The sequence below is a fragment of the Caretta caretta genome, chromosome 4 (genome assembly GCF_965140235.1).
Source record: "Caretta caretta isolate rCarCar2 chromosome 4, rCarCar1.hap1, whole genome shotgun sequence".
Classification (NCBI taxonomy): domain Eukaryota; kingdom Metazoa; phylum Chordata; order Testudines; family Cheloniidae; genus Caretta; species Caretta caretta.
Window position 1 is genome coordinate 30,519,490 of NC_134209.1, and position 271,144 is coordinate 30,790,633.

At 42.9% G+C, this 271,144-nt stretch overlaps 6 protein-coding genes across 9 annotated transcripts; 3 read left to right on the top strand and 3 right to left on the bottom strand.

Moving 5' to 3' along the window:
• Positions 1-55,254: 55,254 nt before the first annotated feature.
• On the top strand, positions 55,255-62,725 carry SPP1 (secreted phosphoprotein 1). The gene is made up of 7 exons (XM_048847653.2): positions 55,255-55,395; positions 56,736-56,802; positions 56,908-56,958; positions 59,546-59,650; positions 60,059-60,103; positions 60,802-61,071; positions 61,900-62,725. The coding sequence occupies exons 2-7, from the start codon at positions 56,749-56,751 to the stop codon at positions 62,326-62,328; spliced, it is 954 nt and encodes a 317-aa protein (XP_048703610.2). The 5' UTR covers positions 55,255-55,395; positions 56,736-56,748; the 3' UTR covers positions 62,329-62,725.
• A 5,283-nt stretch (positions 62,726-68,008) lies between these two features.
• On the top strand, positions 68,009-111,306 carry PKD2 (polycystin 2, transient receptor potential cation channel). Of its 3 annotated transcripts, XM_048849109.2 has the most exons (16): positions 68,009-68,519; positions 77,279-77,389; positions 85,334-85,467; positions 87,475-87,725; positions 88,465-88,689; positions 89,964-90,192; positions 92,110-92,280; positions 95,165-95,346; positions 96,158-96,278; positions 99,556-99,654; positions 103,078-103,199; positions 104,574-104,691; positions 104,930-105,093; positions 107,138-107,285; positions 107,607-107,679; positions 107,792-107,894. In XM_048849109.2, the coding sequence occupies exons 1-16, from the start codon at positions 68,057-68,059 to the stop codon at positions 107,794-107,796; spliced, it is 2,616 nt and encodes an 871-aa protein (XP_048705066.2). In that variant the 5' UTR covers positions 68,009-68,056; the 3' UTR covers positions 107,797-107,894. The 3 variants fall into 3 exon arrangements, with proteins under 3 accessions (XP_048705066.2, XP_048705067.2, XP_074983614.1); XM_048849110.2 differs by lacking the exon at positions 107,607-107,679 and having other exon boundaries at positions 68,010-68,519; positions 107,792-111,306; XM_075127513.1 differs by lacking the exons at positions 68,009-68,519; positions 107,607-107,679 and adding an exon at positions 73,127-73,214 and having other exon boundaries at positions 107,792-111,306.
• Positions 111,307-111,391: 85 nt separating this feature from the next.
• LOC125636250 (broad substrate specificity ATP-binding cassette transporter ABCG2) lies at positions 111,392-156,961 on the bottom strand. Its single transcript, XM_048849113.2, has 15 exons — positions 156,674-156,961; positions 155,535-155,594; positions 154,831-154,945; positions 149,872-150,024; positions 148,647-148,804; positions 142,998-143,149; positions 140,260-140,376; positions 138,767-139,011; positions 122,154-122,236; positions 121,495-121,584; positions 117,931-118,055; positions 116,595-116,749; positions 115,053-115,142; positions 113,050-113,147; positions 111,392-112,164 (listed from the first exon to the last, which is right to left on the bottom strand). The coding sequence occupies exons 1-15, from the start codon at positions 156,880-156,882 to the stop codon at positions 112,017-112,019; spliced, it is 1,998 nt and encodes a 665-aa protein (XP_048705070.2). The 5' UTR covers positions 156,883-156,961; the 3' UTR covers positions 111,392-112,016.
• Positions 156,962-164,134: 7,173 nt separating this feature from the next.
• On the bottom strand, positions 164,135-203,147 carry LOC125636249 (broad substrate specificity ATP-binding cassette transporter ABCG2). Of its 2 annotated transcripts, XM_048849112.2 has the most exons (16): positions 202,712-203,142; positions 189,245-189,462; positions 184,826-184,885; positions 184,124-184,238; positions 180,235-180,387; positions 179,580-179,737; positions 179,160-179,311; positions 178,239-178,343; positions 176,602-176,849; positions 174,203-174,285; positions 172,440-172,529; positions 171,627-171,751; positions 169,635-169,789; positions 168,471-168,560; positions 167,198-167,292; positions 164,135-165,811 (listed from the first exon to the last, which is right to left on the bottom strand). In XM_048849112.2, the coding sequence occupies exons 2-16, from the start codon at positions 189,442-189,444 to the stop codon at positions 165,661-165,663; spliced, it is 1,980 nt and encodes a 659-aa protein (XP_048705069.1). In that variant the 5' UTR covers positions 189,445-189,462; positions 202,712-203,142; the 3' UTR covers positions 164,135-165,660. The 2 variants fall into 2 exon arrangements, 1 of the variants encoding a protein (XP_048705069.1); XR_007356523.2 differs by lacking the exon at positions 169,635-169,789 and having other exon boundaries at positions 165,677-165,811; positions 202,712-203,147.
• A 1,890-nt stretch (positions 203,148-205,037) lies between these two features.
• On the top strand, positions 205,038-206,925 carry LOC125636251 (myb/SANT-like DNA-binding domain-containing protein 7). The gene is made up of 2 exons (XM_048849115.2): positions 205,038-205,778; positions 206,367-206,925. Exons 1-2 carry the CDS (start codon positions 205,197-205,199, stop codon positions 206,382-206,384), a joined length of 600 nt encoding a protein of 199 aa, XP_048705072.2. The 5' UTR covers positions 205,038-205,196; the 3' UTR covers positions 206,385-206,925.
• Positions 206,926-235,688: 28,763 nt separating this feature from the next.
• Positions 235,689-263,473, bottom strand: PPM1K (protein phosphatase, Mg2+/Mn2+ dependent 1K). The gene is made up of 7 exons (XM_048847155.2): positions 263,315-263,473; positions 254,489-255,007; positions 253,401-253,501; positions 245,118-245,283; positions 244,434-244,578; positions 243,149-243,283; positions 235,689-242,529 (listed from the first exon to the last, which is right to left on the bottom strand). Exons 2-7 carry the CDS (start codon positions 254,926-254,928, stop codon positions 242,398-242,400), a joined length of 1,119 nt encoding a protein of 372 aa, XP_048703112.1. The 5' UTR covers positions 254,929-255,007; positions 263,315-263,473; the 3' UTR covers positions 235,689-242,397.
• Between the last annotated feature and the right edge of the window lie 7,671 nt (positions 263,474-271,144).

The window sequence follows — 271,144 nt, forward strand, 5'->3', positions numbered from 1 at the left end:
ATCAGTGTGATAAATGACCATGAGTCGGTTACATTGTGGGGTGGGGATCAGCAAACAAAATGGTTTCCCAAGATGCCTCAAAACTGCTAATGGTTCTGTCAGCCTCCTCAGCTCTGCAGCCATCCCTAATCCGTAGGGGAAATAACTGGTAACTTAACCTGCCTAAGCCTGTCTCTTTCCCAGTACTGCCAACCCCAAACCCCTGATTTTTTTTTTAAAAAGTTGTCTTGTTTTTTGGTCCGTCTTTTGATTTTTGAACCCCCTACCCCCAGTGTGTGTGTGTGACAGCTACAGTGTCACCCACTGTCCCGGATGTGTACAGTGAAGTGATGCTGACCCCTGAGACCTTGCTGGCTGCCTGATGGTGCAGAGCTTCCAATGTCTCCCTAAACTTCTAATGAATTTTGTGCCCCCCCTCCCGCCACTTGGCAGCTGCCCTTGCCCCTCAGTGCACCTCCTCTTCTGCTGCAGCTCCTCAGGTTCTTGACCATCCACACCCAGGTCTGGGGGGTGAGCTGCAGAGGGGTGCCCTTCTCCCCTTCCCAGCTCCCAGCATTCTACACACCCCCCCCCCCACATTCCCTATCCCAGCCCTGGTGTTGCATGGATGGGGAGGGTCAGACTGAGCCATTGTTCACTGGAAGGAAGGAGGAGGAGGGAGCGGAGCCACTGGAATCTTGCTGCTCCCTTTTCCCTTCCCCTCCCCCCCAAAAGTCCTCTGGGCTCCTAAGGGGAAGGGGAAGAGTTTCGCCTGTTTCCTCCAGCAGCCCTGATTAGCTGCTCTTCCCCAGGAGGTGGGCAAGTGGGCAAGGCAGCCAATCAGATGGGGTTATTCCCTCCTGCCAGGGCTGAAATTCCCATGAGGGCTGGAGCGTCTCACATCATTCCAGAACTGGTTCCATAGGGGCCAAAATCCCGTCACTCACAAGAGTTGGCAACACTAATTTCCCTGGGACAGAGTCTGCAATCCAGCCCTGTGTGGTTGCCAGTAATGCTGGGGCACATGTGGAGCAGGGAGGCAGTGAGGGAGCAGAGGATTCTTTTTGTGCTCATTGGTTTGAGGCAGTCAGGGAAGGTGTTTTTTAAAAAGGCCAAGTGCCAGAAATGCCCGTCTCAGACTGATAATTTAGAAATGGAGTTTCGCCATGGAAGACAGGAAGAATGGTTAAGAACATAAGAGTGGCCATACTGGGTCAGACCAAAGGTCCATCCAGCCCAGTATCCTGTCTACCGAAAGTGGGCCAATGCCAGGTGCCCCAGAGGGAGTGAACCTAACAGGCAACGATCCAGTGATCTCTCTCCTGCCATCCATCTTCACCCTCTGACAAACAGAGGCTAGGGACAGCATTCCTTACCCATCCTGGCTAATAGCCATTAATGGACTTAACCTCCATGAATTTATCCAGTTCTCTTTTAAACCCTGTTATAGTCCTAGCCTTCACAAGCTCCTCACGCAAGGAGTTCCACAGGTTGACTGTGCGCTGAGTGAAGAAGAACTTCCTTTTATTTGTTTTAAACCTGCTGCCCATTAATTTCATTTGGTGGCCCCTAGTTCTTATGAAATTAAGTGGTTCAGTGGTTAGATGTTAGTTTGGGAGACCCAGCTTCAATTCTTAAGGTGATGGGAGCTGTAGAAGTACCTCAGATAGGCCATACAACAAAAAGACATATTTGGAATTTGTACACAAAATTCCTCTATGTGTGTGTTTTTTTTAACTTTCCCAACTTGCTCCAAAGGAAGCAAAGGATGCATTCAGCTTCACTGACTGTTATATATAGTCATTGGAGATGCCCTTGCCCAAACAGCTGTAAGACAAAGGTTACAACAATGAAAGATAAAGAGAGCAAGGTTATGTGTTCACACCTTCCAGGAGAGACTATCAGACCATCCTAGCTCCTTCCTGGTCCCTCCCTCCTTTCTTTCGATACTCATTCTCACTTATTTCCCATCATGTCTTGTCAGTAAAAGCTTGACTGGCATGTTGTAAAATAAATGGAGTATTATAAAGAAAGAAATGTGACCTTTCTGTGTACCCAATTGCCACTGTGAATCTAATCCTGTCAAATCAAGATTATTATACAGATCTATCAAAACTAAAGTCTGCTAGTTGACAATTATATGAAATACCATGGCGCCATCTCATGGGGAAACTATGAAACATTCAAAGCAAAGGGTTTTATTTAAATCTCTATTCACATAACAGATCTCTTTCTGTAATGTTCTATGAAAGGCTGTCTATGCTCCCGCAACACACAGGGGGGAACAGTAAGTAGTTCCTAATATAGAACACCTACATTCAAACTGCATTTGAAACTCCTGTCAAATTTGGATTTTTCGTGCCCGAATCAAGGTCTGACAATTTACTTTCATTTTATATAAGCTTTTATCACAGATTCTTGAGGCACAACAGTCTATCTTGGAAGGAAAGTTAAAGGATATTTTCCTTAAAAAGAAAATGAAAAATAATGTTCTCTCATTAGTTTCTAGGGTATTTTTAAAAACTTGAATCTACCTTTCATTCGGTGCCACTTAACTGTATCTATTACCCTTGAAGTTCTGGTCCATAGTGATTATATCTGCATGCTTTCACATGGCAGAGAGATTTAAAGCCCTAAAATGACATCTAATACCCACTGGCCTCTAGCACTGCCAGGTTCAGCAGCATTTCAGTTTTCTGAACCAGTTCAGCCCATCTCTAATGCGGCACACTCAGTACATTTCTTAGAGGAAATTCCAATAGGGTCCATTACAATACTTCTGCTCGTCTCTGGAGAAACCAAAAGTTCAAAAAATCCTTTTGCTCTCTTCCAAAATCTAGTTGCCATACGGAACACCTCGAAGACAGATGATTAATTGCAGCTCGAATATCCAGTAGGGAAATTCTGTACTGTATTTTTAGACCTATGTATACATCTTGTATACTATTAATAGGAATAACTAAATTAAAAATATTCTTGTTAAATATTAAAGCACGGATTTCCCGTCATGCCCAGGAGACTGTGGTCACAGCTGAAGGGTTGGAGGGCACCTGATTGTAATGCCTTGTTCCTGAGACTCATTCCACAACAGTATTGGCCCCAACCTATATTATAGCAGCCTCTAATCTATGCATGGCTGGTGATGGCTCCCCCGAGGAGTACTCCACCAGTCACGGATGGCTACAGTGCAGTGAACTCTGATCATGGATCCTGCCGGCCATTCCCTTCCCTAAGACATATGCAAGGGCTACTAGGGGGTGGCAGAGAAGTCCCCACCTAAGGAGACGCATCTGCTTTTTGGTCCCTTTCCATTATAGGCGCAGTACAGAAGGAATGGTGCATAGCTCAGGGTTTAGGCCTCTGGATTTGGGGCTTACCTGCACTTCTAAGGCACAACCCTGCATTGGAGGTCAAGACATACCACTTCCCCAGAAGCCCTGCTGAGCACTGTGCCTCACAAAGGCACAACCAACCTGATTCTTCACTGCATTTGCACCTGAGCAAAGGGGGGTAAAAACCCTGCCACTCACCTGTGAAAATGAAGAGTTCTGCTCTAGTAGCACTTCACACCCTCTTTGTATGGGCGCAACTGACTACACAAGGCAGGAGCCCGTAGGGGCGTGTAGGAAACACACAGCTGCTACAGACCCCTCTCAAAGGGGGCCGTGCCCACTTCCTTTCTCTGCTTTCTTATGCACCGATGCATAAAGGGTGGGGCCTCCTCGCCATCTCCTTTTGGGAGGCTAGTCCTGCAGATAGCCCTATACTCATGCAGTTACTGAGCAGAAGGAAGGCCACTGTACCTGGCTTCTGCATGGGAGAAGTAGGGAGGTGGTGGCATGCTCTCAACCCCTTATGCACCCACATAAGGGCCAAGCACAGTCTTGCTGCCATCGACAGCTTGCAGCAGCAGGAGACCCTTCACAGACTAGAATGCAACACTAGCATGCTAGTGTTTTTGACCATTACTATAGAATTCTGTAGGGCTTTTTTAAATAGAGGGCTTATGGATAAAATAAGCCCTACCGAGGAACTTTCAGACAAAGCTTGAAGTGAGCCTTTTATGTGATTAGAAAACAGTTCAGTTAACTACTTCCCATTATTTTATGTTTGTAGTCATCTCCGCACTCTGGGGATGTGTCTGGGTCTGCAATCTCATAGGGAAGCCTTTCCTCAAGAGAGTCCAGGTTTAAAGATCCAAGAGTTTCTGATAACCATTTAAAGTGTTGATGTTTATCGGGCCCAAACACAAACTCTAAGTTTTTTGAGGTTCACCCATTGGTAAATACTGACCAATACTCTGTGTTCCTTGGCAAGTTTTATTCCTGGAGCTGTAAAACTATATATACACACGTCAAAACCAAACAAGGATTTCCGTTTTGTGTTTCCTTTTAGTTTCTTATAGAGAGGGAATGAACTGGTTCAAGACCTTCTGCCTGTTTCTGACTTACACAGTTTGGAGCATCTTATGGGTCTGCTGCTGTACTTGCTAGCTAACGATTGGCAGGTCAAGCAGGTCAGACTATAATCCGCTACACCAAGTTCAAATCAAAACAACAACACTGATATGACAAGTATGTCTCAACAATCATGCCATGAGTCAGAGCTCCACCAAAACAAATCTGGCTTATTCTCACAACAGCTCCACCCACTTCTTCATGTACTTTTCTTACATTTTTCACTCTGTTTTTCTTATTTCATTTCCTTTGCCACTAGCGGCTGCCATGTCTAAGTCTTAATACACAGGACAGCCATTCCAATGTTGGCTTTTGTACATTTATATTCCCTGCATGTTGTGTTTTGTCATCACCTATGGTATATATTTCACTCCTGAAAGCTCCTCATCCCATCCTTATCTGTCTTTGTACAACGGCCATACAGTGCAGCCCCAATCCTCATTGGAGCCTTTGGACACTCCCAGAATAATTTGCCCCTCCAACACCCTTATGTGTAGGAGGAATTCTGTTTTTCTGAAAACTCCAGTAGTCTCTATGAGACCTGGGAGCTTTGTGGTATGTGGCACAGTATCATCAAAAGAGCATAAACACATGATTTTCAGAAGAGCTCTACTCCCCTTTGAACCGTAATGAACTGTCCAGTATTTCAGCCGTGCTCAGATCTCACCTTTTGGTGACCTAGAAGCTGTATTCATATTACATCCTCCATACTGTGCTAAAAGGACATTAAAGTTGCAAATTCAAGCACTCAAAAGTTAGTAAATGTCACCATTAAGGTTGCCTGTGCAACCTTCATTTGCACCCTTTGATCATGTGCATTAAGATACAGTGAAGTGAGCTGTAGCTCACGAAAGCTCATGCTCAAATAAATTGGTTAGTCTCTAAGGTGCCACAAGTACTCCTTTTCTTTTTGCGAATACAGACTAACACGGCTGTTCCTCTGAAACCAGTCTTTAACTACAAGATCACAATACATTTTCCACAGGATCTTCTTCCTCATTCAGTGCATAGGATGGACAGTGCTGACTGATTGAGCAGCTATTCATTTTTTTGTTTTAGCCTCATTGTTTGGTGTGTGGCCCCATGCCTGTCCCTTCCAGCCAATCCCCGCTTGAGAGCATACCTAAGGTCCCAGGTGGGTGGGGCTTGCCCATGCCACCACCCATGATGCAGCAGCTTCACTACTATTGTTATTCAAGCTAGCTTTGATCCAAATCAAAAGCTAGACCAAAGCTTACTATGACATCTCGGGTCTTGAACCCAGGCCTGGGAGTCCCCAGACAGCTGCCACCTCCTAGACTTCACCCAATGTCTTCTGAAACCTGGAGGGCTGAGAAGCCAGTAGGACTATAGCCTCAGCCAAGGCACCACCCATTGGGAGCCCTGACTGGAGAATCACCCGGCTCCACCGTTTGGTCCAATCACACTATTTAAGCCAGAAGCTGGCACAGGAAGTTTGTCTGAGCAACAAAGTGGTTTCCTGTTGTGCCTACCTCCTGCTCTCAACCCTATTCCTGCTTCCTGCTCTGCTTCTGCTTCATCCCTGCCTTCGCTCCTGCTCCAGGCTAAATCCTTGCCTCTCCTCCAGTCCTGCCCTTACATCTTGCCTCCAATCATCAGTTACCAGTCCTGGCTCTGATCCCAGCCTCTGACTTCTGACCCTGGCTCTGGCTTGACCCTTAGCTCTGGCACTTGGTATCTGACCTCGGCTCTGACCCTCAGCTTCGATTCTTGGTTCTGGCTCTGGCTGGACGCCTGGCTCTGGTAACTGGGGCTGATTCTTGGCTTCGTTCCCCCACCTGGGACACACTGCTCCGCCCACTAGACCTGACTCCTGCTCTGACTACTAGACCAGGTCTACATCCTGTCTATAACACTAACTCAGAAGTGTCTCCCCATGTAGTCAGGCTTCCCAGTTGCAATGTAGACATACCCTGGGTGGACCTCTTCTTGCAGCCTCAGGAGAGAGGCCAATAATTGAACAGTCTAGGGCTCGTCCCTTGCTCCCTACTGCACATCTCCAGCCCGCTGCCATAGCAACGATTTGCAGTAAGAGAGAAAAAGCTAGTGGGGATACAACAATTAGCCCAGTAACCCCAAATTACCTGGCCCTGTTCTTTCCCCGAGGACCTTAGCATTTGTACCCAACCAAACGAAATTTTTAAATGAGCATGCAGCACTCATTTCCTTTTGCTGACTGTACAATTATTTCATTAAACTGACATCAGTGGCAGCACTACTGAAAGCAACAAACCTGGAACTCTCATCACACCCTCTGAACAGGGTACTCTTCTGTTCTGCCAGCCTTCTTTCTTCGAGCTCCATTTTACAAATGGGGAAACCAAGGCAACTGAATGATACGCAGATTGTAATAATTTATAACAGTTCAGATTGATAGCTCACAGACTCCAAATCCCAATGTGCATTACCAATGATTTTAAACTTTTTTTCCAGGGCATTCCTATGTTTTAAACAATTAAAAGGATACAGTTAAACAAAGACACTTGGTTACTCATTAAGCAAGGAATTTGCCCGAAAAGTGAAATATCTTTGTTAGATACTAGAAATCAGTGATCCCTCACTAAGTGCTCTATCCTGTGAAAAGCTGGGTGCCTTCTAAAAGCTGAATGTCCTCAATGCCTATCAAAAGCAATGGGAGTTGAGGACCTCCCCTGTTTTGAAAGAGCTGCTCACAGCAGCAGGATCCAAAGTTTGGGCATGTTTGGATCCAGGGTTTTAATTTGGGCTCATTTCTAACACACACTAAAGTTGTAATGCAAAAAGCAGACATTAAAGTCCTAGGGAAACAGGAAAATTAAGTTTGATAATGACTTGTCACGTGAATCAGACTTGGGCAATGTGATCTATGTTTTCCATGATGATCCAAAAAGTGGAAGTTGCCTAAGAAAAAAGCAGGCAAACTGGTTAAGGCGTGGGTCACAGCTGTGAAAATTACATTTCCTTGAAGCTTGCATGACCAGAGAGGTTTTCCAGTAGCACTGGAAATAGCCTTCTGCTGACAAGGTCAAGATGGCATCACACGTACACATCACAATTGGAGAAAACCTGTTTACCACAGCATTTTTATTTCTGTCCTGCTGTGCAAATATTTCCAAACTGTTTCTGGATACTGCCAGCATGCCCTGAGATCTCTTCACAGTTACTGACTATTAAACAATATCTAATGTTCTTACAAACACAGATCAAAATCCTGTCCTGTGCCATAGGGATGTGCTAGGGTGATACTGGGAGGGTAAGAAGAGAGCGTACAGAGACTCCTCCACCCAACACACCTGCTCAGCACCAAAGCTATCCTTGGACTGTTCCGAGCATTAAGAGAGGGGTTCTGGCTAATGCGCTCACATTGCACAAACCCTGACTGTGTGTGGTCTAGCTTGATCAGGACACCTCTGTGTATACACTTCAGTGCTGAGCAGCTGCTAGAGTGGTGTGCTGGACTGCTCTTTTCTGATGGAGAACTCCATGTTTTCAATATAAATAACCTTTGTAATAATTTTTCAGCCACTTTAAAACCCTTGGGGCTTCTCTAGGGCTTATTTTGTCTTCTAAACCAGTAGAGTACCTGGTCAATTATTAAAATGGAGCAGGAATTTGTGCAACTGTGGTCATATGCAATTTTCCCAGACCGGTTAGCCAAACCTTAACTGGCACCGTTCTGTCACTGGGCACCTTGAGACTTGTGCAGTGACCCGTTCACTATCCAAATACCATCTTTAATTACAATGCAGCAATTATTTCTCTTCACCTTCACTGCCAGTAAAATAGTTTCATTCATCTCCTGCCATGGTTGGTCTAATGACATCAGTGACAGTGCTGCTGTGAACAATAGCCTTCGGAAACTATTATTCTGATTCACTAATTTTATTTATTTATATATATGAATGACTCTTTCAATGAATACCAGAATGGGCAAACTGTATTATTTTGAATAAGAGATATTATTAATCTCTTACATTTCTAAATCCGTCTCTATCTCTAGGGATTGCAGGGCACTTTACAAATTGTACATTATCTGATACACCTTTTCTATCCTAACCAGAATGTAGTAAATAAAGTAGTCTAGCAAGTCCCTCACATGGGTTAGAATTCATATTAGTTCCTTCTCTCTCTCTTTCCATGCCTTATAAAATAAACTATGTCAGATTAAAAAAGGGTGAACATTTTTAATATTCAAAAATTTACAACCAGATTTTCTCAATTCTTTATTCTGCCCAACTCCACCCCAAACCAGCCATCTATAAGACATTCAAAACTGGCTTTAAGAATTCCCCCAGAAGGTACAGCCAAGAAAGTGTTGCCAACTAAGTTTCTGATTCTGTCATTGCTGAGTGCCTCCTGTCAGGTGGTGAGTATCTCTAATTTCACTTGAAATGAAGGAGAGTTACGGATGTTCAATACCTCACAGAACTGGTCCCTCCCTGGTACATTTTTTGGTCCTGATTGGTCATAAAAGCACAATATTGGCCAACAAGATTGTCCAGGGTTTGTGACAGGAGGGCAACTTGCCAGGAGCCCAAGGGCCACCCCTAATTTTCATATATAATGATTTCATGAGAAAGCAATGCACACAAATAGTTGACCTAACTGCCATTTTGTCACAGTGGTATTCTGCCAGGTAATTCCACTGACATCAATTAAATGGAGCAGTGAGTCAAGCCAACTATTTGCTTGCACTCGAGTCTTCCATGAAAGATGATCAGAAACTGCTTGCCATTTGAGTTCCCAGCAATAAAATCCTACAAATGAGCCTCAAGCTGCATTTATCTGCATTTTAGGACTCCTTGGACCACCCGTGATATATGTAGTTCATGCAGCTGTAGAATTTACACTTTCTACTAACTTTGGTACACTGGATACTATACAGGATGGTTTGCTTTTTCTTGCTAAACCAACCCTTGTGAAAAAGGACATGTGTGGTAGTAGGTCTGTCACGTTTTTAGATGTCTGTGAACTATAATATATGAGACTATCCCCTTCCTTACATAGGTCATATAAGCTCATTACAAACAACATATACTGACTTGTATGTCATATATGTTACATTTATTTTTGTTTCAGATAGGAGGTGGCTTTTCACTACCAAAGTAACAGCTAGGGAAACTGTACTGACACTGGAAAAATAAGGCTCAACCCAGAGATGCTAAATAGGTGTCTGACAATCACTATTATCGTTCAGATAGAAAAGTTAAAGCTGCATTAGAAAATATGGGTGAACTGATTATTCCTTTGATGAGCATTTCAGTAGCGTATGCTTCCCTCCCCCTTTGGGAGGGGGGTCTGATCCAATGCCCATTCAAGACATTGGAGTGTTTTCCATTGATTTCAATGGGTCTTTGTGTTGTTTTTATTAGTTGATATCATACAAATTGTGACATTCATAATTGGTTTTCTCTCCTATTTTCTTCTAAACAAATCCAGTGAAGATTTTTATTTAAGTTTTAAGGGACTCCTATCTCACCTCTGAACATGTGTTTATGTTAAATCAACAAAAGGAGATGAAATATTATGTCAGTGATATTTTGTTTCAGCTGGGTTATTTTCAACACCTCCACATTGCATCTGATATGTTGTTGCTTGTGGGTATTTTGAATCAGAAATCTGTAGGTTTGTTTTTATACTAGCAATTCAACCACTATGTTGTTTAACCTTCTGTATGTTCAATGTTTAATCAGAGCTGAGAACAAGAATGCCAGACTGTATGAAAACATGGGTTGCAGACGTGTTCAAAAAACCAAAAGTAAACTGTAATTTACTGGAAGAGAAGGTCCTCTTTAAACTTACAGAAAGGGGCATATATAGATCCCTAACAAAAACATGTAATGATTCTTTGTCACTGTCCACAGTGGCATCCATTTGCCTTTGCCAATGTGGAATCTGTCATATCCGTCACATGTTGGACACAGTTTGTTTTCGTCAGATCATTATACCACATCCTTGTTGGGGCTTTCTCTTTCTATTCCCATTGTCTGCCTCATCCCTCTTCCCCCCCATCTTCTGGGGGGAAAGTAAACTTTCCATGTTGCTTGTATATATTTTTCCTGTTCAAATATTTTTGCATAGGCTTTTCAACTTAATCATATTATTTATCTGTATTACAGTGGCACCTAGTGGCCCCAGCCAAGATCAGGACTCCACTCTGCTGGGCACTGCACAAACATATAGTAAGAGACAGGCCCCTGCCCCAAAGAGTTTACAATGTAAGCCGACAAGTGAGGCAAAGGAATGCTGTTTTCCTCGTTCGTTACAGGTGGAGAAAGCATCTTGCCCAAGGTCACACAGGAAGTCTGTGGCAAAGCCAGGAATTGGAACTAATCTCCTGAATTTCAGTCTGGTCCATTTGCCACAAGATCATCCCAAACTTTTTCTACCAGCCCAGTCACAATGCAGTGGAATATGACACCTTCAGTTCTATGTTCTTTCTCCGAATTCATTTGGAATAGGTTATTACAATATAAATACAACTTAATCTCTACACTGTTTTTTCTACAAGTCTTTGAAACTCTTTATGAACATTAATTCTCACAACATTCTGATGAGGTAAGTATTACACCATTTTTCCCCTGGGCAAACTGAAGCACAGAAAGATTAAGTGACTTGTCTAAATTCACATAGCAATCCAGTGGTTGAGTCAGGAAGGGGACCCAGTTGTCCCGACACAAAAGTTCATACTCAAACCACTAGGTAGCATTACCAGCTAATACTTCCCCCCATTCAGTCAAAAATAACTCCCAGAGTGACCTTTTGGGCTCTGAGAACAGACTGTGCAAAGATCCCTGGCAGAACTACCAAATCATAGATGAATGTGAAGTAACAACGATTCAAAGCCAACATCTTAATTGATTAATTTTGTCTTTTTCCTTTCTGATTTCACGTTGTTGTCCAGCAGCTTGCAATTTTGTCAAACTATTGATAATTTCAAATAATTTCTTAAATATGAGTGCCACAAAAATGCCCATTGAATGTTTGTGAGCAGTTTGCTGCAAATATTCTATATTTGAGAGATGTTAGACAGTTTTCAATAGACACAGTCACACAGTGTTGTTTCTGTTCCCTGATTGGACAAGCATAACTCTTACAATCAAATTTATGGTGCAAATTCTCCTATTTTGAGTTCAAAGTCCTCTTTCCATGAATACTGGCTAACAGTCACTTAAAAGTCAAAATGTATTAAAAGGAGAGATGGAGCTGACTTAGCTTTGATTTTTCCAAGCTCAAGCATCTTGCCCAAGGCACACAGTGCATGCCTTTTAATAGTAAGGCAATAAAACCAGCATCTTTCCAGCCAGTTATGGGTCTCTGTACCTGTTTTCAGGATGCTTAAGAATTGCTCAAGGAGAAGAGCCCATTTGGTTGGTTTGTTGCAGTCAGACAGTGGAGCTGCACTCACACAGTTTCCACAGGAAGGGCCAAAGAAATTTGATTCTCCACAATTTATTTTAAAATAAAATTATGCCTTTTAAGATCCTTGGTTGGAATTTTAAGCTTATTTCTTTTTTCAGCAGGACAACTGAACAAATGCATTAATGGTGTGGGGGTGGAAACTAGTGGAAACCAACACTGCCTCTTTCCACTTTAACACCAGCACACTGAATGAAATATATGGGGAAATCTTTTTTGTCGCATGGAAATATCCCTAAATGGGCTGTTGCAGCCCTACTAATTCAGGCTGTCATCTCATCCCCAGTCATCAACTAAACAGGGTTGTGCCAGGTCAGTACTCTGAGGTGAGGTGACCTGGAAAGCAAATACAAAGTATCCACAGGAAGTGGTACTGGGGATTCATTAGGTGGCTCTCTGAGTCTACAGAAACAATGATCCAGCGTGGTGTTGGGAAGGCAACGTGTCACTGAAGGCGATGCAAAACAAGGTCATGACCGTATCTAGTGGTTAAAAACTCCTTTGCACTTTTCAGGAGAGTGGAGGTGTTATGCCACTGTCTGGCCAAATTCCATCAGGGTATTGGTAACTGCATTCTGCCCACTTAAACATTCAACTCCCTCTTCACTTTCAGCTGAACAAGTTTTTCTGTAAATGGTTCCTCTGTATTGTTAAACAGTCACCACCCTTTCCCCCAGCCAGGGGTTAGAGCACTAGGTAAAATGAATTCCTATGGCATATAGACTTTGTAAGTCAGTCAGTAAGGTGTGACGGCAAAGTATCCCTTATTATCCTTCTGGCTGAAAGTTGCTATGTTATTTGTAGTGCCCCCAGAACTCCAGTCTATGTCAAACCAGGGGAAAAAATATTAGTTAAAGAATGAGCAAACTTGAGAAAGATTTAACCATACAGTATATGCCAGTCACCCAGTATTTAATGTTACTATCTAGTAACCACTGCTTTCTGTCCAATTTTGAGATATCCTCCGAGAAGGACTTTACTGCAGTCTACTCTCTCTTTCTTAACTTGGGCCTCTGTCCTACAAACTTGAAATGAATACAACTACTCGCCTGGCTAAAGTGAGGCACACTACCACTAGTCCACATATCCATCGCTATTGTGTTGACCCTTCCAAAGGCAGTATTTCCTCAAATGGACTGAATGGCTGATTCCAGGTTTGGAAGTGCCAAATTGGGACTTGATCCAACATGCGTGGGACACTCCAATTGACTAAGCTCAAATCCTCGCAGCACTATGACAACGATGGAGGCTCTCAGTACCAGTGGCAGTGAACTTCTGTAAAATTCCTAAACAAAACAGTGTTGCAAAAAGGTGCAGTTGCAACTGTGTTTAAGTGGAGTCCAGCTAACACCCGAACCCACAAGCTATACCTTTAAAAACCAAAACAAAAAACCACCCAAGTTTAGAATATTTGGAAGTGTCATAATAATAATGTCATTCTCCCCCCTCCTGATTTACATCATCCACCCACATTTAAGTTTGCCCCCTAAAATTTGCAGAAGTTTGTTCAAAAGATCAAAACAACAAATTACTAAGAGTCGGTTGGGAATGGATCCCTTGAATAGGAAATGAGATTTCATAATCTCCTAATAATTTGTAATTTTGACTTTTGCAAATATTCTTGCAAGTTTTAGAGGGTTAACTTAAGGTTGGGTGGATGTTGTAATATTTTTGGGGGGTGGGATCAGAGGGACTCAGCTGAACACACTCTCAGCCTTATTATTAACTGAGTTTTTTGTTTACTAATTTCCATGTTTTTTGACAGAATGCAAAATGTTTGTCAGGTTGATATATAAGGTTTGCAGGAGAGGATCCCTGCTCCCACATATCTTCTTATGTCCACCAAGTCAAGGCTTCTCTTCTGCAGACTTTAGGAAGTTCATAGAAAGTATGTGTGGTGGAGAAAATTATACATGGGAAAGATGTGGGGGAGGAAAAGAAGGGGGGGGAGCGCTTTTATCCATACAGAAAACTTTAAGGACTTGAAATGTTTTATTGTATCTAGAAAATCTATATCTAGAATGTTGTTAACATGGATTTCAAACTGCCTTTCCCAGTCCCCCTGTATGCCCCAGCTGGTGGTCCCCTCCATCTAATCTCAATCTAGAGAATATGGGTTTAGAGGTCTACATGTTACAAGGCATATCTGCCCAGCAGTTCACTAGAGAAGTAACTAAAATCAGTAATGGAATTAATTTTCCTGCATTCTCTCTTTTTTTTTTGGTCTCAGAGAGGGGTCTTCTGTGGACCATCTCAGGTGTTCCTCCTGAAGCTCTTTCCAGGTGGAGGAGGTAGCCACCTGGTGTCTTTCTGGAGATTTGAGGGAGATGATAGATGGAACCCAGCGCAGAAACAGATGGCAGGCCATTGGGCTTAAGACACTGAAATACATGGTAAGTGGGAGATCTGTGGGTCAAGGGGTGCTGAGGAGGAGGAGGAAGATTGAGCCAGGTGCTACGAACAGTATCAGCAGATGTTTGACAACATTTCTGAACTTGGGCTGGTGTCCAGGCATATTAGGGAACCTGAAACTCATCCCAATTGCATGTGGATTCTGGGTTTGATGCAAAGGATTTGCACAACCTTAGTGCCAACCCACGTAAACCAAAGCCATAAAACAGGTTTGTCCAGACCCCTGCCAACTGAAACCACTGAATTCTGTGGCTCTCTAGCTGATTGTTTCCAGGCTTCCCAGTGACAAAGGCTGAACTTTTATCCTGGTTTGTGTTTAGCTGCTGCCATTGTTCAGATGACTTAACTGCTCATAGTTTCACTCCCACCTACGTCCTTTCCTCACATACCTGTACAAAAATTAAAAGTGAACAGCCTGCTGCTGTTCTTGTGTTGTGCTTAATCATTACATCAAACCCACGCGAGAAAGGATGGGGGGAAAAGAAAGGCTTAATTATGAGCAACGCAATCAGAAGATCACGGGAACCTGCCAGAAAAGAATCGATGAGGCAGAAACAGTCACTAGTCAGCGGTGCGTCAGCAAGCAGCAGTCGGGATGTCTGGACTGCACAGATCTTTTGAAAGGCTATTCAGGACTGGATTTAAGGATAAAAGTCTATTGGGCAGGAGGCTAATGCTTAGCAAGGGCCTGGGTATTGCGAGCTGGAGAACTGGAGTGAGGGGAACAGCAGAAGGAAAATGAGGTTGACAGATAGCGTTCAAAGGAACTGGATCCAGTAAAGGAGTGTCACCCCTCCATAGCCACAAGCTGGGAAAAGTTTTCGATTTTGTTTTCCTGGAAACAGCAAAACCACAATGAAATCAGATTCAAAACACAGACTAAAGTAAGCATTCTGTACAGGGAAACAGCAGTCATTTAAAGTCTCCCTGTGGTTACTCCTTTCCCCATCCAAGACCTTGATGAGTCTCTTCTTCATTCTTTTATGTTGTCTGAGTTTTCCCTCTGGCTAATTATCACTGATTTTCAATCCCCTTTTAAAATGTTTTTTCTCTCTCTTTCTCTCCCCTTCTCTGATTCAGCTTCTTCCCTACTTACTTTTACTTTCATTTTTTTCTCTCCCTCCCACCTTCCTACCAACCCTCATTCTAAGTTTTCCCTCGTCCCCCTTTCTGCAGTACTCCCTCTCCCTGCTCTTTTCTCCTCACCCTTGGTCCTCTCTGCTGTCCATTTCATCCATGATAGTGCTCTTCACTCCTGTTTCCCTAACTGCATATTTGTACTCCCTTCCATTTTTCTCCTTCATTTCTCTGCCCCATTTTGCTGGCTCTGTGGCTTTGCATCCTGTGTGGCTGCCCCGCTTGCCCTGTCCTAGTTACGATCCTGTTCACATCCATGCACCCTATTAGTCCTTTCCTCCCTTTTCCCCTCCCACGGGCCATCTCCCCCATGGTCTCTTTCTGCCCCATCCACCTTCACTCAGAGAAATGGGGGCTAATGTTTTGCTAATATATTACAGAAAAGAACAGCAGATTATTACTTAGAGTTTGTAGAAAGCTTGGGGATCATTTAATGAAAGATGTTTAATAAACATCAGTTGTCAATAGTAAGCAGCAATCTTCTATTCTTTCTATATTTATTTATATCAGGCTCTCCCTACATTTATGGGATTGGGGATCCGCTTTTTAAAACAGAAACAAACCAAAAGAGAGGAAGGATGATGTTGTGACTCCGACCCTGGGCTGGGACTCAGGAGACGGGGGTTCAATACGTGGCTCTGCCACAGACTGTGATTTTGAGCAAGTTATTTAATCTCTATTTGCCTCATTTCCAACCATAAAATGCGGTGATAGAACTTTTCTCCCACCTTTTGTCTGTCTCGTCTATTTAGACTGTAAGATCTCCAGGGCAGGGCCCATCTCCTGCTCAGCAAACGTACAACATCTAGCACAGCGATAGGCAACCTATGGCACGCGAGCTGATTTTCAGCGGCACTCACACTGCCCGGGTCCTGGCCACCGGTCCGGGGGGCTCTGCATTTTAATTTAATTTTAAATGAAGTTTCTTAAACATGTTAAAAAGCTGATTTACTTTACATACAACAATAGTTTAGTTATGTATTATAGACCTATAGAAAGAGACCTTCTAAAAATGTTAAAAAGTGGCACGTGAAACCTTAAATTAGAGTGAACAAATGAAGACTTGGCACATCACTTCTGAAAGGTTGCTGACCCCTGATCTAGCAAAATAGGGCTCTCCTCAGATGGGGCATCTAGGTGATACTGCAATACAAATAACAAATAATGACAAAATAAAGAGTGAGAGCAGAAACACGTCAGAGAGCTTACTGGGCTGGCAGTTCATTGCTCTCAGAGTTCTCCTAACTAGGAGGACTCATTCATACTGCAGGAACAAAGGCATTTTAAGGGATCAGTCTCATCTGGATTATATTTGCATTTTCTATTTACAGTATTTAAGCAATCCAAAATTTCATGGACTAAGTGTCCCTTTTTTGGTGCTGCTCCTCTCCAGGCAGTGACTATAAGACCATATTGAATCACAGTCCTCTTCACTTGCACCTAAAATTGATTGCTAAGTAAATTACATTCTTGTGAGTTATAACTTCAAGAAAAAGCTATAAGTTCCTTACACATGAGTTAAAAGCTGCAGGATGCAGGTCAGTCCTAAGAGGAAAAGAAAGAAAAATTTGCTTGCTGTTTCAGCCTCCAAACATAAACAACTGGAGTGGCTATTTCTCAGCTGAATTCTGAATTAGCATTTCAGGGTCCTACATCTCCATGTAACGTTTGTTCAAATACTACACTGGTAGGGAACAGCTTGGATGTCCAAGCACCAGGTGAATGTAGGCTTTATAGAACCCACAGTTCTAATCCCAGCAGGATCCACCTAACCAGTCTCATTTCCACGGTAGATAGTCAAGATCTATGTTTCTTACGCTACAGTCTTTCAAATTAGGTTTTAAAAACCAAGGGTCTATTCTTTTTTCTATTAACTTTAATGAGACCTTACTAATTTTTGTCAGACATGGCGTTGGCTCTAATGTCCAGGGAGTTCCTTCCCCACACGGTTATAGAAGGTTCTGTGCACTAGTGGTCCATCCGGGGACACTTTCGTCCCAGGAGGTGGTTGTATGATTCCAATCCATACACGCTTTGCTAAATGTTCCAGGCAGACAGGCACTGTAAGAGTACCGCATTAGTACTGGTCTGAATTCTGAGGGGCTTATTTAGCTAAACTCTTTCTATTGTCCTTAATAGAAGCTTGCCTGAATAAGAACGCAGTGAATACCCTGAGATTTGGTCCATTTTATTACAAGAGGTACTTAGAACTGGCCCACTACATTCCAACACCACACATAGTACTGTACATAGCACTAAATCAACATCTTTTAAAAATGCCCTGTACAATATTTGCTATATGTTAGGAGCTGCCTGAGCAGCTGTCTTGATGTAATTTATTCCTGGTATAACTAATGAATTCAGTGCAGTTATATCAGGGATACATTTGGCCAGGGGCATCAAGTTCAAATAGTTAGGAATGAAAAACATTAACAGATCTGCTAAAAAACAAACTAAAGGAAAGAAGCTGAAACAATTAATCACCCCCACATGAAGGGAAACCATTGCAATGGAAGAGACATTCTCCAGCTATCACATGAGCAGCTGATTATGTAGTCATCTCTTTCTTTAGACTCACTGGATCAACTGATCATAGACCAGTCTGAGATAATGTAGGTTTAAATCTATCAGCAAAGAATGTTAAAATTGAAAGTGGGCAAATTTCGGATAAGAAAGAGAAACGGAAAGATAAATCAAAATCTCCGTGCAACAACCTAAGCGAATTCTCTCCCCTCTGCTCTTTCTGGAAATGATTAAATCGTACAGGAAAAGCAAGATAACAGGCAAAGCTTCCTGAAGGATAAAGAGACACCTGAGCTTTGCCAGCTATTCCTGGTGCTGATGAGGGTTTCAGTAACCAATGACAGTGTGATAATCCTTGTGTGTCTAACTACTTTATGTTAGCAGCACCCACTTCAGTACAGGCTTCTATAACCTTCAGGACTGCTCCTCTCATAAGTTTAATCCGTGAACAAGGGGTGCTCTGGTGCTTCCTACCGGGTGAGTAGAAAGAGAATGGAGCCTTTGAAAGAAAATGGCAATGGAGAGATCATGATGGACAAGTCTGTGCACTGAGGTAGTGTCTGGGTTTTAAGTAAAGTGCTTACAACCAGCATTTGGATTCTTCTAGTATTGCACATCAGGAGGAGTGTAGGAAAACCCAAAGGCATTCCAAAGGAGCATCTCTAAGCGAGGCTGAAAATATCACACATTAGCCTGAATACTGAAAACCTCAGACCTGAAAAACTGGGCAACAGGCTCAACCATATACTATTAAACAGTGGAGTCACTGAATATTGTTGCAAGACTATTAAACTTTGGAACTGTAACCCTGGTCATGGGATTGTGACCAGGAAACAAAGTTTCTTGCCAGCACTCCTATGTATCAGCCCTTTATTACAAACTATACAACTCCATTCTGACCCCTGTCTGAGCTAGCAGAGATCAGCTGTGTGGTGGGACCAGTGCACTTGATGGATGTAGAAGGCAAGATGGGAATGGGTGCCGTGACTTCTCTAATTGTGCCTGCCAGCCAGTCCTACACTAACTCCATGGGAGTGGCTCATTTTTAAACTTTTCTCCTGTTAAGAGACAGTAGATTTGATAGTTCCATGTCAGCCACAGAATGCTTAGGAGGTGGGGATCAGCCTGAGACACTAAAAGAGGAGCAACCATTCATTCTTGCTTGGGGTTGGGCTCCATTTATAGAAAATGGGTGGAGAGAACACAGCAGTGAATTGGGGACCTCCAGCTGGACTCAGTGAGTCCCCGTCTGTAGTTACATAATGACTGATACATATGGGGCAGGAAACTAAAACATCATCATTTGAGAACAGCCACCCTGGTGCTAAATGGAGATACTTGTGTAACTACAGTTTGACATGTTCTGATGTTTCCTATACAGGGGAACATTCTGAAGGGTGCACATGTCACCGCTCACTGCTGTAGCATTTTCAGACTTCTTTGGTTTTGAAACCAGACAACTTTTTTTCCTCCCCCAACTCTATGGATCATTAGAAAAACATGTGAAAGGAAAGCCTAGGCAGTCACTATTTTACCACATACACAGAAGCCCCACCTCAATGGAATCTGATCTGTTTCCTTGAATCCAGGCAGAGGGTTTTAAGCTAATTCACCTATCCCAGCAAACACGCCCACTTTGATTTGCCAACAAGTCTGTCTACTGGATACAGAGGCTGGAGTGTGGGGGGAGGAGGTGTGAAGGAAGCATAAGGACATAACACAAGAGCAGCCATCATGATTGCTTTAAGACTGCAAGCTCTCCAGCATTTCTTCTTCGGTGTTTGTGTAGTGCCTAGCATAACAGGGCCCCAATCCAGACTGGAGCCTTTGGTAACGTATATGCCAGACTGTATACCCTTACTCACATTCAGTAGTGATTTCGTCCAAAAGCGAGTAATTACTTAGGGTGAAAGCCATTATTCAGGGTGAGTAATGGTATTGCTATCTGGCTGGAAATGATTAATAACAATGAATTACTGTGGTGGACGGATCCAGTGTGACAAATCCCACAGGCCAGTGTGCCAAAGCTAATATTTTCTGATCTGAAGTTTAATTAATTCTCACACATATTGTAATGGGGATCTACCAAACTGGAAGGATGAGAGAGTCTTTACTTTCATATTTTAGCAAATAAATGGTTACAAATCTTCAGTACTGAATCCTCCATGTGGATAGAAATTCAGTACCTCATGAGCACTGAATGGTGTAGCTGCCCACCTTACGCGTGTGTCGTATTTTCATTGTAATAGTTTATATCTGGTAATCACTCTCATGTGACAACAGTGAAGAATCACAGAAAAGGTCACTTTCTTCTAAAAGTGAGCTAGGAACTTTAATAGAGTAAGGAAAACAGTATTATCTGTGAGATTAAAAATAATAATTAATAATATATTTGAGTTCATTTTTATTTGCCATTTGGTTTTTGAGCCTATAGGACACATTGTGATCATATTTGTGCACTTCTTTTTATAACCAAAAGGGAGGGTAGAGACTTACTTTTAGAAAAAAATGAAAACTGAGATTCTCAGTCAGATGGCTCTAGGAGCAGGGGTATCAAGTAAAACACCAGATATTGAGAGTTGACAATACTGTACCCATAAACTATCCCTTTCCTTTGATACATTGTAGAACTCCTGCCTTAAACCTTTCTCAGCTCCCTCTTGTCTGGATTCCTACTACAGAAGTAAAGAAACACTATCCTCACTGATATCCCTACATCTAAGCTCTGGCAACTTTCCTTATTACAGCTCTGCCTTCTCTCACTCTTGACTGTGACTTTCCTATGCTTCCTCCTACATCTGTAAAGTTCCCCCAGCTCCATTTTGCCAAGAAAACTCACTCTGTCTTCATAATTCCCTTCTTTCAGCTAGACTTCCACCCATACTACCTACTCCTGCTCTCATGGCAAGTCCCCTGTCCGTACCCAAGCAGAACTGAAGTCAATGAAAGTTTGGTCCAAGTAAGAATGGAATATGTTCTGCAGGATTTGGCCTCTTATTTAGCCCCCATACTCCTAAATTTTAACTCACATTAACAATGAAAATTATAAATACAAAAATACAACACACATTTGGAGCTAATAAGATGCCCGCTAAACAAACTACATCACACAATATTTCTGATCCATCCCATCCTCCTCTTATGATTGATTCAGACTAGAAGCTCCTCAAGGTTGTGCCTTTATCTGTAAGATGCTATGCACAACTATGGTTTGGAGAAATACATTTATTTGCCCTGCTCTTTCCTTCTCAGTGGCTGACAGCTATCTCCATTAGACATCTTCCCACACTCACCTGCCTAACTCCACTGTTCTGAAACACATACGGTACTCATTCAAAGGAGGCAGGAGACAGCACAACTGGAAAGTAGAAGTCAGCTGTTCATTGTCAGTTTCCTTATCCTCATTGGTGGTCTCGGGACTGGGAAGGGTACATAAATTGTAGATCCATTCCCCAGAGGTCTCAACAGAGATCAGTATGGAAGGTTGCAGAGTATCTTCCTGTGCTGCCTCACACTCATATACAGACTTTCACCTGCTTTCACAAACAGCAAGTTCACCTATGACATTGTAGCAAAATCTGTCACTAGATAAGGTTAGATTGCAACAAATTTGGTATCAAACACCACAGCCTCACTTGTCAACTTATCATAAACGCCAGTGCATTTGGGGAATGTAAGTGAAAGCTTTCAAGTATGTATTTATGCCCCTCACCTCCCCATGCAAAAAAGAGATACAGGTCTTGTCTACATGGCACCTTAGTCCTCATTGGCTGCTGAGTAAATTCTATTAAGCGCCAGCGTGTTGCACACTAATTAGTCCATGCAGACCCTGCTGGGATGCACTAAAAGTTCCCTAGTGTGCATTAATATAGTCCTGTTTCAAACAGGACTGCATTAACACGCATTAGGAAACTTTTAGTACATGCCAGCAGGGTCCACGTGGGCCATTTAGTGTGCAACACACTGGTGCTCATTAACACTTTCTCCACAGCCGGTGCGGAGTAGGCACTGCGTAGAGTGAACCCTCAACAACAAAGCTGGTTAACAATTTCTCTCTGGTGCCCATACAGGCCTTAATAAAAGGGTTTCATATAAAAGTGTCCCCAATATTTCTAGTGAGGGAACAGCTATAAAAGTCATCTATAGAAATGCCACAGAAAAAAGGTCAAGGTGAGTGAGGTGATATCTTTTATTGGACGAACTTCTGTTGGTGAGAAAGACAAGCTTCTAAGCTACACAGGTTTCAGAGTAACAGCCGTGTTAGTCTGCATTCGCAAAAAGAAAAGGAGTACTTGTGGCACCTTAGAGACTAACCAATTTATTTGAGCATGAGCTTTCGTGAGCTACAGCTCACTTCATCAGATGTATACCGTGGAAACTGCAGCAGACTTTATATATACACAGAGAATATGAAACAATACCTCCTCCCACCCCACTGTCCTGCTGGTAATAGCTTATCTAAAGTGATCATCAAGTTGGGCCATTTCCAGCACAAATCCAGGTTTTCTCACCCTCCACCCCCCCACACAAATTCACTCTCCTGCTGGTGCTAGTCCATCCAAAGTGACAACTCTTTACATAATCAAGTCGGGCTATTTCCTGCATAAATCCAGGTTTTCTCACATCCCCCCCACCCCCATACACACACAAACTCACTCTCCTGCTGGTAATAGCTCATCTAAACTGACCACTCTCCAAGTTTAAATCCAAGTTAAACCAGAACATCGGGGGGGGGGGGTAGGAAAAAACAAGAGGAAACAGGCTACCTTGCATAATGACTTAGCCACTCCCAGTCTCTATTTAAGCCTAAATTAATAGTATCCAATTTGCAAATGAATTCCAATTCAGCAGTTTCTCGCTGGAGTCTGGATTTGAAGTTTTTTTGTTTTAAGATAGCGACCTTCATGTCTGTGATTGCGTGACCAGAGAGATTGAAGTGTTCTCCGACTGGTTTATGAATGTTATAATTCTTGACATCTGATTTGTGTCCATTTATTCTTTTACGTAGAGACTGTCCAGTTTGACCAATGTACATGGCAGAGGGGCATTGCTGGCACATGATGGCATATATCACATTGGTGGATGTGCAGGTGAACGAGCCTCTGATAGTGTGGCTGATGTTATTAGGCCCTGTGATGGTGTCCCCTGAATAGATATGTGGGCACAATTGGCAACGGGCTTTGTTGCAAGGATAAGTTCCTGGGTTAGTGGTTCTGTTGTGTGGTATGTGGTTGTTGGTGAGTATTTGCTTCAGGTTGCGGGGCTTCTACATCCATAGCTACATACATACATCCATGGCTACTATGGATGTAGAAGCCCTCTACACCAACATTCCACACAAAGATGGACTACAAGCCGTCAAGAACACTATCCCCGATAATGTCACGGCTAACCTGGTGGCTGAACTTTGTGACTTTGTCCTTACCCATAACTATTTCACATTTGGGGACAATGTATACCTTCAGTGTGGCACTGTCTTAGCCACACTAAAAGCTGCACATTCACTAGGCCAAAAATATCCTTTGTATGATAGGGACACTTGTATTTTACATAATATCCCAACAAATATTCTATGGATAACAATGTCTAACCTTTTGATTTAAATTATTGCAGGCTTATCGGGTCACAGGAACATCAATAGTCCAGCATCCAGTCTCCCTATTGAGAATTTCAAGGAATTTCTGTGGCTCCCACGTCATTTTTCTGAACAGTTAACGAGTTAATGTTTGTAAAGCATTTGGAAGATGAAAAGAGCAATAAAGTGTCAAGTCACTGTCCTGCTTCAGACCCTGATCCTGACTGTCTTCTGTATACAGAAAGCTCTTCCAAGTCAATGGAATTCTGCACATGGAGGGTTTTCAAAATATGGCCTATAGTAATCAAAGTCAAATCCTGCTTTCCTTACTCATATAAGACTTCCATTGCTCATAGCAGGAGTTTTGCCTAAGAAAGTGGAACTGGTCAGTGTGTATTGCATATCCCGTTCTGTGTCTATCCACAGAGGATGAAATTCCATTACAGCTTTCTGCTTGGCAGCTTGGCTCTTTAGCTCAACTATAGGTTTCAGAGTAACAGCCGTGTTAGTCTGTATTCGCAAAAAGAAAAGGAGTACTTGTGGCACCTTAGAGACTGTTATTTTCTTTGTTAGGCCTGTCCTGTAGTAGGTAACTTCTGGGAACTCTTCTGGCTCTATCAATCTGTTTCTTTACTTCTGCAGGTGGGTACTGTAGTTGTAAGAAAGCTTGACAGAGATCTTGTAGGTGTTTGTCTCTGTCTGAGGGGTTGGAGCAAATGCGGTTGTATCGCAGAGCTTGGCTGTAGACGATGGATCGTGTGGTGTGGTCTGATGATCACTTTAGATAAGCTATTACCAGCAGGACAGTGGGGTGGGAGGAGGTATTGTTTCATATTCTCTGTGTGTATATAAAGTCTGCTGCAGTTTCCACGGTATGCATCTGATGAAGTGAGCTGTAGCTCACGAAAGCTCATGCTGAAATAAATTGGTTAGTCTCTAAGGTGCCACAAGTACTCCTTTTCTTTTAGCTCAACTATAGTGTCTCATGCTTTTAGAAAGACCCCAGTTCAATCCATCATGTTGGCCAAACTGGCAGATGCAACACAAGAACTGCAAGATTTGTCACTTAGGGATAGATCCAATGCTCTTTGATATCAATGGCAGCCCTTCATTGGGCCCTATCCATATTTTTCAGAGAGGAATATACCAAACACAGCAATAAAAGCATATCCTTCAAGGGGAAAAAAGTAGTTTCTATCTCAGGTATATATATTCTGTTTCTGTAATGTGTTTCCTACAGAAAATGTTTCTCATGTGATAGCTTTCTTTGGCTAGATAGAGTATCTCCATGGAGATTTTCTCCTATAAAGACTCTCTAGCATTTTAGAGATGCTTAGGCTGCATCCTGCTCCCACAACAGGAGCACTCTCAGGTCATTCATAAGGGACCACCACTATTGCATCCTAAATGAAAAAAGCAGAGCAATGCTGAATATTCATTAGTACTTCGGTCCCCTCTATCTTCTCAGACTAACTGCACTTTGAGCCTGAACCTGAAAGCTGGTGACTACTCTCAACTTTCAGTGATATCAACAGGAGCCGATGGCACTCAGCAGCCCGCAGGATGAGGTCCTTGTCACTTTCTGTTTCCCAGAGCACTGTACAAAATCCCAGATAGACACAGCTGTTTACAAGGCACACACTGTGCCAAGCCTGCCTGTAAACACAGACGCCACTATTTAGAGCCGATTGCTTCACCCAGCTGTATTTCCTGTGTAGTCAGACTGGCATCATCACGTGTCCACAAACAAAGCAATTTACTCTTTTCGATCTGTCTGCAAAGTAGATTTTGTAGAATTCTATTGAGGGTGTAGGAGGAAGGAGGCAGTTAATTTTTCACTTCCTCTTACTGCAATAAAGAGCTAACTGTTACCACTTAATGCACTAAGTAAGAGACTTTGTGCTATCACTTTTAATTAGCCATACATCACCCTACAGTATTTTTAATTCAAAGGGCAAATCCTGTTAATCAGCATAGTTCCACTAAAATCAATGGTAGAATATAATCTACACCAGACAAGGAGCAAGGTCAAAGTGCCCCAGAGTGAGTTTCCCAGGGGACCGGCCAGAGTTAAACTGTAAACAATTGCAGCAAAATATTTTTAAAAGATCAACCTAACAAAAAGATCTGAGCAATGACTCTGTTCTTTCAGTATACAAAGAATGAAATTCCACAGCTAAGGAGCAGAGAAATGTATTCCCTTCAGCCACTCAATCACCTTCTCCAGGGATATGGGTGGCAAACTCAGCTCCCACCCACTCACGAGATGGGCCCAACCTACAAAAGTCAGACCTGGATCTGGAATTTGAGAGCAGTTTGATTCAGAGTTTAACTTTGGTCCATTACAGAAATACAGGCCATTTGTGAAATTCAGAATCCAAACTGGATCTGAACTTTCACCCAGAACATTTGGGAATGTTCCAATATGGAATTTTTGTTCAGACCCATCCCTAGGAAATGATACGATGGGCCACGACTATTGACATATGAAAGATCTTAACATGAACGTTTTGGGGAAAGGAGGAATATGGCTATGCCTGAAGCCTTCACTGAAGTGTATTAAGGATGATGGACCATTTGGTATATACATGGAGTGTATGGAGAGTTGAGCTGGAGAGGTGATCCATATTTAGATTAGATTTAGACTGATTCCAGGCTTTCACTTTGAATTAAGTCTGGCGCTGGGATTCAGGTTCACTGTACCTGAAGGTGCTGAAATCTCACGATACCACTGAAGTTGCTCTGCTGTGTCCGTTGCCAAAGAAAGGACTCAGCTCTCCATCGTACTAAGGCTTCACAGAATATGGTTTTCATTTTTTATAATTTTGATGGATTCTACCAATGTTTATTTGTAATCATTGTTTTAGATTTTTATCTATTTAAATTTTCACCGTTGCAGGAAATTATGGGAGGTGTCACACAATAATTAATATCAGTAGCCCAGAGATTCAAAAAGTTAACGCTTTTGTTAAAACACAAATTGTCAACATCACATGTAAAATATACAAAGCAAATATCCTTAAATCAAACTCTCATAAGTTCTCAAGCAGCATTTTTCTTACTTTGCCTACCTGTAAATGTCTACGGTTATCAATTGGAAAGATTTTTTTCTGTTTGTGTTTGGACAGTGAAATCAACGTTTACTTTCATTTAATCAATAAAAACTGAATCCTTCCAAGCCTAACTGCAGCAAAGGCAACCTCATTTAAGCATCCCTAAACTGAAAGTCTGGCGAGAGCAGCTGTTTTTGCAAGATTTTGGCCACATTTTTACAGGAACTGGGAAAAAGCCCCAATTCATCTTTACATCTGACCTAGAACCAAAACCAGTGTCAGATCCAGGGATTCAAATCCAAAAAAAAGGCTCCCCTAAACTGGAATTCTAAGCATTCAGGTGTGAGATATTGGTTCTTGTCCATGCTGAGTTTCTGTACATAGGGGATGCCACTTGTGCATTGTCTAGCAGCGCAAGAGGGACAGAAGGCTGCCAAATCTGTCCAGCTAAGAACTTGCCTGACCTGGAGGTGTGGCACTGACATCCCCTGCTCTGGCCACCTCCATCACCACCCTAGGTATGGGGAGTGCCAAGGAAGTTGGTGCTGGACCGTACCATGCTCCAGCTGATGTACACCCCTTGGGGACTATTGCCAGCAAAAGGAGGTTACAGCAGTCTGGAAGCTGCTCTGACTTACATTGGGGCCAGTGCAGATGTACCCTGAAAATCATGGAGCTGTAAACAGCATTCTGACAGCTCCCCCCAGCCCAACTTACACTCTGCCCAGCAGAAACTCAGTGGCAACGCCGCTGGGAATCTGGGCTATAGTTCTTAGAACAAGCAAAAGCCACCTAACTAGTATGTGAAGAGAGATGATGAACAAAGAATAAAATGATCTCACAAATCCAATAGAGCCAAATCATACAGTGACTTCCTAGGCCTTCATAGCTCCCTAATTGTTTACTAGAAGTTGATAAAACTTGTTTCAGGTAGAATTAGGGATTAATCACACCCTGTAGACGTCTAGCTGGAGAATGTGGTACCAGCTGCAATAGCTGGAGGGTAATGTCTGGAACGCTCTCAAACAAACAAAGAACTGCAGTGTGCAGAGAGTGGTATTGCAACAGGCTGAAAGAGAATGAGGCTCCCAAATTCAGTCTTTGAGGTCTTTAAGCTTAAGGCAGTTTATTTACAAAGTATGCAGAAGTGCAAGATGCAAACACCGGTGAGCAATATTTTATGGTGACACACACACAGCAGTAATATACAGACTATTTTATCGCTATTTATATGTGGTTAGTCTGGACCTTGCAGGACTGGAGACACTCTAGCAGGCCACCCAGGGATCTGACCAGTTCAGGGCTTCTGATACCCTGCTGGCTGCTTTCCCATTCCCTCCTGTCCAGCTAATTTCTTACCTCACTCAGTCTCAAGGACTAGCATGGTTTAATAGCCCACAGCACCATTCATAAACAGTTTTCTCTCTCTAACGTAGGCTTCTGGCCTGCTTTCAGAAGTCATTATACATTTACAGTGGACGGTTTAAAAACACAGACAGCATCAGGTACCGTTCTGGCAGCAAGTAATTTAATAAAATTCAGGCAACCAATAGCTTATAAACAGCCACCACCCTAGGCCAGTCCTAGACTCTGGTTACATTCATAAAACAAAATTGTGTGTGTGTGTATACGTGCACTCACAAACACACACAAAGTTCTCTTAAATTTTACGTCAGCAAGATGCACCATTAATATGACTCAACAGCAATTACATCTGACAACAGGACAACTCAACAATATATCCTTATGGGGCTAGACTCTATCAAACTGCTAATGACAGAGAAAAGAAAGTTCCCAGGGCCCAATTCTCCCCTCTCAGGATAGGAGCAATAACATACCAGATCCCAAGGACCTTATTCTGGGCCATATTCTGTTTGGCCTTTTAGTGGGCGTGCAATGAGGAAAAGTGCAAGAAGATCCCTCTCCCTTGAGCAGCTTATGTAGGGACCAGGCAGAATTGCCACTCTGGCACTTCACACCAGCCAATTGAACTGGCCATCTGTGCAACAGGGAATATGCTGAATCTCTGAATGGTGTGCAGTAGTAAATATACACCTTCTGTGTGCCTAGGAGCTCCAGTAGCTATTTTGCCTCCCCGTAGGGCAATGTGGCTCTGCCCCAGCCCTTGCTGTGGGCTATGCCTAAATGGGGCAATTCTAGCCCTCATGTTACCACAGCAACCTTCCCCTGATCTGCCTCAGTCAATGACAAACAGAGCAAGCCCTTCAGGATGCTGTCTAGAACTCAGCCTCTAAGGTCCATGGTTTTAGGAAGGAAGTGACTTATGTGCTTGTGATTTGATTTTCCTTCTATGTTTCCTGTTAGGAAGACAGCAGGCAAGCATGGTGACAGTCATGAAATCTGCCTGCCACACCAGGCTCAGCCCAGCACTGCCTAGGGTTTGTTTTACAGTGGGATGATCAAGTTTTTCACAGGCAGAAGGCCAGTTCTGAGGGCATTTAGTGCTCACACAGCGACTGTGTTCAGAAATGCAAGTGTATATCTGTTCATAAAAGGAGCAGTCTTATTCCTTACTACCCATCACGGCAGAAGAAGGCTAGACACATATTCTAGTTCCTTCAAACTCTGTTACAGAGACTAATACTGCCCTAAATTTTACACATAATGATCAGATCTCCATGAAAACACATATCTTATCAAGCTGCACCTTGTAAAAGCACTGTATTCATCCTGATATCCGTTCACTAATATAATAAGGATCACCTAATTAGGGGATAAACACTTAAAAGTCATGGGGAGGAGAAAGATTTTTAGAAATGATTATGAGATTCAGGAGCATATTGACTTTCAGTGTTTGACTTTCAATGGAACTTGTGCTCCTAAATCCCTCAGACTTTTGAAAATCTCCGCCTTAAGCCAGTCCAACTTGCATAATGCATTATAAGCCAAAGTATTCTTGTTCGTCTTCGTTCTTTTCTTTTTTCTGCAATAATCTTGCCTTTGTATTTTGTAGGTACCTGTGGATTTGCCATTTGATGAAGGCCACTGATGAGCTATCTGAGTAAGTCTTTTCTCCACAAAAAAGGGGAAAGATGATTACTGGGTTTTTTATTTTAACATTACTAGAGTGTATAGTATCATTATGCTTACCAGTGGGGTATTGTCCTTTTCATTGTTTTAATCTGTACAGAGGTTTTTCTGTGATGGTATGAGCTCACCACACTAGCCCTGGAAGAGCTGAATTAGGCCTGCTGAATTAGGGCCTAATCAGCTAATTAGGCTACAAACTGGGAGCTTTAGGCTGGAGGCAGTTAATTACAGAGAAGCTCACCTGTGAGGGACAGGCAGGGCTTCTACAAAAGCCAGGAGGCTGGGAACAGAAGGAGTAGTAGGGAGAAGTATGCAGCTACTTCCTGGGAGGTGTGTCTGAGGGGCTGCAGAGATAAGCTGTCAAAAGTTTCCTCTTTTGGGAGGAGGGATTGAAGAGACTGGAAAACCCAGAGGAGTGGGGAAGGCCAGGAGGTATGGAAGTGGCTTAGGAAATAGACCTTGACTACTGTGTAGAGGGTCCCTGAGCTGGAAACTGGAGTAGAGCGTGGGCCTGGCTTCCCCTGCTAGCCCCTGTGGGAGTGGCACCTGAGGCAGTGAGTGGAAAGACTGCCTAGGACTGTTGAAGGAAAAGGGGGAAGGATCACTGAGTGACCTGGAGAGCTGAGTCATGAAGAGGCTGTTGTGGTTTCTGGAGTGAGAGAGGGGCTGCAGATCAGAGAGAGAGATGGAGTGATGGCACGCAACTGCAGAAATGAGTGTTGACCTGATGAGTTAATTTATTCTGGAGTGGCCAGGAGGAGGTGCTAGACTGGTGGTGAGTGAATTCCCCTGTCACATTTCCCCACATGCTATAATGTGCATTGTATTGCTGAAAGAAGTTGTTGTTTGCTAATGGTAGCACGCATGAGGCACTTTCCAGACCTTCAGGTAAGGGTGGCCAATGCATCAAGGGTATCAGTGTCTGTCCAGGGATGGATAGAGAGGCAGGTTAGTACACAGGTCATGGAAGAGAAAACTCAAAGGGATTTTTTTTTAATGGAACTCAAGAATCTTGATAGGTAGCACTACAGAAATAGGCTTTAAGAGGGGCTTAAAAGATCGAGAGGATAGGACCCTTTCAGATAAGTTCAGGGAGATTGAAACATGCATGAAAGAAGGCACCAAGTGCTGGTTTGAGGGATTGAAAAATGGGCATCTAAGGGTGAGATTGTTGGCTTTTAAAAAGGGGGAAAGAGGCTTACAGCCTTGCATTCCATGTTGAAGATATAGAAGCTAATACATAAAAAGAAATGTGAATCTCTGGAAATGGTATCTCTGAAGATCAGAGGTCTAGATCTATATACATGGCTCTGAATGGCAAAAGCTTTCCATTTCCCAATGACCGCACAGATCTCTTTGCATAACCCTCAAACAGAATTGGCTGACTGCCTCCATCGTGTCAGGTGCCCCAGTATTCTGGGTAGCCCAGTGGGAAGTTGTTATTGCCATATTCCTTTTTCTTCCTTGTTTCTGTGCATTTCACTTGAGTAGTAATGAAAGGTGAAACAATTCTAGCATTGTTTCATGCCCTCATAAAAGAGGGGACATCCTCCTGTTAAGCCAATATCATCACATAGACTGTAAGCTCTTTGGAGCAGAAACGGTCTATTTGTTTGTGTGTACAGTGCCTAGCACAACAAAGCTTCTAGGTGCTACCACAATATAAACAAAATGTATGAATTTCAACTATGCCTGTCCCTGGAAAGTGAATTTCTAGATATGGTCTGATCTTGGGGGCTAACCTTCACTCTCTCTGGGGTATTTACATATCACCAGTCACTGTGGGAGCCCAGCTTACGTGATTTTAAAGGTGTTAAACTATATCCTGCACAAGGGGCCAAGTGTTATGTGAAACCATTCTAGCTAACTTGCTTTGAAAAGGCTTCTTTTTGCCTAACAGACTCTTCTTCACCACTTCTGGGGGGGGGAACCCTTGATGAACTCCAGGTCTGACAACCCTCTCCCTGCAACCTCTAACATGCCTGTGACCTCTTTCTGTCTCTTACCCTTTCTCTCCACAGGCTCATGAATCTCCCTCCCTGCCCTCTGCATTTATTACTACTATTCTTACTATTTATTACTATTTGTATTGCTGTAGCACCTAGGACCTCTGTCATAGGTCGTGCCCCCATTGTGCCAGGCACTGTACAAATATAGAAAGACAGTCCCTGCTCCAAAGAGCTTATCCTACATACCCACACCCCACTGTTGATGCATTATGATAAGAGGAGTTCTATTCAGTGTTCATGTTTTCTGGGGTTTCCGTGTCAGAGACCAGCCAGTGTGTTCTGCACACCTCTGATAAGAGAGCTAATGAGCAAGAAAGATCTGAAAGGGTAAGCCAGCCCCAGAACACAACACAGATGATAGAAATTTGCAAGACCCTGGGAGGGGATTTTTTTTTTAAATAGAGGGAGGTGACAGGTGGGGAAGACGAACTTCATGGAGAAGGAAGGGATATTCAAACATTTGTGGGGAGCTCTCAAGGTGGACAGAAGGTGTAGAGAAAGGAGGGCTCTGGGGGAGACACCAAGAAAAGGATGCTTAGCCAAACAATGCTTGAGGGGAAAAAGTGGAGATCAGTTTGAGGACGAGTCTGAGGTTCGGGCCTGTTCCAAACTGTTTCACTCACCCACAGTATAGCACAATTGAAAAGAGTGATTATATATCTTCTTGCTGTTACTAAAGAATGCTTTGTAGGTAGACGGGAAGGGAGAGGTTGGCTGACTGACAGGAAGTCATGTACATCTCCTGACCCTACTGGAGCCTACACAGGTTTAAAAGATGTCTTGCTATCTTCCTGCTGCTACTGGCCTGCATTCAATACACTTCCTGCTAAAGTTTGAAAGGTTGCCCAGCCACACTTGGGTCTGACATAAAAACATATGACACAAACACAGGAAGAGTTGGGCAGGCTTCCATGGTGAGAGGAGAGAGTGCATAACAACAACAGAAAATGTCTTCCCATGGTGCTACAAATTCCCTGGGAAAACTAGGCTCCCAGCTGAGGAGTGTCTCAAAGGGACTCTCTGTGAATCCACCTGTCACGGAGTCCCCAGGTGATGCTCTGGAACTGCTCCCTATGAAGCCAGTCAGGACTCCGGTGAAGTCTCCTCTCTGTGAGCAGCCTGTCTTCAGGACAAGAAGCTCACACAGCTTCCTGGAACTGACCTTGGAGCGTTCAGCATCCTCTGCCCCTCCATGCGCTTCCCACAGCGAGTCCGCCCAGGGGGGGTCCTGGGGAGCCAGAGGGTCCTGCACTCCAACTTCGCAGTCAGATGTGACTCTTAACCAGCCAGTAAAACAGAGGTTTATTAGATGACAGGAACACAGTCTAAAACAGAGCTTGTAGGTACAGAGAACATGACCCCTCACCCGGGTCCCTTTTGGGGGGCAGTGAGCCAGACAACCACATCTGCACTTCACTCCACATCCCCAGCCAGCTCCCAACTGGCTTATCCTCCAGCCCCTCCTCCTCTGGGCTTTGTCCCTTTCCTGGGCTAGGAGTCACCTGATTCCTTTGTTCTCAACACCTTTAGCTATCTCCTTGCAGGGGGGAAAGACCCAGGCCATCAGTTGCCAGGAGACCGTGTTGGCCCTTTGCTCTGCAACAATTACACCCCCTTATCTCACCACCTAGAGTCCTAAGAAATGCATAGGGGAAACTGAGGCACCCCTACAGTATTCAGAGGAAACATTAAGAACAGTCCCACTTCTTCACACCAACATGTATAGATTGAGTAGAACAAAACCAAACATGGGGACTCCCATAAGCAAATTCCTCTCAGCTTTATGACAGGGCTACTTATGCAGCCACCCGGTGTATGTGATGTTAGGGACATACTGCCATCTCTGCTGAATGAAAGCCAGAAGTGAAATAAAAGCCAGCTATCCTGACCTAAAGAAATAAACAATATCAGTAGTGTCCTTCCTTAAAACTGCAGCTGCTTAGAAAGATTTGTAACCAAAATGAGATTGGACATATGATTCGTTGGCATACTGAAGTCAGTGGAGCCATGAATACTAACTCTAGCTGAGTATCTGCCCTATAGTATCATTCTTGTCCCATTATTGGCATATTCGAAGAACGCTGAGAAATAATTCAGATATTAAAATAACCAGATAAGCCATTTTCTATCTGCCTTGATTAGCTCTGGCTCCATTATATGCAAGACTACAATGGAACTACACCTCACTAAAATGACTCGTGCAGTAATTTGTTTTTGATTTTTTGTTTTTTTCAGGATCAGATTCTTAGGTCCCAATCTTGCAAACACATTTACTTCCATGTGAATAGCCCATTGGCTTTAATGGGAAAATGCAGTGGCTTAAGTTATGCATCTGCTTACATGCTTTGTTCGTGTGGGGGCTAAGTGTGAAAACTTCTTGGGAAAATAGGATCAATTTCAAATATGTAAGGGAATGGGAAAATGTTCCCATTTTGAGTCCTCCAAATTTCATTGCAAATATCTTGGCCACCTACCTTTTAGTTTTTGCAAACTCTTACTGTGATGATTTTTCCTAAAATCTGATTCATTTTTATGTTTGCCCAACACTAATACTTTGGGGGTTTGTCTATCTCTGCATGAGAAACCTCATATTTCTCAGTGGGTAATGTTTTTCTACAACTTTTTGCAATTACTCAAGATCAAAGTTTGGGTTACCCAGTTCATGTCGACTCAGGGATCACGGCACAATATGTGCCTGTGGTGGTGTCTGTTTAATCTTCCTGAAACAACGTTTATAGACGGAGGGGAAACAAGTTTCTTCCAGTGAGCAAACTGTCATTATAGCTTACGGCGGCCCTTCCCAGACTGTTGACTAAAACAGGAAGTAAAAGAGACATTTACTTTTTTTTCTTAACAAATCTAACTTTACAACTTATGTTGAAATGCATAAACCATAACCCAAAATAACTTCATTCTTATGCTTCAATTTACTTTCACAATTATACCTCATAACAGGAAGAAAACTGTTAATTACATTTTACTAAAGAAACACACGTCTTATTGTGCTTTCCTAAATGTTGTGTAAAGGAAAAAATAAAGATTCCTACTGCTGTTTAAAAGATCATAGGATACCCATTTTCATCGGGGAGCCCAATCTTGCCATCTAGACTCCAATGAAGAGTCCTTGCACGCTTGGGTAGACCCAATATTTAGTAGCAATCTAAATGCATGAGTAAAGGCTCAAAGGTTTGGGGTGTCAGGTACCACCCCTGTATACAGTTACTCACATGAGCAACATTAGGCCCAGGTATAAAAAGTGTTTCCAGGACTGATGCCTCAGATACCAATCCTGTGAGTTACTCCCTGAAAGCAGACTCCTATAATTGTGCAAAGCCCCACTGACTTCAGTAGGGCTCTGCATGATGATGGGGTCCACCCATGTGGAGTTACTTTTGCAACTAGACTCTTAATTTGTGTGTATATATGACAGGTTTCAGAGGAACAGCCGTGTTAGTCTGTATTCGCAAAAAGAAAAGGAGTACTTGTGGCACCTTAGAGACTAACCAATTTATTTGAGCATGAGCTTTCGTGAGCCACAGCTCACTTCATCACATCTGATGAAGTGAGCTGTGGCTCACGAAAGCTCATGCTCAAATAAATTGGTTAGTCTCTAAGGTGCCACAAGTACTCCTTTTCTTTTTGTGTATATATGGTGTTATGTGAATTACATTCATGGCTGACCAACACATAGAGGGTCTTTTCTTTTAATTCTAATTCTTTTTTTACTAGAGGGATTCTGGACATTTATCCTCTCGATTCATGGAAAGAAAAATCTGAAGAGAATAACACACTGCATTCAAATTTCTAGTGTATAATCCTGTTGCGTCAGCACAGATACAGACTTGATGATTTAACAGGTCTTTTCCAGCTCTAATTTTTATTCTGGTTCTTAAAAAAGAGGCAAAGAAAAAAGTTCTTTGTGGATCTCAGAATTCAGCCAGGGCAGTGGGAGATGGAGGAGAAACACGTTTCCTAGAAAGCCATTGGTGGCAGCAGCAATAAGCCAAATATTGCTAAAGATCTATGGCTCAAGTGTGCTGATAGCATGTAAGAAGGGGCAGAGCACAGCTGCACCACACTAGAGGGAATGCTAGAGGCATTGTGCTTCTGAATCCAGATGTTTCCTGCAACATCTCAGTAGAGCTGATTGGCCATCAGAAAATACTTACTTGATGGAATTGAAATAGCCCTTGGGAATGTGTTGATTCCATCAAAACTTTACCAAGTTTTCAGTCAGACCAGGCACCTCTGGCTCCCCAGACATATATCCTTGGGCTGCCTGCTCCCTGGAGAGCTGGGCTGCATGCGGGGGAGGCAGCTCCTTGAGAAGCCAGTTCCTCAGTGCCCTGGGTTGCTGGATTTTCCCTAAACAGACTGGTCTCTGGGGAATGAGGTAGCATGGAGAGACAGCTGCTAGTTCCCTGACACCCTAAGGGTCTCATGGCTTGGAACAAGCCACAAATTCCACTTTAGGAGATCCAAAATGGAATATTTCAGAACTTTTCCTCTCCCAAAAAAACCACCAAGATTTTTCATAATACTTGAAATTGCATTTTTCAGCCTGTTCTACTCCCCAGTGAGTGAGGCAATGGACAAACCCCTACACTCCTTTAAAGGGTGAAGCCAGTTTCCTGGAGGAATGACCTGTTAGCTCCACAGGCCAGAAGAAGGGAGGGAGTCACAGAGTGGCGTACTGTCTGACACACACCCCACCCTTTGTGAGCAGGAGTTAGAGTAAAAGGAGACCATGGAAGCAGGGGAACGGTTCTCCTTCCTTTCCCTCTCCTGGCTTCTGGGAGCTCGCCTCCTCCTGCCTCTTTCACTGCCTAGAGAATTGAGGATTTAAATTCTCCAGCCTGCTGAAGTGGGAGCGACAGGAAAAGCTGGTACCTGGCTGGGGAATTTATTGGGGGTCCTAGCCTTCCTATCTGCAGGTGGAGTAGCACTGGGACCTGATGGGAAAAGAATTGTCCAAGCTGGAAGTCCTCTATCTGTCCCCTTTGCCTTCCTGTGGAAGAATGTTGCACCTTCTGATAGCAGTTGTGAATTTTGTCCTGTGTGCCACATGGTGGGGTTTTTTTTGTTTTGTTTTTTTTTAATCACCCTGGGAGGTAAGGAATATCTCCCTCCTGGAATAGTGAAGGTCCAGAGGGAGAAACAAACACTATAATCTGCTACCTCTAACTCACTTTGAATAGGACATTTCTCCATAGGTTGTCCCCGTTAAGCCAGATTCTGAATTCAGTGGAGTTACTCCAGCTTTACGCCACTGAGATAAAAATCTGACCAATTGATTTCAGTGAGCCAGAATATGCCACCCTTACTCATGCTGAATAGGAACTTACTCCATAATTGTCTCCGCTATTGGCAAAATAATGGAAAAGCTTATACAGAATTTGATTATTAAAGGATGGGAATATAATTGTGAATCAACATGGTTTTATTGAAAATAGCTCTTGTCAAACTCAGCTGATTTCATTTTTGATGAGATTGTGTGATTGATAAAGGTAACTGCATAGTTGTAATATGCTTATACTTTTGTAAGGAGTTTGACTTAGTACCAAACAACATAAAAAAAAATTAACACCATATTGTATCAATAAAGCGTATCTTAAATTAAAACTAGCTAAGTGACAGATCTCAAGAAGCAGTTATCAATGGGGAATCCTCAGCAAATGGCCGTGTGTGTTGTGGCACTCCACAGCGGCAGTATTACAGCCCAGGCTAGTCAATAATTTTATCAATAATGTGAACAAAGAATGCAGGCCACACCTGCTGAATGGGGCACGGTATCTGGAACGAAGACACCCCGAAAAAGATTTAGAGGTCATAGTGGACAAACAACTTCACTTGAACTGCTAGTGTTGCTGTCGGCAGGGAGGGTAATAACGTGATCTTTGGACGTATAAACAGGGGAGTAGTGGGTAAGAAGAAGGAGGTGATCTTACCTCTGTGTGTGGCATTGGTGAGACCCATACTGGAGTACTGCATTTGATTCTGGTGTCGACATTTTAAAAAGGATGTTGAGAGGATGCGGAAGAGAGTCACCAAAATATTTGATGGGTTGGAAAATATCTTCTAGTAAAAGATTTAAGAAGCTGATTCAGCTCCTCAAAAAGATCAAGAGGTGATTTGATTGCAGTGTATAATTTACCTTCACAGGAAGAAAATACCAGGTATTATAGGTCACCTTTAAGTAATGGAGAAAGGCATAACAAGAACCAATGGCTAGAAGCCAGACCACTTCCAGTTAGAGATAAAGCACTCCTTTTTTAGAAAGGAGACTGATTAGCCATGGACACAGACTACCAAGGGAAGTGGTAGATTCTGTCTCTTTAAACCTTCAAATCAATACTCGGTGCCTTTGTGGAAGATGTGTTTTGGCCAAATACAAGTAATTGGGCTTAATATAGGGAGTAATGGCATGAAATTCTATGCCCTGTGATAGACAGCATGTCAGATTAGATGATCTCTTATGGCCTTTAAAATTGATGACTATATGAAAGCACTATTTAAAAAGCAGCATATATTTTGTGTGTGTGTATGAGAGTTCTGCTAGCTCAGTATGAGCTAATGCACTAAAAATAGCAGTGTGGACATTGTGGCAGAACAGACTACCCGCCCGTGCTCAGGCCCAGGAGTCAGGTGGGCTTGTACTTGGAAGGCTAGCCTGAGCTGCTGCCTGGGCCACACTATCCCCATTGCTATTTTTAGTGAGCTAGCTTGAGCAGAACTAGTGTGTGTCTGTCCAGGCTGGGAGGCACCATTCCCACCTGCAGTTTAGACAGACCCTGTGCTTCAGCATCTACAGACAGTACTACCAGTTTCTCTCTCTGACCCAAAATATCGCTCTTTGTGTTGTTTCCAAGACACTTGGCCTAATTTTCCTCCTCCTTGCATCAGTGTAAATTGGGAATAACTCCACTGAGGTCAATAGTTACTGTGATATAAAACTAGTGTTCCTGGGAGCAGGGGCACAACCAGAATTTTTATAAGGGGGAAGGGGCCCAAGTTATCTGCCAAGTAGCAGGTGTTTCCATTTGGTGGGAGCCTGCTTTATGCATGCATTGTGTTCCAAAGGCGCACACCTGCATGGGGTTCCCTACCTATTGCATTGCCATGCAGCACAAGTGTGTCCTCACTAGACAGCCTGGAATGGACCCGGAAGAGGTGGAGGAGGCAGCTTGAGAAGTTGCTGGCCCAGGGTTCTGCAAAGTATGGAGTTTGGGTGCAGTGTATGGCCAAAGGATGGGCCTGTCCCCCCTCAGCCACCACCTGGCTATGCCCCTGCAGCAGAGGAGAATCAGAAACTGCTGTCTCTCAGCCCCACTGCAAACAAATTAAAAGTACTGGCCTTCATGGCAAAAAAAATCCCTGCATGCTAATCACAGGGTCTGAGAAAGTAACAATCAATTCGGGGGAATCCACTGAGTGAATCCACTGAGGCTTGTTAGATGACAAATATTGAGTGACTTCAATTGCTCTATATAGCTGTGAACATACATGCCTAAGCATTGCTTTTACATCTAAGGACATCTCAGGTAGGCTGTAAGTATTTTATCTATTAAGTTAACTTCTAAATAGAATACACACACACACACACATATATATAAATTCAGACATATCTATCACTGTTTGTACTGAGATCCATTTGACCTCCATATTATAAAACCAACACTGCTTTGTTTTAGATCTAATTTTATATTTATGATCAAGCAATAAATTTATTCTACCCAAAAAAAAATCCTTGCAGTTTAAGTTTGACTTGCAGCTGTTTTTAAATGAAAAATATTGGCCCCCCCCAAAAATGACTCGGCTGCACAGAGTTAGAGCATGTGAAGAACAAGAGTCCCGACCCACCAGCGGCTTACCCTGATGGGCCAGGAGCCAAAGTTTGCCAACCCCTGAAATATAGCGTCAGCTTATGAAAGCGTCATACAGTTTTTACTATTTTTACCTATCCATCTTGGAGTTGGCTTATAAACAAACAGGCTAATAAACGAGTATATACGGTAATTCATTTGGAATAATTCATCCAACCCTTTCTGCTTATGACATGAGTACTACTGCCACTAATGCACTCTTCTGTCTCATTCCTGTATCCACCTAGGAATAGGTAAGGTGACCAGATGTCCTGATTTTATAGGGACAATCCCAATTTTGTGGTGGTCATCTTATATAGGCTCCTATTTACCCCCCCTCCCCCCCCCCCCCCCCGGATTTTTCACATTTGCTGTCTGGTCACCCTAGGAACAGGCCATTGGTAAGGCACTGCAATAATATCTCCACCTCAAAAGGTTTTGGACAACATGGATAAAATATGCAATCGGAAAACTTCAATCAACTTGTGACGTAAAAAAAGAAGTGTGTGGATTATGAGACCGCTGGGTCATGAGTGATCCCTCAAACTCTTATCCTCTGTGTAATTTTACAGTATCGTCTCACTGTTTCCAACACCTCTGTAATTTTTGCAGTAGGTTCTACATAGCTGGTTACGTTATATTATGTTCCAACCTTTCATGTACAGTAGGGCACACATGTATTGTCACTAGGGCTGAGTGAATCAGTTTGGATGAAAGAAGAAACAGCCTGAAACTTCACCAAAAACTCTCTAGGAGGCTATATGCTCAGCTGCTATAAGTCAGCATAGCTTCATTTTCTTCAATGGAGCTAAACCAATGTATGCTAAGACCCTCTTCTGAAGTTTGGAAAAAGTATGGTGAACTTTAGACTGGATGCTGCTCCTATTAGAGTCAGTGGGACCTGTCATTTCCACAGGGCTCTGCACTCCCACTTCTGGTCCCAGTTGGAGCTGGAAGTGCTAAAATACTACAAGAAAGGTCTATTTGACTTGGCCAAAACCTGGGGGTGCTTGTAAGAAAGGCCCTTCTAAGGAGATTCCCAGCCCATGACACAGTCTGGGCCCCCAACTTTTTGACCAAGGAATTTCCAGCAGTCTTTGCGTATGTGAGCAAATGGCAGGGTGCTTCCTTTCACTTGCAGGTTCTACGCAAGCAACTGGGCTCTCTGCAGGTGAACAAACTACCCCACAACAGAGCTGCAATGCAGACACTCCCCCAGCCCACCATCAGTGCCCCTTCCATACCTGCCTATAGGAGGCCAGGGCCGAGACCATCACCCCCACAGTGTGAAAGGGGAGGACAGACCCTACCTGCAAAGCTAGTGGGGCCAGAGAGCAAATACAGGGTGTAGGGTTCGCAATTGGGAGCATGTCAGAGTTTGAATGCTGCCCTTCTTCAGCTCCATCATATAGGAGGAACAGTCTTCTGACCTGAAGAAGAGCGCTATGAGGCTCAAAAGCTTGTCTCACCAATAGAAGTTGGTCCAATAAAAGATACAACTGGGCCTTATGCCTCTACTATTCAGCAAGGTATCGGGGGTGGGATGCTGAGTTGATGATCCATCTTTTTCCCTTTTATAATCTGTTTATTATGGTGGTGTTTTAAGACTAGCTCCCCTCTCTCTGGATTCTTATTGTTCTGCTGGCTGAGATAGGACCAACACAGCTCTAACGACAAAAACTCTTACTGCTCTGCATTGTCTAACCAATTGTTCAGGTGCCAATTAGGTCATCTTTTTATTTTTGGTTCAACAGAACAAGTTTCTCCCTTTTAGGAAAGAGGTCACTTCCCAAAACTGCCTGTCACCATCCCTAGTCACATTTTTCCAGGGGTGAAGAGAAGTCATTTGACTTCAGTGTGTTAAATAAGATTCTATGAACAGCCAGCAGCACTGACTTCATGCCTTCCAGTGATCTGTTCCCAGATACTGAATACTTCCCAATACATGGCTGCCTCTCTCATAGTTTGCTTTAGAGCCTGGTGACTCGAGATGTTCGTTTCCTCTCCTTAATGTCTGTCTACTAATCGTTTTCCTTCTGTGTACATGTGCCAACCACAGTTTGCCATTTGCTCTGCCAAATTTATATTTACATGCTCAACCGATAATCTTTCTGTAGAGCTAGCATGAAATTACATGCAAAATGTTCTCCTTAAATCTGGATGCTATTATCTTAGAATTTTACATCCCAAAACAAACTCTCTTCTAAGATTTCCCCCTGTGAAGAGTAGTTGTGAGGAAGGTGGGGCCTCCATAGCAATGTATTGCACGCAGGTAGAGCTGGTTGAAATATTTCCAGCTGAATAGTTTTGTGGGGGAAGTGCTGATTTGATGGAATTAATGCATTTTTGTGGAAATGCATTGATTGTCTAAACTTTCAACAGAAACTAAGCAAGCTGTGGGAGGCATGTTTCCTACCAGTCCACCCAGCTCCCCAAGAACCCAGGCTCCCTGCTTGGTGGGTTGCCCAGCTCCCTGAAGGACCCTAAAAACGGCCATACTGGGTCACACCAATGGTCCACCTAGCCCAGTATCCTGCCTGCTGATGGGGGCCAGTGTGGTGCCAGATGCTTCGGGGAAATGAACTGAACAGAGCAATGACTGATTGACAGGCTGTCTGGTTCCTACCCCTACTCCCCAGCTGCCTACCTGGTAGACTGCTGGGCTCCTGGCTACCTGGGCTTCCCATCTTACCTGCTGCCTAGTTCCCAACGCCTGGGTAACTGGACAGCCCAGGCAATGAGACCTTTTTCAATGCTTCCAAAATGAAATATTTCAGCATTCTAGTCCTGTGAAAAATTTTCACTCTTCATCCCAGTTTGAGGCACTTTTTTTAACTTCAGGATTTGTCATGGAACAAAAAATCCATTTCCTGGCCAGCTCTACTGCGAATCTCATTTTGGCTTAACGTACATTGGTTTCAGTTAACACCTAGTTCCTGGGACGTGTGTACTGGGCAAAATATTACCAATAAAATACCTTCAGGCCATGTCTGTATTTCTACTTCCAGCCCTGACCTAAAAAAAGAAATGCATGCAAATTTTAAAAAAATGTAAAAAGTTAACTAAAAACTTTCCCTAAATCTCAGTACAAAACATAGTCAGATATGAGTTTGGGACAGTTCTCACTGTATCTACTCTGGTTATCCTACCTGACTTAAAATCTACAGAGCCAAAATATGGTCATGCACACTTCCACCAATACATCAACTCTGTCTTGTTTTAATACTGGAGCTGAAGAAACAACAAGCTTCAGTACTGAAGCTTAATCCTGCAGTACCTCTCACCGGGTCTTTTTCAATCCAAAATAATCCCTTTACCATTAAGCTTTTTTAAAAAAAAATTAGAGAATCTGCTTGTGAGTCAGGGGGATGGGATGGGGTGAAATCAGGGACTCATTCAATGAGTTCTGGTTCCACCACAAAATCAGACCAAGATACTCCCTGGCCAAGATACTCCCTCCCAATTCTGGCCTAGCTCTTGAATCTTCCTCCCCCAACCCTACAATTGGCTTTTTTTGTTTCCCTCTCTGCCCCCTCACCATGAACCTCCTTCCCCCACACATGCACACACACATCCCGTAATGGATTATTGGTGTTTTTCTGACTCACTGCTACATCAGTTCACCTCAGACAATACTAGGCTGGGATCTGGAGCTAGGCAAAACCTGAAACCACACAACAGTCACTTGGTTACTGGGTTTGTAACCAGACTTGGAACATAGACTGGGCTAATTGGAAAGACCACAAACCATTCAAGCAAGCCTGAACCTATCACAATGCCCCTACCTTAATCCACCCCAGGAGCTTGTAGAGATAGTGGAAAGGTCAGAAAGGATGGCAGACAAAGGGTCTCCTGTACAGATAACCACACATATGTGGCCTAGGGTTCAAGGGATTAATTACATAACACTGGGCAATTTTCCAGATTCCCAGCTCCAACTGTTACCAGGGAAGTGGACATTTAAAAAGATTTGAAAAAGTCTGCCTCAGGGGATTTGTGGCCCCATCTTGCAGACTAACTCTTCCCCACACTCAGTGTGTGCTCACTCCCCAATCCAGGGGCCTAACTGCAGCACGTGTATATGTGTCCGAGCTACTTTATCATAGCTAGTTTGGGTACTGATGAAGTGAAGCTGCACCACAGCGGACTTCGGTGTGGACTAGCTAGATTGGACAATCTCGAGTTTGTCACTGAGCTCTGAAGTTGCCATATAGCACAGGGGTATCAACGTAGGGTATGTCTACACTTGCAGTGGTGTGTAGAGTACAGATGTTGCATGTCCAGCTAACCTGGGTATAAATAGCAGTGAAGCACAGCTCCCAAGGGTGTATAGCCTACGTGGGCTCCCTACATGCCCGAGCAGCACCTCCGACTGCAGTGTCCTGGTGCCTCCCCCCCTTGCTGGAACCATTCCCGGCAGCAAGCAGCTACACATGTAGTAGCTGTGCTCTACACCCTGCCCAAGTGTAGGCCTGCAGGTTAGATGAGATGACCCTTGTGGTCTATGCTTCTACAGCCTTAGCGGAATGTCTGCAATGTGCTAAAGGAGGGCGGATACAAATGTATCTCACCCTCTGCCTCGAAAAGGGTCAAATGCACAGGTGTACCTAGCACACTGTGTAGGCTTGCTCACCCTTGACTTCTTGTATCATAGCTCTGGAATTTAAAAATAAACACAGAGCAGCACCCTGCTTTCAGCTACTCTAGTTGTAGTTGATTGAAAAGGATCATTTCATTAATCAACAGCTTCAGAACATGGGCCATCCTCAGTGTGCTCTCAGTGGCTTTACATCAGTGTAACCGAGAACAGAAGTTGGCCCCTAGTCCTTCGCTTACACCTGCTCTTTGCCATGCTCTCCTGTTACCTTTTCTCCCTCCTGTTTTCCTGGCTGTGTGAGGGCTGGAGGTTTCCTTCATGCTGTGGCAGCAGTGATGAGTACAGATGAGGTGGGCACACTGTAGCCCCAGATAGTCATTTCCATCGTGCTCTGCTAACAAGTTTCCCGCAGTCGGTGAAACAGACATCTTGTGACTTTCCAGTTTCACAAGACCAAGAAAAAACCCCTTTCCTCCCTTCCACTTCTGCAGCTGCAAAAAATTCCATTATTCCCCATTTTGTGCTTGGTGGAAAGAGAAAATGTCATTATAAGGACCGAAAAGAGGAAAATAAATGAATTCAAGAAAGTGTGTGGGGGGGATACCATTTTTATGTCACCAGCATTTTCTCCCCACCCCGAAAAAAACAACTCAAAGTAAAGTCCCAGCACTTTCAACCAGCTTCAGTTTTCTTTGGAATTAGGGCCACTTCTGGCAAGATGCTAAGTGTCCTCAAATCCCACTGACTTCATTTAACAAAAGATTCTCCAAAGCACCTAAAGGATTGAGGAGCTCAGGTCCCATTGCCTTTCCTTAATTCTGGAGCATTAGATCTGCAGTGGTGCTGAGGCTTTGGGATTAATCAGAAGGGTAGTTTCGAAGCTCACTTCAGTGGGCGCTGGTGGCACTCAGCACCTTGCTGGAACTGCTCAGTATGCTGCAGGATTACACCCTTTATTTGGCTCTCAAACACTTGACCCGAATGGTATCCAATACCGAGAGAGTCCCTAACAGCATACTCAATTGCCCCACTGGGAATGTGGAATTTCCTGTAGGTAACAGGGACATGTTTTCTATTCTAGTTCATATATAATACTAGTGCAAACTAGAACCAGATTCCAAATTCATGTATAAAGTCAACACGTTTAAACTTGGCACCCAAATCCATAGCTGGATGCCTAAATGAAAACTGCCTGATTTTCAGACTAACTTCAGTCATCCAGGTTTGAACATTTGTGCCTATTTTTGTTTTTGATGGGAACAAAAAACTGCACCCAGGGCAAACAAATATATGTAGATGTTTTTCAGTTATTTTAAAGCTTATATTAGATACTGAAATATATGGTGACTCACTTTTCACACCAGTGATTGAAGTGACTTGAAAATAACCTGACATTTCTAAGTCAAATTCATCTCTGAGCTGTTACTCCATAGATGGCAGTATTAAATATGTCAACGGGGAATAAGAATTGGAGAAATATCTTGCATGGACTTTTGTAGCTGACATTAAATGTCAAAGGACAATAGTTTAGCAGGATTAAATTTCAGTAAACCACAGACATCTTGATTCTATATCTGCCAGTGACAGAGCCAGCCTTTGGGCCCTACAAAACCCAGGACCTACTTTTAGTTCACAGCACCTCCGGTTTGTGGAGCTAGAAATGTACAAGAGAAAATCTCAGCTCTCAAATTCTGAAAAGTTTCCAAACCTTTTCTCTTAAAAAGAAGTTTGAAAATGTAAACTGATCTTCAGGCTTGGAAGGAGCAAGCAGCTTGGCTCAGTTTCTGTAGTCGGGGCAGGGTTGTGCAGACACTTCTAATGCAAAACAACTCAGTTAAATTTGGAAAAAGAAAAGGAGAACGTGTGGCACCTTAGAGACTAACAAATTTATTTGAGCATAAGATTTCGTGAGCTACAGCTCACTTCATCGGATGCATTCAGTAGAAAATACAGTGGGGAGACTTATATACACAGAGAACATGAAACAATGGGTGTTACCATGCATACTGTAATGAGAGTGATCAGGTAAGGTGAGCTATTACCAGCAAGGGGGGTGGGGTGGACCTTTTGTAGTGATAATTAAGCTGGGCCATTTCCAGTACTTCACAAGAACGTCTGAGGAACAGTGGGGGGTAGGAGAGGAGGGGGGAGAATAAACATGGAGAAATAGTTTTACTTTGTGTAATGACCCATCCACTCCCAGTCTCTATTCAAGCCTAAGTTAATTGTATCCATTTTGCAAATTAATTCCAATTCAGCAGTCTCTCGTTGGAGTCTGTTTTTGAAGTTTTTTTTGTTGAAGAATTGCTACTTTTAAGTCTGTAATCGAGTGACCAAAGAGATTGAAGTGTTCTCCGACTGGTTTTTGAATGTTATAATTCTTGACATCTGATTTGTTTCCATTTATTCCTTTACGTAGAGACTGTCCGGTTTGGCCAGTGTACATGGCAGAGGGGCATTGCTGGCACATGATTGCATATATCACATTGGTAGATGTGCAGGTGAACGAGCCTCTGATAGTGTGCCTGATGTGATTAGGCTCTATGATGGTGTCCCCTGAATAGATATGTGGACACACTTGGCAATGGGTTTTGTCTCTGTCTGAGGGGTTGGAGCAAATGCGGTTGTATCGTAGAGCTTGGCTGTAGACAATGGATCATGTGGTGTGGTCTGGAGGCATGTAGGTAGGCATAGCGGTCAGTAGGTTTCCGGTATAGGGTGGTGTTTATGTGACAACAAACACCTAAAAGATCTCTATCAAGCGTTCTTACAACTACAATACCCACCTGCTGAAGTGAAGAAACAGATTGACAGAGCCAGAAGACACGCGGATGTCACCTACTACAGGACAGGCCCAACAAAGAAAATAACAGAACGCCACTAGCCGTCACCTTCAGCCCCAACCTCTCCAACGCATCATCAAAGATCTACAACCTATCCTGAAGGACGACCCATCACTCTCACAGATCTTGGGAGATAGGCCAGTCCTTCTTTACAGACAGCCCTCACCTGAACCACACAACAGAACCACTAACCCAGGAACCTATCCTTGCAACAAAGCCCGTTGCCAACTGCCCTCGCACTGTTCCTCACAACCAGCATACTCACCTGAACCACACAACAGAACCACTAACCCAGGAACCTATCCTTGCAACAAAGCCCGTTGCCAACTGCCCTCGCACTGTTCCTCACACATTCTTGTCAACTGCTGGAAATGGCCCACCTTGATTATCACTACAAAAGGCTTTTTCGCCCCGCTTTCCTGCTGGTAATAGCTCACCTTACCTGGTCACTCTCATTACAGTGTGTATGGTAACACCCATTGTTTCATGATCTCTTTGTGTGTAAAGTCTCCCCACTGTATTTTCCACTGCATGCATCCAATGAACTGAACTGTAGCTCACGAAAGCTTACGCTCAAATAAATTTGTTAGCCTCTAAGGTGCCACAAGTCCTCCTTTTTCTTTTTACGGATACAGACTAACACAGCTGCTACTCTGAAGCCAGTTAAATTTGGGTTGTCTCCCAAATAATCATCTCCTAAGATCTTTGGGCAGCGTCTGTGCATAGTGCTGTAACCAGCAGACCTTCCCAAAAATGCAAAGGCAGGCTCTGGAAAATGTATTGCAATCAGTCTCATTCACTGAATAAGTGTGAAACAAAACCTGCCGTGTGCACAGCTTGTTTAGCCTGACACACAGTCATGCTTCGAATGGTGGAGGGAGTGACTGGGAAACTAACAGACACCCATATTGTTATGGAACTGCCTCTAAATCCACACCATATTTTCCTTTTGAGGAAACCAGCTTCTTCCTGATCTTTTTTTTTTTTTTCTCTTTATTTAATGCTTTTAAGGTTACTCAGGAAACAAATATTTAGAGTTTGTGCAAAGCATTTGCATGGAACCTTGAACACCCCTTTGATCTTAGCCTGAGTTAGTGATTCAGGAAGTACAGTGAATGGGGATGGAGGATGTTCACGCAGCTACAAAATTTGAGAACCCTTTCCCTTAATTTTTGGCTGCTTCTCTGAACTGAACCCTTGGAACCTTTTGATGATTGCTTCTTACTAGTAAAAATAGAGCAGCATGATGGATCATGCAAGTGAGAGAGTCCATGATCCTAGGTGGCTTGTAAATAAAAACAGGATATTAACACCACCACAAATGACTCCAAAGACAGTATAAAGTCCACTTGAATTGAACATTTAGGATTAGCCATAACTTGGTGGTGGTTATTTTGCATTAATAAAGGTCATTCTGATGCCTGAGAGTGAGACAGCCTTGTAACCAGGGCCAGCCCTAGATCAAACGGCACCCCAGGAGAGGAGCATCTTCGGTGCCCTCCCTCTATTTGTTTAACTTTTGAATACCTTATTTTTTTATTGCATGTGTAGCCAATTTCATGACTTTGATGCATGGTTTGCAGGTGTGATTTATCCCTGTTATATAAGATGATAAATTTGCACGATAGGATCTGTAGTTATTCATGCTAACAACAAAAACACCCCCTCTCCCCCAAGCCCAGCACCCCAGATGCTTGCCTGGCTTGCTGGTCCCTATATCTGGCCCTGCTTGTAGCATCATTATGAGCTCTTGAGACATTTGGGAGACCATTGTATTAATCCAGCCTGCAGGTAACCAGGTACATACAGAGCAAGTACCAAGCAGTCTGAAGGAAAAGATAGAAGAATGATCTAGGTATAAATTAGGTAAAATAATAATTTTCTTGTCCATAGTATCCCTTTGTCTATTTGTTCCTATGCTAGAAGGGGTAGCTTTGATTCAGCTAGTGCCTAGTGCCAGGGCAGCGGGAGGGGCTAACTGCCCCGAGTGTGTACCTAGGACCCTGCCACCACCTGTGCGGCTGCAGCTATGCTTCTATTCTTAGTGTACGAGCTCGATCAAAACCAGCATGGGTATGAGTACCCTAGCTGGAGAGTACACCTCCAGCTCCAGTGCAGGCATGCCCATAGGCTACAAACGCTTTCGGACAAGGATTGGTTTTTGCTTTATGTTTGTGCAGCACCCAGCATTATAGGGCCCAATCCTGACGGAGGCCTTTGGGTGCTATCCAGGGTTGCCAACCCTCCAGTATTGTCCTGGAGTCTCCAGGAATTAAAGACTAGTCTTGAATTGAAGATTGATGTCATGAAAGGAAACCTCCAGGAATACATCCAACCAAAATTGGCAACCCTGGTGCTACCATCATATAAACATTGATTTCTAATAGTCTATTGCACAGATAGTAAAGGGTCTTTGTAATGCTAGCAATATGGGCCTTAGTTCTCATTTACACTAAGGCTCCTTCTGCTCTGGCAGTACAGAAGGACCTTAAACAAGATGTAAATTATATGGTGTAAAGGGACTTTAGCGTAAATGTGCATCAGGTTCATGCTTCTACCATGACAGTCACCATGAGAATCAAAATAACACCCAAATTCTGGATCATGAGACTTATTGACATGTTGCATATAAAGAAAGAAGAACTTCTGGGGCCAACATTAGGTACCTAAAGTTAAGCACCCTATTTAGGCGCCTGCATATGCGGTTGTGCGTTTAACTTTGTGCACCTACATTAGAAAATTCTGACCTTTGAATGTAATAAGCTTTTGTGTTTTCAGACACAAGGATCACTAGTGCAGTTTCTTTTCCAAAGTGTTCTGCAGACAATTTTTCCCTCTCCACCATGGATGTAATTAAACTAAGTAGAAAGAGTGCCCTTCAGGAAATGGAAGCAGTTGTTACAGTATAGCAAGACATATGTTGTTGGTGCAAAGGTAAAAATGTGAACTGTAACTATGAACATGTCTCCTGCTCTGGGGCTTTTGTAAGCTAGGAAATTCGGGGGGTATTTGGGCTAAATTAAATTAAATTAAGGCTAAAAAGTCCATTTTATGAGGCACTTTTCAGCAACATTTCGTGTCAGGAAGCAGTGCAAAAATGTTTTGGCTTTTGGTTGTTTTTCATATAAACCGCTATTTACTACTAAGCCTGCTTTTATTTGGGAAGTTCTGACCGCAAAGATGTTATTTACAGGAGCACTGCTAAGTGGTTTTTTTTTTTAATAGTTTTTCATTTGTGTTCTTAGAAACATGGAGATAACATGTCTGCCCTTCCCAGTTTTGTCCTTTTTCCACCTGGAAGACATTGATCCCTGTCCCTCCCACCTCCTCTTTATTATGGGGCACAAGCCAACAGGGCTTCACATTGTTTTTGTTCTGTTGTTATCTTGTCTACCATCAAGTGAAGATGTCACCAATGAAGTCAGTGCGGTGTCTGGCACGTGGCTTTGCTAGTTAAATTTAGCACCCTCTGGTGGCTGGGTGATTTCCCCCAGGCAGTAGCACAACCGGGATCATGAAGTAACAATGGCTGCAGTTTTACTTTGTGGTTAACAGAGCTTTAATTTTAAAATTATTAGATGGCATCGTAGAAATTAAAAGGTATGCCATATACAATCAGACTGCTGGTCCATCTGATGTGGTGTCTTGTCTCTTTCAGTTGCCAGTAGCTGATGCTTCAGAGGAAAACAAACCACATGGCACTTACAAACGAATGCAATACTTTACAAAGGACAGAAGAATCACTCCTGAGCCTCCTGGGGGATGAACTTGCACCTGGAAGCAAGAAGAACTGATTTCTATTATCTTTATCTCAGATGGCTAGTTTATAATAGTTTATAGTGTGGAAAATTTGGAGCTGTCCCCCTAAACTAACAACTGGAAACTTTCACTACAAGTGATACCTTTTACTGACATCGTAAGAACATTAGGGGTGTGATCTTATAGTCCTCATACAAGCAAACTCCCACTGAGTTAATGGGAGTTGGCCTGTGTGAGGACTATCGGATAGTAAAGGTGTCCAGAGTGAGTCTGGAGATGTGCTGTGTGTTTATGTGATGGAAGTACAGTGAAACCTACACCAAAAAATCATCATGAGGCAATCTCCTACCTTCAGAGACCACTGCAAAGTGACCCCAAACCTAGTGAATAAGTTCTGCTCCAGCTTTATTAGGAGATGACTTCCACTAAACAACCACATGTGGTCGCTTCTAGGAATAGTCATTTCAGAGAGGCTTCAATGTATATATAAACCACCCCAAGGAGAGATGGGCTCAAGATGAAAAGTTCGGCTCAAGATGAAAAGTTCAGCTCAAGATCTAGATCTAAACCTACCCAGAGTCTGGGTGTATTTGGCTCTCAGGTTTTGGTTCAGGCTCACGTCTAGTTTAATGGTATATAAAAAAGAATGACATTGATACTAACACCGATTACTACTCCAATCCATGGTCAGAGCATCTGCACAATACAGTATCAGACAAGCCACCTACAACAGCTAAGACAAAGTTCTGATGGGAAATACTCCATCGAAAGAAGGAAGTCATGCTGCGGCAGGAGAGAGGAAGATGCAGGGGTCGGGGGGGAGACGGATAATGGCCACATGTATAGGCAGATTGGAATTTCCTACAGAGGTCAGAGGAACTATTGTCAGCTCCTGTCGCTATACTGAAGACCTAGCCCATGATTTTAGAAAAAGATAGCAGGTTGCATTTTGAAGCATTAGTAGTGGATTTCTACAATGAAAAATAACCATGTTTTAATAGTCTAACACCACATTCCTGATGTTATCCAAAATGGAACTAAGTGTTGTTAAAAGATCATGTGTCAAGACAAGTGAATAGCAGATCTTGCCTGCATGCAATGAATTACATCCCTACACAATTGCATTTTGCATAGTCCCAGTTTCTTTGTGGAAAGTCCACCCTATGCAGATTCCAGAGAGCTATTTATGTTGCCCCGTGTATACCCTCTCATGCTCTCCAGATTTAAGCATTTTAAAATGGTAAATAAAAATAGCACACTGATCCTTCCGTTCCATTCTATCAGCCAGTTTGCTTCGGCTTTCGGTAAGCACCCACTTACTACACAGCACCATCCGTAGGAGGGAGACCTTTACTATTACTGTACGATGTTTCTTGCTGGTGGGTAACCACAACTGACAGACATGAGACAAGTGCTAAATTTACATCAGCTGATGTTGCATGAAAATATATAGCAGTTTACTGACAGTCACTTTACGTCCTGACCCTGAATTATAGCAAAACATCACTGTCGATCCTTAGCTCTTATGAAATCAATACTTCTATAACCCCGAGCACTGCATAAACAACAGAAACAGGCAGCCTGGTCAGCCGTCACAGCAGTGTTCAGAAGCACTGCCCTCTGGTGGTAGTTTGGAAATATAACCTGCTTACTATGAGTACCCTGGGCGGGGAGGGGGAGGGGGGGTGTCATAGGGTTAACCCTTGGAAGACAGGGTTCTAACAAATACCCCAGAAATCATTACCTATAAGTAACCAAATCGTCATTTATGCAAACGGGTGGTTACTGAATAAACTGTAGTGTGAATAAAGTTGTAAAGAGTCTGAGCTTCACCAAACAATTTATGCTGTTGTGCTTGTGAAATTCATAGGTTCCAAGGCCAGAAGGGACACTGTGACGATCTGTTCTGACCTCCCATATAGCACAGGCCAGAGAACTTCCCCAGAATCATTCCTAGAGCAGATATTTCAGAGAAATAAATAAAATCATTCATAATCACCCAAATAACAATGCGTTTAGCAGGTTTAAAAGTTAGTTCGTGTGCTTAGAGATATTGGAGCAATTTGCATAATAAGGTGGTACCCCTTAGGTCAAAGATTGGCTCTCACAAAGGGGAAAACGTACGTTTTGAAGGACAAAACATCATGATTTATTTTTTCTATGCAACGTAGTATTCATTTCTCCAGTGCTTGATTAATGGATGAGCTAGAAAATGTGGGTTTCACTGAGCTCAGTATGGAAGGCAGCATACTAGAGGTTAAAACAGGATTACACATTGATTTGCTCTGCATTATGTGCAAGTCACTTAATCTCTCTGTGCCTCAGTTTCTCGCTCTGTTCAAATAGAGGTAATACTTGCCTAGAGAGTTTTGATATTCTTGGACTAAAGGTGCTATGCTATTTAAGGGCTTGACCCACTAAAGGTCCAATGAAGTCAATGGGAGTATTTCTGTTGACCACAGTGGTCTTTGGATCAGTCCCTAAGTGCAAAGAAATATTAATTATTATGTATAAATACTTAGTTCTTCCAGCATCACTATAATTAATATTCAGGCCAAAACTTTCAAAAATTAGTATCTAAAGGTCGACTCCTAAATCCATATTTAAGTACCTAAATAACTGGGCTGGTTTTCAAAAGTCCTAAATCACCGGGAGACACAAAGTGATCAGCATATTTGAAAACCAGGCCCCTCAGAGCCTAACTTTAGGCTCCTATTTTTGAAAATCTCGGACTAAACAATATAGTTCCCTTTACTTCTTTTTTACGTGTAATCCTTCATTTATATTTTTAGGTACTTATACTAAAGAGTTCATGAATGCACAGAATTGAAAACATTAGTAATAAACTACAGCAACTTGACTTCAAAAATGGAGATTCTTACAAAGCGTTTAAATGATTCATTCTAGACATATAGGTTCAGAGTTTGATTATACACTTTTAGAACTATTACTCAGGTAACACTTAGGTCACGCTTATAATGCATCTTTCCTCCATGGATATCAAAGCACTTTACAAACAAGAATTAATTTTCACAACATCCTTGTGAATTAGGAATCTACAGCAATATTTCAAAGGTCCATATATTGCTATCAGCAGCAGCCATATGCATAAATTCGGTGTGGGATTTTCAAAAGCTCTCTGCATTGATCTAACGTTTTTCCTACTAAGGTCAATGATTAGAGTTAGGCTAGTGCTGAGTATTTTTGAAAATCCCTCCCTGATGTTCAAACTGTGCTTTGCACAGTATTTCTAATCATCCGGCAGAAGAGTTCATTATCCCCAGTCTACTGTACATGGGCTAACTAGATTAGAATAATGGGTGCCTGTTAAATTCCTATTAACTAGAAGTGCTGGGTAACAGACAAAAGATGATACCTTGTCACAACCGATGTTCTAGTATGCACCTATGTTTAATTAAGCAATCTGGCTTTGTCTGAGATCAGAGAGAAAGAGAAAGATGCCCTTTTCCCAACAGGTTAGAAATTAGAATGCTGTTTTGCTTTCTAAAATACTACTTGGACTTTTCTTTCTGTGTCAAATTAAAGTTAGTTATTGTGTTGAGGAAATCAAGGTGGGTGCTTAGCGATTCTTCAACACCCAACAAACTAAGCCTGGTCTGTCTAGGGCAATACATTTAAGGAAGGCTTTGCTGGAATAGTATTGAGACCATCAACTGGCTTGTACCACTTCACTCTTTTACAACTATGGAGTTTCAATCCTCGCTGTCCCTCACTTCCAAAGGCCACCACTACTATAGTTCACTCTTGAGCAGTGGGTGCCTTTAGTCCTAAACACGTCCAAGAATCTGACTGCACCTGCTTTAAAACTTAACTACATCAAAGTACTCTGGGGTGTATTTGTCACCAAAGGTACCCAATGTAAATGATTGAATTGACATCAGGAAACATCCCTGAAGGCAGAAATGAAACTGGGAAGGAGCCAGAGGAGTGGCTAGAAGAGAACAGGGAGAAATATGGGACATAAGGCAAAATCTTGTTTTTACCTAGGGCTCCAGTGACTCTATGGCCAACCCTGCTTTCTGGAAGCAGAACACCGACTGGGAGATTTGCATAAAAATCAACATCCTAATCATTTATATGCAAAAGCTAGTAAGCCTGTTCTGCTCCCAGTGCCCAATGTGCAATCCCATTGAAACCAACAGGGTAACACACACACATCACTGAGAGCAGAAGTTGACCCATTCTTTTTTAAGGGCAGTTTTTTATCCTCCGTGACACATTAACTAAGAGCTTTTCTCTCCCAAGCTTGGAAGGAGGAATGAAAGACTTCTGGACAGCTGTTGATTCTACCTTAAACAAAAGTAGAACACGTATGTGCCCTGAAGTCCTCCTACGTGATACTGAATGCTGTGTATTCTAACTGTACTGAACTAAATGATATTGAACATAAGTAACATTTTAACCATGGAGTAGCTTTGTTTGCTTTGAAAGCCACAAAACCAAAGAGGAAGTGTAGGAGAATGTGGGCAGGACAGTGGCAAGAAACCTCATGACCTCATCCTTTCCGCCTCCAGGGGATTGGCTGGCTGATGTCTGGAACAGCATTTAAATTCCAGAAGGCTGCAGATGTCAAGCAGTAGAAGAGGAGAGAAAGGGAAGTCTGAATCCTTTCAGAGCAAATTAGCTTGAGCTGCTGCACAGTGAAAGCTAACAACAACCCTGTTAGATTCTACCCTTCTGATCCAGACACCACGAAAGGTAAATGCACATTTCATTACCTACCATTTGGTGCTGCATTAAGTTTTTATTCACATGAACCTCAGACAGTAGAATTTTGAATAGTCTAGTTTTTAGTCCAACTTTAAAAACATTCTAGTTCCTCTGCTGAAGGGTGAACCGTCAGAGCCGTAAAGTTGTCTTAAAGAGGGCTGCAGCACACTTTGTTAAATTATGATTTTAGATCTGTTCGTACATTTAGGGATGGAGGAAAGAGGTGGTTTAAATTCCTGCCACTGAGTCAAGTGCTGGAAATTTGAAGCTGCCATTTGAAAACAAAAGAGTGTACTGACAAAATGTAATCATTGTCGTGTCACATGCCACTTCTTCTGGCAGACTTGCAGGGCTTTGAATGAGCGCCCTGGATGGGATATTTTACTTTTCTTTTATAACAATTGAAATTTCATTACTTCTATACAGTATCTGTTTAATGCATTGTTTAGAACATAAGAACAGTCATAAGTGGTTCAGCCCAATGGTCCATCTAGCTCAGTATACTGTCTTCTGACAGTGGCAGGTACCAGATGCTTCAGAGGGATGAACAAAACAGGACAATTTATTGAGCGATCCACCTGCCGTTGTCCAGTCCCACCTTCTCGCAGTGAGAGATTTAGGGACACCTAATGTATTCTTTACTTAAAAGCAAATATCTCTGCCTCAAACTTCCGATTCTCATAGACTCTGCATGGGCTTTTTTGTTTTGGTTTCGTGTTCTGTTTTGTTTTTTTAATTTGTCCTTCAATACCTAATCAGATACATGGCCTCTTGGGTTCAAGTTTCTGGAAAGACTTGATCTACCAAAAAGCAGCTTTTGTTCATATGAATTGATTTTTGTATTCATTTTATTGCAACTTTAATTCAAATTCTGTTCTGAAAACTAGATCTATACTAACTGTAAGGGGGACAAAAAATAATTTGTCTTGCTTTCTCTGTTTGTATGAAACTAAATCTGTCCTTTATCAGCATTTTTCTTTTATTCCTAATGCTTTTCCCTCATTAGCTCAAATCACCAGGACTACATTTTGTGAGGAACTGAACATCGTCAGCTCCTAGCTTAGCACTTTGAAGTGTCAGGTTTTAAATTCTTTACACCCCTTCTGGTGTGGGATTATTGAGATTCTGCTCCCCTCCTCTGATTCGCTGCAGAATGGGGCAGAGGGTGTAGAGACAGAGAGAGAGAGAGAGAGGTTGGCATGGAGAGTTTGAATCCTCAGTGGAAATTTCAGCTGAGCACAGTGAAACACAAGGAGAGAATCAAAAAGCCTATAGAATGTTTGCAATTTTTTCATATTGTCAGCTCACAGTGACAATATCTTTTCCAGGTATAATATCACAATGAAGATTGCAGTGTTTTGTTTGTGCTTCATCAGCATTGCCTTTGCATTACCAGTAAGTATATCAGACATGTAACAACAAGAAGAAAGTTGTATATTTCCTTCAAATATTAATAGTGAATGTATACTGAAAATTTCTTTCCTCTCTTCTCCCCGCAAGGTGAGTAAATCAAAGCGTCATGCCATCTCAGAGAGCTCTGAAGAAAACCATGTAAGCTTCTTTTACAATTCATCTTCTCTATCATTCACTTACTACTTATTTAATCATCACCACGTCAGCTATGTTAAATTGCACTTTCTGATTCATTGTAACTATAGCTGTTCACAAAACTTTATCTAACTTGAATTTTATGGCCAGATTCTCATCTAGTGTAAATCAGTATAGCTTCATTGACTTCTGTGGAACTGTGCCAATTTACACCATCTGGGTATCTGGCCTAATACCTTTAAAAGATGTGCCCTTGTGTATCTTTATAGATCCATTTGTTTAATCACAAACTTTTAAACTCAAGCTTTTTTTTTTTTTTTTTGCTTTTTTTTTTTTTAAAGGAGTTACAGTATGGCATAGTCTTGATGATTCACACCAATCACTGTGAGCCAGATTCTGATACTTTTATTCATCTTGAGTAGCACATTACTTCATGAATGGACCCACTAATTTCAATGGGACCGTTCTCCGGGTATGGTACTACTCAAGGTCAAGAAGGGTATCAGAATCCGGTGCTGTAAGCTCACCCCCAAATCTCACAAGTTACCATAGAAGTGGAACTAATGAGATTTAAAAATCAAGGACACCTCATTATAACACAAACATGTTTTGATACGTTTCACTTGTATATTTATATGCACTACTCCACAGGATGCTATTAAATGTATTGCAGAATATTTTGCAAAAGTCACAATATATTTAAGGATGAGTTTCATATTCAAAAATAGATAGATCCGCATTAAATGCATGGACAGAACACTCTGATAAATGTATAGAACAGCCCACTATCCAAAGGCCTGATCCTGTGAAGTACTCCACCTCCTCAGCTTGAATGGATTCGAAGGTGCTCAGCACCTGACAGGAGGTGCTCTGCACAACGTAGGATAGTGTCAAAGGAAAGGTTAATTTATGGTGTATTTGGATGTGTGTGCCTGCATGTATTTGTCAAATAGTTCTAAATCACATACTGCTGATTTAATAAGCACACACCACACTTTGCCCTTATACTCTGTGCCGCCCCAGTGAAGTCACTGAGACGCGACCAGATATGTTAGTCAAGAGAGAGTTGGGCTCCGACAGGCCAGAAAATGACTAGCCACAGCAGAAGTGTTCAAAGAGGAGAAGAAGCCAGGGCAATCACAGTCCTTGCATAGTAAGGGCTCCCTCCTACTGCATCTGAAGCATTGGCCACCCCAAATGAGCACAGAGTGGTAATGAGGAAGTGGGGACATAATTTCTCTCCCTCCATGCAGCTCCGCAGGTGCCCAATGGGGAGTATGTGGCACCCCTTATGTGGTGTGGCAGAAAGCATGCTCACCCTGCAACCTGGATCCCTGAGCTCCAGCCTGAGCCCAAACGCAGTGAAACAGCCCTTCAGCTCATTCCCTGTGAGCCCTGGCACAGGCCAGCTGTAGGTTTTTCTTTGCTGGGTAGACATACCCTGAAGGAGATTGTGCCTCCTAATGATCACACTGGGACATTGCCACTCCACACAGCTCCTTTCTTAGAGCTATATCAGTCAATGACATTCTCGTTTCTTACCTTGAGAGAGAAACCCTGTTTGGGCAAGGGACTCTTCTGTTTTTTTCTTTAGAAAATAAATGACATAATTGGTCCAGGTGCCAGTTAATGCTTACCCCTTGTGCCTCACATACAATGATTGCCTAGTAACCACAGGTAATCAGGTCACACACCAATACAGGCTCAGACCAATGACTGCAATAGTGATAGCATGCCTGCAGGGTTGCAATGAGTAAGCTAATAAAGGCACTGGACCTGATTCTCCTCTCATTTACATTGGTTTTACACTGCTGTAACGACATTGACTTCAATGGAGTTACTTTGATTTATAAAAAGAAAAGGAGTACTTGTGGCACCTTAGAGACTAACCAATTTATTTGAGCACAAGCTTTCGTGAGCTACAGCTCACTTCATCGGATGCATAAAGTGGAAAGTATTGCATCCGATGAAGTGAACTGTAGCTCACGAAAGCTCATGCTCAAATAAATTGGTTAGTCTCTAAGGTGCCACAAGTACTCCTTTTCTTTTTGCGAATACAAACTAACACGGCTGCTACTCTGAAACTTTGATTTATGTCAGTGTAAATGAGAGGAGAATTAAGCCCCTTATTTGATTTTATGTATTTTATGTAGAGAGTGGTGCAACCCAAAACATTTGGATCCAAATCCAAACTTCCCCAAAACTAGGAGGTGTTTGGTTCTGCGGGTGGAGGAGGAGAGAGTGTTCTGACTATTACTGACACAGGAACCAGCTGCAAAATTCTGATCTGAACCTTCACAAGGCTCAGGAATGTTTACCTCCAGGAGTTTGGTACAGGCACACCTCTAATATTATGTCCTTTCACATCTAAATGTATATTTGGATTGTGGACTTCTTCTGCACTTTATTCCCATCTGAGTAAATGATTAAAAACAAATGAGCTCCAAAGGGAGCAGGTATTTCACATGCCATATCTGTGTGAAAATGAGTTCCTCTGATTAAAGCAGATTCACCATTTGCGTTCTCCTCAAGTCATATGCTCCTATATGCTTCATCTTGAATTGTGACCTTGGTTCTTATTATTTTCCAGGATTCCGGGAGCCATCATTCTCACAGACATCACCACCAGCAGGTGCATACACAATCACGTATGAGACCAGCACAAACACAAGAACTTCTGGTGCCACCTCAGCAGGTATCTAAAGCCACACTATACAGCTACCTGCAGAAATGGTTAGAAGAGAAATTTATAGAAACCCTGCTTTGGTAGGAAAATTTTGTACAGTAAGAAAGGTAGCATATAAGACCCTTACTGATAGCCACAATGGTAACTAATGCAAGCATGGAGCTTCTATCATCTCCCAGAATAACAGACCTAGAAGAAGGTTAAAATTAGAGCAGGTGGAATTTTTCTAATTTCCTACAAAAATGCATCACAATTCTTGTTGTTGCCATTTTTAGACCAGCTGGTCAAAATTTCTCAAAGTCGAAAAAATCTGAATTGTTTCCACAATTTTTGTGGGAAACTTGTCATAATTTTTTTTACCAGCTTTATTAGGTATGTTTCTCCACATTTACATGTACTTTTCATATTCTTTTTCAGAGCCATTTTTCTTCAGAAGAAAGTGTTGAGGACACGGAGCAGCAGGTAAGTTTTCATTGACACCTCAAGCCTTATTGTATACAGCACAGCAGCAACCCTATCACAATATCTATTTTTTCTAACAACAGCCTCCTCCAAACTAGTTCTTCAGACATCTATTTCTAAGTAAAACAGAACTCCTGGCAGGATCGATGAAACGTAAAGCAACCAGGTTTCTAAAATTTGCACAGCAGCTTACAGAACCTGAGGCTCTAGTCTCCTGCTGCAAAATGTAATTAGCTTCCACTGAAGGGTTGGGAGAATGGGATCTGAATAACAAATTATATTGAAGAAATCAGCATAGTAGATCCCCAAACAATCTACATAGTGTTAAACCAGAGGGATCCACAAGTGCGTATTTGATGGACGTCAGCCTCTAAACAAATTCTGCATCTGTAGCGAAACCATTTATGACAAAACCTCAATTAATGAACAAACCTACTCAAACATACATAAACCTGAAGGACAAATCTTAGGACAAATCATAGTCTCTTTGCTCAAGGAATGTGTCTCATCATGGGAGTAGCCTGGAGCTGCTACCACATTTACCATGCCATGGTAAGATCTTATCTGCCTGCCTCAGCTTTAGAATGTACAACAGTGTCATATACTTTGAGGGAGCCGCAAAGAGACACTGTAATAACCTCACATCTATAACAACGCAATTGCATGCTGCACTATTAAATTGTTTCTATGCTTTTCAGAGCCTTCCCAAACGAGCAAGTGTAAGTAATGAAGATGACGGTGATCATGATGATAATGATTCCAATGACACGGATGAATCAGATGAGGATATTGTCACCTATTTTCCCACTGAAGCCCCAGTAACTACGCCTTTAACTCCTGCCGTCCCCACAAGAGGAGATAATTCAGGCAGAGGAGACAGTGTGGCCTATAGAATGAGGGCAAAAGCAAAGCTGGTAGACGTATACCATAAGGACAAGTCTAGCAAGCTCTACAAAGCTTTGGGAAAGGTAAATACCATTTGGCAATGGTTCCTGGGTTACCATAAATGGAGGATGATGTTCAAAATGGAAATTTCTTTGTGGGCATTAGCTGTGGAGGGGATTGACAAGTCACAGGCAAAATTAGAGGGGTGTATTTCCACTTGTTATGGATACATAACTCATTAAAGTTAATAAGTATTATATTCCTATATGCACTGAGACAGGAAAATAGTCCCACTGTTCCAGGTGGCCAGCAGCCACACAGTATAATCATGTGTGAGACCTGAGGCCCGTACTGAACTGATGTCTCATATAGTACTATAAAACATTTGTTATAGCTCTGTAAATGTTCTCGGTGCTTTGAAGAGCATGGATAACCTCGGGGGCGGTGGAACCAGGAGGGCAAGTGCCCTCGCACTGGAAATATTGTGGGAGCTTGACCACTGCCTAAACTTGTGCACATCTTGTGAGTGGGTGTGGGGTGGGGTGCAGTGGTGAAAGCAGGAGGAAGAAGGGCTGGAATCATGATGGGGAGCAGGAAATGGGAGGGGTAGAATGTGCCCAAGAGCAGGTAGGAACCCCCAGGACCCTCCTTCCCAGCCTGGAGCAGGCTGCCCTCAGCCAAGTCTCAGTACCTCCCCTTGCTCCCCCTCTGATCTCATGCCCTCCGTCCAATAACCTATAGGTTTTGAAGATCACCTGTTAGTCTCTAAGGTGCCACAGGTACTCCTTTTCCTTTTTTTAACTCAAAAGGCATGCCCTGTTTCAGTGAAGTATTGCAGTGTTCAGTGATTCATTGGCTCCTCATAATCTAGGATGCCTGTTCATTATGCTTTACCTTTATGTTTGGCACAGTTCATCGTACATGATGTCACAGAGGAGGATGACAGCACACCAGACGCAGAAAGCCAGCAGGTGGATTCCTCCAAAGCCCCATGTGCTGCATGCCGCTTTCCAGGGAAATTTGACATGAGCGTGGAACTGGATGACAGAAGTAACATTCAGGACAGCAATGAAGTCAACAGGAGGTCACATGATAAGAGCATGGAAAATGACAGCCAACAGCAGCTTGACAGTGTGGAGGCAGACAGCGACAACAGCAAACCTGATGTCACAGAAGACAGTCACATGAGCAATGAAAGCACAGAACAGCAGCAGGCCCAAACTGAGGACCTGCAGCGGGTTGATGTTGTCGCTGAAGTCAATGACAGCCGTCAAACTGCTGAGAGCACTGAAGATACTCAAGACCATAGCAGCATTGAAGACAATGAAGTCATTCTTTAAAACAGAAAAAAAAAAATCATTTTTTTTTTTAGTTAAGAGGAAACATTCATTTCAAGAATTGTTTGCAAATGTAAACACATTGTGATTTTGATCTCTAGCTGTAGCAGTGGTTAGTGGCAACTTTATTAACCAGGCAAACTCAAGTATGTTGTATTAGCTCTCCTTTCCATTACAGAAATGTAAGCCCTCCTACTGCGTATTTTACTGTGCTTCTGTTATGTGATTCTGTTATGTGTTTGTGATTCTGTTATGAAGAGAAATATAGAGAAGCAAGAGAAATATAGTTTTACACACAGAGCAAATGTTACCTGTTATGATACTGTACTTTAATGGTTTTAGAATTCCAGTGTATATTTTGTTGTATTTTGTGAGTTCAATAAAACTACAAAACCCTGTACTTAGTGTCAATGTAATTATTGGAGACTACACATCATACTGATCTCACCAATTCTTGCTCAGAAAAAATGAGCTATTTGTTTTGATGAACATTACCACTTTAATTTCCTAAAATATGAATGATATTTAGTCACAAAAGTTTTAGGAGTATACAAATGCATTCAAAATTAACAGGGACTTCTTCCGTTATCACAAAGAGTTATCCTTACTTTAACAACAAATTGTTCTTTTAAAGAAATGGAATCTTATAATCACTATTTATTTACACTCACATTGGCTGCTAATGTCTCGACTTCAGATTTATCCCGTCCCTACAATACACACACAAATTGACTGCAAAATAATTTAACTGTACCCTCAAAATATTATTTAACATATTGTTAAAATTAAATACCATGCTGCCCACTATGGGCCCAGTTCTGCTCCCAAAGAATGCACCATCAAAAACTTTTATCTGCTTCAGTGGGAGCACAATCAAGCTCTTTCCTTCTGTCTATCCCTTCTATATTTAAACTACCATTTCTACTTTTTTGGTCTTGCATGCTAAACTGCGGCATTTCAGTTGCCAAAGTAGTGAGTTACTCCGGTTTTAATCCTACCCAAGTCAGTGATTGGTGATTTATGTGGCAGTCTCCACCTCCCGATAGAAATCCAAAAAGGAGTTTGTCATGTGTAACGTTACCTAGTAACACAAACAAACAAACAAACGTGTTCCCCCAAAGATTTTCTCAAACTATTTATACAAGGACTTTGTAAAATTCACATTTTGGATCCACATACTAATATTCTCCTTTTGTATTCAGCAGCCACTAAACAACAATCCGACATATTTTTGCTTCGTAACAATGGCTAAACCAGGACAGAATATGAAAGACAGTAGAGATTTTTGGATCTAAAAACTCTCCATGAAGCTGCAATAAATTTTCACTTTAGTGAGTCTATAAATGATTTCAAAAGGGGCCTTGTTTTTGTTTTGCATTTCACGTTTTAAACTTAAAAGTCTGACAAGTATTTGAATTTTTTAACTAAATCAGTAGCTTGCAAGTATTACCTCTAGTGGCATGATTCTAAAGCTAAAAAATGTTAATTTCTCTCAATAGCAATACAGTGAAAATTACTTCTGTGTTGAATCTCAGTTTTGAAAAAAGTACAGAATGAGTAAATTTAATCCAATTATGGAGTACATTTAATCAACTGCTAAAAGAATTTGTGTCCATACGGAATATTTACTCTGTGACAAGAAAATGACGTTCTAAAACCTTTAAATCATAGTCTAGAGCAGAGGTCACCAACTGGTTGATCACGATCAACTGGTCGATCCTGGTTGATCGACTGGTCGATCCTGGAGCCTCTGCCAGTTGATCGTGATCTCCGGCCGCTAAAAGTCCAGCGGTGCAATGGGGCTAAGGCAGGGTCCCTGCCTGCCCTGGCCACATGCTGCTCCCAGAAGCCCTTCTGCCCCAGCCCGGAGCTTCCTCCTGCACCCAAACTCCCTCCCAGAGCCAACACCCTATACTCCAACAGTCTGCCCCAGCCCGGAGCCCCCACCTGCACTCAAACTCCCTCTCACAGCTTGACCCCCTCCTGAACCCCTGCCCCAGACTCAGCCTGGAGCCCCCTCCCACACTCTGAATGCCTAGGCCCCAGCCCAGAGCCCTCATCCCCACCCCCCCGCCCCAGCCTGGTGAAAGTGAGTGAGAGTGGGGGACAGTGAGTGATGGAGGGAGGGGAGGAATGGAATGAGCAGGGCGGGGCCTTGGAGAAGGGATGGGGCCTCAGAGAAGGGACACGGTAGATCCTGGCTTTCACTTAAATTCAAAAAGTGATCCTGTGCGTAAAAAGGTTGGAGACCCCTGATCTAGAGAAACAAAGTCTAAAATGAAAACAACAAATGAAGAATGGCGGAGAAGGGGGAAAAAACCTTATAATAAAAGGCAAAAGCATAGGAACTATGCTCACAAAAATGTTTGTTTTTACTATAAAGACCTGTAATTAAATAAACCTGCTGGCTCATTCCTAGATCTTTTCCCCCCCTTGCTCTCTGCTGAGCTGGGGGGAAAGCAGTGGAGACTGTAGAACACTGTATTGCCCTGTCCAGTCGCCAGTGTTCAGAAAAAAGGAAATAATATTCTCAGATCAAAGGGGATTATTATGCTTGGGACAAAGCCACAGGCTTCCTGAGAGCCAGAACAGCAACCTGACTGGGCTGCGGGAGAGACAGCTGGGCAACAAGTGGCAAAGAGGCAGGTAGAGTTCTTGCTCTTGGCAGGTAGCTAATAGCAGCCAGCAGTAGGCAGTAGCACAGCAATATTGCCACCCCCACAGGTCAGACCCAAAAATATCATGAGATTTTTTTTTCTAAGAAAATAGTAGGCTGTGTTTTTAGTCAGTCTTTTGATTTTTTAATGCCCCCTCCCCAGCCGCAATGTGTGTGACAGTTAACGTTGCCCAATATAATTGAATAAGGTGATTTTGGCATTTGCTGCAGGAGGCCAAGGCAATACTGGGACGTTGCACAGGGTTTACAAGGACACTCTGCTATCTTCATGATCTTAGCCTGGATGGCCTTCATAACCCTAAGGGCTGGGTGGGTTAGGGAGTCGTTTACTAGTGTGGCCTAGGATATTTGCACCTTTTGACTCCAGCAGCCTAACTAAAAGAGTCCTCAGTTACACAAAGTGTGATAGTGTTTATGGGAACTCACTGAGAGGTAGATCCCGTAGAATTTAGGGCTCAGCGTGCTTACAGCGCTTGCCTCCACACAGGTGGTACACGTAGAATGCGGCGGCTGTGTAACACCACTCACAGCAACAATGGTGTCAGTTACAGATTAACTATTCCCTAACTTGGCTCATTTCTTGTAGGCATCACCATAGAAATTAGTTGTGAAGAGAGATTTGTTTAGCAAGGGTGTTCCATGCACAGGGCCTTGCCAAATTCCCGGTCCATTTTGGTCAATTTCATGGTCATAGGATTTTAAAAATTGTAAATTTCATAATTTCAGCTATTTAAATCTGAAATTTCACAGTACTGTAATTGTAGGGGTCCTGACCCAAAAAAGTAAGGGTGGCATGGTATGGTGCTGCCTTCAGAAGTGATTGCCTGGTCCACAGCCGCTGCCCTCCAGCCACCCAACTCTGAAGTCAGCATAGAAGTATGGGTGGCAATACCATGACCCCCCTGCAACTCCCTTTTGAGTCAGAACCCTGAAACCTGCCATAATTTGAGAAACGCTGGTCTCCCCTATGAAACCTATACAAGCACAGAAAAGACCAAATTTCATGGGTGGAGACCAGATTTCACAGTTCATGATGCATTTTTCACGGTTGTGAATTTGATAGGGCCCTGTCCATGCCTAAGGGCAGCATGGAAAAAAAATGCAAAGACAGTTGTGGAAGAAGAGGGGACACGCACACACAGACTAAATCTTTGGTGGGGTGGAGGAAGTGAGTGAAATAGCCAGTTCCATTTGGGGTATATGCCAATGAATAAGCACACTAACCTTTCCCCAAACCCTCAGACTGGCCCTGTGTATGTGATCATAATGACCAGGAGTCCGTCTGCACCTTTGAACTGTGGTAAAGAATTGTATTGTCGGCTCACCCCAAATGCTAAGAGTGGCTTTGGGTGGAGCTCTCACAGAAACACTGGCAGACAAAGCAAATCATCATCTTGATTTATTATTAGCGACTGACAGAAGATCTACAGTACAGGGTCACTGAAATGGCAGGGACCCTGCGCTGGCCAGGGATGATTTTTGGTGTGTGTAGGTTTCTTGTATGTGTGTGTTTGGGGTCGATGAATGTGTCTGTGCGCGTGCATTGCACGGGGGTGCACACAGGGGCTGGATGGATGCGGGTGCAGGGGGAGTTAGGAGGATGCGAGGGTAAAAAGGTAGATGGGGGGCACGTGGCTGTGGAGGGAGGATGTCGGTGTGTAACGGGGTGTACGGGGAGGGAATGGGTCAGGGCTGGCCGGGGGAAAGGAGGAGGCGGTGGATGGCCAGCAGTGGGTGTGTGGGGCTGCGCGCTGGCTCCGCAGCCGCGGTTCCGCCTGGGTTTGAGGCGGGAGGGATCTTTCTCTCTCCCCCCTGCGCCCACCCGGGGCCGCGAAGAATGGTGGCCGGGGGGCTCTGGGGGCCGGTCGGGGCGGGGTTCGCGGGTGGGGGCGGGGGGCTGTCCAGGCCCGGGGCGGGTTCTGGGGGCGGGGCTCGCGGGTGGGGGCGGGGGGGGTGTCCGGACTTGGGGCGGGGCTCGCGGGTGGGTGCAGGGGGCTGTCCGGACTTGGGGCGGGGCTCGCGGGTGGGTGCAGGGGGCTGTCCGGACTTGGGGCGGGGCTCGCGGGTGGGGGCGGGGGGGTGTCCGGACTTGGGGCGGGGCTCGCGGGTGGGTGCGGGGGGCTGTCCGGACTTGGGGCGGGGCTCGCGGGTGGGTGCAGGGGGCTGTCCGGACTTGGGGCGGGGCTCGCGGGTGGGGGTGGGGGGCTGTCCGGGCCCGGGGCGGGGCTCGCGGGTGGGGGCGGGGGGGTGTCCGGACTTGGGGCGGGGCTCGCGGGTGGGTGCAGGGGGCTGTCCGGACTTGGGGCGGGGCTCGCGGGTGGGGGCGGGGGGGTGTCCGGACTTGGGGCGGGGCTCGCGGGTGGGTGCAGGGGGCTGTCCGGACTTGGGGCGGGGCTCGCGGGTGGGGGCGGGGGGGTGTCCGGACTTGGGGCGGGGCTCGCGGGTGGGGGCGGGGGGGTGTCCGGACTTGGGGCGGGGCTCGCGGGTGGGTGCGGGGGGCTGTCCGGACTTGGGGCGGGGCTCGCGGGTGGGTGCAGGGGGCTGTCCGGACTTGGGGCGGGGCTCGCGGGTGGGTGCAGGGGGCTGTCCGGACTTGGGGCGGGGCTCGCGGGTGGGTGCGGGGGGCTGTCCGGACTTGGGGCGGGGCTCGCGGGTGGGGGCGGGGGGCTGTCCGGACTTGGGGCGGGGCTCGCGGGTGGGGGCGGGGGGCTGTCCGGACTTGGGGCGGGGCTCGCGGGTGGGGGCGGGGGGCTGTCCGGACTTGGGGCGGGGCTCGCGGGTGGGGGTGGGGGGCTGTCCGGGCCCGGGGCGGGGCTCGCGGGTGGGGGCGGGGGGCTGTCCGGGCCCGGGGCGGGTTCTGGGGGCGGGGCTCGCGGGTGGGGGCGGGAGGCTGTTCGGGCCCGGGGCGGGTGCGGGCTCGCGGGTGGGGGCGGGGGGCTGTCCGGGCCCGGGGCGGGGCTCGCGGGTGGGGGCGGGTTCTGGGGGGGCCCAGGGCGGCAGGTCTGCGCGCGGTCTCGCCCCGCCCCGCGGCGTCTGGGCGGCTGCAGCAGGCTGATGGCGGGGACCGGAGGCGCCAGGGCCGCGCTCTCCTCCCCGGGCGGCGGGGGACCGCTGGGGCTGGAGCTGGGGCGGATTCAGGGACCCGCGGGCGGGCCCTACTCGCCGCCGCCCTCCTCCTGCTCGCGGCAGGCCTGGAGTCGGGACAACCCGGGCTTCGAGCCGGAGGAGGCGGCGGCGGCGGCGGCGGGGGGGCCGGTGCTGCGGATGGAGATGGACGTGGAGTGGGGCAGCCGCGGGGCCGCCTCCTCCCCCTCCCCCGGCGCCAGCAGCGCCCGGGGCCCGGCCGGGGAGCCTGACAGCGGCCGGCGGCGGCGCCGGCGCGGGGAACGCGGCGTGGGGGCGGCTCCGTGTCCCAGCCCCGCCGGGGGGGACCCGCTGGCCCCGCACCTGCCCCCGGACGGGGCCCCTCTGCCCCGTCGAACCGCCTGGGCCAAGCGGCTGGCGCGCCGCCTGCGAGGTAGGAGCCAGCCCCGCTCTACGACCTACCCCCCCGCCCCGGGTCCTGCCCCCTCCCGTGTTGTGCCCCCCTTTTCCTGCCCCATGGGCTGCTCCCCGTGTTCTGCCCCCCCCCCGCCCCATGGGCTGAGACCCCCCCAGCTTCCCTCACATTCAGGCCCTGGAGTCCTCTCACCAAGTCACACCCCCCCCGGCTTTCAGCCCTTGCCCCTTGTGTTCGCCATTTGGACCTAGTACTCCATTCCCGCAAGCGCTCTGGCTCTTGCCTCTTTTAGATCCTTTCACCCCCACGTTGGCTGCCCCCCCCCCACACACACACACATCTGTTCACAACCTCAGCCCCTTGTTTTAAGCTGCCCCAAGCTCTTTGCCTTTCTTGCTTGTGCTGCTTCTCTCAGGGTGTCAGTTGCAGGGGATGCTTTGTAGGGAAGAGAGCACACTGAGAAAAGGTAGGTCAGGCTTCATCCAGAATGTGCAACCCTGTGTGTGACCTTTTCTGGAGGCACAGGGCCCTCGAGCCTGACACCAAATCTCTGAGTGACCTTGGGCCAAGTCTTTTCATCTTTCTGCCACAGGCTCCCTCTCTATGTAATCAGATTGATGGGTACTTCCCACACAGAGGTGATGTTGGGATTAATTACCTTTTTGTACAGTGCTTTGAAGTGCTGCCTAGCTTCCAAGTGTTGTCATTAGCTGCCAAAGTAAAAAGCTTACATACATCATCTATTTTGTTGCAGTAGTCTCGGTGGCCCATTGTAGTCCTATTGCTAAGCAAAATTAACATTGCAGATTTCAGAGTAGCAGCCGATAAAAGCTTATGCTCAAATAAATTGGTTAGTCTCTAAGGTGCCACGTTTCAGAGTAACAGCCCTGTTAGTCTGTATTCGCAAAAAGAAAAGGAGTACTTGTGGCACCTCAGAGACTAACCAATTTAAATAGTCTGTGTGGTATGTAGATTGTAACGGATTTTTTACCACGAGTACTCCCTTTTTTTTTTTTTTTGACATTGCAGAGTAGCTCACTGGGGGGTAGGAAGTCAGCTGGGGTTCAGTTTTGTGGGGGAGAAGTCATGGGCAAAAGCCCCACAGTGTTTTTCTGTTTTGTTTTTTATAGTTGCATAACATCAATATTCATAAAAAATTAAAAGGCTTCTATATTTTAGACTCAGGATTTTTCTTCATTTCAAAGAAAATCTTTGTAACTGTAAAAGTGAATGGTGAATGGAGTGAACCCCTTTTTCCATAAAGTTTGCAACTAGATAGATAATCTGAACGAGTACTCCCTTTTTTTTTTGATAATCTGAACTGGTGCAAGCTGGCAAATATTAGGTGACACAAAGTGAACAGATCTATCAAACTACATTCAGTTTCAGGCCTGAGGTTTGCAAATCGGACAGTTGCTTGTCCTTTTATTAATGACATCCCCCAAAAATTTTTGATATAAATATTCTGTGAATTGAGCCATCTCATGTCAAAACAAAATGCCCTGTATTTATTTATTTATTTGGATGTGAAAGTCAAAAGTGCACTGTTTCAGGTATGCAGCATGCATGCTCTGCATCAATTTTTGTGAAAGATTGCACAATGAAATAAGTTCCTGTTTTGTGGTGTGAGATTGAAAAGTGGACAGTAGTGATTGATTATAGTATATAAAAATAATTATTATTGTTTGATGGATTTATGGCCTTTAGCATTGTTCCTTGAATGTTATCTGTGTGTATAGCTAGTGCTTGGAAAAGGAGCTGGTTTGACAGATGTAGAAAGTGAAGTCCTTTTTTTTTTAACCAAGAAACAGGTACAGTCTAGGCAACTGTAATAAGTTTCCCATATTCCCCTTCTGATATACTTTGCCATGTTTGTCTACATTTAAAAAAAAAAGTCTGAACATGACTGCAAGTACTTGAATTAGATGGCACAATACTGACCATGACTTTGTGATGATCACATAACTTAATACTATTGGATCAATTGTGGTTTGTGAAACAGTATTGAAAACAATCATGACTATGCTAATATGATCAGTGCTAGCATTAGAACAGTTTTCAATACTGGTTTGTGGAACCTGTTGATAAAGATGATTGACTGTACAAAACACCACTTTCAGCAGCAGTTAATCTTTTAGTGTAGATCCAGCTTTTGTCCCCAACTAGCTGAAAAAGACATTTTATTCCTCTGCACTATCCAGTTACCTTAATATAATTTTTTAATGATTGGCCACTCCACGCTGGGGTAGGAAGACATTGCCTGCTGTACAGTTCAAACTTTGTCAGTGTATGCCCTCAGGAAATCTGTTTTTTAAAATACGCAATGATCCTACTGTACTACAGTTGAACTGGTTTTAGAACAAGTGGGAATATTTTTTCGGACAAGTCCTTCCACTGACTTGCAGCACAGGGAGCTGGGCCTGAAGTGGAATTAGCATCTGAGAGGAAGACGTTGCCAGGAGAATAAATTGCAAGGTATGGTTCTGTCAGTCAGGGAGATCAGTCTAACACAAATTTCTCAGGCAAAATAAGCAATTTGGAAGGTGGTGCACATCGGTCATTGAAAATTACCTTTTTTTGTGGTGCAGGCCCATGTTGAATCACCAGATCCTCTTGGTATGATGTTCTAGCATGCAGTCTATTGGTGACTGATTTAGTTCTCTTTATGCTATTGGGTGGGATGTCACTAGTAAAGTGCATGCTTTGTGGAAACTGGTGGGCCTACATTTTATGGTTTTGCAAGATAAGAAAATAAAATTTTAAATTACTAATGTCCTCTAGTTGCTTGGGGCATTCTGCATATTCAGATATATTTTACTTAAATGTATGGGTCCCTTTTGGAAGAAAAATAGCTTGGTTTTGTTTGACTAATATTGGGCTTGTATATGCTAGATGCTTAGCGCCCTCAACTCCCAGTGACTTCAGCCCAGTATTTAAATGGTGTGAATCACATGTAAGTATAGCTAAAGTTACTACAGAAGCCTCTCTTCAGTTTCTGAGTGAAGAAAAGATGTTATTACTATACACTATAAATTCTCAGAGTTTAGAGATAGCACTTATTTTTGCAAGCAGTTATGGACAGATAGTGTCCTTTCCTAGCACATCTATAACAACAATCTTCTCTAAAGAGGATAGTGGATATAGGGTAAGTAATGAAAGAGAGAGGTTCCAAGTCTGAAATGTTAAGGTACAGATTGAAGGATGCTTACTACAGATAAACTGAACACCTTTATATCAAGGCCTAGTGAAATTCACTGTAGCATAATTTAAGGAACTATTCAGTCTAGAGTTGGAAACACTCTTACTTATTTTTGATGTTTCATGGAGAACAGGGATGTCACTGAAGAATGGAAAATATGGTACTTACAAAATCTTTTAACACACGATATGTTTAAATATGGAGTCAGTTATGCAGCAAAAGCCTTAACAGTATGTTTTAAGTGTTGGAACAGGCAAACCAGATAATTAGATTGAGAAGATTATCTGCAGTAACTGGTGCATTGTTAGAGTAAATAAACTGGTAACTGGAAGCACAGAAGGTGATAAGTAGGGCCCTACCAAATTCACGGCCATGAAAAACGCATCATGGGCTGTAAAATCTGGTGGCTCACCCTATGAAATCTGGTCTTTTGTGTTCTTTTATCCAATACTATACAAATATCATGGGGAACACCAGTGTTTCTCAAATTGGGGGTCCTGACCCAAAAGGAAGTTGCAGAAGGGTCACAAGGTTATTTTAGGGGGCCATGGAATTGCCACCCTTACTTCTGTGTTGACTTCAGAGCTGGGTGGTTGGAGAGCGGAGGCTGTTGGCTAGGCGCTCAGCTCTGAAGGCAGTGCCCTGCCAGCAGCAGTACAGAAGTAAGGGTGGCAATACCTTGTACCCCCCTCCCCAACTCCTTTATGGGTCAGGACCCCTACAATTACAACACCATGAAAATTTAGATTTAAAAAGCTGAAATCATGAAATTGACAAAAGTGGACCGTGAATTTGGTAGGGCCCTAATGATAAGTAGTAGTCATAATGGGTTAAGAACATAATGGCCATGCTGGCTCAAACCAATGATTTGTCTAGGCCAGGGGTTCTCAAACTTCATTGCACCCCGACCCCCTTCTGACCAAAAAAATAATTACTACATGACCCTGGGCAGGGTGGCAGAAACCCGAGCCCGGGGCAGGGGAGGATGTAGGGGGGAAAAGCTGAAGCCCAAAGGCTTCAGTCCCAAGCAGGAAGCCTGTAGCCTGAGCCCCACCACCCAGGGCTGAAGCTGAAGCCTGAGCCCCGCTGCCCAGGGCTGAACTTGAGTCAAAACACAGTATTTTGAATTTATCCTGATCTTTGTATTACAAACCACCACATGATCTTTGCATGACGGCAATTGTCTGTTACAGAGAGGGCCAATACTGAGTAAGGAGATATTTTGCTGGTTAGGACTGAGGTATATTTGTAGAGCCAGGTTGGGAAGATCACAATCTTCCTCTTCTGCGCTAGACCTTGCTTCAGTCATTGCTGTTTTTCTGTTGCTTTCATGAATACTAAATGCATCTACCTAGCATTTTCCTTTAATGTTTTTCTTATTTGAATTTCACATTCTTAATCTTTTTTTTTTTTTTTTTTTAACAAGGAGGCTGCTACATTTGACACTTATTGGGTCACAGTAGTCATGAAGTTGATGCTTCACTAAGCAATGTGAACTTCAGGACATGTATAAGGTTCCTCTTTTATGTTTGTTTTGGGAGGAGGTGATGCTTGAGATTGGCAAATTTAGGGAGGGTGAGGTTTTATGTTTCTGATTTGCTGTATAGCTTAACTGTTTGCTGCTATATATTATAAGCTTGCTTTTGGCTTGTTTTGTTTTTTTAATTGTTTTAAAACATCTTAAGGGCACTTACAGCTTTGGAGGTACCTTTTTGTTTATAAATCCAAATATATACAAGCTATTTAAAAATGAAAGGAAATGTAGCAAAACCTGTGTGGCTCAAACAAATTAAATGTATTCTGTGGACAGATTTTTACTATGAGATGAAGTTTACTTTGTTTTGTAGTTCCCTCTAATCACTACAGTGTGACACCTCATCTGAATTTGTGTAATCTAAGGATATGCCTTTCAGGCAGTAAAAGAGAGAGGGAAAGAGAAATGTTAGTTTATGGATTTGATAAACATTTGATAAAGTGAATGGTAGGTCACTTCAGCATGGATCAAAAGTTCATGAATAACTTTATATGTCAGAAATGGGATGCTGAAAATGGTAAATTATAGCTAGAATTGAGATAATTTTGATGGTTCAGAGATGATTCCAATCAAATCTTTACATTAAAATGACTCCTTGAACCTGCAGTATTCTTGATTATCTAGAATAATGTTTCTCAACCTTGGGTTGGTTGAGGGACAAGTTTAGGGGGGTCGCAAGCAGGGCCAGCGTTAAGGGGTAGGAAGCAGGCCAATTGCCTGCGGCCCTACAAAATTAACTTACATGTTTCAGCCCTGAGCTTAAGGTAGGGACGGGAGTTGCAATTTTTTCTAGTGTGAGGGGGGTCACAATTTTTTTTGTAAGTCCAAAGTGGGTCGCCAGCACAAAAAGTTTGAGAAACACTGATTTAAACTAATATACTAGTAAAATGGTAAAGTGGCTACATCAGTCCTAACATTTCAGGCCGAAAAAGAAATATAATGGCCAATAGAATCTAGATTTACTTTATTGGTAAGCCTACTCCGTGAACTTCTGAGCTGGATTTTTCAAAGCTGTAATTTTCCGCTCCATGCTGATTTACAATAATTCTCTAATATGACAGAATTTCAGTTAGCAAATATTTTGCTTGCTACATTTCTTATTGGTGACTAATGTACTGACAACTAGTACTTAGCATTCTTGGGCGTTTTATATGGTAAACTGCAACAGCACTTATCTGTAAATTTTTCAGCCTTGGCTTTGAAGAACAAAGTAAAAAACAAAACCAAAAACCTAGTTTCCTTATGGTAGAACTAATTCCACCCTTTTATTAATGTATATTAATGAAGGGTTGTTAAAGACTGAAAACTGAGAGGAAAGCTTATGCTAAAGTTATTACTCCCTGTGCTGGCTTTGTTGCTAAGTAATGTCTTGAATTGGTGTGCTTTAATGGTTTCTAAAAATATTTGCTCTGTTAATGCTTTTGGAATGAACCTTAGCATTGCATGCAGATGGAAGATTGTAGCTTTTATCGTCTATCTCTTTGTTGGGTGAAGCTCCCATTCAACAGCTGGATCTTTCAGACTTTATTCTTTGCAACAGCTGGGATTACATTTTTGCTTCATAGTCCAGTTTACATTTATTTTAATTTTCCATTGTTGCTGTTAAATTTGACTCCAAATTACTGTGATATCTTGAACATTAATTTTTTTTTCTCAGGGATTTTCAGATAATTTTATTTACATCCACTAGTGATCTAAAGGGAATTTTTAAGGCTGGTTACTTAAAATACCTGAAAACTGAGAGTGATGACAGTTTGGCTTTGCAGGAATAAATTGGGTTGTTTTTTTCCCCCATCTTTTTCTCTCTGTCCTCCTTTACACTTAGGTCATATTGGCTTGCTTTTAGGTTAAACAACAGTTGGCTGGAGGTTACAATTCTGAATTGAACATCAACAGCTGGTCCAAGCTTCTCTCTGTTCCTTATTGCATTCCTGTTATTATTATGATTGCTAATGCATTCTGTCTTGATAACATTCAACAATTGACCTTTTGGTGACACTTTAAAAAAAAGTTTCCTTTATTTTCTCATCCCCTTCGGGACAGTATAGCAAGGCTGAGGGCTTGTCTACACTGGCAATTTACAGCACTGCAACTTTCTCACTCAGAGGTGTGAAAAAACACCCCCCTGAGCACAGCAAGTTTCAGCGCTGTAAAGCGCCAGTATAGACAGTGCACCAGCGCTGGGAGCCGCGCCCCTCGTGGAGGTGGGTTTTTTAGAATGCAGGGGGAGCTCTCTAAAAAAGCGACCACCCAAGCCATGTTAAAGCGCAGCCGAGTTGCCAGTGTAGACTAGCTCTCAGTTAGGGGCTCTTGCATGGAATGTTGAAGCTTCTCAAGCAAGCTAGTGTCATAAACCCAATATTGGACCTCGATTCTTCAGCTAGTAAAATGCCCAGATTCCCATGGAAACTGTAGATATAGAGAAGATTTTTGGCTCTGGAAAAGTGGAACGACAGGGTGTAAAACGTTAATGGATGTCCTGACTACAGTTCCTTCTTGCACTGAAAAATAAGAAATGTAGAAAGCCTTATTAAAGCCTCTACTGCAGTGTTCCCCAAACTTTTTTCTTCACACGCCCCCTTACACCGGCTTTCCAGTTTCTCTACATCCTTTCTATATAGCAGTGACCAAAATTGGACACAGTACAGTAACTCCCCACTTAACGTCCTCTCACTTAACATTGTTTTGATCTTGTGTCCCTGCTGCATTACAAAACATGCTCGTTTAAAGTTGTGCAATGCTTCGCTAGAACGTCTTTTGGCCGCCTGCTTTGTCCAAGGCTGGCAGCCCCCCTATCAGCTCCCCTACGCCTCTCCTCCCCCAGTGTCTCCTGCCCGCTGGCAGACCCCGTAGATCAGCGCCTTCCCCCTGCTCCCCTGCCTCCAGTTGGTTTGCCACGTTCAGGAGGCTGGGAGAAGTGGAGAGGAGCAAGGATGCAGCACACAGGCTCCCCCTCCCTCCCCTGCCTCCTAAAGGCCGCAAACCAGCTGTTTGCCGCGCGCAGGAGGCAGGGGAAGGAGGGGGGAGGCACTGATCCACGGGGTCCACTGGCGGGTGGGAGGTGGTGGGGGGGGGCAGGCAGGGGAGCTGATGGGGGGCTGCCAGCCTGTTTAATACCTGTATTAAATTGCTTGTTTAACATTGTTTAAAATGTGTATGATGCCTTTTGTCTGGCAAAAAAAAAAAATTTCCCTGGAACCTAACCCCCCCTATTTACATTAATTCTGATGGGGAAATTGGATTCGCTTCACATCGTTTCGCTTAAAGTCGCATTTTTCAGGAACATAACAACAACGTTAAGTGAGGAGTTACTGTACTCCAGCTGAGGCCTCATCAGTGCCGAGTAGAGCGGTACTATCGCCTCCCATGACTTGCATGCTATATTTCTGTTAATGCAGCCCAAAACTGCATTTGGGTTTTTTTGCAACATTGCATTGTTGACTCATGTTGAGTTTGTGATCCACCACAACTCCCAGATTCTTCTCAGCAGTGCTGCTGCCAAGCCAGTTATCCCCCATTTTCTATTTGTGCATTTGACTTTTCTTCCCTAAGTGTAGCGCGTTACATTTGTCTTTGTTGAATTTTATTTTGTTGTCTATAGTCCAGTTCTCCAATTTGTCAAGATCCCTTTGAATTTTAGTTCTATCCTTCAAAAGTGTTTGCAACCCCCCTAGCTTTGTGTTATCTGCACATTTGATCACTATGCTCTCTATTCCAATATCCAGGTCATTAATAAAGATGTTAAATTACACTGGTATCCAGAACAGATCCCAGTGGAACCCCACTTGACACCTCCTTCCAATCTGACATCATTCCATTAATAGTTACTCTTTGTTTGCCCTTGTTTAACCAATTATGTATCCACTTATGTACATACTGAACCCGCATTTCTCCAGTTTAAAATCTTATAGAAGAATATGCAGCAAAAATTGTGTCATGGTTTGTGTCACGACAAAACTGATGCACACTCTGCCTCAGTTATATCAGTAATGTGGCTAATATGTGATGCCTTACGTGCATTTATGTAAATATTTCTCTTTAAAGGTCTGTGGGGTACAAGATTGATGGAAGAAAACACTAGCAGAGAGAGATACCTGAAAAGTGTTTTACGAGAACTAATCACATATATGATTTTCCTTGTGGTCTTGTGTGTCTGTAAGTACCATTTTCCATTAATTTTCAGATTTCTATACTAATTGTCTGTGCTGTGTGACCCAAGAGTGAACAATGAGGGTTTTTACCCCAGGATGGTAGGACTGTTGTCTCGTGATTAGGCCATGAGGCTGGTATTTAGGATACTTGGGTTCTGTTTCTAATTCTGCCATTGGCTTCTTGTGTGAGCTTGGAAAAAATCATTTAAACTGTTTGCTTCAATTTTCCCACCTTCAAAATAGAATAATACCTTCCGTTTAAAAAGTGGGGACTTTGGTAATAGTTATGATTCCTGTGTGTGCCTCAGTTTCCCCCTGTTTTGTATTACTACATGGAATGTAAAGGGTTAAAAAGCTGCTCTTGAGACAGAGCAGGAGACATGGGGCGTTGGGTCATGTAACTGGGCTGTCATGAATGCGTCCTTAAAGGACTGACTGAAACTGACCCATGTCAATGGAGGATCCAGAAAGACAATGGGAACCCCAAGGACTGAATAGTTGCTACCTATCCACAGGAAACTATTGGGCAGAACATGTGAACTCAGCCTGCATCTGCAGAAGGACAACTATGGACCAAAAGGTGACAGGAGGTTAGGGTAGGAGCAGGCTTTGGGAGAGAAACAGCAGCTCTCATCTGGGACTGAGACAGGGATAGAAGCAGACAGCAGCATGGTTCACAGGAACCCTGGTTTGGCCAGTATGGATTATGTCTTAACCATTGCTTCTCTGTGCTAACGAAGGACTTCTCACTGCTATATTTCAGTTGATTAATAAATCCTACCCTGTTTTGAAAAGGCTGGCTGATGTCACTGCAAATACTTGCTGAGGTGTATTGATCCCTGAAGAGGGCAAAAAGTCTCTGAACAGGAGTCCGTCTCATGGTGTGAAATAGGAGTTCTGGAGGCTCAGGGCAGGTCTACACTATACAATTATTTTGGTATAACTACATCGCTCAGGGATGTGAAACATCCACACCCTCGAGTGATGTCGTTATACCAACCTGAGCACCGGTGTCAGTTTCCACCGACATAACTACCGCATCTTGTGGAGATGGATCAACTGTGCTGATGGGTGACCGCTCTCCTCCTTCCTACAGTGTCTTCATTAAAGCGCTACAGTGGCACAGCTGCATCAGTACAGCTGTGCCAATGTTCTGCCGATGCAGCATTTTAAATGTTGACCTTCCCTCAGTCCTAAAGGCGTTGAGGCCATGTGGCCTACCTTTCTGGAAGAATTGGTACCCCTTTCAGGTTCTGGCATGCTGAAAGGGGTCCTCCAAGGGACTGTTTAAAAGCTGGTGCATGGCACAAATTCTGTGTATCTGATGCCATCGAATAGTGAAAGGCATGAGCTATTGATCACAGTCAAAAATTAAGGTTCAGAAAGTGTCTGAAAAGGTATGATTTTTATCAACTAAGTCAAAACCAGGTATCCTTAAGCAAAAAAGTTTCTGTAGTGGTTGAAAGACTAGCGGTGGTAGCCTCTTAAACATTTTTTGACTGTCTACATGTGCACATAACATTGAGGGTCCTAAACAGGCTTGCAGCCTCATGTATGCTAATACACAGAAATAGATCTTGGGTAAAGTGTGTGGTACTAAACATTGGCATGGGATAGTGAGTAGATGCTTGAACCACGGAAATGGCTTTAATTTTGTTACTATTTATTATTTGTGGTCGCATCCAAAGAGCCCAGTCAGGATTGGCGGCCCCATTGTGCGTACAAATGCATAAAACAACGTTGTCCCTGAGGAGAAGAATTTAGTCTTGCCTACCAACTCCCAACTACCGGGGAGTGAGGTTTGCAAACTCCAACCCCTTCTCCTTTAAGGGGGGATTATTAGGGGGCTGAGAGATCCCCTGTTGCTAGGACCAATTACTTTGAGTTGTAATGCTGTTGTAAAATAATTGAAGATGTGACTATAATTGCTTGGTAGGGTCCTACCTACCAAACATGTCTGGCACACTCAATAAAATTATTGGTTTCAGAGTAGCATCCGTGTTAGTCTGTATTCGCAGAAAGAAAAGGAGTACTTGTGGCACCTTAGAGACTATCAAATTTATTTGAGCATAAGCTTTTGTGAGCTACAGAATGCATCCGATGAAGTGAGCTGTAGCTCGCGAAAGCTTATGCTCAAATAAATTTGTTAGTCTCTAAGGTGCCACAAGTACTCCTTTCCTTTTTAATAAAATTATTGTGCATTTTACCTATAACCAAAGCAGCCAGAACCATGCAGACACAATCAAAAATATTGCTACTACAATAGTCTTGAATTAAGCCTTTGGGTAACTTAGATGTAGTGTGAAGATGTTTGAAGATGCCCAGCTGACTGTGTGTCAGGTTGCTGAATGGTGTTGGAGCACTGACTCTATGGGAAGCTTGGCAAAGGTCCTACACAGCAGCGTACAAATTTCTGGCCTGCTTTTCTCAACCTGAGGTATAATGGACCTCGTTAACAGCCCCAGCCTCAATCTGATTTCCTTTCCTTTGGAGCTTGAGGCCCTTGGCCATTTTTATTTTAGCTTTTTTTTTAAATTCAATAATTGTCAAAGCAACATGCTGTTATATACTGTATAAGAATGAATAAGCTTGTGTAGAATAAAATTTGACTTCACAATAGGTCATTGTAAAGTGATTTCAACACAAACATTAGGAATTACTATATCTTTGTGGCTGTCTTATCTTTACTTTTACATAAAAAGGTAAAGAAATCCAAAGAGGCAGATACTGGAATTTCTAATACATGATGGACAAAGTGGGTGAGATAATGTTTTTTATTGGGGCAACTTCCATTGGTGAGAGAGGCAAGCTTTTGAACTTACAAAAAGCTGTTCTTCAGGTCCTCTTTAGTTCTGTGAAAACTTCTTTCTCACCAATAGAAGTTAGTGCAGTAAACGATATTACTCCACCCAGCTTGTCTCTCTTTTTTGGAACCAACATGGTGTCACAGTTACCACAGGTCCGGTGCTTTCGCACGGCTCTGTAACAGTCCCTGGGAGGAACCTTTTAGAGTGTTAACCCTCCTTTGATTTACACTCTCCAACTGGGGTAAGCCCCTTGGCTTCAGTGCCTCCTAGGACTGCCCTTCTGAGTGTTCAGTATGTCTGCCTCACTCTTTAAGCTCCCCTCAGTGAATCCACTTGAACTGGACCCTGGGGCAGACTTGCACAACCAAAGGGAGACATGCAACCCCGACCTCTTTAGTCTAGAGTGACTCTCAGACAGCACTGTAAAATGGAAGGATTTGTTAAATTTCTGGAACACAGAGTAGGCAGTTCTTCAGTTAGCACAGAGAGTGGAAAAGTTGCAGCCAAGTCCAACTGGGTCTGACTAGAGCCCAGGGCCCTCTTCCAGCCCCCAGTCCACAAGTACCCCTACTTCCAGCAGATCACACCTAACTAATCCAACCTGCTCTTCCTCAGTCCTTTGTTCTTCTTCCCAGGCAGACGACATCACCTGACCATCCACCTTAGCTCTTTGTTCTCCAGCTGGTCCGAGCTGTCTGGCTTCCTGCAGAGGGAGTGGACAGCAGTCCATGTTCATTATTTGCTAGACACCCAGATGTCCATGTCAGTGTCTTCTGGGTTCTCTATGGGCATGGGGCCCAGGCAGCTAGGCGACAGTCACACCGGGATCGCTGCAAATAGTAATCACTCTTTCCCCACCACCTGGTTAAACATGCAGCATCCAAAGTACTATGAGAAATTCCCTCTTCATCACACATGGCTATAACAACACTGCACATAATATCTCTCTCTCTCTCTCTCTCCCTCCCTTGTAGTGGTTATCCCTTGGGGGAAGACTGAGTACCTTTTTTTGTGTGTGCAATGTAGGATATTTTAGAACCCTAGAACCATATACATAATATATACTGGGAGGTCTTCTACATTAGAGTTTGTGCTGTTAACATATTGTGCTTTTACAATGGAAGCATCAGAAGTAAAGACATTCCTTTATCTAAACACTGAAAGAGTTAAAGATTTTTCTTTTTAACTTTTAACAAAAGTATTCTAGGTTTTTATTAATACACCATGATCTAGTTTGTAGAATAAACTTAAGTACAGATTCCTCTTATTGAGGCAAAATAACTTTTTTAAGGATTTTCACACTTTCCTGCCACATACTTAGGCAGCTGACCAAGATTGTGGGAAATAAAATAAGTATGGTATTACATAGTGCTTGGAATTATTAGAGGTCTGAATATACTTTTTTTTAAATAAAACCTCTCCAAAATAGTCTTTTTAGAGTTTCATTTGTAATACTGTAACACACAAAGTAGCTCAATCAAATATAGCATGTGCAATGGCTAAAACAGATACTTAAGTTTTCATATGGTCTAGTGGTTCAAACATAATGTAGGGAAACGGGGGGTCCTTATTCTGCTCCAGACTTCAGCCTTGCAAAACAATCATGAAAATTTACCAACCTAAACATAAAATCTATTCACCGACTTTCCTCGTGGTGGTGGTGGTAGTGATAAAACAAATCTTTTACTTGTCTAGTAAAACAATTACTTGCTGCTGGTTAATATAATTCTGGAAAGCTGTCTTATTTTTTTATGCTCTTTATTTTTAGCACTGGCAATAAATCCACAATTTAATATTTTCAGTGCCTCAAAATGCCAATGAATTTTAAACTAAAATATAAAGTTGTAGCTTTGAGAGCAAGTATGATTTCTTTATCTACTCTGATATTTTCCTTAAATTTTTTGTACCATTAGTACCATACCATTAGTATGTCAGGTGAAATAGTGTAACCGTGGTACCAGCATTTGTGTTATTGTGTCATCTAACCCTACTCAGAACTAGTCTAGATGGTACAGTGGTAAAAAGCCCAGTGGACTGTCAATACTAGCACCTGTGGAAATGCAACAGTAAGTGATTATTAAAGAGAAGAAAGGGGGGGGGGAAGCAGTAGCTAGGGTATACAAGAAGGCCTTGATGTAGATCTACAGTTTATTCCCCTGCAGAGTTTTAGCACTGCTAGAAGATACAAATGTTAACACCCGTCAGCTGAATAACTTGATGCAAATTCACATTAAATGGTCTGCAGGCAAAAATATTTTACTAGAAATGTTTCATGCACAATTTTCCTTTCAAATTATTTTTTTTAATGAGGGAGAAGGGAACTACGGTATTCTGAAAATTAGTATAGCCCTTTGTTTCAGTTAAAAAGGCATTTTAAACATATTTGTCTTTTATTTTTCAAGCAGTTTGCTCTTGAGTTTTCACAGTTCAGTATGTCCTGCGGTGGTTATTTGGCATAATTTGGATAGTCATTTTTCAGTACAAGAAAAGACAGAATTTCGTATGTACTAGTATTTTTAAATTAATAAATTGACTGAAGGTCAGTGTACTGCATTAGCAATTCATACACTCACCATACAACATAGAAGAAAAGCTTGAAGACATAGTTCTTGTTTCAGAGTAACAGCCGTGTTAGTCTGTATTTGCAAAAAGAAAAGGAGGACTTGTGGCACCTTAGAGACTAACCAATTTATTTGAGCATAAGTTTTCGTGAGCTACAGCTCACTTCATCGGATGCATACTGTGGAAACTGCAGAAGACATTATATACACAGAGACCATGAAACAATACCTCCTCCCACCCCACTCTCCTGCTGGTAATAGCCCATCCAAAGTGACCACTCTCTTTACAATGTGTATGATAATCAAGGTGGACCATTTCCAGCACAAATCCAGGTTTTCTCACCCCCCCCCCCCTTTTTTTTTCCAAAAGTTTGTGTGTGTGGGTTTTGGAAAAAAAAAGGGGGGGGGGTGAGAAAACCTGGATTTGTGCTGGAAATGGTCCACCTTGATTATCATACACATTGTAAAGAGAGTGGTCACTTTAGATAAGCTATTACCAGCAGGAGAGTAGGGTGGGAGGAGGTATTGTTTCATGGTCTCTGTGTATATAATGTCTTCTGCAGTTTCCACAGTATGCATCCGATGAAGTGAGCTGTAGCTCACGAAAGCTTATGCTCAAATAAATTGGATAGTTCTTGTTCTTTATCGAAAGAAAATAAATATCAGTCTTATTTACAGGGGAGTTTAACTTTCCTTAACTCTGTTTATACTATATAATAGTCAAAGGACTCTGTCACCACAACAAGATTAAAAATTGGTATATAGCCTGGACCTAATTCCATCCCTCAAAGTGGGCTGTGGTATTGGACTTTTCAGGGTTTTAACAGTGTCCCTGGAACCAGTTTAGGTACTGTCCACCCAGCGACTTTAACTGTGCTATAACTGGATCTCCCAATGTTATGCTTACAGTTGTAGTGTAGATGCAGTCTTTAAGTTGGGGGCCTAATTCTCTGTTGTGTCAGTCTTTTCTGGTGGCTGTGCCCTGTTCACTCCAACTGGAAAGATGCTATTATTCTATAAGAGAGGGGCCAAATCCTACCTTTCCTGATACGCCCTGCTATTAGATATTCTGTCCCTTTCCTCTGCCTTCTCCTCATTTGAGCTTTTCTGGGGTTTTTTGGCCTTCCTTGCCTCACCCTTCCTCCTGCCTCATCCCTCCAGAATGGCATCTATGCTGCTGCTTGTGCACATGGCCCAGTTTTAAAGGAGTGAGGAGAAGCAACTGATACAGTCTTAGGCCCTGATGCAGCAGTGCATTTAAGTGTGCTTAATTTTGTGTATGAGTAATCGTGTCCCTATGCAGCTAAGCACATAATTGCATGAGTAAGCATGTGCTCAAGTGCTTTGCTGAATAGGGATGGGATTACTTAAATGCTTAAATACATGGTTGAATCAGGAATTTGGTCATTTTCAATGTCCGTTCCTAATGGTGCATAGGGGAAGCAGTATGTCTACGAGCAGCCAACGCTATCCTCTGTGAATAGTCTGCAGTGTTAGAGAACGCTGCATCTCCTGCTATGCGTAGCATCTCCAGTATGCTTGTAGAAGTAGAGGGTAAAACTGACTCAGGTCACATTGGTATCACATGGCTAGTGGAGAAATGCGATGGGCGGGAGCCACAGCACAGGCACAGCCTTACTACTGGGAAACTTCAGATGTTCGAAGGTGGTGGAACACCGCTCCTGCCGTCGCTTAAGACGTTGGGCGGTCTTTTTCAGCTGTTCTGTGCTAGACTAGTAGCAGAATCTGACTGAGCTACCATATCCAGCATTGGAAGGATTAGTCTGGTTCAAAGGGTATTATTCTGGGTCTGATTTAGAGAATCCTATGCCACTTCTATCCCTGTTGTGGGCTGCTCTAACTTCTGACTGGGGATTGGCACAGCACTCAGTGACCCCATGATCAAAGAAACCAAAGTCATCTTTCCATCCCTCTATAACTTGTGCTGTATGGTTCTCAGCCAAGGACTTGGCCCAATAGGAGCAAAACGTAAATCTGTATTCAGGGTTTTCTAATTAAAAGATCTTTTAAAGTTACTGCACATATCCTGTTTCTTACCAATTATTATTTTAAAAGTTTAAGTACCTGTAATTATAAATAATTAACTAAAGAAAGTGGAATTGGAACATTGAATATTTGAAAGCTGATTGACACTTCTATTCTGTATTCCTTTTACACTAAGGGTAGGTCTACACTGCAGTTAGCCACCAGCTGGCTTGGGTTGCAGACAGCTCTGGGACCCTCCCACCTCTCAGGGTCCTAAAGTCCAGGCTCCAACCTTAGCCCCAATGTCTACATCTCAGATAAACAGCCCCTTAGCCCAAGCCCCATGAGCCCAATTCAGCTGGCACGGCCAGCCACGGGTTTTTAATTGCTGCGTAAACATAGCATAAATGCTGCGTAAACATAGCATAATGGTGATTATTGGGGGCTTGGTGATAGGGAAAAGCTTGCCTTACATTTTATCCTATTAAAAAATGTTAACATTTCTGTGTAAAATACAATCAGATGTTTTTGAAATAAGCTTTTAAAACTTGGTTCCCTCTTTCTCTCCTCCCTACCAAAAAATGTCTCCTGCAGTGACTTATGGGATGGTGAGTTCCAGTATGTACTATTACACTAGGGTAATGTCACAGCTCTTCCTGGAAACACCTTTATCGAAAATGGAGAAAACCAATTTCAAAACCCTATCCACCATGGAGGACTTCTGGAAGGTGAAGGGAAAAAAATGTATCTTATTGTCACTGTAAATTTGTTATTTTTCCCCCTCTGGACTCTCAACCATCTGTAAATATCTTTTAAATTCTCCATCATAATCAACAAATGCTCTTAGGTCTGGTCTACACTTTTGCCGATACAGTAATGTTGCCTGGGAATGTAAATTTTTTTTTTAACTACATTTTTATTCTGGCAAAAGCTCTAGTGTAGACACAGTTATACTGGCAATTAAGTTCTTGGCCACTGTAGTTTATTTTGTTCAGCAAACTGGAATAAGCTATATAAGCAAAAACATTCTTTTGTCACTATAAGCTGCATTTTGCACTAGGAGGGTTTGCTGGTATACTAAACCGGCAAATCTTTGTAGTGTAGACAAGGCCAGAGTTACTAAATGCAATTCATTACAAGTGTTGAATTTAGGAATCTAGATGTCACAATGGATTAACACTTGTTAGATACACTTTTAGAACCTGGATTTAAATCCTAGCTCACAGGAGAGAATATATTTGGTTCTGATATACTAATACAGTTACTTATCAGGCCTGGACATTACTGACCTAACTAGATGACACACCTGTTGAGTTGCTGAGGTGTGTTACATCAAGTGGTGGTGTTAAGAGTCCTGTTGATTTCATTGGTACTGTAGAACCTCAAGAGTTATGAACGGACGGGTCAACCACACACCTCATTTGGAACCAGAAGTACACAATCAGGCAGCAGCAGAGACAAAAAAGAAAAAAAGCAAATACAGTACAGTACTGTTAGATGTAAGCGCTAAAAAGAGTTTTTAAAAAAAGATTTGACAAGATAAGGAAATTGTTTCTGTGCTTATTTCATTTAAATTAAGATGTTAAAAGCATTTTTCTTCTGCATAGTAAAGTTCCAAAGCTGTATTAAGTCAATGTTCAATTGTAAACTTTTGAAAGAACAACCAGAACGTTTTGTTCAGAATTACAAACAGCCTCCATTCCCACGATGTTTGTAACTCTGAGGTTCTCCTGTACTACTTGCGTTGCAAGCTAACTACATGCATCATTGTTTGCGGCATTTGGGCCTTTGTTTGCTGATCGTTGACCTTTCACTCCTTATGAGCCATTATCAGTCCTGGTCCTGCGGTTGTAGTATTCTTCCATTGTGCAGGGTGTTGCTGTAGCAGTCTGCCCAAGCACAACACAGTGCAAGAATGAGTACATGGTGTTGCTATGACTATTCAGGAGCAGTTAATGTACTAAAAATAATTAGAATGTTTTCAGTATACCAAAATTATTTTTTATTCCTCCCATCTCCCAGAAAACACACTAGTCTATAGACTGAGTAGAAAATTTTAAGATGACTTTTGCATTTCAGCTCCAAGTCCCATTGACTTTTAAAGACACTTAGGGTCCTAAGTGCCAAAGTCAATTTTGAAAAAAGACAAGCTCCTATGTCATTTCAGCACTTCTGAAATTTTTACCTATTTTAGCCTACTAATAATTTTTCATAAGTCAATTTGATATATTTTAAGGTTCATATTTCTTATTTTTGTAACTCAAGCAGCCACATAGATTTTTCTATCAATCATACAAAACAGGGCTTTAATAACTCTCAACTGCAAAGAGCATAAATGCGAGCAGAGAAGAGAGCTGCATGTAGCTGAATTCATGGTAGCTTTAGTGAGAATGTTTTCTCTAATGCTGACATGGCCACAGAGGATCTCTCCATTTCTAAAAACTCAGAATCCGTCATTCTTTCTCTCTCTAATCCTTTGCCCAGTGGACGTAGCATAGTTATCATACTTCTGATCATGGTGGGTTGGGGAAATTCCCTTGGAACCCATCAACACTTAGTTGTCCAGAGGAGTTTTTGCTAAGTAACTTTATGTAGCAAGAACTTTTTCTGTTAATAGACAAAAACTAACAATTACAATATTGAACACATCCTTGGCAGGAGTGGAGGTGTATAAAAATACTCAGTGTTGGCTCTGAATGAATTTAGCATCCCTAAAATTCTTTCTTCCTCCGCAGTTCACAGAAGGCCCTTTGCTGGATGGGCTGTACTGGGAGATGTGGTACAACAATAAAACCATGGCAGAAAACAAAAGTTTCATTTATTATGAGAATCTGCTTTTGGGGGTGCCTCGTGTTCGGCAGCTGAAAGTGAGAAATGGGACATGCTCGATACCTGAGGACTTAAAAGATGAAATTAAAGAGTGCTATGACGTTTATTCTGTTGCTAATGAAGATACTGCTCCTTTTGGGCTCCGAAATGGAACAGCGTATGTATTTCTCTCTCATCCACATAGCCAAGTGTGCGTTCTGCAATTCTGTGGGTGTTTTAAGCTGATTCTCCATTGATATCTGGTACCTACCAAAAGCAACATCTTAATTATTGCGTGTTCTGCATGTAAACTCTTCCTTTACAGTTAAATCTAAAACAGTTGTCAACTCTAAATTAGTTTCTTCCACCTGTATGAAATCAGTCTATTAGTTCTGTTCTTGGCCTTACTGGTTTAGATACATCCAAGTCTGCCACCAACGGGTATGTCCATTGCCTAGAAATGCAGTGTGATTTAAGCATCACAGTTGAAGCCAGAAGCCTCAACTTCTAATTCTGGATTTTACTGCTTACTCACTGAGTGTCTTTGGTTAAATTGTCTTCCCCATGCACAAAGTGGAAATACTACTTATCTCCCTCACAGTGGTGTTGTAAAGTATTATATGCTGCTTTTTGTTTCACTAAGAGAATACAACTCCCTGTGCCAATTGAGAGTATTCTGTTGTCAAGACATAGTTAATTTACTGTGACTTGTCATTATCTATCTTTACTATTAATTTTGTCTCTTAATATCAAGAGACCCTCTAGTACATCTTTCCAGGTTACAGATACCACATCTTATTAATATCTCTTGTAAATTATTGCAATTGGGGTTTTTTTTGTGTGATCAAGCTAGTGTATATGCTGTTACACATGAAAAGAGTGAGTAATGTATTCTTTCTCTTGCTGTCTTAAACCAGTTGGACTTACACCAATGAACAAGATTTGAATGGGAGCAGCCACTGGGGGTTGATTGCCTCATACAGTGGGGCTGGTTATTATCAAGATCTGTCACGAAGCAGAGAGGAGACAGCCACACAGATTGCTAACCTTAAGAAATACTTGTGGCTGGATAGAGGGACAAGAGCAGCCTTTATTGATTTCTCTGTGTACAATGCGAACATCAATCTATTCTGTATTGTCAGGTATTTATAAAACTTTGGATAGCATTTATGTTCTCTCAAATGACATTGCACAAACAGTAGATATGGGATTTGCTTTATTTTGTATCATGGGAATTGATCAATATGCACTGAATCCTACTATGTAGTGAAGTGAGAGCCTCTTGGAACTTTTCAGCAAGAGGAAGAATTATTTGTATTGCTAATGATTTCCACCCCAAATGCTTACATTTGGATAGCCCTTGGAGTTAGTTGGTTAGCATCTACGGCCCTCAAGGAGTCACTAGAGAAGACACCTGAGTATCCTGTCCAGCATGTCCACAGAGCCTAGCCACCTTTCTCTTGTGTACTACTTCCTTCTAATTGACAATTTTGAAATGAGTCCAATTTTTAAGGTGTTTTTTCCCCCAGGTAATTCCTGTTTGAGAAGAAAGTATGAATTTCTTATTGTGTTCAGAATTTGTCCGCTATCACTACCAAATATAGGAAGACTTGGTACATTTGAAAAAGATTAGCTGAAGGCAGTTGAGCCTGGGTCAGATTATGAGAGCATCTTTTTGATGTTGAGGATTTATCCTAAATGAGTTAAGGAACCATGTAGCTACGTGGAATGGGAAATTTATATTCTGAAAGATGCACTACATAACTATGCTTTGTAAAAATCAGGATTCTTCTGTGACTTTAAAAAATTCCAATATTTGTTTTAAATTATATTTCTAAATGCAGTTACCAAAACTATCTGAAATCAGTGACTCTGTTCCAAAGGACAGTGCTGCGTCTTAAAATCATACACACAAAAAATCCTTACATATATTATTAACAGCACCTACAATTATGAAAAGGCCAACATTTTTTTAAATTGCTGGTTGACGACTTTTTAGTCTGAAAAGTGAAACTAGACAGACAAACTTCAAATCCCGGTACTCAGGTTGCAGACAGTAGGGACCAAAGTTTAAAGTGTAAGTGCAACAGAAGATGTCTGTGTGCAGATTAGGGATTTGTATACATACAGTCTTGCTTTATATGATGTCTTGTGTGTGTCACCTGAGTGCAAAATTGTGCACATACTTTAAAATTTTGTCCATACAGGAATTTCTAAGTCAAACAACTCCCATCCTTGTTAAAAATTTTAGAGCTAAAGTTTTTAATAATTAAAACTCATGAAAATGTTTTTCTACTACTCTTAGATTTTTGTAAAATTTCCTGCTGACAAATTTTAAAAGTCTAAGCTTATGTTGAAGTAATTTTCAGAGTCTGTGTCTAAAACATAGTATTTTTGTTTTCTTTTTAAAATGCAGGTTATTAGTGGAGTTTCCAGCAACAGGCGGCCTCATTACATCTTGGCAGTTTCAGCCAGTGAAGCTTATCCATTACATTTCTAGTTTTGATTTCTTCCTGGCAGCCTGTGAAATGGCCTTTTGTCTCTTCACCCTTTATTATATTGTAGAAGAGATCTTGGAAATTCGCATCCATAAACTGCATTACTTCAGGAGTCTCTGGAATTGTCTTGATATCCTTATCATTGTGGTGGGTAATGGCTTATGGATATGAATCTTTGATATTCTAGTATTGCTTTCTTTGAAGAGTTTTCCTGGAAGTGTTCAGTGCACTCAGCACTAGTGGCATGGGTATAGGGCACAAATGTGTGCTGAAGGGGACAGTAACCACATTCTAATTACATGACTTCAGTGAGATTACTCATGGCAGAAGGTACTATTCAGTGGGAGAAAGGGTATCACGATTTAGATTATGTATATTTTGCTGAATTTCCTTGATTCTCCTATTCAGTGGCATCTTTAGGAGAGGATCTGAAAGGATTCTACTGTGTACACAGGGATTTTTAGCATTTCTCAGGTTTTTAATCTCCTTCCCTCTGTACAAAGCTATTTTGAAATAATTTTCTTCCAATGATTCTTGAAGCTGCGGGGACAGCCATGAGGAGAGGAAACTATAACAATTTCTGCTTTATCGTGGCTCTCCCATACTTCCACATCTCAAATACCAGCAAATGCAATGATTTTTTGAGTGGCATTCCAGTGACGACGTTCTCTGCTTTAAAGCCAACACTTTTGGGAATTTTGAGAGCGTGGGTGGGTATTTGCAAAGTAATACTAACAAATCTTAGTGTTTTTATTCAGATATTTAGCCAGCTAATAACAAGTTTTGAATGACATTGCTTATGACTCGCCAACCAGACCCAAGTGCCAGAGAGTGTAGTTGATTGCACTGCACAGCCTGCACCAGCATGTTTTCCATATAGTACAAGTCAAGTTTGGCTTCCTGATAAAGTAGACCGAATGTTCTCTTTGTACGGAGTGAAAAATTTACCTTTGAACTTCAGGCTCCTGTGTAATCCATGATGTAGACCCCTGTGGTGGGGTTTTGCCAACTTTGCTTTATACAAATACATTTACCAATAATGTAACGATTGAAATATACATGGTACCAGGAGCCAGCAGCTTCTACATTTTTATTCTAGACTCTGATTAGTGTTCTCTAGCCTTGGGCAAGTCACTTTAATATCTCTGCCTTAATATTCCTATCTGTAACATGGGGAATACCACCTCCCTATTGGGAATTTGTGACTGAAGAGTTTGAATGATCACTTGAACTATATGCCTCTACGGCATTAAGTGGGGAAAAATGAGAAATTTCATTGCTATAGTCAGAATGTACCACATATTTAAATCGGGTTGTCAAACTAATTCAGAGGAGAGGGCTGAGTTCTGTGTGTAATTATGGTCCATGGGCCAGGGTACAAATTCAGGACGATATACTCCCCACAATGCACAGTGCCGTGTTCACTGATGTCATTAAAAGATTTTGGTGATGATCAAGGGTGGAAGTTGACCATTGTGGTAGTAGCTAAACATGTAGTTATTGTTTGTTCTGTGCATTATTGGCCCTTCATCACTCAGTGAGAAAAGTTGCTCGCTCTTTAGGCCATCATTATTCCTGCCCTTAATTTCTCTTCCTCTTCTTTCTCTCCCTGGTCTTTGTGAATCTCCTCTCTTTTCTTCTCTTTTCTCTTCTCTGCATTTCCTTCCCTTCAGCAACTCCCATTTTCCAGACCCCGTGGGGTTCACTCCTGAAACCGTTGTCCAGTCCATCCGCTAAAATGATCAATACAGGGAGAGTGTAGTTGATCTGAGTCATTGTTTCAGGCTGTCTGCAGCTTCAGGCAGACATTAGTGCATTGATTTAAATTATGCTTGTGTTTAGAAAGTATTCAGCACACATGAGGGCTAGAAACTTTATTGTGGTCTGCATGACATTCAGAATCAAAGCTTTCATTTAAGATAAACATCTTGTGGGCTAGATCTAGTCTGTAGGCACTGATTGCCACACCAGCCTTTTCCTTTTTTGTTTTAAATCTATTTATGTAGTGGCGTTTAAAACTTATTCAGTCAAGTGTTTCTTATTGTGTATTTCTTTTCTACTTAGCTATCCGTAGCAGCTATAGGAATTAACATATATAGAAGGTCAACAGTGGACATGTTACTGAAGAAGCAGCTGGAAGATCAAAACGCTTTCCCCAATTTTGAACCTTTGGCATATTGGCAAATACAATTCAACAACATTGCTGCCGTCACTGTGTTTTTTGTCTGGATTAAGGTAAATCATAATACTTCAGATTGGAATGAAGCTTTTTAACACATATGCTAATGTAACTGCAAGAAATATCTTTGATTTGTTTCTGCACCTTGGAAACAACCAACTACATTCCAAGCTTGCTCACATTTCTGCTGAGGCTAACCATGGAAAATTTCAGACCAAAAACGTGTAAGTGAAACTATGTGCGAGTGAAAACAGGGTTATCTTGAAACCTAATTTTAGAAAAAAAGAATCAGTAATAGTGCTAATGCTAATAGTGCTCATAGTAAATTGTGTGGAAAAAATCAGTCTAGTCTTGTCATTCCTTGACCCAGTGACAAGTCACTAGCCCTAATTAGTTCCTGTTCTCTCCCAGCCTGATGCAGCTGTTGACATTTCATCAATTGACTCGTATACAAAAGTCCTATAATGTTAAGATGTGGATAGTTTCTAAAACACATGGATTCCGTGACTGCTGTGTTGAAGCTACATACTCATTAGTGTTTAATATGATAATACTTTTGCTTTCCTGGAGTCTTCCTTGCTGTCTTTCACTTTTTTTGTGTTCTTCCCTTTATATGACTTTTTATGGTTTAGTCAAAACTGACATTATACCAGCAGCAAAGACTTTAAACTAGGGTAGCTGGTTTAAAACTGTGTTTTCTGTCAGACCATTTCTATGGCCTGTCCATTCAGATGAAGGGAATATTAGGATAAGAAGACTAGCTTCATTGAACCAGTAGTTATTATGGATGTGCTTAAAGGTGTAGCCATTTAATAACTAAGCTTTAAAATGGAGCAAGTTCATACCTCTGCTTGTGCTGTTTTAATTTCTCTAGATAAAGGCTAGATAATATTGGCAGTTTTTAGTGCTGAAACTATTTTCACAACTGACAGGCCTAGAAACTTTTTAAAAATGGGGATAGACTGTAATAATGACACCATGGGGTTCCATGTTCAATGTGTTTCAGTGATTTCCACATCATGTGGGCTTGATTATCGTACACATTGTAAGGAGAGTGATCACTTTAGATAAGCTATTACCAGCAGGAGAGTGGGGTGGGGGGGAGAGAAAACCTTTTGTAGTGGTAAACACCCATTTTTTCATGGTTTGTGTGTATAAAAAGATCTTCTGTACTTTCCACAGTATGCATCCGATGAAGTGAGCTGTAGCTCACGAAAGCTTATGCTCAAATAAATTGGTTAGTCTCTAAGGTGCCACAAGTACTCTTTTTCTTTTTGCGAATACAGACTAACACGGCTGTTACTCTGAAAGAAAAAAGATGTCTTTCCTAACTCCCAACCCTGATAGTTTATCCTAGGATCTGAGAGTCATGCTGGGTTATTCCGTCTACACATAATTGCTAGTAATAAAGTTTATTTGGGCCGAATCAGGCCCTCGGGGTTGCACAGGTGTCACAATCAGCCCTCAGTGGATTTGCTCAAGTACAACTCACCAGAACTAAAGTTAACAATTCTGCTGATGAATGAAAGAATAGAATCCAGCTGAGTTTTATCATGGCTGAGAGGAGTAAAAACTAGTTAACAATTAACTTGTATTACTTAAAATTAATCGATATAACTCTGACTATGCCAAGAGAGCTGATTTCTTGAGTAAGAAGGTGCTATATTTGTAGCCACTTTTCAGAATAGAACTGCACTTCAGATAACTAGGTTTTTAGAGCAGCAGTTTCCAACCTGGAGGCCACAGGGATTTCTGAAGGGTGGTGTTGGGCTGCCACTCTATATGTTCCTAGCTTTCCTTTTCCACAAGCGGCACCTTGTAGTGCTGCCACTGAAACATTGCTTTCTGTGCCTCTGGTAACAAACTGCACTTCTAAAGGGGGCTGTAACAGAATCAAAGGGTTGGGAATCACTGTTTGAGGAAGTCTAGCAAATGTGAAGGAAGACCCTATTTCGACTGATTTCCATTGCCCCTCGCTGTAGGATACTTCTCGTACAGCTTCTCCACCTTGCAAGAAGTAGGTTCTAATGTATATTTAAAATTTCCTCTGGCTCTCCTATGATCTCATTTTATGCATCCAAAATTTTTTAGTAATCTATTAATTTCTGGAAATGAAGTTGATAGTAACTCAGTGTATCTTGATGTGGAGAAGGGAACCTTGAGATATGAATGCATATATTACATGGGACTATTTAAAGTGCTCTGGCAAATCTAAATCTTGGCATTCAAATAGCTCCCCCATGATAGTTTTTTGTCCATGTCCGTCTTTGTTTTCCGTCCTCTAGATGTAATGAGTTCTAGAAGGAAACTTTTTTGTTAATGAACTGGTGAAGCTATCTATTGCATGGGCATCTTAGCATTACATCAATGGAGAGAGAATTCCCTCTGAACGCTTTAGGAAGTAACACAAATTCATTCTTAATCTACCAAGTGACTTGTGTATTCTACCACTATGATATAAAGTATAAAACAAAGCATAACTATGTGCCATTTTTACACTTAAAGAGATGGTGAATGTTAACAAATATAAATTGAAAATTCCTGACTGTCTTCTGCTTCGTGTTTAAATAAAAAACAAAAAACCCAACAAGCCTGTAGGGAGGTTTCTTAAAAAGGCATGCTTCAATATTTTCCCCCCTTCAAAATAGTTCTAATATTGGTAGTCCAACACTGGAATAACTCTGCAATAAAACCAGTGTGCGCAAATAATGGAGCAGGATTGGAAATTTGGTTCTCCCTCAATGAATTTTCCTCTCATTTCTAGTATGAGTGTTTTGATAGAAGGGATATTTCTAAAAATAAAAGTAGATTGATTTTCTGTATCTTCAATATTAAGTGCTATGAGATTTGAATACACTTTGAGTGTGAGGGGTTGGAACGTTGCTCATTCATTAGTAGTTGTCTGTCTTGTTTTTACATCTATTTCTCTTTTTTTAACAGCTCTTCAAATTTGTCAGCTTCAACAGAACAATGAGCCAGTTATCCACCACCATGTCTCGCTGTGCCAAAGATGTCATTGGCTTTGCTATTATGTTTTTCATTATTTTCTTAGCATATGCTCAGCTGGCTTACCTTGTGTTTGGCACTCAAGTTGATGACTTCAGTACTTTCCAGGAGTGTGTGTGAGTATAATAATAATAAACAGTTCTTCAGTACATCAGCAAATGACCTCCGCTACCTCATTGAAGACAGAAGGTTTTATTATAGCTCCCAGTTATATATAAAAGTTCTAGAGAGCTGACTGTTTTTGTAGGTATATGGGATTTCTGTTATACTTTTTAGAAACTGTTTCAGTATACTTTGTTGAAAAAAAAATAGTCACTCTACAATACTAAATATGACAGTTGCACATAATAAACCATTTTTCTAAAAACTTCAAGTATGTCCTGACAAAAATTATATTAAACATAAAGACTTCTACTTCTTTCTTAACATTTGAAGAGATGGGCAACTCTTTCAAATAGATGGAAGTCATAGGGTTTTGAGAATGTATCGCTGACTGTTACATTACTTTACATTGCAGTAGTGATCTACATTTAGTTACTGAGTGATTGCATAGTACCCTAAAAACTGCAGAACATCCCGTTAACCACGTGTGACTAATTGCTTACTAGATGGTGACTATTCCAAGTTGTACAGCATAATGGTGATTTTAAAAAGTCTTATAATGTGTAAAGAGAGGTTGGATTTAGTTCAGTTAGGTTCTACTCCACTGTGACTGTGAGGACATTAGTGATGGGCATGAAAATTTAATTAGCACAGCAACTGACTAACATTCAAAAAAATATAGTTCTCCCTACCACACTTCCTCTCCCCTCCATCCCACTCCATAATGAAAATGCTTAGCTCAAAATAGAATGAAATGTCACAAATTTGCTGCCAGAATTCAAAAATGTTTTAACAGCTGGACATGTTTTTGTTTTGTTTTTAAAGCTTTACTCAGTTCCGCATCATTTTGGGAGACTTTAACTTTACAGAGGTTGAAGAAGCTAACAGAGTTTTGGGACCAATTTATTTCACTACATTTGTGTTCTTTATGTTCTTCATTCTTTTGGTATGTAAGCCTTTGTTTATGGAGGGGGCAGGTGTTTTCAGTTACTTTCATCTTTACATCTCTGACTCCTATTATTTTTGGGTGACAGAAAGCTTATAACACAACTGGAAATTTACCCTTTAACAGATGCCCGTCTACACTCTTATTTGTCTTTTTCAAAATAAAGTTGCATTGCATTTCCCCGCCACAGCCCTTCAAATGTTTTCCTGATACAAGAATATTTTTTTCTTCTGAAATCTAACCAGTGACTTGCTATATAAGCTCTTCACAAGTAGATCAACAGCATTATGGTGAGGAACTGTAGTACTCCACTGTACATGCTGCATCTTTATTTATAAACAGTGCTCATGTTTGGGGCTGGATGTTGCTGTAATCTGACGAAGGAATTGAAATGTTAGACTACCATTAAGCGAGTCTGTTCACTACCAGTTATCACTGGTATTGAATACGTATCATGTTATTTTAATGAATTAAGGGGTTGGGAGTGGAAGAAAGACACTCTTACCCCCCACAAAACATTTTTCATTGTTAGATGCAATATTCTTGAGATCAGAACCATTCACAACCTCTTGAAAGTTGCTTTGACTCTGTGGTGCAATTGCTGGTGGTCTGACAGGCAAATTTTTGCAAGATTGGAGCAATTTGCAGAGTCATTGAAGGCATTCATTTTGATGGTGGTATGTCCACCTTGAAAATAAGCTTGTCCAAAAGTCAGTGTCTTTCTAATCTCCAACTGCTGGATGTGTTCAACAACACTCTATTTGTTAAAATATTTTAAAACATTTATGCAGCAGTGGTACACTTTCTTGAATAAGATGTAGAGAAAAGATGGTACCTAACTTGTTTTGACCGGGGTGTTAATGATTTTAGAGCGAATTGGGGCTCTTGTGTAGCAACCTAGCCCCGAGAAGGAAAATCTACAAGGCTAGTGTGGAGAGAGAGCAGAGGTAAAAATTTTCAAAGGGACTTAGGAGCCAAAGTCACCTTGATTTTTTGTCTTTCAGTGAAAATTAAGCTGCTAAATGCCAGTCACTTTTGAAAATGGGACTTAAGTGATTTAGGGACTTCAGTGCTTTTGAAAATTCTATTCCAGCTTTTTTAAAAAAAAACTATCTTTTAATAGGAGTAGTAACTTTCCCTTGGCATGCTTCATCCACAGACCAATCACATTGGGTGATGAGAGCAATTTCCAAGACCACTCCCACTACCTTTATATACTTTTCCATTAATTACTACTGCTTTCAAATACCATCACTAAGGCTGCGATTTAGTCACGGATTCCATGACTCCAAAGACCTTTGTGACTTCAGCCAGCCTTTGCTGGGAGCTGCAGGGTCCCCTGCCACCCGTGACTTTTACTAAAACTATCCGTGACAAAATCTTAACCTTAACCATTACCCTAATGATACCACCAATATGGAGTGGAAATCTCAGTTATTCCCAAATCTGGAGCTCTCACATGGTGATTTGGTATACTGCTGATAACCTATTAGGACACCATTTTTCTGACATTGATTCTGTGGTTAATTAAAGTACTATTGTCTGAAACAACTTTCTACATTATTTCATGCTGTCTCTTATCTAATATAGTTTTTGGATGTTACGTTGTTTGTGTGTGATAAGTGTTGAGTGCATCTATTCTGTTATAATTATGAGACTAAGAAGTTTGTTAAAAATTTAACTGGTCCGAGGAAGAGTGAGCTAGCAAATGCAACATGGCACACTTGAACTTAGGAGGGACGGTAAGCAGGTTTGAAATCCGTTGTGAAACATCTCAAAAAGTTAAACAAATGGAGGATGGTATTTTACAGGTGGAAAAAACCCTTTTAATTAGAGTAAGTCACGGCATCACTGATGGATGTGGCCTACTTCTTTTGTTATGTTAAGCAGTAGAGTGAGCCTCTTACTTCGTGGCTGCTATCTTGTTATAATGTTACAGCCTGTCAGGGAACTTGCAGTACTACACCATATTTTGTGTGTTCATTCCCATTTTCGGGTATTGTCATAAGGATTGAATGGAATTGTGTTGAGAGCTCCTGTAGAGCATTGTGATACAAAGCTAGGAAAGATGCATCAAAAACAGCAGCATTCTTAAATCTTGCTGTTGTGAATTGAAGGCAAAATGAGCATAAGTCAAGGATGGGGCTCCAGCCTTTCTTTTTAATTGTCCTGGCCTTTGGCTGTGGTGCACAGTGATATATGGATATACATTTTTAAAATTTCCTTCCAGAGAAAACGTACTGAAAACATAGATGCTTTTTGCATGGGAATGCAACGCTTATTTCAGAGTAGTCCTAGGAATGCCTATCATGTAGACTTGTGCAAAGACACTTATTGGGTATAAATGTGCCTTATTGGTATTTTGATACATATATTTACTCTTTGGTATGGCTTCTTTCAAGTAGTTAGTGTATGTCTGGCAAATTAAATATTTGACACATGTAGCAGTTTGAAATGGTTGACTTTTAATTCCTGATATCATTTATATAGCAATTAAATTCTTATCAAATTTCATATTCAGGAAATATATATGTGCACAGTAGTGAATAGTTTTTTAGACCTGCTCTATACTAAAAATACAACTGTGTTTGTAATCAGGTAGTTACACTGTCATCTGACCTGGTTAAAACAGAACAGTTGTGTCCACACACAAGCTTTTAGCATAATACAGCTATGTTTGTAGTGCATATGTCATGCAGTCTAAATTCATGTATAATGGCCTGCTGGGAAAATCTGGGCAGCTGTTTGAAACCATCTCAGCAGGGGATAGTTGGGACAGGAGGGCATGTAACGCAGACGAGAACTAGCTTCTCGTGGGACATGACCCTCTGAGATGTCGTACCACAGCAAAGAATGGTCAAGTAAGTGACATGGCAGGATTGGGGTCCCATTAACAGTACAACAAAAGTGTGACAAACTGTAACAGGAAGATATGAGTGCCTAGATAGTGTTCTACCTTGCCAGCAGCCTATTAACTGCCGCAACTATTGGAATAATAATTAGTAATCAATTAACCATGTTGTTCATTGGTTACATTCAGTTAAATATTGTTGTGGGTGCAGAACCTTACCTTTCAATATCTTGGCTGTTTAATATTACTTTCTAACTGAAGTCACCCCTCCCTTTAAAAAAAAAAAAAGTCCATAGGCTGGACTTCTTAGGGTATTTGTGAGATTGCTACAACAATGGTGTTTTAGTAGTAGTAATGGTCAGGTATACTGTCAGACTCTAGAATTGTATTTTTTAAGCTGAATTTTTAATTTGACTTTTTAAACAGAACATGTTTTTGGCCATTATCAATGATACTTATTCAGAGGTCAAATCCGATATGGCCCAGCAGAAGGCGGAAATGGAACTGTCCGATCTTATCAAAAAGGTAAAACAGTTTTGTTACAAATACTGACTTTGTATTGGCCAGATTCCAGACTCATTTCTGCCTGGTTTACTGTATAAAATACTAAACTGCAACACTGGGCAAACACTGAGTCAAACCAATCTACTGCTGAATAAAGCAAAAAACCCAATGGGCAGTAAAGGCAAGTCAGTCAGAATTAAGTACAAATTTTAAAATGAATTATGTAACTTCATGTTGGTTTCTAGTAACCTGAGACTTGGAACACTGAATCCAATCTCCTTGTATGTGATGTACTGGAGTAGCTGAATCGGCATTGATAAAGATTTCTGATGTGGAATTGGATTAGACTAAACCTCTAAATCTGCCAGGGTTTAGTTTGCTTACTTTATTCTATTTCTAATTATTTTGAACTCTGATTTGCAGTACCTTTTACTGCACAACCATACATGCAGGGTATCACACATTCATTTGTACAGTAAAAGCTGTTTTATCCTGCACTTCACCAACCGGAAAGCTCTATAAACCAGCATTTCTGATCTTCATTGAAATTCCAGTTTATAGTCTGGTTGGCATGGGGCTGGCAGGGGGTTAGGGCATGGCAGGGCTTGAGCTGCTCCTAGACCACGGCACGGTAGGCGGCTCAGCCAATGGGAGCTGTGGAGCTAGCCCTCAGAGCCAGGCAGGGGCAGCGTGCTCGGAGCCACCTGCCACGCCTCCGCCTAAGAGCACCCAGGACAGGTCACTGCTTGCGGGGAGCTGCCTTAGGTGACCTCTTCCCCACCCCCACCCCCGGATCCAGCACCCCACACACTCTCCTGTGCCCCAACCTGCTGCCGTGAGCCCCCTCCTACACCCAAGCTCCCTCCCAGAGCCTGCGCCCCAACCTCCAGCCCACTCCCACACCCAAACTCCCTCCCTCTTAGTTAACCGGAATTTTTCACTTACTGGCACCCCTCATTTCCCCAACATGCCGGATAAAACAGCTTTTACTCTATATTGGGAGTTGCTGATTGCAGCCACTGTTTAGGCTCCTAAAGTTAGGTGCCTGCTTGTGTGTGTGTGCGCACATGAATATGTAGAGAGATTTATATCTAGGCCAAGGTTTGTTTATTTGTGTCCTATATAGAAAATGGCTAAATTTGTAGCCAACATACTTCAAAGTTTTTTGAATGTGGTTATTAAAGTAGAGGAGAAAACTAAAAGTGTTGTGTTGTTGTTGGAATGAAGTGGTACAAAATTTTCATCCCCAGAATTTATTTCAAAATTAGATAGCGATTTACAAAATGAATAAACTAAATATGTTGTTTTGCACCCAGAACTACTGGCAGGAATTTTCAAAGGTGCCTAACATAGTTAAAAGCTCAACTCCCATTGACTTCAGTGGGAGTTGGGCATCTGAATCCCTTAGGTCCTTTGGAATCCTAGCCACTGGTGCAAGTATGCCTACCATAATTCATAGAAACAGGGAAATGAAATGAAAAAGATGTACTGGGTTATCTTGTCCATTCAGGGCCATGAGGGCCTGATGAAATACATCCTGAAATACTCAAGGAGTTGACTGAGCTGATACCTGAGCCATTAGCTATTTATCTGTCTTCATGGAAGACAGGAGAGATTCCGCAGGTGCCCATCTATAAAAAGTGAAATAAAGACAATCCGGGGAATTACAGACCAGTCAGCTTAACTTCAGTACCCGGAAAGATAATGGAACAAATAATTAAGCAATCAATTTGCAAACACCTAGAAGATACTAAGTAAACAGTCAGCATGGATTTGTCAAGAACAAATCATGTCAAACCAACCTAATAGCTTTCTTTGACAGGGTAACAAGCTGTGAATGGGGAGAAGCGGTAGATGTGATATATTTTTCCTCTAGTAAGCCTTTTGATACTGTCTTGTGTGACAAACTAGGGAAATGCAACCTAAATGGAGCTACTATAAGGTGGGTGCATAACTGGTTGGGAAACCGTTCCTAGAGAATAGTTATCAGTGATTCACAGTCAAGTTGGAAGGGCACATCGAGTGAGGCCCTCCAGGGGTCAGTTCTGTTCAATATCTTCATCAATGATTTTAGATAATGGCAGAGAGAGAACACTTATAAAGTTTGTGGATGATACAAGCTGGGAGGGGTTGCAAGTGCTTTGAAGGATAGGATTAAAATTCAAAATGATCTGGACAAACTGGAGAAATGGTCTGAAGTAAATAGGATGAAATTCAATAATGGCAAATGCAAAGTACTCCATTTAGGAAGGAACAATCAGTTGCACACACAAAATGGGAAATGACTGCCTAGGAAGGAGTACTGCAGAAAGGGACCTGGAGATCATAGTGGATCACAAGCTACATATGAGTTAACAGTGTAACACTATTGTGCAAAAAAAAAAAAAGCAAACATTCTGGGATGTATTAGCAGGAGCGCTGTAAGCAAGACACAAGTAATTCTGCTCTACTGCACACTGATTAGGCCTCAGCTGGAGTATTGTGTCCCATTCGGGGCACCACATTTCAGGAAAGATGTGGACAAATTGGAGAAAGTCCAGAGAAGAGGAACAAAAATGATTAAAGGTCTAGAAAATATGACCTATGAGGGAAGATTGAAAAAATTGGGTTTGTTTAGTCTAGAGAAGAGAAGGCTGAGAGGGACATGATCATTTTCAAGTACATCAAAGGTTGTTAGAAGGAGGGAGGGAGGATGATTGTTCTCGTTAACCTCTGATGATAGGACAAGAAGCAATGGGCTTAAATTGCAGCAAGGGAGGTTTAGGTTGAAAAACTTCCTGTCAGGGAAGTTAAGCACTGAGCTAAATAGCCTAGGGAGGTTGTGGAATCTCTGTCATTGGAGATTTTTAAGAGTGGGTTAGACAAACACCTGTCAGGGATAGTCTAGAACAGCAGTTCTCAAACTGTGGGTCACAACCCCAAAGAGGGTTGCCACCCCATTTTAATGGGGTTGCCTGGGCTGGCTTAGACTTGCCCAAGCCCCACCACCTGGGGCTGAAACTGAAGCCCAAGGGCTTCAGCCCTGGGCATCAGGGCTCAAGTTACAGGCCCCCTTCTTGGGGCTGAAGCCCTTGGGCTTCGGCTTTGCCTTCTGCCCAGGGCGGTAAGACTTGGGCAGATTCAGGCTTTGGTTCCCCTTCCTGGGGTCGTATAATTTTGTTATCGGGATTGCGGTGCAATGAAGTTTGAGAACCCCTGGTCTAGAAGATTATACTTAATACTGCCATGAGTGCAGGGGACTGGACTAGATGATGTCTCGAGGTCCCTTCCACTCCTATGATTATATGATTCCTCCAGTGCTTGTCAGAAAATATTTAATGAGGTTTCGCGTCATTCAGGAATGCAGGCAATCTTCTTTACATGAAACAACAAGCAAAACAAAATTAAGTATGCCATTAGAAGTAAAGTTTTTTTTATTTTCTCTCATTTTATTTTCTCTGATAGGGATACAATAAAGCCATGATTAAACTTAAATTGAAAAAAACTACTGTTGATGACATTTCAGAGAACTTGCAACAAGGTGGGGGCAAGTTAAACTTTGATGAACTACGACAGGATCTCAAGGGGTAAGAAACCAGTATTTTGTATCTTAAACAATATTCCCAAGGGACTTGTGATGCAAAGAATCTGTCTGATTTCCTCAAGGCCTGTAGGGTGTGAGGCGGAGGGAAGTCCTTTTTAAGGTACATTAATGCAAATAAAAACAATATGCAGGAATGCTTCCATGTCTGGTGGGTTGCTAATAAAGCTTATACTTCCTTTTGTAGCGAACAGAAGGGTTTTTATGTAAATAATAGGGTGCTGGAAAATCTGCAAAGTTTCAGGAAAGTCCAAGGGCATTGCAGAAACAAACCTCCCAAAAAATGAGGGGTGCAGGAAGAGAGAAATAATGGCTAATGGTGTGAGCTGGAGTGAGGTAACTAACTTTTCTTGGCTAGTTGCATCGTACTATCTATAAGTTGGACCCTTCCGCTTCATGGTGTGTGAGGATCAGTGGAGAAGTTTTGGCACCATTACTGAAGAGGATTGGTAACAATTCATGGAGAGAAAGATGGTGGTTGCATTTAAGTAGGACCCTGCTCAAAAGGCTTACCAACTATTGCCCTCTTTCTAGCCTCCTCTTATTTTTGGAAGGATTAGAAGTTGGCATTTGAGCAACTCAGTTGCATTTTTGATTCAATATGTGTTCTCCATTCTGACAAGGGGTTTTAGGCATATGTGTGTATGAAGGTGGTATTAAAATCCATAGAGAACAATCTTTCCAGGGATGGATGCAAGCTTTTTTTTTTCAGATGTCTCAATAACCTTTGAGTGTAACTTGCCTGCAGGATTTCATGAGGATGGAAGGGGGTTGTCTTATAGTAGATGTGTTCCTCTCTCATTGACACGAAAGACAGGCAAATGAAGAACCTTTCCTCCATCAAGTGCTCTTCTAAATGGGGTCCTGTAAAGTTTCATTATGTCACCTGTCCTGTTAAGCAGAATCTGGGGAAGTTCATGAAATGTTTTGGTCTGCAGAGTCACCTTTATACAGGTGGTAGTTAGGACTAGAGCTCCTGTTGATCATACAGAGATACTGCATTCTCTTTGTTTTCTCAGTGCTAGTCACAATTGGGATGTGGGTAAGAGGAAACTGTCTTAAATGCAATCCAGTGAAGAGAGAGTGATGCTGTTAGGCAGGGAAAAAACCTCTAAAGCAATGGGCTGGGGCCAAAACTGTTGGTGATATGTACCCAAGCTTTGTCAGCATGATTAGTGGACTTGGATTTGTAATGGGCAAGCTTGTAGGCAACACTGAATTAAGCATGTTCTTTGGCTTTTAGAAAATTTGCTGTAGTTAAGACTTTTTTGTTGTTTCTTCTCCGCAACATTTTTGGCAAAACATCAAAAAAAAAAAAAAAAAAAAAAAAGGCAGGGGGTCCATTTTATCTTCTTTTCAGGAAGGGTCACACAGATGCAGAGATTGAAGCAATATTTACGAAGTACGACCAGGATGGGGACCAGGAATTGACAGAACATGAACATCAGCAAATGAGAGATGATCTAGAGAAAGAGAGGGTAAGTCGTGCTTTAGGGCAATTGGAAGACCTTGAACACCATCAGTTAGGTCCTTGGAGTTCCTAAGCACCAATTCTCATTTGCATTAGATTTAGACTTACTTATCTGTTACGTTGTCTAACGTTCACTCCCAACAGAACTATAAAAGGGTGAGGTAGCTCAGTGAATGAAGTCATGCAGCCTTGACCTTCAGCACACAGGTGAGAGTCTATGGATAACATGTTTGTTTTTCATGAAGGAGGATCTGGATCTGGACAGGAGCTCTCTACCACGTCCAATGAGTGGTCGAAGCTTCCCTCGCAGTCTGGATGACTCTGAAGAAGACGATGATGAGGACAGTGGACACAGCTCTAGAAGAAGAGGTAGCAGCTCTAGTGGGGTTTCATATGAAGAGTTCCAAGTGTAAGTGCAAGCAGTCCTGCAGTGTGTGGGGTTGTGTTTTTTTTTTAAATATATATTTCTGGATATATAAACCAAATGAAATCTAAGAAATGTGTTACAAAGCTAACTGTAAATAGCTGTTTATCACTTGAAATCTGTTCTCTGCATTTTAAGTTGTTGTTAGAGGATCCTGGATGAAAATGGAAACAAAAGAAATAGTAGCTCCCAGATTTAAATAAATAAGCAACTAAAAAAAAAAAAAGGTTCACAATGAAGGTCACTTACCTGTAACTGAGGATCTTCAGGATGGACTCTGCATAGTCAGCGCAGCACCGATTGGCACAGCCCAAAAGTAGGAATATGCAAAGGACACTCAAAGAAATATGGATTTTTCCTACTTTAATTTGGTTGATGTCTAATGAGGGCATGTCTGTATGGCAATTTAGTGTGCAGCAAGCCCTGCCATGATTCTACAGTGCATTAACTGGCATCCAGTTAATGTACAGGACGCTGTGCATTGTAGATTCACATTCTGGCTTGCCACGCACTAAATCGTTGTGTAGATAAGCCCTGAGTCTCTTTGGTGTAATTACAGTAAGAATGAGCCATATCACACCAGTCCAAGTTAACACCTCTGCTCTCAGGTGTTTGTGGAAGAATTTCATCCATGCCCATACAATGGCTGACAACCTGAAAGAAACAGTGTCAATGTTAGAGTAATTCTAAAAGTCTACTCTGCTGTTCTTTCATCAGACAAAAATCGAGATTATTGTACATTCAAATAGAATTAAAGGATTGGCAGGAATTGGTATTACTTATGTTTGTATATTTGGCTGAAATGGTCTCTCTCTGTAGGCCCCAGTCACAGCAAGGATGAATGAAGTGGATATGACTTAGGGTAGCTAGAACCTGATTGACCATCTTCCTTGTTCAGTAGTAACTGTGTAATGATCCCAAACTGTACTACCAGTTAAAATGTCTGCAATCAAATGCCTGTGTTATATGTATTTTCTTTATCCCCATATAGGATGTAGAACATATCAGTTATTTTGCTTGGGATGTGATTAACTCCACTAAATATATGACAGCAAAATTAACACTTCCTTTCTAAATCCCCTTCACTTGAAAACATTCTTGCATCCGATGAAGTGAGCTGTAGCTCACGAAAGCTTATGCTCAAATAAATTTGTGGGTCTCGAAGGTGCCACAAGTCCTCCTTTTTTTAAAACATTCCATTAACTTTAAGGTTGCCTGCTATGTTCACTAGTTTTTATATGAAACTTGTTTGACAGGAAGGGTGGGTGGGTAGTTAGGTAACTAGGTCTAGGGATAATAAATAAACCTAGATGCTGTATTTCTGCAGACCACATGGGCTTCATAATCAGTAGCTCTCAAATCATCATCAAAGATGAAAATTATTATCTTAGAAAATGGTTGTATTTCTTTTTTACACATATATATAATAAAACGTTATGCAAGCCTGTAAACACCTAGCTCAGTTAGAATACATACAGACCAGAATATGGAACCCTTCATTCACCATGGGAATGCATGTCTCTCTTAAGAAGTAGCAAAGGTTCTACTTATTTTTTTCTTCTCTCTCAAAGTATTGCAGAACTGAGTGTGTTCTAGTGACAGTTTGCTGGGATTCATTTCTGGGCCAAAAATCTTCCACCCAGGATGCTATGGAAGTAGCACTCTCTTCTCTGTGGAAAGCAGAGTGCCTCTTGTACAATCTGTAGCAAACCCCACAAGTGGTACTGACCAGCTCTTGAGTGAGCCCCACCTGGCCTGCCATTCTTGTACAGTTTATATGACAGGATATCCCCCAAAGAGAAGGAAATCAGAGGAAATAATTTAGGAGTTTTAGACTTGCTATTGCCCTTCTCCCTTGCTGAGAAAATTACAAATTATTCCATTGTCATTTTGGTTTGCAGGGTTAATAAAAACAGTACAAATGTCATCTGATGAACTTTCCACTTCCTACACGTCGATTAGCTAAAATCAAATTAATAACTTGAAAATGTCAGTAACATAAAAATTAGCAAATATCTGTTGCCTTCAGGTTGGTGAGACGAGTGGATCGCATGGAACATTCCATAGGCAGTATTGTTTCCAAAATTGATGCTGTTATTGTAAAGCTTGAGGCAATGGAGCGGGCCAAACTAAAAAGGAGAGACGTTTTGGGAAGACTGCTGGATGGAGTTACAGAGGTAGGAAACCCCCAGTCTGACTTGAGCAGTCAGTTGACTGATCATCAACTAAAGAGCTGTTTTCCATGTAAGATGATGAGCTCATTTGTTTCTACTTTGCTTTTCTACTACTTCACACATAGGATTGTGATAACCGAGGTAGACACCTTAGCAATGTTAAGCTGGTGACTATCAGACTCCATTTTGGGTTTATTTACAAGCACTTGATCAAAGTCCAGCCCGTGACTAGTTATCATAGTGAATTAACACATCCCTGTGTGAAAGCTCTGTCATACCATGGTAATGGGCACAGTATAAAAACTTCTTGTTGCTATTCTGCAGCTGCTACACAACAGTACCTTTACCTCTTGTTCAGAAGATAACAGTGCCGGGTTTAGTCCAAAGCCATACTATGGTATGAATTCATCTGAGATGTCTTTTAGAATATTTTATACCTTCTTCCAGATTTTGTTCACAATCAAATTTGGAAGATTATACTGTGAGTTTGTGTCTTTCTTTGTATTTAGGATGAAAGATTGGGACGTGACAATGAAATCCACAGGGAACAAATGGAGAGGTTAGTACGAGAGGAACTGGAGCGTTGGGAATCGGATGACACAGCTTCCCAAATGAGCCACCGCTTGGGAACACCACTTGGACTGAATAGCCAGCCTCGTTCTAGGAATTCCCGTCCATCCTCCTCTCAGTCAATAGAAGGCATTGATGGAAGTGGAGGAGGGAATGGCGGGAGCAACATCCATGTGTAATATTATTTGTCAATGGGTTGTTTTAAAATTTCAGTCCTGTATTATAACAGCAAATACGCTATTTACTATTTGTTTTCCAAAAACAGTGATGAATGTTAAAGCTACCAGTGTCCCCACCTGGGGATTGATCAGTAGGCCATAGGGACATCTAATCTACAACCACTGTGTCAGCAGCTGACAGATGTAGAGTTGGCATAACCTACTTACCCCACTAAATAGGGTGATATTCCCATTGCCACCTACACTGGCTTTAGGACCATAATCCACCAGTAGCATTGCTTAAAGTGGCTGCACTTATAGGATCTGTGCCCAGAGGGTTTTACAGTTTCCCTGTCTTCATTCAGTAAATGCAGCTGTTTTTTTTCTAAGTACTCCCACCTTAAAGCTTAATGCTTGCTATGCAGCAGGAGCTCATTTTGGTTATGTAAAATAGGACTGTAAGAATCTACTTTCCCATTATGTAATGTTGGAAATTAGTTTCAAAGTTGTTGAAGTAAGTCTCTTCTAAAAGTTTGGATTAATCGTTAGCCAAAAATGCATTTAACTTCTCAACTCAAAGGCTTAGATTTCCAGTGCTTTATAATGGAAAATATTATTCTTAAATTCCTATTCTAAAATATATTAATAAGGTGACTTCCTATATAGTTATTCCCGTTAATTATATTTGACACCACTTACAAACAAGTAACACAATCTCTTTCTTCTTCTGGAGTTTTCCTTTAGTGTGCTAAGATTTTTTTAAATTAATTTAAAAGTAACATTCCCTATGTATCAGTGCACTATTGCCTTTTTTCTCTGACAGAAGGTCGTGTTTAGTTCATTTTTATTACGAAGTAGAAGCATATGCAAGTGACATTGTACTTTTAGTGTTTTAAAAGTAGTTCTTTGGGAACTTCTTTACACATGAGAGACAAGGTGGGTATGGTAATATCTTTTATTGGATCAATGTCTGTTTACACTTAACTAATGTGATCATTGTTGTCTTTGTGTCTGTCCATAGCTGGCTTTTAGGGTCAAATTTCCAAATAGGAAGTTCTCTGAGCTCCGTGTCCAAAACTGAACCTACCCTTTCTACAATTACATGCAGAAATTAGGTAAACATTAGATAAGTTGTGAAAAACATCAATGAATCTTGGGGGAAGCAGGGGTAGAGAGAAACTGACATTTTGAACATTTCTGACTAGCTCTAGCAAGTATTCATTCCAATTCAAAGGCAGGGGCCTAATTAGCTTCTTATGTATGCACTTACCTGACCTGCATGAGCAATTGGAGGTATATTTCTGCATGTACACTTTTTTATGTAGGGAACTTCACTGCAACTTGAAATTGTAGTCTTTAGGATAACCAGCACTTTTTAGTACAAGACTTGTTGGATTTGAGACTGCGGTAGAGCTTTGAAGCAGCAACAGCACTGACAGTGATTTGAGTTTGCTATACAGAAAATTAGAGGCAAATATGTACAATTTTTGATGGCATATATTTAGATATAGTGAAATATGGGAGTCTTCACTTAAGCTGACAGTTGCCTTAAGACTTATTGTAGGTTTAAAGGGGAACGGAAAACTTAATACTCAGATGAAGTACACAGTATTCTAAGTGCATAGATTTGTAGGATGTAAGAAGGAAAATGTCCATGCCAAAGGATAAGAAGCCTTTTTATTGATGCTGGTGGTTTTCATGTTGTGCTTATTATAGGAATTGCTTCCTGTAATTAACCTTAAGAACCTTATATTCTTGTGTTAGTATTTTTGGTTTGGTATTGGATCAAATACACCTCCAAATATTGCAGAGTTTCCCCATATCTATATATACCAGCACTTGTTGTCCTGTTACGGTGTCATCCAAGACACATTCCATATGATCAAAGCACTTGTCCTTGATAAAAACAAAACTTTTCATATGTTAAAGTTACGAGAAAGTGCATGTTGAGTCTTAGATGAAGGGACTTCTCCCCTACTGAGAGCTGAAATTTCCCAATAGACTATGGGTCAAGCTCCACCACTGCCAAGTGGACAAGAAATTAATCCAAATGAATTTACATCATAATAGTTAAGACTAAGATTTTATCACAGTTATTTTTAGCAAAAGGCAGGGACAGGTCACTGGCAATAAACAAAAATTCACTGAAGCCCGTGACTTGTCCCTGATGTTTACTAAAAATAACTGATAAAATGGGGCTGATGGGGGGATGAAAGCCTGAGTCCTGCTGTAGCAGGGGTCTAGCACCTGCTGCCACTGTGGCTCACAGCTCTGGGGTCCCCCTGCTGCCTGCGGAAGCTGGAAGCTGGGGGGGGGAGCCCTATGTCCACAGTGGCTCAGAGCACCAGCTTCCCTGACAGCTTCAGCCCTGCCCCCATGGGGCTGAAACGGAAAGTGTCATGGAGGTCTCTGAAAGTCATGGACTCCTGGACTTCTGTGACATAATCTAAGCCTTAATAGTATACAAAACCTTCCATTGCGTTACTGCGTAGGAGGTATATTTCAAGGGGTCAGTTGGCTAATGGTTTGACATATGGTAAGATTGTTTTTGCAAGCTCTAAAAAATTAGCATTTGGTCTTTTGGGGCGTAGGAATACCAAAATGCCAGATACAGTATTATATGTCATGTAGTTAAAGTTTAAACCCAATCATCTGACCAAACGATTTGGCTTCACAGGAAAGAGGTTGCTAGTGCTCAGTTAAAGTGATCTTTTGTTATAAAGACAAGACATGTTGGATGTTGCTGCAATATCATGCTGCAGAACTAAGGAAATTTGCATTTGTGAAGCTGTGCCTTTTCGAGACACTACAGCTATCGCTGTGGCTTTAAATGTGTCCTAAAATTGTACCTTTTCTAAACTAATATCGAACAAAGCTTTTCTTTTATTAGTATGTTAATTATGAAAACCAAAATGTCTGCATTCATAGCTATATTTGTTCATCTGTATATTTGTAACGTGTCGTTACTGAATAACAAACTTCATTTTGAAGTGCAGTAAGCTTTCATGGGCTACCCATGTGTGTTGACAATGTGCCATGCAATAAGTACATGGCAACTAGACAAATGTGTTATACATTTTTTATTATGGTTTCATTTTAAGTTTAGATTCTCCTGCAACTGTTACATAGAAGAAACCTTTTACCCTCGATACAAAGTAAATGTAAAGTCTTTGCATTAACATTTGGTCTTATTAGGAAGCTGTTAATTATGCAAGTCTTCCACAGTTATCAAAGATTTATTGGTCTATAATACTGAGCACTTTACTTCCTAATAAAGATTTTACATATGAAAACCACCACTGTGTATGAGAATTATGGACAAAAATGGGCTGCATTTAAATCTGTCTCCGTATGGTGAGTGTCCTGTATTTGACATGTTGCTTCTCCCTTCCCACTTCTTCCCATCCCCCTGTACTGTTTTAAAAATTAAAAAAAAAAAAAAATACAGCTACAGGACCACACTGATGCTCCTGTTTGGTGGAACCAAAAGGAAACTGAAGGCCTAGTCAGTTTCACTTACTGCCCTGCCCTGCTGCATGAAGGAGAAGCCTCTGCTAATTAGATAAGAAAACTAAATTCTCATCCAACTTCACTTTATATAGTTTTTTAAACTATATATTTACATTTCTAGGTAGACCTGTTCAGATATTTTTTCAAGTGCTTTCTTCAGCTAGCTGTCTGCCACGATCAATAATGCACACTAAGCCTTAGGATGTCAAAGTTGCTTCTCTGTTTACATCTCCCTTACTGCTGATCTGGGGCTTCTACAGCATTCTGTGGTCCCTGGAAATCCCAGGCCTAAATTATAAGCTGTCAACAATCCTCTGCTGTCTTCATGCACATGAGACCTTTGTAAAAGATATAGCTCAGTAGCAAGCAGTATCAGTAAAAACTGAACACAGTTATCAAAATCTTTAATCTTTGAAAATGTTAAACATTTTTAGTCCATTTGCTATCAAAACTACCTTGCATTGTGTTATACTAGATGCTTGTTAACTCATCTGAATTAAGAGAACTTCTTCAGGAAGCGCAGTTTCAAATATGCAATTGTAAGGAAGATGAGTGTCATGCATAGAAGAGCCACATAATTCCTCCACATGCCCCAAGCAGACACTTCAATGCCTTGCATTTTCAAATATTCTTCTCCAGTGCAGCTAGTCAATACAAATTAAAGTTTAAAAAGTTAACGCTTTGTAAAGATCTGTAACTGAATATTTAATTTCCCTGTCTTCATAATTTTGCTGAAAAATGCTTTGGTCCAATGCAAACAAACAGAATGGTGACTGAGGATAGATTAACCTGTGTTAGGGGGAAAAAAAAGATTCAAACCTCAACTCTATACTAAATTTGAACCTTTGCTATTCAGTGCGCATCAGCCTGTGTAAATACTTACTCTACTCTGAAGAGGTCTTGGACCTGTAATACTTTTTAGGGCCTCAAGCTAGCAAATTTTGCAAGTCACCATGTTGCATACTGTGGAGAAGAAAAATCTGAATTTATAAGTCTTTGTAAAAAATTTGAAGAGAATAGCTGAGCAGAACCTAGCAGAGTACCAGGGCCAAGGAAATTTCTCTTCCCTTCAATATTCTTTGGTAATAAACTATGAGAACTTCTTCAAAGTGCAATTTTAGATATGCAATAAGAAATTAATATTACAAATATACAGCACACATTAAAAATAGTCTGTTGGGTCCTTTTCTACACAGGAAAACTTGTCATGTCCTGAAATGGTTTTCAAAACCATATCTTAAACTGCTCCAGGATCACTACCTGTTCTCTCAAACGCTTTCTTTAAAAATTGTCCCCTCTACCTTCTCCAGCACTTTCAGTCATTTAAAATGTCTAAAATGACTTATCTGAAATGAACAGCAAATATTTGAAAACCAGAGACTGCTCCAGAGGCTAAGTATTCAGTTATAAAGCATAGACCCTCTAGCAGCTGAGGCACCAGGAAAACAACAAAAAAATCTCATTCAGATTTGTAGTTTAGTGAACTTGGGCTCCTTGCAAGAACTTGTTTATAACAACTGCATACTTACATTGTAAAAGGACTAGAAGTGATGCAACTTACATTGACCCCAGTCACATTGGCATTCTGGCAAAAGTTTAGACCTGTAAATTCATTAATTTGCAAAGCCTTTAAAGATAAAAACAAAAATAGGTAGTCAAAGGGGAGCCACTAAGCAGGTTTAATGAAATACTACATACTAAACAAACCAACAAAAGTTTCCTTTAAAATGTATATCAAAATTGTAAGCCAAGATCTGAAAAACTGTCTGGAATCAAAGCTTTTTTTCCTAGAGTGTTGAAGAAATCCTTCCACTGAAAACAGTTTTGTCTAATTTTCAGATAATCACATTTAAAGTATTGGTAAAATACTGTGAAAATATCCCCCTTTGTGATGTAAGTGCACACGTTGTCTTTGCCATAGGCACAGGGCCTGCTGCTGCACAGACTGCTATTGGGAGACCTGCATGATGGAAACTCATTGAAACAGAGCAAAAATGTCTCTCTGAACTAAAATAATACTACTGGCTCATTTCTCTTATGCTATAAGCCACAATATCTATTCCTTTCAGCTTTTTCTATTTTATTTTATATGACAGGCCTCTGAGGCATGCCACTTTTTTTTCTCCCTACCAGCCCCAAAACACTGATCAGATTGACTGTGTATTCTCTACTAAATTTCATAATTATAATGCCAGAAGGAACTATTGTGATCATCTAGTCTGACCACTTATAATACTCCGGTCACAGAAGTTCCCTAAATTAATTCTTGTTTGAACTAGAGAATATCTTTTAGATACTGTGTTCAGGATTGCAAATCACTTTAAGACACGTGACTGGTCACAAAAATCAGAAAATAAGGTCTGAATTATGGTTATAGATGACATAAGTGTATATAGTTCAAAAGATCAGCAACGGGGATACAGCTTTCAGATTAGCACTACTGGGCTCACTGTAGCAATCTTGTATAAACATTTGAAAGGATTGCACTTATTTGTGTTAGTTGTGGCTGATGCCCTTATTGAAATTGGGACTCACTCTGTGTTTGTATATACCTAGCACAGTAAAGACAAAAAGAAAAGGAGTACTTGTGGCACCTTAGAGACTAACCAATTTATTTGAGCATGAAATATTACCAGCAGGACAGTGGGGTGGGAGGAGGTATTGTTTCATGATTTCTGTGTGTATATAAAGTCTGCTGCAGTTTCCACGGTAAACATCTGATGAAGTGAGCTGTAGCTCACGAAAGCTCATGCTCAAATAAATTGGTTAGTCTCTAAGGTGCCACAAGTACTCCTTTTCTTTTTGCGAATACAGACTAACACGGCTGTTCCTCTGAAACAGTAAAGACAGTCACTCATCTGAAAAGTTTGCAATCTAAATAGGAAAGGTGGAAGAGGTGAGGAAAAACAGGATTTTTTTTTTTTTGTTTGGTTGTGGAGCCAACTCTTTTCCCTTCTTGGCAGCTATTGCTAAAATTGACATAAACCAGTTTTTAAATACCCCACCTCAGCCTTACCTATATCTCACTGGTATCCAGGCCTGCTGTTATTAAAATGTTATGGCAATACAGTAAGGGAATTATCCAGTTTCACATGAAATAAGCAATGGCCAAAACGTAAGAAATGAAACATGCAGAGGAGTTAGGAAGTTGTTCATACTTCTAAGAGGAATTGAGAACCACCATTATAGCAGATACTTAAGTTACATTAGTATTAATTATGTATTGTGGAGAGCAGTTCTGCAACCTGCAAAGAATCAGGATGACTCAATCTTTTTCTGGCCTTACTGCTATTTATGATTATCTATTGACCGCATTTTCTTGTGCTATGCTAATTTGTTACAATACGTATCTGAAACGGTGAGACCTATTGCACTGTACTGAGAATGTAGAGACAGGGAGAACTTATCTGTGTAAGTTGTAATTTACCAATTATAACTGGAATAATATTGTTTGACATTATTTCTTACAAGATAATGGTGATCTCTTTCAAAAGGTGTTTCCAGCATAATGCACAGAAAATGTAGCACTCACTGTCAGGCCGTAGCGAGGGATGCTGAAATAGTTCAGCCAGACAAGCCAGGATTCGATGCTTGTGAGATTTACCAGCAAGCCAGAGAAAATCTACAAACAGTAAAGAAACAGTCAAAAGTATGTCATGGGAATTTTGCAGTCCTGAGTCACTTTAGATTTTGACACACTTAAGGGCTTGTGTGCACTTGAAACGTCCTTCCCTCCCTTGCACCCCCCCCCCCCCCAAGGCAGCAGCTAGGTCAACGGAAGAATTCTTCTGTTGGTACTGTCTACGAAGGGACTTAAATCATCTTAACTACATGGTTCTGGGGTTTGGATTTTTCATAGCCCGCATGCAACAACCTAATTTTCTAGTGTAGACCAGGTCTTATTCAGTGTACAGAAATAATTCCCATTAATGTTAAATGTATACATGCACGATGAGTATAAAATCCTAAATCTGAGCCTGATTCTGTAGGCCTTACCTGCTCTCTGTCAATAGGAACAGGATTAGGCCCTTTGTTACCCGAGATGTTTAGTTGTTCCATGGTCTCAGACAGCAAGGGATGAAATGCAATGGAGTTGTATTTGAGGCAGAAGTTTACTTAGAATCTTTACAGGACAGTTTCTTTCTACCTGGAGCAATAGTGGCCTGTTGGGCCATCACTAGTTTCTTGGCAGGATTTTCACTCAGAAGCACAGGTCTTAAGCCTCCTCCTAAAGCATATGAGTCCTAAGGAACATGAGCCTTTCTCTGGTCTCCAGCAGTAGGAAAGCCTGGAATCTCCCTCAAATCATAGTTGGAGCGTCCCTTTTCTAACCTTTGGCATCCTCAGATAGGAAGAACTCAAAAGAGGGGAAATACAGCAGTTCCTCAGCAACAATCCTCTGACATGACTTAATTATAGAACTAAAAGGCCTAAATCCTGGTCAAGAGAGGCAAGGGGTAAAAAATATAAACAAAGCTGTCAGAAATCACCATCACCCTGGAAAAGAAAAGCTCTGGAAGAGCAGTTCAATAGATTATTCTCTTTATAGGTAAGAATAATCCATATCGGAGGGGGACAAAAACAATCACTCAGTTCAAGGACTTTGACTTGGCTCTGGTGTATTCCACAGAATCTTCCAAAAGCTTTCCTCCCTCCTGCAACACTACCAGCAGTTACACCCATACTTGCCAAGGCTATGCAAAATAGTCCCATTTAAGTCATGTAATTCTGCAGAGGTAATAACACCTAAGGAGTCCGTGACCAATCTTACCCAGATTATCAAACGCTAGTCACTTGCAAAGCAATGGGCAACCCGCTGCTCTGGGCTGCTTAGCTTTTTTTACATCTGTTTACTTGAGTTGTCTCACTTTACAGGAGATGTGTTCATAATGTGATCTGATATCAAGAGGAAGGATTAGAAAGTATTCTTAAAATTCCAAAGGGCTCTGCTGATGTGCTTCAAAGCACATATAAATAGATTTTTAAAAACAAATTAATTACACATGGCATTTCATTGTCATCTTTTGTACAACAAAAATTTAAGGGGAAAAAAACAGAAAAACGTATCACTCACAATCATAAAAACAAAGCAAATATTTATGAGGAGATTAGCGACAGCCACAATATCTTGTCCCGTTGCTACAGCCAGAGCCATAGAACTGGCTGTGTGGGCGACTAGTATAAGGGTAACCATCATGATAAAGAACGCCCCAATTGTTGGCTTGAAACCTAAGAAATGGGGGGAAAAAAGTCTCAGTCTATCTTTTCCTAGATTAGGGTTTTTGTGTATACTATACACATACCTCTTTTTAGTACCACAGTACATAGTTTGCTTTTATTTGCAGAAAGGGAGTATCATCAACCATAAAGTGTTCTGTCCTACTGCATGAACACCACTTTAAAGAAAATGAACATCTTGGATTATAAAAGGAATTCAGAATGGAAACCTATCTACATTGCACCTATAGCTGAGTCAATTAAAAGGCCAAATAAAGAAGTAGTCCAGCTGCAGGGAAGGAGTAGTAGGGTCATCTCCCTTCCTGCGCACTCAACAACCTCTTTCAAATGCCTCCTCAAAAACCATTTCCTTTGTCTTGTTTTCCACCCTTTATTTTTTACTCTCATGCTATCTGCTCCTCTATATACTCTACTGGTCTATACTTTAAAATATCAGAATCTATAAACAACTGTATAATATTTTCATTTGTATGTGGTTTACTCTCTAATACCCTTCTGATCTACGCTTGCCTAATTTAGAGCAAGATTTTTAATTTTTTTTTAGTTTCACTCATGGTGAGCAGTCCTACTGATTTGATCGTAGTAGACTGTAATCTCATCAAGACAGGGATGATGTCTTTTTAATCTCTGTTAGGCTCCGTACAATGGTACTATATTGTTTATCAACATGAATAGTAATAACTGGACAGATCCTCAGCTGGTGTAAATTGGTGTAGCTCCATTAATGTCAGTGAAGCTATGCCAATTTACCTCAGCAGCAGATCTGGTCCAATAAATTTGTTAGCATAGTTAACTTGTAGAAAAGTCAAGTTCATTAATACCCTTGGGTCTCTTGCTCCATGAGCAGTAGATTAGACAAATCATAAAAAGGCACACAGAATTTGGGAGGAACGCATAAATCAGTGTACAAGCTTACCAAAGCTAACTTCAGATTTGTATTAACAGTAAGTAGCTTCAACACATTCTATTTACCAACCTACTCCCAGAATAAAGGTTTTCTGTGAGCTAATGCTAAAGGGGGGGAGGGGGGGGATAAAAAATGGGACAAGGACCGTAGCCCTATAAGGAAGACGTGCAGACAGACCACCCATGGATACCTGAATTATTTGCCAAAGGAAAGAGTGAATGACCACAGTTCATTTTGATGCAGCTTTCTTTTATAGGATACTTGCCTATTAAGAAATAATTTATAGAGGTGAAGATGATGCTTGGTAAAGTCCTCATGGGTATCAGATCAGCCATTATCTTTGAGAAAAAATATGCAGATACTCTGTAGTAACCACTGATATATTCATGTCTAGAACACAGAAATATATATGTATATTATAGATTATATTTCAGTAATGAAGCCATATAGACTGGGATTTTCAAAGCAGCCTAAGGGAGTTAGACACCCAACCGCCATTAATTTTAATGAGATCTGGGCACCTAAATCCCTGCCATCATCTATAGTGACCAACTTTAAAGAGCTCCAGAAAGCTTATAATACAGGGTACATTGGAGTACTGATTAAGCTTCTCTTGTTGTTCATTATTTTGTATAGTTTAATTAAGCACTATATTATTCATCTCACCTCTAATCTAAACAATCCCAGTTTCTTCAATCTATTTTCATATGAAACTCTGTCCGTGCCTCAAATCGTTATCACCTTCTCTGAATCCACTCAATTTCTGCTGTACCCTTTTTGAGATTGGATGACCTGGACTGAATACCATATTCCATCCTTTGTGGTGAAGATATGCAAAGAAATCATTTAACTTCTCTGCAGTGTTTATATTCCTTAATTGTTCCCTTTACTTCCCCGACAGTCTAGTTGATTTATTGATTCTGAGGATATACTTACATATTTCCTTTTTTGATTTTGTGTCTTTAGCTATTTGCTCATCATAACCCTTCTTAGTCTTCCTTATTTATATCTTACATTTTTATCTTCCATAGTGTATGCTCCTCTTTACTCGCTTCACTTTTCATTTTTTTGATTCATACTTTACTTAGCCTGAAAAACCTCTTGAACTTTGCCATTTGACCATACTGCTTTTTTCTTGCCCTCCCGGTACTACTTTTGGTTAAAAGGAGATGCATCACTTCTGTGAATTATATAAACTGCTTAAGCAGGCTCCATGCTGATTCTAGTGTTTTCTATCCCTTAATTTTGACTTTAGAGTCTTTTTGATTATCTTCTTCATTTTTCAAAAAACCCCCACCTCCTTGCTCAACTTTAGTGCCACAGTGCTAGTTTTTGGTATGATTTCTCTCCTACAAATGTTCAGTTTAATTATTTTGGTGGTCACTATGACTTAGTAGTGGTTTGGTTATAGTTACTTCTTGGACCAGCCCTTGTGAGTTTCATTTAGGACTAAATGGAGAAAAGCCTGTTTAGGCTTATCTTTGCTGCAGAGTCAATTTGGTCTGTTACTCGGGTGTTGCTCCTGTCCACAAACAGAAACATCTTACGCGAGTTGGTAACTTTACACCGGAGCTCGTTGGCCCATCCTTGGCTATAGGCTAAAGCCCAGAAATGTTAATACTGAGGGTGGTAGCCCACCGACTGTACTGTGGACACAGACTTTCTTACATGTGCCCTAGAACAGTGGTTCTTAACCAGGGGTACACAGAGGTCTTGCAGTGATACATCCACTCAACTAGATATTTGCCTAGTTTTACAACAGGCTACGTAAAAAGCACAAGCAAAGTCAGTACACACTAAAATTTCATACAGTGACTTGTTTATATAGGCTATATACTATACACTGAAATGTAAGTATAATATTTATATTCTAATTTATTTATCTTATAATTATATGGTAAAAATGAGAAAATAAGCAATTTTTCAGTAATAGTGCGCAGGGCCGGATTAACGCAGGGGCTTTAGGGGCTGCAGCCCAGGGCCTCGGGCTAAGGGGGCCCCGGCGCAGCAGGGCTCAGGCAGGCTGCCTGCTTGCTGTGGCTCCACACCGCTCCTGGAAGTGGCCAGCTGCTGGCACATCTCTACAACCCCTGGCGGGGGGGAGGCGGCTACATGTACTACCCCCACCCCCAGCACTATCCCTGCAGCTCCCAATGGCCAGGAACTGGCCAATGGGAGTTGAGGGGGTGGCACTTGCAAACGCGGGCAGCGCACGGAGACACGTTGTCCCCCTCCCCCCAGGGGCACGCAGAGACGTGCCCAGCAGCCGGCCGCTTCCAGGAACGGCGTGGGGCTATGGCAGGCAGGCAGGCAGCCTGCCTGAACCCTGCTGCATCTCTGGCCAGGAGCCACCTGTAGTAAGTGCCTCCTGGCCAGAGCCTGCACCCCAATCCCCTGCCCCAGGTCAGAATCCCCACCTGCACCAAACTTGCTCCCAGAGCCCGTGCCCTTCACTCTCTCCGGCACCCCAGCCCAGAGCCCCCTCCTTCACCCAAACTCCCTCCCAGAAAGAAAGTAATATAACAGCTGTTCTAAGGTAAGAAGGAGGCTATTTTGAATTAACTTAACTATATTCTACGTGTTTTAACACTGAAATGTAACCACAGAACAGCTTTATGTTTATTAAAAGGCAAGTTTAGTATAGCGTTAATAGCCTCGATGCCATAATTGTGATAATTTTGTTTTAAATTAGGAACGAGACTTGTATACAGGGGCCCCAGAAAATCACAAGAGAGTTAATCCGGCCCTGAGAGTACGCTGTAACACTTTTGTATTTTTATGTCTGATTTTATAAGCAAGTAGTTTTTAAATGAGGTGAAACTTGTGGGGGTACTCAAGACAAATCAGACTCTTGAAAGGGGTACAGTAGTCTGGAAAGATTGAGAATCATTGCCCCAGAATAAGCATTTCTAAGAAACACCTATTTAAAATATCAAGCAATTGTTTCTCTAAACTTTGTAACATTTGCTTATTTTACATGTGAGCTGCTGATTGTGGCGAGAGAAAGTTATATTTAAATTCTGCATCCAGTCAATAAATCTTATAGTAGCCTCACTCTTCTCAAATGGTATCTGTGACAGGGCCTGAATGGCCAAGTGAAAAAAATTAATATTTCCTAAAACTCCCTTAATCCTGTTTATATTCTACTTCTCCTTAAACTGCTACTTCTCCAGGAAAGATTTATAGCCCCAGTGACTTTCTTCAATCCCTCTTCCTGAAGATAGGTGTTTTGCCTATTCAATCAAGAAACAGGAACACCACCCACAGCTTTAAAAGTTGTTCTATGTTTCTCACACTTTAACAATGCCATATTCCTCAACTGTGAAAATCAATTACCTGACATCACAGATGTGAAAACTGACTTTTTATGCTAGCTGGCAGGAGAGTTTTTGACCGTATCTATTAAACGTATAACAATGACAACCAGTTTCTGGTTTGGGGGCTATACTTCTATTGAGAGAGACTAATAATCAAGGGTAAGATTGAGTAGGACAAAGTGGTAGTAATCTATTCAAGCTCTGCCTCCAGCTCCAGAATAGTTGGGTTTTTCTATTAAAATGATCAGCAGTCAGTTATCAGTGCTCATATTCTCATTATCATTAAACTTTTGAGTTAATACCACAGAGAAAGAGCTGGGATAGTTCACATCTATCTTAGGACCAAATGCAAAGCTGTGCCTTCAGTAACAAATTCATCACTAGACCCTAACGATGACGGATAGATAAGGGGTTATCTACATGGGGAAGTTAGTGTATAAGTTAAAGGTAAACTGATACAGCAACAAATAAAACAACATGCAAAGCTTTCTATTACACAGGGATTTACCTACATAAATATCTTTTTTTCTGTGACAAAGAGTTCAATAGTTGTAACACTGCTCAAACACTGATTGGTGGTCAAAAAGAATAAAGCACCAACTCTGTGGAAAGAACAAACAAAAGCAAGACAATTAGCTACGCAAATAGCTTTTTTAGCTAATGAGGAAGGAAGAAAATTTATCAGAGGGAGATGGGTATGCTGTTACTACATGAAAATGGAATACAGATGCAGGAAGCAAATAAATTGTTTAGTGGAAATAGTTCCCTTTTGATCGTACGTTAGAAAATAGTCAAACTTCTGGCTGAGGACAGATGGAAGCTGCTTCCCATGTAGTCCATCAACTACCTTTACTGTATATACCCTAGGTACTGCTCCATGTAACATAATCTTATGGAGCCTATAAACTCCTCAGGGTAGGGACTGTCTTTTTGTTTGTGTCTGTGCAGTGCCAAGCACAGTGGGGTCCTCAACTGTCTCTTGATGCTACCATGACACGAACAAGCACTGTTTTTCCTCTCTCACAGATACTTCTTAAAAATGTAATTTATATTCTACAGTACGTAGCTGTCTCCTTACTTCAGCACAAGAACAGAGGCTAAGTAAAAATCTAAACAAAATGAACTACAGTGTATGCCCTACTAAAATTGTTCAGTTCCCATGTTTACTAACCTGTTCTGAATGCCACTGGAATCATTTTTTATTCCAGAGAAAATGGCTCCTACAACTACTCCCAGACCGGTTGTAATACACAGCTGAAAGAAAAATCAAGTAAGCTTTTGCATTTTATTACAGATAATTATCATTGAAAATTATAATAACTACAGTAATAACCTAATTAAACAGCAACAGCAGTTACTCATTAGTGAAGTGACAAAAATGTTTTTACAAAATACTCTACAGTATTTTATTGTATTCTATTTTCATTCTAAGTTCTGACAAGAGTAATGTGATTTTATAACCAACAAGAATTATACATTAACACAGAATTTGTGTCACTGTTCAAACAAATTTCAATAAACTCTTAGACTTTATTTGTTCAACTTCTATAAACAATTTAATGGTAGAAGATGTATGGCTGACTACTGTACAGCTCAAAGGTGGTAGGATTGCTTCAAACAGATATTAAAACTGATTTAATGAGAGAGATCCAGAGATATGCTCCCTACTGGAAAATAAACACCTGGTTCATTCACTGTTGCCTCAGAAATCAGTTACAAGATCAATACAGAAAATCTGTAGAATAGCCAAAGCAGGTCTGCAATGAAAACTATGACAGCAATGAGAGAAAATAGTTGGCATTCCGGAATCTTGCAGATGAAGCAACATGAATAGCATCTACAAAAAACTGACGTGCATCTGTGGACCAGGAAAAAAAAAAGTGTGATATTCAGCACAGAAGATGACGTAGGAAGATAATTTCAAATTTGTCAATTTATGTCTTCCTGGAGAGCTCTCTTGGATGACATCAGAAGCTTGCCATCAACCATTTTAAGAGGTCAACTGATCATATAAGCAAGATAGAACAAAACCAGCTTTAAAATTTTTTGAGAAAAATCAGTAAGTCTATATATCAGCTCAAAAGTCACTCCTCACTAGGGTTTCTGGATGTCTTCATCAAGAACATAAAGAATTTAACATAGTCTTTGATGGTTATTTGTATCTATTTGAGAATCTGCAGTCAGGACAAGTGTCTACGTTGTGATTCTTTCCTCTATATCAGAAAGAGAGCAGAATATAGTACGGAAATTACAAGGAGACTTGCTTTCTATGTATCTATGGTTAACGGTTTCATAGTTTTACAAATTTAAGACCAAAAGGGACCATCATGATCTTTTAGTTTGACCCCTTGCATAGCTATATAATATCACCCAGCAAATCCTGCATCAAACCCAGTAACTTTTTTAAAGGCATCCAATCTTGATTTAAAGATTACAAGTAATGAATAATTCATTGTGACGTATGATTAAAATATGATCACGTATATCATTCTTGCTGTTATACAAATGTAACAAATCTTATACCAGGTATGCCATGTAAAGTAACAATGGAAAAGTTACAATCTATCAAATATGATTATCCTGTTTGTATGCATGTATCTTTTTACCTCAAGTTATGAATATTGACTGTATACCTGTATTACAAATAGAAAAGGAGTACTTGTGGCACCTTAGCGACTAACCAATTTATTTGAGCATGAGCTTTCGTGAGCTACAGCTCACTTCATCGGATGCATCCGATGAAGTGAGCTGTAGCTCACGAAAGCTCATGCTCAAATAAATTGGTTAGTCGCTAAGGTGCCACAAGTACTCCTTTTCTTTTTGCGAATACAGACTAACACAGGCTGTTCCTCTGAAACCTGTATTACAAATGTGTTTGCTCCTGGAGTAACACCTGCAAGGTAGTTGGCATTCAGTCTAGCCAACACATTGTGAATGAACCATTCAAGTTGATGGCCCATTAATTAATATAATGAGCCACAGAAAAAAATCTTATCCCCACTCGATGTGCCTTCCTGATGACATTTTAACCAGAATATGGGGTAATGACTGCACCTATGACTCATCAAAGTGTAAGCAGTGTCAGGATGAGCTCCACCCTGACATCTGGTGGTGAGGTGTGGCAAGTTGTGGAAAAGAACTTCAGGGGCCGATCTCATTTGCATAGGCACACCCACCACGCCTAGAATGAGACCACAGCTGCCCAAATGGTCACTTTGGCTGCTGTGGGATCCCCAGTGTCTCTGTTATTGGGGCAGGAAGAATAAATTGTTATTACCCTGATTATGGGAACTGTGCTTGGAACTGTACGTGGCCTTTTGTTATGATGGAGGGATTCACCATCAACTAAGTAGCACTCGCTAGGCAAGGGTCATGGGTTCCAAAACTGTGTGAATGGAGAGAGGCTGGGGACAAGTATTAATACTTGGTGGCATGGGCCCCTTGGTGAGGGCCTTAAATGCTAATTGCACTTCCTTCTCTATCCACTGTGGAATATCAGAGCTAATTTTGATTTCATTAGAAGTCTAGTTATAGGCTGCTGAGCTCATTTTGGGCTGACAGTGCACCAGCACTGGGGCTCCCCTACTACAAGCTGAATTCACCTAAGAGCTGAAATCACTGAGTGTTGTGTTAAGTAGTGCGGGAGCCTGAAGATATATTGTGGAGTAGTTTGCGGGATGGCTGGAGTGCCTTGTGGACCGGCTGGTGAAGCAGTTCGACGCGGAGCAGTTTGTGGATGGCAGGAGCTGCTTGTGGGCCGTGGAGCTGAGCGAAGGAGTTCGTGGGGCGGCTCGCAGAGCGGAGCGCAGCTGAGCAAAGGAGTTCGTGGGGCGGCTGGCGGAGCGGAGCGCTGCTATGGAGTTATGGGGCGGTCAGCTTCAGATCATGTAAGGTGCCTCTTACCCCCGTCCCATTTCCACCCAGGTTGGGAGGTAAAGCTCCGCAGATAAACTTTCGAACTCTGGGGCTGCCCTGACCAGGGACAGAGACTTTTGGGGCATTGGACTTTTGGGACTTTGGGTGATTTGGGGTTGCTGGACTCAAGAACCAAAGGGAAGAGGGCATGCCCCAATTTGCTTGGGGTGGGTTTTTTGCTCATGGGTTGTGTTATGAATCCTGTTGGTGGTGTTTCCCCAACATAATGCCACATTGTTTCTCTCTGTTATTAAAAGGCTTTTGCTACACTCAGACTATGTGCTTGCGAGAGGGGAAGTATTGCCTCTCGGAGGCGCCCAGCGGGGGTGGTATATATTTGTCCCAGGTCACTGGGTGGGGGCTCGAGCCGGTTTGCATTGTGTTATTGGAATGGATCCCCTAGATATTGAACCCGGCCCTTGTTGCTGCCAACTCTGACGGGCAGAAGGGTTACATTTTTGGGGGCTCATCCGGGATCGCCTGGGTCAGTACCCCTCGGAAGCACCTGTTGAGTGATCCACTACATTGGGAAACAATTTATATTTTTTTTTGTTTGTGCTTATATTTTGAGGAAATTACTGTTTGTATAATGGCTAATATGTCAGGTTTGTTGGGCTCTGGCTCAGCAGCTTCTAGCTCAGAGGCTGAAGCCTCGGCTGATGATTGGACAAAAGCTCTGGGGCAAACATTGGAAAAGGTTGTGCTGCCCCATGCTGAGTCAGACTCTTGTCGTAAGTTAAGATTATTTGCTGGGGAGGAGGAGTTTGAACCCTGGTTAGAGCATACCACTGAAATGCTGCAAGAGTGGGCCGTACCAGATGCAGAAAAGCGAAGATGCCTTATAGAGAGCCTTGGTGGCCCAGCATTAGATGTGATTCGCACCCTGAAGCTCATTGACCCTGGGGTCAGTGTGAAGGACTGCCTAGAGGCCCTTGAACACAACTTTGGGAGCGTAGAGGGCCCTGAAGACAGCTACTGTAAGTTCCTTATTTCCCGACAACAAAAGGGCGAGAAGGCTTCAGCCTACATACAGTGACTGGAGAGACTGCTTCAGAGAGCTGTCATGAGGGGAGCAGTGACTGCTGAGCAGATGGATCAGACCAGACTGGCTCAAATTGTAAGAGGAACTCAGTATCAGAACCCGATTCTACTTCATCTCCAGCTAAGAGAACGACGGGAACATCCCCCAAGTTACTCCCAGCTGATAAAAGAGGTCAGAGAGGAGGAAGAAAGGCAGGCTGCCAGTGAATTTTGGGAAGCCCAAACATCGGAGCCAGCCAGCACAACACCACTGCGAACGGCCAGCGTACTGATGGTGAGCACCAGAGAGGAACTTGCCCAACAAATGCAGGTCCTGACGGAACGGATAGCTGAGCTGCAAAGTACCGTTGACCGAGTTAAGACTTCCAGGAATAAGAAGCCTCAAACTGTGGCGATTGAGAAGCCCGCACTTAGAGCCACCATCCCGCCCAGGCGAAGGGGGAAAGGTCAATTCTTCTGCTACCGATGTGGTCAGGATGGACACAGTGCTGCCAAGTGCCATAATGAAGAAAACCCCTCCTTAGTGTATGGAAAGCTGAGTATCAGTTGGGAGAGATCCGGTAGCTGCCAGAGGATCTGGGGACGGGGACCCCCCAGGTCTGCAGGATTTGAAGATTCCCCCAGAAAAGACTGTCCAGCTGGGATCCCTGCAGGACTGATAGGGCCTCGAGCAGAGGTCACGGTGAGGATCGAAGGGGTGGAGTGTAAAGCAGTGCTTGACACTGGATCTCAAGTGACTATTATATTTCAGTCATTCTACCAACAGATGCTTAGGCACCTGCCTATACAGCCACTGACTGGCCTTGGCCTGTGTGGCCTCAGCATGGATGAATACCCCTATCAAGGGTATGTCATAGTGCACCTGGAATTCCCAGAGGAGGTTGCTGGGGTAAGAGAAGAGGTAGACACAGCTGCCTTAATATGCCCTGACCCTAAAGGGACTTCTGATGTGTCTGTGCTGATAGGGACCAACTCCAGTCTCTTCAAGGTACTCACGGATTACTGCAGAAGGCGGGCTGGGGACCAATACCTGAATACCCTGATGATCCATACGCTTTGTGCTGAAGCCTATAGGAAAATTGAGAGCGCTAAAAGGGACACATCTGAGCTACCGCTTGGGGCACTGAAGTACGCGGGCACAACCCCCTTAGTAGTGCCTGCAAGGACGGAGCAAGAAGTGCTTGTCATGAGTACCTGTCTGAAAGGCAGTAAAGGGACGTTAGCAATGATAGAGCAGCCGATGGGAGGAGAGCTCCCTGAAGGAGTGCTGGTCCCCAGTGGAGTCATAACCCTACCTGCTGAAGCCCAGGAAAGGGTGACTATACTGATTGCTAATTAAACGAGTCGTGATGTTGTTGTGAAGCAAGGACAAAAGATAGCAGACCTCTTTGAGCCTGAGTCGATTGTAAAACCCCAGTGTGAAACTCAAGTTCCGACAATAGACCCAGCAAAGTTTGACTTTGGAGATTCACCAGTGTCCGAGGACTGGAAAGATCGCCTGAGGAAGAAACTTTGTGAAAGATCCAAGGTGTTCTCACTGCATGAGTGGGATGTGGGATGTGCAAAAGGAGTAGAGCACAATATCAGACTACATGACTCTCGACCTTTCAGGGAGAGATCTAGGAAGATTGCTCTCTCTGAGATGGAAGATGTGCGACATCATCTTCAGGAGCTGGCTGCGAATGGCATCATTACAGAGTCCCGCAGCCCATATGCCTCACCCATTGTGGTAGTCTGCAAAAAGAATGGGAAAATCCGGATGTGTATTGACTACCGCACCCTAAACAGCCGTACTGTGGTCGACCAGTACACTATGCCTCGAGTGCAAGATGCCTTAGACTGTTTGCTGGGAAGCCAGTGGTTCTCTGTGTTGGATCTTCGAAGTGGATACTACCAGATCCCTCTGGGAGAAGAAGATAAGGAGAAGACAGCCTTCATCTGCCCATTAGGGTTTTATCAGTTCGAACGCATGCCCCAAGGGATTTCTGGAGCACCTGCCACCTTTCAACATCTCATGGAGAAAGTTGTGGGAGACATGAATTTACTGCAAGTGTTAGTTTATTTGGATGACCTGATTGTGTTTGGAAGAACCTTAGAGGAGCATGAAGAAAGACTTCTTAAAGTGCTTGATAGGTTGGAGGATTATGGTCTGAAGCTTTCAATTGACAAATGCCAGGTCTGCAGAACCTCAGTGAAGTATGTGGGTCACATTGTGTCCCAAGAAGGTGTGAGTACTGATCCTGATAAAATAGAAGCACTCACTACATGGCCACGTCCAAGTAACTACAGAGAACTCAAGACCTTTCTTGGATTTAGTGGCTACTACCGCAGATTTGTGAAAAACTATGCTACAATTGTAAAGCCTCTGAATGATCTTACCAGGGGACATCAGTCCAGCAAGAACAAATCTAAGTCCAAGAATAAGGGGAGGTCCCCAAAGCCTCCTGTGCAGAGACACAATGACCCCTTTGCACCATTTGGGCCACGGTGGGATGAGAGATGTGAAAGGGCTTTTCGAGAAATCATTACTTGCGTAACGCATGCTCCAGTCCTAGTTTTTGCTGACCCAAGCAAACCATTTATCTTGCATACTGATGCCAGTTTGGAGGGTCTGGGAGCAGTCCTGTACCAGGAAGTGGAAGGCAAATGTAAACCTGTAGCCTTTGCCAGCCGAGGATTGTCTGATAGTGAAACTCGCTATCCCACCCACAAGCTGGAATTTTTGGCCTTGAAATGGGCCATCACTGAGAAATTTCGAGACTACTTGTATGGTGCTCAGTTCCAGGTGTGGACAGACAACAATCCACTGACTTATGTGTTAACAAGTGCTAAGCTGGATGCTACAGGGCAGAGATGGGTGGCCGCCTTGGCTAGCTATGAGTTCAGCATTCAGTACCGATCAGGGAGAAGCAATGTAGATGCAGATGCATTGTCCAGGCGTCCGCAGGCTCCAGAAGTTGCTGTGATACCCACAGATGGAGTGAGAGCTATTTGCAGTGTGAGTCGCCGAGAGCCAGAGGCCCGTGAGGGCCTTCAGGGATGTGTTGCAGAAGCTTTGGGCCTGGCCCCTGAATGCATGCCTTCTGCTTCAGTGAACTATATTGCATTAGACCAATCTCCTTTGCCCATGCTCAATGCAGCTGACTGGCAAGAAGCCCAGCGGCAAGATACTGACATTCGTGATACACTACTTGCCAAAAGGGAGGGGCGAAGCCCAGCTGCGGTTGTCCCACCTAACCCGGAGGGTAAACTACTATTGAGAGAATGGACCAAACTAAAACTGATTCAGGGAGTGCTACACCGAATGACCACTGACCCTTTACAAAAACAACGAGCACAACTAGTACTGCCAAAAAAGTACAGAGCCCTGGCCATGAGGACCCTCCATGATGACTTTGAGCATTTAGGGATGGAGAGGACCCTGGAACTTATTCGTAGTCGGTTCTATTGGCCCCGAATGGCTGAAGATGTTTGCAGGAAATGTGAGACTTGCGCTCGATGTGTTCAAAGGAAAACTCTGCCCACGAGGGCCGCATATCTCAAGAACATCACCAGCAACAAACCTTTGGAGTTGGTATGCATTGATTTCTTGTCTGTAGAGGTAGACAAGAGGAATGTTGGAAACATTCTAGTAGTGACTGACCATTTTACACGATATGCACAAGCATATCCCACACATGATCAGAGGGCCACCACCGTTGCTCGAGTATTGTGGGACAAATATTTCTCAGTCTATGGATTCCCAGCTCGGATACACTCTGACCAGGGGCGGGATTTTGAGAGTCATCTTCTGAAGGAGGTGCTGAAGATAGCAGGAATTAAAAAGTCTAGGACAACGCCTTATCACCCCCAAGGTGATCCTCAGCCAGAGAGGTTCAATCGAACCCTATTAGATATGTTGGGAACTTTGCGACCAGAGCAGAAGGCAACCTGGAGCCAGCATGTCGCATTTCTGGTGCATGCCTACAATGCCACAAAGAACGATGCTACGGGAGTCACCCCATATCTCTTGATGTTTGGGCAAGAACCAAGATTACCCATAGACTTGTGCTTTGGTGTATCAGAGGATGGAGATAGCTATGAAACTCATCAGCAATATGTATCCCGACTAAGAGAAAAGCTGCGGGATGCTTATCGCTTAGCTACCGCTGCGGCTCGGAAGAACGCAGACCGCAACAACCATCGATATGATGCTAGAGTGCGTTCGCAGAAGCTCCAGCCGGGGGACAGAGTCCTGCTGCGAAATTTGGGTATTGCTGGCAAACACAAGATAGCTGACAGATGGAAGGCAATACCTTACCTGGTGATGGAAAAGCTGGGAGATCTGCCAGTCTACAAGATCAAACCTGAAGACGGTCCAGGGCAAATAAAGACGGTGCATAGAAACCTTTTGCTCCCTGTGGGGGAATTGGTAAGCACCCCTTATGAGATGGGCCACGGCAGGGCCGCCGGGCAGAACAGAGGTGCTAGACCAAAGCCACCATCCAACACAGACAGTGGGCCCCCTGCAGCTAACTTACCCCTATTCTGCACATCTGAGAGTGAGTCTGAGGAGGAAGACACAACCCTGGTGTATCCTGGGATGGAGACAAGATTTCAGTCTCGATCAGCTGAACCAAACGAGAGTTTTCCCTCTTCCGCCCTAAACCCAATGGCGGAACTATTTAGGCCCCTTTCTGATACCCCGGTGCTGCTGATGAGACCCCCCTGTGATGACACACACAGGTTATTGGACAATGGGGACAGACAGGTAGAGGATGTCCTGAGCACCTTGGACCCTCCAGCGTTAGAACTAGGAGTGCAGGGGCCTACGCCAGTAGCCAAGGGACCCTCCAGGGAAGCCTCTCCATCCGTCACTCAAGAGGATGTTCCCCCTACCTCGGCAACAGAGATTCTCAATAGACGAGACAGGGTGATAAGACCAGTGAAACGGTTAACTTATGATGCACCTGGGGTGACTAGTGAGGAGCCAATACATTTAGCACACAGGCTTGTGGAAGCTAAAGTGGGCTTCCTGAGGCCCTTTGGAGGAAACCAATGAGTTGGTATAAAGGGAGTGTGATTTGTCAGGACGACAAAGTCTCGGCTGGGGGGAGGATGTAAGCAGTGTCAGGATGAGCTCCACCCTGACATCTGGTGGTGAAGTGTGGCAAGTTGTGGAAAAGAACTTCAGGGGCCGATCTCATTTGCATAGGCACACCCACCACGCCTAGAATGAGACCATAGCTGCCCAAATGGTCACTTTGGCTGCGGGATCCCCAGTGTCTCTGTTATTGGGGCAGGAAGAATAAATTGTTATTACCCTGATTATGGGAACTGTGCTTGGAACTGTATGTGGCCTTTTGTTATGATGGAGGGATTCACCATCAACTAAGTAGCACTTGCTAGGCAAGGGTCATGGGTTCCAAAACTGTGTGAATGGAGAGAGGCTGGGGACAAGTATTAATACTTGGTGGCATGGGCCCCTTGGTGAGGGCCTTAAATGCTAATTGCACTTCCTTCTCTCTCCACTGTGGAATATCAGAGCTAATTTTGATTTCATTAGAAGTCTAGTTATAGGCTGCTGAACTCATTTTGGGCTGACAGTGCACCAGCACTGGGGCTCCCCTACTACAAGCTGAATTCACCTAAGAGCTGAAATCACTGAGTGTTGTGTTAAGTAGTGGGGGAGCCTGAAGATATATTGTGGAGCAGTTTGCAGGACGGCTGGAGTGCCTTGCGGACCGGCTGGTGAAGCAGTTCGACGCGGAGCAGTTTGTGGATGGCAGGAGCTGCTTGTGGGCCGTGGAGCTGAGCGAAGGAGTTCATGGGGCGGCTCGCAGAGCAGAGCGCAGCTGAGCAAAGGAGTTCGTGGGGCGGCTGGCGGAGCGGAGCGCTGCTATGGAGTTATGGGGCGGTCAGCTTCAGATCATGTAAGGTGCCTCTTACCCCCGTCCCATTTCCACCCAGGTTGGGAGGTAAAGCTCCGCAGATAAACTTTCGAACTCTGGGGCTGCCCTGACCAGGGACAGAGACTTTTGGGGCATTGGACTTTTGGGACTTTGGGTGATTTGGGGTTGCTGGACTCAAGAACCAAAGGGAAGAGGGCATGCCCCAATTTGCTTGGGGTGGGTTTTTTGCTCATGGGTTGTGTTATGAATCCTGTTGGTGGTGTTTCCCCAACATAATGCCACATTGTTTCTCTCTGTTATTAAAAGGCTTTTGCTACACTCAGACTATGTGCTTGCGAGAGGGGAAGTATTGCCTCTCGGAGGCGCCCAGCGGGGGTGGTATATATTTGTCCCAGGTCACTGGGTGGGGGCTCGAGCCGGTTTGCATTGTGTTATTGGAATGGATCCCCTAGATATTGAACCCGGCCCTTGTTGCTGCCAACTCTGACGGGCAGAAGGGTTACAAAAGCATGAAAGGGCACATGAGTAACTCATGTGACCCTGGACTCCATCTTGTGCCTGTACTTTTCCACAAATTAAGACTGAGAGCTTTCCCTCCACATGGGAGAAGGCATAAAAGGCCCTGGAAGCATCTCCATTTTGACTCCTTCCTGCTCTGATCTCTGGACTTACACTAAAAGGTGCATTCCAAACAATGGGCTGAGGACCTTCCAATCTTTTGGGAAGTTACCAGAGATTTTACAAGCCAGCAGTTTATTCCATCACTGCTACAAACCTGCTCCAAGAACTTTGCAATGAGCGTATGTATTTGTTTTCCTTGAGTATTTTAACTCTCCCCTCTTTCTTTTCTCTCAGAAATAAACCTTTAGATATTAGATACTAAAGTATTGGCAACAGCATGATTATTTTATAAGATCTGAGTTATATATTGACCTGGCTATACGGGATTAGAAGAACCCTGTGATGAAAGTGGTTTTAAATAACCATTCATCATATAGTCTGGTGTCTGGGTGGTGACAGAAGGGCTTGAATGCCTAAGGAGACTGCATTTCTGACTTCTTGTTAACCAGTGTGGTGACACAGAAGTTTACTTTTGTTACTGGCTTGGTATATTTTATGGAAGAATAACCACCAGTCTGGGGGTGACTCTGCCCTATTTCTCAGCCGTTTGTCCTGAATCTGGTATTCTCAGCAGTGAACCATTGAGGCACGGTGACATCTACCACTCTCCTTGGATATCTGTTCCAATCACAAGTAGTAGATACCTTCTCCCTGAGTAGGTACTTGCAGTCTGTGCTCAAGTCACCTCTTAACCTTCTTTTCAATAACTAAGCATGTTGAACACTTTAAACTCTTAGCTATAAGGTATCTTCACACTTTGAATCATTCTTGTGGCTCTTCTCTAAACATTCTGCATGTTTAACACCAGAAGTGGAGATAGCATTCCAGTGATGGACTCACCAATGCCATTTCCAGAGGTAATATCTCCTCCTTTCTTCTACTCTATATTGCCCTGTTTATAAATTTAAGGTTCTTGTTAACTCTTTTAACTATAAAAGAAAAGGAGTATTTGTGGCACCTTAGAGACTAACAAATTTATTTGAGCATAAGCTTTCGTGAGCTACAGCTCACTTCATCGGATGCATTCAGTGGAAAATACAGTGGGGAGATTTATATACATACAGAACATGAAACAATGGGTGTTACCATATACACTGTAACGAGAGTGATCACTTAAGGTGAGATATTACCAGCAAGAGAGAGGAGGGGCGGGGGGAGAACAACCTTTTGTAGTGATAATCAAGGTGGGCCATTTCCAGCAGTTGACAAGAACATGTGAGGAACAGTGGCGGGGGGTGGGGGGGAATAGTTTTACTTTGTGTAATGACACATCCACTCCCAGTCTTTATTCAAGCCTAAGTTAATTGTATCCAGTTTGCAAATTAATTCCAATTCAGCAGTCTCTTGTTGCAGTCTGTTTCTGAAGTTTTTTTGTTGAAGAATTGCAACTTTTAGGTCTGTAATCGAGTGACCAAAGAGATTGAAATGTTCTCCGACTGGTTTTTGAATGTTATAATTCTTGACGTCTGGTTTGTGTCCATTTATTCTTTTACGTAGAGACTGTCCAGTTTGACCAATGTACATGGCAGAGGGGCATTGCTGGCACATGATGGCATATATCACATTGGTAGATGTGCAGGTGAACGAGCCTCTGATAGCGTGGCTGATGTGATTAGGCCCTATGATGGTGTCCCCTGAATAGATATGTGGACACAGTTGGCAACGGGCTTTGTTTCAAGGATAGGTTCCTGGGTTAGTGTTTTTGTAGTGTGATGTGTGGTTGCTGGTGAGTATTTGCTTCAGGTTGGGGGGCTGTCTGTAAGCAAGGACTGCCCTGTTTCCCAAGATCTGTGAGAGTGATGGGTCGTCCTTCAGGATATATTGTAGATCCTTGATGATGTGTTGGAGAGGTTTTAGTTGGGGGCTGAAGGTGATGGCTAGTGGTGTTCTGTTATTTTCTTTGTTGGGCCTGTCCTGTAGTAGGTGACTTCTGCGTGTCTTCTGGCTCTGTCAATCTGTTTCTTCACTTCAGCAGGTGGGTATTGTAGTTGTAAGAACGCTTGATAGAGGTCTTGTCGGTGTTTGTCTCTGTCTGAGGGGTTGGAGCAAATGTGGTTGTATCGTAGAGCTTGGCTGTAGACAATGGATCGTGTGGTGTGGTCTGGGTGAAAGCTGGAGGCATGTAGGTAGGAATAGCAGTCAGTAGGTTTCCAGTATAGGGTGGTGTTTATGTGACCATCACTTATTAGCACCGTAGTGTCCAGGAAGTATATCTCTTGTGTGTACTGGTCCAGGCTGAGGTTGATGGTAGGATAGAAATTGTTGAAATCATGGTGGAATTCCTCAAGGGCTTCTTTTCCGTGGGTCCAGATAATGAAGATGTCATCAATGTAGCGCAAGTAGAGTAGGGGCGTTTGGGGATGAGAGCTGAGGAAGCGTTGTTCTAAGTCAGCCATAAAAAAGTTGGCATACTGTGGGGCCATGCGGGTACCCATAGCAGTGCCGCTGATTTGAAGGTATACATTGTCCCCAAATGTGAAATAGTTATGGTTGAGGACTATAGCACTGCACTGTGAAGTCCCATTCATGACCCGATTGTCCTTTTAAGGGGCCTTTCCTGGACACAGCTCTCCATCCTATACATACAGACTACATTCTTTGTTCCTAGATCCTGCAGTTGTCTCTGTTAAAATGCATGTTGCTTGACTGTGCCCAGCAAGTGATTCACATTGTTCTGTATAAGTGACCTGTTCTCATTATTATTTAGCACTCGACCAATCTTTTTGTCATCTGCAAACTTCATGATGAATAATTAAGGCCATTAATAACATTTTTGCACAGTGTTGAACCAAGAATTGATGTCAGGAGAATCCCAGTAAAAACACCCCACAAAATAACTGGGGAGGATGTGGTCAAGTTGAGGGAAGAGATTAAAAGAAAGAGTACAGGGCAGTCAGAGGAAAAAGGCCCAGAAGAGAGCATAGGTAGAAGTCCTCTCCCAGAAGGGATGGGACTTTAAAAGAATCTGGCCAGAGGGTCGGGTCCTGAACATAGGAAACTGTTGGAAAAAGCCACAAAAAAGCTGATCCATAATGGTTGTGCAGCAGCCTAACCAAACTCAAAAGTGTCTAAAAGCGTGATATCACATTCCTCTACAAGACCTACTTTCGATAAAAGCATATTGATTAGCATTATTTATATTTCCATCTTTTAATCCTTTATTGCTCTGGCAATAGGACTTTTCAGTCAGTTCCCCCAAAGCATGTCAAATGTATTTCTTCACAAAAGTCATTAGCTTCCAAAGAAGCACAAGGGCAGCTCCTCTAGAAATATACGTATAAAAACAAGTTGTCCCTTGCCTGTTCAATGTCTTATTTATTGCTATTATTTTAAAAGAGCCTCAAATGTTTGTTTAAATACACAGTTGGCACTTGGGAAATTCTAGGAGGTACCAGACTGATTGAAGGGTGATAATTCAGCCACTAAACCATGAGAATTTTCATATTCGAGGAGCCCAGAACTGAGAACTCAAGATTGACAATGGCTTTCTTGTACTAGATAAAAACTAGCATCCCTGCTCTGCTGATGAGGAACAATGGTAACAAAAGCAAAAACTCCTAACATAATACAAACCAAAGTGAGAATAAATCTCATCTTTTATACAACAAATATATCCTCAGAGTTTGCTTTACAAAATGTGTATTTCTAATATTTCCAGCTCAAACAAATATATTCAAAAATAGAACTAGTTTAATAACTATAGCAAAAGGATCTTTAGTAAACTAAGTGCGGAGGAGGGTACAGAGACATTGCTGAAGTAAAGAGAAATCTCCTTCCCTTTTGTACTGAAATAATAAAGCAGAAAAGAAATCACTTCTAAACTATTATTTCTTTCAAATGCTAGGTTCAAACTTAATATTTTTTTAAAGTAGCAACTTTTTGCTTGTAACAAGGGTTGTATTTTTAAGTCTATTCAATAATGGATCTAGGGGGCGTGGAGGAATTGAACCATATTAATAATTTATTTCACAGTAAAGCCCAATAGAAAGGTTTTTAAAGCCTAGTTGATTCCAGAACAATCCAATTATTGTTAGTTTTAAGCCAACAGAAACATGAATTTTTCCAACAGATAAAAAAGTATGAATGACTTTAATGACATAATCAGAATGATGAAAATTTGTACATGATTATTTCTTAATATGTAGAAGCAAAAAAAAATCTCAGCAAAAATGATGGTGTCAGGCAGTTCAGACATGGTTAAGCATGAGGGATGCATGAGTCTTAACACTATAAAGCATTTCATACGTGGTACTGTATCACTAAGAACCTGCTGAAAGGACCAAATGTCAGGGATAATTCAGCCACTAAGCTAATTGTAGTGGAAAACAAGGATCATATCAAGACCAATTTGGAGAGGATTAGCAAAGACGGCTTAGTGAACTGTGTACCATTTATAGAATGTATTTGAAATCCATTCCTAATGAGGTTTGGGAGATAGAAAAGATTGTGAGAAAGAAAGTCAGGACCATTAACCCTGGAGTATTATAAAGCTTGAGAGTATAATTCTTGTCACAAGGTCAAGCTTTTACAAACCAATTATTAGGGATATCCATAATATCAACATACAGATACACACCCAGAAACCTTTTAACTTGAGAGATACTGAACAGCTCTCCTGTATGCTGGTGACCATAGTTTTTTGGAAAAGTTTTGCGTCATTGTTGGAAAAACGCTCACAAAGGTTTGATTGTGTCATTTAAGTATAGTTCAGTGCAGAGCAATGCAGACAGGCATTTAAGTACAGTTCAGAGATGCACTGAGCCAATGAGAGCACAAAAAGACATTCAGATAGAATGTGTGCTGGAGCTCCTGGGCATGAGGACTCTGCATATGCAGTACTTCAGTGCTTTGTAGGGCGAAGCCTACTCCCCTGCATGGCTGTCCAACATTGGTCAGTGTATAAAAAAGGCAGAGTCATGGTCTCACTTCCTATCTGCCCCTCCTCACCCTTTTGGGAATGGGAGTAATATGGGAGCAGTCCCTGCAATCCCCACTTTACGGGGCAGCAATTCTGCCTGATCCTTACATGGATTATCCAAGTGAGGGAGGGAAGGCTTCTTGTGCTCCCGTCTTTTCACTGGCCACCATTGTAGGGGTGGGGCATATCCGTGCGTACCATTTATATTATTTGTTGCTATTAATCTATCAATTCTAAATAGTTTATCAATCCTTCCATTTGCTGCTCCAGAAGTGTACATGTGAAGCAAAGGTAAGAAAAGGGAACAATATGATCTATCCTAGTTCGAACCCACAATATGATAGTCAATACATCAAGAAAATGTAAAATAATATTGCTTTATCATCATTGCAATTCAAAGACAATTATACTATAAATCTACAGAGGCTCTACAAAGAGTGACAATTTAGTGGCCAGACTGTGCCACCTTTACTCATACTGAGTAGTACATTGCGCTGTGAGTTGTTCCATTTAAATCAATGGGACCAAATGCAGAATATAAGATATTCCATGTAAATAATGGTGGCATGATCTGGCACAAAGGGTCTGATCCTATTTTCACGAAAGTCAAAAGGAATTTTGTCTGTGTTAGGATTACAAGATCTCATTTATTTCTGAAAACACAATCCTCTGTTTTGGATATGAATGTTATCAAACAGACAGCGTTCTGACATTATTGAATGATGAAATATAAAGAAATGTTGGACTGTGTAGCAGAAAACCTTTGTTTACCACATACAGTAGACCTCCATGGTTACTAACACCTTGGGAATGGAGGTTGCTCATAACTCTGAAACGGTCATAACTCTGAACAAAACGTTCTGGTTGTTCTTTTAAAAGTTTACAACTGAACATTGACTTAATACAGCTTTGAAAAGTAAAAGAAAAATATTCCTTTCCCTTTATTATTTTTAGTAGTTTACATTTAACACAGTAGTGTACTGAACTTGGTTGTTGTTGTTTTTTCTTTTTAGTTTCTGCTGCTCACGATTCGTGTACTTCTGGTTCCAAATGAGTTCTGTGGTTGACTGGTCAGTTCATAACTCTGGTGTTCGTAACTTTGAGGTTCTACTGTATTTGATAATTAGCAAAAATGCCAAGGGCAGCATGGACAAGAATGAAGGTCTATGGATTTCTCTGTTAATATGATCTATGACTATATAAAGATTTCCACTTGAAATCTCCACAGTGATTTCCACAGTGAAAGACTGTTTAAAGTCATATTGTTGGCTAATCAATTGGAAGTTTTTTCACTCATTTCTTAATTATCAGAAGCCAACATTTTATATTTCAACCCAATTCATCTTCAGAAAGAAACAGACTGTAACTGTTCATGTTTTAAAGATTCACTACAATTACCTGGGCCATGGAGCTTTGTGGGTTATAGATCAAGTTTTTAAATGTGCGTCTGGACACCCACTTTAGCTGGTGAAAGAAGGAAGTGCTGTATGTGATTTGTTGGAAATCTGCACTCATCTTCCTTTTATTTTCCAAAGACAGCTTCTCTAATTCTGCTTTTGTTTCTTTGTAATAAGGGGAACTGGAAAACAGCTCCGCTAATTTCTCAGCAATAGTCTTATCACCACCGACCTCTTCAATGGTTTCTTCAGGTTAAAAAGAAAAATATTGTTGTAGGAGCAATAGCAGTAGAAAGCTAAAGACGCAAATTAGTTCATGGCAGTTTAGGTATACTGAAGTCATCCCCATCCCCACTCCCCCGAAAGGGCTACATTTTATCCTCAAAATCTCTTACCATAAATAAATAGAGATCAGACTGAACCAGAATCGCACATCCAAACCTACAGAATGTTACAGCAATTCAGATCAGGATTCAAGCTTCAAAGCTCAAGTTTATTTCCATATCGGGCACAAAGGAGAATCCCAGCAATGGGATAGCTAGGACCAGTTTGTGGACCATGTGGAAATGTTTGTGGAAATGATAACATGCACTGTACAATTTATTGCTGGGTACAATTTATTGCTGGGTATTTTAAATGAATACAGTTGTGGCCTAGTTCAACCACATCTATTGCCTCCTACCTTTTTTTCCAGGGTGGCCAGAATATCTAATGGCAACCAAACATGTCCCAGAATAAACTGTGTGGTTCAGATGCCAAGACTGTAACACAATTTTCTCTCCATGTTCTCAGGGAGCTTGTATTTTCTGAATGCAACTCCCCAAGAAGTTCCCTGAGAATGTAAAGCAGAAAACTACGTTAAAATCTTGGAGACTGAATCACACAATCTAGCCATAATCTTACCCACAAGTAACTGCGGGCACAAAATTAGAAACAAAAGAGTTTTCCGCTTTTAGACAAGAAGCGGCATATGGAGCAATGCTCCAGTATGTACTCCTCTCCCAGGCAGATGAGACATCTGGAGTGCCTGTTGTTAATAGGCATGGTACAACTGCACAACTGGCAGGTCTTGAAGCCCAGAGACTTGGAATCTGGCATGAGGTGGGAATACCCTTGTGTACAGGAGGGGTGTTGGAAAGCTCTTAGTTAAGTCCCCCTCCCAACAGGCAAAGCAAAGAAAGTAAAGTTAAAAATTAATAAATTAAATCTTAAAAAGCTAAACGAGCTCACATAGTGAGTTAGGAGAAGCTATGTTGCATGAGGCACATGCTGCAGGTGCTCCGGCTCGCACCACAGTTAGTAAGAAGGAACAGAGTAATGGTTGCAGCCACTCCACCTCTTATCCTTCACCTATAATAGCCAAGAGGTCATTAGGGGTTCAGGTGTGGCCATAACAGATACTATTCAAAAAGAATCTAATCTCGCACACATGGGGTGCATGTGCATCATGAGCAGGATCAGCGTGGACAATCACTTGACCTCTAGCTCCCATACCTGATAAATTGCATTGACTGACAGATTCTGATTTGCTGAGTGTCACAGCAGTTGAGTCTCCATTAATGATATCCAGAAAAAAATCAGCAGGATTGTTGTATGGCTCGCATTCATAACCTGCAAAGAAATAATATCAGATCTCTAAAATAAGTCATTCAACAGATGGGAGAAATATGTTGCAATATTAAGGGTAATATTCTTAAATCTGTCTTAAAGGGAAAGCAATTAGATAGCCCACCATCAAAAGGTACCATCTAATGTAACAAGTCAGCTTCACCAAAGACAAAAATAGAATGGGCCAAAACTACAAAGTTCACATGTGTTTGGTTCTAGAATTTTATTGGTTCATTCCATTATGGAAATTGGATCAATGGCACAGTTCAGATTTGGATGATCATCGTGCTTTCAAATGCCTAGTCAAAATAGGGGCTTGAATGAGACACTGAGCTGTCTGAAGTCTATCCGGACAAAACAGTGATAAATTTAGGGTGGCATAAAGCATCTAAAGGATTTGGAGGGGATGGTCCCTATTTTCACAACATCGGTGTACTGCTGGATCCCTGACTCCTTCTGGATTCCCAGGAAGCATTAGTAGCCTCAAGTGTCTTTTTTCCATTTGATTGTGAACATTTCTCTCTTTCACGAATCTCATAACAATTATCCATGCCTTGTGATTTCCTTATGGAATTATTAAAATATGCTTCCCATGGGGCTACCCATAAAGACCATTCAGAAATTATACTCTGTTCAGAATGCAGCTGCTCACTTATTTAGCAAGGTAGGCTGTACAGAGAACATTAGATCAGTTCTCCAAGGTCTGCAGAGGCTTCCTCCTCTTCATTTCTGGATGCAATTAAGGTATTGATAGTAATTGTTAGGATATAGATATTGAGGCCTGTCGGTAAAGGCCTGTACTCTAAGAATTTAGGTGTATTCTTATCACTTGGCTAGTTATAGAGGTATAAAAGAAAGAATCAAAATCACTGTCTGCCAGTGTAAGATCCTTCTCTTACTGTGACAGTCTGAGGCCCTGTTCTCAGGCTAAGGCCTTTGGCTAAGCAACAGAGGCAGCCATAAGCTGGGAAGCGACTGGTCACATCCTCACATTCCAAACTAGTCACATTGAAAGAAGGTGCTATTGGGCTGTTAGGCACTATCAGGACAGGATTGTATTCCTATCAGCTCCAGAGAAAGGGAAGTGCCTAGAAAATGTTAAAGGAAACTTAGTTTGATAGTATCCTGTCTGGCAAGAACTCACTTACCAATAGCTGGGATGTGAAATCCTCACTTCTGTATTGTTTTGTCATTATAGTTCCCACTTTGCTATTGTTTGTCTGTATAATCTCTAAAAAAGAAAAGGAGTACTTGTGGCACCTTAGAGACTAACCAATTTATTTGAGCATGAGCTCATGCTCAAATAAATTGGTTAGTCTCTAAGGTGCCACAAGTACTCCTTTTCTTTTTGCGAATACAGACTAACACGGCTGTTACTCTGAAACCTGTATAATCTCTGTTTGGTTCTGTGATTGTTTCTGTCTGCTGTATAATTAATTTTGCTGGGTGTAAACTAATTAAGGTGGTGGGATATAATTGGTTACATAATCATGTTACAATATGTTAGGATTGGTGAGTTAAATTTCAGGAAAATGATTGGTTAAGGTATAGCTGAGCAGAACTCAAGTTTTACTATATAGTCTGCAGTCAATCAGGAAGTGAGAGGGTGTGTGGGGGGGAATGGGAACAGGGAATGGGGGTGGGGAAATTGGAATCATGTTTGGCTAAGGGCAGGAATGGGAACAGGGACACAGGTGTAAGGCTCTGTGGTGTCAGAGCTGGGAAGGGGGACACTAAGGAAGGAAACTGGAATCATGCTTGCTGGAAGTTCACCCCAATAACCATTGAATTGTTTGCACCTTTGGACTTCGGGTATTGTTGCTCTCTGTTCATGCGAGAAGGACCAGGGAAGTAAGTGGGTGAAGGAATAAGCCCCCTAACAGTAATGTATCAAATTCTCAAAGATTTGGGACTTGGCTACCTAATGAACGTCTCTCTCTATGTGCATTCTTAACAGCTGCAATTGGCTGAGATGCTCTTGCTCAAAAGTCCTTATATACAAACATCCAGGATTTGCAGGCAGGATGTTATTAGTGGCTTGCCACTGACTCTGGAACATGCTTGCCCCATTGCTCTGACAGAGTCCATTAGACTATTCAGATAAACATTTTAAGCACATTATTTCACAACACTGCTAAGACTTTTGAATTAGGATATGTGGTTAGAAAACATTTGGTGGTTTAAAATATTAAAAATTGCTGTATCTTAATAGTGTTTATATCTCACAGTCCACTTTTGATGTAAGCGCTACAGGAAGATAATGAGCCTTGATGATTACATATGCCCACTTTGGTCCTGGGATATAAAGCTTTTATCATAGTTCATCATCTCAGAGGCCACAGTGACAGGGACTCATGTCTTAAATAAACGATATTTGCTACTTTTTTTAATACTGAATGCATTTTTAAACAAGATTTCATTCCTTACTTATACAGTAGGGCCCAGATCCTCAAAAGTATTTAGGTGCCCAACTTCCACTGAGATCAATGGGAGTTAGGTGCCTAATTACCTTTGAGAATCTGGGTCAAAATCAGTATAATATGCTGGGAGGCTAGAAGCCAACATCAATACAATGTGCTGGAAGACCACCACTGTGACTTTGAAAGCTCCCTTTGAAAGCTCACCAATAGATTTGAAGTACTGCAGAGCATTCCGAGCAGGGCCGTGGTACAACAGGCTTCCTGCAGCCAGTAACGTCAGGCTATCAAACAATCTGAATATGGAGTACCGGGGCTGATGGAGTGAAAAGATAATCGTTTTCCCCTGACTTGACATCCTGAATGCAAAAAAAAAACACACCACAAAACAGGAGAGGAATTAAACATCTGCAACTATTCCTTTTCTCTTATATTTTCTTTCTGCTATGAATGGCTAATGCCACTCAATCTGAAGTAATGACAAGCATATCCGGTCAAATCCTGGAGTCCTCTCTCAATTTTTACTCAAGCCTTACTGATGCAAGTGCACATTAACTTCAGTAGTAGCTAAAGTAAAAACTGAGTAAAAGAAGAATACGGACCTCAGAATTTGGCCCACTATCCATAAATTATTCCCTTATAATGAATTATTCTCATGATGTGTACCTAAGCATTCATTATTCTCTTGATGATTTGATATGTGAAACGAGGTGAAAGGCCACATATTTTCCAACGAACAATGTATAGAAAATAAATTCTTGTGCAAATATTTGTAACTTCTTGGGATAAGTGTCATATTGTTTTACAAGATATAATGGAGCAAACAAAGCAGAAGAAAGTTTAAAAGGGACAAATCCTAAGGCCCTTAGGAGGTGGGACAAAGAGAAAGTAGGGAACATCAAGTCTTGGCCAGATTCTAAACTCCCATACCTACAGGACAAAGTAATGTAAGTTAATGCAGAAGCTTTTAAGTGTAAAGTAACTAGCAATGCTCTTCCTTCCATAAGGTGTGGCATTCCCTCACCCACTCCAAACACATGACACACTATTCAGAGAGCTGTCCCAGGGATATTGAGACCTGGCAGGGTAGGTAACTGTGGATGCATGAGATTTCTATATCAAAGTTTCTTTCCCTGGGCAGATCCTCCAAAAGGATTTGTTTGTTGGTCCAAATTCCCTGCCCCTTTTGGCACAGTGAGGGTTGTGGGACAGGAGACAAGAGTCTGACCCATTGTAGTGTGGCAGACTGGCCTCCCACTGAGTCAGAAGGAGAGGATTCAGAGTAACAGCCGTGTTAGTCTGTATTCGCAAAAAGAAAAGGAGTACTTGTGGCACCTTAGAGACTAACCAATTTATTTGAGCATAAGCTTTCGTGAACTACAGCTCATTTCATTGGATGCATACTGTGGAAAGTGTAGAAGATCTTTTTATATACACACAAAACATGAAAAATACCTCCTCCCACCCCACTCTCCTGCTGGTAATAGCTTATCTAAAGTGATCACTCTCCTTACAATGTGTATGATAATCAAGTTGGGCCATTTCCAGCACAAATCCAGGTTTTCTCACACACCCCCTCCCCCCATAAACCCACTCTCCTGCTGGTAATAGCAAACCTGGATAGAATAGAAATAGAAAACCTGGATTTGTGCTGGAAATGGCCCAACTTGATTATCATACACATTGTAAGGAGAGTGATCACTTTAGATAAGCTATTACCAGCAGGAGAGTGGGGTGGGAAGAGGTATTTTTTCATGCTTTGTGTGTATATAAAAAGATCTTCTACACTTTCCACAGTATGCATCCGATGAAGTGAGCTGTAGCTCACGAAAGCTTAAGCTCAAATAAATTGGTTAGTCTCTAAGGTGCCACAAGTACTCCTTTTCTTTTTGCGAATACAGACTAACACGGCTGTTACACTGAAATCTGTCATTATGCAAGGCACTGCATTTAGCCATATGGAGTGGAAATCTATCAACTGCATGAAAAAACTTGTACAGATACAGACAGACATCATCTTCCTTTCCAAATGCAAACAGATGGACATCGTACCAAAAGGACTGAAGGTAAAAAATCCATTACAATCTACACACCACACAGACTATGCTGACAGCTTGTGCCACACGCTCTCAAAGAAACTGTGAAATCACCTGATCAACATCCTCTACAGCAAACAGGGAAAGATTAAGAATGAGCTCTCAAAAATGGATACTCTCATAAAAAAACAACCTTCCACACAAACTTCCTCGTGGCTGGACTTTACTAAAACTAGACAAGCCATTTACAACACACACCTTGCTTATCTACAAAAGAAAAAGGACACTAAATTTTCTAAACTACTACATGCCACAAGGGGCCACAGCAATGGTTCCCTCAACCCACCCAGCAATATTGTTAACCTATCCAACTATACTCTCAGCCCAGCAGAAGCAGCTGTCCTATCTCGGGGCCTCTCCTTCTGCCCCTCCACCCCCACAAACATGATACAGTTCTGTGGTGACCTAGAATCCTATTTTCGACGTCTCCGACTCAAGGAATATTTCCAACATACCTCTGAACAACATAGTAATCCACAGAGACCTCCCTACCAACACTACAAAAAGAAGGATTCTAGGTGGACTCCTCCTGAAGGTTGAAACAGCAGACTGGACTTCTACATAGACTGCTTCCGCCGACGTGCATAGGCTGAAATTGTGGAAAAGCAGCATCTCTTGCCCCATAACCTCAGCCGTGCGGAACACAATGCCATCCACAGCCTCAGAAACAACTCTGACATCATAATCAAAAAGGCTGACAAAGGAGGTGCTGTTGTCATCATGAATAGGTCGGAATATGAACAAGAGGCTGCTCGGCAGCTCTCCAACACCACTTTCTACAAGCCATTACCCTCTGATCCCACTGAGAGTTACCAAAAGAAACTACAGCATTTGCTCAAGAAACTCCCTGAAAAAGCACAAGAACAAATCCGCACAGACACACCCCTGGAACCCCGACCTGAGATATTCTATCTACTACCCAAGATCCATAAACCTGGAAATCCTGGGCGCCCCATCATCTCAGGCATTGGCACCCTGACAGCAGGATTGTCTGGCTATGTAGACTCCCTCCTCAGGCCCTACGCTACCAACACTCCCAGCTACCTTCGAGACACCACTGACTTCCTGAGGAAACTACAATCCATCAGTGATCTTCCTGAAAACACCATCCTGGCCACTATGGATGTAGAAGCCCTCTACACCAACATTCCACACAAAGATGGACTACAAGTCGTCAAGAACATTATCCCCAATAATGTCACGGCTAACCTGGTGGCTGAACTTTGTGACTTTGTCCTTACCCATAACTATTTCACATTTGGGGACAATGTATACCTTCAGATCAGCGGCACTGCTATGGGTACCCGCATTGCTTCACAATATGCCAACATTTTTATGGCTGACTTAGAACAACGGTTCCTCAGCTCTCGTCCCCTAACGCCCTTACTCTACTTGCGCTATATTGATGACATCTTCATCATCTGGACCCATGGAAAAGAAGCCCTTGAGGAATTCCACCATGATTTCAACAATTTCCATCCCACCATCAACCTCCGCCTGGTCCAGTCCACACAAGAGATGCACTTTCTGGACACTACAGTGCTAATAAACGATGGTCACATAAACACCACCCTATACTGGAAACCTACTGACTGCTATTCCTACCTACATGCCTCCAGCTTTCACCCTGACCACACCACACGATCCATCGTCTACAGCCAAGCTCTGCGATACAACCGCATTTGCTCCAACCCCAGACAGAGACAAACACCTACAAGATCTCTATCAAGCATTCTTACAACTATAATACCCACCTGCGGAAGTGAAGAAACAGATTGATAGAGCCAGAAGAGTTCCCAGAAGTCACCTACTACAGAACAGGCCTAACAAAGAAAATAACAGAACGCCACTAGCCGTCACCTTCAGCCCCCAACTAAAACCCCTCCAACGCATTATTAAGGATCTAGAACCTATCCTGAAGGATGATCCAACACTCTCACAAATCTTGGGAGACAGGCCAGTCCTTGCCTACAGACAGCCCCCCAACCTGAAGCAAATACTCACCAACAACCACATACCACACAACAGAACCACTAACCCAGGAACCTATCCTTGCAACAAAGCCTGTTGCCAACTGTGCCCACATATCTAGTCAGGGGACACCATCACAGGGCCTAATAACATCAGCCACACTATCAGAGGCTCGTTCACCTGCACATCCACCAGTGTGATATATGCCATCATGTGCCAGCAATGCCCCTCTGCCATGTACATTGGTCAAACTGGACAGTCTCTACGTAAAAGAATAAATGGACACAAATCAGATGTCAAGAATTATAACATTCATAAACCAGTCGGAGAACACTTTAATCTCTCTGGTCACGCGATTACAGACATGAAAGTTGCTATATTACAACAAAAAACTTCAAATCCAGACTCCAGCGAGAAACTGTTGAATTGGAATTCATTTGCAAATTGGATACAATTAACTTAGGCTTGAATAGAGACTGGGAGTGACTAAGTCATTATGCAGGGTAACCTATTTCCCCTTGTTTTTTCCTACCCCCCCCCCCCCCCAGACGTTCTTGTTAAACCCTGGATTTGTGCTGGAAATGGCCCACCTTGATTATCATACACATGGTAATGAGAGTGATCACTTTAGATAAGCTATTACCAGCAGGAGAGTGGGGTGGGAGGAGGTATTTGTTCATGCTTTGTGTGTATATAAAAAGATCTTCTACACTTTCCACAGTATGCATCCGATGAAGTGAGCTGTAGCTCACGAAAGCTTATGCTCAAATAAATTGGTTAGTCTCTAAGGTGCCACAAGTACTCCTTTTCTTTTTTAGAGGGAGAAGAGCCACTCTGTGATCCCTAGTGGGCGGAGCCAGACTAGGCTCGCCCCCTCCTGCAGAAAGCTAAGGGGTGGGGCAGGAAGTATAAAAGGGAGAGCCTGTAATCCAGTTGAGTCTGAGCCAGAGAAGGGAGCAAATATCTCCTGGCTGCTGCAGCTTCCTGGAGCAAAACCTGCACTGTGCCTTGCCATGCCCTGCCACTGGAGGAGACTGACCCAGGCAAAGAACTGCCAGGACTGCCACTCACCACATACGCCGAAGAGGCCACGGACAATCCTGAGCTGCAGGTACATGATAATGGGCAAGCAGAAAGTAGCCCAGGGATGGCCAGCTATGGTCCGGTTGTATTGCTGCCTGAATCCAGGTCAGTGTGTTGTGACTGGATTCCCCCCTGACTCAGTGGAACCATTTGCCACTGTTAGGGCCCTGGGCTAGGACCTGGTACAGTAGGGTGGACAGCTTCCCCACCTTGGGCCAAGGGGCCTGCATTTGTCTGCTGTCTGCCTGCATGAGGATGACAGACTGTTTGGTGTTCCACGCTGCCTGAAGGCCTGAACTCTCTAAGACTATTTGATTCCTCTGTCCTGGCTGAGGGCTGGAGCCCCGAGACTGTTTGTTTGCCCTACTCTCTCCTGCCAGAAGGGTCTGGACCCCACCGCTTGAATCACAACTTCCCTGAAATGGGGCAGTGCCCCTGTGATGTGGTGAGGCGGAGTGGCCTCTCACTGAGCCAGAGAGGGAGGGATGACCGCTAACGCACTACAGTAGCTGAATGCAGAATTAGAAGGAAATTCCATTTGTGGAAGCCTGCAGTTTCCCTTTCCTTACATGGGAATAACCCAATCATAAACCAATACATCAGGCTGTGACTATTTATATACTGTATCTGCAATTAAGATATGTTTAGAGAGTACACTTCTATCAAAGACCAGATAGTTCTTTCCCAGTGATTCCCTTGCAGTCACCTTTTCAGGAGCAGCAAGACAGCATTGGCAGTGCTGGCATCTAGTCCAGTAGTTGGTTCATCTAAGAACAAGACTGCAGGGTCAGTAATGAGTTCCATTCCAATATTGGTCCTTTTTCTCTCTCCCCCAGATACACCACGAATAAACAGGGTGCCAACCTAGTGCAAAAGAAGCATCAGACCTTTAAAAGGAGATTTCTTTATTAATTAATTTTTTATTAACATTCTCAAAATCCAGGAAAATATTAGGGCTAACTTCAGGTGTTAGATCAGAAATATTTACATGAAACAAAAACATTCACATGATTAAGAGATGAAATTATAGCAATGCTTCAAAAATGAACCAGTTTTCTAACAAAAAAATCCATTAAGATCAAGTTAAGATTGTAAATTTAGGTAGCTTTTTAAAAAGCGCCTTATTAGAAGGCTGTAAATTTAAAACAAGAAAAATCTGTCTCTATGCTGTTAATCCCCAGGACTTCTAAGCACCTCAGGATTAAAAAAAATACATATAGACCCATATTTACAGTGTGTGAATGGTGCCACAAATGGTGGGATGTCGGGGAGCAAAGTGCAGTTCTATTCTGAAAAGTGAATATGTAAAAATGCACTTTCTAAGTCAAAAGATCTGCTCCCTGCATGTATGCAAAGTCATATCTGGTTACTTTCAGGACAAAAATAATTTGTACTGCTTTTTACTCCGATGAGAGAGACTGAGATGTCATCTGTTCTTTTAACAGAATTATTTACTAACTTCCATTTGCTCAACCAATCCGTGACATCTGTACATCCCCCATTCACTGAATGAGATTACAGAAGTATCAAAAGGCATCATTTGATATGCAGTATCTTTATTATTGGTGATAATGTGCTCGAAAGAAAGAACTCAGCTTCATCTACAGAACCCAGGGTTTAACTACAGAGATGGAAGTTAGAAAAAACACTTTTTAAATTGAACACATTTGATATAGAAATCACTGAGATACTATGTATAGAACATCACAATGCCATTTTTCAAGCTTCTTTTCAGAGTAGATGTATACATTAAGGTAGTCTTAACTCTGAATTTCCTGCTTTTCAAATGTTTGTTGATTGTAACTACAACATTCTAATGAGGTTTTGTTTGTTAGTTAAATGTTATGTAATTACAGTGCTAACTTTCTCATACCTTAGCTTTTTGTTTGGTAATATTAAATACCATGTCATGCTATGCCATGTGTAGTTACCTTGGAATCTGCCACTTTGGCCAAATCCAGTTCCCTGATGATTTGGTTCACTCGTTCCTTCTTTTCCTGTTCAGCCACAGTACTTGGCAAACGGAGTGCAGCTGAGAACTCAAAATTTTCTCTCACTGTCAGGGTCCCCATAACCACATCATTCTTACAAGACACAAAAATATTAGCAAGTTTTAGAATCATAGAATATGAATTTGGAAGGGACCTCAGGAGGTCATAAGTCCAACCCCCTGCTCAAAGCAGGACCAATCCCCAACTAAATCATCCCCGCCAGGGCTTTGTCAAGCCTTACCTTAAAAACTTCTAAGGAAGGAGATTCCACCACCTCCCTAGGTAACGCATTCCGGTGTTTCACCACTCTCCTAGTGCTAAGGGGATTTCCACTAACTACTTACGTGAGTAAAATTACTTTTGTTTGAAAGTTAGGGCCCTATTTATCTATGGATCAAATGTGCAGTCCTTATCTCATCAAAACTTAAATAGGAATTTTGCCTGAGTGAGGACTGCAGGATTCAACCCTCTATCTATTAAATTACTGGCATAACTGTACTGGTCAAACATAGGTGCTGGAACTAGGGGTGCGGTAGCACCCCCTGGCTTGAAGCAGTTTCCATTATAAACAGGCTTTACAGTTTGGTTCAATGGCTCTCAGCCCCCGGCTATACAAACTGTTCCAGTACCCCTGTAGTCACGATGTCCCTCTGCATGTTTTCCTATGTACTTTCTTGCATGCCAACCACTGACTCTACAGCAGGGGTTCTCAAACTAGGGGTCAGGACCCCTCAGAGCGTCATGAGGTTATTATATGGGGGGCCGCGAGCTGCCAGCCTCCACCCCAAACCCCGCTTTGCCTCCAGCATTTATAATGGTGTTAAATATATAAAAAAGTGTTTTTAATTTATAAGGGGGGTCACACTCAGAGACTTGCTATGTGAAAAGTTTTTCCTAATATCCAACCTAAACCTCCCCCACTGCAACTTGAGACCATTACTCCTTATTCTGTCATCTGCTACCACTGAGAACAGTCTAGATCCATCCTCTTTGGAACCCCCTTTCAGATAGTTGAAAGCAGCTATCAAATCCCCCCTCATTCTTCTCTTCCGCAGACTAAACAATCAGCCTCTCCTCATAAGTCATGTGTTCCAGTCCCCTAATCATTTTTGTTGCCCTCCGCTGGACTCTTTCCAATTTTTCCACATCTTTCTTGTAGTGTGAGGCCCAAAACTGGACTCAGTACTCCAGACGAGGCCTCACCAATGTCGAATAGAGGGGAACGATCACGTCCCTCGATCTGCTGGCAATGCCCCTACTTATACATCCCAAAATGCCATTGGCCTTCTTGGCAACAAGGGCACACTGTTGACTCATATCCAGCTTCTCGTCCACTGTAACCCCTAGGTCCTTTTCTGCAGAACTGCTGCCTAGCCATTCGATCCCTAGTCTGTAACGGTGCATGGGATTCTTCAGTCTTAAGTGCAGGACTCTGCACTTGTCCTTGTTGAACCTCATCAGATTTCTTTTGGCCCAATCCTCTAATTTGTCTAGGTCCCTCTGTATCCTATCCCAACCATCCAGCGTATCTACCTCTCCTCCCAGTTTAGTGTCATCTGCAAACTTGCTGAGGGTGCAATCCACACCATCCTCCAGATAATTTATGAAGATATTGAACAAAACCGGCCCGAGGACCGACCCTTGGGGCACTCCACTTGATACCGGCTGCCAACTAGACATGGAGCCATTGATCGCTACCCGTTGAGCCCGACAATCTAGCCAACTTTCTGCCCACCTTATAGTCCATTCATCCAGCCCATACTTCTTTAACTTGCTGGCAAGAATAGTGTGGGAGAGCATGTCAAAAGCTTTGCTAAAGTCAAGGAACAACACATCCACCACTTTCCCCGCATCCACAGAGCCAGTTATCTCATCATAGAAGGCAATTAGATTAGTCAGGCATGACTTGCCCTTGGTGAATCCATGCTGACTGTTCCTGATCACTTTCCTCTCCGCTAAGTGTTTCAGAATTGATTCCTTGAGGACCTGCTCCATGATTTTTCCAGAGACTGAGGTGAGGCTTAAATTTTCCTTTATTTATACCATGTTACAGTATTGTAAAGAATAAGGATTAACTTCTGCAGGAAAGGAAAACTACACAAGACCAAAGTTCACAAATATGATACCTGTGATGCAAGAGTCCAACAGAGCTTTTCCATCAACAAGCAACGTCTTTTCAGATTTATGCCTCATCCTTTATAATTAAATGCTCTCTTTACTTTTGAAATCTTATTAACATTGTTTAACTTCTCACGGTGTTATCTGTGCTGAGGGATTTCATGCCCATGAACTCGGGAGATTCCCCAGCACAGAGAAGTCCCAACATCTAGTGGTCTGTTTCCTTGTGCTGGAGAATGCCTGTCTGTGGGAACCTCTCACGAAATAAAAGCCCAAACCCTTAGTGGATTGGATTCCCAGTGCTAGATAATCTAAAACCACGTTTGGGGTGGGGGGGATATGATAGCGGTCTGTAAAATCATGACTGGTGTGAAGAATGTAAATAAGGAAGTGTTATTTACTCCTTCTTATAACACAAGAACTAGGGCCAGCAAATGAAACTAATAGGCAGCAGGTTTAAAACAAACAAAAGGAAGTATTTTTTCACACAACGCACCGTCAACCTGTGGAACTCCTTGCCGGAGGATGCTGTGAAGGCCAAGACTATAAGAGGGTTCAAAAAAGAACTAGATAAATTCATGGAGGATAGGTCTATCATTGGCTATTAGCCAAGATGGGCAGGGATGGTGTCCCTAGCTTGTTTTCCAGAAGCTGGGAATGGGCAACAGGGGATGGATCACTTGATGATTACTTGTTCTGTTCATTCCCTTTGAAGCACCTAGCATTGGCCACTGTCAGAAGACCGGATACTGGGCTAGACGGACCTTTGGTCTGATCCAGTATGGCCGTGGGAAACCCCAGGACAGGGAAAGTCCATCCTCTGAATGGATGAAGTTTCACCATGTTAGGGAATCCAAGACCATGTCTGGCAGGTATTCTCCAGGATAGGAAGTGCCGCCCCCAAGAGTGGCAATGCATTGTGCTGATGAATCAAAGGCTATACATAGTATGGATTCACCAGGGAAGGGAAATGATGTCCACTGGATATGGAGTTTTCCTGCGCTCTGCCTATAAAGTCAGAGCCCAGCTGACTCCGTTTGCCAGCTGGACCTAATCTCTGCAAAGTGAGGGGAGGGCAGTAGTCTTTCCCTAAAAGATTATGGTACCTAGTTTGGAATTGCGGGAGAGAGTGGTCCTCTGTGGCAGCTCCCCAAAGATGGAAAAGGCCAGCTGGCTAGCGCCAAATCATATCAGCTGAAAAGATGGAGGAATGTCCATGGAACAAGCCCCACGTGGAGAAGCATAGGAAAGATGGGGTACAAAACATTGGTTTTGTGCTGATCCCACATTAATGTTGACTCTGGGAGGAGTAATTTCTCAGAAAAGGTAAAGTATGTAGAACCATTTTCTGATCGCTGTAGCATTGGTCAAAATAACTTAATGGATTTTAATGGAGTTACTCTGGTTTACACCTTTATATCTGGGCCCACAATCTGGCACGTAGTATACAGATGGTATTTTAGCTAGATAGGATAATGTTCAGATTTAAGATAGCGAACAGTTGGAGCCTGAACTATATGACAAAGTCTTTTTAAATGGTGGTCTCTCAAATAAGACTCCAGGAGTTTGCTGAATTTTAAGTCTCTTTAAGATCAATAATTTTTTTAAATAAGAAAATTCAGATAACTTACAAGCTTTCAAAGCTAGTTTTTGGTCATAAATGGCTGATCCATAATCTGCTGCTACTCTTCCACAAGCCAGCCCGTCAGCCCTCCACACCCCCCCCTCCCCAAATTTACTGGGAATAATTAGTCAACTATAACTCCAATATGGTCCCTACTCTGGACGGTCCCTACAACAAGTCACACTCCCTCTCCTCATAACTAGACCTGAAAAGCTATGTCTACACTGCAGCTGGAAGTGAGCTTCCCAGTCAGGGTAGACAGACAGACAGCTAACTCTGCTCAAACTACTGTGCTAAAAATAGTAGTGTGGACATTGCAGCTCAGGCTTTCAAGATCACCTGACCCTCTCAGTCTGAACTGAAGTGACTAGTCTGAATCTCGTCCAGAGCTGCAACATCCACACTGCTATTTTAGCACACTAACTTGAGTGAAGCTAGCTAGGAGGCTTGTTCCCAGTAGCAGTGTGGACATATCCTAAGCTCTCTCTAGGATATTGCACTTGGAGGCAAAAAGAGCAAAGCAGAAATCTGAATACAAAAGTAATAACAGGACAAATGAAAAAACTGTATAATGTAGATAATTTTGTACACAGTTAACACAGTTGGACCCTTACCCTGACTGACACCTCAAGACAATACTGTAATAAAAATAATATTGAAATAAATGTAAAGGAGACACATCTGAAACAATCAGCAACTGCAGGTCATTTTCCTGCAAATTTTCAGCAACAATTAAAAACATAACAATTGGGTTGAAAATAAGAGAAGGATTTCATTGTTTTTAACATCTTCTTGTAGTCTTTGAGGCCAATGAAAATAAATTCAAATTCAGGTGAAATTCAGTCAGGGTGATCCAATATAATAACCAAAGTGTAGTAGAAAATGGAAAAACTACCGAACATCACATGAGGTGTTCGTTTACAATAGGAAAAAAATCATCAAAAATTGGGACACTAGAAAAGGAGTAAGAAACACTACACTGGTTTCTACATTTTTGTATCAGGTTCTTTTGTCAGTAAATTTTATATCATAATTCTCATCACGGGTCTGTATGAATCAATTAATGGTTATTTTTAATCCAGATTGTGTCTCTGTCTCTCTGTCTCTGGAGGGAGGTTAAAACAGTAAAGGCAGGTAGTAACTGCAGGCTCATTTACCTGTACCACATATCCAGAGATGCATTTAAAATTGGCAGGCCGAGGAGCTCCATTTATCAAAATCTCTCCAGAGAGTCCGTGAGGATCTTTCCTTGCAGCTAAGATATCCAATAGCCTAGAAAAAGAAAAATCAGGCTCCCAAAAGGGTTCTGAAGAATAAATCTTTGAACCGTGGAGTAGGTGGAAGATAAATTTGGCATACAAATCCAGTTAACAAAATGTGTTGCACATGCAATTTTGATGCTGAAATGCAAGGTCAGTTTGTCTCCTGTGACAAGATCTGCTCACCCAATAAGCAGAGGTGGAACTGTCAGGGTTAGGGCTCCCTGATTTTTAGGGAGCCTTTTTGCTGGCCCTGGCAAAGGTTTGAGCAGCCTATGAGCTGCTGTAATTTATGCCAGCTGGAAAAGTTTCCAAAACTTAGATTTATATGACAGATTCTGTTTGTACACCTAAATCAAGTAGCTGAACTCCAGATACCTTATTTTTGAGCATGGAAATCTGAGTTATCTTTTGGGTGATAAAGATACAGTTTGAGACATACTAATTAAGAGTTTGGGTTGAAGCCATTTTGAACACTTGGCTCTTGTGTTCCTAATCATCCATACTATAAGTATGCAGGCACATTTTCTGTTTGGCATGGTTTCTCAACATGAGGAATACAGATAATGTAAAATAAGTCCTTTCATTGCTTCAACACTTACGAAGATTTGCCACTGCCAGTGGGTCCCAAAATTGCATTAAGGCCAGGTCTCATAATCCCACTGCAAACAAAAGCAACATTTCCTGAAGTCACTGTTTTATTTGTAGACTAATTCATTTAATTTGAAAGCCTTGTTTGTCTGTTGTTGTAAAACAAAATCCTTTGGGAACTGGTGAAGTTCCTCAGCTATGTGAAATAAAATTACTTGCTAGAAAAAAAAATTTTTATAATTTTTTAGTTTTCAAATATACAAAATTATATTTCAATTTTAGAGGCTTTTTTTTTAAGCCACATTAAGCTCCTCTTTTTCTCCCGAAGTTCAGGTCCAACTGCATACCTACTTTAGTATGGACATTTACACATTTTTCCTTCGGACTTACAGTTGTGCCTACAAACTGGTGACTTGCACACAAACCTGACTAGGCAGCTATTTGCCATCAGAACTAAGATGGGCCTTGAGTTAAGCACCTGCAAACTGGTTTTCAAACTCTCAAATACATCAGGTTTCAGAGTAGCAGCCATGTTAGTCTGTATCTGTAAAAAGAAAAGGAGTACTTGTGGCACCTTAGAGACTAACAAATTTATTAGAGCATAAGGTTTTCCACTGTATGCATCCGATGAAGTGAGCTGTAGCTCACGAAAGTTTATGCTCTAATAAATTTGTTAGTCTCTAAGGTGCCACAAGTACTACTTTTTTTAAAAAAAAAATACATCAGAGTTTCAATATGAATCACAAATTTCAACTGAACTGAGATTTCTTTGCTGTGCTGCAAACAATGCTTCTGTATAAGGGTTCTAAACTACCAGCTCAGATAATTAACTTTTTTTTTCAAATTATCATACAACATTTATAAAAGTAATAATGCATCCAACTAGTAATATATTTGTACAGAATTAAGTTTAAATTAAATAACACACAACTGATGTTGTAACCCTCTTATGTATTAATGTATCAATATCACATTATGTTTTATAAAATACAAAAGTTAACATCCAAAGTGTGAATTCAAAAACTGTATTTCTTACAGTAATTTCTTCAGTCATTCCTGAATCTATCTGATGGACGTTGACATGAGGTTGTTGACTAATTTGTATGAAAAAGAAAATTAACGTACACTAAATATTTTTTTAAATACGTACTTGATATCTTTCAAAATTTCTTTAGTAACAGCTTTTTGACAACATAAAAAGCCACTCTTCACTTTCACTCTGTAGCAGATGTTGTGAAAGGTCACAGTGGCTTCTGCAGGAAACTTTTGCTTTTCTATAGAGGACAGTTTTTTCCAAGGGAAGCCATTGGTACTTGGTTCTGATATCTGAATACTGCTGTGTGGCTGGTTCTCTGTCATTCTGGAAGGATGCTTCTGTCGTTTATAACAAAAATATTTATAGTAAAAGTTACCATAAGTGCATTCACAATATAAAATCAATAGAAACAAGTACCTGAAATATAATGTTAATGTTTTGTTGTTGGATAAACCTACATGTATGGTAACATTCACGACACTCTCATATCCTACTGATTCCTCTTTTTTTAAAAAAAATCAACTATACAATAACAGCAAGATTTCAGTCAATCACAGCATACTAAGACTGAAGCAGGGACTAGCAGCTATAAGCCCTCAGCGTTGGGGCTCCCAAGAGCACAGGGCAGACAGGACTCACCTCCACCTGCAGGAACCTCCTCCAGCTGAAGGAAGCGCTTGCACGTGGAGGCTATAGATTTATATAAATCAATGTAAAGAAATGGTAATGAGGCTAAAAATAAATCAACCAAACCAAGAGTTATAAAGACTCAATTGTTTTACAGTGATTTATTTAATTTGAGTATATATTTATATTTGTAATGTTGTATTGACTGAAGTGCTTTTCATACAGACCATTTTTTGCACAGTATTTACTACTGCTTAACTTTACTTTAAATAAGAACTAAAAACATTTCTATAAAGGGACTGAGAGTTATCTACTTTCTCTATAGCTTCTCTGAAAGGATATTTGTATGTGGTTGGGGTGTAGATAGGGGGGTTGTATGGGTGGGGTGTAGGTGTAAATGGGGGTGCCGTTGTGTATGGGTCATGTGATGTATGTATTTGTGGGGTATAGATTGGGTTAGATGTGTATGGGGTAGATATAGGTGTATGGGTGGGATGTAGGTGTAGATGGTGAGTTTAGGTGTGTATGGGTGGGTGAAGTATGTGGTTTGGGTGAGGTGTAGATGGGGGGTTGTATATGGTTGGGGTGTAGGTGTATAGATGGTTGTGGTGCGGACTGGGTGTAGGCGCGTCTGAGTGGGGTGTAGGTGGGGGGGTTGTATATGGTTGGTGTGTATGAGTGGGGTGTAGAGTGGGGGGTTGTATATGGTTGGGGTGTAGGTGTATAGATGGTTGTGGTGCGGACGGGGTGTAGGCGCGTCTGAGTGGGGTGTAGGTGGGGGGGTTGTATATGGTTGGGGGTGTAGGTATGTCTGAGTGGGGTGTAGATCGCAGGGTTGCATATGGTTGGGGTGTAGGTGTGAGGTTGAACCCCTCTCCCCACAGCACAGTTATCATCACCCTTAGGTTGCCCGGCTCAAGGGGTAGGTGCTCCTTGGATTTTCAGCTGCTGCTGGACCCCGGCCCCGCTCCACTCCCGGACTCAAGTCCGCCCCTCCCTGCGGCAGCGGAGCGCCTCTCCCCCCCCGGCACTGGCCTGCGCGGCAAATGGGCAGGCGAGGAGGATGCGCGGGCCGGCACGTGGCGAAGTAGGCTGGCGGGTGCTCGGTTCGCGCTGATGGGGCCGGACGCGACTCCTGGCTTGGGAGGGTCGCGCCTGCCCATTCCCCCCGTTCTTACTTCTCAGGCAGCCCCGCTCGCCCGCGCGCAGCTGTGTAATGCCCCCCGCCCCCAGCCCGTGCAGCGAGTAACGGCTTTAACGGAAGCCACTGGCGGCTGCCACTGGGAGCGCGCGCATGTTTCAACGGCCCGGCCAGGGGCGCAGGCACCTCGCTCTTTGTTCTCTGCCTGTGCACTGGGGGGGGGGGGGCGGGGCTTGCTCTACGCGCCAAGCCGCGCTTCTGCGCGCTTTGACCCCCCCCCCGGCCCGCTCCATAAAAGCGTCTGAGAAAGAGAGCACGAGTGTGGCTAGTGCGGGGACTTCTGTGCAACTGACCAAATGGAAATAGAAAATCCCCTCCAATGTTTAAAAATAAACATCGGTCTCATGCACTGAAATTGTATTTTTATCTAGAGAAATACATTCTGCCAAGGGTAGCTATGTGGTTATCCTGGAAAGCTGTGCAATAAAATCCAATATTCTCCTTTTAATATTACCCATTTGTAGATATGTGAGGCCAATTTCAAGAACCGCGTGTAAGTGGTTGGCTCTAACAACAAAAGAGGGACTAGGAAAATAATTCACTGAAATCAAGAGCACAGTCAGAGAAAAGCTTTATTTATGAGCATGGTACAAACCCATCGTCATTTGCTAAGGAACCTGCTGATTTTAAGGCCACAGCATTGGTGAGCTATCGGCTACTTTGATGGTAATTTACCTTGACTGTGATAGATGATTTTTAGAAGCTTTGCATAATAAATATCAATGTTACATACAAGTTTGCTTCTGTTATAGAGGAATATATCATTTGCATAAACTGTACAGTTCAGATATCTGAATGGAGATTCTGACAAAACAGCTTATTTTGTGAAAGGTCTGAAGGAAACACATAATTAAATAGTACACAGTATTATTGAAATCAGTTCAATGAACGTTAAAAGGTACACTTAATATTTTAATTAATGGAACAAACACACATAATATGAATAAGTAACAATCAGCTATACCACCCGAAAATTGTGTCAGCCACTTACATTGCTGTGTGACTGACCATTAAGTCCCAAAAAGGTTAAAAATAAAATTTCAACCATTCAGAAACCAGCTTATTCATAGATGCACAATATGTTTTTAAAAGACTGTACTTTCCAGAGATGATTTGCTGTGACTGAACAAAGTAAACAGGTGTGATCTCTATGCTAGTCAGAATGTCAGTATATTGGATAGTGCAACAGTGAGCAACCATCATTGTACCAGCATCCATCAGACACCGTTATGAAACAGTGTTATGAAACATATGAAACTGTTATGTTATAAAATCAGGTTTCAGAGTAGCAGCCACTTTAGTCTGTATCTGCAAAAAGAAAGAGTACTTGTGGCACCTTAGAGACTAACAAATTTATTTGAGCATAAGCTTTTGTGAGCTACAGCTCACTTCATTGAATGGATGCAGTAGAAAATACAGTGGGGAGATTTTATATACACAGAGAACATGAAACAATAGGTGTTACTATACACACTGTAACGAGAGTGGTCACTTAAGGTGAGCTATTACCAGCAGGAGAGCGGGGGGGGGGGGGAAGCTTTTTGTAGTGATAATCAAGGTGGGCCATTTTCAGCACTTGACAAGAACGTCTGAGGAACAGTGGGGGGGGGGGGGGGGAAATAGTTTTACTTTGTGTAATGACCCATCCACTCCCAGTCTTTATTCAAGCCTAAGTTAATTGTATCCAGTTTGCAAATTAATTCCAATTCAGCAGTCTCTCGTTGCAGTCTGTTTCTGAAGTTTTTTTTGTTGAAGAATTGCCATTTTTAGGTCTGTAATCGAGTGACCAAAGAGATTGAAGTGTTCTCCGACTGGTTTTTGAATGTTATAATTCTTGATGTCTGATTTGTGTCCATTTATTCTTTTACGTAGAGACTGTCCAGTTTGGCCAATGTACATGGCAGAGGGGCATTGCTAGCACATGATGGCATATATCACATTGGTAGATGTGCAGGTGATCGAGCATCTGATAGCGTGACTGATGTTATTAGGCCCTGTGATGGTGTCCCCTGAATAGATATGTGGGCACAATTGGCAATGGGCTTTGTTGCAAGGATAGGTTCCTGGGTTAGTGTTTTTGTAGTGTGATGTGTGGTTGCTGGGGGGCTGTCTGTAAGCAAGGACTGGCCTATCTCCCAAGATCTGTGAGAGTGATGGATCGTCCTTCAGGATAGGTTGTAGATCCTTGATGATGTGTTGGAGAGGTTTTAGTTGGGGGCTGAAGGTGATGGCTAGTGGTGTTCTGTTATTTTCTTTGTTGGACCTGTCCTGTAGTAGGTGACTTCTGGGTACTCTTCTGGCTCTGTCAATCTGTTTCTTCACTTCAGCAGGTGAGTATTGTAGTTGTAAGAGTGCTTGATAGAGGTCTTGTAGGTGTTTGTCTCTGTCTGAGGGGTTGGAGCAAAGGCGGTTGTATCGCATAGCTTGGCTGTAGACAATGGATCGTGTGGTCTGGTCTGGTCTGGTCTGGATGAAAGCTGGAGGCATGTAGGTAAGCATAGCGATCAGTAGATTTCCAGCATAGAGTGGTGTTTATGTGACCATCGCTTATTAGCACCATAGTGTCCAGGAAGTGGATCTCTTGCATGGACTGGTCCAGGCTGAGGTTGATGGTGGGATGGAAATTGTTGAAATCATGGTGGAATTCCTCAAGGGCTTCTTTTCCATGGGTCTAGATGATGATGTCATCAATGTAGCGCAAGTAGAGTAGGGGCATTAGGGGACAAGAGCTGAGGAAGCGTTGTTCTAAGTCAGCCATAAAAATGTTGGCATACTGTGGGGCCATGCGGGAGCCCATAGCAGTGCCGCTGATTTGAAGGTATACATTGTCCCCAAATGTGAAATATTTATGGGTGAGGACAAAGTCACACAGGTCAGCCACCAGGTTTGCAGTGACATTATCGGGGATACTGTTCCTGATGGCTTGTAGTCCATCTTTGTGTGGAATGTTGGTGAAGAGGGCTTCTACATCCATGGTGGCCAGGATGGTGTTTTCAGGAAGATCACCGATTGTCAAGGTTCCTCCCCCACTCTGAACTCTAGGGTACAGATGTGGGGACCTGCATGAAAAACCTCCTAAGCTTATCTTTACCAGCTTAGGTCAAAACTTCCCCAAGGTACAAAATATTCCACCCGTTGTCCTTGGACTGGCCGCTACCACCACCAAACTAATACTGGTTACTGGGGAAGAGCTGTTTGGACGCGTCCTTCCCCCCAAAATACTTCCCAAAACCTTGCACCCCACTTCCTGGACAAGGTTTGGTAAAAAGCCTCACCAATTTGCCTAGGTGACTACAGACCCAGACCCTTGGATCTTAAGAACAATGAATAATCCTCCCAACACTTGCACCCCCCCTTTCCTGGGAAATGTTGGATAAAAAGCCTCACCAATTTGCATAGGTGACCACAGACCCAAACCCTTGGATCTGAGAACAATGAAAAAGCATTCAGTTTCTTACAAGAAGACTTTTAATAAAAATAGAAGTAAATAGAAATGAAGAAATCCCCCCTGTAAAATCAGGATGGTAGATATCTTACAGGGTAATTAGATTCAAAAACATAGAGAACCCCTCTAGGCAAAACCTTAAGTTACAAAAAAGATACACAGACAGAAATAGTTATTCTATTCAGCACAATTCTTTTCTCAGCCATTTAAAGAAATCATAATCTAACACATACCTAGCTAGATTACTTACTAAAAGTTCTAAGACTCCATTCCTGGTCTATCCCCGACAAAGACCAGCATATAGACAGACACAGACCCTTTGTTTCTCTCCCTCCTCCCAGCTTTTGAAAGTATCTTGTCTCCTCATTGGTCATTTTGGTCAGGTGCCAGCGAGGTTACCTTTAGCTTCTTAACCCTTTACAGGTGAGAGGAGCTTTCCCCTGGCCAGGAGGGATTTCAAAGGAGTTTACCCTTCCCTTTATATTTATGACACCGATGGATTGTAGTTTCCTCAGGAAGTCAGTGGTGTCTCGAAGGTAGCTGGGAGTGCTGGTAGCGTAGGGCCTGAGGAGGGAGTCTCCATAGCCAGACAATCCTGCTGTCAGGGTTCCAGTGCCTAAGATGATGGGGCGTCCAGGATTTCCAGATTTATGGATCTTGGGTAGCAGATAGAATACCCCTGGTCGGGATTCCAGGGGTGTGTCTGTGCGGATTTGTTCTTGTGCTTTTTCAGGGAGTTTCTTGAGCAGATGGTGTAGTTTCTTTTGGTAACCCTCAGTGGGGTCAGAGGGTAATGGCTTGTAGAAAGTGGTGTTGGAGAGCTGCCGAGCACCCTCTTGTTCATATTCCGACCTATTCATGATGACAACAGCACCTCCTTTGTCAGCCTTTTTGATTATGATGTCAGAGTTGTTTCTGAGGCTGTGGATGGCATTGTGTTCTGCACGGCTGAGGTTGTGGGGCAAGTGATGCTGCTTTTCCACAATTTCAGCCCGTGCACGTCGGCGGAAGCACTCTACGTAGAAGTCCAGTCTGTTGTTTCGACCTTCAGGAGGAGTCCACCCAGAATCCTTCTTTTTGTAGTGTTGGTAGGAAGATCTCTGTGGGTTAGTATGTTGTTCAGAGATGTGTTGGAAATATTCCTTGAAGTCAGAGACATCACAAATAGGATTCTAGGTCACCACAAAACTGTATCCTGTTCGTGGGGGTGGAGGGGCAGAAGAAGAGGCCCTGAGATAGGACAGATTCTTCAGCTGGGCTAAGAAAATCAGTTATGAAACATGGCTTCATACTTTTGATAAATGCCTTTGTAGAAAATACACTGTAATTATATGTTATCTGTTATATAAGTATGGTTTGAACTCACACATGGTAGCTGGGTTTCTCCCCATGACTTTAGGAAACAGCAGTAGCTAAAATATAAATAGAATTAATGTCAACAACAAAGGTCTGAGACATTTGGAAATTTTAAAACTGCAGCTGACCTGATTTATTTTGCTAGTAACCTAAAATCAAGAGGAGGGAGGATTTCCGTAAAGAAAATTAAAAATGGTGGGATACGAGCATTTAGGACTTCAGGGGAAACCATGCTGCAGTGTATTACAACCCATGGGCATATAAAAGGGGTCTTCAGTTTTTTCAAAAAGTGTTTTACTAATGCTTCACTAATGACAATGCGTATGTTCTCAAGCCCCAGACACAACCTTTTCTGTCCACCATTGAGAAAGACATGAACACATCAGTGATAATGAAAACCAAACTAACACTATTCCCAGGTACATTTGGGCACAATCCTGCAGCCCTACTGACCTCAATTGAACACTAAGGGCTGCAGAATTGGGTTCTTTTTACATGCTTTTATAACTTATTAACACATTTTATTTCATATTACAAATTTCACAGAGAGAAAATGAGTCAGTAGCAGGACTGGTGGTGACCAGTTTATTTATGGATGATCTAGAAGAGCGTAAATGTTGAGACAGTAAAATTTGTGGCTGACAGAAAATTATTTAAGCTAGTCAAGACTAGAGAGGATTGTGTGCAATTTCAAAAGGACCTAACACACTTAAATAATTGGGCCACACAATGTTAAATAGAATTCAGCATGGACAAGGGCAGTAATGCATACTGGAGGGAACTTCACATACATAGTGACGGAGTTTAAATTGTTACCATGTGAAAAATATGAAGGCAGCTCATTGAAGAGGTACAACAATGGAAAAAATGTTAAGATGTTAAGCTCTGCTAAGATGGATAGTGGAATACAGAAAGCATTGTAATACCATCATAACCAGATAGTACGTCCTTTGAATAACACATTTATTTTTGGTCACCACATTAAAAAGACACACTATAGCTGCAACAGAAAAAATTGCAACAGAAAAAATCCTAAGGACAACAAAGATAATTTCTTGCACCGGAACTGAGAAGCCTTCCATTCAAGGAGAATAAATACAGAGTTATATAAATTAATTAACAGAATGTAGAATATCTTTAGGGTACACCATCTACCGCTTCAGATAACACAAAAACAGGAGGTACTTGACATAAGGAAATTTAAAATGCAACATAAAGTGAGAATTAATTTACCTGAGGAAACTACATATTAATGTATTACAGCTATAGTATGTTATTAATACAGTGTTGCCAGCTCTCACAATTTGATCATGAGTCTGGTGATGCTTGGTGTTTTCCTTAAACCCTCAACAGCTGGAATCAAGAGATTACATGAGAATTTCAGCTCTCACTTCAAAGAAGTTTCTAGCCCATATGGTTACAGAATAAAGCTTGAAAACATGAAGCAAATTCACCCAAAGAGCTCGGAAACCAGAAGACAAATAAAAATAACCAAAAAATATTACTTTAAAAAAAATCTCACAATGGAAATAGGATACCAAAGTAGATTATTGGTCTGTTGCTGTATGGTAATTTCTGTGTTTCTAGCTGAAATACTGTGCAAAGAAAAAATGCATTATATTTGGCATGTATATTTTAATGCACATTTTCCCATGCATGATAGTTAAGGTTTGTATTCAGCAATACATATTTCCACATTACTGAAGCCATGCAAACCGATTTTACATCTGACCAGTAAACAGATGCGAGAGGCGGGGCAGAGCCATAACCTCACCCTCTGCCTGCTCCTCCAAGTCCTTTTGTGGCACTATGCACCCCAAGGAATAAGACCGCCCCAGCATGCCACAACTAACCGCAGGGGCTACAGTTCTTCCTAGTTCTTATACAGAGTACACAAAGGTTAGGCAGCTTCTTAGCCTTCCCCTCACCACCACCAACTATGCATCCATGTAAGGGCCAGGCAAAATCTGGCGCATGGCAAACACGACTACGATGTGGTGGAATGTATGTGGAGGAGGGAAATAGGAGAGATAAAATTAGTGATCCAAGACCTTAAAAATAGATTTTCTTTTTTGTCATAGTATCACTCTGGATGTGCAAAATTAAGAAAATTTGTCCAACCATGGAACCTTTTCGTTGTGGATAGAGCCATTAATTATTACCATTTCATAATTGTTCTGTATTTTAACAAATAGCATATAGTAAAGAATTGACTTTACAATTGGTCTGATGAAGAGATGAATACTCTTATGTATATTTCATGACAATAAAAAAAATTCAGGCATACTGTAAATTTCAAGAAAGTGCATTTCAATGAATATTTAGTATTGCTGAAGATTTTTGTTAACTTTGTTACATTTTGAGGCAAGAGGTAAAAGATACAAAAGAGTACTGTTAACAAAAATCAAGTCAGTTTTCTAACTTATGAAACTATTCAAACAATGTGAATTACAGTATATTTACACTTTTGTTTTAAGATAACTTTTTCATGAAGTGCAGTTTCAGATAAGAAATTGTAAGGAAAATTATTGTCATGCATGCAAGAGCCACATGATTCTGCCACAGGCCCCAGGAAGTTGCCTCAATTCCTTGGGTTTTCAAATATTCTTCTCCAGTACAATACCTAAAAATATATGTAGAGATTTTTAAAAGTGAATCCTTTGTTAGGTATCTGTTATGTTATGTTCATTTAAACTGGAATTCCACATGACGACAAAGGCATTTTGGCAGCAGCCAAGACTTAAGAAAAATGCATGGAGACATTTCACGTCAGGAGCTCCTGACCCCAGAACCCAAGGATTTAAATTCCATTTTTTCCTCTTGATTGACTTGAGATAAGATTACAACACTTTACACACATTTAAACTACACAAAAAGGGTGGTCCAATGGTTAAGGTGCTAGCCTGGGACTGAGGAGCCCAAATTCAATTTCCAGTTCTGCCACAGACTTTTTTGTGTGTGACTTTGGGTAAGTCACTTAAGGTGCATCTATACTTAAAATGCTGCAGTGACGCAGCTGCACCACAAAGCACTTCAGTTAAGACACTAACTACCCCAACAGGAGAGGTTCTCATTGGCATAGGTACTCCACTTCCCCAAGGGGGCAGTAGCTAGATTGACGGGAGATTTCACCCATCAACCTAGCACTGTCTACACCGGGGGTTAAGTTGGTTTAACTGCTTCACTCAAGGTGGTTTTTTCACATCCCTGAGCAACATAGTTATACCGATCTAATTTCCCAGTGTAGGCCAGGCCTTAGTCTCACTGGATATGTCTACACTCCATCTGGGAATGAGCCTTCCAGTTCGGGTCCACAGACTTGCACAAGCCCGGCTAACGCTAATCCGCTAAAACTAGCTGTGTGGATGTTGCTTTGACACTCTTGTTCAGGCTCTCAAGCCTCCCATCCCATGCTTGGGAGACCCAGGTGCAATCTCTACACAGCTAATTTTAGCATGCTAGCTTGAGTCCCACTAGCACAAGTCTATAGATGCAGGCTGGGAGGCTTGTTCCCAGATGCAGTGTAGACATACCCACTGTGCCTCCCCAGTCTGTAAAATGGGGGATAATAGTATTTCCTTTCCCCACAGTGGTGTTGTGAGGATAACTACATTAAAGCCTGTGAGGTGGTCAGATACTATGGTCAGGGGATCATATAAGTCCCAAGATAAGAGATCATTTTCTTTTCAATTAATAATTTTATTTTTCATGTCGTATGATGTTGTTTTGTGGGGTTTTTGTTTTAATAGACATAATGAATGCAAAATGACAAAGGCATATCGATATTGCTATGAATATCTTTACTGATTCTTTTGTTCATGGCCTCTGTAGCATGTTATCTTAGCACATACAATGCAAAAAAAAATGCTTTTTTCTTAAGACGAAAGAAATATTACTTTAAAGAATCCTACTGTAGGTGGTGAATGCACATCAAATTCTCTAGCACTCAAAAAAACCTTGCAATCTTGTGTTGTAGTGGAATTCATTTTAATGCAAAACATATACTTACGGTTGGCTAACCTCTGTGCAGTTCATATCAGTCTGACTTGTATTAGTGATACCAGTGCATAATTTCAGATCAGTAAATTCATTAATTTGCAAAGCCTTTTAAGATAAAAGAAAAAAACAACAACTGAATTACTATTAAAGCGATGACAAACCAACTGGATCAGATACTTACTAAAAATCAAATTTATCTTCAAAAATTGTATGGCATCATAGCTTCTGATCTCAGACAAATCCATCTTTTCTAACATAGTGTCATAGCTGATTTTGTTGTAAGAGTATAGTTGTATACATGATGTAAGAATATAGTTTATTCAGCACCCCATATGACAGTGGTCATCTATACAGCAGCTATCTAACCCAGCACTTTCAAAAGACTCCATATTTTCCACCATAACTGCATTACTGACTCAGCTTCCTAAAAATAAGATCATAGTAGTTAGAGATGGAAAAGATCCAACTCTTATGAAGTCCACCTCCTGCAATTGCTTATATGATTCCACCTATTCACTTCCAGGTTTTTTTAAAAAGCTAAATATTCTGTGTGATTGAAGCAAATATTTAAAAGACGAAAAAATTCTTTTGTTTTTAAGTAATACAATACTGTTTCATTTTATATAGTGTTTTTATGCAAACTGTATCCTAATATAGTTGTAACTGAGATATATATATATATAGTTATTTAAATACCTGCACATCTCTTAACACTTGCAGATAGGAGACACTTATCTCTTACAGGTTTCAGACTGGTAGCCGTGTTATTATGTATCAGCAAAAACAACGAGGAGTCCTTGTGGCACCTTAGAGACTAACACATTTATTTGGGCATAAGCTTAGGGTTCATCTGATGAAGTAGGTTCTAGCCCACAAAAACTTATGCCCAAATAAATGTGTTAGTCTCTAAGGTGCCACAGGACTACTTGTTGTTTTTACCTCTTACAACCACCTTCAGCTGCTGTATCCATAAACTCCTCATGCCACCTGACTATGGTGACCAGATGTCCTGATTTTATAGGGACAGTCCTGATATTCAAGGCTTTTTCTTATACAGGTGCCTATTACCCCCCATTCCCTGTCCCGATTTTTTCACATTTCCTATCTGGTCACCCTATACCTGACTAAAGTATGCCATGTCAAGTTTTAATTTCAGTATGTTTCAAAAACTTGCCCATTGGTCACTAATCTATGAAACCTGGATTCATTTCTCCCATCAGATTCAGATGGTCCCTTTTGACAAATGTTTCTAAACACAATGCACCAGAAAACATAGCACTTACTGTCATGCCATATCGAGGGATGCTCAAATACTGCAGCCAGGAAAGCCAAGACAAGATGCTTGTGAGATTTACCAACAACCCGGAGAAAATCTGTAGACAGTAAAGACACAATAAAAAATCTAAGTCCCATTTCACAGGAAAGTGTTTCAGTCCAGAGTCACCATTACTAATCAAATGTGCACAAGTAACTCCCATTAAATCTATATGCTATACAGAAGTCTGATTGTATTACACTGGGGGATAATAAGGGGTTTATATCCTCCAGTCAGAGCACAGAGAAATTTACATGAAAGTAAATTTCAATAGAGGTTGGTTGCTGGTGTACTATGCTTTTAGTTGTTAGGGGAGAACCCCAAATCAGGTTTTTGCTAAGTTATGGTTTTTAAAATATGAAATTGTATTTTCTATTCTCCAACCTCTGCCTTTGCTTCTTTATGGCAACTGGACCAAAAACAAGGCAGACAGGCACTTTTGAAGAGCCACACTAAGTGTGTTCAGGGAAAACTTTCCCGAAGTAGCCCTGAGATCACTGTCCAATGTGGTGTTTCCCCGGGTGGAAAACTGGACATGCTTCTATCCACGCTGCTTGCAGCCAACTCACATCTATTTCGTATGTGGCCTATTAATAGATAGTTGGGTTCCTTGTTGATGGTTAGTAAGTTAGTGGTCTCATAATTTAAGGGACTGTGGGCTTTACCTGTGGCTGAGCTGAGGAGAGCAGGGGAAATGTGACTGTAAGCCACTTCTCTGCTCCCCCAGCCCTGGATCAGCTAAGGTCCTCTCTAAATCATGCTGGCTGCAACAGTCCTACAGGGAACTATGCACTAGTTGCAGAGCAGATGGAGCATCATGTACCACACCACATCCACTCTTACCACTGGCATGATCCCTCCCCTCTTCTTCCCCATTATTTTTAATCACTAAAACTTGGCCCTAACTAGAACATCAGATCCAAAACCCACCTTAACCCCAAATTTCTGGAGAAGTTCAGAAACAAGCCTGAACTTTGATTTCTTGTTAATGTATTGGGACAAAGTGGAACATGAAAGCCCCAGATTCTTGATTTTTTTTGCAGAATTCAAATGGAGATCGCCATCTGGCTCTGAACTTCACAGCTGCTTGGGTTTACATCTAAATAAATAAAAGCATAATAATGCTACTCACAATCATAAAAACAAACGTGATGGTCATGAGTAGATTAGCTACAGCTACCACATCCTGTCCTGTTGCAATTGCTAGCGCCATAGCAGTGGCCGTGTAGGATACCATCGTAATAGTAAACATCATTATAAAGAAGGCATCTGCTCTTGGCTTCAAACCTTAGGGAGCAGAACAAGAAGGCTGTCAGTATAATTTTGTCAGCGCTTGTACCATAGTCAATGTGTACTATCTTAATATATGTAGTTGGCCCCACTTATGAGAACAAATTTTGTGGGAGGACTGATTCAAGGAAATCTGCCCTCCTTTCACCACCACACCATACATTTTGGATCACTGGCTGCAAGGACCAAGGATCAGTGTCCCAAATTCCTATGCCTTGCTGATTGTGGGAAGGAGTTCAGACTCCCATGGGCACAAAGACTAGGGATTTTGTCTAGAATAGAACTGATGTGTGTATTTGTGGAAGGAGTTTGGGGATTGTAATTGACTTTTTCAATGAAATGGAAGGAGAAAAAGCTGTAATGTGTCTCAGCCAAAACAAGATAAAGGAGGAGATTTCCTGATTCACTAAGAGCTCAAGTTATCACCACAGAAAAACTGAACAAGAAGCAGCTCATGCCTCACCCCATACAGCAGTAGCTCACATGCGATAAACATCCAATAGTATTTCACTTGTTTCCAGTGGGGTCAGGTCTCCCATGAGTCAGGGGTTGTTGGCGGCTGTAGATTAGGCATTAGTTTCTGAACCACCCCTGTTTCACAGCCATGTAAATGTTCTCTCTGTATATCCTAATAGTGTCAATAAAGTCTGCTGCAGTTTCCACGGTATGCATCTGATGAAGTGAGCTGTAGCTCACGAAAGCTCATGCTCAAATAAATTGATTAGTCTCTAAGGTGCCACAAGTACTCCTTTTCTTTTTGCGAATAGTGTCATAATGTCTCGTTTGTTTAAGGGAAAAAGTCAGACTAGAGCAAGTGATGATTTTTGTTCTGTACTTGCATTCTGCTAACAATGGTGCTGGAACAATTTGTATAGTGGGGGTGCTGAGAGCCATTGAACTAAGCTGTAAACCTGTATATAATGGAAACCACTTGAAGCCAGGGGGTGTGGCAGTACCCCCAGCACCCCAAGTTCCAGCACCTCGGTCTGCTAACATCTTATTATTATTAAGTTTTGAAACATCCTAACAGTTTGTCTGAATTTCTTGCTCCATGAAATATTTCAGTCTGACCTTCCTGAAATGTGTAGTGAGCATGGTGTTTGAAACTGCATTAATGGTCTAAAATGGATGTCTGCAATTTTAAAATTGTCCTTACTACCCGGGGAAACGACTGAAAAGAGCAGGCTAATATCAGTTTCCAGGAGCTTGAGGTTTTTATAATCACATTTTTCTTTGATGGGGGGTTTTATCAGCATGGCCAACTGTAATGAAAAGTATTTCGTGATAGAATGATTAAAAGTCTCTAAAAGAAAAGATAACAGCATGGAAACCAGTGAGACAGAGCCATCTATAAATGATGCTTAAACCTATGGTGACCAGATAGCAAGTGTGAAAAATCAGAACGGGGGTGAGGGGTAATAGGTGCCTATATAAGAAAAAGACCCAAATATCAGGACTGTCCCTATAAAATCAGAACATCTAGTCACCCTACTTAAACCCCTGTTTCCAAGGAAAGTGCAGATGGGATATATCACAGACTGTGACAAGTGTGCTTGAAATTTTGCAAATGTGCCCAGTCCAGCAAATTGCATAACAGCACCAATGGCAATCTCATGACATTGCACTCACCAAGCAAGAGAAATAATGCCATATTGGTACATGGAGTTTAAACAGAGAAAATGATTTTTTTTTTAAAAGTGGAAGAAGGAAGATTTGATCCAACCTACTCCTGGATACCTGAAATGATTGACAGAGGCATAAAATGAGTGTGCATTGTTGGTACTGAAGCAATTTTCTTTTTAGTTTTAATGCAGCTTGTGAATAGGGCACTTGCCTAACATGAAATAAACTATACAGGTGAAGATGATGCTTGGTAAAGTCCTCATGGGTATTAAATCAGCCATTAGCTTTGAGATGAAGTATGCAGACACTCTGTAGTACCCACTGATATATTCATGTCTAGAACACAGAAATATATACAGCATATTACAGATTACATCAATTATAAAGCAATCAAATCATTTTCACATATGGACAGGTTTTGATAAGTTATGCATACAATTCCAAATGGAAAAATAAGAATGCATTTGTGCACATACTGTAATTACACATGCCAATGACCAATAAGATGTCATTATAATTTTGATAATTACATATGCAAATATACATGCCTATTGCTGAACACAATTGTGTCCACAGACCTCTCCGAGTATGGCCCATAGTCTTTAGTGTACATCTTACATCATCAAAACACACTTAACGTATAGAAATATGTAATTCTCTCATTTTGTGACTCATAAAGCCTGTAAAGTTCCAAGTACCCAATTAATATCAACTCCATATGATTCTGGTAACAGAAGTGAACAGTTCACAAACAACTCACAATGTAAATAGTATTTATCCAAACTATCAGCATTTATGGACAAAACCATACACAGAAATGATGATTGGTTTGCAAACAACTCATAAACAGGATTTAAAAAATACGTTTGCAATGAATATTACTTGCAGTGAATAATCTGACCAGTATGAATAACTAAATTGTCATATTTAGATGACAATTTAGTAGGGCAACAAAAAAGATTAGCAGTTCAATAAGCTTTGCTAACAATAGGCAATGTTACCCGTTACATCAAGCTTTACTTACATAAATATCTTTTTTTCCACAATGAAAAGTTCAATAGATGAAATACTGCTGAAACACTGGTTGGTGGTCACGAAGAACATTGCTCCAATTCTAGGGTAAAACAAATATTTACACTTATAAAATCAGCTACATTAGTGCTTTATTCAATTATTTTGAACATATTTTCAGTAGTTTTTACAATAGACCATGTCTAAACTCTTCCAAAGAACTACTGGCATTCACTAATATGTGCTTTGCTACTTCACATACTCCATAATTCATGCACAAATTGTCTGTCTTTTCTTATTTCTCAGTAGAGATTTAAAGGTGTAATCTGTCGGAGGGATTTATATAGCTAAGATTTCTTTACAAAATAGAAATGGACAAAGTATATTTTATTATTCTTTTTTTGTCTTGTTGACTTACTCAACTAATTTACAACATTTAATAACCTATCGCCAGAGAAGCAAGGTGTCATTAAGTGGGATGTCATGAGCACATGAATCCTGAATAAATGTGTCCTTAAAATAGGCTTGGGAAAACAGGTAGAAAAGTTTTAAACCATCTTCATTCAAACTGCTAAATCAATTTTCTTCATAGTTGTATTATTTTTTAAGTTTCCATGAGATCTACTAAACAAGTTAAGGGACTCATCCCACTCCTGGTTAAGTTAATGGTAAAACTTCCATTAACTTCAACAGAAACAGGTTTGGCCCTAAGACTGGAGCTTTAGCAAATCTTGAGCTAGCTGAGTTCAGTGTTTATTACTGGAATATGTGGGTAACATCTGTTGCTTGTCAGAATCAAATAATGAAAAATGATTTGACTGACTTTACTCAATATTTTGTTTAAATTACCTTCAGACTGAGCACAAATATGAGACCAAAAATTTCAGTCTACATGGAATATGAGAAAATGATGAGCAACTGGAGATGGGTTTACCTGCTAAAATGAAAGGCCAAAATTGTCAAATGTGGATGCCAAATTTAAGCCCTTGGCATACACCAATTCTGAGGCACTTTAATAAAAATGGCCAGATTTTAAGAGGTGCTGACTACAACAGCTCCCACAGTTGCAGATGTTCAATCCCTCTGGTAATCAGGCCACTTTTATTTAGGTACCAAATATAAATTTAGGCCCCAGTCATACACACACTCAGGTAACTTCATTTACATGAGCAGACCCCTTAGGTTCACCTCTGTAAAGTTAAGCATGTGTATAAGTGCTTGCAGAATCAGGGCTTTAGTTGCCAAACTTCAGGCAACTAAAGTCTGAAAAATTTGGCCATTGAATTTTATCTCAGGGAAGTCTTTCCAGATGCTGTTTGTTTAATTGTTGAAGTGGTTAATGAACAGTTGTGTATTTTTAATATTTTGTATAATTTTCTGGAATCTTTCACTGCAAACTTAGGATCCAGTGCTGCTCCCCTTACTTGCAATGACGAGTACCTTACTATGCAAGTAGCCCCAATGATTTCACCAGGACTACTTGCACAAGGTAGTAGACAACATGAGTAAGGGTTGCAGAAATGGGACCTTAGGCCTCGAGTCTGCAGTGAGCTCCATGCAGGTGGAGGGATCTAGCCACAGAGAGCTCATGGCAGGACCAGCGCTTATTTTGTAATTTATGATTTACAGGTATGCATTTGCTCTAAAGTGGTCGCTATGGTATCTCACAAAAGACAAGAAAAGTTCATTTTCAGCCACAACAATTTTCATTATTTTATGATGGTAACAGCATGGTTTTGTCAGCCCCATTGATATTCAATCCCTGAGTTGACTCGCCTGTTTTGCACACCGGTAAAATCATCTTGTATCCCAAAGAAAATGGCACCTACAACTAGTCCCAGGAAAAGTGTAACACACAGCTGAAATAAAATAAAATAAATAATTAAAAGAGAGAGAACAATTACAATCTAAATTTGTATTGTAATGAACCTTTTTTTAAAAAAAAGTTCAAAATTGCAAAAACCACATAAAATATTTAGGTGGTGAATACAGATGGAAAAGAAATGTACTCATGGTACCTAGATAGAGAATGATAAGAGATGGGAAGACAGAGAAGGTCTAGAGCATACAAAAACTCTGCGTGGGATCCACAAATGCACTTAGATGCCTAAATCCCAGACTACGACTATTTAAGTATTTATGCACAGTGGAGCAATCATTAGGCCAGAAAAGGGGTGCGGCAAATGACTCAATAGCCCAGTGATTAGGGAACCTACCTGGGTCCAGTTCCCCTGCCCTAATCGCACTTTCATTTTTTAATCCACAATGGAACAGCTTCAGCAGGAGAGACTGAGGGATTCCAGCTCAGAATATTCCATAGTTCAGCGGTTAGAGCACTCTTCTGAGAAGTAGGATACTGCTGTTCAAATCCTTTCTCGCTCTCTGGCAGAGAAGGGGGATTTGAACGTGGGTCTCCCACATCCCAAGTGAGTGCTCTAATCAGTGGACTGAAAATTATAAAGTGGAAAGTAGCACCATCTCCACTTCCTCCAGTGGCTGTTTTTGGGTGGTGTGAAGCAGGTACCTAATTTATTCTCACGACAAATGCCTTAGGTAGCTAAGCTGACTGACTCCAGGTAGAGGGGGCCTATTTGTGGATTGCTAAATGGAGCTAGGCACCTCCCTGCCTCCTGGATTTAGGAGCCTATCTCCCAGAGAGGGGAGGACTTCCCCCTCTGGTCAGTATCTCCCATTGGCTAGCTTAGGCAGCTCCTCACCTAGCATGCTGGCTTTTGTGGATTGTCCTTTTTGCTGTAAAGAAGGGCAGGATTTAACCCTAAGGGACAGAGTCTTACAGCTTTGCATTAAATAGCACTCTACTCGTGGAGTAAATGCTATTCAAATGTAAGTAAGGGTATCAGAATCTGGCTCTGTGTAGATAGAAACGTGCAACTTGGATTTTTGTTAAATAGCAAAATTATCAGTGGATTCAGTGATATAATCTGAATGATTAAATCTGTATGTCACAATTTCTTAAGACTAAGAAGAAGCGAAGAAAATCTCAGCAAAAATGATGGTATCAGGCAGTTCAGTCATGGTTAAGCATGAGGGATGCATGAGTCTTAACACTGTAAAGCATTTGATACATGGTACCATATCACTAAGAACCTGCCCAAAGGACCAAATGTCAGGGATAATTCAGCCACTAAGCCAATTGTAGTGGGGGGAAAAAGGATCATATCAAGACCAATTTGGAGAGGATTAGCAAACACGGCTTAATGAACTGTGTACAATTTATAGACTGTGTTTGAAATCCATTCCTAATGAGGTTTGGGAGATACAAAAGATTGTGAGAAAAAAGTCACAACCATTCACCCTGGAGTATTAGAAAGCTCTTGAGATCATAATTCTTGTCACAAGGTCAAGCTTTTGCAATGCAATTATTTGAGATATCCATACTATCAACATACAGATATACACACACACAAAGCCTTTTAACTTGAGGGATTCTGAACAGATTTCCCCTTTGCTATTGATTTTATTTTACTCAAGATGTTTTTTTTTAATCCAGATAATTTATGACAGTGATAAGGTACAACTTTTATTATGGGTTGGAGCCCCTCTCGTATTACTCAGATAAAATTCAAATGGGAGTGTTGCTGGAATAAGGACCTCAGGATCAGACCGAGATCATCTCTGTCTTTGACTCAGCTACTAGGACATAATTATGTGTTGAGAGCTAATTAACTGTATAAGACTGGCTAATTTACTTTCCCTTGGGGAAAAAAACAGAACGCAGTGGGCCAGATCCTGGCGTACAGATGACTTGCAAGGTGCACAGATCAGAGGTGAAGACGAGATTCTGAGAATCAGCTTCTCAGAGTAGCATGGGAGGATTGCAGGGGACTACTTGCAGGGTAAGGTACTACTTATTGTGAGTCAGTTTGGGAGAATTGTGTTGTTAATGACATAAGTGTGAGGAGAATCAAACCCCACATACCTAAAATAATGGTAAATGTAAGTTAATAAATTGTTGCATATCCCTGTCATGCTCATTATTTGGGATCATGTAGCCCAGCATTTTATGGCACAGATTTTCAGATACTGACCTCTATTTTAGGTGCAAATTTTAGGCCCAATAATTTGCAGGTGCAAAATTGTGCCTAACCCATCTTCAGATAGAAATGGTCTGAAAATCAAATCAGACTTACAACTGTTATATTAACTATGATTACCTGAGCTATGGAGGCTTGAGGGTTGCCTATCAAGTTTTTAAATGTACGTTTCGACACCCACTTGAGCTGATGAAAGAAGGAAGTGGTATATGTAACTTGTCTGAAAATTGTCTTCACTTTCTTTTTATTCTCCGAAGAAATGTTCTGTAATGTTGCTTTCGTTTCTCTGTAGTAGGTGGAACTGGAATAGTGCTCTGCTATCTTCTCTGCCAAAGTCTTATCACGGTTGATGTGTTCTTTAATGTTATCTTCAGGTTAAAGAGAAAAAATATTTAGTTACCTTTTATTGAATTAATAGAAAAAAATAATTCTCCTCTCCCTGAGGAACTTTTCCGATACTGTGTAGGGATCATTCTGCAACCTTGATTGAGTCCCTTCATTCTTAAGGGGTATGTTTTACTCCTACAGCATGTGTGCATATAGGGCCTGATCCAAAACCTATTGAACTCCATGGGAGTCTTTCTCTTGATGTCACTTTTGGATCAGGTTGTCAAAGGGGAAAATAGACTCCCTGCAAATGAGAAATTTTACTTTCAGTAGCAAAGATTTACCACATGGAAGGAAGGGTCTCCCAGCCAATCAGTCCTTAAATAACCTTTTTCCTCACAAAAGTTAGGGGTTGTCTGCACACAAAAGCTGTACTGCTATAACCACAGTGGAATAGTTAAAAGTGGTACAGTGCCCCAGAGGGTGGATGCAGTTATATCGGTATAAAAGTGCTTATACCTGTGTCTAGATTCATCCCATATGTGCAGATGAACAAACTATACTAATATAAGTAATCTTTATACTTACTTAGTGTAACTGCATCCACACGAGGAGTTGTACCAATAAAGCTATTTCATTTTTAAAAATCACATCCCTAACTAAAATAGTCATAGCTGTACATAGTCTGTGTGTAGAGCAGGCCTTGCACTGTATAATTTTGTTGAGATTAAAAAGAATCAATCCCTACATGGGGTTGTAGTAGAACAATCCATAGCAGTGTTAATGTGATTACAATAACCAGGTATGGTCCACTTACTGAAGAAAGTGACACTAATGATTGATTACCTCAGGTGAATTTATGAGCAACAAGCTACCATTGCAGAGATGGAAAAACAAAATCAGTCCAATAACATGATAAATATTGTATGCATTAAGTACACATGCAAAGCTAATATCAAGATTTACTGCATATAGTCACAAAGAGTTTTACTATTTTGTTTTTTGACACTACTGTATCACAACAGGGCACTGGATCTGGTTTCCATGAAAAAGACAATAGGAGTTTTGCTATTGAATTCATTGGCAGAACAGTCCTTACTGTTTGAGGAAAAAGAACCACATGTAATAACTGCCATTCACGGAACACCAATGGATATTAAATGTCACACACAAGTCATTTCATACTGTACATGGCGAGATGGCTTTATAAAAGGAAATTTCATGGTGGAGAGATAGACACAAGAGGAACAGTATCATCTACAGTATGTGGGTGTCCAAGTAACTCTTGAGTTTACGTATGGAAGAAGCTATTACTGTTAACTTGATGCACCTGAAAATTATTTTTTTCATGCCAGAGTTGATAAATCCAAAATATATTTTGTCACTCTGCAAATCAGCTTCTTACTGTATGAAGAACTTCAGTTTTATACCTAGATCAACATCATCAGCCTTGCTTGCTGCCACAGCAGTTGAGTCTCCATTAATGACATCCAGAAAAAAATCAGCAGGATTGTTGTATGGCTCACATTCATAACCTGCAGAGAAACAGTATTCAATCTCTCAGGCAAGTCATTCTACAGATGGTAACGTGTTGAAAAGCACTTGAGGTAATATGCCATCGGCCAGACTATGATACCCTTACTTATGTTGAGTAGTAACTTACACCACAATGTGGTCCAACTGGCCCAAACTGCTAATCAACATGAGGAAGGAGATTGCCAACTGGCCCTATCAAAGCTGCCATAAAAGGAAAGCTGTAAGAATTCAAAATATCCAAAGGTGACAACTAACAAATGAGCCCTTCCAAATTCTAACTGCATGTCTGTTGTTGCTAATTCTATTCTGACCTATCAGCTGGTACTAATAGACTTAATGAGAAGTCATTTTTCTGCTTCTCCTTATGGCAGGTTTAATCGTTTGGATTTATTGAACCCACAAATCTATGGGTAAAGTGCTTAAGTGTTTTACTGAATCAGGGCCTAGTATACAATTCATATAAAAAAACCAAAACTAAATACTGTGATATAACTTGCATTACTTTTTACTTTTAAAGTAATTACTAATAAGCACAAAGGGTAACAGTTAAGGTTCAGCCTTCATCCTCAACTCTGCATTTCTCAATTTCTGAGTGCTTGGTTTTTCAACTTTAACTTTGCATTAATGTTACTGTTATATTAAAAAAAACAATTCTTTAGTATGTTTTGGTATGGGAAACAATGAGGCACATTAACCATTGAATCCCATGATTCAAGAGCCATTTTTACTAAGTCACTTTTCAAAACAGAGCTGCATTTTAAGTATGTTCCTTTTAGTGTCCACTGTTGTGACTGAAGCTCCAGAAGAAAACTCACCAATAGATTTGAAGTATTCAATGGCATTCTGAGCAGGGCCATGGTACAGCATTCTTCCTGCAGCCAATAATGTCAGGTTGTCAAACAATCTGAATATGGAGTACCGGGGCTGATGGATGGAAAAAATTATTGTTTTCCCCTGCTTTGACATCCTGAATGTAAAGTGGAAAATAATAGAGGTATCAAATATCTGCACTCTTTGAGGAGTTTTCTTCTTTCAAATTCCTTGCAATACAAATCAGTAAATTAACACAGTTCAACCTGTTGTTGGAGAATCCAATGCAAGGTACAAAAAGGAATAAAACAAGCCCAGCAATATAATAACTACACATTAACCATTCTAACCACATTTTAACTGCAGATTTATGGAGTACATCTCTGTCAAAGCTGGTTCTTTCCCAGTGATTCCATTGCAGTCACCTTTTCAGGAGCAGCAAGACTGCATTGGCAGTGCTGGCATCTAATCCAGTAGTTGGTTCATCTAAGAACAAGACTGCAGGGTCAGTAATGAGTTCCATTCCAATATTGGTCCGTTTTCTCTCTCCCCCGGACACCCCACGAATAAACTGGGTGCCAACCTAGTGCAAAACAAGCAGCTTGTGTCATTTTGTCTGACTTCAAAGTATTCAAGCAAAAAACATCCAACACATTTAACAGCACATTAACTTCTGGGAGAGTTCTGGGTGATTATATTGTGATTATGGATTCAAATATGGATTCAAGGATTGACATTGTTTAAGGGAATAGTGCAACTCTGAACGTTGCAGAAAAAAGGGCTCCCCTCTAAAAGTTTTCACCCTGAAATCTAAGTTTCTTCATGACACTCAGGTCACCTGCTTTCCTCCTACTTGTAATTACTGTCCTGTGTCTGATAGTTTAAGAATAGGTGCACAAGTAACGAGCCTTTATCTTCATTGATACTATGGGAACAGGCAGCTGTGCTGGGGTTTATCAGCCTTTCTGCTATTAGAATAAACCACTAAATCAAAAACACCCCTGCTAAAGTGGAGCCATTTTATCATCTAAAATTATTTAATATTTGCTATTAATTGGGCATCATAATATGACAGCTTACCTTGGAATCTGCCACTTTGGTCAAACCCAGTTCCTTGATGATCTGGTCAATTCGTTCCTCCTTTTCCCGTTCCTTCACAGATGTGGGGAGCCGGAGTGCTGCTGAGAACTGGAAATTTTCTCTCACTGTCAGAGTTCCCATCACCACATCATCCTAAGTAACAAAGTTACATATTTAATGTTCATTGCAGGCTTAATTTTTCCTCTTCTGGGACTAGCACGTGCATCTTACATGTGTACTGTACATGCAGAGTGCATTTGTGTGGCAGTGAAAACTGCTAGAATCAAATAGGCTGGATCTTCAAAACCTGAACATCCCATCAGATATTTGCTTTCAATATTAGTCTCTGCATGTTTGTGCAATTTATGGCAACAAGGGACTATCGTACATGTATCAAAAAGCAGAAATATCAATACATGTGTATATACACTGTCCAGATATTTCCCTGCCCAGCGTGTTTTTCAGAGCAGCTAAACATTGGCAACGCAGCGAAAAATTCAAACATAATTTTCAACTGTATGAAGGAAAACCTATCAACAAAATGTTTCTGGATTTGGTCCTGCCCAGGTGCTGAGCACCACCTGTGGGAAACAGAGTGCCCTCAACTCCTCTTGTCTTTAATGGAGGTTGAGAGTGCTCAGCACCCTGCAGAATCTGTATCTGGAAAGAGTTCTTTCTACAGATGTGAATAAAATCTTTCTTCAAATATCTGAGGTTGTGGTTTGGAAATGTGGTAACTGCAGATCACAGCTAAGCAAAAACTAATAAGTGCAGAAAGGTTGTGAGAAGCTTGGAGTGCTGTGAAACTGCTGATTTAAACTGAATCCTCTCTTGAGGTTACCAGAGCAGTGGGTAGGCAGCATGGTCAAGAGGAATGAGCCCAGTGTGGAGAGTGAGGAACCACTGAGTTTGAATGCACCAGGGGCTAGATTATGCCCCATGCTGAGCACTGTGGCCCCATTGCAATTAGCCCATGTTTACTTTAAGTACATGAGCAAGTTTCATCAGAATGAACACTCACATGCTTAAAAAGTAAAGTGTATGTTTAAGTGTTTTCTGGACCAGGGTCACAGTGCTCAGCACTTTGTGGGATTTAGCAACTCTTGTTGACTAGATGGTCTCAGGCAAGCTCCCTGACCTTCCTGTCTTAGTTTACCTCTCTGTGAAATGGGTATAATAATACTTATTTATTATTAGGTATTGTATGGGCAGCACTTTGAACATGCAGGGGCTAAGGGTTATTGACAAAACAACTGCAAACTGGAGCTCTGTGTGAGTACATTCAGTCCTACTACCTCCCTTGGATCAGTACTTGTTTAACTAAATACATGCATTGTGGGACCCCATTACATGATGCATCATTGTTCCTTGATACTCTATTCTGGCTTCAGGTGGCCCTGACAACTGCGTTCTTAGGTGGCCCTACCTGCATTCTCTCTCTTAGATCTGAATCAGCAGCTTAAAGGAAAACACCATGCAGGCAGCCGGAAACCAAGAAAGTGCCAAGTCAGTACTGATGGAATAGAGAAACCTGGTGCCAAATACATTTTGAATTTGAAAGAGAAAAGGAGATGGTGGGAAGGAAAAAAGATGTTACGTGTGTGTGTGTGTGAGAGAGAGAGAGAGAGAGAGACATGGTGGATAGAGAAAGCAATAGACAGAATGTAGAGCTTCTCACTTTATAAGATCAGAACAACTTAAAAATGATAGTTCAAGTGAAGAATCATGTCAGTCAATTATGTGACATCTTTGAAAACCAAAATGTCATCCTAAGGACAGGATACAGAAAATTAAAAAGGATAAAAGGGACTGATTCACTGTGATCCACAATCAAGCCTTCAGTTCCACACCTGCCAGGAGACCACTGCTTTTTAGGAAGCATTATCCGCTGTGATGAGGTACATTGTCCAGCAAGGTCTCTGGACATTTTGAGCTGGTGTTGCCCGGGTACACCGAAGACCCAAGCCACTGTCTTCCCTGTCAGAGTTGTGAAGATTTGGAATAAGACTGTGAAGTGGTAAAGGGAACTGAGGAGCATATGCAGCTGAGCTCGTTAGTCTATCAGCCTCAGCTGCTGTGTATAAAAGGAGGAAGAAGAAGGTGATATGGGAAATTAGATTGGGAGAGTGGGTTGTTTTGATGTGTTCTGAGAAAAGTAAGGGGGAAAATTTTATCTGGGCTTTGTTTATAGCTTATAAAGGGAATGACTTTTTATCTGATGATTGATCATACAATAGTTTAGACATCTCTCTATTAACTTTGTTTTGAGAGAGTACTGGTCAGTGATGGGCTGACCATATTTTAATTTCTCTCCCTTTGCCTCTAATAAACCATATGTATTGCACTGAAGATAGGCAAGAGATAGTGGGAAATCTATTCATTTGTTTTTCCCACTGAAGCAATAACACTTTCCCATATCTAAGGAAGGAGGCATCCTCTCTGGCCAAACAAGCTTATGAGCTGAACATCTGTGGAAAACTTTATACTTTGAAAAATGTATTGACTATATTGGTAGTGTAGAGCTGTGTCCAAGCTTTTGAGCATGAAGTGGAGGTATGGAGTGATTGTAGAGGAGGCTGAGGGAACAATTTTTGAAAATACCAATCCATCTGGAGCAATCTGGTCTGTTGTAAAGGGGGGGAAATGGCCCTGCTGACATTTTTTTATGAACCCCAGTGGTAAAATCAGCTCTGGCCAGGATCCAGAAAGGGATTGATTCCCAAACTTCCTTTCCATTTGGTGGCAGAATTTTAATATAAGGCTCCCAGGAGTGGCCTCAAAGAATCTCTCCAACATACTGGTGGGCTGTCATGCCCTCTTTTTTTCTTGTGGAAAAGCAGCCAGATAGCAGAGGACTACAGTGATAACAATTGCTAAATTGAATATTCCTTTACAAGGCCTGTGGTGCTTCTCAAGAACCATCCTCCCCCAATTGATAGGGAAGGGACATGCCTGTAATTTCGGATGTGTTTTTCTGATACCTTCTCAGATCTCTACATGAGTTAGAATTCTTACCTGTTTCAAAGAGCAGTGCTAAAGAAAGGTCAATTCAGAATATAGACAAACCTTCAAAATGTGAGGTGTAGTTGCATGTTATGATAGGAAATAAATTATAACATAGGGCCAGATCACCCACTCTCACAGCTACACCCACAGGACAAGATGGGGTGGGGGGGGGAACTCAGTGAGGTTCACATTGCAGAGTTTTCCTGGAGACAGGTTCCTACAGTAGTAGGGGGTTAAGGAGGGCTGTGGATTTGACAGGTTGTGCCCCCTTCCACCTCTGTAGATCCAAGGGATCCATAGGGAATGGAGCCTCTTTCCATATGGAAACAGATGATATTCTACAGGGATGATAGCTGTTCCAATGGCTTTGCTCGCCCTTACGAACTGTACACCAATAGGAACCGTGCTACTATTGGCTGGGTTTCCTTGCAGATGCCCAGTAGCAGTCAGTGGGACATACTACAGTTCCAAGCTGTTTAAACTTCTCCCTGGATTTCTAGGTACTCTGCAGAGAAAGGTGCTGTGGAGGGGTCAGCTCCACTGCTCCAGCCCCTCTTGATCTCTAAACTCAGTGGAGCTCTATGGGCAGAGCAATGGTGCTGTGGAAGCAACATTCTGTATGGGTTTCTTCTATATGGGCGGGGAAGAGCCACATGTGGAAGGTCCCCACAGCATGCAGAAGCTCAGGGAATAATCCTGGAAATGGAAATCCACTTATCCCATTTACATTTTAAATTATAATGTGTGATTTCTGAATTATATCCTGTGTCAGTTTTGACAAGTCAGCTGCTGCAGTTACCTCATATTGGACAATTCTGGTGCATTTTGGCTCAGAGGATGTCAAAACGACACAGGCAGATGCAGTCACTGCAGACTGACTTACCTGTACCACATATCCAGAGATACATTTAAAGTTGGCAGGCTGAGGAGTTCCATTTATCAAAACATCTCCAGACAGACCATAAGGATCTTTCCTTGCAGCTAAGATATCCAATAGCCTAGAAGAAGAAAAGTCCATCACCTTAAAGAGCTCCGAAGTGTATATTTTCACCAAGCTGTAGGAGTCGGGGCCAGTGAAAGGCAAATCTGGCAAACAAATACAGTTAACAGTATATAGCCAGCTGTGCACAAGCTTTCCCATATTGAAAATTTGCCACTTACTATAGTTCATATATTTTTAAAATCCCCTCAAAGAACAGAATTGTCTTTTTTTCAGTAAAATAAGCCTCCTGCTGTACTGTAGATTGATGCATAAGGGGAGAATGTCAGGAAACTATTTACTAAAAAGAAATAAATTAGTAAATAAATATAAATAAATTAGCAAAATTGGCTCTTTTTCTTTTTTTTCCCCTTTTTTGTTGCTTTTAAATAAAATTTCCACTTGAGGTCAAATTCTGCTCTGAAATCCATATAATTATTCTCCATTTATCCATTTACTCTGGTGGAATTAAGATTGAAATCTTTCCCTGGGAGTGTTGTTCACAAATATTTTATATATATAGGTGCATTTTCTTGTTGGCATGATTCCTCTTGGTGAGGAACATGGATAAAGTAAAACAGGTCCTTTCACTGCTTCAACACTTACGAAGATTTCCCACTGCCAGTGGGTCCCAGAATTGCATTCAGTCCTGGTCTCATAACCCCACTGTAAGACAAAACCAACAGGTTTCTCATTCATTGTTTCATTTACAGGTTAGTTCTGTTAATCTGCAGAAATGTATTTTGCATCAAATCCTTTTGCGGCTAGTGAAGTTAGTTGGTTACATCGAATAATGACTTGACTCCTGCTTAGTTTACATTGCTAACTTAAAATGAAAAGATATGGCCCATATTGTTAACTAAAAAGTAACACAGAAACTATAATTATCAAACAATAGCAAGACATATGTTGATGTAGCCATACTAAGCACAAACTCACTCTAGAATACATGCAGTCTTAGCAAGCATGGTTCTCTGGCCATCCCTCTGTAAGAGAGGCATTTATCATGTAGGAAGGGCATCTATATTTAAAAAAATACTTGGAAACCTGACTTAATGACTACATCAGATGCAAAGAACTATCTCAAGCTCAGCAGCCAGAAGAAAATGGTATTAAGTATGTATTTGGTTACCAGTCATTTTGTCTGGAAACAACTCTTTCAATAAAACACAATAGGCAGCTATTTACACTGTGTAGTTTCCTAGATAACAATCAACACTTCCCTTCTTTTGGTCATTGTTACAGATGAAAGATTTAGTGGTAAGGGCCAAATTCTCATAGCTGGCCCCCATATTGCACATGCAGACAAGCATTTGTGCACTTCAGTACAGTTTGCATGTGCAAATGCGTGTCTGTGTGTGTAAATGCAGGCTTTGTTCACTGAAGTGGGAGTTTGACCATGGAAATGGACAATGAGCTACACAAACAACCATTTATATATACAATATAAGTAGCTACTTTTGAATGGCAGCACTGAACTCACAGATACCAGTACAAAGAAAGCAAAACTAGCTGATTGAGTGATAAGTAATGGAAACTTGGTAACTCACTTGTAGTCAGAGAAGCAGGACCAATCTGCATTCGAGCAGAGGACTGGCAGAGAAGATCTAAAAGTATCTATCTGAGGATCTCTCTGATTTGGGATTTGGAATGGGCAAAAAATATCCTTGTAACTAAGAAGTCATGTCCGAATGACTACTACTCAGTAACTTTAACTATATTGTAGTCCATTCCTTTCCCACACTACTTCATCTATGTTTTGTCTAATTTAGATTGTCATATCTGCAGACAGAGAACTGGTTTTTTACATGTCTGCAAAGTGCCTAGCATATGAAGGTTGCTACAATAACAAATAAAAGCTAATAATAAACAATTTATCAGAGATTTAGTTTCAAATCAGAGGGACTGGAATCTTATGAGCTCTTCACATAAAATTTTGGGTGCATAGAAACTGAAGAGAGAAAATAGGCCCCTTCCAGTGTTGGATATGACCTAAAAGCAGAACTGCAGGGATGGCTTTGGATAAAGGAAATTTGAGAAGATTTAGCCTCTCTCAGTCTCAGCACAAGGATTTAAAAATAAGTAAATAAATAAATAAATAACCAGAGCATAGGAGTAGAGTGTTCTTATTGATGAGGGTGAATCTTTTGATGTCTGCAAGTCACCTGGAATAAAACTTCCCTTGGATAGGCTTCTCACACATAGCTCTGTGTGATTACATAACTAAATAGATTTTTGACCAGGCAAAAAAGTCCACTCTGGAATGTATACGACTGACATATATGAACATTATTAGTTAATAATGTCTGAAGTAGCACCAGGCAGGAGGAGGGCTCCCTCACAATCGGTATTTCCATTTGCAATGGTTAATTAATGGTGAGTCAACATTTTCCACACATGGCAATGCCCGATTGCTATTTCTTGCCTGGTGTCATTGGATTCTAGTTACTTCCTTCTTTCTGCGATCCATTATCCTTGTTATTTTTCATAAGGCAGTGCTTTCCCCTTTCCCCTATCAAAAATGTCTGGGTGTTCTGCTTTAACAGTTAAAACACAGTAATTAGATAATGAAGTTACATTATAACACTCAACAAAAATAGTTAAAGACCAAATAAAGTGTGCGTCTGGGAGTTCTACACAGGGACCAGCGGGAATTAAAATAGAAAACAATGTTTTCAATAATGCTTATAATTGGGCAGAGGTGGGCTGAGAGGATTGTCCAATGGAAGCATGTTCCCCACTTTAAAAGCCACCCAGGAAACAGATCATGTCCAATCAAATTTCTTCTGTAACAACAGAGAACTTAAATGGAAAAGCAAGCTGTTACCTTCATCCCAGGGACAGTAATAACTGTTAATAATTAATAAAGATTTCTATAAACTTTTTACCTGTGCCTCATTCACTCATCGCTTTTATTATTTTATTATTCAATTTTATGATTAAAAAAACCTGCACACTTCCAAAACACAACACGCAATCTCACAATGTAAGAAATCATCATCACCTGATTCTTCTTAAATACCCATGTTTGGCAAACCTTCCAAGGTCTTTAGACTGCACCCTGGGAATCACATTAAAGTAATTGTGGTCTAACTGTGAATAATTAATACAAAGACCCACCAATCATGTGAGGAAATCTGTGTGAGCTGACTCTATCTGCCCTGGGAAATGTCAAAGATATTTAATATTGTCTTTCCAGCTAACTGTTGGATAAAATGTTAATTCCAAGAACCACAGAGCAATGTTAGGTTATAATTAAAATGGGTATAAAGTTAAAAGATAAGAAAATTTTTGAGTCATTACTAAAGGTGTCCATTATAAATAAGAGCCTGTTGACTATGTTTGCTACTGAACATGAGAAGGATCTTGCGGTCTTTATTCAGGCAAGTCTGTCATTGATGTCAATAGGAGTTTTGACTGAGAAAGGACAACAGGGGCTGGACTAATTGTGTTAAGTGTAAGGATCCCTGCACCTACTACATTTATCATTAATAGGAACGATATTAAAATTGATATTTTAGAGAAACTAACACATATGAGGGTGGCTACTCTTTCAGCAATCTGATTATAAACTGTGACCATCTCACTCTTTAGCATTGCTCCCAAAGATGTCCAAATCTGGGGGTTTGGTGCAGCCCATTAGAGACACAGAAACCAGTTACCATGTTTGGCTATGAATCTAAACTTCCCCAAAGCTCAGGGGTGTTTGAATCTAAAGTTTTCCTGTAGGCCCAACTCTAATTTACAGCACTCTATATTATAAATAATAAAGGGTAGTTTATACTTTGTGTGAAACGTCTTTTATTTCTTTTATCAATCTTTTCTCTGCGCATGGTTGTTACAATAATGAGATATCACATCTACATAGTAAAGACATGAGTACATCATGATAGTTCTGGGTAGTTGTGAGGGATTTGTTTATTTGATTTTCTATCTCATTTCTTGTAGGCAACAAGACAGAAGTTGTTCTTCAGGAGAGGGGGATTTTTGTGTGTGTTTCAATTTAGATATAAAATATCAGATTGAATCTCTCTGTGCTATCCCTCACCCCTTTCCCAGACTCATTATATTTGCTTTTTTTTTTCTTTGCTGTTTTAGTCAATCAGAAGTGTGATTTATTTATTTATTCATTCATTCATTTGCATTTTGTTTATGGGGAAACAACATACACTAGGTCTAGAGTCTAAAGGACATATGCTCTTCTCACACCACTGCAAATATGGAGTAACTCTGTTTAAATCTAATGAATTACACTGGAGTAAGACTCTTGTCAGAGAATAAAGATTTAAAATTTCACATTTGGTGGATATAGTCACTCTGCAGCATGGAAGGCTTGGTGTATTAAGAAATGCTGTGTGGGCAAAGAGCAGTACATATAAAGGTCCAACCTTTCATGCATTCTGAGAGCTGAAATTAGAGAACTGACCTACAATTACATCATGGAATGGCAGGTTATACAACTAACTGTCGCGACACACAATTCAGACTTATCTAACTGGAAACTGGCCAACATTGTACAAAGGATCCTTGACAACAAGAGCAATATCATGCAATTACTAAGCAATAACTAATAGAAAGCAGTGCAATAAAATTGTGGGCACCCAAACTCTCACATGCATTGTTCTAGTTACAGAATAATACTCTTCGCTACTTTTAAAGACTTGAGTCTTAACTCAAAGGTAGAGCCAGGGTTATTAAAAATACCTTAAGTTCTGGTCCTACATTCACATCTAGGCAGCTGAGTAAATGACCTGATTTTCAAAAGAGCTGAACACGCTGCAGCTTCTATTGACATCAATGGAATTGAAAGATGCAAGCATTTTTGGAAATCAGGTTAACTTTTTATGTGCCTAAATATGGACTTGGGGAGCCTACTCTGAGTGCCTGTTTTTTTGAAATCTTGACCAATTTCTGTACACTATTATTACACAGGTATTCATGGCTCAGTGACTTATCTGAACCTAACTGTCAAGAAAGGAAATCAAATGAACATGTACTCTATTTCAGAGAAGTTTAAGTACATACTTGATATCTTTCAAAATTTCTTTATCTGCCGTTTTTCGACAACATATGAAGCCACTCTTCACCTCCACTCTGTAGCAGATGTTGTGAAAGGTCACAATGGTTCCTCTGCTGACTGATGGGTCTTGAGAGGACTGTTTTCTGCTCGGGAGGCCGTTTGTACTTGACATTTGAATACTGATGTCTGACTGGTTGTCTGTCATTTTGGAAGGATTCCACTTCTGTAAACATAAACATTAACAAAGGTATCCTAGATAGAGAAGAGACGAAAGACCACCCTAGATGCAATGCAGCCAACTTAGTTTATACTGTATGTATCCTCCAATAAATGTGGATGTTATACTCAGAGTGAACCCCACTCAACACTTTTCCTTCTTCCAAAATCCTTCCTAATTTTTTTCCGTGTGCTGGACTATAACATGGGAAAGCCCATATACAGATAACATCTAAAACACTACCTTAAAAGAACATTAGCACTGCCAAGCCACACATTCAGCAGTAAGGAAATGTAAGGATTAAGGTTGCTGTGTAACTTTAATTCTGTCCCTTTTAATTACATGATGGCATACTATTCTTTCCCACTGAGCCCTTGCCTTATTCCATGCACGCGATGAATGCGGTTCACTGAACGAGTAGCTATTCTATTTTACTTTTTATACTCCTTGTTAAAGGCATTACTTTCAACCCCTCCTCTGAATATAGGACTAATAATTATCATTTCCTCATGAGCTGTTCTATGGTACTCTCATCATCGCATCCTAGTGCTTACCAGTCATCAATGATTTTTTTTCTTCACCACACCCTTGTGAGAAGTGGTGGTATTAGCTCCCTTTTACACATTGGGAACTAAGGCACAGAGATTAAAGGCAACATCGTCAAAAGTGTTAGCTAAGTGTGGGTGCCCACGTTGAGAAGCCGAGGACCTGAGTTTTCAGCGTAGTGATCATTTTACAGCACTTTATATGTTCAGAGCACTGCTCCCATTGACTTCAGTTGCAGCTGTGAGTACTCAGCAGTTCTGCAAATCAGACCCCAAGAACTTCAGATCGGGTATGCAGAAAATGAGGGATACACAGTGGCCTCCTGTGAAAAATCCGGTTTATAAGACTTGTCCAGCTTTACATAAGGAACATTATGGCAGAGGCAGGGATAAAATCCAGTTCTCCAGGCCAGGGTGCTGGAACAATTTTTATAGTGGGGGTGCTGATCATGGAAACAAGGGAAATCATGTATTTGGTGTTTGTTATTACTACTTCAAGCCAGAGGGTGCGGTAGCACCCCTAGGGTATGTCTACACTACGAAATTAGGTCGAATTTATAGAAGTCGGTTTTTTAGAAATCGGTTTTATATATTCGAGTGTGTGTGTCCCCACAGAAAATGCTCTAAGTGCATTAAGTGCATTAACTCGGCGGAGCGCTTCCACAGTACCGAGGCAAGCGTCGACTTCCGGAGCGTTGCACTGTGGGTAGCTATCCCACAGTTCCCGCAGTCTCCGCTGCCCATTGGAATTCTGGGTTGAGATCCCAATGCCTGATAGGGCTAAAACATTGTCGCGGGTGGTTCTGGGTACATATCGTCAGGCCCCCGTTCCCTCCCTCCCTCCGTGAAAGCAAGGGCAGACAATCATTTCGCGCCTTTTTTCCTGAGTTACCTGTGCAGACGCCATACCACGGCAAGCATGGAGCCCGCTCAGGTAACCGTCACCCTATGTCTCCTGGGTGCTGGCAGACGTGGTATGGCATTGCTACACAGTAGCAGCAACCCCTTGCCTTGTGGCAGCAGACGGTACGGTACGACTGGTAGCCGTCATCGTCATGTCTGAGGTGCTCCTGGTCGCCTCTGTGAGGTCGATCAGGAGCGCCTGGGCAGACATGGGCGCAGGGACTAAATTTGGAGTGACTTGAGCAGGTCATTCTCTTTAGTCCTGCAGTCAGTCCTATTGAACCGTCTTATGGTGAGCGGGCAGGCGATACGGACTGCTGGCAGTCGTACTGTACCATCTTCTGCCGAGCAGCCATGAGATGTGGATGGCATGCAGTCCTTCTGCACCGTCTGCTGCCAGCCAAAGATCTAAAAGATAGATGGAGTGGATCAAAACAAGAAATAGACCAGATTTGTTTTGTACTCATTTGCTTCCCCCCCCTCCCCTGTCTAGGGGACTCATTCTTCTAGATCACACTGCAGTCACTTACAGAGAAGGTGCAGCGAGGTAAATCTAGCCATGTATCAATCAGAGGCCAGGCTAACCTTCTTGTTCCAATAAGAACAATAACTTAGGTGCACCATTTCTTATTGGAACCCTCCGTGAAGTCCTGCCTGAAATACTCCTTGATGTAAAGCCACCCCCTTTGTTGATTTTAGCTCCCTGAAGCCAACCCTGTAAGCACCCCTCCCAGCGTCAGAGCAATGGCAAACAATCGGGCATCTGAGAGTGCTGTCCAGAGCAGTCACAATGGAGCACTCTGATGGGGCTAAAACATTGTCGCGGGTGGTTCTGGGTACGTGTCGTCAGGCCCCCGTTCCCTCCCTCCCTCCGTGAAAGCAAGGGCAGACAATCATTTCGCGCCTTTTTTCCTGAGTTACCTGTGCAGACGCCATACCACGGCAAGCATGGAGCCAGCTCAGGTAACCGTCACCCTATGTCTCCTGGGTGCTGGCAGACGCGGTACGGCTTTGCTGCACAGTAGCAGCAACCCATTGCCTTCTGGCAGCAGACGGTGCAATACGACTGGTAGTCGTCCTCGTCGTGTCCGAGGTGCTCCTGGCCACGTCGGCTGGGAGCGCCTGGGCAGACATGGGCGCAGGGACTAAATTTGGAGTGACTTGACCAGGTCATTCTCTTTAGTCCTGCAGTCAGTCCTATTGAACCGTCTTATGGTGAGCGGGCAGGCGATATGGACTGCTAGCAGTCGTACTGTACCATCTTCTGCCAGGCAGGCAAGAGATGAGGATTGCTAGCAGTCGTATTGTACCATCTTATGCCAGGCAGGCAAGAGATGAAGATGGCTAGCAGTCGTACTGTACCATCTTCTACCGAGCAGCCATGAGATGTGGATGGCATGCAGTCCTTCTGCACCGTCTGCTGCCAGCCAAAGATGTAAAAGATAGATGGAGTGAGTCAGAACAAGAAATAGACCAGATTTGTTTTGTACTCATTTGCCTCCTCCCCTGTCTAGATCACACTGCAGTCACTCACAGAGAAGGTGCAGCGAGGTAAATCTAGCCATGTATCAATCAGAGGCCAGGCTAACCTCCTTGTTCCAATAACAACGATAACTTAGGTGCACCATTTCTTATTGGAACCGTCCGTGCAGTCCTGCCTGAAATACTCCTTGATGTACAGGCACACCCTTTGTTGATTTTAGCTCCCTGAAGCCAACCCTGTAAGCCGTGTCGTCAGTCGCCCCTCCCTCCGTCAGAGCAACGGCAGACAATCGTTCCGCGCCTTTTTTCTGTGCGGACGCCATACCAAGGCAAGCATGGAGGCTGCTCAGCTCACTTTGGCAATTAGGAGCACATTAACCACCACACGCATTATCCAGCAGTATATGCAGCACCAGAACATGGCAACGCGATACCGGGCGAGGAGGCGACGTCAGCGCGGTCCTGTGAGTGATCAGGACATGGACACAGATTTCTCTGAAAGCATGGGCCCTGCCAATGCATGCATCATGGTGCTAATGGGGCAGGTTCATGCTGTGGAACGCCGATTCTGGGCTCGGGAAACAAGCACAGACTGGTGGGACCGCATAGTGTTGCAGGTCTGGGACGATTCCCAGTGGCTGCGAAACTTTCGCATGCGTAGGGGCACTTTTATGGAACTTTGTGACTTGCTTTCCCCTGCCCTGAAGCGCATTAATACCAAGATGAGAGCAGCCCTCACAGTTGAGAAGCGAGTGGCGATAGCCCTGTGGAAGCTTGCAATGCCAGACAGCTACCGGTCAGTTGGGAATCAATTTGGAGTGGGCAAATCTACTGTGGGGGCTGCTGTGATGCAAGCAGCCCACGCAATCAAAGATCTGCTGATATCAAGGGTAGTGACCCTGGGAAATGTGCAGGTCATAGTGGATGGCTTTGCTGCAATGGGATTCCCTAACTGTGGTGGGGCTATAGACGGAACCCATATCCCTATCTTGGCACCGGAGCACCAAGCCGCCGAGTACATAAACCGCAAGGGGTACTTTTCGATAGTGCTGCAAGCTCTGGTGGATCACAAGGGACGTTTCACCAACATCAACGTGGGATGGCCGGGAAAGGTGCATGATGCTCGCGTCTTCAGGAACTCTGGTCTGTTTCAAAAGCTGCAGGAAGGGACTTTATTCCCAGACCAGAAAATAACTGTTGGGGATGTTGAAATGCCTATATGTATCCTTGGGGACCCAGCCTACCCTTTAATGCCATGGCTCATGAAGCCGTACACAGGCAGCCTGGACAGTAGTCAGGAGCTGTTCAACTACAGGCTGAGCAAGTGCAGAATGGTGGTAGAATGTGCATTTAGACGTTTAAAGGCGCGCTGGCGCAGTTTACTGACTCGCTTAGACCTCAGCGAAACCAATATTCCCACTGTTATTACTGCTTGCTGTGTGCTCCACAATATCTGTGAGAGTAAGGGGGAGACGTTTATGGCGGGGTGGGAGGTTGAGGCAAATCGCCTAGCTGCTGGTTACGCGCAGCCAGACACCAGGGCGGTTAGAAGAGCACAGGAGGGCGCGGTACGCATCAGAGAAGCTTTGAAAACCAGTTTCATGACTGGCCGTACAGTGTGAAAGTTCTGTTTGTTTCTCCTTGATGAAACCCCCCGCCCCTTGGTTCACTCTACTTCCCTGTAAGCTAACCACCCTCCCCTCCTCCCTTTAATCATTGCTTGCAGAGGCAATAAAGTCATTGTTGCTTCACATTCATGCATTCGTTATTCATTCATCACACAAATAGGGAGATGACTACCAAGGTATCCCAGGAGGGGTGGTGAAGGAGGGAAGGAAAATGCCACACAGCACTTTAAGCACAGCACTTTAAAAGTTTACAACTTTAAAATTTATTGAATGACAGCCTTCTTTTTTTGGGGCAATCCTCTGTCGTGGAGTGGCTGGTTGGCCGGAGGCCCCCCCACCGCGTTCTTGGGCGTCTGGGTGTGGAGACTATGGAACTTGGGGAGGAGGGCGGTTGGTTACAGAGGGGCAGCAGTGGAAGTCTGTGCTCCAGCTGCCTTTGCTGCAGCTCAACCATACACTGGAGCATACTGGTTTGGTCCTGCAGCAGCCTCAGCATTGAATCCTGCCTCCTCTCATCACGCTGCCGCCACATTTGAGCTTCAGCCCTGTCTTCAGCCCGCCACTTACTCTCTTCAGCCCTCCACCTCTCCTCCCAGTCATTTTGTGCTTTCCTGCACTCTGATATTATTTGCCTCCACGCATTCGTCTGTGCTCTGTCAGTGTGGGAGGACAGCATGAGCTCGGAGAACATTTCATCGCGAGTGCGTTTTTTTTTTCTTTCTAAGCTTCACTAGCTCTGGGAAGGAGAAGATCCTGTGATCATTGAAACACATGCAGCTGGTGGAGAAAAAAAAAGGGACAGCGGTATTTAAAAAGACACATTTTATAAAACAGTTGCTACACTCTTTCAGGGTAAACCTTGCTGTTAACATTACATACATAGCACATGTGCTTTCGTTACAAGGTCGCATTTTGCCTCCTCCCACCGCGTGACTACCCCCTCAACCTTCTCCCCTCCCTGTGGCTAACAGCGGGGAACATTTCTGTTTAGCCACAGGCAAACAGCCCAGCAGGAATGGGCTCCTCTGAGTGTCCCCTGAAGAAAAGCACTCTATTTCAACCAGGTGACCATGAATTATTTCTCACTCTCCTGAGGATAACACAGAGAGATAAAGAACGGATTTTGGTTGAATGCCAGCAAACATACACTGCAATGCTTTGTTCTACAGTGATTCCCGAGTACGTGTTACTGGCCTGGAGTGGTAAAGTGTCCTACCATGAAGGACGAAATAAGGCTGCCCTCCCCAGAAACCTTTTGCAAAGGCTTTAGGACTACATCTAGGAGAACCGCAAATGCCAGGGCAAAGTAATCCTTTCACATGCTTGCTTTTAAACCATGTATAGCATTTTAAAAGGTACACTCACCAGAGGTCCCTTCTCCGCCTGCTGGGTCCAGGAGGCAGCCTTGGGTGGGTTCGGGGGGTACTGGCTCCAGGTCTAGGGTGAGAAACAGTTCCTGGCTGTCGGGAAAACCGGTTTCTCTGCTTGCTTGCTGTGAGCTATCTACAACCTCCTCCTCATCATCATCTTCTTCGTCCCCAAAACCTGCTTCCGTATTGCCTCCATCTCCATTGAAGGAGTCAAACAACACGGCTGGGGTAGTGGTGGCTGAACCCCCTAAAATGGCATGCAGCTCATCATAGAAGCGGCATGTTTGGGGCTCTGACCCAGAGCGGCTGTTCGCCTCTCTGGTTTTCTGGTAGGCTTGCCTCAGCTCCTTCAGTTTCACGCGGCACTGCTTCGGGTCCCTGTTATGGCCTCTGTCCTTCATGCCCTGGGAGATTTTCAGAAAGGTTTTGGCATTTCGAAAACTGGAACGGAGTTCTGATAGCACGGATTCCTCTCCCCAAACAGCGATCAGATCCCGTACCTCCCGTTCGGTCCATGCTGGAGCTCTTTTGTGATTCTGGGACTCCATCATGATCACCTGTGCTGATGAGCTCTGCATGGTCACCTGCAGCTTTCCACACTGGCCAAACAGGAAATGAGATTCAAAAGTTCGCGGTTCTTTTCCTGTCTACCTGGCCAGTGCATCTGAGTTGAGAGCGCTGTCCAGAGCGGTCATAATGGAGCACTCTGGGATAGCTCCCGGAGGCCAATACCATCGAATTGTGTCCACAGTACCCCAAATTCGAGCCGGCAACGTCGATTTAAGCGCTAATCCACTTGTCAGGGGTGGAGTAAGGAAATCGATTTTAAGAGCCCTTTAAGTCGAAATAAAGGGCTTCATTGTGTGGACGGGTGCAGGTTTAAATCGATTTAACGCTGCTAAATTCGACCTAAAGTCCTAGTGTAGACCAGGGCTTAGTTCCAGCACCACCGTCTCCACACTCAGTTGCCTTAAGCATGAGACCACCCTTTCTCTTCCTGCAATCCCCTGCCCCATTCAGCAGACACCTTCCAGCTTCTGCAACAAAAGAGACAGGGGGCATGCAGAGAGCAGTCTCCTTCACTGCACAGCCCTGATTCATTATTTTTATGAGTTGCTAACCATTCGAACATGTTAACTGGCAACTAAATATAGCCTAGACACTAAAATTTGATGTTTCTTTTTTGCTAACCAGGAGGATACACTGTATCTATACACATTTATTTAAGCAATTATATAGCTTAATTTACATTTATTCAGATTCTTAATTTTTACATTTTTTTTATTTTGTTAGAAATGATGCATTCCCATTTATTAAATAATGATTGATGTTTTCTTGTGATTTGTGTCAAGGACGGATGGAAATTCAAATTCAATTAAAAATGCACACAACCAGCTGTTAAATTTTTTTTATTAAATAAATCTACCTTAAGAGTGAATGTTACATAAGAAAAATTGTTTATCAAAAATTTATGAAAGCATGTTTTGCAGTTCAAACTAACCAATTTATAAAACAAAGGAAATATTATAGAATGTGCAGTTAATGAACTCAAACAATTGTTCCCCATTATCATGTCCTTCAAGATTTTAGAAACAGTAGAACTCACCCTCTCACATCTAGTTTTTACTTGTAGATTGGAAGAAAACAAGCTTTCCTGCTTTTTCAGCTCCCAGTCAGTCTCTTAACTTTGAATGCACTAGTCATTGTAGTGAAATTAAATAAACAGAACTAAAGAAAATATTTTCTCTGCACCTGCAGAAGAGGCCACAGCTATCAAAAGCTGGTTTAGTACTTCAACAAACTCTGGTTCCCGGTGCTTTGTCAGTGACTTCCACCAATTCAGTAGTTTGACTTCCTTTAAACCTTGGCAGCAAACAGTACTACTTAATATTATTTTTGTATTTAATTTAAATGATTTTAATAGATCGTAATAAGTTCAGGCCTTAACATAGGTTGTTGATTTCAAATTTAATTTTAAAAAGCTTTTTTAAAATAAACCCGTATTTAATTTCCATTCAAAATCCAATTTAAATTAAAATAATCTAATTTTAAATTTAAAAATGCAATTTTTTAATTTAAAAAATCATCTATTTTTATCTGCCCTGCAATCTATTATATTCACAAAGAGTAGGTCTGTGATCCAGACTTCTGCACTGAGAAATAGGACACCTGGAAGGGAATGATCATCCCCATCAGGAGCCAGATTCTCCATTCCTCTCCAGCTGTACGCGTAGCAGGAATTGGGGTAGGGAGAAGGTACAAAGTGCTTAGCCTGGCATCTGGTGCAAGATGGAACTACTAGAGCCCCCAGGAGACCATTCCACAACCAGGACTAGCTGGAGTCCAGCATGCTCCAGCCATGCCTCCTTTCTCCTCCCACATGCTCTGGTATGCCCCAGCGCACCTCCACACCAAGGGTGGCAAAGGGGTAGCATAGAGTCTTTCCGACACCTCTCTGTCTGCAGGATCTGTTCTGCCCAGTGTCTAGCTGCTTTATGCCAAAACAGCATAAAGAGGCCACAGTGCAACACAGAAGCTGACCCTAGATTTATTCTGTTCTGGTTTTACTACAGAGTGATGTGGGATCCTACAGAATTGAAATTACGTAACACCTGCTTCCTGTAATCTTTCCACTATTAAAGAGACATTTTCAAGGCAGTAGACCTAAAATAAGACCCACCATGCTTTGTTTTGATTCATGTTTGCTCTCAGGGTTATAGGACTCTTTCTCCACCCTATCTATCAGCTCTTTTCTTGTAAGCAGGTAGGCTGGTGCCTTTGGGGATAGGTTAATATGATGTCTGATTAAATTGTCTTGATCTGGAATTCCTCAAAGTAGCTTAATTTTTGGGCCTTAACCAATGCATGGTGGGCACAGAACCTTCCGATATTCTACAAGAATAGATGGGGAGGACTCTGAGTTACTAGTGAGAATTCTTTCCCAGGTGTCTGGCTGAGGGTTTTGCCCACATGATCAGGATCTAACTAATTGCCATATTTGGGGCTGGGAAAGAATTTTCCCCCAGGTCAGATTGGCAGAGACTCTGAGGGGTTTTTTCCTTCCTCTGCAGCATGGGGCACGGGTCTCTTGTAGGTTTAAACTAGTGTAATATGGTGGATTCTCTGTAACTTGAAGTTTTTAAACCATGATCTGAGGACTTCAGTAACTCAGCCAGAGGTTAGGGGTCTATTATAGGAGTGAGTGGGTGAGGTTCTGTGGCCTGCAATGTGCAGGATGTTAGACTAGATTGTCACAATGGTTCCTTCTAACCTTAAAGTCTATGAGTCTAAGAAAGTATTTGATATTGTTGCTGTTTGTCAAGAAACCAGTGGAGCCATTAACACAGGGAACAGTGACCTCCCTGTCAGTGATAATATACCCAAGGGGCTGCTTTTGAGAGATAAGCCACATAGTTGTGTTCCTGAAGCTTTGACAGCACATGGGCTGCCTTGTAATCTTTACTGAAACCAGAGACATAAAGTGCAGCTTGCTTGTTAAAGTTGCTGCTGCCAGTGGCTGAAACAGATGTCTTTCTGAATGACACCCAAAGAGGCCTGGCACGATTGAGGTCTAGGGTTCTTCATAGTTGAGAATACATTTATACTATGTCTCTTGGGTGACCTTTTTAAAAGTGATGTTATGAAGATGAGGACACTCTCCCCATCTCTCCAGTGCACTAGGACAACAAGATCTTAAAAGTATTTTGTGATATGAAAGTTCCTGTTGTTACAAAGCAACGGAAATAAAAATACCACAGAAAAATTAGAAAATTGTTTTAGGAGCAGAAGTGCAGTTCACTAAGGAGACTCCTCCTCCTGGCCTCAGCCATGCCAACTGAGAGCAACCCCTTAGCCACCAGGTGCGATATAGCAAGTTAAACCAACTTCCTGAGTTTCAGGAATTCCCCTACATCAAATGAATTCCCAGATGCCCTGGTTAGGATGGATCTCGGCCTCCTTAGCATGGCCAGAATGGCACAAAGTGACTAAAGCACAAGTTAGAATTTAGCCTGCCCTTAAATTTAAAATTGACTTTCCTGAGCTTGTATTGCTTTATCATGCAACATTACACCACTCTCAAAAATATAGGAAAACAAAATATGGAACATTTGGTGACATGTTGAATAAAACCTCTGTAAACCAGGGACACAACAAATGATCCTCTCCAATAAGGTAAGCAGAGAAAAGCACTCTTTAAGCTAACTGAAGGCCACCTTTTTGAAAACAAGACGTGACCTTGCACAGCTACATTTGTGCATACTTTTACTGCAGTTGACACACAATTGTTAAGTCTTAATTAATTCTAAAAAATAATTATTTTGCTGTTCCAGGTGATGTATCAGTCACAAATTAAAATCTGCACTACCCGCCTCTCTCCTCATCTGAGTCTTGTTATAACAAATCTTCCATTGTAGCAATTCCCTATGGGATAAATTGGTGTATCTCTAATCTTGTTCCAAAAGGCAATGAGCCATTAGCAGCAGTAATATAATATCTGTGCATGGTGGGCGGACTTTTCATTTGCTTTTGTTTTTTAGTATTGTTTCTATTAATAATGCAAACATTCACTGAGAGATTATATAGTTAATACTTTACTCAGCAATAGGAAGATTTTTATAAATCAGTAAGCCTCACCATGGAAAGATATGGGCAAGTTCCTTTTGATGTTTGCTTTGAGATAAGAGCAAAGGTTGTTAACATGCTTTACTATTACTTGTTTTCTCAGAGGGGAAGGTTTGTGTCATGTTATTTTGTGTCTGATTTGGCAGTCCTTTTGCAAGTAAAACTCCCAGAGAACAAAGAAATAGCAAAGAAAATATAAATCAAATTAATGCATATATGTGTAATGAAATTTCATTTCCAGTTCACAAAAAACTCTACAAACATATGCTCATCTACTTTAGGTTTTAATGGACAGATAAATATCCAATAAAACAATGTGTCACATCATCATGTATAGGCATCAACATACTATAAGTAAATAATCAGAATAAATTAGTTTGTGTTCAGAAGTATTTTTCCAGTATGATGAACAAAGGGGACCATATCATCATTATATCAACTTTGGTTAAAGTAAGTTATTTTCTCTGTAACTGAAATGTTACCCACATTGGTGAGCTATTCATGAATGGTACATGCTGTACTTGTTCTCTTTCAAAAAAATCTTCCTCGAACACTCATCCTTGCCATCAAGAAGTGAGTCATCAACAGCATTAATTCTTACCCCAGCACCTAATTTAGAAAAACCCAGTAGAAAACTCTTTGGCTCAAGCAGCAGCGTAGTCTCAGCAATATCTTCTATGGATTACTAATATTTCATACTTGATGGATGATCCCAGAATAAATCTAAAAAATCCTAGCTGAACACATTTACACTAGCAAGCTGATGACTTGTATTCATATGATGTAATGCTATAAATGGACTAATATAAGGGCAGCCCTTACAGATGTTTAAATCCCATTAGAATCAATGGGAGTTTTGTGTGAGTAATTGCTGAAGTACTGACCACACAATAGATAAATCACCCTATTTTCTATCACAACACATTATTGGACTTTTAGTGCTCCACTTATTTCATTACTCCATTTTTCTGTGTAACCAGGTTGTCCCCATTAAACCATCCTCAAGAAAGATTCTCGCTTTTCATACCTTCCACTGCATCCTTTCAAGGCAGAAGTTCAGTATCCATAATCTCTCTCAAACTATTAATCATATTACCAAGTCAGGAGACAAAATAATTTATCTGGAAACATTTAAAATATTGGATCTTGATATTTAATCTTTCTTCTAACTGAACAGTAAAAATGCCCTCTTTAAAGAAATCAGCCTATCTTTCTGTCCATAGACGCCATAACTTAAGGTGTTTTCCTCTTTGGGGTTTGAAAATGTTATTTAAGTGTGTAAATTCGGGTGCATACAGGCAGTTTTTTCATGCATTGTACGTTGACTTGTATAGTCCAAAGGCCTGATTCCCCTCTCACATACGCCAGGGTAAATCAGGAGTCATTAACCTGAAATCAATGAAGTTATATGGCTATCAAACCCACATGAGCCATGGCAGAACCAGGCCTGAGATTTTTAAAGCAACTTTACTAAAAATATTTGCCACCCTACGATATTTTATATTAACAAAGAGATTATGTGAACTCTTGTCTTAGCAATTTCCTACAGTAACCGACCGGCACTGGACAAGTTTTCTAAATCATAAAGGAAGAGCGCTTGTAGCTCAGAAATGCAATTGCAAATCGCAAAACCCAACAACACATATTTTAACTGGTTTTCGAAAGACCAACCAGTTTATTCGAGGTATTTTACCTCTTCAAACAAACACATCAAGAGCTAAAATTAACTAAGAATATATCGTTTTAGAGCCAAAATCAACTCTCGTTAGTGTTAATGGGTTTTCCAAAGGAAGCATGATCAAGCCCTTTTAAAAAGATCATGATTTTCAACATCCCATAAACCTGCCAGCCATTCATTAGTTAAGCTGTTACTTCTCTTATTTATAATGGGTGCAAAGTTTAACTAGTGCAAACTGTCAGGTGAAATCCTCCATAAAAGCATATTGTAGCTGTACATTTTAGTTCTCTATATAAATACAAATACATGAAACGTATATATAAATCCTGTACTTTGTGCAATACATATGTACACAGAGCACAGACAGGTATATGTATGTACATATGCATATATTTATATAGGAAACCGGTGTGGTATATGTGGATTTATACACAGCACAATCCCCATTTTCATTAATGTTTTGGGGAAATTAAAATCATTTGTGTAAAAGGGGATTCAAGGATTCAGAAAATCAGATATGTTAACAGGTAACTGATATACCTGGGGATGTGTAACCTAGATTTAGAGAAAAATGGTATTGTGTACTAAACAGGTTTGGATAAATGAGCTCTTGTGTATGTATGTGTATTATATATGGTACATACACATACATCCAAACTTCTAAGCAAAATGAACTTGTTTCCCTCTCCATATTCTAGCTCTTGAGCTCTTTAACTATTCAGCCATCAGTCTTACATGAGTTTTCTCCCTAACTTAATAAAATACATTATTATTTTGGACATCTAATTTTGTTGGTAACTTAAATGCAGTGGGGAACTCCAGGCAAATCACAAAACATTTTCTTTCTCACTGTTGGTCAAACCAGCTTCAGAATCTAACTCATTAGTTGGTGGCAGAATAGCACTTCCACTATTGTTTTTCTCACCTCTCCTCTCCCTGGCACAGGGAAGGAAACCGGTCACTAAATTAGACAGTTTAAAAAAATACAATTCCATCAATAAGGTTGAAATGTCCCAGTTGACTTACCCAGTGGATCTCAGTCCGTGCAAAAGGCAGCGGCAGTGAAAAAGTTTACGGGTGATACAGACAGGTACTGGGAGTGCAGCTGGAATCAGGGGAAGAGCAGTGAGTGGCAAGTGTAGCAGTGATCCCAGCCTTTTATGCAGCTCAAAGGAAGGTGAAGTCTCACCAGTGGCTCATCAGGCTTTCTGTAATATCAAGGGCTAATCCACAGGAAACCCCTCCTTTCTCTCCCGCACAGAGCCTTGCAAAGGACAGTCACCTCCCCTCCTCTTTGCTGCTGAAATGAGAGAGGCTCTCAGTCCAGGGGCAGGGACAGAGGCACATGCAGCTCCTAATCTTAGCTGTTCTAGCTCAGGGTGCCACAAATGAACTAAAGTGCATCGGAGCAGGAATTCTGCAACATCTCATCCCCCCACAGTTCTGAGCCCTAGTTCAGTCGCTGCCAGTGGCAGTGTGCCTGAGGACACACCACCAAACAAAAGACACGCTAGTGTTGACTTTCTGACGTACTACAGCAGTGTCACCAACTGTGGACTCACAAAGATTCCACCAAACGGGCTAATTATTAGTATGTATTATGTGCCCACAATGCACATGGTACTGACTGCAACTCGTTGTGGGGTGTTTTCTCTACTCTGTCTACCAGCCCTTCTTCCCCAGTGCTGAACATATTGTACCTGTAAGTGTAGACAAGGCCAAACCATGTTCAATAGCATTTCAGTAACCATGGTTAAAACTAGATTGGAGCAAACCTGGTCACTCTTCCTGGTTAACCATCTCCAGGACCAGTGCAGTAGTACCTGTAAATGACACCTGTTGTCAATTCCTTGGTCTGGTGAAATGTGTGGGTCAAATGATGCAAACTTCTTTCAGAGACTGTATGCAGTCCTCCAGATCTAGGACTGGATCCTCAGGTGTACTGAAACGCCATGTTATTTCATCTCTGTGTCCTCAGAACCTGGGGGCTACAGGGCTGCTCTAACATAAGCTGGCAGGAACAGTCCCCCAAGGGCCATTACACTGAAAGGGATAACCGGAACACAGCATGCTCAGGCCATACCTCCTCAAGCTGCCACATCTGTCTCACTCTAGAAGACCCCGTTCGTTGGCTTTGCACCACCAGGGGATTCTCTTGTGACAGAGAAATACCCAACTGCCCCTTCAGTCGAGTCCCCTTTATGCCACCACAGCAGTACAGAGGGGACTTAGCCTGTTGGGTATGAAATGTTATATTGTTCATGGTTTATTAAGTTACAAGTGTGTATTAGACCCAATAATCAGTTTCTAAGGATATTGCAGCAATCCAAGATGGACTCTTGTGACACCATTTTGTGACCCCACTATGCACTGTCAGCTTGGCCTGGAAGTAACTGGATTAAACTGTTTTTTCCTGCCTCTCGGCGATCTTAAGGCCAAACCGCCTCAGACTGTTTCCCGTCTTTCCCAGGAGCATACCATGTTTTCCTGCCACAAACTGTATAAAAGGACTGTAATCACAGACTGGTGGTGCAGTCCATCTTGGGTCTTCCTGGCACCAGCACACTATCGAAGAATACCATTCATTCCTGAGGTGAGAAGAAAGAGGAAGCCGCATTCCACCTTACTTGCTCCTGTTTCTGGGACTGTCAGCAACCAAAGGGTTCTCGGTCTATTTCTTCCATCCCAACGGTCATCGAGGGACTCTCCAGTGCTCCTCCTCTACGGGTTCCAGTTACTCACGGAGTGGAGGTCCTGGACTTCGCCACCACGGAAGTGCTGGGAATATAGTGAGACATAATAATTAGGTTTTTCTTAGTTGGGGTTACGTTTTCAATTGCCAGGGTGGGTTCTGTATTTTTGGGCCTGAGCTTTATGCTCATAGGAAGAGCTGCTGTGTCACTGGCTTTGTGTTTGTTTATATAGTTATTGCTCATTTACATTTATCCCTTCCCTTATCTGTAATTTATCCCTTAATACACTTACCTGTTGTTTTACCCTTATTTCTGGTCAGTCTTTATTATTTGTGCACATAGGGAAGAGGGAAGGAGATCTACACCAGTCCACCGGTGACAGATACGGCAGAGGGCGGGTCTGCTCTTCTGAGAAAAAGGAGCTTGTTTATACTCTGTTACCTACACCCATTTACTCAATAAGCCCTGGTCTACACTAGGACTTTAGGTCGAATTTAGCAGCGTTAAATCGATGTAAACCTGCACCCGTCCACACAATGAAGCCCTTTATTTCGACTTAAAGGGCTCTTAAAATTGATTTCCTTATTCCACCCCTGACAAGTGGATTAGCGCTTAAATCGACGTTGCCGGCTCGAATTTGGGGTACTGTGGACACAATTCGATGGTATTGGCCTCCGGGAGCTATCCCAGAGTGCTCCATTCTGACCGCTCTGGACAGCACTCTCAACTCAGATGCACTGGCCAGGTAGACAGGAAAAGAACCGCGAACTTTTGAATCTCATTTCCTGTTTGGCCAGCGTGGAAAGCTGCAGGTGACCATGCAGAGCTCATCAGCACAGGTGATCATGATGGAGTCCCAGAATCGCAAAAGAGCTCCAGCATGGACCGAACGGGAGGTACGGGATCTGATCGCTGTTTGGGGAGAGGAATCCGTGCTATCAGAACTCCGTTCCAGTTTTCGAAATGCCAAAACCTTTCTGAAAATCTCCCAGGGCATGAAGGACAGAGGCCATAACAGGGACCCGAAGCAGTGCCGCGTGAAACTGAAGGAGCTGAGGCAAGCCTACCAGAAAACCAGAGAGGCGAACAGCCGCTCTGGGTCAGAGCCCCAAACATGCCGCTTCTATGATGAGCTGCATGCCATTTTAGGGGGTTCAGCCACCACTACCCCAGCCGTGTTGTTTGACTCCTTCAATGGAGATGGAGGCAATACGGAAGCAGGTTTTGGGGACGAAGAAGATGATGATGAGGAGGAGGTTGTAGATAGCTCACAGCAAGCAAGCAGAGAAACCGGTTTTCCCGACAGCCAGGAACTGTTTCGCACCCTAGACCTGGAGCCAGTACCCCCGAACCCACCCAAGGCTGCCTCCTGGACCCAGCAGGCGGAGAAGGGACCTCTGGTGAATGTACCTTTTAAAATGCTATACATGGTTTAAAAGCAAGCATGTGAAAGGATTACTTTGCCCTGGCATTTGCGGTTCTCCTAGATGTAGTCCTAAAGCCTTTGCAAAAGGTTTCTGGGGAGGGCAGCCTTATTGCGTCCTTCATGGTAGGACACTTTACCACTCCAGGCCAGTAACACGTACTCGGGAATCATTGTAGAACAAAGCATTGCAGTGTATGTTTGCTGGCATTCAAACAACATCCATTCTTTATCTCTCTGTGTTATCCTCAGGAGAGTGAGATATAATTCATGGTCACCTGGTTGAAACAGAGTGCTTTTCTTCAGGGGACACTCAGAGGAGCCCATTCCTGCTGGGCTGTTTGCCTGTGGCTAAACAGAAATGTTCCCCGCTGTTAGCCACAGGGAGGGGGGAAGGTTGAGGGGGTAGTCACGTGGTGGGAGGAGGCAAAATGCGACCTTGTAACGAAAGCACATGTGCTATGTATGTAATGTAAACAGCAAGGTTTACCCTGAAAGAGTGTAGCCACTGTTTTATAAAATGTGTCTTTTTAAATACCGCTGTCCCTTTTTTTTTCTCCACCAGCTGCATGTGTTTCAATGATCACAGGATCTTCTCCTTCCCAGAGGCTAGTGAAGCTTAGAAAGAAAAAAAAACGCACTCGCGATGAAATGTTCTCCGAGCTCATGCTGTCCTCCCACACTGACAGAGCACAGACGAATGCATGGAGGCAAATAATGTCAGAGTGCAGGAAAGCACAAAATGACCAGGAGGAGAGGTGGAGGGCTGAAGAGAGTAAGTGGCGGGCTGAAGAGAGTAAGTGGCGGGCTGAAGACAGGGCTGAAGCTCAAATGTGGCGGCAGCGTGATGAGAGGAGGCAGGATTCAATGCTGAGGCTGCTGCAGGACCAAACCAGTATGCTCCAGTGTATGGTTGAGCTGCAGCAAAGGCAGCTGGAGCACAGACTGCCACTGCAGCCCCTCTGTAACCAACCGCCCTCCTCCCCAAGTTCCATAGCCTCCACACCCAGACGCCCAAGAACGCGGTGGGGGGGCCTCCGGCCAACCAGCCACTCCACCACAGAGGATTGCCCCAAAAAAAGAAGGCTGTCATTCAATAAATTTTAAAGTTGTAAACTTTTAAAGTGCTGTGCTTAAAGTGCTGTGTGGCATTTTCCTTCCCTCCTCCACCACCCCTCCTGGGCTACCTTGGTAGTCATCCCCCTATTTGTGTGATGAATGAATAAAGAATGCATGAATGTGAAGCAACAATGACTTTATTGCCTCTGCAAGCGGTGATTGAAGGAAGGAGGGGCGGGTGGTTAGCTTACAGAGAAGTAGAGTGAACCAAGGGTCGGGGGGTTTCATCAAGGAAAAACAAACAGAACTTTCACACCGTAGCCTGGCCAGTCATGAAACTGGTTTTCAAAGCTTCTCTGATGCGTACCGCGCCCTCCTGTGCTCTTCTAACTGCCCTGGTGTCTGACTGCGCGTAACCAGCAGCCAGGCGATTTGCCTCAACCTCCCACCCTGCCATAAACGTCTCCCCCTTACTCTCACAGATATTGTGGAGCACACAGCAAGCAGTAATAACAGTGGGAATATTGGTTTCGCTGAGGTCTAAGCGAGTCAGTAAACTGCGCCAGCGCGCCTTTAAACGTCCAAATGCACATTCTACCACCATTCTGCACTTGCTCAGCCTGTAGTTGAACAGCTCCTGACTACTGTCCAGGCTGCCTGTGTACGGCTTCATGAGCCATGGCATTAAGGGGTAGGCTGGGTCCCCAAGGATACATATAGGCATTTCAACATCCCCAACAGTTATTTTCTGGTCTGGGAATAAAGTCCCTTCCTGCAGCTTTTGAAACAGACCAGAGTTCCTGAAGATGCGAACATCATGCACCTTTCCCGGCCATCCCACGTTGATGTTGGTGAAACGTCCCTTGTGATCCACCAGAGCTTGCAGCACTATCGAAAAGTACCCCTTGCGGTTTATGTACTCGGCGGCTTGGTGCTCCGGTGCCAAGATAGGGATATGGGTTCCGTCTATAGCCCCACCACAGTTAGGGAATCCCATTGCAGCAAAGCCATCCACTATGACCTGCACATTTCCCAGGGTCACTACCCTTGATATCAGCAGATCTTTGATTGCCTGGGCTACTTGCATCACAGCAGCCCCCACAGTAGATTTGCCCACTCCAAATTGATTCCCAACTGACCGGTAGCTGTCTGGCGTTGCAAGCTTCCACAGGGCTATCGCCACTCGCTTCTCAACTGTGAGGGCTGCTCTCATCTTGGTATTCATGCGCCGCAGGGCAGGGGAAAGCAAGTCACAAAGTTCCATGAAAGTGCCCTTACGCATGCGGAAGTTTCGCAGCCACTGGGAATCGTCCCAGACCTGCAACACTATGCGGTCCCACCAGTCTGTGCTTGTTTCCCGAGCCCAGAATCGGCTTTCCACAGCATGAACCTTCCCCATTAGCACCATGATGCATGCATTGGCAGGGCCCATGCTTTCAGAGAAATCTGTGTCCATGTCCTGATCACTCACGTGACCGCGCTGACGTCGCCTCCTCGCCCGGTATCACTTTGCCAGGTTCTGGTGCTGCATATACTGCTGGATAATGCGTGTGGTGTTTAATGTGCTCCTAATTGCCAAAGTGAGCTGAGCAGCCTCCATGCTTGCCTTGGTATGGCGTCCGCACAGAAAAAAGGCGCGGAACGATTGTCTGCCGTTGCTCTGACGGAGGGAGGGGCGACTGACGACACGGCTTACAGGGTTGGCTTCAGGGAGCTAAAATCAACAAAGGGGGTGTCTTTACATCAAGGAGTATTTCAGGCAGGACTTCACGGAGGGTTCCAATAAGAAATGGTGCACCTAAGTTATCGTTGTTATTGGAACAAGGAGGTTAGCCTGGCCTCTGATTGATACATGGCTAGATTTACCTCGCTGCACCTTCTCTGTGAGTGACTGCAGTGTGACCTAGAGGAATGAGTCCCCTAGACAGGGGAGGAGGCAAATGAGTACAAAAGAAATCTGGTCTATTTCTTGTTTTGACCCACTCCATCTATCTTTTACATCTTTGGCTGGCAGCAGACGGTGCAGAAGGACTGCATGCCATCCACATCTCATGGCTGCTCGGCAGAAGATGGTACAGTACGACTGCTAGCCATCCTCATCTCTTGCCTGCCTGGCAGAAGATGGTACAGTACGACTGCTAGCAGTCCGTATCGCCTGCCCGCTCACCATAAGACGGTTCAATAGGACTGACTGCAGGACTAAAGAGAATGACCTGGTCAAGTCACTCCAAATTTAGTCCCTGCGCCCATGTCTGCCCAGGCGCTCCCAGCCGACGTGGCAGGAGCACCTCGGACACGACGAGGACGACTACCAGTCGTATTGCACCGTCTGCTGCCAGAAGGCAATGGGTTGCTGCTACTGTGCAGCAAAGCCGTACCGCGTCTGCCAGCACCCAGGAGACATAGGGTGACGGTTACTTGAGCGGGCTCCATGCTTGCCGTGGTATGGCGTCTGCACAGGTAACTCAGGAAAAAAGGCGCGAAATGATTGTCTGCCCTTGCTTTCACGGAGGGAGGGAGGGAACGGGGGCCTGACGATACGTACCCAGAACCACCCGCGACAATGTTTTAGCCCCATCAGAGTGCTCCATTGTGACTGCTCTGGACAGCACTCTCAGATGCCCAATTGTTTGCCGTTGCTCTGACGCCGGGAGGGGCGACTGAGGACACGGCTTACAGGGTTGGCTTCAGGGAGCTAAAATCAACAAAGTGGGTGTCTTTACATCTAGGAGTATTTCAGGCAGGACTTCACGGAGGGTTCCAATAAGAAATGGTGCACCTAAGTTATTGTTCTTATTGGAACAAGAAGGTTAGCCTGGCCTCTGATTGATACATGGCTAGATTTACCTTGCTGCACCTTCTCTGTGAGTGACTGCAGTGTGACCTAGAAGAATGAGTCCCCTAGACAGGGGAGGGGGGGAAGAAAATGAGTACAAAACAAATCTGGTCTATTTCTTGTTTTGATCCACTCCATCTATCTTTTAAATCTTTGGCTGGCAGCAGACGGTGCAGAAGGACTGCATGCCATCCACATCTCATGGCTGCTTGGCAGAAGATGGTACAGTACGACTGCTAGCAGTCCGTATCGCCTGCCCGCTCACCATAAGACGGTTCAATAGGACTGACTGCAGGACTAAAGAGAATGACCTGCTCAAGTCACTCCAAATTTAGTCCCTGCGCCCATGTCTGCCCAGGCGCTCCCAGCCGACGTGGCCAGGAGCACCTCGGACATGACGATGATGGCTACCAGTCGTACTGTACCGTCTGCTGCCACAAGGCAAGGGGTTGCTGCTACTGTGTAGCAATGCCATACCGCGTCTGCCAGCACCCAGGAGACATAGGGTGACGGTTACTTGAGCGGGCTCCATGCTTGCCGTGGTATGGCGTCTGCACAGGTAACTCAGGAAAAAAGGCGCGAAACGATTGTCTGCCCTTGCTTTCACGGAGGGAGGGAGGGAACGGGGGCCTGACGATATGTACCCAGAACCACCCGCGACAATGTTTTAGCCCCATCAGGCATTGGGATCTCAACCCAGAATTCCAATGGGCAGCGGAGACTGCGGGAACTGTGGGATAGCTACCCACAGTGCAACGCTCCGGAAGTCGACTCTAGCCTCGGTACTGTGGAAGTGCTCCGCCGAGTTAATGCACTTAATGCACTTAGAGCATTTTCTGTGGGGACACACACACTCGAATATATAAAACCGATTTCTAAAAAACCGACTTCTATAAATTCGACCTTATTCCGTAGTGTAGACATACCCTAAGAGTTATCTTGGCTCCCCTTTGAGATAACAAGCCTGGGCTAAGGAGCTGGACCCTGGTGATCAGATTTGCCCTATAGATGACTGCAAAACTAAGCTTGAGTGTCCAAAGCTGGCTCTTCAGAGTATTAAAACACCATCTCCTTTTTACCATTGTAGGTGTGTCATCCAAGAAATACAGCCATGTTCTTAAGTTAGTTCTTCAATATTCTGCTTCAAAGTCAAGTCCCTAAGAGAAGGAGTCTCATAAGTGATTAGGCTGGGCCTACAAATACAGGGGGTATCTTTTCCCTGTGAAGTGTGTCTTGGTGCCTGAAATCAGTCATACCTGTCCTCCGAAGTTAGCAGCAACCAACATGTTTGAAAGTTGCTTGGACAAAATAGCTGGTTTACCTGCCCATATTTTCAAAGCATTCAAGGAGATCCACTACTCTGAGATTATTCATCTGAATTTTATTATCAAGCTCTTTGACAAGATTAACAGCCCCTTAATTAGTTTATTGATCAAAATCATTCCTGTTGAAAGTATGACACACACAAATATAAACTAGGGACTTTTTCAGTAAGAATGCGTTTTTTGCTTTCTAAAATAGAAACAAAACCAGGGACTTTTGTCAGCCCTTGAGATGTTAGATAAGATTTATACATTTTCTAAAGAGACATTTTCACTTTTAAGTAAATATAAAGTATTTCTAGAAGAACAACCCAGTCGAGAAAATGCAGATTGGTGATACGTCTAGCTTTCTTGGATATATATATATACACCTTGGGCACATGCGTATATCATCATGTATGCAATACCTTTCTCACCTGTTCCACTCTTTATTTTATTAATTAATTTTGATGTAAATAATTTTGTATAAAGATAGCTATACAAGGCTCTGGGCCCTCCAACACTCAATTAATATTAGGTATAGACCCAGCAGCATTAAACAATCAGACAAGGACTCAGCCAGCCAGCCACCTATGAAAAAGTTCCTATTCACCCCTTCATCATTCTGGGAACATACCTGCAGCAGCCCTCTCCAAACCCCAATCAACCTGATGTCTTTTTCAGCATGCCAGGAAGGTCCCAAATCTGGGCTTTCTCAGACTAAGAGGGGGAACAATCTCCAGAGTCCTGACTCCCCCAACTCCCCCAGACAGTTACTGCTCTTATTATCATTTAGTGAAGACTATTCTGCGAAGACATTTGATTTTAAGTCATTTAATCATAGACAGCCAGAATAGAGTATACACATTTTTCAAGATGCTCTGTCACAAAGCCCTACTGAAATCCATGTCAAAACTCCTATTGACTTGAATTTTGCAGGATCAGGCCCATAGTGCTGTTCTGCTCAAAACAGCGACTGCAAAAATGGCATTGTCGGGTTAAATTACTCAGCGTCTCTCTATAATGTCCCTTTATATTTGCTCCGTTTACAAATGAAAGGATGTTTTTTCTAACTGTCGGTCCTGCAAACAGAGCCTGGGCTCATCCTTGAGCATCAGCATCCTTAACAAAGGTTCTGCCGGCCATGTGTTATCCTCAGATACACTTGTCGTGACTCCAATATCTTCAAATTATGCCCTCAGTGAAAACTATCTGTATATCGCTAGAAAGCCGAACTGCTCTGCTGTTCTCCCAGCTAAGAATGCATGACAGACACTCATAAAACAATAAAAATATATTTCTAAGAGTATAAGCATATCATAAAAACAGATGGCAAACTTGAGTAACAAGTTAGATGAAGGGTTTGACCTTTCAGACCAGCACTTTATGATCATCTGCCAACTCCATTACACAGCAAACTCATTTCCTCCTGCAGCACAACACAGTCATGTAACAGACCCTGGGCCCACTCATGTTCCCTTCACATAAAACTCCTGCAGAAGTCTTGCGTGAGTCGGATGAGTAGGGCATGGCCCCTTGCAATGGCATTCATAGACCTTATGCTGCAATGGTCACTAAGGAGTTAATGGCCAGAACTGCTACTCCCCGATCTGTGGCTCATTATTTGACTATCAAAAGCTGTGATAAAAAACTGCAGCTCAGGCAGAAGTGGGCTGCTGGCAGAGAGGCAAGGGAGCACCCCAGCAGAGAGCTGGCAAGGAGCTGCTTTAGGAACAGACCCAGAAACCACTGGGGAGAGGTTGCTGGGAAACAGTTAAAAGGGACTGGATTTTCTGCACCTTGTCAGGCCCCTGGGAGGATTACAAATCAGGGATTGAAGAGTAGCTGGCATAGGCAGGCATGCTGGAACAATTTTTATAGTGGGGGTGCTGATGATGGAAATCATGTATTTGGTGTTTGTTATTACTGCTTCAAGCCAGGGAGTGTGGCAGCATCCCCGACATCCCTAGTTCTAGCACCACTGGGTACAGGCCAGATGACCCACAGAATGGGGTCTTAAAGGACCAATGAACCTTAAATAGTCCCTTAGGGGGAGGGAACAAGCCCTCTCTCATCTCTGTATCAGATGCTGTCATGCTAGACAACGTTTCGTAACAGTTTTTCAGCAGCCTCCATGTCTCATTTAACACTAACTATTATAAAAGGGCGTTGTCTTAAGTATCGACAATATTGTTTGGCAAGAGTCCATACACACATGCCGTGACACTCTACTATGAACCTTCTCAGGTCATCCTAGATGTTGTATGCACTGTTACTGCATTCACTATTCCTGAATCTTTGTCTGGTTAAAGATACAAAAAGCTCCCGTTTGTTTTTACTTATGCCTTGCATTTTGGAGGTTAGTAAAAAAGACAAAATCAAAAATTGGCAGAGGGAGGCGAGTGGCTCACTCGGGTGGTGGGACTGGTAATAAGCAGGACTGGAAGTATGTTGTTGTGAACCGTGGAAGAAGCCAGGGGGCTTGGTTCACTTACACTGATATGAATCAGGAGTAACTCCACTGAAGTCCAGGGAGTCAGTGATCAAACTGGGAAGGGGAGACTGGCCAATCAGTTCTGACCTGTGCACTTACATTGGATACACTTGTAAGGACAAAAATAAGTGGTGCTGAGTTCCCTCAACTCCCACTGATTTCAGTGGGAATGGAGGCCACTGAGTGGCTTGCAGGATTGTGCCCATAATCAGACTCTTCATCACCCACTCAGAAGCCAGATTTCCTACTGTGCACATTTTCCTCACCCCTCAAAATCACTCCCCCAAATAGTTGCTTAGTGCAATCAGTATTAAAGTGGAAACATGCAGTCACAGTGGTGTTTCTAAGCCCCATTTCATACATAGCATGAAAATAACAATACAGATAAAAACCGCAGCAGGAAAAGTGACCCTGAAAGTCCCATCCCTCAGTTGTGTTGTTAAAGATATTGCTTACCAAACACTGAGGCCTCCTGTCACATGTCATTTGCAACACCCCTCTCCATGCTGCCTATCTTATCTTTACTCCCAGCTGGCTGGCTTCCCTAGAAAGAAAGCCACAGAAAGGTAGTTACACGCCACTGTCCAACTAACACCAATTCACTGGGAGACTTCACTAACGGAAAAGGTGAAAGTGACAGTGCAAATTTTATTTTTAATCATTTCTATTCTGGTCATTTTCTAACATATCTGCCCTTTAGGACTATGACTCATGCATTTTTTTCCTTTGCATCTTTAAGTTGTTTTAAAGACTCTTCTCTCCCCTGCTGTTGTTTGTGTGGGTCACACATCAGGGAGTGCCTGGGAGTGGGGGGCCTAACACCAGCAGCAGCAGATTTCCATCAAATTTCTGGATGTTCATCTGTTAGAAGAGAAACAGCTGCAGCTTCTTCCTCGTCCTCCTTCCCTGCAGCCCTTAGCTGCTTGCAGCCTGCTTCCCAGACTCGGTGATTCTGAATCTGAGCTTGCCTGAAATTTGGGATTGTTCAGATTGGGATTCCAGTCCATTCTCCTCGTAGATATATGATCAAGTCATAGGGTTCAGATCCAGTTCCAAATATCCCCAATATTCAGGGGGTTGGATCCAAGGGTTTGGATCCAGAGGATTCTAGGTTAGGTCCATATATCAATGGATGTATTATAACCTCAGGCAGGATTCCTTCAAATACAGAGCCACTGATTTACATATCTTTAAAGACAGGTCTGAGTATTACACCTCAAAAAGTGTTAGGAGATATAAGAGGACAGGACATTGGGGGAGAGCTGGGGTACAATTTTGGAAACGAATATATGCCAGATTTCTGTGCATATTTATATTAGCTGCATTTTTACAATCATCACACATTTTAATTAGCACAGCACTGTGCTCTTTAATAAAGAAGTTTAGAGCAGGTCTGAGAGCTGCTGATAAATTAATGCTGACACCTTGGTGCTGCTAAGGGTACTTACTCTCCTGTTTCTTTCCATTTTGGAGCCAGGATTCTCTTTTAATTGAATCGTGTGTCCTCTTGTGGTCAAATATAAGTATTAAGTTAACACATCTGACCATGTCTTTGTGGGGAAAATACAGACAAGCACAAACACTTCATCATGCATTTTATTTCAGAGATTAAAAAGGTTTAAATTCAGAATTCATTTTTTCAGCATTACTGGTGCAATTAACAGTCATGCTTTTTCCTGTATCTATATTTATTTATAGAGATGTTAAAGAAACACAGTTAATCTGCATATGCCACAACATTGACCTGACATTAGAAAGGTAAATAGCATGCAACAGTCCTGAATAATGGATGTACCTGGGCTCTATAGATAGTAATCCCTGAGTCTGATCAGATAAAGCTTCAGCACTCTTAAATTGGAAGCCAGCTCAAAGTTTGACATTGATACTGCAGTGACTTGGGATCAGGGAAATGAAAAGACCTAACAGATGGAGACCTTGACAGACAGTGCATGGTTGCTAAGACTGAAATCAAAGAACTGTTTCCTTCACTCTCTATGTTCCCTCCAGAGAGAGAAAAACTTCCCCTTCATTCTCTGAAACTGTACTCTGTGGTGAGCCAAGTTTTGAGTGGGTGTTAGGAGAAATTACTAACGCCAGAGCTTTGTTAGCACAGAGGTAGGTTCATTATGGAGCTGACTCCAGTACTGACACTAAGAGCAAAAGATATCTTTATATTTTTTAGCCAGAGCCTAACCTGTTAAAGCCTTTTTAAAATCTACATGGCCAGCCCATCACCTTATAGGCACGGACAGATCTATTCTAGAAAAATGGCTATTGTAGAATAAAATGGCCCCATTCCATTTAAATGGCAAAAGTCTTTAAGAGGGAAAGTGTTGTACAGATCTCTGAGCTCTTAGTGTCTCCTAATTATGGATATAGATGTTCTATATCACTCTGGCAATTCTCTCGGGTCTGTTTCTTTAGTCCTCTGCTGGCTTTTTCTCTGCATTTTAAATACTTGTGATTTTCTCTTTTTCCAAACTTCTTTTACTCAGTTTGTTCATGAATAGTCATTTACCATGTCAGAACATTGCATTATTAATTATTTATATTATCTGAATTATTGTAGTCCCTAGGAACCCCAGTCATGGACCAGGACCCCATTGTGCTGGGTGCTGTACAAACACGGAACAAATAGACAATCCCTGCCCCAAAGAGCTTACAACCTAAGTATGAAACAAGAGACAACAAATGGAGACAGACAGATGGGGAGTACAAGGAAACAATGAGACAATATTGGTCCATATGTTAGGCAGTGGTCTCAGCACATCACCAGCCTAGCTGTTACGAAGTTTTTTGTAGGCATTATAGCAAAGGAGAGTTGTAAGGAGGGTTTTGTAGGAGGATAATGAGTTAGTTTTGCAGATGGTTATGGGGAGCCTCTCCCAGGCATGAGGGGTAGCATGGGAGAAAGCACAAAAGTGCTACTTATCATAGAATCGTTGAAGTGTAGGACTGGAAGGGATCTCGAGAGGTCATCTAGTCCAGTCCCCTGCACTCGAGGCAGGACTAAGTATTGTCTAGATCATTCCAGACAGGTGTTTGTCTAACCTGCTCTTAAAAAATCTCCAATGACAGAGATTCCACAACCTCCCTAGGCAATTTATTCCAATGCTTAACTACCCTGGCAGTTGTGAAGTTTTTCCTAATATCCAATCTAAACCTCCCTTGCTGTAATTTTAGCCCATTGCTTCTTGTCCTATCCTCAGAGGTTAAGGAGAACAATTTTTCTTCCTCCTCCTTAGAAGAACCTTTGATGTACTTGAAAACTGTTGTCATGTCCTCCTCTCAGTCTTCTCTTGTCCAGACTAAACAAACCCAATTCTTTCAATCTTCCCTCATAGGTCATGTTTTCTAGACCTTTAATCATTTGTGTTGCTCTCCTCTAGACTTTCTCCAATTTGTCCACATCTTTCCTGAAATGTGGACACAATGCTCCAATTCAGGCCTAATCAGCGCGGAGTAGAGTGGAAGAATTACTTCTTCTGCTAATACATCCCAGAATGATGTTTGCTTTTTTTGCAACAGTGTTACACTGTTAACTCATATGTAGCTTGTGATCCACTATGATCTCCAGGTCCCTTTCTGCAGTACTCCTTCCTAGGCAATCATTTCCCATTTTGTATCTGTGGAACTGATTGTTCCTTCCTAAATGGAGTACTTTGCATTTGCCATTATTGAATTTCATTCTATTTACTTTAGTTACTTCATTTCTCCAGTTTGTCCAGATCATTTTGAATTTTAATCCTATCCTCCAAAACACTTGCAACCTCTCTCAGCTTGGTATCATCCACAAACTTTATAAGTGCACTCTCTGTGCCATTATCTAAATCATTGATGAAGATATTGAACAGAACCAATCCCAGGACCAATCCCTGTGGGACCCCACTTGTTTTGCCCTTCCAGCTGGACTGTGAACCACTGATAACTACTCTCTGGGAATGGTTTTCCAACCATGTATTTCCCTAGTTTGTTTATGAGAAGGTCATGTGAGACAGCATCAAAAGCCTTACTAGAGTCAAAATATACCACATCTACTGCTTCCCCCCTATCAACATGGCTTGTTACCCTGTCAAAGAAAGCAATTAGGTTGGTCTGACACAATTTGTTATTGACAAATCCATTGACAAATCATAGTCACCTTATTTATCACCTTATTATCTTCTAGGTGTTTGCAAATTGATTGCTTAATTACATGGTAGCCCAGAGACTGGGAAGTATAGTGTAGCATGAAAAGCGGGTCTGTGCTTCTGTAGAAATTGGCAGTTTGCCTGATGAGCAAGCGATTGGAACTAGGCTGTTTCCAATTCTGTTTCCAGCTGTGAGCTCTACAAAGCAAAACTCTAGTTTCTCATGACAACCAGCAGATGGGGCTATTTCTTTCTTTTCATAGGTTTCAGAGTAGCAGCCATGTTAGTCTGTATTCGCAAAAAGAAAAGGAGTACTTGTGGCACCTTAGAGACTAACCAATTTATTTGAGCATGAGCTTTCGTGAGCTACAGAAGTGAGCAGTAGCTCACGAAAGCTTATGCTCAAATAAATTGGTTAGTCTCTAAGGTGCCACAAGTCCTCCTTTTCTTTCTTTTCATAGGTTTCAGAGTAGCAGCCCTGTTAGTTTGTATCCGCAAAAAGAACAGCAGTAAAACTTACACAAAGTAAAACTATTTTCCCATGTTTATTTTTCCCCCTTACTGTTCCTCACATGTTCTTGTCAACTGCTGAAAATGGCCCTTCTTGATTATCACTACAAAAGGTTTTTTTTTCTCTCCTGCTGGTAATAGCTTACCTTAACTGATCACTCTTGTTCTAGTGTGTATGATAACACGCATTGTTTCATGTTCTCTCTGTGTATATATATATATCTTCCCACTGTATTTTCCACTGCATGCATCCGATGAAGTGGGTTTTAGCCCACAATGAAGTGAGCTGTAGCTCACAAAAGCTTATGCTCAAATAAATTTGTTAGTCTCTAAGGTGCCACAAGTCCGCCTTTTCTTTTTTCAAATAAATTTGTTAGTCTTTAAGGTGCCACAAGTCCTCCTGTTCTTTTCATAGTTTCTTTTCAGGGACACGCTGCCACACTATGTTTTATCTACCATGTGTGCACTGAGCTCCTGCATTTTTGATTTCTTTGCCAAATGAAATGAGACACAGAAACTGCTTCTGTAACATAGGTTTTTTTTATTTGATTTTGTAAACAGATTCTCAATTCCCCAGTTGCAGAAGATCCTGCTCCTTTCCCCACTCTCCATGTAACCAAGACTCCTGATTTTCAGAGGTGCTGATCTCCTCTAACTCCAATTGAAGCACTCTGGGGTCTTTGTGCCTTGACAGTGGCATCAACCAGCCCTAAAACTCACAGATTCAGTCACTAGAGGATGTCCCTCATTTAGGGGAATCCGTGAGTGATAGAGCACCATTATGGTAGCCCTGCCTAGTCCACAGTACTGAAGGTATTGCCAGGGAAAAGTGATGTTACTTGTCACCCTGTGTTTAGCTGATCCAGGTTGCCAGTTCATTACCATCCAGCACATGATTGAGCAGCCTTCAGCTGCCCTTGGCCATGCCAGTGTCTGATTTTACCATGATGGGGATACACAAAGATGTCTTAAAGGCCCCGCCCCCAGATGTGCGGCAAACATTCCCTGGCAGAGACAGAGTACCCAGCTCTATGTCCTCATTTCTTTTCCCAGAATAATTTGTTTTCTCACTGGAAATGTCTTTCTTACTTTGCAACTTCTCCCTTACTTTTAAACCCTGTGAATTCACAGCAAATATTTCCCCTCGAGTCACGTAGCAGGCAGAAGGCTGATGCTCTGACACAGGAAGGCATCAAAATGTCTTAACTTCATTGACTGTTATACAAAGCACAAAGTATTGGACAACTCGGCTTGAAAAAGTAATATAAAATTTGAATGAAAATCTCACTGAATCAAAGGAAATAATGTTACTCGGCTGCATCTTATTTCTTCTGTTTGTCCATTTACGCTTGTGGTGCAGATCGCTGTAAGTGTATTCATACTACTGCTTTTGTCTCTGACTCTCAACTCATTATTACAGTGTAACAAAATATCATCATAATTTAAAAAAAGAAATCTGGACACTATTCTTAAAATATTGTTTCCTGTGTTTTAAGAGAGAATACTCTATATATCCTCTTCTCATTCAGACCTTAGTTCAGCCAGGTACTTAAGCAAGTTCCTGGTCTTAAGCATGTGAGCAGTCCCATTGACGTCAGCTGGATTACTTGTATGCTTAAACTTAGGCATGTGCATAAGAGCTAGATATTATTAAGTACCCCCACTGAATTGGGATCCCTGGGCATAATTCAACTCCCACTCAAGTCAATTGCAGACTTTCCATTGACTTGAGTGGGAGTTGGATTGGATCCTCAAATTCCTTCTAACATTACACTCTCTCCGAGAATGTCCATCAAAAGGGAGTTGATAACATTTATCTAATACAAATACTATGAGCTAATTATTATTTATCGCCTCTTCTGGATTTCCAAGGGTTTCCTGTCTTCTCTGTCCTCCAGACAGTCAGCTCTTTGAGGCAATCACTATCTCTATTTTTGTGTATGCCTCAGAGCAAAGCACACTGATGATGCTAAAGAAATGTATCTTTGTGCCTCAGTTCCTCACCTTTAAAGTGGAATATTAGTACTTCCTACCTCTCAGGGGTGTTGTGAGGTTAAATGCATTAAAGATGGCAAGGTGCTCAGATAGTACATTAATGAGCATCATATAAGTACCTTTGATAGATAATCCCTTCTCCTAGCTCTTAGACATTTGATGGCCCAAAGATACGGTACCTTCAGGACCTAATTCACAACTCTAATATACCAGATCTGTACAGGTGCATCTCCAGTTGTAATGCATTGTTGAATCTGGCCTTCTGTCTCTTCATGTGATGGCAGTGTGCTTTGCTCTTTGGGGAAGGCTAGAGGAGCAGGGAAGGCATTCACTGAGACCTAACAGGAGTTTACTTTCATAGATGGAGGATTGTCTTGCTGGTACCTACACCACTCAAAAATGGTAGTCAGATAAAAGGGCAGGAATAAGACCTTCCTGAGGGCACAGCCCCATGCTCCCAACTGCCTAGCACCCAGATTTCTGGCCTGACCATTTTACCCAGGCGTGAAATATGAGAGTAGGAACTCATATTCTGTACAGGACTTCTATTTATTTAGTTAGTATCTTTCTGGTCCAGTGAAGGCTGGTAATGCTGGAAAATGGGGAGGTGAAACTGACACAGAAATGTACCCTCAGCTCATATACACCAGCCAGCTAATCTAAAACAGAGTAAGCAGTATCTGCTGTGTCCACCTTGAGGAGCCTGCTCATCTCTAAGAAGAGTCTTACTGTGAAGAATCACTTTATACCATGTGCTGTGTAGGGTTTATCCATTTGCATGCACCTCTGTACATCAACTACCATGGCAAGGAGCACAGCATAAGACCCAGAACAGGATAGAGTAGAACTGATCACCCACCTTTATAAAGTGCTTTGGGGCATCCAGCTGACAAACGCTATGTAAGACTTAGGTATTATTGTTAATGCAATATAGATTTTAATGGACCCTGGCAGGGCTGATCATTCCAAGTTTGATTCTTTCCCATAAATAAAAAAACTGAGAAGAGACTCTAGCGAAGCAATTTGTAATGTTAGGAAGGGCTATCTGAAGTGACAATCTGCTCCCTGCTCCTGGTGAGTTACAATATTGTTAACATCCCAGGCAATAAGCCAGCTGCCTTCATGGGCATACATTTGTCAAGAGTGCAGAGGTCTAAAGCTGTTCCCCCTCGCTGTGCTCCCTCCAGTGTGTGAGCCACCCCAAATAAATAAGGACTCCACTTTACTCTTCCATGGTACCACAGCCGTCACTTATCTCCTACCACCCCACACACACACAAACACCCGTGGGCCTAGAATGCCACTTTGGAAGTCACTGCCATATTGGGGCAGCGGAAAAAGGGAACTGGCTCAGAGTGAGCTCACCCCACCAGGGCACCGTTTTTGCCTCACCCCAATGAAGACAGATGTAAGCAGAGTCAGGATGAGCTCCACCCTGACATCTGGTGGTGAGGTGTGGCAAGTTGTGGAAAAGAACTTTAGGGGCTGACCTCATTTGCATAGGCACACCCACCCCACCTAGAATGAGGCCATAACTGCCCAAATGGTCACTTTGGCTGTTGTGGGATCCCCAGTGTCTCTGTTATTGGGGCGGGAAGAATAAATTGTTATTACCCTGATTATGGGAACTGTGCTTGGAACTGTACTTGGCCTTTTGTTATGATGGAGGAACTCACCATCACCTAAGTAGCATTCGCTAGGCAAGGGACATGGGTTCAAAAACTCTGTGAATTGAGAGAAGCTTGAGACAGGTATTAGTACCTGGTGGTGAGGGCCCAAAACACCAATTACACCTCTGTTTCTCTCCACTGTAGAATGTCAGAGCTAATTTTGGATCTGTTAAGAGTCTTGCTACAGGTACTGTGCTGAATTCACTTTGGCCTTATGGTGCACCAGCACTAAGGCTCCCACTACTGTGAGCTGAAATCACTGAGCACTGTGTCAAGTAGTGGGGAGCCAGAAGATCTAGAGTGCAGTGGTGCTGTTCGTGGATAGGCTGGCGGAGTGTTTGTGAGACGGCAAGGTGAGCTGTGCAGAGCGGAGCCGTTTGTGAGATGGTGAGGCGAGCTGTGCAGAGCAGAGCTGTTCGTGAGACAGCGAGCTGTGCAGAGTGGAGCTGGTCATGAGACGGCGGAGCAGAGCCCTGTGGGGCAGTCAGCTTCAGGACACGTAAGGTGCCCCTTATCTCTTTCCCCCACACACAGGCACATTTTAGCCAGACTGGGGAGTAACACTATGCAGATGAACTTTTGAACTCTGGGGCTGGACTTTTTGGACTTTGGGTGATTTGTGGATTGCTGGACTCAAGAGACGTTTGGGTTCTGGGACTCAAGAACCTGAGGGAAAGGATGTGGCCCAATTTGCTGGGGTGGGTCTTTGCTCATGGTTTGGTTAATGAACACTAGTTGTGGTGTTTCCCCAATTTAATGCTGATGTCATTTACCTCATGTTATTAAAGATTCTCTGCTACGCCGAGATTCTGTGCTTGCAAGAGGGGAAGTATTGCCTCTTGAGTAAGATTTTCCCAGGTCACTGGGTGGGGGCTCGAGCCAGTTTTGCATTTGCTTTGATGAGAGGGAACCCCTGTGTACTGAACCAGGCCCTTGCTGCTATCAACTTGGCCTGGCAGAAGGGTTACACCTAGATTGTAGGCCATGAGAGAAAAGAAAACCATTTGACCATCTTACATATAGAGCTTCAGGCTGCAGCCCCTACTGAGGTAGGAGTGCATAAAAGGCTTGCATCTATAATAGCTCCTTAGCTCCTGGAGTACTGCCACCCAGACCCTACAGTGCTTGTATTTAGACCCAAGCTCCAGATCTGCAGCCTCCCGGCCATCCTCCATCACTGTGACCATCTGTGATTGGGTCTATCAGGCATCCTCTGCCCCTTGCTGGAGGTATTGGCACCCTGGTGTCACTTGCTCAAAGAAAATCCACTCAAACTGGGTTACCAACAAGACAGTCCTCCAGAGGCCTAGATGGGCCAGGAAAAATACTGACCAATCAAGAGTGAGCAGGCCAGTTAAGAAGGCTTGCCTACTGCTTCTCAGAGCAATGCAGAGTGAGACTGGGACTGAGGAGGAGTTTCATTGTGATAACCCAGAACGCCAGGGCCAGGTCAGGGCCTTGCCTTCAGATGTTACAGGTAGGTGTTTGCCTTGGAGTTATGTGTTTTTATTTAAGTTTCAGACTGCCGAAGACTGAGTTTGCTACTGAGCTGGGTGTAGACCAGGGGTAGGCAAACTTTTTGGCCTGAGGGCCACATCGGGGTGCAAAACTGTAGGGAAGGCTGGGTAAGGAAGGCTGTGTCTCCCCAAACAGCCTGCCCCCTATCAGCACCCTCCCATTTCCTGCCTGCCCCCCCTCACAACCCCCCCCATCCAACCCTTCCTGCTCCTTATCCCCTGACTGCCCCCCCAGAACCTCTGCCCTGTACAATTGTTTACTGACTGCCCCCCCAGACTCCCTGCCCCTTATCCAACCCCTTGGCCCCCTTACCATGCCGCTCAGAGCAGCCTGTCTGGCTGCCCGGCCAGAGCCAGACACGCTGCCCTACTTGAGCACACAGCCCTGCCGTCCAGAACGCTGCCTGTGTGGCTGCGGGGGAGGGGGAACAGCAGGGATGGGGATGGGGGCTAGCCTCCCAGGCCAGGAGCTGGGCAAGATGGTCCTGTGGGCCGGATGTGGCCCCCAGGCCATAGTTTGCCCACCTCTGGTATAGACTCATGCCAAGCTTATGGACACAACCTGTGGATTGAGGCAGGGGGCTCCTGCAGTACCACATTTGGCCCTGCAGGAGGTGCTAAGGAGCAGCCCCATCTGCCACACTATCGGATACCATGGGAGGGCGTAGCCCCTTTGAATGCCTGCCTGGCATGCACAGAACGAGTCACTAGGATAAACCATGGGGACTAATGCAGCACCTACTGCCAGTTATAAAGGCATCAGCTCCCACAGCAGATTCCCATGTGCTGTTGCAATACACAGCCTCATAATGAGCAATTGCTAAACACAGCGCCCTACTTGGGCTGCGTGTTCACTGACATGCCCCCAAAACATTCTGTGTTGATGCAGCTGACTCTAGTAGTGTTTCTAATGCTCCTCCTTTTTACTTCCTCTCCCCAGTTCAGAGACGCAACCAGATACAGCACTACTGCTTATTCCTGGCTCCCTGCCCACCTAATCACCAATTCTAAATCCCTGTCTGTGCTTTCCTGACGGAACAAGCCTCCAAATCCTGCCTAATTCCACTCTTTCCTCTCAGTGGCTGCCTCTGAGCTGCTTTGACAGACCCTGTGGCCATTCAAAGACTGCTTGGAGATCTTCTAACCTCCACCTGCACCACCAAGGCTTATGCCTCATGTCGCCCATTCCCACTGACTCCTCCCTATGCATCCTCCATCTGTGCAGCTCTGAACATGAGAGTTTATCGATTTCACAGGCACATGCCTTTCCTTCAGCCTTTGCATGCTCTGTGGATGCCTGGTCACGGCCATCCCCTTTGAAAAAGCTGTAGCCCTACTTGAGACTGAGTTGAGCACAACAGCTGAAAGTTGAGCTCAGTTGAAACCCAGATGGAGGGAGGACAAAGATGACTGTGCACCATCTGGATTCTGGAGTCACAGGGGGACCAGAGGCCAGGGGCTGCTCTAACTTACACTGTGCCACAAAGGCTCCCCAGGAGCTATCCAGCAGCACAGCATAGCTGGAATCTGGTGTGCTCCAGCCACACCTCTTCCCTTCCCTAAACTGCCCAAGCCACTCTGGGGGGTGTGTGTGTGTGTGTGAAGGACCAGTCTAGAAGGAAGACCAGGGTAAGACAGTATACTGGCTTTGCAGCTCTTGTATGCCCACAGGGCCGCAGTGCACACCAGAATGCGTCCCTGTATGTGTACACCTCCTGCCGGCACCCCTGGCTCTTCTTAGAGTGCTTGCTCCTATCGATTCCAATTAGGTGTGTGCATGCCGTGTGCACGATAGTCGGAAGATTTTTACCCCAGCAACACTTGGTGGTTTTGCTGAGGCGCCCCCTGGAGTGGTGCCTTCATGGCATCGGATATATGCCCCAGCCGACCCAGCGCCCCCTCAGTTCCTTCTTACTGCCCATGACTGTCGTTGGAACTGTGGAGCGCAGCGTAGCTGATCTCCACTCTCCCTAGCTTTCTCTCTTAGTAGTTGTTTATAGTTAGTGTAGTTAGATTAGTGTACTTAGTAGGGTGGAGCAGGGTCTTCTCCCCTCTTCCCCCGTCCCAGTACCGGGGCCCATGCCGGGGTGTCCAGGCTTCAAACCCTGCTCGGCTTGCCTGAAGCCGATGCCAACGGGAGACCCCCACGACTCTTGCCTAAGGTGTCTGGGGGAATCCCACCAAGCAGACAAGTGCCACATTTGCAAAGCCATCAAGCCGAGGACCAAAAAGGAGCGGGACTTTAGACTCAAGCAGCTCCTTATGGAGGCGGCACTTAGCCTGGTCCCTTCCTCTGTGCACCGGGACTCGGCACCATCTTCGGTGCAGAGTGCCCCTGCCGCACCAACTGGTCCAGCACCACGTTCAGACTCCACTAAAGACTCGCGGCATCAGGCCCTCCCGCACCTCCACCACTGCGGCGTCGGTCCCTGTCTCCGGGCCAGAAGAAGAAGCAGCCCAAGCAGGTGCCAACTGCTTCTTCTTTGTTGGTTCGACAGACACCGACACTTCCCCCACCGCAGCCGGAGCCGCATCCATTGCTGGAGTGCACAGGACAAGTAACAGCTCCTCCACCGTCGACTCTGGTGCCGCAAGGGCTGTCGAGTCCGGTGCATGTTCGCTCCCGTGGTCGAGCTAAGGCTGCCCTCCACGCCGGAGACCTTCTCTACAACTCCCCTGCAGCCAGCAGCACCTCCAGTGCAGGTGGTGCCGTTGAAGGGAAAACCATCCCTGATACGACCGCCGTCACCAAGTGAAGCAGGGCAGCACTGTTCCCGGTCCCGATCTTGGTCACGGCACCTTTCATGGCGTCGCTTGCAGTCCCGGCACCAATCCTGTTCTCGGCGCCGGTCATACTCGCGACGCTGCTCCGGCTCGCGAAGATCCAAATGGCAGTGTGGCCGGTACCGATCGGACTCTCAGAACCGCTCCCGGTACTGATCAGAGTGGCACTCGTCCGGGAGCCAGTCCCGGCGCCGGTCTTGTCGAAGGTCTCCGTTGAGATCCAGATCAGGCTCCCGGTACCGATACGACTGCAGGCACCAATCGACATCTCGGTACCATTCTATATCTCGCCACTGGTCCATGGCACCGTACTGCACCGGGGGACTCTGCACTGACACGTTTGGCACCACCTTGGCCGTCTTGCTCCGGCTCCACATCGACACGCTCACAAGGTGGCCACCATGCCCAGGACCAGGGTGAGGACAGTGGCTGGACAAAGGCCAGGACCCTGGCCAAGGACCTCCACAGTGGTCTTTTTGGACCTCCTGGGCATACCATCGGGCCCAAGGGGTTCCTTCGGGGGCTTCCTGTTCTGCCCCTTCGGAGCCCCAAGTACTGTGTCTAGTGCCCCCCCCACCAGGAGGTTCTGAGGGGACTGCCAAAGTGCCAACACAGGTCCACGCCCCTAGCGTGGTGGACCTTGGGCAACAAGTTCCTCCACATGAGACCCCCTTCGCAGGATCCCTTAGTCCAGGGGTATCTTCCTCGTCCTCGCCTGATGAAGCAGTGGCAGGGACTATGGTTTCGGGCCCTCCTCCTATGGACCTCCACGCCCACCAGGAGCTGCTCAGCAGGGTGGCACGCAATATGAACCTCCAGGTAGAGGAGGTGGTGGAAGTAGTGGACCCCGTGGCCAACATTCTGTCTGCAGAGGCACTGTCCAGGGTGGCCCTCCCAGTCATACGGACTATACAGGACAATGCCAAGACAATCTGGCAATCGCCAGCCTCTATTCTACCTACGGCCAAGGAGGTGGAAAGGAAGTTCTTTGCCCCCTCAAAGGAGTACAAGTACCTCTACACGCACCCCCAACCACGTTCCCTGTCGTGGCTTTGGTCAACAAGAAGGAACAGCACGGTCAGCAGGCCCCGGCGCCCAAATCAAAGGACCCTAGATGCCTAGACTTGTTTGGGCGAAAGGTGTACTCGGCCAGAGGCTTGCAGCTCAGGGTGGCCAACCAGCAGGCACTCCTGAGCAGATATGATTATAATTCGTGGCATTCTATGGAGAAGTTCAAAGAGCTGTTATCACAGGAGTCCAGAAAGGAATTTGGGGCTCAAGTGGAGGAGGGCAAGAAGGTGGCCAGAACCTCCCTGCAAGCCTCTCTGGTCATAGTGGACTTGGCGGCTAGGACCCTGGCCTCAGGCATAGCCGTGCACCGCATCTCATGGCTGCAGGTCTCTGGCTTACCACCAGAGTTGCAGCAGACCCTCCAGGACCTAGCCTTTGATGGGCAGGGCCTATTCTCCGACAAAACAGACTCAAGGCTGCAGAGTCTGAAGGACTCGAACTATTATGTGCTCTCTGGGTATGCATTCCCAGAGAACACAGAGAAGGCCCTTCAGACTGCAGCCTCAGAGGTCCTACCCTCCCCCTCGGCCAAGACAGGACTTCTTTAGAAGACGCAGCCAAGGTAGTAGAAGAAGACAAACTGGCCACCAAGCAAGCCAAGGCCAGGACCCTCCCAAGCCATCAGCTGGGCCTAAGCAAAACTTTTGAAGGTGTGCCCGAGGACGGAGCACCAGTCTCCATTCAGGATCCTTCCCCGCCTTTCCAAGATCATCTCTCCCATTTCCTCCATGCCTGGTCTCACATAACAACATCAGACCATTTGGGTCCTTCGCACAGTGGAAAGGGGTTACTCCCTTCAATTTGCTTTCTCTCCCCTGTCCCCATCCCCCCGATCCCTCTTCAGGGACCTTTCTCACTAGCACCTCCTTCTACAGGAGGCCCAATCACTCCTAGCTGTGGGGGCGATAGAGGAGGTGTCAAGGGGCAGGGGTTTTTACTCCCGCTACTTCCTCATCCCCAAGGCCAAGGGTGGGCTTCGGCCCATCATGGACCTATGCGGACACAACAAATTCATGGTAAAGTTAAAGTTCCGCATGGTCTCTCCGGGGACCATTATTCCTTCCTTAAATCCTGGAGACTGGTACGCCATCCTCGACATGAAGGATGCGTACTTCCACATTGCGATCTACCCAGTGCACAGATGATTCCTTCGCTTTGTGGTCAATCAACAGCACTTTCAATTCACTGTCCTTCCTTTTGGCTTATCTACGGTCCCCAGGGTGTTTACCAAGTGCTTGGCTGTTGTGGCTGCCTCCCTCCAACAACGGATACAAGTGTTCCCATACCTCGACGACTGGCTTATTCGGGGCTGCTCCAGGGATCACGTGCAGTCTCATGTCCAGCTCACCATGAACATGTTCAATCGACTGGGCCTCCTGCTCAATGTTGCGAAATCTACTCTGGTACTGACCCAGAGGATAGAATTCATAGGAGCAGCCTTAGACTCAGGCCTAGCCTGAGCATTTCTGCCAGAAGCACGCTTCCAATCCCTGGTGAACGTTGTCCACAGCCTGCAAAACTTACCAACCTCGACTGTGAAAACATGCCTATGCCTCCTGGGACATATGACCTCTTGCACATATGTGACCATGCACGTCAGGTTGCAGCTACATCCACTCCAAGCCTGACTATTAATAGTATACCGCCCAGGTCCGGACAGCCTGAGCACAGTGGTTACCCTCCTGCCAGGGATATTCGCCTTTCTAGACTGGTGGCTGGACCCCCAAATCAGTGTGCGAAGGGGTACCATTTCACGCCCCACAGCCCTCCGTGTCCCTAGTCATAGATGCGTCATCCCTAGGATGGGGAGCCCACCTCAGGGTCCTCCATACACAGGGGCTATGGTCAGCAGGAGAGTTATCCCGGCACATCAACGTACGGGAACTCAGAGCTGTGCGCCTGGCGTCAGGCATTCAGAGAGCACATTCAAGGCCATTGTGCTGCAGTCCTCACAGACAACACAACGGCCATGTTTTACATCAACAAGAAAGAGGGAGCCCGGTTGTCGTTTCCCCTCCTTCCCCGTCAGGAGGCCACTCGTCTGTGGGAATTATGTATAGCCCACTCAATCCATCTGGTGGCGTTTGTTTCTCCCAGGAGTCCAGAACACCTTAGCGGACCACCTCAGCAGTTCATTTCAGACTCACAAGTGGTCGGTTCACCCGGATGTCATCCACCTGTTTTCCTGAAGTGGAGCTTCCCCTGATAGACCTATTCACCTCTTGCAAGAATCGGAAATGCCAAGTGTTCTGCTCTCTACAAGGATGCTCTCCGGGTTCCCTGTCAGACGCCTTCCTCATACAGTGGAAGGATCACCTGTGCTACACCTTCCCTCCATTCCCACTAGTCCACAGGGTCCTGCTTAAGCTGCGCAGGGACAGAGTCCATCTGATTTTGGTCTCCCCTGCGTGGCCCAGGCAGCACTGGTATACCACTCTCCTAGAGCTGTTGGTGGACACTCCAGCTCCACTCCCGCTGTGGCTAGACCTGATCACTGAAGACCACAGACGACTCTGTCATCCTGACCTGCAATCTCTCCACCTCACAGCGTGGATGCTGCATGGCTAACTCAATCTGAGCTGTGCTACTCTCTCTTGGTACAGCAGGTCCTTTTGGGTAGCAGGCAGCCCTCTACCGGGTCCATGTACTTAGCCAAGTGGAAGCGTTTTTCCTGCTGGTGCGCTCAGTCATACAGCCCCGCTAAAGGTGTCAGTGCCTATCGTCTTGGACTACCTCCTGTCCTTAAAACAGCAGGGCTTGGCAATATCATCCATCAGAGTGCACCTGGCAGCTACTTCGGCTTTCCACCCTGGCAAAAACGGGCATTCAGTCTTCTCCAATCCCATGATCAGCAGATTTCTCAAGGGGTTGGAGCGCCTGTTCTCACGAATTCAACAACCAGTCCTTACGTGGGATCATAACCTGGTCCTCCCCAAACTCATGGCTGCCCCGGTTGAGCTGATGGCCACCTGCTCTTTCCTGGAAGACAGCCTGCCTCGTAGCTATCATTTCGGCGAGGCATGTGTCTGAGCTCAGGGGACTCACATCGGAACCTCCGTATACGGTGTTCCATAAGGACAAGGTACAGCTGCAACCCCCACCCGGCCTTCCTCCCTAAGGTGGTGTCTGCCTTCCATCTCAAGCAGGACGTCTTCCTCCCCATCTTCTACCCGAAGCCACACACCTCTAGACAGGAACAACAGTTGCACTCCCTGGACGTACGCAGGGCCCTCGCCTTCTACATGGAGCGAACGAAACCTTTCAGGAAAACGTTGCAGCTGTTTGTTGCTGTGGCAGACCGGATGAAGGGCCTTCCAGTCTCCTCCCAGCGCATCTCGTCCTGGATCACATCATGCATCTGTGCGTGCTATGACTTGGCTGGTGTCCCAACTACACCCCTTACCACCCACTCCATGCAGGCTCAGGCTTCATCTTCTGTTTTCCTGGCACACATACCCATACAGGAGATATGTAGGGCAGCAACTTGGTCATCGGTGCATACCTTCGCCGCCCACAATGCGATAATTTAGCAGTCCAGGGGTGATGCCGCATTTGGTTCAGTGGTCCTTCACTTGCAACATCTCTCTCCAACCCCACCGCCTAGGTAAGGCTTGGGAGTCACCTAATTGGAATCAATATGAGCAAGCACTCGAAGAACAAAAGACGGTTACTCACCTTTGTCACTGTTGTTCATCGAGATGTGTTGCTCATATCCATTCCAAACCCACCCTCCTTCCCCTCTGTCGGAGTAGCTGGCAAGAAGGAACTGAGGGGGCGCTGGATTGGCTGGGATGGCACCACTCCAGGGGGTGCCTCAGCCGACCCACCGAGTGTTGCTGGGGTAAAAATCTTCCGACAATCATGCACGCGGCACACGCACACACCCCTAACTGGAATGGATATGAGCAACACATCTCGAAGAACAACAGTTACAAAGGTGAATAACCGTCTTTTACCTCTGGCCATTCTGAAAATCCAGCTCATAATATTTTTCAAAATCCTTGTTTCATTAAAATGTAAAATAACCCTGGGGTTTTTAAAACTCACTTTAGAGTCAAGGGTCAAATGGCTTAGCTGCAGACTAGTAAACAAATCAGTAGCAAACTCCTCCTCAAAATAAAAACACACACTTCCTTGTGGATGTGCTGCTTTATACACAGGTTCCAGAGAAGACTCGGAGTAGCTGCCAGAAACACCTTGCAGAAGGCAAGGGGGTAGGGCTCGCAGCAAGTCTTTTGGTTGGAAAGGAGCAGCCTCACCCCAAGTGGTGTTGACATTCAGATAATTATAGTTAAAGTCCCTGTGCCAAATCAGCTGTTGGCCTGTGTTAGTCTGACACCCTTCTGGCTGTGCTGTGGAGGTGTCCAATAAAGAGGCAATTATGAAAAACAAACGCTTTGGCTGATTTCCCCATAACATTTTTGGATGGGGAAAGAAATAAGAACAGTGAGTTCCAAAATTCAACACAGCTCCTATGTCAACATCTGAGCCCACACAAGCAAACCAGCTGCTTTGCTAGAGGTCCGGGACCAGGCCTGGAATGTAACAATGCATTATTGTAAGTGCACCAGTTTTACCTCTGGTTTTTCCATAGCCTGCTTCATCCCAGAAGAAGACTCCTGCAGTTTTTCTCCTGGATCAATGGCTAGATTTTTAGAAAGAGCTCAGCTTCCATTTAGGGAGCAGAATAAGTGGCCAACTCTTCAGCAAACATCACCCTTGCATGCTGGGTGCACACTGGGGACTAATCATTCTTGAAAATTTTGTCCCTACCTAAAATAGAACAAGCTGCATGTTAACAGACTTCAAGTAAGTCTATACGAGCTGCAGTACAGACAGACCCTTAGTCTTTATCTCAGGAGCGGACAAATAATCTGTTTGGGGCTTTTTAATTAGATTATTTTTACTCATTCAGTTCAATATTCAAGCTAAACAGATTTTCTGAATTTCCCAAGACTGTCTTGGTAGCTGCTTTATGAGAGTGCCGGAAAACATTGTCCCTTACAAAGGTGGTCAATGTTTGGCTTTGAGTCTTCACAAGGGTGAAAATTGCGGAGTTTTTATAGGATTAAAATATTTTGCATAATATGCAAAGTATTACTAACAAAGGGATGATGCATTATCCAATGTCCTTGCAGACTGCCAAGTCATTCTGGGTGCTAGTGAGTCACCGGAGCAAAAACCAGCTAGTCCCCACTTAGACCTTACACTGTGTGTAGGAAGCATGTCTGTGCTGCCACCACAGGGTGTGACTGCAGCTCGTATAGACATACCTGAGCTAGTCTGTTAGCTTGGGTCCCAGACCAGTGAAGCTGCAGCAGTACAGACAGCAGCATGGCTGTATAAGCCCACCCAGAACCCTGGGTAATTACTTGGGTGACTAGCCTGCATTGAAGCCCTTTTTTGTGGCTTCACTACTCTGGTACCCAAGCTAACTTAAAGCTAGCTGGCATGTAGCTACATAGCTGTAGTCACCCCTTGTGGTTACAGTATAGACAAACCCTTGGGATTTTCCTCAGGAGCAGACAAATGACTGAACTGTTCTGTTTTTTTTTATTTCATTTTTCTGTTTAGCCTTATGATGAGTTGTATTACTGTAGCACCTAGAGACCCCAACTGAGATTTTGGGACCTATTGTGCCAGGCACTGTACAAACAGAGTATGAGACAGTTCCTGCCCTGTAGAGCTTCCAATCTAAATAGACAAGACAAAGGGTGGGAAGAAGGAAGTATTATTTACAGATGTGAATCTAAAGAACTGAGGCCCAGATCCTCAAGGGTATTTAGGCTTCTAACTTCCACTGAGATCGTTTGAGGAGCTGGGCCAGAGAGATCAAGTAATTCGCCTAGGGTCACACCGAGTCTGTGGCAGAGCAAGGAACTGAAGCCAAATCTCCTGAGTCCCTGTCCAGTGCCTTAGTTTTTACAGAGTGTCCCAGGTTTTCCTCTGAGTCTGACTTGAGTTTGAGCTGCTGGGCTAAAGATAGCTCTTCGGGCTCTGATTCCATCCTACCAGGCCAGATTTCAGAGCCCAGGCTCTCGCCTGAGCCTGAACTTGTACAGTGCTATTTGTAGCCCAGCAGCCTGAGCCCCACAAACCCAAGTCAATTGTTCTGGGCTCTGAGACTCGGTGTCACAGGTTTTTCTTTGCAATATAGACCTACCCTGGGCCACAAAAATGTCCTTCACCCCAACCTATCTTTCACCAACAGCTAATTCGGGGAATTAAAAATACCAAGCGAACAGGAAAGTAGCAAAGATTTGGCTAACTGGCGTTTTTGGATACAATTGGAGAATGTCTGGTTTTTATATATACTCCTCTTCCTCGCCATCCACCCAAACCGCATCACAGGGCCTAATCCTGCTCTCCATGAAGTCAAGAGAGATGGGGGTTGGCCTTTATTTTGCACACCTGGTGACATGGGCAGGCAGCCCCATCAGACAACATGGGGATTTGTTTGGTTTTCAACCAGTAAATACAGGGCTCTAGAGTTGTTAACTGCTCATGTTGAAAACTACATGGAATGTTAAAGCAAAATGTCTGCTTTGGTAAAGTTTTGAGCCAGGCTAATGCTCTTGGCATGAGAACTAATTTACAGACGGAGGAGCTTTGGAATAATGCTCCTTATCTGATAAGCCCTTTGCCTTTTAATTTAGCAGAAAGAATCTCTGGCCCCTGTTGAAAAGATTAGAAGACTTGAAGCTTAACTACATTGTGTAACAAAGGTGGGGGGGAGAACATCCTCCCTTTTGCAAAGCTTCAGTGAAGTAGGCAAACAACCCCAAACAAAACCCGCAGCGTGCAGAGAATCCCCCTCCCCAGTGGTGGAGGCAAGTGGAAACACAAAGTGCTGCTGGCCCCCTAGACCAAGTTTTCAAGACCAAGAGCCAGTCTGGTCCTGCATTCCATGTGGCAGCACTGCAGAAAGTGGTAGGAGCCCTGCAGAATCATGAAGGCTGCTGGTCAGATGAAGGGCCATGCTCAGGTAGAAGCCATGTCCAGCTTCCTCAGCCAGCAATAGTTACTCTGAAGCAGGGCCTCTGAAAGAAGGTGGGAGAAAAGGGATCCCTGAGAGCCCCTTTCCCTTTGGTAGTAAAGAGAGAATGAAACAGATGGGAGAAATAGCTTGACAAAATTAAATCGTATAAAGAGGGAGGGGCAGGGAAGGACCTAGAAATCCACTCCAAGTAAAACTGAGGGAATGAGGGAGCTCCCACAATCAGAAAGGCAGATAGCGGCCGCTCTGCAAGAAATAAAGGCCTCACAAGCCATTCTGAGTGCAGAAACATGATTGCTACATTAAAAGCCAAATGACTTACCCAGTGCAAGCCCCATGGCATTGCAGTGCAGATGCATGGAGTGTAAGTCTGGCGGAATTTTGGTCCAAAGCATATAGTAGTCGGAAGGAAGGAGGACTAATAACCCTGAGTTTTAAAGCAAACCCTGTTCAAGGTGTGCATTCTGGGCTGGCCACAGCCTCGTGGGACAGTGCTGGTGATGAGGCTCACAGACTTAGGAGTGAAGCAGCCTAGAGAAGAGTAAGGACATGACTCAGCACTGGCTGGTCTGACAGAACATAACACAAAAGTCACGTAATCATTGCCCGCATGGGGAGGGACCCACGTTACTAGGAAGAGCCAGGTAATAGTAATGGGGGATTTGATTATTAGAAATATAGAACTTCATGGTAAATTGACTGCCAGATGCAAAGGTTGCAGATCTCCCAAGACTGTGTGCTGGATGGACCATTGGTCTGACCCAGTGTGGCCGATCTTATGAGCACCTGAGCCTAATAAAGGCTTATGAGGGCTCAGTCAGGAAGCCCCATACCAGAGGAAGGTCCTGAGGACAGAGACGCCTCAGGGGAACTGGTTAGGAAGCTACTCCCATTGGTGTTTACCTGGAGAGCAGAGGCTCATGGAGACAGAGGTGAAGACAGACTGACAATGTCCTGGGCAAACCTTATGGAATTAAGATAAACCTGACTGAAAAAAGTTAAACCTTATTGAATTAGGGTTAATACCTTTTGGGGATACACTGTATTAAAAATGCAATTATGTATGTGTGATTGTGGCATTGTATGTACTTTGGGGGATGCTAACATAATTCCTCTGGTTATCGGCCTTTTTGAAGCCACCTCAAGAGATGCGCTTATACTCATTCAAACTGGATTCTCCAGGGACCACCACACAGAGAAAGAATTTGTGGATAAATAGCCTGAGTTTAAACTGACTCTGGGCCACCTTTCTGATCCAGCAAACAGACAGGACTTCTGGTCCAAGGTGGACCTAATCCTTGCCTTCCACTCAAGAGCACAACCTCAAATATAACAATGAGATGGCAAGTCAGACTGTTTCACACTGTACATACTATCAGGTATGACAAAATTAAACCCAAGCTTTCTTGTTGTCACCAACACAGCTGATGGAGAGAGGTCCAGGAAAGATGAGGGAGAATAGTAAAAATGTGAATAATACCCCCATGATCACAAAATGTTGGGAGAAGAAAAAATAGAAGAGCTCTTGACGCAAAAACTTTATTAAAAGATCCTTCAAGCATTCATATTTAGCCTGTTCACATTGTACAGCTGCTTCGTTAAAAACATGTTAAAAAACAGAACATTCATTTCAAACTAAGTAGTAGATGAATTATAGATTTTGATTACACCAACTAGGTACATTGAACCATGGTGAATCTAAGTAGTCCCAAGGCAAACTAGGTAACAAGTTAACACAATTGCACTTTTGCATTTATAGAGTTATGACACGAAAAGTTGCCAAGCACTCAAAACAAAAGGTAAAGAGGAAACCTTGTAGCTGCCTCTGTGTGGAGGCATAGCAGCAAGGAACACACCTGTACAGTGGATATACAGTACATGGATAAATGACCTACATATTTATCTAACGAATGGTAACAAACAGTTTGTCAAAGATGAAGAACGAAGCTTATTAAGTTTTATTAATATAAATTGTTTGCTAGTTCTGTCTTAACTGGAAAAGTCAAAAGCCTTTAATTATAGCATTTCCATCTACAGAAGGTGGAATCCTGACCCTACTGAAGTGAGTGGGAGTTTTCCCATTGACTTCACTAGGGCTAGGATTTCACCCAGACTTCATTTTCCCCAAACACATAATAAGCAGCAACTTCAGTGCTGTTTTCCCCACCACCATTACTTTGACCACAAATTTTACTCCATGATTAGTCACAGATTCATACATTTTAAAGGTCAGACAGGATAGTTATGATCAACTAGTCTGACCTGTATTTCACAGACCATGGAACTTCACCCAATTTCTGCATCAAGGTCTTAACTTCTGTGTGAGCCAGAGCATTATCTTTTATAAAGATCTCCAGACATGACTTAAACACTGAAAGTGAGGGAGAATTCACCACATCTCTAAGAATCAGCATTTCATTCTCCACTTAGTTGGAGGAGAAAGAACTGTAGCTAGGATTACTCTTGTGACTTCAGTACTCAGCTGCTCCAAAGATCTTGCCAAGGTCCTCCAGCAAAGAGAGAAGAGTGAGGCAAATGGAACCCTCCTAATCTTCGTAGTAAAAATAAATTGCTATGTGTATAATTTTTAAAATACTGAAACAGTCTTTCTGCATCCTAACGGCTACATTGTGATACACTTAGGCACAATGAGTAGCACCTTACTCCACTGAAGTTGCTTTCAGCCCTGTTGAACATGCATACGTGCATCAAAATTGGGCCCAGAAAACCAGTGAAGAGCAAAACAATCCTTTGCTTTGCAGTTCACCTCTAAGATACAGTTTAGTTTGTAATACAAAAGCAACCTCCTGTCCATTGATATAATAGATGCATATGGGGTAAAAAAGCAGAGATTCCATTTAATTCAGTTCACAAAACGTTCAGGTATATAGAGTTAGTGTAGCACTAAAAGCCTCTTACAATAGGCAACTGCTGTCATAAAAGGCCACTGTAACTAGAGCAGCACAGATTTTCAGATCAATTTTGTTGCTACATTTTAAAAGATCCTTTCTATTAGGCCACAGATTTTTGCTGTTCCCTTGGGGCTTAAGACCGGTTTCTCTTGTACGTGTTAGGAGCTGCCAGAGACAGCAGGAGGCTGACAGACTAGAATGTATTGTTTTAAAATTATTCTTTGACGTAGAGAAACACCTGAGTCTGACTTGGACACCTTGATATTCCACGTAAGCAGAGAGCTGGCTAAAAGCTAGAAGGAGACTGTTAATTTGATCCCTGTACACAATCAAAATGCACCTCTTCCTTCCCTCTGACAGGGTCTAAGCCACCAAATTCACCTTCAATGCCCGAACAATGATATTCAACTCATTAACTAGTTCTCAAAGTCCAAATTCTGAACGGTACATAAATAGCCACAACACTGAAAGGCAAAGGAGTGGTTTTATTCTACTCTTTCCTCACTCAGTGTCTAACGCCAAAACGCAAACTCAAGACCCCAGCAACATCTGTAGTGCCTGACTCATTGGAGAAAAACAGGCCCTGTCACAAATGCCTTTAATTCCACTGACTGGACTGTGGTGGGAGAAAAGTGTGATTGTGGTTCTGAAGAGGGGCAAGTAGCTATGATTGTGTAAGGAAGAAGAGCCCTGAGAGGCAGGATGTCTTCTACAAACAATGCAACATAATGTATTTTTCCTAGCATGTGATCAATGTGGTACTGAGTACACTACTCACATTAGAACCACATGAAAGGCTACAATCTTACATGGAAATGCCACAGCTCTGGTCTTTACTAGGGAGCTAGGCATTGCCATACCAGATCAGATCAATGGGACAGTCAGCCAGTATCTTGACTCCTATAGTAGCTGTACACTTCAGGGAAAGAAGCAAAAAACTCCACAGTGGACAGTTATGGAATAAGAAAAGCTTTTCCTAACCCCCTCAGCTGCTCACTCATAGGAGGTGGTATATGCCGTAAATCCCGTAACCCCCAAGGGCTCAATGATATCTAGTGGCAAGGTGTTCCACAGGCTGTACATGGTGTTAAAAAGTATTTCCTTCTATCAGTTTTAAATGGGGTGCCTCTGAATGTCCCTTTGAGACATGGTGAGAAAGGTTAATGGGAGCCCCTCTACACCACACATTTTGTAGAGCTTTATCTCCGTCCTAACATGATAGAATTCATTAATAATTTCCTTTCTCAATGAGGACAGCCAGCCAATAGACTGAAAAATCTCCAATTCACTATAAAACTAGGTGACAGGCTATAGGACAGTGATGCAGCAAAACCCTAAGGAACCTAAACTCACATTCCAGTTCAAATATTGTTATGGGTCATACTTAAACCCCATCTTCAAGCCACTCGTTGAGTTACTCAGCCTATTAACTGACGCAAAGACGCTCTACGTACAGTATTATTCATTACCTACCAGCCACTCGATAGAGGGGTGCAGCTCAGAAGGTGGCAAACACTACCCCAATTTGAGCACATTGAAAAACTAACAAAAACCAGAACGAAATAAATTGGAACATGTGCTACTAAAAGCCTATGTCTCTGAGGTGCTTTCAGACCGGATACGTGGCTAATGGACTACAGGAAAGGGAGGGATTAAGCACCAGTTGGAGCGAGGTAAAATGTTGATGGACCTTCTGCAAAACTGTTCCCATACAGTTCTGTTAATGTACATCTATCATTTGTTGCCTACGCCACCACCCCAGCTGCTCCACTCCCAGGCCTCACCTGAAAACAAACTGCTACTTGTACCAAGGCAAGGATGGTTTTGTCTTGTGGTCAAACATTCACTAGGGATTAAGTGGAAATCATTGGATTTGTATCGTTACCAAGGCTACAGTTGTCACAGGAGAAAGTCTCATAGTACTGCACACTGCAGCGCTTTGTTCTCTTCTCACCACTTTATTATTAGTGGCACGCATTCACAAAGCAGTCCTCAGAACATACACTATGAGTTGAGGCTATTGTAGTACCCATAGAATGATGGGGCCTATCTGTGTTTTATGGATCTATGATACGCATCAAATGACTTCAGCAGGAGTCCTGTGGTTAGTTTCTCTATACATGCAATAGCCACTTTGAAAGTCTTGCTCTCAGGCCTACACGTTTAAAGTTAGGAAATAAACCGCTGAGTCCCAGAAGTGCACAAAGACGCAGAGTGGAAAAATGGCCCCACTGAAGGCAATGACAAAACTCCCACTCACTTCAGCGGGGCCAGTTCACCCAAAATGCTCAAGGGAAGAAGTGTTTTGTCAACACCAAATACAGACCCAAACCAAGTTTATTGGGGAACCAATTTGTTCCAGACTGAGAACCTGTTCTGACTCCCACTAATGGCAACTCAGGGGAAGCAGGGCTGGGCCCAGGACTTCGGACACAAACCCTTAACCCAAAGCAAAAATCTTACTCCAAACCCTCAGAAATGGGAGCTGGGGGGAAGGGAAGGATTATAATTGTGAAACACGAATATACACCCATTCCAGTGAGCTATGCAATAGCATTGGATATATATAATATATATTTACAAATATTGTTTCATAAACTCTACTTATAAAAGCAATATAAATATTGTTTACACCATATAATACACTGAGTAATGAGACAAGCAGGACACTTTCTGTATGCAAAGCACTTCAGGACAATATTAAGCATAGTTGCCTAAAGGGTGCCCATGCATCTTTAAATATATGCAAAGAGAAACATCTGGAATGGCTGTACAAGGTGTGAGCCTGGGCACAGGAAGGGTTAAAGTAACAGAGGTTAAGATTCACAGTATAATAAGTGTTTGACAAGGCAGCTCAGCAGAATTTTCCCTCTGGTGATTTATTTCATTTTAAAATCTTTCTTGCCAGGAGCAGGTCCAATGTGAAAAATATGATGGCAAAACTAATGAGAACTCGATTCCAATTTCTCTCTTCCTGACTTTACCTACACTGGTGTCTAGCGAGTGTAACTCTGTTGAGGTCAGGAGAGTTGTGCAGCTGATTTACAACGGAGTAAGTGAGCACAGAATTGGGTGCTCTCGGATGGATCTTTAGCTGGCCAGAACAGGGCCGTTCACAGAAATCAACAGAATCTGGCCCTTTGTGCCTAATTTGACACCGACTCCCATATTCCCCCTTCCACATTAAAAAAAAATGGAAGAGGAAAAAAGAAAGAGATGCTGTCAACTTGAAAAAAATAAATCATATTTCTGTCTGAAAATCTGGCAGCTACTGTTGTTACAAGCAATGCCCAAAGCTAAAAAAATTAGTTAAAAACAAAAAAAGGATATTTCTTCCTGTGGTGGGGTATCTAACCCACACTGGCATGAAAGGCGTTAACCCCAGGAGGGAGCAGTGGAGGGGAGTCCTCTGAGCAACCTAAAGTGGCTGCGCGGACTGCAGCCAATCCTAGAGGGGTTGCAGGGAGCAACCAATCCGGGCTCAGCAGGCTCATGTAAAAGAAGCTGCGGGGCCCAGATTTGGGCAGTCATGGCCTGGAGCTCCAGGGGTAAGGACTGAGTTCCTAGCAGCTAAAAGAGAAGTTAGCACCATTGATAGGGCAGCTGCTGGCAGGGACCGGAGTGAGGGAGCTCCCAGCTGGCTGTTGGGACTGAGTAGCAGGGGCCCTGAAGTAAAGGTGAAGAAGGAGGGATAGCTCAGTGGTTTGAGCATTGGCCTGCTAACCCCAGGGTTGTGAGTTCAATCCTTGAGGGGGCCATTTGGGATCTGGGGCAAAAATTGGGGATTGGTCCTGCTTTGAGCAGGGGGTTGGACTAGATGACCTCTTGAGGTCCCTTCCAACCCTGATATTCTATGATTCTAAGGTGCTGGGGCTGCAGGGCAGTGGCTCAGGGAAATGTACTGAACAGTCAGAGGGGACGCAGCATGTGGCTGCCAACTACAGAGTCCCTGGGTTGGGACCTGGAGTAGTAGATGGGCCTGGGTCCCCCACATTTGCCACTGATGGAAATGGGGGGGATGAATGGACTGTGAGGTACTGGCTCCCAGAAGGGGGAAACACAGGCAGTGACATGGCCGGAGGACCAAGTCATGAAGAGGACATGGCAGCTCCTGGAGAGACCGCCAGCAGAAACAGGACAGAGTGATGGGGTGCAAACCACAGACAGGGATGTCATCCTCGAGCTAATCCCCAGAGTGACCAGGAAAGGCGCCAATTCAGCGGTGAGTGTTGCGCCCCATGACACTCCCCTTTTTCCAGTTTACTTTGTGCACCTGATGGCATCCTGTGCACAGTCAACTAGCAACCGGCTTTTCTGGAGAGTACAAAAGCCCTGACTCATTTTTTTTAACGAATTAAAACATTCCTGTTGCATTGTTTCCAGGGAGCTCTACTAGAAAATGGAATAGTTAGAAATTAAATAATTAAAAAATGGAATTCAAGTTCACAGTGCCTCTTAATTTGAAAAATATGCAGCTTTTTGAACCCCTGTAGACCAGCTTCATGTTTTTCTCAGTGAAATTGTGCCAGGGGTCTGCACAGAGGACTGCAACGTGGCCTCCAAATAACAAATTGGTCAGAGATGTAGGACAGCAGAGACCTCACAGACTCCAGGCCATTGTAGGGAATCCCCTCTGCCCCCAGTGGCAGGGTATCTGCCTTGGCTGCCACGCATCTTTGGCTCCTGGCCAGCACACATACTTCAACTTGCAGAGTGTGGAGGTCAAGGTATTGTTCTGCTTAGCAGCATTAATTTACACAGGACTTTTGGGCTAAACTTACACTATTGTGTCACAGGGACTTGCTGTATAGACTAGCCTATTCCTGAATCCTCTCTAGCCATGCCACTATTTTTCACATGATTCTCCTGAAGCACCGAGGGACTTCTTGGTGGCTGTGACACAGTGGAAGACAAAACAGGCACCTTTCGTCTCCTCATGATTACGTGTTTGCTCCCCTCCCCTGTGTGTTGTGCACAGAGGGGAGCACAGAACTCAGTCTATCCAGCGTATCAATCTTTCACAGAGGACTAGATAAATCAGTCAGAACAAAACCTGTATTGAATACTGCCCTGCACCTAGTCCATCTGCACAGGACTACCCATCATCTTCTGGGATTCAAAACAAAAAAAAGTCAGCAAAATGAACACCTATCTGAAACCAATTAAAATGGGACATGTACGTGATGAGGGTTTGTTACCCAGAAAGCAGGAAGCTTACTATTTTGTACAATATTAGGAGAAAAATAAATGGGCAAGATGTGTTCTCCTGTAGCATGCGGCATACAGGTTATTGCACAGAAAATCTGATTCCAGCAGGTCCTCACGCCCACCTTCCACTCGAGGCAAAGCTGCGGCTGAATGAGAAGCTGACCTCAGAGTTTTTGTATTTTCCCCATGCGCCAAATGGTACTATGACAGCAGTGCTGTTATCTTCAGTACCATACTGTATAGCCTGAGAAGAGAAATAAATCATTAGAAGAGATAAATAGTACTTTAGCATAATAATACTTATCTGTGAGATTGAAATGCTTTACAAAGGAAGGAGAGTATCCAGCCCCACAGATCCAAGAGACCCTCGGTCTCCAGCACCTGTCTCCTCCCAGCTCCTGGTGGATTCATTGAAGCAATTCTGCCAGGGGCTCTCATCCCTCAGGTGCGGTGATGCCCGGAACCCCAAGTGTTGCCTCCAACCTATGTTCCCTCTAATTTTTGACAGGCTGTGTGCGCAAAAAATTTCTTCTGTGCAAATTGTTGTGCTTCTGTGCAAGTTTTTGTGCACGTAGTGTTTTGCTGTGTGCGCGGGGTTTAGGATCTGTGTGTGCACGCACACCGTTTAGAGGGAACAGTGCCCTCAACTTTAGCCTGTGTTTGGAAAAAACAAAACAAACCTCATTTCTTGAATACTGAATCCCACTTCAATTGGTGCCAATTTGCTGCCATAATATCATTTATGCACTGCAATAGATCTGTCAGTCTGAGCATATTCGGCTTTACACAGTCTATTCCCTGCTAACCTGCATTATCCCTGCATCATCAACAGAGCACTAGTTCAGCACAAAGCCAAACATTACCTGCTCAGTCACAACATGGGCTGCTTCAGGGGGATCATGGCACTGGTTAATAAAGTCACATATCTCTTGACTGTTCACCATGAAGTTAATGCCATCTGTAGTAAGGACCAGGAAGCTATCACTTGCATGATGCAACTGTAATCAGACAGCACAATATAAATGGTCTTATAAATAAATCATTGCAGGGCAGAACAGCTCTACTTTTTTTCTTTGTTACAACAGACTTTTCCTGTTGTTGCTGCGTGTTCCTCCATTTTCTACATTGGTGATACCAACAGCACCAAAGCTCTTTACTATTTCACCACATTGCTTTAAAGCACTGGCATACGAGAGAATCAAGATAGCCGTATTCCAAACATCACGAGTAAATCACTTGAAGGTGCTTCTAATTCTTGGTAAGAACCCTGTCTTGGGCTCAATAAATTGAGGCCAAAAGCCTGGCAGATCGGTGTATTACCCAGTTACCAATGAACAATCTCAAGTTATTACAGATTTTAAGGCAAGAAAGGACCATTATGATCATCTAGTCTGGCCTCCTGCCTAATAGGGAAGTGTGCTCTGTCCTCCCTCTGGCAACTGCCCTGAGAACACTATCTATATTGGTCCACCTCAAATAGGACCCCCTCAGCTGCTGACTCTTTTCCCACGTGGAGGTGAGGGAGGAGATACTGAGAAGATTAAGTTTAGGTGAGGGTGGGAAGTGGTGGCTGGGGGGGAGGGGGCAGAAACTGAGAGCCATGTTTAATTGATTTTGAGATGCTAATTCATTTTTCCTCATTTGTTGAACTGTGGAGCCCCAATAAAATGTCACTTATACATCTCCTGTATTTCCCCCTCACAGGTGTGCAAAATACATACGTTTGCTATTCTTAAAAATTATTTAAATTCTGGACCAAGCTGTGCAAATCAACATGTCAACCCCACTGCTGAGGTGACATTTTCCTTTCAGCAAATACCTAGTTTCAACAAAACACAACAAACACTCATTACAGTTAACAGATGGCTGTCATGTTTTATTCCCTCTCCTCCCACCCCACCCCCCGACACACACTAAACCATGCTATTTAAGATCGACATTTATCCATGTCAACATTTATTACTGGGGCCAGATGCTGTTCAGTGTCAATCTGGAATGACCCCCCTGACTACAGCATAAATGAGATCAGAACTCGGCCCACAGTCAGACTCAAGGTCCCAAAGGCATTCTGATTGCTAGACACACACGCTGTGCACACCACAGGATCCAAACGCTCAGGTTCAATGTCCCCTATTAATCCCCTCTTACCTGAACCCTTTTAGTTTCTGGCTCTGCTGTCACTCCACTGTTTTTAAGATCCAAATCGCCTATACTCCGCGTCATTGCAAGTCTACCATTCACATGGGGCTGCCCCAGACTGTTCCAGGCTATAAAGCCACCACATTTCTTTATCCTGTCCAAAACACAAAATAGAAGAAGGAAAATATGAAATAAAGGGTCAGACCAACAATAAAAGGTGTAAAATTCCTGCCAGTGCCTTTATCTTGGATTATACCATGCAGAGGGATGGGGAGGGTATGGAGTCCCAACCCAGAGACATTCAGAGTCAGATTTCTGTTCTGAGGGACTTCCAGGAGGGGATATGGTTTAGGAGGCTGAGTACTGGATGGGGAACATAAGCACATGAGTTCTAATCTTGGCTCTACCTCTGTGTCCTTGGACAAGTCACTTAACCTTCCAGCCTCAGTTTTGTACCCATCTCTAGATAGAGAGGAATGTCGTGAGGATGAGCTTCAAGATGTAAAGCGCTATGGGCCAGATCACCAGACCCAGTAAATCTACTTAGTGCCACTAACCTCAAAGGAGCTCCACTGATTTACACCAGCTGGCCTTATTTATTTAGTTTGGTTCCCTTTTACTCAGAACAAAATTAACCAAGAGAGTTTGAACAAGGCTGTCCCAAGTGATGTTATTAGCATAACTGAGCTGTACCTTTCCTTCTCGTCCTTCCTTTCTGGAGTATGATCAATGGTGAGTTTTATGGCCTTTCCCTTTCGACACAACAGTGCACGACTGTCCCCAACACTGGCCACAACCAGTTCAATACCATCTCGCAGCAGGGCCACTGTTGCAGTGGTCCCAGCGTTCAGCAGGGTCGCTACAAACATCACGTAAAGAGAGAGAAGATTTAAGACTGTCCAGCAGTGTTTGCTGCATTTATAACAGAACAATGGTTTTAACTGTCAAACATGTGTGCTCTAAATTACTCAGTAACTAGATTTAAGTTTCAACTAAAGCTATGAAAATAATGGACAGTGGGGGGAAAAAAACATGCATGGGAGGGGGGAGATAAAGGTGTTCTGTGCAACAACATGGCTTCATGCAAAGAGTGCAAATGTGATAAACAGGTGCCGGGGTGTGGGGGAATGGCTGCTCTTTGGATCTGTGGCAAATATATTTTCTATTCCAGTACCTCAGCTTTAGCTATGGGACGTTATCACCTAGCTACAATGTAAATGGGCAACAGTGAGGATAAATCCCATGGCAGAGCTTTCCTCCTGTAGATGCACGTGAGTAAGTCAGTAATGCTAATGAGAGTTGGGTGTATGCTTTGAAAGAAGAGACATTTTATATCTCCTTCCTAGTCCCAGGTCCTTGTCAGAGTCCTTATGATCCGACCATTTCCCTCCTCCTGCCAATAGGCCAATGTTGCATCCAGTATTTTTCTAGCTGTGTAGGACAAGACTCCCTTCTGAGCTCTTCAGTGCCACTCTATTTGTTGAAAGGGCCTCTGACAAGAGAGCAGATATGCTCCAGACCTGATTCTGCCCTGCCTGGCGCTCTGTGTAGTAATCCATACTGGTGCAGCTGGGAATGCTAGTAAATCACAATCCACCAATTGCCTTGGTGGTGCCATTTTACACAGATATAAATTAACTACACAAAGTGCAGTGGAGTGCAAGACAGGTCCTCCTCTGCCTTCCCCCCTTCCTCTATCCCTTGTGGGGTTGAACAGCATGCTCGGAGCTGGGTTTTTTGGTTTTTATTAGAATGGATTAACTAATGCAATTATAGTTAGCAATTCTGGTTTCTAATACTCATTTGCTTTAAAATCCTTGGGAAAAGTCATTTTGGTAGATTAATACGAATTGTGACTGCACCAATTTGAGCACAGACCAGTTGTTTCATTAGCAATGAAATAAATCCCCAAAGCCAAAACTACTTTCTTTTTTTAAAAAGAACAGCTCCCCCTTTATTGCTAGCGCACACACTGTATGCAACTATGACAAAGAGAGCTGCTTAACATGCTTCTGCAATGAGCTACTGCAGAGGAAAGCCTGGACAGGAAGAGGTACATCCAAGAATTTACAGCAGACGTGAAATCGGTTGAAAGCCCTGCTTGGGACCGAGCCATATTCTGGGTTTTTCTTTTCAATAGTTAATTTTTAAAAATAGATTTTTAAAATTACAGCCAGTATTTTTTTGGTTTAAGCAAAAAAATCAGAATCCCCATTTATATTCCTCTACTTCCCAATGAGAAAGTAGTAATTAAAGATCTTCTGCAACCACTCCTTTTCTTTGAAGAATATGGACTTCAGTCTTGCCCACACCTATTCACACTCTAAGTGTGCATCTGAGGATTGACTGGGGGGGCTTCACAAGGAGCTTTCATAGATTTGGCTAATCCAGCTTTGTGAGACTCAGGGATTCCACCCTGCCAGGGCGATCCCCAGTGGCCCCATTAGGGCACAAGATCTGAACAAGGGGCCTAAACCGGTTTCTTTAATTAACGCATTATGGGTCTGGTTCTGAGGGATGCTAAGCACCTACTAACTCTGACTGTGGCCAGTGAGAGTTGCAGATATCAGCACATCCCATAGTCAGCCCCTGTCATATTTACAGAGCATGATTTTCAGACACGTTGACCACTGGCAGCTCCAGTCAACATCCGCTTGAACTGTGGGCGCTCAGCACCTCTGAAATAGTTAGGCTTGTAACATGCTTGGGAGGAATTTTTCATGTGGGCAAGGTGTTTAAAGATGCATTGAGCCATGTTGTAGAGCGAAAACAGTGTGAACTGACAAATAAAAAAATAAAGCAAATCCATAAAACAAACAGTCTAAATTAGACCTTCAGTACTATTAAAACAGGTATTATCACTGCACTGAAGTCTTCTGGTTCAATAAATCCATCAGCTCTGTCCTCAAACAAAGTATCAATCATTATATGTCTGAACAACTCCACTGTAATTTGTATCAGATCTTTGATTATTTTGGAACTCAGATACAGTAGGCAAAACCAGATTTTTCCAGGCACTAAGTTGGCTGTAGCTTTTAAGTATTTTAGTGAAGTGTTTGCATTTTATTTCCAATTTTAGAAGATCACACAAGAATTAGTGTGCTGCAGGCCCACTTTGAAACATGATTAAAAATATGCCACTAAAATTTAGCAGTGAAATCAGATATTTTAGCAAAGCCAGTAAAATACCTGTTTTAACCAGACAGTTAAACCAAAGTGAAATGAAAAGCCTAAATAAAACTACCTTTAATTCATGCTAAATATATTTTGTTTAGAAATTAAGAACTAATAAGGAGTTGCCCCTAGCCTCTGATATCATTCCTTGCTTTTGGAACTGTAATGCCAAGTATCAAATGTATTCTAAAAGGCATAAAAGAGAATTATTGCATAGTTATCAAATTCTCTTGCAACGCTTTAAATATTTTGGGATGTGCCTCAACTCTAAGGCACAGCAAACATACACATCCCAAATACTCTTTTGAGTACTTTAAAAAAAAAAATCAAATCAACCTTCAGTACCAATTCTAGGGAGATTACTGAAAAGCCGGACATATGTATGGTAAAGCTGCAGTACATACCATAGTGATAGGCACCTTACAAATACCTGTAGACCAAATAAAAGCTTATCATAGTTTGGAAATATAAGTGCCACTCATACTCCCTTCACTGGGCCTAATTCTGCTCTCAGCAAGACCGCTCATGAAGGTAATACTCAATGTGAGTAAGGGAGGAAGAATCAGGCCCTTATTAAAGTAAAGGAGGCTTCAGACTCATTTGGGTCACTAACACAGTTCCAAAATCTAGGAATTATGAATGTATCAAATTTCTAGTGCTTTACTATTGCTTCAAACTTATTTCTTAGCACTTTAAAGATATGCTGCATCAGCACATAACATTGGTTTTAATGTTTAAAAAAGGTAAAAACAAGTTTTTACTTTTTCCTAATAACATCACTATAAAACTAAGATCTTTCAATAGGTTCTTAACACTCACTGGACAATTTTTACTGCATGTCATCTCAACTAATGTGACAAAGAGGATGTGGGAACCTTCCAGTAGTCCAGGCTAGGAACCGCCGGACTCCTTCACCTGAGACAAAATTAAGCAGATCTCTTTTTCCACTGAAGCCCAGCATATAGTGTCCAGGGCCTCCAGTTCTAGAACTGCTGACCAGGTACAGTCTCTGCCACAAATAACACGTACACAGAGGCAAATAGGAAATTCACCCAGGGATTTTGTTCAGACAAAACAAACCTGCAACACTGGGGATGACAGAATAAGAGCTGCAAAGCAAGGGGAAATGTTCACTTTGGGTTTGCCTGCTCTTCTTTTCACAAGTGGTGTGACAGAATTGATAAGTCTTATGACAATGCATGAAGTCCAATTTGACCATGGCTCAATCTTGTCTAAAGACATACACGGTCTCAAATATGTTCACTTTTCTCAATGATTTTCCTCCTTACACTTTCACCACAGCTGTGCGTCACCTCTGTTGTAGCTTCAGCCTAAACAAAAGCCACAAAGTATTTCGGTAACAGTATTGGGGTGACCACTTCAAGTACAGTATATGGATCAACCTGTTTACAATCTTCATTTCTAAACAAAAAGGTTCCAAGAAACTGACTGCTAAAAATAAACAGCTTTATAGCCATTGGAGATAGATTCATGGCTCGTCATGACCCATTGAACACTGAATGTGGATAAAAACTTAAGGAAATATTTAGAGTAAGCGTCTTCTAACTTGATTAGATAATAACCAAGTACCATTACCAAGACTGAACCTTTTTAGGCTGATGGCTATATTAGATATATATTTCAGCAGCTCTCCCTTTTCCTCAGTGTTGCAGGTTAACATATTAAAAGAATAGTCATGTTTTTGAATGGTAACTTTAAAAAAAAAATTAGTATTCTCTTTATAGAAAAAGCCCTTCAGTATTTGCACAGCATAAGATTTCAAGAGTGCCCCAAACATACACAAATACATCAACTAGTAACCAACCTTGTTCAATAAAATGGCTATTCCAGATATGAACGGCCAGTGTGATTAGGGTCTGATACAATGAGCACTGAAGTCAATGGAAAAATTCCTATGGTCTTCAATATGTATTGGATTAGGCTTTCAATAAACTGAAGCCGTAGCGGCACCTTACATGGCTGTCCTAGGCCAAGTCAGGAGAGCTGGTGGCAGTGTTTTCATCAAGAAACTTGGGACGTATAGCACTAGTCCTCTATAAGGTTGAGAATGTGCAAAAATGATCAATCTTCCCTCACATGCTAAATCAGGGTCTCTCAGCTGGGGGCTGGGAGAGCGTCCCTTCAGGGCCAGCAGAGTAGTCCAGGTGGGAGGATGTAAGGCAGAGAGAGGAGCTGTGGGGATAGGGAAAGCTGCAGGACCCTGGATTTATCCTCAAAGCAACAAGGCCAAAAGGAAAAAAAGAAAAAGAAAAACTCCATCATTAGGAAGGTAACTAGTACTGCTTCAGTTCTTCAAAAAGTTTGTATTTATTCAGCTCTGGGCCACTGATATGGGGAGAAAAATGCAGCTTTTTAACATTTTAAGAAATATACTGTCGAGATATCAGAAATGTAACAAACTTTGAAGTTGTACATGCTTGTAGGAACATGGTCCTTGATCCAAATTAGTGGGAGAAGGAGCTTGTTGCATTAATTGCACCTTGCTCTGAACTGAAATTTAAAAAGGACAAAATCTTTGCAAGATTCAAAAAGGGATTGGATGTGTATATGGACAGTAAGAACCTCCAGTTATAACAGTTAATGCTGGTATACATTTTTGGAAGAGATATTAAACCTTCAGGGTTTAAATCAAACTCTGTTAGGGATTAGAAGGAGACCTAAGGTGGAGGGCAGATTATCCTACATGTGCCGACTGAGGTTTCTGGAACTCTGAAAAATCTGGTACTGCCCCAGTCAGAGACAGGATACTGTACTAGATGGACCACAGTCCAGTGTGGCAAATCCTATGTTTCCTAAAGAGCCCATAAAACCCATCTGTTTAGGTGCTGCACAGAAGACACAGCACTGTAGTGTTGAATGTGTAGCTTTTTTTACACTGGAAACTTGATGTAAGCGTTACTTTATATATTTTTTAAGTATTTTAGCACCGGAAGGAGTGATTCAAAATAAGAACCACAGTTCCCAGAAGAATGCACAAATTGTAAGACCTGTTCAATTTCTGCCATAATTAAGTTGATCATCTTTAAACAGCAACTTAAAAAACTCCATTTTTCCCATATTATCTACTGTTTTAGTGACAGATTTGGCCAGTGAGGCCATGATCCTGCAAACTTTCATACATACATTTTAAGTATGTGGAATTCCATTGACCAGTTTGCAGGTTTTAGCAGTATCAAGGCCTCAGTCATCCTAAAAATCCACTGTACTTTAAAAAAAAAAATAAAAAAATTAGAAGTACAGACCACCAGCCCAAGGAATCAACAGATGGAGTCACCTATCAGAAACATTTAACTGAACCCTTGTTTTCCAATACGCAGGATGAGGCAGGATTTAAACAGGAAGACCTGGCTTGGGTGCCATCACGTATGTCTTGAGCAGCCAGTATTCCAGGTCTATAATTTCCAAGAAGCTTTGGTGACACTCTTGCCTCTATCACATCTAGAATAGCCAAAAATAATCTGTAGCTTTGCTAACCAACTGTCCCGACAGTGCAAAGTTAAGTTTCTGATGAGGATACATGCAAAACAGTTCAATTGTATTTAACGTTGCAAACACAAACAGTCTCAAAAATATTTACAGTTTCTAACACCACACATGCAAAGAGTTAATTATATTAATAAACTGGTATCGGTCTACGTCTTTACATCCCATTACTCCACTCCTTTATGGCCTGATTTCAGGGACTGCTCAGCACCTGGCAAAGAGTGCTGAGGGCCTTCAGCTCCTACTAGCTTCTACAACAACTTGAGGGCAGTCAATATCTCAAAGGAGGAACTCAGCACCCTGCAGAATGAGGCCCTTTCACATCTGGATACCACTTCCTGATGACTGTCTTTACAGAGGGGTTCCATGTCCACTGAGAGTAGGACAAGAAGCAATAGACTTAATCTGCAGCAAAGGAGATTTAGGTTAGATATTAGGAAAAACCTTCTAACTATAAGGGTAGTTAAAGCTCTGGAATCAGTTTCCAAGAGAGGTTGTGGAATCCCCGTCATTGGAGGTTTTTAAGAACAGGTTGGACAAACAACCTGTCAGAGATGGTCTAGATTAACTTGGTTCTGCCTCAGCACAGGGGGCTGGACTTGATAACCTGCTCAACCTCCAGCCCTGCATTTTAATGATTTTATGAAATTACTCATGAAAACTAACATACCTCTGCTTAATTTTCATATTTTCTTGAGCTGTATTAGTGAAAAGGTTTTACCCAGTGTCTCGGAACTGCATTTGTTTAGCTGTTCTCAAAGCATTAGCATCAGGTTCCTAATAAGTTAATGGGGGCATTTTCAGAGAAGTGCATAGTGGTCTAGCCATGTTGCTCCTGTTAAAGATGGTGAAAATTGCAAGGTAAAATCCCAGACAGCATTTTGAAAGCTCACCCTTACTGCACAGCTTGTCAATTAGAGAGTCTCTTTAGCTAATTCAATAAGACCCAAGTACTAAATGTTGTAACTATCTTCAGCATAACAAAATGATATTTTAAGTACCAATATTTTCTCTCATTACACTTTCTCCTCATGGAGCTGCTGTGAACACAATAAACTTGCACTGAAATGGGTCACTCTAAACAAGCTCTTTTATGAGCAGAGTTTGACAAATAAAACAAGGGGCCTTCAAGATAAGCCATTCCTATGGAAGCACTTTAGATCATTCAGGTGGGTGTGAGGCAGACTCATTCTTACTGCTGCATTTCAGACCCCCTCAGTAAAAACTAACTTCACAATTCAAATATGCAACTTAATTCTTCATCTCACTCCCCAAAGTCAGTTTCTAATAATCAGAGGTTACTAAAAAGGTAATGCCAATTATTTTGTATTGCTTCTTCAGTCAGGTTAAAAATCACTTTTAAATAAGTAAATACCACCTTAGCTTATTAACATTGTTTTTTAAATGGGTCTCTATTTATCCATTTATGCTGTTTACTTTTTATACTTCAGTTTGAACAAAAACTCGGTCAGTCAGTTTCACTTTCTAGTTTTAGACAACACAGCAAAGGGGAATATTTAAATCCAAACCAAAAGCGTGTGCTGGCATTTTTTTAATGCCAGAAAACATTTCTGTCAATGCTATCAGCAGTACAACATCGCTGTAAAATGGGCTTAGCCAGCCACAGGAGTAACACCCCACTATCAGAGCCCTTTGGTGATACCCACTTCTCAGGGCCAATTTCCCTGTGCTCCTGCAAGCTCCAGAAGTTCTAACAGCCCCTTGGGCCGGTGGCAATCAGCATAAACATATGCTAGTGGAATAACTCACCACACAGCCAGCCCAAGATTAAGGGAATACCAAAATTGCTTAATGCCACCTTTATACACAAGTCGTCCTGAGGCATGCAGCAGGCTCCTCAACCATAGCGGAGGATCTGGGGCATAACAGCATTTTTTAAAAAAAATTGGTGACTGAGTGAATTTCTCTTCATAGCGTGTTTAAATATATACCAAATTTGAACCATTGTAGCATCTATTACATTTGGTAAATAATCTACCTGACAGTATCCCTTTAGGATAAAAACTCAGTGGAATGTGTGACAAAAGTTCAGCCTCATATCAGATCCCCAGATAAATTTCAGAGAGGATTTTCATATTTCATTTTGAAGTGCTCAAGCGTGACTGATGCCGGTTGTTTCATTTGCAAGTAATGCTCAAAGCAAATCCTTGTGTTAAATAAAATTGCTTTCAATATCAAACATATTTCATTAATACAAAACACTTGTATTCTAAGAGCAGCTATTTCTAAAACCATTTCCCCCACCGCTGCAAAGTCGAATACAGTCGTTCTACCTACCATCAACAGATAAGTGAGCATGCCTCGCAAATGCTTTGTCTATTTCTAGAAAAGCTTTGCTCAACACAGTTTCCAAATTCTTCTCCTGAGAAAGGAATTCTCTGAAAACAAAATAAAGACAGGTTCAACTTCTTCCACAAAGATACCACTCCATTGACAGCAATTTCCACAGGCTTGTCTTCCCACTACTAAAGTTGAATCACACTGTATCATCCTTTTGGGGTAACAGGAAGCCATTAGCATTCTCCCCTGTCCTTCTGATAGGAGGGATCGAAGGATTGGTGATTTTTAATCGTTGCCTAATTCTGGTTTATATAGAAAGTGTGCAGCCTTCGTTTAAGCCACCTTAATTATGCAAAAACGGAGTGGTGCAAGTGGTATGCCTTGCACCCGTACTGCAGGCATTGCAACCTGGAACTCCCACATGCTCTTGGCAGGCTCAATCCTGGAGGATGCTGAGCACCTTCAATTCCCAGTGAATTCAATGGGTTTGAATAGACTGGGGCTGGTGGGTAAAATCCCACCCTCCCCAGTGCAGAGGATCCATGTAAGGACTACGACCACTTAAGCCGTGTGCTGTTCCATTGTACAGGGGAAGTTTCATCTGAGGCGAATAGAGGAGGGAAGCACTACCTACCCTCTGCTAATTGCTAGGAGTGCCCACAGGACCTGATTTTTCTATACTTCAGAAAGGTAAAAAAACAAATTGCTCATCACGGCAGCATCCAGTCTCTGACACTGTTCCGGCACCAGGGAATCCTGCCTGACTCCAGAAACAAGAGGCCAACAGTGAGACAGAAGTGCCAGCAAGTTTTATATTTCAATGATCAAAATTACCCTGTGTGATGGTGGACAACTCACTTAGTCTCTCTGTGCTGCAGTCCCCTAGCTCTAAACTAGGGATAATCATATTTACCTTCTCCTGCTCTCTGTCTTGTCCATTTGAACTGTAAGCTCTTCAGGGCAGGGAACTGTGTCTTACTATGTGTTCATACAGCACCGTGGACAAGGGGGCCCCAACCTACTAGGCACTAGTAGTAATGCAAATAATAAAACAAATGCCAGGCATCAAACCCTAGCTTACGTACTGAATGTACTCTTCCATGTACTTAGCACAGAAATCAGCTGCAGCAGCCCCACCATGCCCATCGTACACTGCAAAATACAGGACATCATCTGTCAGCTGAGCATAATCAAACCGGTCCTCATTTTCCTTCCGCTTTCCAATCTGGCTTGCGCAGCCCACCTTGGCCAGACTGATTTGGGGAATCAGTTTCCCATACTTTATGCTGGGTGGGAGGAGTATGGGCTCATCAATGCGATTGTCCCAGATCCCAAAGGTGTCCCATGTGGCTGGACGCCCACTGCCGTCTGGATCAAAGCGGGAAGCCCTGCGTTCTGTGGTGGAGCTCTGGCACACGGCAGTCAAGCGTTTGTCGTCTTGCAAGAGGCGGGATGTCAGCAGCGCTCTCCTTCTCACTTGATACCCTCCATTTCTAACCAAATTAATTAAAGCAGCTGTTGACATAACTTGATTCCACAGAGCTTTGCAGTGAATGAAAGATCAATATGCAGCTTCCGGAATGTCTTCAAGGACAATGAGAGAACTGGTCAGGAAACAAGAAATACAGAAAGGGAAAATTCAAGTTGTACCACCCAAGAAACATTTTCACCATCAGAGATCATTAATTGTGGGCTGCATTGCCTAGAAGCACCTGGAAAGATCCATCTGCAGGATTCACTGAGAAATAACCTTTTACTCAGACTAGCCCATAGATGGAGTTTAAATATATAGTGTTGAAATAGACCAAAACAAGGCATTGGATGATACACTTTAGCTGATCATTTGGCTGCTGACCACCAACTGTAATAAAATGAACATTAGTGGCAATGACTTTATTGCTTGGTTGCTCAGAGAAAACCACCATAACTCACAAGGTAATGTAATGAGAGTGAGCGTATTATAAATTACCTTAATAATGCAATTGCTGAAAAGCTTGCATTGTTGCTCTATAGGGAAGTAAAGAATATCAGACTAAAATGACAAAGTAAAAATATACAGAATTCCACTTTATCTAGTTGTCAGCACATAAAAGTACAGGATGTCCAGTTCCGGCAAATATCTGATCAATATTTTCCAGAACAGATCAGTAAACTGAATCATAACTCTCCCTCTTCTTCTGGAAGCTACAGTTGTTTTGTTTTGTATTAATTCATTTAACAATCCTCTTTAAAGTGTTTCTATGAACTCACACACACTCTTTTCACAGATAACTTTGCCCAAGTGCACTCTTTATAATTTGTCCCCTCTGGAGTTCTGTGCTACTTGATGTTTACATTAGATTTCTCGAATAACACCAAGTTCCCACCTGTTTTCATGTATCTCTTGGGGCCCAGACCACTTCCCAAATCAAACAGGACAGTCATTATCTCAGAATAAAAAAAAAAACCCCAATGGGATGATTCTGAGAGATAATAAAAGGAAAAACTGGACAGCTAAAGTATATCTCAGTTACCCATAACATTTTATTTAACGTACATGTCAGGGGTTGGCAATCTATGGCACGTGTGCCAAAGATGACACGTGAGCTGATTTTTAATGGCATGCTGCTGCCTGCCGAGTCCCAGCTGCCGGCCCTGCACAGCCCACTGCTGAACCCAGGCCGGCAGCAGGCTGAGCGGGGCCAGGACCGGGAACCTGGCAGGCAGCAGTGTGCCATTAAAAATCCTGCCCACCCTGACCCACTCTTCTCCGCCCCTCCTCTTCCCCCCCCGTCCCAGGGGGCAGTGTGAAGAAGCTTGGTCCTGCTGGCTGCTGCTGCAGGGCAGGAAAATTCCCCCTCCCCTGCCTCTTCCCCCAGCGTGCTGGGTTCCTGCCCCTCTTCCTCTCCCTCCCTGCCACCATCAGCTGATGGCCCTTGCCAGGGAGAGGGAGAAGCAGAGCCATAGCATGCTTGCTGCTCCAGGGAGGAGGCAGAGACAAGGTGGGGACAGGGCCTTGGGGAAGTGGGGTGGAATCAGGGCATATCCCCTCCAGCCCCCTGCCGTGAGCCACTCTGGGAGCACCCCCACAACCCTAGCCCACACCCCCAGCCCTCTGCCCTGACCCCTGCACCCCCCACAACCCCAGCCCTGACTCCAGCCCCCTTACATACCCAGCCCCCCAACCCCATGCCCTGACTCCTGCACCCTCCTCACATACACCCTGCCCTGACTCCTGCACCCCCACACATACCCAGCCCCCCCATCCCATGCCCTGACTCTTGCACCCCCCACATTCCCACCCCCACCCTGAGCACCAAATAGGAGCTCCTGCACCCCTCGCACCAAATGGGAGCTGCCCAGGTAAGCACTCCACATCCAACCTGAGTCACCTCCCTCATTCTAGCTACTGGCCAGACCTTGCGCCCCAACCCCCAGCCCTGTGCTCAGTGCACCCCCACCCTCAGCTCAGTGCAGAGAGAGAGAGAGGAAGAGAATGGGCTAGAACCAGGGAGAAGGTAGGTACCCACTCTATGTGGGCAGGGCCGGGATCCCAGACCGGCAATGGGCTGAGCGGGGCCGGCAGCTAGAACCCTGGCTGGCAGGAGTCGGCAGACAGAACCCCAGAGCTGCTCAGTCCACTGCCGGTCTGGGGTCCCGGTCGCCGGCCCCACTCAGCCCGCTGCTGGTCTGGGGTTCTGGCTGCCGGCCCCTTCCCAGCTGGGGTCCCGGCTGCAGGCCCCGCTCAGCCTGCTGCCGGCCTTGGTGAATGGAACCCCAGGCTGGCAGCGGGCTGAGCGGGCCGGTGGCATAAAATCAGTATTTTAATTTAATTTTAAATGAAGCTTCTTAAACATTTTGAAAACCTTGTTTATTTTACATACAACAACAGTTTAGTTTTATTATAGAGAGAGACCTTCTAAAAAATGTTAAAATGTATTACTGGCACGCGAAACCTTAAATTAAAAAGTGAATAAATGAAGACTCGGCACACCACTCCTGAAAGGTTGCTGACTTCTGGTATATGTTAACGTGGAGGGATTAAAAACAGACAGGCTCAAGGCAGATTCTATTGAATAATACAAGAAACTGCCTTAACATAATCAAGGAACGAAGGACAACAGTTACATTAGAGATACTGTATATTTGGCCTGTTGCCAACAGTGTGCTGTAATGTCACTAATTATAGGTATATTCTGATCACACTTTTATCTTCAGCATTTGAAATACTTCTGTATAAGGAGATGTGCAAGGTTATTTAACAAAACACCCTAGACAAAACTCTGTGCTTGCCAAACCGACAATCATAGGAAATTCTGTAAGCAGTCATTTTGCTGGAAATAGCTATACGGTGTGCTTTCTGGTGGTGCTCGTTACACTTGTTCACAGCTCAGAGAAATGAAGGCTGGACAGGAAACCTCCCTTGCTGTCCTTAGCTTATCTTGAATACAATTCTTGGCTGGTGAAAGGAATGTTTACTCTTACCATTTGTATAGGTAAGTGATGAAAGTCAAACATGCTGTGAAGTAATTTGTAATAAGCCAATTTAGAGTTACATCGTGAATGATTTTGGCCTAAAGTGTTAAAATGGTCATTTCAACAAGTAGCTAGATTACAGATTGTAAAGAAGACAGATGTCCAAATAGCTGAAGTTTATTATTCCTCTCCATATCACCCTATACCATCCCATCCTTTCAGTAATATCCTGGGTCACAGAGATGGACTATTATTTTCCATTTGTCACCTTCACTTACCTTTTCAGTACATTAACATCCTTTTGTACAGCATGACAAAACTGAAATACAGGGAGTTACTTTGGGATTCACTTCCAAGTGTGGATTTGATGGAAGAGGAACACAAGCGTTCGCTATGCTTAGCTCTCATAATACTGCAGCATGAATAAGAGCACTATTCTAAAGCTCAAGTAACAATTTAAGATTCATTTTCCATCAAATTCATCTCTCGAAAGCTAATCCGTCTCCAGACTTGTATACAAAACTGACAATTGGGGGGATAAACAAAAGATACTGGAACTCAACCTTTATTCTGCCACAGCATATGACTGCAGTGTCACTGTTTACAAGACACATTTGTTTGTATTTAAAAATACAGCAAGGTGGTTTGACAACACATCACTGCTAGGGAAAAGAAGGTGGTGGGACAATAAGGTATTCTTCATGTATCTAAAGTGAAAGCCCACCTCAGATTTCTGTAGATGATAGCCACTCTTTTTAAGTGGAACTCTACATTAATCAGGTAAATTATACACATTTGCATTTATGAAAGTAGCTACTGAATGTAATCTTATGAACATACAATCAAACAAAAATTCCACAGTAGGTCAAGCTGTCACATGATGACTTTTATTCTTGGAATAGTGGAATTTTCCAGGCTGCTACCCAAAAAAATATGCTAGAGAGAGAGAGAGTGTGTGTGTGTGTGTGTATATATATATATATATATATATATATATATATATATATATATATATATATATGTGTGTATATGTCTGCAAAGGGTTAAGACACTGCACAAATATATATGTGCAAAGAAGATAAGTGACCTTGCTTTGAGCGTTTGCCAACAGCCACAAAAGTGATTAAAAACTAACTAGCAACCGAAAGGAAATTGTTGAATATTTAATAGTAATAAGGGGGGAATAACATCTTGTGTGGAAAAAATCTGCGTTTTCCTAGACCAAGAAAAAGAGCATAAACTATTACCTTCCTATCCTCTTGCGTACGCAATAAATAACAGGCGCAGATTAATTTAAAGAGGCTTTACATTTTTACAAAGAAAGAAAGAAAGAAAGAATTGACCAACTTCAATATACGTTTCTAGCCTATATGTACAAATAATCTGCAATTATTTTAGGTTTTGAGCATTTCAACGAAGCTATTGATTACACCTGAACAACTATTTTTAAGCATTCCATACGACCTTGATCTTCCAAGTAAGAAAGCACGTGCTTAACGTTAACCACATGAATAGTCCAATTAAAGTCAATGGAACTACTCACATACATAAAGTTAAGCAGATGCACAGCTGTTTGCAGGATCAGAGCCTTAGTTTTGAGCGGTATCTTCCCCATGGAACAACCACACTGAGAACTAGGTCATGCCCTAAGGACCCTTCACATGCAACTCTCTCTTATCCTATGGAGAAAGGGGAAGGGTAGCTGTCAGTGCAGCAGTCCTCCCCCCCTATGTCCCCACAAGTCCCCGTGGAGCGCTCTCTGCATTGGTAAATGGAGAGAAGATGGGGAATGAGCAGCAGCGGGAGCAGACACAACTGTGCTCCCACCATCTCTGTGGACTTCCAGAGGTAGTTAGTAGAGCCAGTGGGGTTGCCTTACCTTTTCCACTGAGCCCCCAGAGCAGTGAGGGAACCATCCTTTCCCGCTTTAAGGAGAGCCCTGGGGGCAGCTGACGTGTTCCTGACAGGAGAGCGCCATTGGAGACTCAATGTGAGTGAGGAGCGGTGGTTAGGAGGCCAGAGCTGGTGTGGAAAAATGCAAATGGCTCCAACTCCTCTGGATCATGGTCTGTTCATAGAGAGGACTGCCCACATGTCCCCAGTGAAACAAGGTAGGGGAAACTCTGCCAGGTTCTCTTCCTCCCCCTTACTCTCTCCCTCAGGTTTTACAGTGGGATGGGGTTATTTGGACCTGATTTATTCTGGCAGGGAAGGATGGCACAGCCCAACACTGGCGGTAGAGAGAGGAGCTCTTGCCTCTCTGGTAAGGTCTAGGACAAAGGTTCCTCAAAGAGCTTCTTGCTTGAGCTCCCAACATAGACTCATAGATTCCAAGGCCAATCTGCCCTCCTGAACAACACAGGCCATAGAACTTCCCCAAAATAATTCCTAGAACAAATTGTGTAGAAAAACCTCTGATCTTGATTTAAACATTGCCATGATGAAGAATCCACCATGACCTCCAATAAATTTGGGGGAAGGAGGTTCTCAATGCAATACCTCTTTGGGGAACTGCAGCATGCTCCCCTTACAGAGCCCTGCCTTTCTTGTCTTTTGGGTGTGTGGGCTCTCCTCATTCCATAGAGCAGCAGGGTGTCAGCTGGGCCCACGGAAAGAGGAAGGGAGAAAACTAAGGTCTGGTCTACACTACAGGGGAAATTTGATTTAAGCTACGCAATTTGAGTTGCATGAATAGCATAACACAAATCAACATAGCTTAGATCTACTTTCCACAGGGTCCATACTATGCGATGTCGACGGGACATGCCCTCCCATTGACTCCCCTTACTCTTCTCGTGGAGTACAGGAATCGATGAGAGAGCAATCTGCAGTCAATTTAGTGGGTCTTCACTAGACCCACTAAATCGACCACTAATGCATCGATCGCCGGTAAGTGTAGACAAGCCCTAAGAGACAGCAAAGAGGTGGGAAGAGAAGCAAGACGGAAGGATGGAGAAGGGGAGAGGGAACGGATAGGAAGGAACAAAGAGATAATGCAAAACAAGAATGCTGCTATGGCCTGTAACACTAATAAGAGCCAGTCCGTGTGGTGACAATAAAAGTTAGGCTTAATAAAGAGAGAACAAAACAGAATAGACTAGGATAGAAAATAGAAGGGAGAGAATTAAAAGGAAACAAAAATGGGCAAGAAAACAATAGAGAAGAGGTCCACTATAGCATATAGGTTAGTAAGAGTGTTCTCTTCAGCTGTATTTCTGGGGAATTAATCTAGAGGATAAAAGGTTACTGGCAGACTGCTGCCACTGCTGAGACTGGAATCAAGTAGCTGCTTTTCCTGAAGGCATTTAAACAAGTTAACAGGGCACATAGCAAGCAGGTATTTTTAGAAGTTGCTTGCTACAATGGCAGGCAGACTGTGTTCCAGAATTTCAAGCGCTGATTTATGTTATCGGAACCCAAATTCCTAACTTTGATTCTCAGATGCTTGTGCTTCTAAACCTGATGTTTCTCAGGGCAGCTTAAACGAAACACCTTCTTTAAACAATGCCTTTTATTAACTCAAATCTATATTTTTCTACCCTTTGGACTGAACAGTTGTGGGGTTTTTTTTTTAATTTAAATGTGACAGTGGAAATTCAAGTCCTGAGTCTAAATCCTTTTACAGTTCTGAGAAATGGATCCTGGATTACCAACTGAGCTGCTCCTGAAAAAAAGAGATGCTCTGTCGCCTAAGTCAACAGTGAAGCTATGCCACACTCCAAGAGAACAGTGATTACCCAGGGAGGCAGCATAAATCATTATATAAAGTTGGAGAGCTATGAGAATTACAGCAATAAAAATAACTGTTCTTCCTACAATGCAGCATGCTTATTTGCAAGGAAGGAGACAAATGAGAGAAAAGCAGGTTTCATTTCCCTTTCCCTGACTAATACAAACCCAGAAAAGCCCAAAACTAACTTTTTTTAAAAAAAATGTTCAAATTTCTCCCCTTTTTTGGTGCCCTGACTGAGTCCTTTTTGCACGATGTGGTATCTGGCTCTTTTCTACAGTAGTACTGCCAGTAAACACCTTTTGCCAAGGGTCTAATCTGGGGGCAGATACCCAGAGCAGCAGCCAGGTTCTGCTGGCACACAAACTATGCAGGTTAGGAACCAGCATTTACAATCTACTTTCACTGACTCAATCGCGCAACCTCCTTAAACCACAATTACCTCTTTGCTGGGGGTTAAACCGAGTATTATTCTTAGATTTCAGCATCCACGCCAAGTGCCGGTGAGCTGATTTTATGCTAGGGCTGGTCCGTTATCAAGACCGTTTTCCAAATCTTCAATTGCATTGACTGGAGGATGAGACTGCCAGGGGGGACACCCAGACAGTTGTGAGTGATCGTGCAAACCATAAATAAACAGGGCGGGTGGGAATCCGATCCTGGGGGCTGGACAGTGGACTGACTTTTTTTTAGAGCCGGGGGCTGTGAGTAGAGGAGGCTACTTTGGTTACCCGCTGCACACTGGAAGACGGCAAAAGCGCAAGCCCCAAGGACAAGACTCTAAAGGGAAGGGCTGGCAACTGCACGGCCTGTGCTCGCTGCACGGAACGGACCCACCCCCGGTCCAACTGCCTTGCTGTAAGGAGGCGGGAACGCGCCCCCATCCTGCTATTTCTCTCCCCTCCCCATCGACAGGGGTCAGCACAGGAGCGGCCAGATGTCTGGAACCCCCCCCTCCCGAATTTGGAACTCCCCGGGCCGAGTTCTAGAACCCACCGGGCTCTACCCTGCGCCGCCGCCTCTCTGCTTGTGCTGCAGGGGAAGCGCCATTTGTCTCCGCAGCCAGCGAGGTAATGAATGGACCCGGCCTCCCCCCCGCACCCCGCAGCGATCGGGCCCCCTCGAACAGCACCCCTCCGCGGCAAGGTGCCGCAAGGCCCCGCCCGGGGCAGGCCCAGCGGGGCGAGCGTCGCCCGAGAAAACCAGGCAAGGCCGCCCATTCCGCAGGGAGGCGTCCGCGATGCCGACTCCGTGCCGCCGCCACACGATGCTCTCGAGTATTGCCCCACTTAACAGCGCATGGCGCTGGGGGGGGGGGGTCCCCGCTTTATCTTTAAGCAAACCAAAAAGCAGCTAAATAGCCACAGCGACCGGCCTGCCTCACAGTGGTCTCAGCCTATGGCGCTCACTGAACTGGGTGCGGGGGGGGGTGGGGTGCAGATACGTGCATTTAGTGCCCGCGATCCACGCAGTGTGAACAGGCAGGGATCGTGTTACCGCCCGCATTTCACGCTGCAAATCTCATGCAATCACCGGGCAATGGCAGTGGGAGGCGGCTTTCCTTTCGCCGAAGCAAACGGAAACGTAGCTTGAACACGCAGAGCGAGACCACCCCAAACCACTGCAGATTTGGCTGGCTAGGTGGGGCAGGGCGAAGAAGAAGAGACCGAGAGAAACGGGGAGATTCGGGGCCAGGATTGAGGGATAATTTCAGCACTTCTCTTACCTGGCTGAGACCGCGTCAAAGGGAAAGCGTGCAAAGGCTGTGTCGCCCTCTCTTTTCAGTGCTCCGAACGAAGCTGGGGTTTTCCCAGCGAGCCACCCGGACCGAGCGACCCTCCTTCCGCAGCCGTCTCGGAAAAATCCCCGAAAGGTTTTGCTGTAATTGCCTATGTAAAGGAGGAAATCTGAGTCCCCGTCACGCTGGCAGCTGCCTTACCCAATAGATCCACAGATGGGGCCGGGCATGCAACCGCCCTTCTCTCTGCAAGGGCCAATGACACCTGCGAAATCGAACGAGCCTCCTTCTGCCCCCTTCCTTCTCCCTGTCCCCGGGCCCCATTCTGCTCTCAACGCAATGAGATTCCTTCCTGCTCCTGCCGTATTTCAATAGAGTTACTCCTGATTTACACCGGCGTGAAGGAAGGGGGTGGGGGAAATCAGGCATGGTCCCTAACCTGCATGGCAATGAAGTGAGTGATAGCAATCCTACGGGGAGAGCAGATTTCCTCCCCACCCCCTGTTGGCCCCAATGGGAGTGGGAAGGGTTAGGTGTAAGGCTGTGGGGAGTGCCTGGATCTGTACGAGACTGGAGAAGAGACTAGTGGAAGATTAAATTCTCCTTTGCTTCGTGGCTAAAAGTCAGCAATCTGACTAGGCAAACTGCATCCAGCATACTCTGAGCTGCAGAGACCCCAAGAAGAGTGCAAAGAGCAGTTCAGGATGTTTTGGACTATTTTGCATCTTGGATATTTATTGTTGTGGAGAATAAATAATTCACTCTGTTTGCAAAATCAAATTATTTGTTTGTCTCTGGGCTCCCTTGGAAAAAAGATTTGTTTTCAGAGTCATCTCTGACCTTGGATCACATCACCCAAATGATTGGTTTGAATCTCATCTGTAGTCTGACAGAATCAGGTACACAAAGTTTCCCTGCCAAAAGATGGCAACAAAACCAGGTCCCCAAGTGTGACGTGTGCCAGGGAAAAAAACAAATGTTTACCTGCCAAAAGTTGCGTAATGGGATACTGGAAGGCTGCATTTTTCGTTGATCCTTTCAGGACCTGCTATTAGCCAGGATGGGCAGGGATGGTATCATTATTTCATTTCCTCCTCCGTGTGACCCCAGCATGCCCCGGTTCTCCCCTAACCCCCAGGTTCCCACCCAAGTTCCACTGCTTTGATTCTGGACTCTGCTGCAGGAACCTTGTCTTTCTATGTGTTCATGTCATGTCACCCTGATCATTTACCTACAGGCAGGGTATACAGAGCTTATGTCTTCTGTGGGGGGCTTAGCTTGTCACTGGGGCTCTATCATACCACAATGGGAATCTCTTCTGGGAGGAGCCTATCAGCAGGTTCCTCCTTTCCACCAGGAAATTTGGGAATCCAACACCACATCCTTTTTCTCTTCCAATGGGGAAACAGACAGCTGCTCTTCTTCACCCCTTCCGGGGAATCAGTCGTGGCAATCCTAGCGGATAGCTCTCTGTCCTCTCACCAAGCAACGTCCCTCACTATTTTCCCCCACAGAACGGCAGCAACATCCACACATCTTAATTATTATAACACATGGACAACACTCTTCCCAGCAGCCATTTACTCTTCCCACGTGTCTCTGTGCTCCTGGTGTGTGCAACGTGAACCTGAGTAGGAGAAGAGGAGCACCTGAAGGGAGCAAGCACTTCAGGTTGGGCTGGCAGAAGGATTCATTGTCATCATCAAAAGCAGGGCCACCTCATGTGCCTCCCTAGAACGTAACAGCTGCCAAGTCAGACTGTGCCGAAAGCTGTCCCTGGCTAGATGTGTTGTCCCATGAGGTACATATTCTGCAATGAACTGAAACAAGAAGTCAGTGGGCCAGACCATATTTTTTATTGGGTGCAGCTCCATTGCCTTCAACAGAGTTTTGTGCATTTTACACCAGCAGAGAATTTGGCCCAAAGCCTGCTTATTAAACCAGTTAATAGTATACATATTTAACTGTACCTAAGGGTAGAATCACATTAATCACTGGTGTAACTCCACCAAAGAGAATATAGTTGCACTAGTTGAATCTGGCCCATTTTGTGTTCATTTTCTAGAGAAGAGTAATAAAAAAAATCATAAGTCATATGTGGCAATAGATTAATAAATCCCTCAAGAAAGAGGGCCTCATCTAGTAAAAAAAGACCAGTTATTGTTTTCTCAGATGTTCCCCTTCAGGGTTATTTGAAGGAAAGAGGGGTGGATTTTCTGCAGTGCACACTTCTCTTCCAAAGTAGTTGGTTGTAGGGAAAGAGCTGACTCATCTTCAGGTAATGCATCCCACAAGGTCACTCTCGTGTTGTGTCATATGGTGCCATCAAAACGCAATCTTTGACTAGGCACAGAACACAAGATTAATTGCAAAAGCTTTTGAAATAAATCCTCCCATTAACCTTACCCTGTCTACTCAGAGCAGGTTTCAGAGGAACAGCCGTGTTAGTCTGTATTCGCAAAAAGAAAAGGAGTTGGCTCACGAAAGCTCATGCTCAAATAAATTGGTTAGTCTCTAAGGTGCCACAAGTACTCCTTTTCTTTTTACTCAGAGCAAAGAGCCTTCACAGTAGGAATCGAGGAAAAGGAAATCTGGCATCATTTATGAAGATGAAGAAAGGGCAGCATCAGCTTTATTCAGTGTTCATAACACATGGGATTTTTCTTTATTTGGTTAAGATTCCTACAGTATTAGTACTTCATAAAGTGTAACCCCTGCCATTGTTTTCCTTGTGTCTTGCTTCGACATCCAAATCCCATCACTCTGGCAGACTCATTACAGCAGCTGGTGTTACATCTATAGGAACTAGATTTTCAGAAGAGACTAATCATTTGGGGTACCCAATTTGAGCGTCCGATGAAGTGAGCTGTAGCTCACAAAAGCTTATGCTCAAATAAATCGGTTAGTCTCTAAGGTGCCACAAGTACTCTTTCTTTTTCCTTAAAGACACCTAATTTTCAGAGGACTTAGCATTTAAGCCCATTTAAGGTGTCTCAGATTGAGCACCCAAAAACTGAAGCAGCCAAAATCACTAGGAAGATTCTTGGCCATGTATGTGTATATGCAAAGTCATCACAAGGCAACTGTTTTACTCTTTTAGAGCTACCCACAGGTATCATCATCTTCTGCAGTGCCAGCTTTACTCTCTGCTCTGAATCAGACTTGAATGTCGGTTGTCCCTGTTCCAAATCCTCTAATGTCTAGCTAAATAGGCCTAGCGTCAGCCACAGAATCAGCACTTCCATCATAACAATATGTCTTTACTACTAAATGTATTCACTTCTGGTTTCCAAGTGGTAGAAATGCAGCCAAAGAGCCTTCTGAAAGAATCCATCCCTGTGGTCTGCATGTAAAATGAGAGTTAGCTAGCCATAGCAGCAGCCAAGACCCATCAGAACGTTATGTGGTTTCCAGAAGACATACATCCTTGTCAGCCTTCAGAATTAAATCCACCCTGGTAAATCTTATTACTGTGGCATGAGTGTTCACTGAGTCTTTGTTTAAGCAACACAAAGAAAATAAACCCTCTCTGGAAACTACTAATTATGGAGTCCGAAAAAGAGTTGGAATTCTTTCTGAAGGGAGGGGTTCCTTTCTGAACTGGATCCAAGTGGTGCAGGGCCTGTCAGTGATGAAAAACAAGGGGTTAACATTTAAGAGCAAAGGCTATTATTGGTATTACAGTAGCCGCTAGGGCCCCAACCGACGCTGGTGCATTTTTGTACGAGGCACTGTACAAACAAATACTGAGTGAGAGACAATCCCTGCCCTTACCTGTTCACAGTCTAAGTCTCTGATCCAGCAAAGCTCTTGATAATATGCTTAACCCTAAGCTTGTCAGTAGTCCCACTGACTTAAACAGGGGCCTAAGACAAAAGGTGTGAGGGAAAATGCTGGCACACTAACTTACAGTCACACAGACACAGCAGGTCACTGGCAGAGCTGGAAAGAAAACTCTGCTGCCATGACTCCCAGGGCCTTATCCTCCAGACCACACTTACTGTCCGCAATGCTGAGCTGATTTGGACCTTCCTCTCACTGCTGTTTCTTCATGACATGGGAATTTGCTTTTCTGGAAGCAGCCCCTCTTCACTATGATTCCCTGTTCCTGCAAGATTTCCTCTCGTTTTTTCTACCTTACTTTCTGTTTTCTGCTTCCTCTTCTGTGTTTCGCTCCCTGCATTATTGTCTCTGCCCTCTTCTCCCCAGCTGGGTTTTTTCCCCCCTTTCTTCCCATCCTTCATTAGTACACTCTACTCAAGTTCTTCTGCAATTGTCTCTCTCATTCTTTTTATTTCCCTCCTCATTCACATTTCCTTCTGCTCTAAGTGCTTCTAGCTTTGGAGTCTAGAAGCATAATAGTGTTGTCTCATTCAGTTGGGGAATAAGCCAAACTGCCCAGGTGGGGCTTGAATGGTGCCATGTCAATTCAGTAGTAAGTGTCCAGAGCCATGGCTCACATCCACAGGCTGTACTGAAACTTGGAGAAATGTATTTGAATCTCCATGGACAGTTTGTATTAGGTCTGCAATCAGAGCAGAGACTCAGAGGCAATGTAATCTGAATGTAATCATAGGGATTACACTGTTAGGCCATCTCATCTATACCCCTGCCAGTGAAAGATTGTCTGCCCTCTCTAGGATTGGTAATAGAGCGTGGAGCCAGGTAACATCTCCATGTCGTCACTTCAGAACCAGCCCAGGTCAACAGGGACCAAAAATCATCTGAAGGCCTACGTGAACTGAGATGGGACTGTCACCTGATGTGCTGAGACTACCTCTAACTTGTTTTCTCTGCCAGCTTGGGCCTCCAGAACCCTGCCTTGTTGAGCCAGATACGCCAGTCTGCTCCAACACAGACCCAGGGTCTGAACCACACACCTGAAAGCCGCAGACTTAAATGAAAACAGCTTAAGAAGTGCTCCTGTCTCTAGTACCAAGATACCCAGCTCCCAATAGGATCCAAACCTCAAATAAATAAGTTTTACTCTGTATTAATCTTATACAGGGTAAGCTCATAAGTTGTCTGCCCTCTATAACACTGATAGAGGGATATGCACAGCTGTTTGCTCCCCCAGGTATTAATTACTTGCTCTAGGTTAATTTATAAACAAAGTATAATTTAAGTGGTTATTATACCAATAAAAACCAGCAGGATCTTATTAAAGGGGAAAAGGCAAAATGCCACATTTATTGTGAATACAGAAAGAATCCTAGTAAGCAGTTAGTTATAGCTATAACATTCCATTCAATTTCATATTTCTTCACACATTCATTCATACAAACATACACACACACAGGTTCTGCAAGGTTGTTATCATAGTTACCAGCCTTAGAGTTGCTCATGCCAAGGCACTGGCCAGGTGGCCTGGACATGAGGAGGGAGCAGGGCCTTGTCAGATGCTCATCTGATGCTCCTGGAAGTTGGTTTGCAGAATCAGACCCCAAAGTTCTCACTTCCTAGAGTCCATTTTTATAGGAATTTCTTCCTATGCCAGTCTATGGGAATTGCTTCATCGTGCTGTTGCTGAATCAATCAGCAGGTGGCACATTCCTGACGGCTCCGTGCTGCTAGATGTTATCTTGTTCTTTGGTTCTCCCATCCTTGAGGCTGTTGGGTGGATTCCAGTCTGCCCTCCGGGGGTCCTCTGGTTATTTCCACTTGACGCCTTCTTCGGCCGATGGACACTGGATTCTTAGGCTGGCACCTCCCTGATCATTCATTTATTATCCACACCAAGCATCCATCCACATACATCCTCTATCTCTATTTTAATCATGGTTGTTAACAAAGAGAGATAAATCCAACAAAAGGGCGGGGGGGGGGGTCTCTGTGTGCTGTTTCTGTTGTTACAAAGTATCGCTTTGAGGCTCTCTGTGTGAGTAGTTGTTGTTACAAAGTATTGCTTTGAGAGCAGACTCTGTCCTAGGATGTTCTAATACAATTAACAGCCAAAAACCAAGAGACCTCCCTCTTAATTAGTAATACCCTGGAATTTAAACTATGGGGAATCAAACTCATTTGTTATTTTAATACAGAACTTCTTTAATATGATCCAACATGGTTCCAAGTAACAACAGACAGAACAAAGTAAGTTACCAAGCAAAATAAAACAAAATACACAAGTCTAAAACTTTAAGAAACTGATTACAGACGAAATCTCACCCCCAGAGATGTTCCAATAAGCTTCTTTCATAGACTGGACTCCTTCCGAGTCTGGGTCCAGCAGTCACTCACATCCCCATAATTACTGTCCTTTGTTCCAGTTTCTTTCAAGCATCTCTTGGGGGCTGGAGAGGCCATCTCTTGAGCCAGCTGAAGACAAAATGGAGGGGTTTCCACAGCCTTTTATATTCTTTCTCTTGTGGGCGGAAACCCCTTTGTTCTCCTGTGCAAAATCACAGCAACAAGATGGAGTTTGTAGCCACCTGGACAAGTCACATGTCTATGAATGATTCAGCTTTTTGCAGGCCGATGCTGTTGTTTACATGTTAGTTTGAATGTTCCCAGGAAAGCTCAGATGTGGATTGGCAAAGTCCCAAAGTCCATTGTCAGATAAGCGTTTCTTGATTGGGCACTTACTGAGAATAGTCCTTTCTCAAGAAGCTGACCAAATGCTTCACTGAGGCTACTTAGAATCAAACACATTGAGATATAAGTACATAGCCAATATTCATAACTTCAAATACAAAAATGATACACTCATACAGACTGCATAATCAAAATCAGCAAACTACAACCTTTCCATAGACACCCCACTTGACCTCCTCTGTACAAGACCTGGTGCAACCATAGGACCCTGGCGGCAACAATGATCTATACGGTCACAGATCATGTCAATAAGATATGAAGTGAGCTGTGGCTCACGAAAGCTCATGCTCAAATAAATTGGTTAGTCTCTAAGGTGCCACAAGTACTCCTTTTCTTTTTGAGTCACACTCCAGCACTCATCATCAAACAACCGTTTCTCTTCTTGGTAGTCCCAAGAGCATTCAACAAAGTGAAACTAATGAAATGGAGACTGATTTGCCCTCTTGACCCTAGAGTAGGCCTCTCCACCTCAGGTATAAGTCACAGTGGCAGGTTAGTGTGTATAGCATGTATAGCTGCCACCCATACTGTATCTGGTTTGGTGGATACAGAAGATCTCTTTCTTCAGGGCTGTCACTCTGATATATTTCACAAGCATTGCATGTGCTCAAAAATAAAATTAAAATTAACCTAAGGCTGTCATATGATACCAATGAGACAATCTAAGCCATGTGTTCTGATAGACACTGGTACTTCTCAGGTGAGTTACAGCATTTAGCCTTTGACCTGATACTTAGCAAAAATACCCTTATGGTGAGATCATGTATTTGTCATAAGACTTTATTGTGTTGCAAGCCCCTATCCCTAACATACCTTATGTGCTTGCTCTGCCTCTGACTTTGGGCTCACTAGGTAGATAAGGGATCATGTTTTGAAATATTAATTATGTAACCCAGCTGAACTGTGTAAAACAAACACATTCACAGAGTTGGGTCTTAGATCCAAACACTCCTGATTGGGAAGATCAGAACTGGTTACACACCTGTGAGCTATATAATCATCTGGATCCAAACTTCATGGCTGGCTTCTGATCTCTGCAAAGGTTCAAACCAGATCCAAAGTTCAGATCAAGTGTGATAATTAGGGCCCATCTCTAATCACTAAAAAAAAAATCTATTGTCTTTAATCAGAGAGTCCACGCTTTCTGAAAAGTGCGCTCAGAAAAGGTTATTTTGATTACACTCCAACTTGAAAAGATTGTAGAATTTGTATGTTGTTTTACTATTT

What these genes read in the sequence shown, in the direction of transcription:
- PKD2 (XM_048849110.2), top strand. Translation starts at nt 68,057, where the DNA reads ATGGCGGGGACCGGAGGCGCCAGGGCCGCGCTCTCCTCCCCGGGCGGC. An exon ending in CCTTGTGGTCTTGTGTGTCT is followed by an intron (nt 77,390 to 85,333) that starts GTAAGTACCATT and finishes TGTCTCCTGCAG; the next exon opens with TGACTTATGGGATGGTGAGT. An exon ending in TTATGTTCTTCATTCTTTTG is followed by an intron (nt 96,279 to 99,555) that starts GTATGTAAGCCT and finishes CTTTTTAAACAG; the next exon opens with AACATGTTTTTGGCCATTAT.
- PPM1K (XM_048847155.2), bottom strand. Translation starts at nt 254,928, where the DNA reads ATGTCAACAGCTGCTTTAATTAATTTGGTTAGAAATGGAGGGTATCAA. An exon ending in TACATGGAAGAGTACATTCA is followed by an intron (nt 253,502 to 254,488) that starts GTACGTAAGCTA and finishes TTTTGTTTTCAG; the next exon opens with AGAATTCCTTTCTCAGGAGA. An exon ending in CCCATGTTGTGACTGAGCAG is followed by an intron (nt 242,530 to 243,148) that starts GTAATGTTTGGC and finishes TTCTCTTCTCAG; the next exon opens with GCTATACAGTATGGTACTGA.
- LOC125636251 (XM_048849115.2), top strand. Translation starts at nt 205,197, where the DNA reads ATGCAGAGCTCATCAGCACAGGTGATCATGATGGAGTCCCAGAATCGC.
- SPP1 (XM_048847653.2), top strand. Translation starts at nt 56,749, where the DNA reads ATGAAGATTGCAGTGTTTTGTTTGTGCTTCATCAGCATTGCCTTTGCA. An exon ending in TTGAGGACACGGAGCAGCAG is followed by an intron (nt 60,104 to 60,801) that starts GTAAGTTTTCAT and finishes TATGCTTTTCAG; the next exon opens with AGCCTTCCCAAACGAGCAAG. An exon ending in TCTACAAAGCTTTGGGAAAG is followed by an intron (nt 61,072 to 61,899) that starts GTAAATACCATT and finishes TGTTTGGCACAG; the next exon opens with TTCATCGTACATGATGTCAC.
- LOC125636250 (XM_048849113.2), bottom strand. Translation starts at nt 156,882, where the DNA reads ATGACAGAGAACCAGCCACACAGCAGTATTCAGATATCAGAACCAAGT. An exon ending in TCTCTGGATATGTGGTACAG is followed by an intron (nt 150,025 to 154,830) that starts GTAAATGAGCCT and finishes GTGTCTTGTAAG; the next exon opens with AATGATGTGGTTATGGGGAC. An exon ending in GCAGTACTTCAAATCTATTG is followed by an intron (nt 140,377 to 142,997) that starts GTGAGCTTTCAA and finishes ATTTCTTTGCAG; the next exon opens with GTTATGAATGCGAGCCATAC.
- LOC125636249 (XM_048849112.2), bottom strand. Translation starts at nt 189,444, where the DNA reads ATGACAGACAACCAGTCAGACATCAGTATTCAAATGTCAAGTACAAAC. An exon ending in ACTGGCAGTGGGAAATCTTC is followed by an intron (nt 184,239 to 184,825) that starts GTAAGTGTTGAA and finishes TTCTTCTTCTAG; the next exon opens with GCTATTGGATATCTTAGCTG. An exon ending in CTCAAGCCTCCATAGCTCAG is followed by an intron (nt 174,286 to 176,601) that starts GTAATCATAGTT and finishes ATTTTATTTCAG; the next exon opens with CTGTGTGTTACACTTTTCCT.